Source organism: Mobula birostris, chromosome 15 (genome assembly GCF_030028105.1).
Source record: "Mobula birostris isolate sMobBir1 chromosome 15, sMobBir1.hap1, whole genome shotgun sequence".
Taxonomy (NCBI): domain Eukaryota; kingdom Metazoa; phylum Chordata; class Chondrichthyes; order Myliobatiformes; family Myliobatidae; genus Mobula; species Mobula birostris.
The window spans coordinates 71,258,950-71,523,982 of record NC_092384.1 but is presented as its reverse complement, the minus strand read 5'-3'; the positions used below and the strand labels follow the sequence as shown (position 1 = coordinate 71,523,982).

General features: G+C 43.5%; 1 protein-coding gene across 1 annotated transcript; it reads right to left on the bottom strand.

The window, feature by feature from the left end:
- Window positions 1-22,396: 22,396 nt before the first annotated feature.
- Window positions 22,397-207,832, bottom strand: adamts18 (ADAM metallopeptidase with thrombospondin type 1 motif, 18). Its single transcript, XM_072279204.1, has 20 exons — window positions 207,664-207,832; window positions 193,401-193,600; window positions 192,162-192,245; window positions 190,481-190,640; window positions 183,986-184,091; window positions 175,770-175,907; window positions 170,328-170,481; window positions 148,828-148,923; window positions 140,355-140,503; window positions 121,796-121,968; window positions 115,919-116,049; window positions 111,994-112,117; window positions 105,982-106,226; window positions 91,988-92,129; window positions 90,490-90,616; window positions 50,487-50,691; window positions 35,791-35,985; window positions 30,561-30,785; window positions 28,780-28,924; window positions 22,397-26,408 (listed from the first exon to the last, which is right to left on the bottom strand). The coding sequence occupies exons 1-20, from the start codon at window positions 207,830-207,832 to the stop codon at window positions 26,293-26,295; spliced, it is 3,084 nt and encodes a 1,027-aa protein (XP_072135305.1). The 3' UTR covers window positions 22,397-26,292.
- Window positions 207,833-265,033: the final 57,201 nt, after the last annotated feature.

Genomic DNA, 265,033 nt, shown 5'->3' with positions numbered 1-265,033 from the left:
TTCCTGGTTGCAGTGGATGGACCGTGATGTTTTCTGTGCCTTCTCATGCCTTCACTCTCCACGGAGCGCTGCAGTACTGCCTTTCCGGCTGTTGGGTCTCAATGTTGGTCTCACCCGCCCAGTCTCCCAGAGATGACTTCACATGCTGGGACAGGCATGTCCCTTACTCACTGGGTTATGAGGTCTACTGGCAGCCCTCAACAAGGTTAAGCTTGCCTGCCGACCTTTTAACCTACTCCAAGATCAATCTAAACCTTCCCTCCTGCAGAGCCCTCCATTTACTATCATGAATGTACCTCTCTAGGAGTTTCTTAACTGTCTCTAATGTATCTGCCTCTACCACCACCTCTGGCTTGAGTTCCACACACCCACTGTTCTCTGTGTAAAGAACTTAGCTCTGATATACCTCCCTAAGCTTTCTTCCAATCACCTTCAAATTTTGCCTCCTTGTATTCACCATAAGGGTAGGTGGTGAGGGTGGAAACCCACCCTAATGTCATTATATTATAGTTAATACAAGTGACTGTTGAAATTTGCTGTTGCAACCATTGGTGCTGTTACGGGCTGCATAAGTGTCTAAGGAAGTTGTAGTGTGATCACTCCAGTGAGTATCATGTTCTCCAAAATGATTATGTTTGTCTTCTAAGGGTCTTCTGGTGGCTGTAGAGAGTGATCGTGATCCACATATTCTGAGGGGCTTCCAGATCTCACAATCTTGCCTCTTCACCGCTGTTAATCACATAGGACTTACAGTACCTATAAGAAGTACTCACAGCACCCCCCCTCCTTTGAAAGTTTTTGTGTTTTACTGTTTTACAACATTGAATCACAGTGGATTTAATTTGAATTTTTTTGGCACTGATCAACTGAAAGAAACTCTTTCATGTCAAAGTGAAAACAGATCTGTACAAAGTGATCTAAAATAATTGCAAATATAAAACTCAAATAATTGATTCCATAAGTATTCACCCCCCCCCTTTAATATGACACACCAAGTTACCACTGATGTAGACAATTGGTTTAAGAAGTCATATAATTAGTCAAATGTAGATCTGGTTTTGGAGACCAGTGTGCAGACAAGTTGCTTCAATTGATTGGAGTAAAAGCACACCTGTATCTGGATGGTCCAACTGCTGAAGAATCAATATCCTGCCAAAAACTGCATCACGAACACAAAAAAGGTGGGAGATGGATAGAAGAAAATTTCCGAGTCACTGAATATCCCTTGGAGTACAGTTAAGTCAATCATCAAGAGATGGAAAGAATATGGTGCAGCTGTAAATTTGCCTAGAGCAGGCCATCCTCAAAATCTGAGTGATCGTGCAAGAAGGGGACCAGTGGGGGGGGGGGGGGGCACCAAAAGACCAATTACAATTCTGGAGGAGTTACAAGATGCAATGGCTGAGATGGGGGAGACTGCACATACAACAACAGTTACCCAGGTGCTTGACCAATCGCAGCTTTATGGGAGAGTGGGAAAGGAAAGCCTTGTAGAAAAAAAAACTTAAACAAAATCCTGACTAGAGTTTGCCAGAAGGCATGTGGGAGACTTTGAAATCAGCTGGAAGAAAGTTCTATGGTCTGATCACTCAAAAGTGAGCTTTTTGGCCATCAGACTAAACATTATGTTTGGCAAAAGCCAAACACCACACATTATCAAAAACCCACCATCCCTACCGCTGAAAGGAAGGGGTTGAATACTTTTTATAGGCACCATAATCTGGGATATTAGGGCGGATTCCCCTTAATGGAGAATGCCTATGCATGGCTTTATTCAACATGGGGAGGCTGACGCTGGACAGCCACCACATGGTTCTTGACAAATCGGGGTCAGGGCCCAGTGACATAGAACGCAAGGTGACTGGGGAACCTTCACAGCTGAAGCCTTCCTTTGCCTTCACTGCCATTGTGCAGTATCATCATCTTCTGCCTGCTCTACCGTTGAGACGCTGGATAGATTCCTCTTTGAGCGGAACCTCCTCCTTGGCCTTACACCATGGGTGACCCTACCAGGAGCTAATCACCAGATGGAGGTTATCACTCTCCGGATCTCAGCAACTCAGAAGCCTCTCCACCTTGACAAGATGATGGTCCTTGGGGAATTCTCTAAGGAAAGGAAATCTTCATTCAGCTGGTCCTACTGTAGAGGTGTCATATTCTTTTTTTTTTCCCCTCTCTACAAAAGAAAGCTCCTTGTGGTGAGATTTATTGAAGTCCCAGCCAATAAATTTCAAATGCCTCAACGGTTCCAATAGCTGTGATGCAGAAAGGAATGGAAGCTGTGAAGAGAGGATGCCTGCATTAGCTGTCTAATACACCTTTATACAGGTAGGGTTAGAGTTTTCCTCACCACCAATATCAGCCAACATAAACAAGGTGGTCGATCAATGCATCCATTGTGAGATCTCTCAAAACTTCCCCTCTGTGATCTTCCAAAGCCTCTGATTGAGTAGGTGTGAAGGGGCAAGACGGCCAACAGTAAAACAATGTCATTTTGTGCGCTCTATATGTGGGAAGAGGAGATCTCAAAACCATGTAATAATGGATCACCTGAAATGTCATAATATTTAAACAGGTTCTGAAACTATATCAAACTACTCGGGCTAACATTGGGGCAGCTGGGGGAGGATAGCTTTGGTGTTGAAAATGAAGTCCAAAATTAAAACATAATGTTCAAAGATGATCAAGAAAGTTCACATGCAAGAAAGTGCTTCGTTAACGGAGTTCAATTTCAAGTTCAAGTTTATTGGCATTCAACTATGCGCATGTATACCACCAAATAAAACAATGTTCCTCCAGACCAAGTTGCACAACAATCTTGCATACAACAGTACATATTACTCACACACAACACATGAAGTAATATTACCACAAATAAATTAACAATTAATATTTATTGTTTATTTCTTCTTCTTCTTCTTATACTTTTTCTCTATCACATTTGCATAGATTATTGTCATTTGCACATTAGTTGCTTGTCCATCCTATTGGGTGTGGTCTTTCATAGAAACATAGAAAATAGGTGCAGGAGTAGGCCATTCGGCCCTTTGAACCTGCACCGCCATTTAGTATGATCATGGCTGATCATCCAACTCAGAACCCTGTACCTGCCTTCTCTCCATACCCTCTGATACCTTCAGCCACAAGGGCCATATCTAACTCCCTCTTAAATATAGCCAATGAACTGGCCTCAACTGTTTCCTGTGGCAGAGAATTCCACAGATTCACCACTCTCTGTGTGAAGAATTTTTCCCTCATCTCGGTCCTAAAAGGCTTCCCCTTTATCCTCAAACTGTGACCCCTCGTTCTGGACTTCCCCAACATCGGGAACAATCTTCCTGCATCTAGCCTGTCCAATCCCTTTAGGATTTTATACGTTTCAATCAGATCCCCCCTCAATCTTCTAAATTCCAATGAGTATAAGCCTAGCCGATCCAGTCTTTCATCATATGAAAGTCCTGCCATCCCAGGAATCAATCTGGTGAACCTTCTTTGTACTCCCTCTATGGCAAGGATGTCTTTCCTCAGATTAGGGGACCAAAACTGCACACAATACTCCAGGTGTGGTCTCACCAAGGCCTTGTACAACTGCAGTAGTACCTCCCTGCTCCTGTACTCGAATCCTCTTGCTATAAATGCCAGCATACCATTCGCCTTTTTCACCGCCTGCTGTACCTGCATTTCATTGATTCTATTGTGCTTTTTCGATTTAGTGTTTGCCCTCAAGAAAATGAATTCCGGGTTATACATAGTGATAAATGTGTACTATGATAATAAGTTTACTTTGAACATGTATTATCCATCCATTATTTCCCTGGACTAAGTGACTTGTTGGGCCACTTTACAGGGATGTTAGGGGTTACTATGAGTCCTGAGATGCTTATAGACCAGACCAGATGAGATGGTAACTTTCAGTCATTGAAGGAAATTAGCTTTGTAATTTATTTTAAATGTCTAAAATAAATCCAGAACCGCACATTGACCCTCATCTCCCAGGACCTGGCCATTAACAGCAGATTAGGCTTTGGTTGCTTGGTTACGAAAGGCGTGGCTCTCTCTGATGAAGGTGATGGCCTTCCTCAAATCTGTGCCAGTCGTCCTCTTCTTGTACCTCTCCCGCTCCAGTGTGTCAGCAAGAGCCAGAAGCACCTTATCATGGCGCACCTATACCGTCCTTGGAGTTAGAGCTGTTTTACACCCAGACAGTATATGAGCTAATGTCTCTTTTGACCACAGAGCTTACAGTTTGGGTCCTCTCTCATCCCCCATGTGTACAGATGTCATGGCGAAGGAAGGGTGTCATACATGGATCACAAGAGGAAGGAAATACAGAAGGTATTAGTTTTTTTAAAAAATACTTTATTTTCAAAATTTTCAAAAAAAATGAAATCAACAAAGACATACCAGCTCAGACATATATAAAAAAGAAATAAGCAAAAAAAAGACATAACATTAGAGGGATGCCTATTATACAAAGTGCTTAAAAATACTAAACTTTAAATCTCAAATGAGGGCCGTGAGAAATCAGCTGGGAGGATATTGCTCATCTGCCCCCGGCCTCGTCCAGGTTGGCAAGAAATGGGTCCCAGACAGCCGAAAATTTTTAATTGAATTGGTCCTCAAGAACCTAAGTTTCTCCATCTGTATGACTGAGATCATATCAGCCATCCATCTCTGAAAGGAAGGGGGAGACGGTGAAGGTATTAGTTTCATTTGGTCATACTGTATGTATATCAAAACATAGTGAAACGCGTTATTTGCGTCAAATAAAATCAGCGAGGATTGTACTGCAGGATAGCCAACAAGTGTCGTCGCACTTTCCAGCCAACATAGCATGCCCACAATGCTTGGCAGACCACCACAGAACATATCGAAACATAACGTACCAGATGACCAAGCCCCGTTCCTTCCACCCATGCACCTACACAGTCTTCTAACCCCTTTGGCCTCCTGCCTCCAGTGACTCGTGGATTTGTAGCTTCTCATACAGCTTCTCAGCTGCTTTTAATGAAGAGTTCCCCAGCTGTATTACCTACAGGTAGCGTAGGATCAGCATGGTAACATAGTGGTTAGTACAATCCTTTTACAGCATCAGCAATCACTGACTGGGGTTCAATTCCCACCGCTGCCTGTTAGGAGTTTGTACATTCCCTCCGTGACCATACGAGGGTTTTCTCTGCGTGATCCGGTTTCCTTCCCCATTCCACAGATATATGGGTTAGGGTTAGTCAGTTGTGGGCATGCTGTACTGGCGCTGGAAGCATGGCTTCCTCAATTCTCAGTGACTTCATCTGACACAAACGACATATTTCACTGTATGTTTTGATGTACATGTGACAAATAAGGCTAATCTTCATCTAATCAATCAGCAAAGGCCTCTGTACAGCCCATTTCCATAAGCCTGTTTGCTCAAATTATGAGTAAAATAATAAGCCAAAGAACTCAAATTTTTTTTAAATAAAGATGTTTATTACTAACTCTTCAGGTTAGTTATAGATTTAGACTCTGCACCATCTGGTGGTTCAGATTTGAAACAGCAAAGATTTTCCCTCAGTTCACTTAAGGTTCAGTCCCGGAGGAAAGTGACATATGTGCTGTTAAATGTATGAGGTACAGTAAAGAAGTTGGTTTTCCATGCTATCAAAATAGATTATTTCATCATAACAGTGTGTGGAGGAAGTCCAAGTGAAAACAATAACAGGATGCACAATACACCCAATGACAACGTTATTAGGTACACAAGTACACCTGTTCATTAATGCAAATATCTAATCAGCCAATCATGTGGCAGCAACCCAATGCATAACAGCATGTAAACATGGGCAGGAGGTTCAGATATTGCTCACATCAAATATCAGGACAGGGATGAAATGTGATTGAAGTGATTTTGACCATATAATGATTTTTAGTGCCGGATTTGGTGGCTTGAGTATCTCCGGAACTGCTGATTTCCTGAGATTTCACGCACAACTTTCCTTATGACTGTGGCACAGCTCCAAAGCCATATTCAAGTTTGCTGATGTCATCACTGTCATTGGCTGAATCAAAGGTGGAGATGAATCAGCATTTAAGAGGGAGATTGAAAAGCTGGCTCTGAGTGTTGCCATAACAACAACCTCTCACCACGGAACTGATTATTGACGTCAAGCGGAGGAAACCAGCGGTCCATGCGCCAGTCCTCATTGTCGGATCAGAGGTGGGGAGGGTCAGCAACTTTAAATTCCTCGGTGTTATTTTTTCAGAGGATCTGCCCTGAGCCCAGCATGGAGGTGCAATTACGAAGATAGTCCCTCTACTTCCTTAAGAGTTTGCAAATTTTCTTTTTTGTAATTTTTTTTACTGAGTTTCATTATCAAACGTTTCCATAAGATGGATTTCAGATACTGTACATATATCATATCATATTTGTCACAAATCTCCACATAATATTTATCTCAGGTATACACCTATAGAAAGAAGAGGAAAGAAAGAACAATTGAAAGTGACACTTCACTCCCTGATGAGCTCAATGCCTTTAATGTTCACGTTGAAAGGGAGAATAAGACCACACCTATGAGGATGGCTGCAGCATCTGATGACCCTGTGATCTCTGTCTCAGAGGCTGATGTCAGGCTGTCTTTCAAGGTGAGCCCTCGCAAGGCGGCAGGGCCCATTGGAGTCCCTGGTAAAGCTCTGAAAACCTGTACCAACCAACTGGCAGGCGTATTCAAAGACATTTTGAATCTCTCACTGCTATAGTTGGAAGTTCCCACCTGCTTCAACAGGGCAACAATTATACCAGTGCCCAAGAAGAGCAGCGTGAGCTGCCTCTAAGACTATCGTCCAGCAGCATATTTACTGTAATGAAATGATTTGAGAGGTTGGTCACGACTAGAATCTATATCTCTTCTCATGAAGGATCTGGACCCACTGCAATTTGTCTATCGCCATAATAGGCCTACAGCAGATGCAATCTCAATGGCTCTCCACACAGCCCTGGATCACATGGACAATGTAGGTACCTATGTCAGGATGTTGTCTATTAACTATAGCTCAGCATTAACACCATCATTCCCACAACTGTGATTGAAAAGCTACAGAACCTAGGCTTCATACCTCCTTCTCCAACTAGATCCTCAACTTCCAAACCATAAGACCACAACCTGCAGATTAATCATAACATCTAAATCTCACTGACAATCAACACTGGTGCTCCACAAGGATGTGTGCTTCACCCACTGCTCTACGCTCTTTACACCCATAACTATGTGGCTTGGCATAGCTCAACTGCCATCTATAAATCTGCTGATGATACAGCCATTGTTGACACAATTTCAGATGGTGACGAAAGGGCGTACAGGAGCGAGATACACCAGTCAGGTGAGTGGTTTCACAGCAACAATCTTGCACTCAACATCAGCAAGAACAATGAGCTGATTGTAGGATTCTGGAAGGGTAAGACGAGGGAACACAAACCAGTCCTCATAGAGGGATCAGAAGTGGAGAAAGTGAGCAATTTCAAGTTCCTGGGAGTCAAGATCTCTGAGGATCTAACATGGACACAACATACTGATGCAGCTATGAAGAAAGCAGGACAGCGGCTATATTTGATAGTGGCTATATTTCATTAGGAGTTTGAAGAGATTTGGTTTGACAACTGAAATACTTAAAGACTTCTACAAATGTACCACGGAGAGTATTCTGACTGGCTGCGTCAATGTTTGGAATGGTGGGGGTGGAGGGGGGCTACAGCACAAGATTGAAATAAGTTGCAGAAACTTGTAAAACTTGTCAGCTCGATCGTGGGTACAGAACTCCATAGTGTGCAAAACATCTTCAAGGAGCAGTGCCTCAGGAAGGTGGCATCCATCATAAAGGACACCCGCCACCAAGGATGTGCCCTCTTCACACAGTTACTGTCGGGAAGGAGGTTCAGAAGCCTGACAGCACACACTCAGTGATTCTGGAACAGCTTCTTCCCCTTTACTGTCAAATTTCTAAATGGACATTGAATCTATGAACACTACCTCAATACTTTTTTATTTCTGTATTTTTGCACTACATATTTTAACTTAATTATTTAATAGACATATATATTTAACTCAGTTTTTCATATATTTATTTATCATGCATCTCACTGTACTGCTGCCATAAAGTTAACAAATTTCATGACATATGCCAGTGATATTAAATCTGATTCTGATTCTGAACTTCTTTCAGACAGCATCAGAACTGAACTCTGAACTTGTGTCCAGAGATGTAATAGCATTGCGCAAACCATTAACCATGGCACTATGTCTCTTTAGTATTTTAAAAAATCCAGTCTGCCTTGATAATTTGTACATCTTGTAAGATATACATCGCGCATATGAAAGGTTGAGAGGAAAGTGGGCCTAACACTAGCAAGTGGGACAATCATTATGGTCAGCTTGGCCTTGGGTTGAAGGGGCTTGTTTTGTCCTATGTGGTTCTATGACTCTACTTTTTTAACAAAGGAATCACGGCAAAAAATAGTCAATAAGAAAGAAATTGTATGTGGTCTCTCATAAGTTGTAGTTTAGGAAGCAATAGCTTTCTTGCTGCTGCCATCAGGAAGAAGGTATAAGAGCCTCAGGACTCACACCACCAGTTCAGGAACAATTACTGCCCCTCAACCATCAGGCTTCTGAACAAAAGGGGATAGTGTCACTCAACTTCACTTGTCCTATCAGTGAAATGTTCCCACAACCAATAAACTCACTTTCAAGGACTCTTCACCTCATGTTCTCGATATTTATTGCTTATTTATTTATATTATTTCTTCTTCTTTTTGCATTTGTGCAGTTTGTTGTCCTACACTCTGGTTGAATGCCCTAGTTGGGTGGTCTTTCATTGATTCTGTTATAGTTATTATTCCACAGATTTGTTGAGTAAGCCAGAAAGAAAATGAATCTCAGGGTTGTTTCTGGTGACATATATGGACTTTGATAATAAAATTTACTTTGAACTTAAAAGTCCAAAGTAAATTTATTATTAAAGTACTCACGTATATGACACCATATATAACCCTGAGATTCATTTTCTTGCAGGCACTTATAGTAGGACAAAGAAATACAACAGAATCAATGAAAAACTACACACAAACAAAAATTGTCCAGCAACCAACGTGCAAAAGACAACCTGTGCAAATACAAACACACAAATAATACTAATAAATAAATAAATAAACAAACAAACAGATAAATGGACAAATAAACAACCAATAGCTAAATAAATAGTTTAGGAGGGCCATTTTGTTGAAGTGGAAGGATACATCAGCTCCCACTTTGTCACAATGGTTCTCTCAAGTGATGCTATGTCTTAGTTTGGAGAAAATTAGAAGTCGAACCTTCGAACCTTTATTTGATTTTGAGAAAAGATGGGGCTCATTTGCTCGTTATTATCATTTGAGTTAATTGATATAATTTTTCCACGATCTAATTGTAAATCTTTTTAGTATATTTTCTTGCTGGCGGTTTGATGTTTATTTTTAGAAGCATTTTGTATGACGCATGGCTCCGGGGTTGTACACCTAATGGGTTCTCTTTTTTTTTCCTCACTTTTCTGCTCAGTAGGTTTTTTTTGTTATCACAAAATTTTGTTTTCAATCTTTAAGATGATGGTTGGTTTTTTTTGAGGCATTGTAAGTGTTGTTACTTCGATGTACTCATGTTGTTTTTCCTATATATACAATAAAAAGATTTGAAAAAAAAGAATAAATACTTTAGATAAATAGATAAAGACATAATACTGAGAACATGTGAGAACATCAATTGTAGCATCCTTGAAAGTAAGTCTATAGGTTGTGGAATCAGTTTAGTGTTGTGGTAAGTGAAGTTGTCCAAAACTGGTTCAGAAGCCTGATGGTGGAATGCAAAGCACTGACTCAAGGAAGTGTTGATCTGGCATTCGTCCAGTGAGTCCATTCACTTTAATTGGAAGGCACGGCTGCAGGGAGAATTATAAGTTAACTTACTTTTTTATTTTAATTTAATTGTGTTGAGCTCAATGTATGTAATTGTTTGTAATTATGTTCTTCAGCATTTCAATTAAAAATTGACTTTTTAAATTTTATTTCATTAGTATTCTTACTTTAAAACAGTACCTAAATGTATTGAATGCTTGTGAATGCCAAAGCTATTTGCGATTATTTAACATAGATGAAAATTTTGACAGCTGGGGAGGGGGGCAGAAGGCAGGGCTGGGGGTTGGCTGTCTAAACCATCGTGGGCAGAGGGAGTAGTGCCACTCATTGAGAGAACCCTCCTCTGTGCCTGGTCTCAACGGGGACTGGCCTGCCAGGACACTTGGCTCAGTTGGAAGTTCGAAATTCAAAGGGAATGAACCCTGTGATCGTACTGAGTGGTGGAGCATGTCTGAGGGACTTGTTGGTTTATTCCTCCTGTGTTGAAAGACGGGTGACTGAGGAGCTTAGTCCATGAACAACAGAAGACATAAAAACATATGAAATAGGAGCAGGAGTCAGCCATCTAGCCCGTCGATCCTTCTCCACCATTGAGTAAGGTCATGGTCGACCTGGTCGCGGACTCAGCTCCACTTACCTGCCTTTCCCCTATAACTTTTAATTCCCCTGGTATGCAAAATTCTGTCTAACTGTGTCTTCAAAATATTAATCAGGTAATGAATTGTTTAATAATAATTTAGGACTAGAATATAAAGACAAAACTGTAATGTTGAGGCTTCATAAAGCACTAATGAGGCCTCACTTGGAGTATTCTGTGCAGTTTTGGGCCAGAGGAGGTTCACAAGAGTGATTACGGGATTGAGAGGCTTGTCATGTGAGGAGTGTTTGATGGCTCTAGGCCAGTACTCACTGGAATTCAGAAAGTCATTGAATGTTGAAAGGCCTCGCTAGGATGGATGTGGAGAGGATGTTTCCTATGGTGGGACAGCCTGAGACCACAGGGCACAGCCTCAGAATAGAGGAATGTTCATTTAGAGTGTAGACGATATGGAATTTCTTTAGCCAGAGAGGGGTGAATGTGTGGAATTCGTTGCCACAGTTGGCTGTGGAAGCCAAGTTGTTGCATATATTTAAGGCCGACGTTGATAGATTTTTGATTAGTCAAGGCATGAAGGGTTACAGGTAGAAGGCAGAGAGGGCCAGGGATCAGCCATAATGAAATGGTAGAGTAGGCTTGATGGGACAAACGGCCCAATTCCGTTCCTATATCTTATGGTCTTATTGTAGCTTCCACTGCTTCCTTTAGGCAGAGTTCCACAACTATACAACCATAGGTAAAACAGTTTCTCAACTCTGTCTAAAATCTATTTCCCCAGAACCGTGGGGCTATGTTCTCTAGTTCTAGAAACATTCTATGTTCTAAGTTCATTGACTTGGAGCATTTTGCCATCCAATGTTTCTCAAGCCACAGGAAAAACACTGCTCCCTTCTCAGGAAGAACCAGAGATTGAGGAGACAGGGGAGAACCAGCTACGCTGGGTGGCTGTTGTTGGCTTCTTCTACAGCTTTGCTTTTAGGTATGGAACATAAAGATAGAGAACTAAAATCACTGTTAGAATGATTTGGCTGCTGGTCTTCCACATGATTTGGTGTTACAACAACTTCTTTTCACATTATATGCTATGATTTGGATGACAGAATTGACAGCTACATGGCCACGTTTGCAAATGATACAAATATAGGTGGAGGGGCAGGTAATGTTGCGGAAACAGGGAGTCTACAGAAGGACCTAGGTAGATTAGGAGAATGGACAAAGAAGTGGCAGATGGAATACCGTGAAGGGAAATGTACGGTTATACATTTTGGTGGAAGGAATAAAGTTCCAGACTATTTTCTAAACAGGGAGCAAATTCAAAAATCAGAGGGACCTGGGAGTTCTCATGCAAGATTCCCTAAAGGTTAACTTGCAGTATGAGACAATGAAGAGGAAGGCAACTGCAATGTAGGCACTCATTTCAAGAGGACCAGAATATAAGAGCAAGGATGTAATGCTGGGGCTTTATAAGGCATTGGTCAGAATGTCCTTGGAGTATTGTGAGCAGTTTTGAACCCTTTGTCTAAGAAAGCATGTGCAGGCATCAGAGGGGGTCCAGAAGAGAATGAAAGGATTAATGAGAATGATGCCTGGAATGAAACAGTTAACATGTGAAAAGCATTTAATGGCTCTGGGCCCGAACTCATTGGACCTTGGAAGAATGCATGGGGGAATTTCATTGAAACCTATTGAATGTTGAAAAGCCCAGATAGAGTGGATGTGGAGAGGATATTTCCCAACCAAAGAAGAGAATAAAAATATTCTAGTACATGCATAACTACATCCTTTCCAGATAACCTTTGAGAGAGGGAGAAAGAGAGTTCCTGTTTACAACAAGAGAGAGAATGGGGGAGTCTAGTATCAGAGGGCACAGCCTCAGAATACAAGGATGTCCCTTTAAAAAGAAAAGAAGAGGAATTCTTTTAGCCAAAGGCTGGAGAATCTGTGGAATTCAATGCTACAGAAAACTGTGTAGGCAAAGTCACTGGGTATATTGAAAGCAGAGATTGATAGCTCTTGATTAGTAAAGATGCTAAAGGATAGAGGGAGAGGGTAGAGGAATGGGGTTCAGGGGGAAAATAAATAAATTGTGATGGAGTGGCAGAGCAGTTGGGTCAAGAGGTTGAATGGCTACTTTTGCTCCTATGACTTAGTATTGTGGTCTCCTACAGGACAGAAGCAGAGTATTGAACAAAAGGGGCTCAATAACAAAACAATGGAGCAAACAAAGAACTGTATTAACCGGAAGAGACTTTGGAAGACTGAGAGGCAATTACAGTGGTACATGGTAACTTTGTTAATAACTTGAATGGAGTGATACTGGAAAAATGATTGTCCAGGTTCCAAAGCTCACAACTGAGAGCACCTTGAAGGAACATGTCTCCGAATGAGGACTGGGATGACAGCTAATTTGTCCACACGGCATGATGATTCTTTTGAATGCTCTCACCCTTACAGATATAGAACAGTACAGCACATAACCCTTCTCCATGATCAATTTCACCCTTCCCTCCTACCCCCTCCATTGTTCTTATATGCATGTGCCTATCTCTCTTACACATGGCTGAGTTAAGAAATTTTAATGCTACTGAGCTTTCATACCACCTTCCACGCTGCTACAAAATCAAAATGAACATAGAAACATGGCTGAAGTCATACTACTCACATCTGTTACATGCTCAAGAAGACCTGGGTTTTTTTGTGAGAATGATGTAATGGTCTTTTGGAGGTCACCTGATGTGATTTTCCCGCCGATGTGAGGTCACGTGATGACATGTGCACCATGGCTATATAAGGGTCAACCCAGATGACACAGTAGGTTTTTAGCTTGTAGATTCCCAGGTAGAACGTGCTGTGTCTCCGTTTCTGTTGCGTGTTTGTTTTTGTGACGCAGTTTCATTTTTAAAACGGAGTATTGCGTTCTATTGCAAAATACGATATTATTGGACTGGAAATTTTTGGCTAGATGTGTTGATTTATTCAATTCCAGCAGTAGAAGGGAGAGTGAAGAATTTATCAAAGTGCAGGATCGAGGGATCGAGAGGAGTCGGCATTGTTTGGCAATTTAACAAAGGATCGACCTTATTGAGTTTTCGTTGGCAGAGTTGCCAAAAAGAGCAAGGAGTTCATGCAACGGTTTGCTCTCTCTCTTTCTCTAAAAGAATTTAAGGTCAGTTGTTTTAAACTGTTTATTTACCTCCACGTGGATTCTGTTGACAGAACCAGCAGGAAAGTTGCGTCTGTGAAGAAATCCTTCTCCAGAGAAGTCTCTCCCAATCCTTCTCCAGAGAAGTCTCTCCCAATTGAACGTATAAATCTGTTGGACTTACGAATTTATTGCTTTAAGAACTATATCTGACTTTATCACTTTAAGAACTGTTTTCGCATTTAACGCTTTAAGAACCAGTGCCGAGTGTTGATTTGGTGAACGGCTGCATATCAGTTAACTTCCGGTTAAAGTTTTCATTTGTTTTTTTCCTTATCGTTTATCCATGTTTAATAAATGTTTAGTTGTTTTTATATAACCTGTCTCGATTGACATTCATTGTTGCCATTTACGTAACACATCAAACTCACATACCTTGGTATCCTTAATCCACAGGGTGCCACAGTAGTGTAGTAGTTGGCAAACGCTATTACACTTGGGGTGTTGGAGTTCAGAGTTCAATTCTGACATCTGTAAGGGGTTTTATGTCCCTCCCCCCATGAATGCTCTGGGTGTTCTGGTTTCCTTCAAGGACATACTGGTTAGTAGATTAATTGGTCATTGTAAAAAGTATCCCGTGATTAAACTCGGGTTACATGGAGGGATGCTGGGTGGTGTTGCACATTGGGCTGGAAGGATTTGTTGCACGCTGTATCTATAAATAAGATTAAAATAAATAAATAAATAAAATAAATCTATGTCTATCTTGAAAATAATTATGGTCTTATGAACTAGTCTTACTCCATCAAACATTGCAACTAATAGAACAGGGTCAGTCTATCCCAGTGGCAAAAATCTCTCATACTTGCAACCACTCTGGCCAATCTTTTCTGCATCCTCTCCAGGATCTTTATGTTCTTTCCAAAGTAGGTTGACAATAATTGGATGTATATCCAGTTATCACTGAAACATTCCATTATAAACTGTCCTAAATCTGATGGCAAGGAGTGGCTTCAGTTCATTGAAATCTCTGCAAGAAGATATTATGATAGGGTCAAACACACAGCAGCTTCTGAGGATGTTTGAAATTTAAAGTAATTATCTAGTGAAGAACCTGGGGAACTCCCAGGAGCGATGGATGCTCCTTCTTGCTGTTACATGTCTATTCAAAATCCTATCTGGCTGTACTGTCTTTGCAAAGGCTTCTAAACTGCCCTGTCAGAAACAGAGGGAGGCAGTGAATATGAATTGACATAATCTTCGAATGGAGTTGTTAAAGAGACCACCTGGCCCACGTGCTCTGTACTTCTCAAATTTAATTTTCTTTTATCTATAGTGCAGAGTAGGGCCTTCCACCCTGCCTCCCAGCAACCCCCAATTTAACCCTGACTTAATCAGGGAACAATTTACAATGACCAAATAACCTACCAATCGGTATGTCTTTGGGCTGTGGGAGGAAACCAGAGCACCAGGAGGGAACCCACGCAATCATGGGGAGAGTGTACAAACTCCTTACAGGCTGCGGTAGGAACTCTTTTCATGAGAAATCCAGCTTGTCCCGTTCTGGCTTTCCTCATAACACTTCATTATTTTCCCCAGGGGCATAATTCTATTCCCTTTTGAAGGCTACCATTGAATGGAGACCCCCCTCCCCACTCCATCAGGTGGTATCTTCATAATCCTAGCCTCTTGTATCCCAAAGTAGTCCTTTCGTACCTTCCGCTTTAACTGCTGCCTCTACTTATTGATTCTTAAGCCATGAAAAACAGTTTCTCTTTATTTTCTCCCCTTAAACCTCATGTTCATATTGATTTCACTTGCGTTAGTCCTCTGGATGTAGGTATAAATATCTACAACTCAACATGCTCCAGTGTTTATATTGCAGTTGGGAGACTAGGAAGCCCTAAGATGGTATCTTCATCAAATGTTTGCTGCTCTCCTTGAGCCTAATGGTAGGAGATTTCAGGATTTTGTATTCAACATTTCAAAGTTCAAAATAAATTTATTATCAAAGTACATATACAACCCTGAAATTTATCTTCTTGCGGGCATACTCAATAAATCCAATAATCATAACAGAATCAATGAAAGACTGCACCAACAGGCAGGCAACCAGTGCGTAAAATGCAATAAACTGTGCAAATACAAGAAGAAATAAAAAATATAATAATAAATAATAAGCAATAAATATCAGGAACATGAGATAAATAAGTCCCTGAAAGTGAGTCCATACATTGTGGGAACAGTTCAGTGACGGGGCAAGTGAAGTTGAATAACATTATCACCTCTGGTTCAAAAGGCTGATAGTTGAGGGATTACAACTGTTCCTGAACATGGCAGTGAGGGCCCTGAGGCTCCTGTACCACCTTTCTTCCTGGTGGCACTAGAGAGAAGTGAGCATGACCCTGGAGGTGGGGGGTCCCTGATGATGGATGCTGCTTTCCTGCAACAATGCTCTGTGTAGATGTGCTCAGTGGTGGGGAGGGCTTTACCTGTGATGGTCTGGGCCATACCCACTACATTTTGTAGAATTTTCTGTTCAAGAGACTTGGTGCTTCCATACCAGGCAGTGATGTGTCCAGTCAATATACTCACCACCACACATCTATAGAAGTTGGTCGAAGTTTTAGATGCCATGCCAAATCTTCACAAGCTTTTAGAAGAGACATTTTGTTCATAATGGCGCTTATGTACTGGGCCCAGGACAGATCCTCTGAAATGATAACACTGAGGAAGTTGATGGAAAAAGGGTGGGAAGGGTCTTTAACTGTGCTAGCTACTTTACTAAGGCAGTGAGAAGTACAGACAGAAAAAGATCATTGCACAGGGACTGGGGAAAGGGAAGCTAACATCCTTTCCTAAGCTAGTGGTTGAGTCCTCACCCAGTCACCTATTCAGTGCGGTGTCTAAGTAATACATCTCATAACACCTTGACCATTCACAGGAGCTTTGGAATCATAGAGACTCGTATAGAACCAGGTTCTATGGCCCACTATATCTATTCTGACCATCCTATACTAATCTACTTACCTTCTTGCACTTGGTCCATGGATTTCAGTACCTTGGCTTTTCAAGTGTTTGTCTGGTGCAAGGATTCCTAATTTTTTTATGCCATGGACCTATATCATTATATTGGTCCATGCATTATCCTGACAATAGCATTATCAGGGATGCATCTCACCCTAACCATGGACTTTTTACTCTCCTCCCATCCGGTAGGCGCTACAGGAGCCTCCGTTCCCGCACCAGCAGGCACAGGAAGAGCTTCTTCCCTGAGGTTGTGACACTGCTGAACCTCTCATCACAGCGCTAAGCAGTATTGCATCCATATTGTACTGTCTCAGTACTTTGATATTTGTGTGCTGTAGCACTTTTTTTATTCACAGTTATTTTGTAAATAACTCTATTCTTTGCATTACTGGTCAGATGCTAAATTCATTTCACTGGCTTTGTATCTGTACTCGGCACAATGACAATAAAGTTGAATCTAATCCAATCTAATCTGAATATCATTAAGCAAGGGGTCTGTGGACTCCAGGTTGTGAAACCCTAGTCAAGAGAGTTCTTAAATGTTAGGGTTTCTGCCTCCAGCACCCACTCTGACTGTGTTCCAGATTTTGTTATCAAAGTTTTTCCTCAGGAGTCCCCTCTAATTTTCTAATACCCTCAACTCTCTTGTGCTGGATGCCTCAATTCTCCAATAACTACTATGCAATAAGAGTTCAACCTGGAGAAGTGTTAAGAGATTCATTTTGGAAGGACAAATTTGAAGGCAGAATATAGATTTAATGGCAGGATTCTTAGAAGTGTGGAGGAACAGAGGGATCTTGGGCTACGCAGCCAATAATCTCTCAAAGTTGCCACGCAAATGATAGGATTGTTAAGGCGGTATATGGTGTGTTAGCCTACATTAGTGGGGGACTGAGTTCAAGAGCCTCGAGGTAATGTTGCAGCTCTATAAAACTCTGGTTGGACCACTCTATTGTGTTTGTTTCTGGTTGCTTCATTACAGGAAGGATGTAGAAGCTTTAGGGAAGGTGCAGAGGAGGTTTATCAGGATGCTGACTGGATTAGAGAGGAAAGGTTGAACGAACTAGGGCTTTACTCTTTGGAGTGAAGGAGAATGAGAGGTGACTTGATTGAGGTGTACAAAATGATAAGAGGCATAGATCAAGTGGACAACAGGATACTTTATCCTGGGGTGGAGATGGCTAAAACAAGGAGGCATAATTTTAAGGTGATTGGAGGAAAGCATAGGGGGAATGTCAGAGGTAATTTTTTTTTTAAAAGCAGAGTGGTGGGTGCATGGCATGCACTGCCAGATGTGGTGCAGGCAAATATATTAACAACTTTTAAGAAACTTAGATAGGCACATGGATGATTTTAAATAAATGAAGGGCTACATAGGAGGGAATGGTTGGATTGATCTTACGAGTCGGTTAAGAGGTCAGCACAACATTGTGGACCGAAGGGCCTGTACTGTGCTGCCCTGTACCAGATGCCTCCATTGTCCAATATTTATGCATTATCAATACCATTTTCGTTACTGCAGTTAGGACCTCTGAAAAAATCTATACATGAAGAAATGCTTTTACTATTTGTAGAAATTCTAAGTGGCAGTTGTGATATTCACAAATTCATTTTCCACGCACACTGTGAGTTAAATCTCATCCAATATCCCCAGAAGGAATTATTCTGCTCAGGCAAGTATTGTCTAATACCACAGACACTGGAATGCCTTTAATGTAGACATTCTTTGTTGAGAAGAAGCAAATGGCGTTTTATAAATGATGTTAGCTCACAGGGGGAGTAAGGCTGATACAAACTTAATCAAAGTTATTAAAAAGGTAAATCAAACACTTGCTGACAGTTAACATAGAAAGGGGAGGGGCTTACATTAACTGCTTAAGTGCCATTAAGTTTAAAATTTGCTTCTGATTCATGTGATTTGTCGGTTGCCATAATTCACTTCTGTAGCCTTGTATTCATGCAATCTCTGTAGGACTCTATTACTGAACATAATGTTGCATCAGCCTTGAACATTCAAGAGCCTAAATGTGTAAGGCATCTGCCAGACCTCTGGTAAGAGTTAGGTATGTTGACTGAAGGTTTACATATACAGTACATGAGGCAATTTCGGCCATTTGGTTCATACTAGCTCCGAACAAAGCAATTTTAATTTAATTAATTTACTTCGATGTACCGTGTGGAACAGGCCTTTCCAGCTCACAGATGCTCTGCCCAATGACCCACCTATTTAGCACTAACCTAATCACAGGACAATTTACAGTGACTGACTAACCTGCTAGCCAATAAGTCCTTGGATTGATCAGAGGAAACTGGAGCACCTGGAGGAAACCCACATGCTAACTGCTACATTTCCGTGGTGCTATAATTCTATAATGTGGGCAATTGCCTAGAATGTATTGTCTCTCATGCCCAACAATTTCCTTTTTAAAAAATTTGTTTATCAGTTACCTACACCAGCAGTGGATCAAGCTGGCATCGCATCTTTACGAGATGCCAGTTTACCTCAATCTACTCTTAATTCATCAACTTACTTTCCTCCTCCCTTGGAGTCCATTTTTATAAGAAGATTCTAGAATTTTTGACTGCTGTTCTGACCTATCAATCTTCAGATGTGGATTTTAAATAAAGCTAAAACACCAGACTAATTTATTAAAAAGTAGATTTCAATGGAACTGGGTATGGTGAAAAGCACTGGGTTGATGAATAAAAATCTTGTGAAGGCGCAATTTAGGCTTATCAATCTTCAGAAGTAGACTGAATAAAACATTAAAACACCAGAATCATTTAGGGTGCCACGGTATCATAACGGTTAGCGAGACGCTATTATAGTTTGGGGTGTTTCGGAGTTTGGAGTTCAGTTCTGGTGCTGTCTGTTGGGAGCTTGTACATTCTCCCCATGAACATCTGAGTTTCCTCAGGGTGCTCGTGTTTCCTCAACAGTCCAAAGACATACCAGTTAGAGGTTAATTGGTCATTGTAAGGCTAGTGGTAAATAAGCGGATTGCTGGGCGGTGAGCCTTGTTGGGCCAGAAGGGCCTTTTCTGTTCTGTATCTCGAAATAAAATTTAAATTTAATAAAAATAGATTTCAGTGGAAGGGGATAAGGTGAAAAGAGCTATCACTGAAGCTCGGTGAAGTCAGTCAGGATCGACCATGGATGTTACATCCTAGCTGACTAGATACGCAAGCTGGGGCAGCAAGATATGCAGAGCAAGCCGTTGCCCATGCAGCAAGCTCACCCTCTCCATGCATCTGATGAACCCAAAGGAATGGCAGAGACCAACACAGTTTGGCACTAGTGATGTTGCAGGAGTTACCAGTCAATGCTAAACTCAAAATAGAACTGTCTTAGGGATTCCAGTTCTGGATTTTTCCCTCAGGGTTTACTCCTGAAGTCTTCCCCCGAGTGGATATAGCTGCAAGGCCGTGGAGGTTTGAGCTCATGAGTTTTCCTTCTCCTAGGTGGGCTACCGACCATGGCTGACGAGCCCCATCTTCCCAAAACCATCATTATCCTGGTGATATATTGGGTACTTCTCCCAGCAGGACCTTCTAGAATCAGGGGTCATGGTCTCAGAACAAGAGGTTGGTCAATTAAGATGGAGGTGCTTCTTCTTTCAGTGGGTCTTTCAGTAAATCTTTGGCATTTTCTGTCTAATCAAGCTGTCCATAAGACATAGGGGCAGAATTAGGCCATTTAGCCCATCAAATGTGCTTCACCATTTCATCCTGATTGACTAACCCTCTCAACCCCATTCACCTGCCTTTTCTCTGTAACCTTGATGCACTGACTAATCAAGAACCTATCAATGTGGAATCACTGCATATTTAAATACTTGGAATAGACAGATTTTTGGATCCATGAGTTGACTGGAGAGGCAAGGAGGCTAAGATTTTATTGAATTTTGTAAAAGACTTAAAGTAGCCTGTTAGCCTTCCCCTGAGCCGTATAGTCTTAAGATGGGTAAAAGGATCAAATATAAAATTAAATTCTCAGCTGCCTCCTAAAACAAGACCCCTGTACCATTCAGCTGTTTCCGCACCTGCAAGATACTGTAATCCCTTTCAGATAAGAACAAGCTAATATGTGAATGAATTTTATTACAAAAAGATTTACAAAAATTAAATAATACAGTATTAATGCACATATAAAAAGCAAACTACAGCCTCTTTCAATAACACATTGCAACCATCACAATATTTTCGCGTTCCTGCTTGGCTGGTACATGGGGAGACCTACTACATGAATTTAATAATAAATTAAAAAATGTACAAGCAATAAAATATTTAGTTTAAAAAGGCCTCGAAAGCGAACCATCAGATACATAATATATGAATCAACTTCAGGAAATAAATGGCAAGAAGAGTTAAAGTACGTGTATTTTTCCCTCAATCTTGCTTTTTCAAAGAGGGCTTAAAATAGTTATCCTCCAGCCTCTCCAAAATTCTAATCAGTTTTCTAATAAATCAGGATTTTCACTCCCCTTAAGTTAGGTTTTGGGCAACAAAGGTGCATGACAGAATTCCAATCTCATAATTCACTCTGTTTTCCTAATAAAAAATACAGAATACAGGACCCCACTTACTCTTCCCTTCCCTTCAGTAAGACATACCACTCCAGGTTTTCTCAAAGCATAGGAGGCTGTTCAGCCTGTCGAGTTAGAGACCTCTTATTATTGCATTCCTCCACATATTCCTTGAAAACACTTGTCTCTCACATGCCCAGTAACTCCATATTGACTCTCTTTGCTCTCACCTACAGTTGCTGTTTGAGCTACGGACAGACATAAACTTCAAGTTCAGCGCATTTCACCAAAATCTCACCATCCATCCCATTCATTCCCCTAGCTAACCTTGTGCTTAATTCAACATCTTGTGTGGGCTGTACTGGTTGAATTGATGGTGATTCTACTCAGCATTTGGCAACTAAGCATTTAGTTTTTCTTAGTCCAGTCATAGAACAGTCACTGGGCTCCTAATTTGTCTTCAACAGCTTAATACTGGGATGCCATCTGACAACCAGCTTCATCTTGACTTGTGTGAAGAAAGGTCTGCCATTCTCCAAAAAAGACTGAAGTTAAAAGTTATGACTGGTGTGACCATGATAGGCCTAGAGATGTCTTTCCAAACATAAGAACCCAAGAAATAGGAGCAGGAATCGGCCATTTGGCCCATCGAGCCTGCTGTGCCATTCAGTAAGATCATGGCTGATTTGACCATGAACTCATGCCCGCCTACCTGCCTTTTCCCCATACTGTGCAAAAATCTATACAACCTTGTCTTAAATATATTTACTAAGGTAGCATCCACTGATTCATTGGGCAAAGAATTTCACATATTCACCACCCTCCGGGAAAAGCAGTTCTTCCTCATCGCCGTCCCAAACCTACTCCCCCCAAATCTTGAGTCTATGTCCTCTAGTTCTAGTCTCACCTACCAGTGGAAACAACTTTCCTGCCTCTACCTTATCTATCCCTCTCATAAACAAAGGAACGTAAACGAGCTTCTGGTGAGCAAAGAAAAAGCTTCAAACATCAAAACCAGCCTATAGAAATTCAACATTACATCTAAAAACTGGGAAGATATTGCACTCAATATAAACAGCTGGAAGAATTCTAAGCTGCATGGGAGTGACCTCCCCTGTGCTACAGAGACCAAGAGGCAGCTGTGAAAGGAGAGACTCAATAAGCAAAAGACCTAACCACAAACACCACTTACTCTTGCCACCACTGTACCAGAATATGTAGATCCAGTATCGGACTCTACATCCACCTGAAGACCCAGCAATAGATAATCTCTTAGGAAGACATCATAATCAACCAGTGACCATACCACTACTAGGGATGGCTCCATTTGCAGACAGCACCAGGGGGCACAACAATGTAAGAACAATTCAAGATTGAAATAGATTTTAGGGTTAAGGGGAATTGACAGGACATGGAGCAAAGCCAAGATCAGAACAGCAATATCTTTGTCAAATGGTAAGGTGTTAATCACTAATAAATCTAAAGGAGGAATCTAATTCAGGAGGAACAAGAGATTCTGCAGATGCTGGCAATCCAGAGCTACACACAGAAAAACCTGGAGGAACTCAGCAGGTCAGGAACATCGATGGAAAATAATGAACACTCGGCGATTCGGGCCGGGACCCTTCAGCAGCAACTAAAATTCAGGAGGTACTTCTATAATGAGGGTATAGAGAGAAAGTAAAGCTCAATATCTTCGTGAAAGTTTGAATCAAAAACATTTTTGGATTTAAAGCAAGCAAAACCTACGCAAGTATTGTGTACCATTCTGGGTACCCTATTACAGTATAGGGAAACACATGTTTAAGCAGAAACAGTGCAAGGAAGTCTTGTGAGAGCTTTGCCAGATCTCGAGTGCCTGTGTTATAGGGAGGGGTTGGGCAGGCTGCTTCTTTATCCCCTGGAGCGTAGGAGGCTAAGGGGTGATCTTACAAAAGTGTATAAAATCACGAAGGGCGCAGTAGAGTGAATGCACACAATCTTTTTTCCCAGGGAAAGGGAAACAAAAACTGCAGGGCATAAATTTAAGGTGAGAAGGAAAAGGTTTAAAAGAAACCCACAGCAAATTCTTCAGGCAGAGGGTAGTGCTTATATGTAATGCATTGCCAGAGGAAATAGTTGAAGCAGGAACATGCAAACCTTTAGAGGGAATATAGGCTAAATGCTGATAAATAGGATTAGCTTATCATCTTGATTGGAATAGTCACAGTGGGCCAAAAGCCCCGTTTCTGGGCTGCATTGCTCTTTGCTCTAGGTAAGAAAGGGAAAGAAAATGCTAAACATTTATATGAATGTATTTACATATCTCCTTCCACAATGGTCTAGGGTGCTCTGCAGTTGGCTATGTGCTGGATCGTACTATGTGAGCTGTATGTGACTGTATGCATTGTGTTTTGCATGTTGGCCCCAGAGGAATGATGTTCTGTTTAGCTGCATACATGTGTATGATTGAATGACAATAAACTTCAACTTGACAATCTGATGGTAAGTATCTGAGATGGTGCAGAATCTTCTTGAAAATTTATTGGAACACAAAGTGAAATTACTTCTGCAAGCACTGACTGATTTCACAAGAGAAAAACTATTCACTGGTACTTTGGTATGTTGTTCAATAAATTGCTATTCAAAATCCATCTAGGAGCCTCAGAATAAAGGGACGTTCTTTTAGAACGGTGATCAGGAGAAACTTCCTTAACCATTGTGTGGTGAATCTGTGGAATTTGTTGCCACAAGCCCAAGTCATTGGGTGTATTTAAGGCAAAGGTTGATAAGTCAGGGAATGAAAGGATATTGATAGAAAGCAGCAGATTTGGGTTGAGAGGGAAAATAGCTCATGATGAAATGGAGGAGCAGTGATGGGGTAAATAGCACAATTCTGCTCCTACATCTTATGGTCTAGGAGCTTTCAGATGCTTTATATTAATCACTAACCAATTTCTACAAGCAAATCGTGGAACGTGTTCAGCAAGAGTGTGCATTATTTTAACTTTTTCAACATTTTTGTTGGAACACAAAGGAGATGGGGTGAAGAGCATTTCAAAAACAATCTATTTCCTTTCCAGATTTGTTGAGTAAGGCAGCATGCCTTGATGGTGAACAGAGGAGGTTGGCAGCATAGATCCTGCAGGGGGTTGATGGCCTAGCTGTATCATGTGATGGAACCTCCAAAACAAAGTTTTCAGGCAGAGTTGACATTCCTATGGAGTACACTGTGTACAATGAGAGTGAGGCAGAATGAGAGCATAGGTTGGTATACTGATGGATACATTTGCCTATGTACATCTTGGTGAAAAATTGGTGTAGCCCAATAACACTGTCTCATGGCCAGGCTGGTGGAAATTTGCCCTCTGTGTTGTTGAATTCCAATGGAAGCAAATTAATGCACATGGATGACTACATTGTGCATTTTGCACTTACAGGAGTCTTTGGCAAGCATGACCCCAATTCTCCGACGCAATACATGGTGCAAGTAGGTTCTCTGGCTGTTGTCCTGGAGTACCCCCTTCTATAATCTAGGATGGACAAGAAAAAGAGCCCATAACATCTCCCTTGCACACCATTCACATGCATGTACCAGTACAGTTTACTTCCCTGTAAGGATTGTGGTGAGAGGAAGATTGGGCTTTCGGGAGTGATGCTGTGAAGACTTCATCGAATGAATTAAGAGTCTCGCACTGCCTAGCTTTTATCTACATCATGTAGAGGGTACAACAGCCAGGTCTGAGATAAGCTCTTGCAGAGATCCATCAGAGCCTTGACAGGTGAATGGTTTCCTTCCACACTGTGTGATTACCTACCTAATGACATTGTAGTTTCCAGTATCACTCACCAGTTGCCACAGGGGACAATCGTGGAATTAGTAAACACACAGGATAGTTTAAGTTCTTCTCCTAGAATCACTGGACCCCTCTGATAAACATTTCCTTTAAAATACATGCCTTTTTCTCAGCAACTTTATATCGAAACAGTACCGTGCAAAAGTTTTCGGCACTTATATATTACTAGAGTGCCTAAGACTTTTGCACAGTACTGTAGTAATTTTTATGTACTGCACCCTCGACATTCCCAACATTCCTTGTTCTCACCAGATTTACAAACTTGTTTTCCACTCCTCGTTGACGGTACTATAGACCATGTGCACGTAGACTGGATTAGTTTCAACTCAGATCAGGATCGTCATGGACTCTGTGAACACTCCGTGCTTTTCAGAACTTCTCTACATTGCTTTATGGAAGTATTAGGGAAGATTTTTCATTTTAAGGATATAATGATATTTCTCCCATGCAAACACATACATACTGAATATCCAACAGGCAATTTGGTGCATGAAGCTTAGATTGTTCCTACATTAAAATGAAGGCTGGTAGCTCAGCTTGGGACAGGCTGTTTGGCTGGAAATTAGCACCACATTCTTAATGTCGCGCTTGACATTCTTGTGAAGACAGTCATCCCCCATCCATCATTAAGTGCATTAACCTTGTTCTCTCACAAAGCAATCGCAGTCCACAGGCTCGTTTTATATAGAATATTCACACACACACACTCATGCACACACTCACTCACAAACTCACGCACACCCATATGAAAACAATCACACAAACCGTTAATATTTCTTACAAAAAATGCACATTTTGTGTATATATATATATATATACCTAGGTAATTGTCTGATTCTCCACACTGATGCATATTCTATTTATCCAGCTGGATAAAATACCATCAACAAGAGCTGGATTTGCTGGCAAATACTTTAAAGTTTCAAAGTCTATATAGCACCAACTGATCATCTCATCTTCGTTATTAGTCCTTCGAGTCCTGCTGGATGCCAATGGCCCATCAATCATTGGAAAGGGTGACATAACAGCCTACTGACCTTTGTCCAAATCAGTCCCTCAACCACCTCAATAAAGGACCACAGGGAGCGTTGATTTAGGCATCCACCCCTTTGTTGGACGAAGTCAATCCTTCTTGACCGCGGCCAATAAATAACCTTGTTGGGGAGAGCCGTGGGGAAAGGAGGGGGGGTGTTTAAGAGAGGAGGTTGAGGTGAGCACAGCGGCTATGACGCTGGTCGCTATCGATTGGTTTTGTTGCAGGACTTGCAGCACTGCTTGCCATAGAACTTGTGGCCACAGACGCCATGCTGTGGGACCAGGTGACACCAGCTAAAGTAGTCAACACAGCTGAGATCTGCCAAGGAAAAAGAAAATATCGGATGGTGAAAGATAAAACCACAAAATACAGTCAATCACTTAATACTCTCGATATTTCTCCTATCCACCTGCAAAAACTTTTAATCTCAAACACGTTGACCTGTTACCAGTCTTACCTGTTACCATACTTTGTGGCTATCTCAGGTTACTAAAACAGACATCTGTACTGGTAATCCAGAGATCCCACAAGTCTTTAGTTTCAAGAAGGAATACTCACTTCACAATTAACTTACACTTCAGTAACGAGACAGAATAACAGTTTGGCACAAACTAGATGGGCCACAGGGCCTGTTCCTGTGTCGTAGTTCTCTAAGACTCTACAACTTCCTTTGTATCCGTATCAGAACTGGCCACACCTGCCTGTTATTATGTTGTGTCAGCTCTTTTGCAAGTTTAGCTTTCTTGACCGAACCCACAGCCTTTGCATTCACGACACTGTGCACAGGAAAGGGTCAGCACAGTACTGTAGCAGTTAGTGTAAATCTATTGCAGTGCCAGCGACCAGGGTTCAATGACCATGTAGATTTTTTCTAGGTGCTCTGGTTTCCTCGTATGGGTTAGTAAGTTAATTAGTCACGTGGGTGTAATTGGGTGTCATGGGCTTATTGGGACGGAAGGGCCTGTTACTGGCTGTATCTCTAAATAAAAGTAAACCAAGAAATTTAATCTGATCTTCATTGGTCACTTGGTCTTGCCCTATCAGAGATATACTCTTGGCTCTACCCGTCTCCCTCGCACCTTGCCTTCTCTGCTACCTTACTCAATCTACAGACCTAGATCTGGGATTACTACAGATGGGTGAAAAGGTTGGCAAGAAGGGGTTGGGCTGAATGGCCCGTTTCAGTACATCTCCATTAATTCTACAGGGATTCCGAAGATTCACTACCTGCTGAGAGAAGAAACCTTGCATCTTAATCTCAATCTGTGACTCGTGGTCCTAGACTGCCAAACTCTTTAAACTCTCCATAGAACCATAGAACATTACAGCACAGAAACAGGCCCTTTGGCCTTTCTTGGCTGTGCCGAACCATTTTTCTGCCTAGTCCCACTGACCTGCACCTGGACCATATCCCTCCATGCACCTCTCATCCATGTACCTGTCCAAGTTTTTCTTAAATGTTAAAAGTGAGCCCACATTTACCACTTCATCTGGCAGCTCATTCCACACTCCCACCACTCTCTGTGAGAAGAAGCCCCCTCTAATGTTCCCTTTAAACTTTTCCCCCTTCACCCTTAACCCATTTCCTCTGGTTTTTTTCTCCCCGAGCCTCAGTGGAGAAAGCCTGCTTGCATTCACTCTATCTATAGCCATCATAATTTTATATACCTCTATCAAATCTCCCTTCATTCTTCTATGCTCCACGGAATGAAGTTCTAACCTATTCAACCTTTCTCTGTAACTCAGTTTCTCAAGTCCTGGCAACATCCTTGTAAACCTTCTCTGCACTCTTTCAACCTTATTAATATCCTTCCTGTAATTAGGTGACCAAAACTGTACACAATACTCCAAAATCGGCCTCTCCAATTCAATAAGCTCTCCTATTATTCTTCCAAACTCCAGGAAATACAGTCCCACTCTTTTCAGACTTGCCTCACTCAATGAAATTTATTTATTGAGATATAGCTTGGAACAGACCCATCCAGCCCTCCGAGCTGCACTGCCCAACAACCCCCCACTTTAATCCTAGCCTAACCATGCGACAGTTTACAATGAGCAATTAACCTACCAAATGGTACGTCTTTGGACTATGGGAGGAAACAGGAGCACCCAGGGAAACCCATGCGGTTACAGAGAGAACGTACAAGCTCCTTACAGGCAGCGGCAGGTATTGAACACGGATCACACTGGTACTGTAAAGCGTGCTGACCACTACACTACCATGCTGACCATCTATCATTGATAAGGAGTTCAAATTTACACAGTACACAATAGTCTAACAATCTGCAGGATAACATCCTTCCTTGGTGGTACGTTAGGGTTGCGGTTACTGTAATATTTTACAGTGCCAGTGATCCAGATTCAATTCCCACTGCTGTTGTCGTTCTCCCTGTGACCCCATGGGTTCCCTCCAGGTGGTTCGGTTTCCTGTGGGTTAGTGTTAATAAATTGTGAGCACGCTACATTGGCGTTGGAAGTGTGGCCACACTTACGGGCAGCCCCAGCACATACTGTACTCGGACTGCGCTTGTCGTTGATGCAAAATGACACATTTCACTGTATGTTTCGATATTTTGATGTACATGTGACAAATAAAGCTAATGTTTTCCTCCTGTGTTCAAAACACTGTAAGATGGCTCAGTGCTTCCGATAGAGTGTTAGGGCCTCTGCCGCCCAAGAGGAGATTTACCTTTCCTGGGTGATGGACAGAAGACTGTATTACAAGCTCTCGACATGGCTGGTTTCTGGTGGACAAGGCATCCCACCGAGGGCCTCCCCTGCCGCAGGCAATGCATGGTACGGATCTGGACTCCTCCCCCACACGTTACTGTACACTGCATGGAAGGAAAGAAATGCAGATTTGCCTTTAACTACTGTTAATGTACATCTGGCTGTTTGAAATGAGTACATTGCTGGAGGACAGTTACTGCTGTAGGTGTCTACAACAAAGTGACAATGACTAGACAGTCTGGTTTTGTTTGGAGTGTCAGGACTGATTATGAGACTGAAGGCCCATCAGATCTGTCAGCACAGACACTGGGGGTTAGCTCTTCCCTAGTCTCTTATATCCATCTGAAAATGCACATGGGAGCTTGGCACATAGCTCCAAGTGAAAGGAAACATCGCTCGGGTGTTAATTTTTCCTTGGCAAATGTTAAAAGACAGGTATCAGAGTATCCCGTTGGTGAGATATTGACCAACCAGTGTCATCACTTCACCTCCCACCAACCCACTTGCACAAACAGTGCTCAGACTCCAGGATAGGCCTTCAGTCTCCAGGACTCAGCCAGCAGCCTTTGACTTCATGGAATTCTGCTCGACCTTTGGGATTTGATCTTCGGTATTGACACCTGGACTAGCCAATCACAGGACCCCAAACTCCGGGCTGACCTGCCCTCATGTCCACTGCTCGCACAGACATCCCATCCTGTGACCCACCAGCCTGGGAATAACCCGCCATGCACGGACGTCCTTCATCATGCCTCCACGTTGCTGGCCTTCAAGAGTTAAGTGGAGGCCTAGACGGCAGATATCCTTCGTCACTCCTCCACACTGCTGATCTTCAAGCGCAGAACAGAACAGTGATGCCCACAGCATTGGCCTTTGAGCGTGGAGTGGAGCTTTGCCCTCTAACTCTTCCATGTCCTTGTCCCTAAATGCTAAAGTGAACCAGAACTTCCCTCTCTGTCCCCAAAGTCACCCTCATGAAAGTAAAAAGACAACTACGTCTGAGCCACAATCGCAATAGAGACCGCAGTGTGGCACCATCTTGACATTTCTGATTCTTTTTTTGTGCATTTTCAGGTCCTTTCCTATCTCAGCACCAGCCCCAACACAATATTTTGATTTTTGACCATCTTTGGTGGTAAACAGCAAGGGGGAGGCTCGTGTTATATTCAGGAGCAGTTCCCCTGAAGGATCTTCAACAGGAAGTCCACCAGTGTATGTTGAAGGAGGTTGGACCAGCTGTACATGGAGTGGAATGGAGGGAGTTGAGAATAACAATCAAGCTGAGAGGGGCCTTGGTTGTGGCACTGGGAGACAGGTTTGGGAACAGGGGGATAGGAGTGCTGCAGGAAGGGATGAGGTTGTTTCACTCTGGCACCCGGCCAAGGGTCCAGGTACATGCTTGGGTTGCTGGGATAAAGCCAAGAAATGCCAACCCCAGGGTAACGTTGCCAAGATTCCCCACAATGATCCAATAAACAGCACTGCCCAGCAAATGGCACCATTATGTATCCCAGATGTAGAAATTGGGTTGGGATCATAAGGATGACCGACAACAGGAATAATCAGACAAGTTTCTTGATTGGCACAATGTGACCTAGCAATGGTCACAAATAAAATTTACTTCAAGTGCAAACAATATTCAACTACATGACGCTGAGGAAAAGAAAGTGCCACAGGATCTAATTGCACGCATTACTGCAGTTTCTGGACCTGAATCATCATCAGGCCTTGGCCTCCTACCTGTTGCCATGGCGACGCGTACCATGCTGGTGCGGCATTATTAAGGATTTGGTTCATGGAGGGATTGGGGCAGACACCCAGGTTACACGCTCGTTCAAGATCGACTTTTGCCTTGGGCAGGTGCCGACATCTCCTCTGAGGGAAGGGGACATACTTTCCCGACAGACTTTTCTCGCTGCATTTCAGCTCCCGCTTTTGTACGCCAGGACCGCAGGACACCGAGCACTGTGCGAGGCAAAAAAAAAGGTGCTGCTTTACACATGAGAAGTAATTGATTAAAGATTAAAAATTTAGCTTCAGTTGTCACATTGAAATAGAGAAACACACAGTGAAATGCATCATTTGCTCCAAAGACCAATACTGTTCAAATACGTGCTGGGGGCAGCTTGCAAGTGGTGCATGCCCACAACTTAATGACCCTAGCCCATACTTTGGGATGTGAGAAGCTACCGGAGCACCAGGAAGTAACCCACACGATAATGGGGAGAATGTACAGACTCCTTATAGATGGTGGCAGGACTGAACCGCAATTAGTAATCATTGGTTCTGTAATAGGATTAAGCTGAAGTAGGTTAATTGGTCATATGGATGTAATTGGGTGGTGTCGGCCTGTTACTGTGCCGTATCTCCAAGTAAATAACTGCTAGGTACTGTGCTGCAAAGAGCATTCAAAGATGATCACAAATTCACAGCATATAAAATGGCAAAGAGATCCCTATTGCTGCTTATTTACCCTCCTCATCCCGTTGAGAAATAAGCAACTATGAAGAAAGTTGTCTACTCCATCAGTGCAAGTGGTTTAAATCAGCACTATCAGTGATACTGCCATATCATGCCAGCATGGAATAAATATTTACTTATTGAGATACAGTGCAGAACAGGCCCTTTGAGCCACACTGCCCAGCAATCCCCCTATTTAATTCTAGCCTAATCTCAGGACAAGTTACAAGGACCAATTAACCTACCAACCAGTATGTCTCTGGACTGTGGGAGGAAACTCACGTGGTCATGGGGAGAACATACAAACTCCTTACAGGCAGCAGTGGGAATTGAACCTGGGTTTCCTGTACTGTAAAGGGTTGTGCTAACCACTACATTACCAAGTCACCCTATAAATTACTTCCACTCTTTTGGCTCTTTCCAACTAATCTTTGCTAATTGAATTTGATTTTAGAGCAAACAGAAGATCTAATTTATTTTGAAAATCCACTATAAAGATAACCTTAAACAGTTAACTCCTCTTCTAAAGGGATTGGACAGGCTAGATGCAGGAAGATTGCTCCCGATGTTGGAGAAGTCCAGAACGAGGGGTCACAGTTTGAGGATAAAGGGGAAGCCTTTTAGGACCGAGATTAGGAAAAACTTCTTCACACAGGGAGTTGTGAATCTGTGGAATTCTCTGCCACAGGAAACAGTTGAGGCCAGTTCATTGGCTATATTTAAGAGGGAGTTAGATATGGCCCTTGTGGCTAAAGGGATCAGGGGGTATGGAGAGAAGGCAGGTACAGGGTTCTGAGTTGGATGATCAGCCATGATCATACTGAATGGCGGTGCAGGCTCAAAGGGCCGAATGGCCTACTCCTGCACCTATTTTCTATGTTTCTATGTTTTCCTCTCAATATTTGCAGCTAAGCTCTGCCAGCTCCATTATGGGCATCAGCCTCCTCATCATCAAGTTCATCTTCAAAAGGCAATGCCTCAATAAGATGGCATCCATCAATAAGGACCTTCACTATCCAGGATATGCCCTCTTCTCGTTGTTACCATCAGGGTGCAGGTACAGGAGACAAGAAATCAATAATTTAGGAACAGCATCTTCCTCTCCGCCATCAAATTTCTGAATAGACCATGAACCCATGAATGTGACCTCTGTTTTTACACATCTTATTATAACTTACTAGAATTTTTATGTACTGCACTGTACCACTGCCACAAAACAACACATTTCATGACTTATTTCAGTGATAATAAATCTGATTCTGAGTTATACAATTATGCCTCGCAAGCAGAAAGGTGAAGGTTTAGAATGTGTCTTTGATTCCTGTGGTAAATGCTCAGTAGAAAGGCGGTGGTGCATCTTGATAAAGGCTCTTTGACTTGAAGCTTGATTCTCATTCTACAGATGCTGCCTGACCTGCTGACAGTTTCCAGCATTTCTGTTCCTGTTGCAGATTTCAGCATTTTGATTTTCAATGATTCCTCTCAGCTTCTGAAATATATTCCCCTTGAAATTTGTAAAACTAAATGTCAGAGATGAAGTACTATGATTGTTGCAGGGAGTCAAGATGTCTTTTTTTATCTTGCACGTCTAATTATCCACTTTGTGTGGCTACTAGAACGTCTGCCTTAGCTTCAAGTTCAAGTTTAATTGTCATTCAACCATACATGAACACTTACAAATAGAGTCAAATGAAACAGCATTCCTCTGGGTCCAGGGTACAGAACACAGTACCCACGGCACACACAGCACAAGGCACATATGGGACATAAGACCATAAGACATAGGAGCAGAATTAGGCCATTCAGCCCATCAAGTCTATTCCACCATTCCATCATAGCTGATCCTGGATCTGTGGAATTTGTTGCCACGAGCAGCTGCGGAGGCCAAATCATTGGGTGTATTTAAGGCAGAGATAGATAGGTTGATTAACCAGGGCATCAAAGGGTATGGGGAGAATCAGGGGAGTGGGGATGACTGGAAGAGTTGGATCAGCCCATGATTGAATGGCACAGCAGACTTGGTGGGCCTAATGGCCTACTGCTGCTCCTATACCTTATGGTCTTACGGTCCACTCAACCCCCATACACCTGCCTTCTCATCTTATCCTTTGATGTCCTGACCGATCAGGAAACAATCGACTTCCGCCTTAAATATACGCACGGACTTGGCCTCCACCACAGTCTGTGGCACAGCATTCCACAGATTCACCATTCTCTGGCCGAAAAAAAATCCTCCTTACCTCCATTCTAAAAGATTGCCCCTCGGTTCTGAGGCTGTGCCCGCTAGTTCTGGATATCCTCACTACAGGAAGCATCCTCTCTACATCTACCATATCTAGTCCTTTCAACATTCGGTAGGTTTCAATGAGATCCCCAAGCATTCTTCTGAATTCCAGTGAGTACAGGCCCAAAGCTGCCAAATACTCCTCATATGTTAACCCCTATATTCCATATAAGATAGCAAGCACCTGTAAGATATTAGCAAAATACAGTCACACAAAAAATATATATAGTCCATGTCCCTGCTCCATGAATATTGCAGCAGTCTGCAGTCGAACACAATAGCAATTGTCTTCTGCCGGCCGAACACTGGAGGGCAGCACCGACTCTGATGCCTCCCTGTTGGACAGCTGCAAACAGGTGACAAGACAGGTTGTGGCCTAGTCCCTATTATGACCAAGGCCACACGGCTCCCCTGCCATCAGCACCTGCTGTTCGCCAATAAACTGATGAACCGGACTTCTAGTATTCCACATGACCAATGACCAATAAGAAAACACAAGAAAAACGACTAAGGTAATTACTTGCTGTCAGACTGCATACCATCTTTGCGCACTGACTCCCAATACCTCTCTAGAGCAGGCAGCAGCACGGTCCACACCAAGTCCAGTTTCTCTGCCAACGAGCAACTCACTGATGGGGTAAACTTGCAGTACTTAAGATCTTGCGATTGTGAAAAGAACATTTAAAAAAAACACCACCACCTTTGGTTGCCCCCGTAGAAGCCGCTGCATCTGAGCATGCCGCCATCTGACTGGAAGGAGCCTGTGTAGGCCTCCTATAATTTTACAAGCTCAATTATATCTCCCCTTTTGATTGATAGTAGACATCCCAGCCTGGACAGTCTTCCCTCCGAACTCCGTCAATATCCTTGATGGTTGACGCAAATGTGGTGGGCTCAAGTGTTGAAGAACATAGTACAGGTTCTTCCGTCCACAATGTTGAGCTGACTTCTTAACAATCGATATGACTTTCACTCCTGCATATTCCTCCATTTTTCTATCCTTCACGTGCCTTTCTTAAATCTCCCTAATGTATCCTGTCTCTACCACCATCCCTGGCAGAGTGTCCATGCAACAAACACCCTCAGTATAAAAAATTTAAAATAAGTCTAAGGGTTGACAGAAGTTTCTGTTGTATGACTCTATCCTTTCTGCCCTGTTTCACCACTATAGTGTGAAGCACAAAGGCAGCCATTCAACAGATGGGGGCAATTTGTGGCCTTGGGAGTGCAGCCAGCATAATCTAGCATCCCTCCAGCCCTGGCCATTTCGTCTTCTCCTCCTTCCATTATCGAATAGGTTATGTACAGAGTCAGAGTCACAGATTACTACAGTATGGAAATAGGCCTTTTGGCCCACCTAGTCCATGCTGACCTATTTTGTATATCCTACAAGATCTGCCCTCAATCTCCTGCGCTCCAGGGAATGAAATCCTAACCTTGTCTACCACTCCACATAACTCAAGTCTTCAAGCCCTGACAACATCCTTGTAAGTTTTCTTTCTTTCAATTTTATTAATATCTTTCCCGTTGGTGGGTGACTAGGACTGTACACGATACTCCAAATTCAGCCTCACCAACATCTTAGACAACTTCTGCAGAACATCCCAACTTCTGTCCTCATGCCCCAATTAGCTTTATTTGTCACATGTACATCAAAAAATACAGTGAAATGCTTCAATTGTATCAAATGAAATCAGCGCGGATTATACTGGGCAGCTCTTGTAAGAGGAGATTTACCAGGATGCTGCCTGGTTTAGAGAGTATGGATTATGATCAGAGATTAAGGGAGCTAGGGCTTTACTCTTTGGAGAGGAGGAGGATGAGAGGAGACATGATAGAGGTGTACAAAATAATAAGAGGAACAGATAGAGTGGATAGCCAGGGCCTCTTCCCTAGGGCACCACTGCTCAATACAAGAGGACATGGCTTTAAGGTAAGGGGTGGGAAGTTCAAGGGGGATATTAGAAGAAGGTTTTTCACTCAGAGAGTGGTTGGTGCGTGGAATGCACTGCCTGAGTCAGTGGTGGAGGCAGATACACTAGTGAAGTTTAAGGGACTACTAGACAGGTATATGGAGGAATTTAAGGTGGGGGGTTATATGGGAGGCAGGGTTTGAGGGTCGGCACAACATTGTGGGCTGAAGGGCCCGTAATGTCCTGTACTATTCTATGTTCTATATCACAAGGTTGCAAAGACATTCCCCTTTTAGGTAAGGCAGTGCCAGACCTCCGTCCAGGCTGATGTGATCCACCTCAGTCGGTCATTCTTCGGGCACCTCCGCAGCACGCACACCTCCTGATTCTTCGGCTTTGTTTCCTGACTACACAGGCTGTCCGGGACGGTGTGCGGTTTGGACGTTGGGTTTGTGCTTCTGCAGTAGACGTTGCGCTTTCTCAATCCCCGGCCACAGGTTTTGGAACACTGGAAAAAGAATGTGAGAAGTTGGAGAAGGTGCAGGTTGCAAGGACACAAAATATAGGAGCAGAATTAGGCCATTTGGTCCATCGAGTCTACTCCACCATTTGATCATGGTTGATTTATTATCCCTCTTAACCCAATTCTACTACCTTCCCCCCATAACCTCTGACACACTTACTAATTAACAACCTATCAACCTCCATTTCAAATATACCCAATGACTTCCTCAGCCAGGTTAGCACTTCAGCAAAAGGCCATGGAGATGCCACACTGTCAGAGGTGCTCTCAGGTATAATGTAAAAAAAAGCTAGACATCTTGTTTCCCCTCTTGGGTAATACAAATAGGTCTTGTGAAACTGCAAGGAATTCTCTTTGACATTCTGCCTGGTAGTTCCCTTCAAACATTATTGCTGAAACAGATTAAGTGTCTGTGGGACGTTGTGATTACAAAAGGACCTCAATGGCTGTAAAACTCTTTGGTATCCTGAGACGATAAGGGACTACAGAAATTTAACTTGTTTGTTTTTATGGCAAAAATATTGAGAAGGACCTTATGGAAATTCTTTTCCTTCTAGAAATCACAGTACAATGAATTAAAATCTACCCTTACCAATGGAAAAGCACTGGACATCCTAGGTAAATCATCATCATTATCATTATGTGCTGTGTCTAAGACAGGCAATCATGGCCTCTGACCATGATTGTTCTTGACAAATTTTTCTACAGAAGTGATTTGTCTTTGCCTTCTTCTCCGCAGTGTCTTTATAACAGAGGTGACCCCCTCCACTATCAATACTCTTCAACTCTTCAAAGCTTGTCTGCCTGGCGTCAGTGGTCACATATCCAGGACCTGTGATATGCACCAGCTGCCCATACGACCATCCACCACCCACCACCTACCACCTGCTCCCAGGGCTTCACGTGACCCTGTCCCGGGAAGGGGGGGGGGGTGCTAAGCAGGTGCTGCACCTTTCCCAAGGGAGACCTGCAGGCTAACAGAGAGAAGGAGCGCCTGACAGCTCCTTTGGCAGAGATGTGCCTCCACCTCGGCACCCACTTAGATAAGTACCTCGCTTTAAAGACTGCTTCTCTGACTATCCAATGTGAAGACTGTAATGTATGGATCTACTTCTTTCAGAGCAATGACACCCCCTCCACCCTTAGCATTACGTGTTGATCCGTTGTCTGCGCACGTGCATTGTTCTCTCGCTCTCTCTCTCTCTCGTTGTAATGTGAATACACCAGTTAAAGCCATCTCCAGCATATGTGCAAACACGAGGAATTCTGCAGATGCTGGAAATTCGAGCAACACACATCAAAGTTGCTGGTGAACGCAGCAGGCCAGGCAGCATCTCTAGGAAGAGGTATAGTCGACGTTTCAGGCCGAGACCCTTCGTTAGTCCTGACGAAGGGTCTCGGCCTGAAACGTCGACTGTATCTCTTCCTAGAGATGCTGCCTGGCCTGCTGCATTCACCAGCAACTTTGATGTGTGTTGCAAACACAGGCAAGCTGGGCCACCAGAAAGTCCCACTTGTGGCAGGTGGTGCAGAGGTGCTCGATGAAACAGTGCCCCAATTTATGATGACTTCACAAATAAATTCTATTTTAGTTCTGTATTCTGTTGTATTTCTTTATTTAACTCTAAATGCCTACAAGAAAATGAATCTCATGGTGACATATACTTTGATAATCAACTTGCTTTGTCTTCGAAATCTTGCTGCCGTTTAACACTATTTCTGGTTCCCCCTGCAGTGATACTTCCTGTACTGCTGAGTACATCTAGCATTTTCTGTCCTTTATCCAAGATTTCCAGCAAGGGCGCATTTTGAACTTCGCAAGAAGTATTCCACATTTACAGGTATATGGATTGCAAAAGCACACCTCCCCCAGATTAACGAATGATAAATTACTATGCCTAAAGGTATTCAAATCAAGACAAAGGTAATCTCTACAGCTTCAGTCTTCATTGTTAAATTCCAGGTGGCAGTCTGGACCACGAGATTGTATCAGGAGTCAGAACGTGCAACTTGTCCAAGCTAAAACAACTATTCACTGACACCACCATATAAATTACCATAAATACTTGTCAAACGTATAGATTTCTATCACCTCCTCGAAGGAGGAAGGTGCAGAGAAGGCTTAGACTTTCCAAAGTGGCTTTCAAAGTGGGTGCTTCATTCTGGGGCTGGTCACTGGACCTCGAAAAATAAGCTGTTATTTCACCTTCTTGAAATGAAAAAAACATGCAATACATAGAAACATTATTACTGAGTAAAACATACTTAGACCAAGGTGATATGAATAGACTTGGTTCCTGGGTTTGCCATGTTATAAGGTCATAGACTACAGATACAGATACAGGCCCTTCTGCCCATCCAGTCTATGCTGACCCAATCTTCTGCCTACTCTCATCCACATGCACCCGGACCATAGCCCTTCATAACCCTCTCCAAACTTAAATGTTGCTGGCAACTCGTTCCCCCATCAGGTTTCTCTTAAATATTTCACTTTTCACCCTAAACCTATAACCTCTAGTTCTAGTCTCACCCAACCGGAGGGGGAGAAAGCTTGCATGTACTCACCCTATCTATACCCCTTATAATTTTATATACCTCTATAAGATCTCCCTTCGTTCTCCTGCGCTGCAGGTAATAAGGTCCGAACCTACTGAACCTTTCTCTGTCATTCAGGTCCTCAGGTCCCAGCAGTATTCTTGCCAACTTTCTCTGCACCGTTGAGCATTGGAGAGGGTTCACAGGTGGTTCACGAAAATGATTCTGGGATTGAAAGGCTTATCATATGAGGTGGGATCTCACTGAAACCTATTAAATGTTGAAGGGCCTTGATAGAGTGGATGTGGAGAGGATGTTTCCTATAGTGGGAGAGTCTAAGACCAGAGGATGCAGCCTCTGAATCGAGGGACGTGCATTTAGAACGGAGATAAGGAGGAATTTCTTTAGCCAGGGAGTGGTAAATCTGTGAAATTTGTTGTCACTGGTGGCTGTGGAGGCCAGGTCATTAGACATATTTAAGGCAGATGTTGATAGGTCAGGGCATGAAAGGATATAGGGAGAAGGCAGAAGAATGGGGCTGAGAGAGAAATGAGAGAGTAATGTATCAGCCACGATGATATGTTGGAGCAGACTCAATGGGCCAAGTGGCCCAATTTTGCTCCTGTATCTTTTGCTCACATGGTCTTTCAAGTTTATTGGTATTTTTCCTGTAAGTAGGTGACCAGAACTGCACAAAATACTCCATATTCAGCCTCAGTAATGTCTTGTACCATTTCAAGATCATACCCCAACTCAATTAATGCCTGATTTATAAAAGGCAATGTGTTTTAAGTTCCTTTTACATTCCTTTCTACACTCTGGATAAAGATACTTCACCAGAATTCCACACCAAATTTATTATTGACTCTTACCTTTACAACCCTGTCTACAGACTCTCCCATGTAGATATTTGTTGTGTTCACCCTAAAGGGTAAAGAGCGTATCTGGTCACCATTAAGTTTGGTAGTCTATATAACAGACCATTGGCTTGCCAGTCTGCCCTTAAAATTAGATTTGTTCATTTCTGGTACCATTCCGATAGATCACTTTCTCTCTAATACATCTTTTCCAGTCCCTTTGCTAATTCCATTCCTAGTAACTCTGAGACCGGAAATGTTGTACAATGCACCAAGTGAATAAAAGAATTGCCAGTAGGATTGCTTTTGTGTGGAGTTTAGAGTATCCTTGTTCAGGCACGTGACTTCTTAGCAAATGAAGTTGATTCGGACCCACAGGTTGTATAATGACTGTGACTGAAACATGACCATCCCCAGACAGGAGCTCTAAATCACTGGCGGGTAGTAAATTGCAGATCACAATGTACTGGCATCTCACCAGATCTAAGCAGGTGTGGTTTAGTTTACTGCTGTCAGAAGACCTAAGTGAAATCCTTAGTACGACCTTCAGAGGGCAGCAACATTGTGTGAAAGAATAACTAAGTATTTTCAGAGAAGCCCCATTCCTTGCAGCTCTATTGAAATGTCAATAGGAAATGAAAAGCTGTTTATAAGTGTTGGAATGCATCCAAAAAGGCTTCTATTACGGGAGAATACGTCCGTACAAAGGGATTTCCAAATCCGATTTGAACTAAGTTTATTTTTGTACATCTGGGATATGTGGACGTCACCGGCATATGTGTACGTTTTCTCTATTCTGACTTGCCCTTGAATTGAATAACGTGTTAGGACATTTCAGAGCAGAGTTAAGGGTTTATTTTACATAGGGCCTGAACTTTTCTGTCCTTTTCTCATGGTTCCAGGGAAGATGTCTGTAAATTCCTGGCTTTCTGCAAAAATTCAAGGCAAATTTATTATCAAAGTACATATACGTCACTATATACAACCCTGATATTCATTTTCTTATGGGCATACTCAATAAATCCATAATAGATTAACAACCATAACAGAAACAATGAAAGACAACAGGGCGTTCATCCAGTGTGCAAAAGACACACACTGTGCAAGTACAAAAAGAAAGACAGAATAATAATAAATAAATAAACCATAAAAATCGAGAACATGAGATGAAGGGTCCTTGAAAGCGAGTCCATGGGTTGTGGGAACATCTCAATGGTGAAGTGAAGTTGAGTGAAGTCATTCCCTTTCATTCAAGAGCCTGATGGTTGAGGGGCAATAGCTATTCCTGAACCTAGTGGTGTGGGCCCTGAATTCCTGTACCTTCCTCCTGATGGCAGTAGCAAGAAGAGGGGGGTGGGGATTCCTGATGATGGATGCTGCTTTACTGTTACAATGTTTTGTGTAGATATGCTCCTTGGTAGAGAGGGCTTCACCCATGATGGACTGGGGCGTATCCATTACTTCTTGGACGATTTTCCCTACAAGGGCATTGGTGTTTCCATACCAGGCCATGATGCAGCCAGTCAATATACTCTGCACTACACATCTATAGAAGTGTGTCAAAGTTTTAGATGTCACGTTAAATCTTTGCAAACTCCTAAGGAAGTAGAGGCATTGGCAAATTCAATTGATACACAATAAAAATATGTGTATCTACTGAATTTTTGCAATTACAGACAATGTAAAAGAAGGTAGCATGGTGGCGCAGTGCAATACAGTGCCAGAAATGGGTGCAATTCCCACCGCTGTCTGTAAAAATTTATACGTTCCAATGACACATGGGTGAGTATTAGTAAGTTGTGGATATTCTATCTGGGCACCAGAAGCGCGCCAAGACTTGAGGGCTGTCCCCAGCACATACTTGGACTGTGTTTGTCGCAGATGCAAATGACACGTTTCACTGCATAATTTGTTGTTTCAAGGTACCTGCGACAAATAAGGCCTATCTTCCTCTTATTTAAACAAAAATAAGCTGCATGCAGCAGGACATGCATACAACTGTTGATCCGCGGACGCTTTTGAGGCAGTTGTAAAATATTATAAGCCCTTCATAAGGAAATGTGTCTCTCAAGAGATTACACAGCCAGAAGGAGGGCAATGTTGTTCCTTTAGCCAGCTAGATTCAGCATGTTACCAAATAATCTCTATAGATGCACCGCTGAAAGTGTTCTGACTGGTTACATCAGAGCCTGGTAAAGCAATTCCAGAGCATAGGCTGCAGAGATTAGTGGATACCATGAAATATATGAGCATAGTTAGGCTAATCAGCAACAGCACCTTTATTTCCTGCGGAGCATGAAGAAAGCTCACCTCTGTCCCCGGATACTGATGGACTTTTACCACTGTACCATTGAGAGCATACTCACCAACTGCATCTCAGTGTGGTATGGCAATTGTCCTGTATCGGACCACAAAGCACTCCAGCGTGTGGTGAAAACTGCCCAGCGGATTATCGGCACCCAATTGCCCACCATTGAGAACATCTACCATAAACACTGTCTGGGCAGGGTGAAGAGAATTATCAGGGATACATCTCACCATAACCATGGACTTTTTACTCTCCTCCCATCCGGTACGCGCTACAGGAGCCTCCGCTCCCGCACCAGCAGGCACAGGAAGAGCTTCTTCCCTGAGGCTGTGACACTGCTGAACCTCACATCACAGCGCTAAGCAGTATTGTACCAATATTGTACTGTCTCAGTACTTTTATATTTGTGTGCTGTAGCACTTTTTTTTATTCACAGTTATTTTGTAAATAACTCTATTCTTTGCATTTCTGGTCAGATGCTAAATGCATTTCACTGGCTTCGTATCTGTACTTGGTACAATGACAATAAAGTTGAATCTAATCTAATCGGCCTATTGAGTCTTCCTTGTCATTCCATCATGGCTTACTTATTATCCCCCTCGACCCCATTTTCCTGCCTTCTCCCCATAACCTTTGATGCCCTCAGTATTCAAGAACTTATCAACCTCCGCTCTAAATATAGTCAATAACTTGGCCTCCACAATCGCTTGTGGCAATGACTTCCATAGAATCACTACCCTTCAGCTAAAGAAATTCCTCCTCATCTCTGCTCTAAATGGATGTCCCTCTAGATTGAGGCTGTGCCCCCTGGTCCTTAATTCACCCACTATAGGAAATATCCTCCCTACATCCACCTTTCAATATTCAATAGGCTTCACTGAGATCTTTCTAAACTCCAGCGAGTACAGGTCCATAGTCATTAAATGCTTCTCATACTTTAACCCTTTCATTCCCAGAACTATTCTCAAAAACCTACTCTGGACCCCCTCCACCGTCAGTACATCTTCCCTTAGATAAGAGGCCCACAACTGCTCAAAATACTCCAAGTGAGGTCTGACCAGTGCCTTATAAAGCCTCAACATTACATCCGTGCTTTTATATTCTGGTCATCTTGAAACGAATGCCAACATTGCATTTGCCTTCCTCACCACTGACTCCACCTGCACACTAACCTTTAGGGAATTCCGCACAACAACTCCCAAGTTCCTTTGGAGTCAGTTATCAAGGATGTGATAACAGCACATTTGGAAAGCGGTGAAATGATCGGACAAAGTCAGCATGGATTTGTGAAAGGAAGATCATGTCTGACGAATCTCATAGAATTTTTTGAGGATGTAACTAGTAGAGTGGATAGGGGAGAACCAGTGGATGTGGTATATTTGGATTTTCAGAAGGCTTTTGACAAGGTCCCACACAGGAGATTAGTGTGCAAACTTAAAGCACACGGTATTGCGGGTAAGGTATTGGTGTGGGTGGAGAGTTGGTTAGCAGACAGGAAGCAAAGAGTGGGAATAAATGGGACCTTTTCAGAATGGCAGGCGGTGACTAGTGGGGTACTGCAAGGCTCAGTGCTGGGACCTCAGTTGTTTACAATATATATTAATGACTTGGATGAGGGAATTAAATGCAGCATCTCCAAGTTTGCGGATGACACGAAGCTGGGTGGCAGTGTTAGCTGTGAGGAGGATGCTAAGAGGATGCAGGGTGACTTGGATAGGTTGGGTGAGTGGGCAAATTCATGGCAGATGCAATTTAATGTGGATAAATGTGAAGTTATCCACTTTGGTGGCAAAAATAGGAAAACAGATTATTATCTGAATGGTGGCCGATTAGGAAAAGGGGAGGTGCAACGAGACCTGGGTGTCATTATACACCAGTCATTGAAAGTGAGCATGCAGGTACAGCAGGCGGTGAAGAAGGTGAATGGTATGCTGGCATTTATAGCGAGAGGATTCGAGTACAGGAGCAGGGAGGTACTACTGCAGTTGTACAAGGCCTTGGTGAGACCACACCTGAAGTATTGTGTGCAGTTTTGGTCCCCTAATCTGAGGAAAGACATCCTTGCCATAGAGGGAGTACAAAGAAGGTTCACCAGATTGATTCCTGGGATGGCAGGACTTTCATATGAAGAAAGACTGGATGAACTGGGCTTGTACTCGTTGGAATTTAGAAGATTGAGGGGGGATCTGATTGAAACATATAAGATCCTAAAGGGATTGGACAGGCTAGATGCAGGAAGATTGTTCCCGATGTTGGGGAAGTCCAGAACGAGGGGCCACAGTTTGAGGATAGAGGGGAAGCCTTTTAGGACCGAGATTAGGAAAAACTTCTTCACACAGAGAGTGGTGAATCTGTGGAATTCTCTGCCACAGGAAACAGTTGAGGCCAGTTCATTGGCTATATTTAAGAGGGAGTTAGATATGGCCCGTGTGGCTATGGGGGTCAGGGGGTATGGAGGGAAGGCTGGGGTGGTGTTCTGAGTTGGATGATCAGCCATGATCATAATAAATGGCGGTGCAGGCTCGAAGGGCCGAATGGCCTACTCCTGCACCTATTTTCTATGTATGTTTCTATGTATGTATCTCAAAATTTTTTTTTGATTTTTCTCCCCGTTTAGAGGGGTCCATAGCATTAAAAAAAAATTGGGAACACCTGGTCTATGTCTTTATTCCTTCTACCAAAATGCACGACCATACAGTTCCTGACACTATATTCCATCTGCCATTTCTTTGCCCATTTGCCCAAGTCCTTTTGCAGACTCCCTGCTTCCTCAATACAACCTGCCCCTCCAGCTACAGTGGCATGCAAAAGTTTGGGCACCCCTGGTCAAAGTTTCTGTTACTGTGAATTGCTAAGCAAGTAAAAGATGAACTGATTTCCAAAAGTCATAAAGTTAAAAATGACACATTTCTTCAATATCTTAAGCATGAAAATTTTTTCATTTCCATCTTTTACAGTTTCAAAATAACAACAAAGGAAAAGGGCCCGAAGCAAAAGTTTGGGCACCCTGTATGGTCAGTACTTAGTAACACCCCCTTTGGCAAGTATCACAGCTTGTAAGCGCTTTTTGTAGCCAGCTAAGAATCTTTCAATTCCTTTTTCGGGGATTTTTGCCCATTCTTCCTTGCAAAAGGCTTTTTGTTCTGTGAGATTCTTGGACCGTCTTGCACGCACTGCTCTTTTGAAGTCTATCCACAGATTCTCGATGATGTTTAGGTCAGGGGACTGTGAGGGCCATGGCAAAACCTTTAGCTTGTGCCTCTTGAGGTAGTCCATTGTGGATTTTGAGGTGTGTTTGGGTTCATTATCCTGTTGTAGAAGCCATCCTCTTTTCATCTTCGGCCTTTTTACAGATGGTGTGATGTTTGCTTCCAGAATTGGCCGGTATTTAATTGAATTCGTTCTTCCCTCTACCAGTAAATGTTCCCCATGCCACTGGCTGCAACACAAGCCCAAAGCATGATCGATCCACCCCTGTGCTTAACAGTTGGAGAGGGGTTCTTTTCATGAAATTCTGCACCCTTTTATCTCCAAACATACCTTTGCTCATTGCGGCCAAAAAATTCTATTCAAAAGTTCAAAGGAACATCTAAACAAGCCTAATGCATTTTGGAAACAAGTCCTGTGGACTGATGATGTTAAAATAGAACTTTTTGGCCGCATTAGGGAACATTTACTGGTAGAGGGAACAATAAATTCAATTAAATACCAGCAAATTCTGGAAGCAAACATCACACCGTCTGTAAAAAAGCCGAAGATGAAAAGAGGATGGCTTCTACAACAGGATAAAGAACCTAAACACACCTCAAAATCCACAATGGACTATCTCAAGAGGCGCAAGCTGAAGGTTTTGCCATGGCCCTCACAGTCCCCTGACCTAAACATCATCGAGAATCTGTGGATAGACCTCAAAGGAGCAGTGCATGCAAGACGGCCCAAGAATCTCACAGAACTAGAAGCCTTTTGCAAGGAAGAATGGGCGAAAATCCCCGAAACAAGAGCTGAAAGACTCTCAGCTGGCTACAAAAAGCGTTTACAAGCTGCAATACTTGCCAAAGGGGGTGTTGCTAAGTACTGCCGTGCAGGGTGCCCAAACTTTTGCTTTGGGCCCTTTTCCTTTTTTGTTATTTTGAAACCGTAAAAGATGGAAATAAAAAAATAATCCTGCTTAAAATATTAAAGAAATGTGTCATCTTTAAATTTATACCTTTTGGAAATCAGTTCATCTTTTACTCGCTTAGCTATTCACAGTAACAGAAATTTTGACTGGGGTGCCCAAACTTTTGCATGCCACTGCATCTTCATATTAATAGCCATAAGGCCATCAATTCCATCATGCAAATCATGTACATATAACTTGAAAAGAAGTGGTCCCAACATAGACCCCTGTGGAACACCACTTGTCACTGGAAGCCAATCAGGAAAGGCCTCATTTATGCCCACTCTTTGCCTCCTGACAGACAACTAATCTTTATCCATGCTATTATCTCGTTAAGTAGTTTCATGTGTAGCACCTTGTCAAAGGGCTTCTGAAAATCCAAATGAGCAACATCCACTGTCTCTCCTTTAGTCTATCTTGTTTGTATTTTTCCTCAAATAATTCCAACAGATTTGTCAGGCGAGATTTCCCCTTAAGGAAATCATGCTGACTTTGGCCTATTTTATCATGTGCCTCTAAGTACCCCAAAACCTCATCCTTAATAATGGACTCCAAGATCTTCCCAACCACAGAAGTCATGTTAAATGGCCTATAATTTCCTTCTTCTGCCTTCCCCCCCCCACCCCGCTTCTTAAAGAGTGGAGAGACATTTGCAATTTTCCAGTCCTGCAGAACCATTCCAGAATCTAGTGATTCTTGAAAGATGAACAACAGACACAAAACGCCAGTCCTGCCGAAGGGTTTCAGTCCGAAACAGCGACTGTATTTTTTTTTCCATAGATGTTGCCTGGCCTGCTGAGTTCCTCCAGCATTTTGTGTGTGTTTCTTGGATTTCTAGCATCTGCAGATTTTCTCTTGTTTGTGATTCTTGAAAGATCATTACTAATGCCTCCACAATCTCTTCAGCTACCTCTTTCAGAACCTTGGGATGTAGTCCATCAGATCCATGTGATTTATCTACTTTAAGACTTCTCCTTTCCTCAGCACCTTTTCGTTAGTAATAGTAACAACACTCAGGTCTGTCCCTTGACATTCTTGAATTTCCAGCATACTGCTAGTGGCTTCCACAGTGATGACTGACATAAAATAATTATTAAGTTCCTCCACCATTTCTTTATCCCCCGTTACTAAATCTGCAGCATAATGTTTCAGCGATCCAATAACCACTCTCACTTCGCTTTTACCCTTTATATAAGACAAACTTCTGACACCCTCTTTTATATTATTCGCTAGCTTCACTTCTTGTTTTGTCTTTTCTCTCCTTGGGTTTTTTTTGTTACTTTATGTTGGTTGTTAAAAATTTCCCAATCCTTTAACTTCCCACGATTTTTTTGCTATTTGATATGCCCTCTCGTTTGCTTATATGCTGTTTTGAGTTCCTTTGTCAGCTATGGTTGCCTCAATCTCCCTTTAGAATACTTCTTCATGTTTAGGATGTATCTATCCAGCATCTTCCAAATTAACCCCAGAATCTCCAGCCATTGTTCTTTTGCCATCATCCCTGCTAGTGTCCCCTTCCAATCATCTTTGGCCAGCTCCTCTTTCATGCCTCTGTAATTCTCTTCACTCCACTGAAATACTGATACATCTGACTTATATTTTCCCCTTTTCAAACTGCAGGGTGGGTTCTATATTATGATCACTGGTTTCCTTTACCTTAAACACCCTAATCAAACTTGGTTTATTACACAGTACCCAACTCCAAAATTTCCATTCCCCACCACAAGCTGCTCTAAAAAGCCAGCTTAGAGGCATTCTACAAATTCCCTCTTTTGGGATCCAGCATAAGCTTGATTTTGCCAATCTGCAAGACTAACCCCTATTGACATCAATGGATCTGGAGTTGAGAGGGTGAACAGCTTTAAGTTCCTCGGCATACACATCACCAAGGATCTCACGTGGTCTGTACATACCGGCTGTGTGGTGAAAAAAGCACAACAGCGCCTCTTTCACCTCAGACGGTTGAAGAAGTTTGGTATGGGCCCCCAAATCCTAAGAACTTTCTACAGGAGCACAACTGAGAGCATCCTGACTGGCTGCATCACCACCTGCTATGGGAGATGTACTTCTCTCAATCACAGGACTCTACAGAGAGTGGTATGTACAGCCCGGTGCATCTGTAGATGTGAATTTCTCACGATTCAGGACATTTACAAATACAGGTGTGTAAAAAGGGCCCAAAGGATCTTTGGGGACCTGAGTCACTCCAACCACAAACTGTTCCAGCTGCTACCATCTGGAAAATGGTACTGCAGCAGAAAAGCCAGGATCCAGAAGCTCCGGGACAGCTTCTTCCCGGAGCTGTCATCAGACAGATTAATTCAAGCTGATACAATTGTATTTCTATGTTATATTGATTGTCCTGTTGTACATACTGTTTATAACAAATTACTATAAATTGTATATTGCACATTTACATAATGTAAAGATTTTTACTCCTCATGTATATGAAGGATGTAAATAATAAAGTCAAGTCAATTCATTTCAATTCATTGAAACCCCATTGCTATCATAACTTTGCCCTTATTACATGCCTTTTCTATTTCCTGTTGGTTTATATCACACATTCTGACTACTATTTGGAGGCCTGTATATAACTCCCATCAAGGGCTTTTTAACCTTGCAGTTTCTTAACTCTATCCACAAGGGCTCTACATCTTTCGATCCTATGTCACATCTTTCTAAGGATTTGATAGGGAATGTCTATCTAGCCTGGTCTATCATGAGCATAGTCATCCCCACCCTTGTCAGCATCAAAAAGGCCGCATCTACCTTCAAGGATCCCCATCATCTGGGCCATGTCCTATTCTTGCTGCTACTATTAGGCAAGTGGTAACGAAGCCGGAAGCCCCACACCACTAGGTTCAGGAACAGCTATTTTCCTACAACCATCAGGCTCTCGAATCAACCTGCAAAACCCTGATCCATCCTCAGCAATGAAACACCTCAGACCACATCATGCGCTACCATGGACAATTTTTTTTCTGCTCTAATGTCAGGATCAGAATCAGGCTTTTCATCACTGACATACATCATGAAATTTGTTGTTTTTGTGACAGCAGTATAGTGCAAAACATAAATAATATCATAAGTTGCAAGAAAAAAAATAAAAAATGCAAAAAAAGGAATAGCAATGTAGTATTTATGGACTGTTCAGAAATCTGATAGCAGAGGGGAATAAGCTGTTCCTAAAAAGTTAAGTGTGTGTCTTTGGACAATTAGCACAACAGGCAAGGTGAGCTGGGCCCAAGGGCCTATTTCATGCTGTACAGCTCTATTACTCCATGGTGTGAAACCATATTTAGCCATTAGTGTTATCAGTATGAGAAGGCACTTTCTGTTTATGGATGTGTGCACATAGTCTCATCTATTTTAGATTTGCATATTCTTACTGCTTGCTTATTACGAAATGGAGGGAGACCATTTGGCCCACTGAGCCTATGCCAAATCCAAGCAGAGCCAACTCATTACCTTCATCCCCCTTGTCTGATATCCCTGCAGCCCTCAAATTATAATCCTATAACATTCCCTTTTGTGTCCGTTCTCCCGTCACCTTCCATTTTGTGTCCCTGTTCTGTCACCACCTTCCCTCATGTCCCTGGTCTCCCATCACCTTCCCTTGTGTCTGTTCTCCATCACCTTCCCTCATGTGTCCCTGTTCTCCCATCACCTTCCCTCATGTCTGTTCTCCCATCACCTTCCCTCGTGTCTGTTCTCCCATCACCTTCCCTCTTGTCCCTGTTCTCCCATCACCTTCCCTCTTGTGTCTGTTCTTTCCTTTTTTTCTCTTTTGTTACTAATCTACATTTTGGTACCAAAAGCCATATTCGATCAAACTATCAGTATTTCTTCAGAAAGTGGGAGGAAAGCTGAGGATCTGAAGGGAGGTTGGGGAAGAATATACTAACTCCACACAGGTAATGCCCAAGTTTAGAATCGTGCCTCGGCCCATGGAGTCATAAGGCAGCTTTCATCCATCTAAGATATTGGATGTGCAGACAATGTGCATATGTGGCATGATGAACGTGGCCCGAAAGAGCACTTCCCTCACAATATTTAAGGAGTATCTGAACAAGCTTGTTAACAAGCAGATTAGACTACTGGCTAACTGCAGGTGAATGAGGTATTTGATGGTTGACACAGTCACAAGGGGTCACAAAGCCTGAACCTACCCAACTGCACTGTGAGAGTACCATCAGCTCAAGGACTAAAGAGATCCAGAAAGCTAGCTCACTATTTAGCTTCTCAAGAACAATAATAGATAAAGATATTGGAGCAGAATTTGACCATTTTGCCCATTATGTCTGCTCTGGCATTCAATCATGGCTGATTTTTCCACCTTTCTCTTGTGTTCTCCCCAGAACCTTTAACCCCATACCCAATCAAGAACCTATCAATCTTTGCGTTAACGACACCTGGTGACTTGGTGGTAACGAGTTCCACACATTCGTCATCCGTTAGCAGGAGAATGGATAGGCAATACATGTTGGCCAAAGAATGAATAAAATACCATGTTTTGTGGGCCAGAATAGAATCCCACCTGCAGACATGCTGCAAAATCATTAGCATCCAGTCTCAATGAGTCGCTAAATGTCAAATATGGATAGGTGGGCACTACTTGGTTTACCTGGGTCCATGCTCCCGTGCTCCATTCAGGAGGGCAGTCATGGGCGTTGCAGGGCTGTACTCGAGGGGGTGTCACCATGGGGCACATGGAGTGAGGCACGGCCTGGTCATGTTGGAAGGCCACCTTGCGGAAGCATTGGATCTGGCGAGTCTGCTCCCCACCCCCGCAGGACCTGCTGCAATCGTCCCACTTGCCCGTAGACCAGCTGTGATGGGAACAGAAAAGGAACAAGACAAAATGCGTGAGCCGGTTGACGAAGATCAGAGAAATGTGACAAGACCCAACCCATCACCAACACGACGAGGAATGTGGACCAGATGTCTCCCCTCAGATGAGATCCATTTCTTCCTCTATCTTCTGTCAGATGTACATCTGTAATAGGATTAGTGACTTGGCTTAGGTGTAGCTGATAAACATAAAAACATACATATTTGTTCAGGCTTTTATTTGTTAAGTAATAGCCCTGCTGATTTTTATTTGAAATTCAGTTGGACCACAACAGGAGGGCAGCCATTTTGTTTTCATTGAGTTTTTCAGCCAGACTGAACGTCATAGGCACAGTCCTTTCATCTTTCTTTCGTTTGCTCCATCAAAATCATCATCTGTATCTGTTGTTTTAGTTCGTAAAGGAGAATGCTATCTGAGCAATATTTTGTGTTAATACTATGTAAAAGTTTACTCTTGATTATCAGCAGTGTTTAACCAGTATTGGTAATATAGAGAATTCTTAGCTGATATTCATCTTACATACTTTAAAACTTTGCTTACTCATGTTATGTATAAAATTTGGACATTTTACTGGTAAATCTAGCTTCATGTGAAAACGGATTATGTGCTTTACCGACATATATATTTCTCAGGTTTCTGGTTGGCTACAGGTATCGATTTTAACCAATGTTTCGATGACAAACTCTGCCATCTTCATCAGGGATGATGCCTGGGCATGTCTAGTCCAGTGGTATGTATTACCCACGGTGTCTGTCCCTCATGATTGGTTAGTCCTCAACCAATCAGGTTTCTGTTGTTCCACCTTGTTTACAATCGAATTCCAGTTCTTACTTAGAGCTTGTTAAAATTCTTTTTCTCTAGTTTTATTTCTATGTTTTCCTTCTCCAGGCAGTCTCAAAAGACATTGGCGCAGCACTGTAGTTCTGTGCCATTGCAGTCAAACCTATGGTCATTGCGAACACAATGTTCTGCTACTGCCGATTTCTCCGGGTACCCCAAATGGATACCCCTGCTATACTTCTTAAGGTGAATTTGCACCGTGCATCCTGTCGGGCCAATATACGCTGTTCCACATTCACAGGGAATTCTGTAACTGCCAGCTGTCCTGAATCCTAGGTCATCTTTTTCCCACATAACCTGGGATTTGAGCTTCCAAGTAGGTTTGACTATGGTATTAATCTGACATTTCTTCAGGATCCTGGTGATCCTTCCAGAAACCGTGGAAACATAGAGAAGACAGGTGAGAATGATGAGTTCCTCATCTTCCAGATATCTCTTCAGTGACAGAGATTGCCCTTACCTACCATCTCATGTGTCTCTGCATCCAACACGTCATTCTCTGTAACTTCCACCATTGTCCAAGGGATCTTACCACCAAACATATCCCCCACTCTCTCCACTTTCCACAGGGATCGCTCCCTCCATCATTCCCTTGTCCTTTGTCCTCCACGCACTTATTCCTGCAAGTGGCCAAAATGTTACACCTGCCCATACTCCTTCCTCACTTGCCTTCAGGGGTGCAAACAGTCCTTCCAGGTGAGGCAACACTTCACCTGTGATCTGCTGAAATCGTCTACTGTATCCGGTGCTACCAAAGCCTCTTCTACATTGGTAAGACCCGACGTAAACTGGGGGAACCACTGCATCAATCACCTCCTCTCCATCCGTCAAAAGCGGAACTTCCTGGTGGCTAAACACTTTAATTCCCATTCCCATTCCAACATAGCAGTCCATGTCCTCGTCCTGTGCCATGATGGGGTCACCCTCAGGGTGAAGGACCAACTTGTTATATTCCGCTAAGTTTGCCTCCAACTTCATGGCATGAATATTGACTTCTCCTTCTCGTAAAAAAAAGTTCCCTTCTCCCACCCCTCTTCTTCTATGCCTTTCTCTGGCCTCTTACCTCTTCTCACCTACCTATCATCTGTACCTGGGTCCCCACCTCCTTCCTTTTCTCCTATGGTCTACTCCTATCAAATTCCTTCCTCTCCAGCCCTTTCTCTTTCCTACCCACCTCGCTTCACCCATCACCTTCTAGCTATCCTCCTTCCCCTCCCGTCACCCTTCCATTCTGGTGCTCTCCCCTTTCCTTTTCAGTCCTGAGGAAGGGTCTCAGCCTGAAACGTCAACTGGTATTCATTTCCATGGATGCTGCCTGGCCTGCTGAGTTCCTCCAGCATTTTATTCTATATCTGTACTTCTAACTTTATTCTTATGTGATTTTTTTTATAAATGCTGAATGTTGTTTTATTGCAGGTCACACCAAAATGGCAGAACAAATTTCTCATATATGTAAATGTTATGCCAAGTAAAGTTGATATTTGATCCTTTATCTTTAACCTATAAAGATCGGCACCTTATACAAGGTACTTTCCATTCAGAGCGACGCAAATAATTTTATTTTATTTATTTATTTAGTAAATAGGCTCATCTGGCCTAATGAGACTGCACCCCCCAATTACACCCATGTGACCAATTATCCTACTAACCCGTACGGCTTTGGAATGTGAGGGGAAACTGAAGCACTAGGCACAAACCCACATGGTCACGGGGGGTGGGAATACACAAACTCCTTATAGGCACCTTGACTTTGACTTCACTGTCATTCAGCATTTTATTAGCTTCTCTGTAACGACATTAGTCCTGAGGTAGATCCAATCGAAGAACTTAATTGCAACAAGATGCTCCACAAGTACAAACACTATTAGATGTTAACAAAAGAAGCACTTTCCAGACAGTTGATTTAAGTGACTCCAATCTCTGCCGGTGTAAAATGTGTCTGGGAAGTCTCAGTCCTAAGTGGGCATCAGCTCACAGCATAAAAACTGATAACCACTATTTGGGGACTCCGTGAAAGGCAATTATTGTGTCTGACAGTCTGGGGAAAGTGAATTAAAATTGGTGCAGACTGACTGATAGGCACAGCAGTGCATCACTGCTCTTGTCACAACTATCAATTTTGTACATGCTGAATTCTGCAACAAAATAATCTCAAATGTTCTGAGGACACTTATACCTGCTACTTATAACAGGCAGCACTGTCAGAAGAAGGTCATGCTGGTTGTATTTTGGTGAATTTGTAAGTTTCTCAGGAATTTGTTCAAGTTGGAGATTTCAATCATGACCTAAGATTGTTTAATGTCATTTCCAGTACACAAGTGTAAAGGGGAACAAAATAATTATTACTCCAGCTCCGTTGCAGCACAAAAACACAATAAAGAACAGAATAAGAACAACACAATAATTATAAATACATAAAATACACAGATTGATTGTATGTCCATAAAGTGACACTCGGCATGAGTGTCTGTACTTAAGGTGACCGACATGAAATGTTACGTAGTGATGGTGGGGGATGTGCAGGGTTGCGTTAGTGGGTGGAGGAGTTGATCAGTCTTACTGCTTGGGGAGAGTAACTGATTTTGAGTCTCAAACAAGAGAAGATCTTGCAGACGCTGGAAATCAAAGGAATACACACGAAATGCTGGAGGAACTCAGCAGGCCAGACAGCATCGATGGAAAACAGTAAACAGGTGACATTTCAGGACGAAACCCTTCATCAGGACTGGAAAAAAGAGATGACAAGTCCATGGCCTCCTCAATTGTTATGATGAAGCCAGGTTGGAGGAACAATATCATATATTCCGTCTGGTTAGCCTCCAACCTGATGGCATGAACATCGAGTTTTTGAACTTCTAGTAATGCCTCTCACTTCTCTTACACCAGTCCCCATTCCCATTTCTCTTTCTCACATTATCTCCTTACTAACCCTTCCCTTTTTTCCATGGTCTTCTGTCCCCTCCTATCAGATTTCCTCTTCCATAAGTATAGTCATAGTCATACTTTATTGATCCCGGGGGAAATTGGTTTTCATTACAGTTGCACCATAAATAATTAAATAGTAATAAAACCATAAATAATTAAATAGTAACATGTAAATTATGCCAGGAAATAAGTCCAGGACCAGCCTATTGGCTCAGGGTGTCTGACCCTCCAAGGGAGGAGTTGTAAAGTTTGATGGCCACAGGCAGGAATAACTTCCTATGATGCTCAGTGTTGCATCTCGGTGGAATGAGTCTCTGGCTAAATGTACTCCTGTGCCCAACCAATCCATTATGTAGTGGATGGGAGACATTGTCCAAGATGGCATGCAACTTGGACAGCATCCTCTTTTCAGACACCACCTTCAGAGAGTCCAGTTCCATCCCCACAACATCACTGGCCTTACAAATGAGTTTGTTGATTCTGTTGGTGTCTGCTACCCTCAGCCTGCTGCCCCAGCACACAACAGCAAACATGATAGCACTGGCCACCACAGACTCGTAGAACATCCTCAGCATCGTCTGACAGATGTTAAAGGATCTCAGTCTCCTCAGGAAATAGAGACGGCTCTGACCCTTCTTGTAGACAGCCTCAGTGTTCTTTGACCAGTCCAGTTTATTGTCAATTCATATCCGCAGGTATTTGTAATCATCGACCACCATGTCCACACTGACCCCCTGGATGGAAACAGGGGTTACCAGTGCCTTAGCCCTCCTCAGGTCTACAACCAGCTCCTTAGTCCTCCAGCCTTTTATCTCTTTCATCAATCAACTTCCCAGCTCTTTACTTCATCGCATCCCCTCTCCTGTCACCTACTACCTCGTACTTCTTCCTCCCTTCCCTCTACCTTCGAACTCTGACTTTTTATCTTGACTGTTTACTGGGTCAACTGCTTACCCTTTTCCATAGATACTGCCTGGCTTGCTGAGTACCTCCAGCTTTTTGTGTCTATTACAATGGTTTTGATTCTGGTGGCCCTGGGGTGGATGCCACATGGCCTATTCCATAATGGAAGTGGGACAAACAGTCCATGGGCAGGGTGGGTGGGATCCTTCATGATGTTACTGGCCCTTTTCCAGCACCTTTCTATATATACAGTATGTCCTTGATGGTGGGTCGGCAGGTAGGTAGCTCACAGTCAAACTAAATCAGTTCAGTAACCAGCGAACATAACGCTATTTCTATCAAAAGATCAGCACCATAGATGATGCCAATATCTCACATCACTATTTTAATTAGTATCCAAAGATTTTTAATGAGGAGGATTTTTTGGTTTGGTTCATTATTGTCACATATAGCAAGACATAGTGAAAAACTTGACACAGATGAAATTATTACATAGTAGACTGAGCTAAAATAAGGAAAAACAATAACAATGTAGAATAAAGTATAAAAGCTACGAAGGAAGTGCAGTACAGGTACACGATAAAGTGCAAGACCCTTATGAGGTAGATTATGAGGCCAAGAATCTACCTTATCGTACAAGAGGTCTATTCGAGAGTCTGAGTGTAGTAAACATGACTAATCCATGCCAACGCTCACCTGACAAAGTATGACCGTTCTGACCATTGTTGGTAATATCACTTGTTCAGTATGTGCTATAATGTAGGTGATCATGGTCATTCCATGACTATGATTGTTCTTCGCTAAGAATCCTACAGGAGTAGTTCGCCATTGCCTTCTTTTGGGCAGTAAAAGTCGGGTGATCCCAGCCATTATCAATACTCTTCAGTGATCAATCTCTTCAGAGATTGTCTGCCTGGCATCAGTGGTCACATAACCAGGACTTGTGAAATGGATCAGTTGCTCATATTACCATCCACCTCCTGTTCGCATGACCTTAAATCGGGGCGGGGGGGGGGGGGAAGCAGGTGCTACACCTTGCCCAAGGGTGACTTGTAGGCTGGCAGAGGGAAGGAGTGCCATACACCTCTTTGGTAAGATATATCTCCACCCTACCACCACTTTTGATAACATAACAATCTCAAAAACGCTATTCAAATGTACCAAGATGCAGCAAATCATCTGAAATGGATAGGGTGCTGAGCCAACCTGACAAGGTTTAATCTGACTGTTTTATCAGATTATACACTCGCCACCCAGAGCTTGCGACCGATAGATGGGTCCTGTTGGGCTCAGGTTGAGATCAATTCACTGTAGAAAGCAGAGTGGGGTTGCATTTAGCTATTGAACAACCACCCCTCCAATTCCTAGAAATCCTGGGACACTGCGAAAGACTGACTAAACCAGAGAACAAACTGGAACTTTCTAACTTCTGTTATAGTGATCTGTCAGAAACATTCAAAAATCGACTTAACTTTTATGTGAATTTTACAATGTAGAATATTCCTCTGGGCTGAGATTTATAACTAAGCTCAGGAACACAGACTATATCACACTCAATTGCCGGCCATAATACAACTTGGCAGAGATTCAAAAGGTTGTACCTGATCCAATAAATATGTCATGGTCAGATGAATTTTTGCAAAGGTTTAGCAATGATGTTCTGGATTACTGTCAAGGTTTTATGTGGGGCTAAAAGACTTTGATGAAATTCCAGCCAGCCACAATTCTCATAACACAAACCCACAAGACTTCAGTTCCTCAGCCTTCAAGGAAGCATTTAATTTTCAACAGGTTGAATAAAGGGAAAGTGACTGCAGCTGATATAACTGAACAAGCTAATCCGGCAGCTCTTCCGACACAGAGCAACCATGACTTTTATCAAAATACTAGAGGTGCTGGAAAACTGAACCAAAAAAAATAAACAGAAAACACTGGAAAGACTCAACAGGTCAGACGCCACGGTAGCATATCGTTTGGCATGATGCTATTACATCTCGGGTCATCTGAGTTTGGAGTTCATTTCCAACGACAACTGTACGGAGTCTGTACATTCCCCTGTGGAATGTGTGGGTCTCCTCCCACAGTTCACGCACAAACCGGCTGGTGGGTTAATTGGTCATTGTAAATTGTCCCATGAGTAGGTTACGGTTAAATTGGGAGTTGCTCAGTGGAGCAGCTCAAAGAGCCAGAAGGACCTATTCTGTGCAGTATCTCTAAATGAATAAATAGATAGATAGATAAATAATCAATCAATCTGTGGAAAGACAAATAGTTCATGATTTAACCCAAATACTCCTTCATCAAAACTTCTTTCGAAAAACAGTCCGTGACATGGAATGTTAACTCTTCCACAGAATTCCAATGTTAACCTTGATGCTTCCCTGCTCTCCCTTCTTTCCACAGATGCTGTCTTACTTAGTGACTGTTTTCTATATTTTGAATCTTAATTTTAGGAACACCTGTTGAACATGTCTAACGCATGGGGTAAGATTTAGAAGTTTCTTCTATACTATTTGGAAAAAGGATATTGCAAAGCCCACATTAAAGGTGACGGTGAACCACCTTCTTGAACCTCAGCAGACTTTTTGGCAAAGGTGTTCACACAATGCTTTTAGAATATTGGACATCAAACAGCACAGCACAGTGCAGGCTCTTTGGCCCATGATGAGGTGCTAACATTTTAACCTACGCTAAGATTAACCTTCCCTCCTACATAGCCCTCCAATTTTCTTTAACCCATGTGCCTATCAAAAAGACTCTTAAATGTTCCTAATGCATCAGCTTCAACCACCACCTCTGGCAGTGTGTTCTACATATTTACCACTCTCTGCATAAAGAACTACTTCTAACATCCCTCCTTATACTTTCCTCCAATCACCTTAAGATTACACCCTTGCGTATTAGCCAATTCTGCCCTGGGAATAAAGATGCTGGCTGACCATTATATCTATGCCTCTTATTGTCTTATATACCTCTGTCAAGTTGTATCTCATCCTTTTCCATTCCAAAGCGAAAAGCTCCAGCTTTTACTTAGACATTCCTCATGAGTCATGTACTTTAATCCAAGCAGCATCTGGTAAATCTCCTCTGCAACCTCTCTAAAGCTTCAACATCCTTCCTATAATGAGGCAACCAGACTGAATCCACGAGCCTGGAGGCTGAAAACGGCCTATGCTGGGATTATAGGACTGTACATGCGTGAAGCTGGGTGGGTGGGAGGGAGGAATGGGGCTTGCTTTGCTGTTTTTGCTTGGTATGTTCTGTTTTGTTGCATTCTGTATTGTTCTGCCAAGCATTGTGGCATTGTGCTATGCTGGCATTGATATCTGTGGTGACACTTATGGAGTTATAGAGCATTACAGTACAGAAAAAGGTCATTCGCCCTATCCAGTGCATGCTGAACTATTAACCCACAGAGTCCCATTGACCTGCACCCAGACCATAGTCTCCATATCTCTCCTATCATGTACCTATCCAAATCTCTCTCAAATGTAGAAATCATGCCCGCGTCCACCACTTCGGCTGGCAGCTTATTCCACACTCTCACCACCTTCTGAGTGAAGAAGTTCCCCCTCATGTTCCCCTTAAATATTTCACCTTTCACCCTTAACCCATGACTTCCAGTTCTAGTCTGACACAAGCTCAGTGGAAAAAGCCTATTTACAATTACACTGTCTGTACCCCTCATAAATTTGTATACTTCTGTTAAACCTCTCTTCATTCTCCTATGCGCTAGAGAATAAAGTCCAAACCTATTCAACCATTCCCTATAACTCAGCTTCTCAATCCCTGGCAAGATCCTTGTAAATTTTCATTCCACTCTTTCAATCTTACTGACATCTTTCCTGTAGGTAGGTGACCAAAACTGCACACAGTACTCCAAATTAGGCCTCACCAAGATTCCAACTCTTGTATTTAATACTTCGATCTATGCAAGCCAACATGTCAAATGCTTGCTTTATGACCCTATCTATCTGTGACACCACTTTCACTAGGGAATTATGGATGTGTATTCCCAGATTCTACTCCACTCCTCAGTGCTCACCGTGTAAGACCTACCCTAGTTTGTCCTCGCAAGCTAAAACATCTCACACTTGTCTGTATTAAATTTCATCTGCAATTTTTTAGCCCATTTTTCCAGCTAGTCCAGATCCCGTTGCAGGCTTTAACAGCCTTTCTCGCTGACCACTACACCCCCAAACTTGGTGTCATCCAGAAATTTGCTGATCCAATTTACAATGTTATCATCCAGATCATTGACAAAGGTGAGGAGTAACAACAGACTCATCACCAACCCCTGCGACACCCCACCGGTCACAGTCAGAGAGGCAACCACTTACTACCACTCTCCAGATTCTCCCACACAGCTAATGTCTAATCCAATTTACTATTTCATCCTGAATGCCAGCAACTGATTCTTCTTAACCAGCCTCCCACTGCCAAAGGTCTTGCTAAAGTCCACATAGTTGTCCCAGCATATCCTTGAGTGTGTTGGTTGTTAACGCAAACTGCATATTGTACGTTTCGATGTACATCTGATAAATAAATGTTAATCTGAATACAATACTCCAAGTGTTGTCAAACCAAAGCTGGGGTAGGAATTTCAATACTTAATCCATTAATGAGCAGGGCAAGAAATACATTTCTAATAAATTTACAATGATCAAATAAATTTTTGCAAAGTTACAGTGAAATTCTTGAATATTAATGTTATATAAGGCTAAAATGCTTTCAAATTCCACCCAGTTCACAATATATGCTGGAGATGGAGGGAGGGGGACACCGGTACTCAGTGCATTGGGTGGGTTACCATTCAAATGGCCACTTTTTCCCAGACGACGTCAAGTTTTGATTGTTGAAGCTGCACACATCCAGGTAAGAAATGTGAATCTGTATACAACACACCTGATGTCTCTTATAAACGTGGCAGGGATTTGGGTGTCAGGAAGTGAATCACTTGCTACAGGATATCTGAACTCTCTTGTAGCCATAGCATTTATGTGGCTGGTCCATTGTGAACCTGCCATGTTAGAAAGAAACCATCCACCCTCCCCAAAAAAAACCCCCGACTGAATCACAATTAGGACTACACATCACGCGTCATACAAAAAGCTTCTAAAAATAAACATCAAACCGCCAGCAAGAAAAGAAAATATACTAAAAAAATTTACTATTAGATCGTGGAAAAATTATATCAATTAACTCAAATGACAATAACGAGCAAATGAACCCCATCTTTTCTCAAAATCAAATAAAGGTTCAAAGGTTCAACTTCTAATTTTCTCCAAACTAAGACATAGCATCACTTGAGAGAACCATTGTGACAAAGTGGGAGCTGATGTATCCTTCCACTTCAACAAAATGGCCCTCCTAGCTGTCAATGTAACAAATGCAATAACATGTTGGTCAGACACAGAAATACCAGGGGTTGTACATCTAATGGGTTCTTTTTTTTTCTCACTTTTCTGCTTAGTAGGTTTTTCTTGTTATCACAAAATTTTTTTTCAATCTTTAAGATAATGATTTTTTTGAGGCATTGTAAGTGTTGTTACTTCGATGTACTCATGTTATTTTTCCTGTATATAACAATAAAAAGATTTGAAAAGAAAGAAAGGACTACACATCACCTCTGAGGCATCTTTCCTATAGTTATCCAGCTTCTCAACAAAACTCACTCCGATGCAATACCCTAACTATCCCTGCATAACATCCGTAAAATGTCTTTCCTGCTCTCCTTGTTCTATTGATAATTGCTAAGTCTATTCATATGTTCACATTTATTTTAGTTTGATTTTTGACATTTGCACATGTAACCATTCTGCTAATTGCTGATTGCTCATGGCTGTTTGCGTTGTTGTTCTATAAATTGTTGGTTGCTATTGTGTGGTTTGTTATTGTATTACCCTGTGTATTGTATTTGGCACAGAAGCACAATCCATTCTGTTGCGTTTCACATACTGGAAGTAAAGAGTTATTTATTTATTGATTGAGACACGGAGCGCAATAGGCCTTTCCGGTCTTTCGAGCTACACTGCCCAGTGTCACCAATTTATCCCTAGCCTGATCTCATGACAATTTACAATAACCAACTAACTACCAACTGATAAATCTTTGCCTGTGGGAGGAAACGGGGGCAGCCAGAAGAAACCCGAGGAGAAACCCAGGGTCATGGAGAGAATGTACCAACTCCTTACAGTCAGCAGTGGGAAATGAACCTGGGTCGCTGGTACAGTAAATCATTGTGCCACCCGTGCATTCTGATACTGATTCTGAAAATCTCCCTGGAAGGGTATTTCTCCCATGATATCCAGAATGAAGATGTTCACTCATTAGTACCCCATCGGCTCCATGCATCACAGCATGATAAAGCAACTGTTCTGCCCCAATTCTGCAAGAAATGCAGAGAATTGTAAACACACCCCAGTCCATCATGAAATCAAACCTCCCTCCCTACAATCCATCTGTACTTTGCACTGCCTTGGGGAAACAGCTAACGTAATCAAAGCCCCTCCCAACCCAATTGATCTTTCCTCTATGTGCCATCAAGCAGAAGGTACAAATGATTGAGTGCACGCACCTTCAGCTACAAGGACGGTTTCCATCCTGCTGCTACAGTTGTACCACGGAAAGCATTCTGACAGGCTGGTATGGAGGGGCTACTGCACAGGACCGAAAGAAGCTGCAGAAGGTTGTAAATCTAGTCAGCTCCATCTTGGGCACTAGCCTACAAAGTACCCAGGACATATTTAGGGAGTGGTGTCTCAGAAAGGCAGCATCCATCATTAAGGACCTCCAGCACCCAGGGCATGCCCTTTTCTCACTGTTACCATCAGGTAGGAGGTACAGAAGCCTGAAGGCACACACTCAGCGATTCAGGAACAGCTTCTTCCCCTCTGCCATCCGATTCCTGAATGGACATTGAAGCTTTGGACACTATCTCACCTTTTTTAATATACAGTGTTTCTGTTTTTGCACATTTTCAAAAATCTATTTGATATATGTAATTGATTTACTTGTTCATTTATTATTATGTTTTATTTTATTTATTATATTTTTCTCTCTCTCTCTCTCACTCTGCTAGGTTATGTATTGCATTGAACTACTGCTGCTAAGTTAACAAATTTCACGTCACATGCTGGTGATAATAAACCTGATTCTGATTCTGATAAGACTCTTGAAAGGGCCTCTTAAAAGATCATAAGATTTGGAGCAGAATTAGGCTATTTGGCCCATCAAATTTGCTCTGACATTTCATCATGGCCAATCCATTTCCCTCTTAGCCCCAATCTCCTACCTTCTCCCTATAACCCTTCATGCCCTGACTAATTAAGAATCGATCAACCTCTGCCTTAAATATACCCAATGACTTGGCCTCCACAGCAGCCTGTGGCAATAAATTCCACAGATTCACCACTCTCTGGCTTCTCATTGTATCTCAGTAGGCATGAAACTAACAAAGTAATTACCAATTACTGTATGACTCTCAAACTTTGACACACTTCAATCAATATAATGGTGGACAGTATATTGACTCTCTGACGGTGGTGTCTGAAAAGAGGATGCTGTCTAAGTTGCATGCCATCTTGGTCAATGTTTCCCATCCACTACATAATGTACTGGTTGGGCACAGGAGTGAATTCAGCCAGAGACGCATTCCACCGAGATGCAGCACAGAACTTCATAGGAAGTCATTCCTGCCTGTGGCCATCAAATTTTACAACTCCTCCCTTGGAGGGTCAGACACCCTGAGCCAATAGGCTGGTCCTGGACTTATTTCATAATTTACTGGCATAATTTACATATTACTATTTAACTATTTATGGTTCTATAACTATTTATTATTTATGGTGCAACTGTAACGAAAACCAATTTCCCCTGGGATCAATAAAGTATGACTATGACTCTGACTGGCTGGATCACAGTCTGGTATGCAATCATCATTGCTCTTGATAATCCTACAAAAAGCAGTAGATGCGCCCCTTGAGTACATCAACATGAAATGCTGTTGCAGGAAAGCAGCGTCTATCACCAGGGATCCCTACAACACAGGAAATGCTCCCTTCTCGCTGCTGCCATCAGGAAGGAGGTACAGGAGCCTCAGAACTGACACCGCCAGGTTCAGGAACAGTTACTACCCCTCAACCAGCAGGCTTTTATACCAAAGAGGATAACTTCACTTGCCCATCATTGGTGCCAATCAATGGACTCATTTCAAAGACTTCATCTCATGCTCTCGATATTTATTGTTTATTTATTTATTATTATTATTTCTTCTTGTTGTATTTGCACAGTTTGTTGCTTTCTGCATTCTGGTTGAACACCCAAGTTGTGTGGTCTTTCTTTGACTCTGTTAAGGTTATTACTCTATAGATTTACTGTGCATGCCTACAAGAAAATGAATCTCAGGGTTATATTATGGTGACAAATATGTACTTTGATAATAAAAGTTACTTTGAGCTTTGTTCACTCCCTCTTTCATGGATGCTTTGTGACCTCATAGGGTACACCCATCTACAAAATCCATTGCAGGAACTCACCGAGATTTCTTCAAGGAATCTTTCAAACTGCTGATTTCACTTGCTAGCACTAACAGTCCACCTACTTCCACAGGAGAATAAAAAAATTTGGCATGTCCGCTTTGACCCTCACCAATTTTTGTAGCTGCTCGACAGAGAGCATCCAATCCAGACGGATCACGGCTTGGTACAGCAACTGCTCTGCCCGTGAACACAAGCAACCACAGACAGTTGCGAACACAGCATCATGCATCATGGAAGCCAGCCTCCCCTCCATGGACTCTATCTACAATTCTCTCTGCCTCAGTAAAACTGACAGTATAATTAAAGACCCACCAAATATTCTCTCTTCTCTCCCCTCCCATCAAACCGAAGATTCAAAAGCTGGAAGCCATTTTCCCTAAGTTTAAGGAGAGCTTCAATCCCACTGTTATAAGTCTATTGAATAGTGCCCTAGTACAGTAAGATGGGCTGTTGACCTCATTATGGCTTTGTATCTTCTTGGTATTGGTATTGTCACATGTACTGAGATACAGTGAAATACTTGCATACTGTTTCTACAGATCAGATCATTACAGAGTAAATTGAGCTAGAACAAGGTAAAGTAATAACGATGCAGAATAACGTGTAATAGATATCAAAAAAGCGCAGCACAGGTAAACGATAAATTGCAGGTAATCATAATGAGGTAGATTATGAGGCCAAGAGTCCAACTTATCGTATAAGCGACTGATCACTGTGGGATAGAACAAAAACACGAGGAATTCTGCAGATGCTGGAAATTCATGCAACACACATCAAAGTTGCTGGTGAACGCAGCAGACCAGGCAGCACCTCTAGGAAGAGGTACAGTCGACGTTTTGGGCTGAGACCCTTCATCAGGACTAACTGAAAGAAGCAAATCTCTTACTAACTCTTCCTTCAGTTAGTCCTGGCGAAGGGTCTTGGCCCGAAACGTCGACTGTACCTCTTCCTAGAGGTGCTGCCTGGCCTGCTGCGTTCACCAGCAATGTTGATGTGTGTGACTGTGGGATAGAAGCTGTTCTTGTGCCTGGTGGCACATGGTTTCAGGCTTCTGTATCTTCTGCCCAGTGGGAGAAAGAAGAGAAAATATCCGGGGTAGGTGAGGCTGTTGATTATATTGGTGCTTTACTGAGGCATAAACAGAGCCCATAGATGGGAGGCTGGTTCTGAAGCAGTGCCGCGGCCCGAAATGTTGACTATTTATTCCTTTCCATGGATGCTGCCTGACTTACTGAGTTCCCCAGCATTTTGTGTGTGAGGCTGCTTACTGTGATGTGCTGAGCTGCATCCACAACCCTCTGCAGTTTCTTGCAGTCATGGGCAGAACAGTTACCACACTAAGCCTGTCTGCCTAATTGTAACACTTTATTCTGCATTCTGTCATTGTTTTTCTTTTTACTGCCTCAATGTACGGAAATGATGAAATGAACTGTATGGATGGCAACGTTTTCACCAACTTAACACGCCCGCACAAGTTCTCTTTCAGTTACACACATCACAACAAGTCAGAGTTACGTTCTCATTTTGACATTACTGCCAGCAATAAACTCTCCATCTCCTTTGTAACTGTACTGTTTGGGCTACGTGCACCGCACCAGAAAGCTCGCAGAAGTTCACTGCAACCTTCTCAGGGGCAAATGAGAATGGTCAATAAATGATGGAATTGCAAGCAATGGCCACATTCAGAGAATGGATATTGTTTTGCAAAGTGGTTTTCAGTTAGGCACCAAGGATCTACTTTCCCTTTTGGTAGTTTCCATTATACAACCAATCATGGAGGGAGAACCTCTTATACAACAGATAATTACACTCTCACTCACACAATACACAGAGTTATCAGACTCTTGAATGATAATACGGTCTCTTGACCTCAGTCCACCTCATTATGATTTGCACTTTATCATTTACCTGCACGGCACTTTTTTGGTAGCTTTTGCACTTTTTCCTGCAATGCAATTGTTTTATGGGTGGTGTAAGGCTCTCCAAACGAGGTGTGAAGCTCTCCTTCCCTCTGTTAGGCTGCAGATCACCCTTGGGCAAGATGTAGCACCTGCTTAGACCCCCTGATCAGGGTCACCTGAAACCACGGGAGCGGGTGGTGGATGGTCGTATGAGCTGCTGGTGCACATCACATGACCTAGTGATTGATAATGGCTGGGGTCACCTGTCTTGTAAAGCCACTGTCCAAAAGGCAGCAATGGCAAGCCACTTCAATAAAAAAAATTTGCCAAGAACAATTATGGTCATGGAAAGACCATGATCGCCTACGTCGTACGACACAGCACATAACAAACAGACTATTGCTTTACTTTATTCTAAGCTTGTGTTTCCCCCAGACATTGGAGCTACAACACTCCGGCCAGACATGGTCCTGTGGTCCACAACAGCCGAGCTGGCATATGTTGTGGAATTGACAGTACCATGGGAAGATGGTGTCGAAGAAGCTTATGAGAGGAAAAAGACCAAGTACTCTGAACTGGCAACTGAAGCTGCCCAGAATGGCTGGAAGACCAAGATTTTCCCTGTAGAAGTGGGATGTAGGGGATTCGTTGCTACATCTACGACCAGTCTATTGAAGAAGATGGGGGTGAGGGGTCACTCCCTCCAACAAGCAATCAAGTCCTTGTCAAACGCAGCAGAAGAAAGCAACAATTGCATTTGGATTAAAAGGAAAGACAACAACTGAGCTGCAAGATGAAGACAGGAGGGTATGGAACTGAGGGAGGTGTATCTGGGACGCCAGGTAGCACCGTTGAGCCCTCTGGAGACGTCGTGGGCTTATCAACGAAACGTCAAAGAAGGAGGGTGCCCACCTGATGACCCCGATGACGTACCTACCCTCCCTCCTTGTCACCACTGCAAACCCACTGCCAACATCGAGAGTGCCAACTTACCATAGGGATTGAAACATCAAGTCCTAGTAGCTCTACTAACTCAGTGCACTGTGTAATGATTTGAACTGATCAAACAGCAAGCAAGAGGAAGTACTCCAAAAACAAATCACCTTCAAGGGGAAAATATGGTCGAGGCAGCATCCTTCAGAAAGCCAGCCTCATTAAAACCTGAATATTACAAATAGCCTGTCATCTATGAGTAAACAATCCATTGAACATTACCCCAAACAGAATGAATAATGATTAATAATAAAGTATAGGCTCAGAACTGGGGAGGGCGAGGAATGTCAACTACGGACCAACAAACTTTTACAGATCTGCTGTTGAAAGTATCGTTACTGGTTGCATCATAGTTTGTTAACAGTGTCAGAATGAACAAGGTGCAGAGAGTCATTGATGCTGCCAAATACATCACGAGCACATCCCTCCCTACCATTGGTAGTATCTACAGGAGGCACTGCTGTACGAAGGCAATACCTGTCATCAAAGATCCCCACCATCCGGGCCATGCCACCGGTTCAAAGCTACCATAAGGCCGGAGGTACAGAAGAAGCCTGAATTCCCACACCAGCCAGTTCAAGAACAGCTACTTCCATCAGAATTACTTGCAAAACAATATTCATGTCAGTTTAGCAATGTCACTTTGACCACCTTGTAGTAAAATAGACTTTTTGTTGTTCTAATTATGTTTTCTTGTAAATGTTGTGTATCTTTCATGATTAATTAATATTTTTTCTTCTGTATATTTTTTCTTTTGTTCTCTACTGATGCTGCCTGACCAACTGAGCTCCTCCAGCACATTTTTTGCCCTTATTTAATGTTAAGAAAGTGCAAATTTGACTGAAATCTTCACAAATCAGAAGCTAAATAAACTTCTACAAACAGGTTATCTTGGTAATTCACTGAACCTCCGTCCCAAAGCCTTGCTGGCAGAGGACAGAGAAAAATACAGGCGTACAGAACAGAAACAGGCCCTGAGCCTTACCAAATCTGTACAGATCATTAACCAGCCATTTACACTAATCCTCCATTAACCTATTGTTTTTAATCACCCTATTCTCGTCAATTCCACTAACACTCACTTACACACCAAAAGGAATTTACAGTGGTCAATTATTCAAACGGTCCTCACGTCTTTGTGATGTGTAAGGGGACCAGAGCACCCATTAAGGGAAACCCATGCAGACAGAAATAACATGCAAACTCCACACAGACAGCACCCAAGATCAGGATCAAACCTGGGTCTCTGGCACTGTGAGGCAGCTGGGTCTGAAGGTTGATTTATACTTCTGCGTGAAATGGACGCCGTAACCTGCGCGAGAGGCCTACGCACGTTGTGAGCATTTATATTTGTGTGTTGGTGTGTCTGCATCGCTCTGCAATTCGGGCACGTCGTGCATGCGCACACACCTGCCCGTGCAAGGCTTCGTGGTCACTGTCGTCTTTCTCAGGGTAAACAAGTTTAAAGCGAGCGTCTTTTTTCGTGAAAGCGAAAAGTGTCCTCCATAATTTTGGAGGTCTGTAAAGCTTTATGGAAAGCATTGCAGCCAGAGTTCCTTCCTTGCCCTTCAATCGCCCAATGGGAAGATATTGCAGTGTAGGAGGAAATGCGATGCTACCAAGCGGACCAATCATAGTTGTTGCAGTCTGCGTTGCCGCGACGTGTAGTTACGTTTTGGGAGAGGTGTGCATCAGGCTACGGCGTAGGGATCCGCGTAGGGTCTGCGGCTACGCCATACATACGGCATCGATTTGACGAAAAGTATAAATCAGCCTTTAGTGCTCCACTGTGTATCTTCTGTTTCGTCCCACCCACTTTTCCAGCTGGAATTTACAACCTAATTATTTTCCCTCCAGACGTGTTTTATAACACTAATTAACAAGCTCTCATCCATGCAGCTTCACCGCAGTTAGTAACAGTTTAATTTGACGAGATTAATGGCCATAATAAATTAAGGGAGACAAGCATGTAAAGTAAAAACTATTAACTGTCAAGAACAGTATCCAGAGATGTCTTCCCAACACACAAAAATTCACCAGCACGGAGAGTGTGATAACTCTCGTGAAAATGAGGGTGGAGGAATGCATTGTGCAGGGCTACTGCAGTCAGTTACAAGATTAAAGGACAACCATTTAAAATTGTGATATTTAGGAGCTTCCTGTAGATTGTAAATCTCTGAAATGCTCGACCCAGGAAGGTGGAGCTGGATTGCTAGCTGTATTTAAAGAGACAGATATCCTCTCAGTGGCCACATTATAGGTACACCAAAATACCTGAACGTTAATGTAAAATTCTTATCAGCCAATGATGTGGTAGCAACCTGATGCATAAAGGCATGCAGTCATGGTCAAGTTCAGTTCTTGACTATGTTTCTCTCTTCCCTCCTCACACCTTTTAAATCTACTCCTCAGCATTTTTTCTCCAATCCTGCCCAAGGGTCTCAGCCCGAAACGTCAACTGTACTCTTTTCCATAGACGCTGCCTGATCTGCTGAGTTCCTCCAGCATTTTGCGTGTGTTGCAAGAAGTTCAGTTGTAGTTCAGACCAAACATCAGAATGGGGGAGAAAAGTGATCTATGTGACTTTGACCGTGGAATGATTGTTGGTGCCAGATGGGGTGGTTTGAGTATCTCCGAAACTGCTGATCTCCTGGGACTTTTATGCACAACAGTCACAGGAGTTTACAGGGAACGGTGCAAAAACAAATGACGTCCAGTGAGCAGCTGTTCTATGGATGAAAGCACCTTGATAACGAGGTCAGTGGAGAATGGCCAGACTGGTTCAAGCTGCCAGGAAGCCTACAGCAATTCAAATACACAGTGGTGTACAGAAGAGCATCGTTAAACCAAAGCACGTTGAACCTTGAAGTGGATGGACTACAGCAACAGGAGACTGTGGACATATATTCAGTGGCCATTTTAATAGGTACAGAAACTACCTAATAAATTAGCCACTAAGTGTATTTTTAAATGGTCAAGGAATTGAGGGCTATGGGAAGCTGGCCAGGGAGAGGTGTTGAGGGTATATACTGGGTGGTGAGGCAGGCTGGAGGAGCTGAATAGCTCACTCCTACTTCAATTATCTTGAGTTCCTACAAGATCCCAGTTCAGAACAGAGCAGCAAGGAATCTGCTGGAAGATACACAACACCTGGGGAGGAGAGGGACTGTCAATGTTTCAGGTGAGAGTGGAAAGGGAAGAAGGTCAGTGTACAGAGGGGAAGAGGAGGAGTGAGATGACAGACTGAAGTGGTGGTGAGATGGTAGGCTGAAGTGATGGTGATTGAGGAGGGGTTATGAGGTGGCAGAAAGGTCATGTTAAGTAAGGGAGGGGAGAGGGGTGGGTTCAGGACACACTGGCAGGTGGATGATAGATGAATGCAGTCAAAGAGAAGGAAAAGGAACCAAGAGGGAGCTGGGGTGAGATGGGGGTGTGAAGATGAAACAGGTCTTGTCAAAATGGGCATGAGTGGAACTTATGCCCAATTCTTGAGTAGATCAGTGTACAGACTGAGGAAGAGAGAAAATGCTTGATGTACAAGGATATACATTATATTGAAAGAATAGACAGGAAGGCAGAGGAGATGCATTGGAAAAACTGAAATCAAATCATTACAAAGCTGTGATGTAGGGTCAGAAGGTGTTGAATCATTGTCAATAGAGCTAAGGACGTGCAAGGATAAAAAGACCCTGATGGGAGTTGTATAGAAACCCCAAAGAGTAGCAAGGATATGGCCTACAAATTACAATGGGAGATAGAAAATGTATCCCAAAAGGGCAATGTTACAATAGTCATGGGGGACTTCAATATGCAGCTAGATTGGGAAAATTAGGTTAATGCTGGATTACAGGAGGGAGGAATTTCCAAACTGCCTACAAGATGGCTTTATAGAGCAGCTTGTGGTTAAGCCCGCAAGAGGATCAGCTATTCTGGGTGTTATGCAATGAACCAGAATTGATTGGAGAGCTTAAGGTAAAAATACCCTTAGGGGTAAGTGATCATAATATGATTGAATTCTCTCTGAAATTTAAGAGGGAGAAACTAAAGTCAGATGTATCAGTATTACAGTCCATTAAAGGGAATTACAGAGGCAAGAGAGAGGAGCTGACCAGAATTGTTTGGAAAAGAACACTGGCAGGGATGATGGCAGAGCAGCAATGGCTGGAGTTTGGAAGCAATTTGGTACAGGATAAATACATCCCAAAAATAAATCAGTATTCTGAAGGAAAAATGACACAACTGTGGCTAACAAGAGAATTCAAAGCCAACACAAAAGCCAAAGAGAGGGCATATAATAGAGCAAAGATTAGTGGAAAGTTAGAGGATTGGGCAGCTTTAAAAACCCAACAGGAGGCAACTACATAAGTAGGTAAAGATGGAATACAAAAGTAAGCTTGCCAATAATATTAAAGAGGATACCAAAAATGTCTTCAGGTACATGAAGTGTAAAAGAGAGGTGAGAGTTGACATTGGACCACTGGAAAATGGTGCTGGACAGCTAGTAATGGGAACAACAAAATAGTGGACAAACTGAATAAGTATAGTGCATCAGTCTTCACTGTGGAAGACAATAGCAGTATGGTGGAAGTTCCAGGTGTCAGAGGGTATGAAGTGTGCGAAGTTGCCATTACTAGAGAGAAGGTTCTTGGCAACCTGAAAGGTCTGAAGGTAGATAAGTCACCTGGATCAGATGGTGTACACCGAGTTCTGAAAGAGGTGGCTGAAGAGATCGTGGAGGCATTAGTAATGATATATCAAAAATCACTAGATTCTGGAATGGTTCCAGAAGAATGGAAAATTTCAAATGTCACTCGACTCTTCAAGAAGGAAGAGAAGCAGAAGAAAATAAATTATAGGCTGGTTAGTCTGACCTCAGCAGCTGGGAAGATGTTAGAGTTAATAGTTAAGAATGTGGTTTCCGAGTACTTGGAGGCATATGATAAAATAGGCCATGGTCAACATGGTTTCGTCAAGGGAAAATCTGGCCTCTCAAATCTGTTGGAATTCTTTGAAGAAGTAACAAGCAGGGTAGACAAAGGAGAATTAGTTGATGTTGTGTACTTGGATTTTCAGAAGGCCTTTGACAAAGGTGCCACACATGAGGCTGCTTCACAAGTTATGAGCTCATGGTATTACAGGAAATATTCTAGCATGGATAAAGCTGTGGTTGATTGGCAGGAAGCAATGAGTGGGAATAAAGGAAACCTTTTCTGACTGGCTGCCGATGACGTGTGGTATTCCACAGGGGTCAGTGTTGCAACCGATTCTTTTTACATTATATGTCAATGATTTGGATGATCGGTTTGATGGCTTTGTTGCAAAGTCTGCAGCAAATGATATGAAGATAGGTGGAGGGGCAGGTAGTTTTGAGGAAGTACAGAGGCTACAGAATGACCTAGACAGATTAGGAAAATGGGCAAAGAAATAGCAAATGGAATACAGTATAGGGAAGTATATGGTCATGCACTTTTGGTAGAAGAAATGAAAGGATTGACTATTTTCTACTTAGAGAGGAAATACAAAAAAAACTGAGATGCAAAGGGACTTAGGAATCCTTGTGCAGGATTCTCTAAAGGTTAGTTTGCAGGTTGAGTTTGTGGCGAGGAAGGCAAGTGCAATGTTAGCATTCATTTCAAGAGGACTACAATATAAAAGCCAGGATATAATGTTAAAACTTTATAAAGCATTGGTGAGGCCTTACTAGGTGTATTGTGAGCTGGTTTGGGCCTCTTATCTTAGGAAGGACGTGTTGAAACTGGAGAGAGTTCACAGGAGGCTCACGGAAATTGTTCCAAGATTGAATGGCTTGTCATATGAAGAGCGTCTAATGGCTCTGAGCCTGAATTCACTAGAATTCAGAAGAATCAGGGATGACCTCATTGAAACCTATCGAATGGTGAAAGGCCTCAATAGAGTGGATGTGAAGAGATGTTTCCTATGGTGGGAGTGTGGACACAGCCTCAAAATAGAGGGGTGTCCTTTTAGAACGGAGATGAGAAGGAATTTCTTTAGCCAGAGGTTGGTGAATCTGTGGAAATCTTTGCTACAGGCAGTTGTAGAGGCCATGTCTTTATGTATACTTAAGGCAGAGGTTGATAGATTCTTGATTGGTCAGGGCATGATGGGATATGGGGAAAAGGCAGGAGGTTGGGGCTGAGAGGAAAATTGGATCAGCTGTGATGAAATGGTGGAGCAGACTCGATAGGCCAAATGGACTAATTCAGCTCCCTTATCATATGGTCTTATGCACTTGGGAGGGAGAAAGCAGAAAAACAAACCTTCTTTAAATTTGATGCCTTATGGGATATTCCATAAGACATAGGAGCAGAATTTGGCCATTTGACTCATTGAGTCTTCTCCACCATAACATCATGGCTGACTTAGTATACTTCTTAACACCATTCTGCTGCCATCTCCCTGTAAGCTTTTGAGGTGTACAGATTAGTTTCAATTGGCAATAAGCTTCTCGAGTCAACACCTTAAGCACAAGAGATTCTTTGGCAGAGTTTAGTACCCACAGGCACAGAGGGTGACATACACAAAGGCCTTGATGAGACTTTGACAGAAAGCAATGAATTTAGACTTATCCTTCACTTCAAACTACAAAGTGCCGATCTCCTGACTCCAAGCCAGCAACTTCCTCCGTTATGGGGGTGAGGGGGCGTGGAAGTGAACGAGAGGATTAGGGTTTAGTCACAGCTCATGGGCTTGTCCAGGCCCGACAACAATCCAAGCCGAGAAGTTCCTGAAATCCCCGAGGAGTTCTACAGGATTAGTCTGGTTCACTTTTCTGTGAAATCGTAACCAGTCACGGCGTTGGCAAACAGGGAGACAGGGAAGTCCACCCACAGCAGGTAGAAGGTAATTGCAGTTCCCTGTCAGAGGCATCCGAGTAATGAGGTCAGACTTCAGTTGCTTGCTGCTGTTATTGGTTCAATACAGTGGGGCAATTAAAGGAGCGGTTTAATACAGAGAATAGAGAGATAGGAGGCTATGCAGACATTTGAGTCTGTACTACAAATCAGTTAGATCATGGTGAATCAGCATCCTATCTCCTTGTTTCTATCTCTTATCTCCTATTTATCTCTCCATGCCAGAAATGTTTACACAGAAATCTGCCGATCACCAAGCTTATATAAAAAAAAGTCAGTCCAGTTTCTACCACTTTTTGAAAGAGATCTCCACATCTTCATCTGAACAAAAACACAATAAGAGGCATAGAGAGAGTGGTCAGCCAGCACCATTTCCCAAGGTGCTAATGGCTGATATCAGGGAATATCCATTTGTGGTGAGTGACGAAAAGTTTAGGGGAGATGTCAGAGGTAGATTTTTTACAGAGAGTGGTAGGGACCTTAAACACACTGCCAGGGATGGCGCTTAAGGCTGATACATTAGGGATGTTTGAGAGACTCCTGGATAGGCACAGGGATGAAAAGAAAATGGAGGGCTATGGGGTGTGCAGGAGGGAAAGGTTAGATTGATTGTGGATTAGGTTAAAAAGTTGGTACAACATCGTGGGTCAAAAGTTCTCTGCTATAGTGTTCTAGGTTATTTGATATTAATCAAATTGAAGGATATGGGGTTTATTGAGCCACATAGAGCATTTGGTCCATCACATGCATACTGACCAATAGGTACCAATCTGTATTAATCCCATCTGCGAGCACTTGGTCCATAGCCCTCTGTGCCTAAGTGTTTCAGGTGAATTGATTTAAATTTATTTCTTACGTCCTTCACATACATGAGGAGTAAAAATCTTTATGTTACGTCTCCATCTAAATGTGCAAAGTCCAATCATAGTAATTTATAATAATTTATAATAAATAGAACAGTCAATGTAATATAGAGTGCACTCAAATTAGTGAGTTCATCAGTCTGATGGCCTGGTGGAAGAAGCTGTCCCGGAGCCTGTTGGTCCTGGATTTATGCTGCGGTACTGTTTCCCGGATGGTAGCAGCTGGAGTAGATTGTGGTTGGGATGGCTTGGGTCCTACAGGCCCTTTTGACACACCTGTCCTTGTAAATGTCCTGAATCATGGGAAGTTCACATCCACAGATGTGCTGAGTTGTCCGTACCACTCTGTGCAAGAGTTCTGCAATTGAGGAAAGTACGGTTCCACACTGCTCTCTCGGTGAAGCAGGTTGTTCTCTGATCTCCATTAATTCTCATAGAGATGCAAGATTGTCTCTTATCGTTCTTCAGTACACAAGTGTAAAAGAGAGTGAAATGACTGTTACTCTGGATCCGATGCAGCATTAAAGAAAATACAATAAGCATAAAAAACACAATAAATCTAAATACACAAGATCAGCTTGTACAATTAAGTCTCCTAGTTTTATCCACCTTTGATGAGAAGTTTCCTGCAGTTCTTTCAAGCTATACACTTCTTAACTTTATATACATACCTCTGGACAAAATTTAATATCTGTATCCCTACATTTCAGACATGATCCTCCTTAACCTCCCCTGCTCCACTGAAGCATCTCCAGTCTCTCCTCACAACTGAGGCCTGAGGCCATCCATTGGTCAGAATCTACCATGGATGTTTCGTCCCAGCTGTTACGCGATACACAAGCCGAGGTAGTATGATATGGAGAACAAGCCATTGCCGTGTAGCAGGCTCACCCTCTCCACGTAGCTGATGAGCCCAGAGGAACAGCAGATACAGTTTGCCATCAGCGGTGTCGCAGGAGTTGCCAGTCAACGTTGAACTTAATGTAGGACTGCCTTAGGGGCTCCAACTCTATATCTTTCCCTGGATTAAGTAAGTAGCGGGAGCTTATCCCACTACCCCCCCCCCCCCGGGCTATAACAACCTTAGGAACCTCTAATAACTGAATCACTGCGAAAACAGCACAGAGCTACAAGATCAGCCTTGATCTTATTGAATACTTGTCCAGATATGAGGAGCCAAATAGCTGACAGCAGCTTCTATTTCTTAATGGTCGACGGCACATGACATTCATGAGTTATATCAAGAGAAAAGCTTTGAAGAGCTTATTAGAACTTCTCAGATTAAAGACAGATGGAACACCATGATCGCCCAAGTCATACGATATGGCACATAATGATCATCATCATTACATTTAGCTTTGGTTCCAATCACTTAGAACCTTACACGTGTAATATGACAGGACTCCAGCCGAAGTGTCCCGGTCCGAAACGTCGACTGTACTTTTGTCCGTAGATGCTGCCTCGCCTGCTGAGCCCCTCCAGCATTTTGTGTGTGTTGCTTGGATTTCCTGCATCTGCAGATTTTCTCTTGTTTGAGGGTAGCTGATAGTCAGCACAGGGCCAGTTTCTATGCTGTGTGGCTCAATCAGAACATATCCTCAGTCTCCAGGCTTTGGTGTCATGAGGCTGGCATCTCTGATGATGCCAGTTGTCATCAACCTCATGGTTCTTTCACGTTATTTATTGATTGATTGATTGATTGATTGATAGATTGATACAATGTGGAATAAGCCCTCTGAGCCATGCCGCCCCAGCAACCATGCAGCTCCGAATAACCCTAACCTAATCGCCATAACAACCAATTAACCTATCCAGTACATCTTTGGACTGTGGGAGGAAACTGAAGCACCCAAAGAAAACCCACGCATTCCACGGGGAGGATGTACTGAGACTCCTTACAGAACGGTGCCACAGTTACACTCAGATGTCTGGAATGCCCCAAGCTATAAGAGCAGTGTGCTAACAGCTATGTTACGTGGCGTGTTGGTAGTCTCAGACTCCGCATAATGCTACCCCACATAACACTGATTTGTTATAACGCAATTATTCAATTCTTTACTGAAATTTTTAAAAATGACTGAAATTCATTCTAAACAACACTTAAAACTTCTCAAGAGTGGCCAACATTACAGTAAACTTTCAATCAGCCAATGAGAGCACCTTACACTCACAGCCAATCACATATTAGTTCACGCTCTGCCTCCCCCATGCGTGTAAACACTCTTGCTCCCTCACCAACTTTTTCCATTTCATTCACTGATAATGTCTGGAAAGCTCCAGACAGAGTTGTGCATCTAAACGGTCTAGGAAAAGCATTAGCATGGATGTGAAACTGCAAGTGATACGGCGTGAGGTTGTTCATGATGGCGATATTGAAGAGTTACTGCATACTCATCGTGAGAGCCTTAATAACGAAAAGCTTTGAGAATTGGCAGAGCAGTGCATGCTGGGTGAATCTGAGGACATGGATGGAGAAGAGGAAACACCAGCAAGGAACCTCGCCACAAAATTCCTCACACCAGCATCGCCACAATCACGCAAATTACGGACCAGTGATGTGTTGCTGATCCATTGATGTACAGGCTAGGACTATTTATTACTCCACAAATTACTGTGTATACATAAAATAGTATACTATATCTCGGGTTTGATTTGTTTATCAGGCACACATGGCCATTTACGTAATTTACACAACCCCGCATAGCGCTGATTTACATAGCACTCCACCTCTGAGGAACACATCTTCAGCTTTAGCAGGATCTGAGTGTACAAAAAATGGGCACACAACTGGGTAATCAGTTGCCACATGCAAAATATGGAGCTTCATCTCAGCAGGATGGTTAAAAAGGGAAGAAGAAGAAATAACGGGAGAGACATACGATGGAAGCAGGAGACAGGATTTTACACACACTCTTAGTTTATACAATCCTCTACTTTGGAAACAAATGTTTGCTGAAAAAAAGCTTCCTGTCTCCTAAGGCTGCTCTTTAACAAGAGCCAGTGCAATGTGCAACAGCTGACTCTGAAATACAGTGCTCCTCAGGCACGTAGAGTCAAGAGTGATAAGAGAGTTTATGACAACAACCATTCATCAGCGGAGCAGACTGCACTAATGATGTCTGAACGATGGCCAGATTCTCATTCAGAGAGAAAAGGGGAAAATTGTCAGTTGGCAGCTCTCCTGATAACTATTGTTGGGTGGAACACTGAACATGCAGCCCAACAGCTTCACCAAGTTTAACGTAGTAAAGAGTCCCAATTGTGATCAATAATACTTTGACTCTCAGAAGGAGACCTGTTCATCACCAGAGCAAAGAGCTCAAAAAGTTACTGCTGACTCCATCCACCATAGCAGTCAGCTATTCACCAAATTGCCGTCAGGAAAACATTACAAGTCCATTACCACCAGGACCTACACCAGAAGATCATAAGATATAGGAGCAGAATTAGGCCATTTGGCCCATCGAGTCTGCTCCACCATTCCATCATGGCTGATCCTGGATCCACTCAACCCCATATACCCGCCTTCTCACCGTATCCTTTGACGCCCTGACCAATCAGGAAATGATCAACTTCTGTCGTAAATACACCCACGGACTTGGTCTCCAGCGCAGTCTGTGGCAGAATATTCCACAGATTCACTACTCTCTGGCTAAAGAAATTCCTCTGTCTAAAATGTCACCTCTCAATTTTGAGGCTGTATCCTCTTGTTCTGGATAACTTTCACTATAGGAAGCATCATCTCCACATCCACCCTCTCTAGTCCTTCTAACATTCTGTAGGTTTCAAAGAGATCCACCTACCCCCAACCGTCAACTCTGAGGCTTCCTTCCTGCAGTTATTCAGTTTCTCAACAAAACTCACTCAGATGTAAGACCCTGATGCTCAGATATGGCCTAGGATATGCTGGGACACAGCATCAGTAATATAACCTGGGGTCATCACATGTTTACGGTCATTCAACATCGGACACCTTTGCCCTGGCAACACAATCAGGGATGATCAGGCCCAGGCTGTGTCCCAGCAGCATTGGTCCGGGGGTGGGGTGGGGGGGTGCTCACACCTCTTGATCCATAGCCATCTGGAGGCTTGCTCAGCAGCCTCTGACAGTCCTGACAGCTAACTGTCCCTGCACAACATCTGCTAAATGGTATTTCCTGCTCTCCTTGTCCTACTGATAATTATTAAGACTGTTCATACGCTCAGATTTATTTGTTTAATTTCTGACATTTGCACATGTGACTGTTCTGCTAATTGGTGATTGCTCATGGCTATTTGCACTATTGCCTTGTAAATTGTTGCTTGCTATTATGTTGTCTGTTATGGTATTGTCCTGTGTTTTATACTTGGGAGCAAACCGCTATCAATTCTGGTATGTTTCACATACTGGTAAAAAAAGTGATTCTGATTCTGATAACAAGACAGATATTTGATAATTTGGCCTATTTTCAAGCTGTACATCTCAGTGGCAATGAACTCCACCAGTGTCTCTGGAACCAGGCTTATCAGAGGAATGCCAGACAGGGTGAAAAAAAAAGAAACTTGTTTATTTTTAACTTTTCACCACATGAGCGCAGCACTGTAGTGTAGTGTTAGTGCATCACATTACAGTGCCAGCAATTGCTGATCAGGGTTCAATTCCCACTGCTGCCTGTAAGGATGTATGTTCTCCCCATGACTACATGTGGTTCCTCCGGGTGCTCTGGTTTCCACCCACAATCCAAAGACATACGGGTTAGTTTTAGTAAATTGTGAGCATGATTATGTTGGCACTGGAGGCTTGGCGATGCTTGTCGGCTGAATGGATTTCATGCAAATATTGCATTCACTGTATATTGTGATGTACAGTACATCGACAAATAGAGCTAATCTTTAGCTTTATCAGCACATTGAGTACTATTTAAAAGTTGTAATACAGAGCTGATGATTTAAGTGTGATAATGCACAGTTAACTATCTTTTAGTCAATCGGATAGAAGGACAAATATGTGTTCAGTGGTGCATTGGGATCTTTTAAGTCCATCCAAGGGAAGCATGGGCTTTGCTACAATGTATCATTGGAAATGTGGTGACTCAAACAATGTAGCACTCCTTGACCTCAGAAGCAAATGACTGTAGATGCAGAAATCCGCAAGATAAGCTAGGATGTTGGAGACACCTAGTAAGCCATCAGCAATGCAGTACGAGGGTTGATCAGTAAAAGCAGCTTGCACTCAAACCAGCTACTCAAGAATTTTTACAGCACTGCACTCAAAGCACCTACCCAGGAATTACAGGATTGTGTTCAGACAGCTACCCAATAGCCTCAGTAAAGAACAGGCTGTCTGTCTTGTGCAATGGGCAGGGATGTTCACCAAGCTGAATTTGGATCAAGTGTTGACTGTGCACGTTTGTATGTGTTTGTGTGCCAATGGAACAGAGACACTGTTGACCACACCTCCAGAACATGGCAAAACATCAAATATGTTTTGCATGATATTACCTACGCAACGAGGAGGGATTACGATCTCAGTAGAGAAAGTTAAAAAAGTCATAGGTACTGTGCAAAAGTCTAAGGCACATACATATAGCTAGGGTGTCTCAGACTTGTAGTAATTTTATGTATTGCACTGAACTGCTGCTGCAAAAAAAAAATGATTTCATGACATCTGTGGGTGATGATAAACATTCTGATATGGGTCTCTATTGTGGACTGAGAGTGGGAAGGGGGTAGGGAAAGGGGAAATCATGGCTGGGAAAAGGAGAAGGGAGAGGGGAGGGAGCAGGAAGCACCAGAGAGGAATTCTGTAATGACCAATAAACCAATTGTTTAGCATCAAATAACCTTGCCTGGTGTCTCAGGGCTGGGTGTTTCTGCACCCGTGCAATCCCCTGCCCTGGTACCCATACTCTGCCACCCGTCCCACACCCCTCCCATGGCGCTCCACTCTCACCAATCCCAACATCCTTTGCTCCCACGAGATTTACAAACTTGCTCTCCACTCCATGTTGACAAATACAGTACTGTGCAAAAGTCTTAGGCACCTAGCTATATATATGTGCCTAAGACTTTTGCACAGTTCTGAAAATGCTGAAAATCAGAAGTGAAAAACAGAAAACTCAATAAATACTCAACATGTCAAGCAACATCTGTGGAAAGAGAAGCAGATTACTGTTTAGGTTGAGGGTCTTCTCCTGTCTCTCCTCTCATGGATATTACATGACCTGTTGAATGTTTCCAGTTTTATCTGTTTCATTAATAGAAGCCATTTCCAGACATCTCAGCAATATTCCCAACAGATTATTTGGTTACTTCTTCTCAAACTAATTCCAGGTGCTTAGCTCTGTAACTCTAGCTGTGGTCTACCTATGATGCATAAAATTGTGATCTTCCAAAATTCAGTTCTCTGTGTCCCTTTCATCCATGACTCCATCGCTGACCTATATTTGGTTAAGCATAATTTTAAAAATTCTCACTCGCTTTCAAATTCTTCCTGGATCGAGTTCCCCTCTATCATTGCAACCTCCTTCAACCCCACCACTCTCCAAGATCTCCACATTCTAGTTCCAGCCCCTTGATTATTCAATCACTCCATGCCACTGGATGAAACATTTGCATGTAGATACACCCTTTCCACCACAGCTCAATTTGGCTAGTATAGATTGTTGTTCCATTCAGTTTGGAATCTTTGAAATTCAATATATATCGTGTCAGAGTATTAAGAATGGAGTGGGAACTGTGGTCCCCATCATTTTTCATCATTTAGACAAAGTACTTGCATCACTGGGTGGGGGGTTGGGGGGGGCTGGAGATACAGCTCCACCAAAGGAGGTGAAAGGTGCACCTTCTGTCCGCTAGCCTGCAGGTCACCCTTGGGTGAGGTGTAGCACCTGCTTAGTCCACCAATCAGGGTCAGGTGAAGCTATGGGAGTTGTGGTGGATGGTTGTATGAGCAGCTGGTGCATATCACAATTTCTGGTTAAGCAATAATTGATGCCAGGCAGACAATCTCTGAAGAGTATTGATAATGGCTGGGGCCACCCGTCTTGTAAAGACACTGCCCAGAAGGCGGCATTGGCAATCTACATCTATAGAATAATTTGCCAAAAACAATCATAGTCACAGAAAGATCATGATTGCCCACGTCATACCACACGTCAAATAACGATGATGATGATGACTTGCACCACCCACCTAGTCAAAGATGAAGCAATGAAACAAGTCCATTGGCCCACTTAGTTTGTACCAACCATTTACTGTTTGATTCTGAGGTCATTGGCAAAAAGAACATACAGTACAACAGCACAGAACAAGAACAGGTTCTTCAGCCCACCGTGACGTTCCAAAGTGATCAACCTAGAGTCTAATTACACCATCCTTTCTACCTGCTCCTGGTCCGTATTCCTCCTTATTCTGCATACACAGGTGTCTATCTAATTGTCTCTTTAATATCTCTGTTATATCTGTCTCAGGCAAGACAACAACCACTCTTTTGCCCTGCAGATCTCCTTTGAAATTTACCCTTTTCCCTCTAGTATTAGATATTTCAACCCTAGGGGAGAAAGTTGTCAGCTGTCCACTGCACCTATGCCTTTCAGAAGTTTGTATATTTCTATCAGGGCATCTTCACCATTGAGGATATCTTCTAAAGCAGCGGTCCCCAACCACCGGGCCGCGGACCGGTACCAGGCCGCAGAGCATTTGCTACCGGGCCGCGAGGAAACGATATGATTTGGCGATATGAGTCAGCCTCACCTTTCCTCATTCCCTGTCACGCCCACTGTTGAGCTTGAACACACGCGAGGTCATTATCAGCGCGTCATCGTCAGCGCGGGAAGAAGATCAACTCCTCAAGCTTACAAATGACGGCGGGCTGAAAAGTATGTTTGACGTAACATCTCTGCTGGCATTCTGGATCAAAGTCAAGGCTAAATATCCTGAGATAGCCATGAAAGCACTGAAAACGTTGCTTCCATTTCCAACATATCTCTGCAATGAATGCGACGAAAACTAAATAAACTAGACATAAGGAACCTCCTTCGAGTATCGCTGTCTCCCATCACCCCTCGATAGGACTGTCTTGTTGCAGGGAAACAAGCCCAGGGCTCCCACTGATTCAGCGATACTGGTGTGTTACAATGATTTTATATGTTCATACGGGGAAAATATGTGCTGTGTGTTTAATATGCAAACGTTACTTAAAATGTTATGATGCTATTGACTGATAAGTGACTTATATAACCATATAACAATTACGGCACGGAAATAGGCGAAATCGGCCCTTCTAGTCCATTCCGAAAGCTACTCTCACCTAGTCCCACCGACCTGCACTCAGCCCATAACCATCCGTTCCTTTCCTGTCCATATACCTATCCAATTTTTCTTTAAATAATATCGAACCTGCCTCTACCACTTCTACTGGAAGTTCGTTCAACACTTCAAGCTCCCTGTCCTCCCCTGATGATTGACTTATCACTATATTCATGCGAGGAAAATATGCGGTGTGTTTAATATTAAATTCATTAGATAAACCCTTTTAGAAACGAAATTGAGTGTATTAGCTCCTTATTACCTATATTCCGGTCGTGATGAACACCCCCCCCCCCCCGAACAGAATCGCCAAAAACGCTTTGCAGAGAATAACATCGGCAGGTACACGCATGCGCACTGGTGCCCGCGTAAGGCTTCATGGTCATTGTAGTCTTTCGTTGACTGCTACTCTTGTCCGTTGGCAACCCTACCCCCCCCCCCCCCCCGGGTTGGCTGGTCCGCGAGAATATTGTCAATATTAAACCGGTCCGCAGCGCAAAAAAGGTTGGGGACCCCTGTTCTAAAGGCTGCACTTCAAGAAGGTGGCATCCATCATTAAAAACCTTCACCATTCAAAGCCACTGAACTATACAGCACAGATAAAGGCTCTTCCGCCCAACGATTCCATGTCAACCACACTGTGTATCCAGCAAGTCCCAATTTCCTGTGTTTGTCCCATATCCCACCTACTAAATTACTTCTTAAATGATACGACAGTACGTGCCTCCACCACTTCCTCTGGTAGCTCCTTCCACCTGCCACTACCAGTAGCCTAGTGGCTGGTGTGACACTAGTACAGCGTGGGGCATTCTGGAGTTCAGAGTTCAATTCCAGCACCCTCCTGTAAGGAGTCTCTGTGCTTCCTCCCCATGGAATATGTATGTTTTCCCCAGGTGCTCCGCTTTGCTTCCACAGTTCAAAGACGCATGGGGTAAGTTAATTGGTCATTGTAAGTTGTCCTGGTGATTGAATTAGTGTTAATCATGGTTGTGGGGTTACTCGGGTGGCAAGGGTTGAAGGGTCTGAAGGGCCTACTCCACACAGTACCACAAGATAAATAAAATAAAAAAAATATGTCTCTCAGGTCCCTTTTTAAACCTTTCCCCACTCACCCTAAATCTATGCCCCTTAGTTTTGGACACTTTTACCCTGGGGAAAAGACTGTTACCTTCCACCTTATCAAGCCACATTGCTACTTCCAGCTTCTGTAGTTCTAAAATGTTTATTCTTGGTTTGAATTTAATTGATATCCTATTCTCAACTCCCAGTCTTTGTTTGGTTCTTCACTGGGTCAGTTAAACTTGGTCAAGTGCAAACAGTTCTCTCCTGATCGTAGATTTCTGTGGCACACCATCACTGACGAATTCAGAGATTGGGGCCTGGAGTTCAGGGTCTGCTCATCGCCGGGTCCTGGGATCAATTGGAAGCCTGGAAGTCAAGGCCCGACGGCTGGAGCCCTGGTTCTGCAAGTTTGTGAGATCACTGGAGAAGCCTGAGGCCCGACGTCTGCAAGTCCAGAGGTCTGCTGGAGACCCAGAGGTCGCCTGTCCGCAGTTCTGGGGTCAGAGGTGTATGTGTTGTCGCATTGTTTTGTGGTTATTATCCTATTGGTGCTTGTGTTGTTCTGCTGAACATTGTGAGTGTGCTGTATTGGGCACTGGAGTTTGTGGCGACACGAGCAGGCTGCTCCAAGCTTATCCCAAGGTTGCCTTGATTGTTAACACGTGACGCATTTCATTGTATGTTTTGATGTCCGTGATAAATAAGTAAATTTGAATCTAAGTATGGTCATTGTTTTCTCCCACTGAGAAAGTTAGAACATTGGCAAATCCTGCTATAACTCTTCAGCCCTCATGGGATCCGTCCACCTCGCCTTCACAGGTGTCCCTGACAACTCATGCATTTCCTGCTTCTGCCCCGAACATTCAAACCCACTGTAGGCTGGATCTAGTACTAATCCCTGGGGTCACCAACACTCCTGATGGTGTTGCTTGCCTAAATTTCTCCACTCCTGTGCCAGCATGCTGCTCCTAATGTTTCAGGCTTGTATTTCTCACTGTGGGATCACCCACACAGCATATAATATACATAGCACATCAATAATGAGGAGCCAGATTTAATTAATTAAATGTTTTGAATAACCTATTGAAAATACCCAAATGCTTTATCTTAAACATCACAACCGGAACAAATAGCTGCACCTTTAATGTCACTTTCACCGATACCTACTTTAATCCACCGTGACGCGGAGATGTAACAAAAGCTGAGCTATTTTAACTGATCCTGCATTGTACAGCTACCACTAGCGAAGCATTTGTGGATGATTGCTTAAAAGTCATGAACTATGGGGTTGAGATTGGGTAACAGAGTCTCCTTCAGTGTGGCTGTGATTTTTAGCTCGTCATTATGACGGAGGTGGTGGGGTGGAGAAATGGCTCTACCAAAGGAGGTGGAAGGCACTCCTCCCCTCCGCTAGCCTGCAGGTCACCCTTGGGCAGGGTGTAGCACCTGCTCAGCCCCTCCCAATCACGGGTTGCCTGAAGCCATGGGAGCAGGTGGTGGATGCTCGTGTCAGCGGCTGGTGCAGATGACACATCCTGGTTATGTGACCGCTGACGCCAGGCAGCCAAACTCTGAAGAGTATTAGAGTATATAGAGGGAAAAGGGGATGGGAAATGGTGCAGAGGAGGTGGGGTGTACAGGAAGTTTGAGAAATCATTGTATGCCCTCGGTTCGATTCTAATCTCTGGTGCTGCCTGTGTGGAGTTCGCATGCTCTACCTGTGACCTCATGGGTTTCCTCCCACATTTCAAAGAGATTCAGGTTGGTTGCTTAGGTGGCCTTGTGTGTAGATGAGTTGGGGGGGGGGTGCAGGAACTAGGTTATGGGACTGTAGGGTATAATAAAAATGAGTTCAGCGTGAGCTTTGTATAAATGTGTTCTTGATGGCTAGAACAGGCTGAGTGGGCTGAAAGGCCTGTTATTTTACTGAATGATTTTGACTCCATGACTGGTTTCAGCATTGCTTGCTGGGGAAACCCCAGTGAAATCAAGAGGCTACAGAGGCTGGAGAACTCATCACCAATACAGCTCTCCCCACCATCTACTGATGTTCTGATGAAGCATCTCGGCCCAAAACGTCAACTGTTCACTCTCTTCCATAGATGCAGCTTGGTCTGCTGAGATCCTCCAGCATTTTGTGTGTCTTACTTAGACTTCCAGCATCTGCAGATTTACTCTTGTTTGTGCTTCTACTAATATCATTGTTTATATTGGTTTACTACCTAAATGTTAGAGAAATTATGTGTAATATGTGACTGTCAGGTTTAGCCATTATATTGATTATCTCCTATCTTTCAGACCAGAATGAAGGATTTTGATTTGAAACATTGACTGTCCATCGCAGATGCTGTCAGATCTGCTGAGCAACTCCGGTGCCTTGTTTGTTAATTGTTATTTCTAGATTATCCTGCATGTGGAAGCATCCCTTCCACATCACCATGTCAAAACCCCTCAGTTCCTTCAATATTACAATTACGCCCCTCTCACACTTCTAAATTCCAATGGACACAAGTCTGGACTGTCCAATCTTTCCCGTAAGACAACCCTCTTGATCCAAATATCAGTCTGGTAATCCCTCTCCAAACTGCTTTCAAGACATCTACACCCTTTCAGCACAGGTTTGATCTCAACGACATCTGCTATGACTAAAGTATAACCTTCTTACCTTGGTATGGGTGTTGGGGTGGAGGTGGGTTTCTATCAAAGGAGGTTTACGATGCTCCTTCCCTTTGCTAGCCTGCAGGTCACCCTCGGGCAAGGGGTAGCACCCGCTTATACCCTGATCAGGATCTCGTGAAGCAATGGGAGTAGCTGGTGCACATCACAAATCCTGGTAATGCGACCACTCACAGCAGCAGACAATCTAAAGAGTTTTGATAATGCTGGGGTAACCCATCTTGTAAAGACATTGCCCAGAAAAAGGCAATGGTAAAACACTTCTGTAGAAAAATTTGCCAAGAACAATCAAAGTCATGAGACTATCATTGCCCATATCATATGACATGACACATAATGATGATGATGGCGGCCTTGGTAGACCATTCCTCTCATATAGACCTCCTGTGAATTAAGCACCAGGACATGCAGATGCATCTCTGAGCTCTGTAATCCCTCACCATTTAAATGATATAATTCCTGTTTCATTTTTCTTTCAGAGATGTAGAAGACCTTCCATCAGATTTTGTCCATAAGTTGAAAAATTTACAAAAATCACTTGACCTTCACAATGACATCAAAAACATAAGCTTACTAAAAATGGGAGAGACAGAGAGAAAAGTAGTTCAGCCATTTGTAGGAATGAAAGTGTGGCATTTATCAAACTTCTATATTTGATAACACAGTCAGCCCTCCTTATCTGCAAGTTCCGCATGCGCGAGTTCAACCAGCCGCAAATCCAGAAAACCCAGCAGTGCTCTTCCAGCACTTGCTGTTTGAGCATGTACAGACTTTTATCTTGTCGTTATTCCCTAAACAATGCAGTATAACAACTGTTTACATAGCATTTACATTGTATTAGGTATAACAAGTAATCTAGAGATGATTTAAAGTATACGGGAGGATGTGCGTAGGTTATTGTGGATCGGGATCGAAAAAAAAACGGAACAGGTACATCTGGTATTATTTAGTGTCAGTTAGTCAAACGTTTGTCCTAGTATATAGTATATATTTTACCTTTCTATGCATATAAAACACTTAAGAAACATATGTTTCAGCGCCAGGCTCAGGAATGGAAATTCCCGAGTTCGATCCAGTGACCAACTGCTCCCGAACGCACTCTCCATCCCCGCCGGGTTGATGTGAGGATTAAAAACCCAAAATCCCAAAACCCAATAATTAAACCACTGCGTTGCTTAGTAACAATTGTAGCTTTCATTGGGGCAGGGCCTTTCTCACTTTATCCTTTAAAATTGTTCCGATTGTTGACTGACTGTAGCCTAATGCTTTTCCAATGACCGATGGCGTTTCACCTCTTTCCGATCGCTTTATTATTTCCACTTTATTTTCAATCGTGATTGTGATTATTTTCATGAACAGAAACACCGTGGATTCAGAGCTCCGCTGCCGGGTCCTAATGTCCACCACACTATGACTGGTTAAATAAGGTCTGGGGTTCTGCTGGGTCCTAAGGTCCACGGAATTGAGCCAGGTTGAAAAAGGGACTCAAGCATCCACATTTTTTGGCATCCGTGAGGGGTCCCGGAACCAATCCCTCGTGGATAAGGAGGGCCAACTGTACTATGCTGAAGTTTTGAATTAAATAATATTATGGGAGCCCATTCATATCTATTGGTGTCCTTAAGATATAGGAGCTGAATTAGGCCATTCGACCCAATGAGTCTGCTCTACCAGTCCATCATGACTGATTAATTTCCCCTCTCAACTCCATTCTCCTGCCTTCTCCCCATAATCTTTGGCGCTCTTACTAATTAAGACCATTAAGACATAGGAACAGAATTAGACCATTTGGCCCATCGAGTCTGATCATGGCTGATCCTTTTTTTCTATCTCCTCCTCAACCCCGGTTCCCGGCCTTCTCCCCGTAACCTTTGATGCCATGTCCAATCAAGAACCTATCAATCTCTGCCTTAAATACTCCAAATGTCCTGGCCTCCACAGCTGCATGCGGCAACAAATTCCACAAATTCACCACCCTTTGGCTAATCAAATTTCTCCACATTTCTGTTTTGAAAGGGCGCCCCTCTATCCTGAGGCTGTGCTCTCTTGTCCTAGACTCTCCCACCATGGGAAACATCCTTTCCACATCTACTCTGTCTAGGCCTTACAACATTCGAAAAGTTTCAATGAGACCCGCCCCCCCCCCCCCCAATCTTTCTGAATTCCAGCAAGCACAGACCCAGATCCATCAAACATTCATCATAAGATAACTCTTTCATTCCTGGAATCATCCATGTGAACCTCCTCTGGACTCTCTCCAATGCCAGCACTTTTTTTCTAAGATGAGGAGCCCAAAGTTGTTCACAATACTCAAGGTGAGGCCTCACCAGTGCCTTATAAAACCTCAACATCACATCCTTGCTCTTGTATGCTAGACCTCTTGAAATGAATGCTTCCTCACCACCGACTCAACCTGCAAGTTAACCTTCAAGGTGTTCTGCACAAGGACTCCCAAGTCCGTCTGCATCTCAAATTCCTGGATTTTCTCCCCGTTTAGAAAATAGTCCGCACATTTATTTCTACTACCGAAGTACATTACCATGCATTTTCCAACATTGCATTTCATTTGCCACTTTCTTGCCCATTCTCCTAATCTGCCTAAATCCTTCTACATCCTACCTGTTTCCTCAACACTACCTGCTCTTCCACCAATCTCCGTATCTTCTGCAAACTTGGCAACAAAGCCACCTATTCCATCATCTAAATCATTAATATATAGCATAAAAAGAAGTGGTCCCAACACCAACCCCTGCAGAACACCACTAGTCACTGGCAGTCAACCAGAAAAGGATCCTTTTATTCCCACTCACTGCTTCCTACCAACCAGGCAATGCTCTAACCGTATTAGTAACTTGCTTTGTAATACCGTGGGTCTTAACTTGGTAAGCAGCCTCATGTGAGGCACCTTGTCAAAGGCCTTCTGAAAATCCAAATATACAACATCCACTACATCCCCTTTATCTATCCTACTTGTAATCTCCTCAAAGCATTCCAACAGGCTCGTCAGGCAGGATTTTCCCTGAAGGAAACCATGCTGACTTGGTACTATCTTGTCCGTGTCACCAAGTACCCCCTCATCACCTCATCCTTAACAATTGACTCCAACATCTTCCCAACCACTGCAGTCAGGCTAACTGGTCTATAATTTCATCTCTGCTGCCTTCCTCCTTTCTTAAAGAGTGGAGTAACATTTGCAATTTTCCAGTCCTCTGGCACCATGCCAGAGTCCAATGACTTTTGAAAGATCTTTTCTAATGCCACCACAATCTCTAATGCCACCTCTTTCAGAAACCTAGGATGCAGTTCCTCTGATCCAGGTGACTTATATACCTTTAGGTCTGTCAGCTTTTTGAGCACCTTCTCTCTTGTAACAGTAACTGCATCCACTTCTCTTCCTTCACACACTACAACATCAGGCATACTGCTAGTGTCCTTCACAGTGAAAACTTAAGAAGCTCTGCTTTAAACATATCCAACAACGTGGCCTCCACAGCCACCTTGTCAATGAATTCTACAGATTGACCATCCTCTGTCTAAGCAAATGTCTTCTCATCTAAAGGGGAATCCTTCTATGCTGTGGCTGTGCCTCTGCTCCTAGACTCTCCTATTGTTGGAAACGTCCTCTCCACATCCACTCAATCTAGACCTTTTAGTATTTGCCAGATATCAATGAGATCCCCTTGTTCTTCTAAACTCCAGTGAGTACAGACCCAGGGCCATCAAATACTCTTCAAATGCTAACCCTTTCATTCCTGTGAACATTCTCATAAACTCTCCCACTGTTGGATACCTCCTCTCCACATCCACTCTATCTAGACCTTTCAAGTCATGTGTTCATAACCCACGTGTTCATAAGCCTGTAACAGTAAAGGAGCTCCCCATGTGTATGTGGATCACTTGTCAGCACTTACCTTGCAGGACATGGCTGAGTGTTACAGCTAACTGTTCCTGTCACAGGTCTTGTGTGTGCTGTACAGAAGCTGGTGTTGACCTGAATGAGGTGGTCCTGCAGACAATAGGCCATGGTCACCATTTTTCCTGCGAAGAAATTAAGAGGGTGTTAATGTTTGAATTAATCCAGCTGAAGATTCACAGAGAGTTTGTAGGTTGATAACCAAAGCTGGTGATAAGCCATTCCACTGGAAAGGCTAAGCTTCTTACGCTAACCTGCCATGAATTAAAATGTGCATGGAGAAATGTGAGTTATAAGACCATAAGTCATAGGAGCAGAATTTGGCCATTCAGACCATTAAGTCTTCTCCACTATTCGATCCTAGGGTTGAGAGGGAAAATCTCTCTTTTTGTCTCATTGCCTAGACAGAGTCCTTACTCTCCAGAAGATCTTACAGCATTGAAAAGGACCAGTTATTCTGCTCTACCTGTGCAAATTCTTTGAAAAAAAAGACAACCCATTCGCCCATTTTCCTTGCCTGTCTATGGAGGGGAAGAACAGTCAATGTTTTGGGCTGATGCCCTTCATCAAGACTGAAAAGGAAGGGGGCAGAAGTTGCAATAAGAAGGTGAAAGGGAGAGGCAGGTGATGCTAAGTGAGGGGAAAAGTGGGTGGGTGGGGAATGGAGTATGAACGAAGAAGCTGTGAAGTGATAAGTGAAAAAGGTAAATGGTTGAAGAAGAGGGAATATGATGGGAGAGGAGAGTGGGCCATGGGAGAAAGGGAAGGAGGTGGAGCACCGGGGGATGCGATGGGCAGGAGAGGAGAGGAGAAGCAGTAAGGGGGGAGTCAGAATGGGGAATGGAAAATGAGAGAAGGGGCAAAGGGACCTACTCTCTAGTCTTCAACATTTCTTTCTTTTTATTTATTTACAGAAACAGCACAGTAACAGACTATTCAGTCCTTGCTGTCCAATTACACCCAAGCGACCAATTTACCGACCAACCCGTACGTCTTTGGGATACAGGAGGCAACCGGAATACCTGGAGGAAAGCCACCCAGTCACGGTGAAAACGAAGAAGCTCCTCGGACAGCGGCGGGAATTGAACCTGGGTCACTGGTGCTGCAATAGCATGCTACGCTACCATGCCTCCCCAACACAAGAGATTCAGCAGATGCTGGAAATCTTGAGCAACACACAGAGAAAATGCTGGGGAAGAGCACAGTGGACCATGAGAAAAGGGAAGGAGGAGGGGCACCAAAGATATGGCTTCTCATGTCAACCTACTAAGCCACTGCATTGAGCTAGGCCTGCGGTAGTGGACCTCGGAGAACAGAGCACCAAAGGAAACTCCTAACCAGCCTGATATTGCTCTGTAGACCATGGGCTACAAAGCAGACAAAGCCATACACTGTGCCTCCACCAGAAAATGTTAACTTTTCTCTCTCTCTTTCTCTCTCTGGGGAGAGCTTAAGAAAAGAGCTTTTTTCTTTAGATGAATGGGAGAGGTACTCACCTCCAGCACACGATGCAGAGCAACTTGATCTCACGACCACCCAGGTGTAGTTGTGCCTCAGCACAGTAGCCTTGCTTTCATTAGCAGATTTGGGTAAAGTGTACTCCCACGCAATACCTGGATTCTTGCCTTGTAACAGGATCTGTTGGCGGAGAAGGGGTGGTAGGGGCAAAGATTGCAAAAGAGGGGGAGGGAATGGGGTGGGGGGGGTTTTAAAGAGATGATGAACAGGATTAGTGTAAATTAATGCTCTCCACCACTAACCCTAACCTGCATGTCTTTGGAATGTGGGAGGAAACCGAAGAAAAAAGCAAGCAGTCGTGGCAAGAATGTATAGTGCCTATAGGCAGCGGTAGGAATTGAACCAAGATCAAAGATCGCTGGTGCTGTAAAGCGATGCATTAAACACTATGCTACCATACTGCCTATTTGGTCAATTGAACTCTAAGCCACAACAACAAGCCTCAGCCCAAAACGTCAACTACTTATTCCTCTCCATAGATGTCGCCCGACCTGCTGAGTTCCTCCAGCATTTTGTGTGTGTTGCTCTGGATTTCCAGCATCCGCAGAATCTCTTGTTTTTAAGACAGTGCATTTACCAGAATGCTCAGATAAGCTCAGAAATTGTAAGGCTGAGATTGATGGGCAACACAATCACTCTTCTCCTTGACCTTTCCTCCCGGCTCCAGAGAGTCCGGTTATCTCTCTGTTTAAATCCTCCTCTGCCTGCGTCCCCTGAAAGAATTCACAGACCGAGATGGTTTTCTCAGGCGCTACTCTGCAGCCTCGCTAAACTCCAACATGCTGAGTCCTCCAAATGGTTATCAGCTCTTCCCAAAAATTTATGATTGGCATTAAAAAAAGCTTGTATCAGCATGTCCTTGTCCCTGATACACGTCTCTCACATCTGCCTTTACATGCCTCTGAATGACACTCACCACAAAATGGCACCCTCTTGACCACAGGATTTCAGTGCAGTAAATTTTACAGCTTTCTAAATCCCGATAAATATGGGTTTTGGTATCGGAATGAGGCACTGTGCTAGCTCTCCCCTCTTGGGTCTGCATTCCTGTTTTTGTTGAGTTTAGCTTCAGGCATAGTGGAAGCCAGAGGAGACAACAAGAATCGTTGGTAGTAAATAATTTGTTGTTCGTTATCAATTATCCCCTCAGGCAGGGGCATTACGTCCATTGCCAGCTGTGCTGCGGATCCTTTTGGCACTCACCCAGTGGTATAGCTGCTGCTTGCGGTCACTATGACGACTGACGGCACCGGTCTAGTCAAAAGGCACCAGAGTGCATAGTGACTCCTGTGGGCTGCCCCCCCCCCCCAGCACATCCTTAGGATGTGCGGGTTATTAGCACACGTGACCCATTTCACTATATGTTTTGATTGCCGGCAGGTGGTAAGAGAGGGCTCCCTCACCCTCAACACTGGTGCCCCTCAGGGCTGTGTACTAAGCCCCCTCTTTTACTCTCTGTATACCCCACTGTGTTGCCACCCACAGCTCCAACCTGCTAATTAGATTTGCTGACGACATTACATTGATTGGCCTAATCTCAAACAGTAGCGAGGCAGCCCACAGAGAAGAAGTCATCACCTTGACACAGTGGTGTCAAGAAAACAACCTCTCCCTCAAAGTCGCAAAAACAAAGGAGCTGGTTGTGGATTACAGGAGGAATGGAGGCGGGCTAACCCCTATTGACATCAACGGATCTGTGGTTGAGAGCGTGAAGAGTTTTAAATTCCTCAGCATACACATCACCAAGGATCTCACGTGGTCTGTACACACCAGCTGTGTGGTGAAAAAAGCACAACAGTGCCTCTTTCACCTCAGTCGGTTGAATTAGTTTGGCATGGGCCCCCAAATCCTAAGGACTTTCTGCAGGGGCACAATTGAGAGCATCCTGACTGGCCGCATCACTGCCTGGTATGGGAACTGTACTTCCCTCAATCGCAGGACTCTGCAGAGAGTGGTGCGGACAGCCCAGCACATCTGTAGATGTGAACTTCCCACTGTTCAGGACATTTACAGACAGGTGTGTAAAAAGGGCCTGAAGGATCATTGGGGACCCAAATCACTCCAACCACAAACTGTTCCAGCTGCTACCATCCCGGAAGTAGTACCACAGCATAAAAGCCAGGACCTACAGGCTCCGGGACAGCTTCTTCCGCCAGTCCATCAGACTGATTAATTCACGCTGATGCAATTGTATTTTGATGCAATATGGACTGTCCTGTTGTACATAATATTGATTACAAATTACTATAAATTGCACATTGCACAGTTAGACAGAGATTTTTACTCCTCATATGTGAAGCATATAAGTATTAAAGTGAATTCAATTCAATATACATGTGATAAATGCATAAGCATGTATAAATTGATCTGAATTTCTATTTTTTAATCCTAAACGTATTAAGGTACCTTGAAAGGACCCTAATATTTATCGATGAAAAGGACCCTGAAGCACATTCACTGTTTCAAAAGGGAATAGGCGCCACAGAAGTCTAGCGGTTAGAGTGACACTCGGGCTTTACGGGGTTCGGAGTTCAATTCTGATGCCATCTTTAAGGAATTTGTATGTTCTCCTCACGACCACGGGTGCTCCAGTTTCCTCCCACAATCTAAAGATCATGTCCCATGATTAGGCTGGTTTTAAACAGGTGGATTGCTTGGCGGAGTGGCTCCTTAAGCCAAAGGAGCCTGTTCCACACTGTATCTCTGAATATATAAATGAATTGATAGATATAAAAAAATAAATTAAATACAGTGGATTCCAGTAAATTGGGCCATCGGTTAATCTGGACAGCTGCTTGTTTGGGACAACGCTTAAAAACAAAACCATATCCGCAACATAGCCCGGATTCCCTTCATTTATTTGGGACACTACGCCACTTAATTGGGGCAGGAGACTGTTGCCGAACGTTTTCTAACTGAAGTCAATCATCTGCATTTTTATGGCCGTTAGACACAACGCCGGGCTTTGAGCAAACAGTTTTTAAAGAGCATCAGTTGCGTGTGCTTGCGTTCAAAAAGCAGTGATTTTTGTCACAGGCACTTGTCGAGAAATAACAGTAAGAAAATGTTTTGCCCACTGTGGTTTCAAGCACACAGGCTGGAAAATGCCAGCAACGGCCAGAGTGAAAAGTTAAATGATTTCACTTCTTCAACGAGTTAGGAACTACAAGAAATTCGAAGATATCGACGATCATCATGAATGTTACAATGAAAATGAAGATTTGGAGGATGCAATCTTGAACAGCAATGTATGATGGCAGTCCAGTATCTGCACCAGGTACCTGCGCTGATTTTATTCATTTCCAGTCGAAAGAACACAATGGATGAATTCCTCCATCGATAAGTATTAGAAATTAATACACAGCTTTATAGTACACCAGTGGTATTGGTCGTGTTCTCATCTGTTTAGTATTTTATTTAAAAGCATAGTTTGGTATTCAGTTAAACGGTAATTTGTCTTTTTTAACTATCTTCATGAAACCTTAGCTCATTGGGGCAGCTGCTTAATTGGGCCAAAATGTACCGATCCTGATTTGCCCCAATTAACTGGAATCCTCTGCATTTGAAGATGAAGTAGTTGTAGGTGCTACAGGAACGTGCAGTGTGGTGAAATGCATTAGGAAGGCATCTGCCAATATTTGAGTAGAGTGAGTTCCTCCAGTGCTCAGTCACTCTGGGTATCTCCTTCTTATCTTTTCATTCATCTGTGCCAATACATAAAAATGTTTAAGCAGATGAGCTGTGAAGCATCTGGCATCATAGTTACATCATCATTATGTGCCACGTTGTATGACGTGGGTGGTCATGGTTTTCCATCTGTCTTTAATCTGATCAATTCATGATTCCTTCATGCTATTGTTCTTCTTTTCTCTTTCCATGACCATGATTGTCTTGGCATTTTTTTCTACACAAGTGGTTTGCCATTGCCTTCTTCTGGGCAGTGTCTTTACAAGACAGGTGACCTCAGCCATTATCAATACTTTTCAGAGATTGCCTGGTGTCAGTGGTCGCATAACCAGGACTTGTGATATGCACCAGTTGCTCATACGACTGTCCACCACCTGCTCCCACAGCTTCACATGACTGTGATCAGGGGGCTGAGCAGGTGCTACACCTTGCCCAAGGGTGACCTGCAGGCTAGTGGGGGGGGAAGGAGTGCCTTACACCTCCTTTGATAGAGACATATCTCCACTCCGCCACCCACAAAATTCAACACGAATTATCATGTGTGTGCCTTCAGGCTCCTCTACCTCCCTTCTGATGTTAGCGACGAGAAGAGGGCTTGTCCTGGGTGATGTGGATCCTTGACGATAGATGCTGCCTTTTTGGGTCATCGATCCTTGGAGACGTCCTGGATGCTAGTGCCCGTGAGGGAGCTGACTGAGTTCACAACTCAGTAAGGTGAACCAGTAAAGTGAGTTGTATTAATCATGAGAGTACTGGCTGTCATTAAAACACACCTGGTGTAGTCATGTCTTCAGGCAGAGTACATTTAAGTAAAAGAGTCAATAAAATGATCTCCAGGTTTTTTCTTGTACAGGTCAATATGCATTTATCTCTTTACAAGAGAGGGCAACTGTTCTGATTAAATCACATCTCAAAGCATCAATGACACACGTCAAGGAGAAATAAAGGATTTGCTTGGGAACGAACGACTGATTACTTGAGAATTTTAAGCCGACAATTCCCATTGGAATATGGATCACTTCCACTTTCATCTATTTTCCTGCATCCTGTAACATCACAGTGCAAAGCTTCAGTGGGTAGTGTTACAGACTATGATAGGAATGCCCTCTTCATCCGCTCACACACTAACATTATCAACTGATGTCCCACAATTATAGCCAAGAGAAAACATTATAATCGTCACAGCTCTCTTGGTGAAGTGGGGGTTGGGGGTGGAATTCACACAGAAATCTTAAATCCAAATGAGTCCAAGGTGGGAGTGAGAACCCTCAGCTGAATGAATAAGCCTTCTAAAAGAGCACTAAGGCACTGGGAGAGTTCAAAGCTCAGTGGTTTCTATTCCTCTTTAACTTTGAGGTCAAGTGTTCTCGCCAGGTATTTTTATTCGCCGCACTGGAGACTCTAACTTACTAGGGCCGCTTCAGAGATTCTCTGTCTAGCAATAACTCTTGACCACTTGAGATGGGCGCGCAGGATATACACGTGAGGGTGACACGTTTGGATACTGCCTGACAAATGACTTCAGACACGGGGCCGTACTTGAGAGGCGGGGCTCTTGATTGCAGCATTATTACCTGGACACTTGTACAAACATTAGCCTTCTCCACAAGGCCCTCTAACTAAGCAATAGCTACTGATTGAGGTCACAATGCCATCAACGCCTCAATGTGCCCCCAGGATTAGTTTCTGGTTCTGCTGGCTCCCGCATATTTTAAAGATTATTACACTTTTTTCACAGAAAGTAGCCACCTTAACTGAACTCCTATTATACACAATACAGAGTCCAAGGTAGCAAGATTGCCAAAAAAAACATATACAGTACTGCGCAAAAGTATTAGACATACACGCGCGCGCACACACACACACACACACACACACACACACACACACATATATAGCTCCTAAGACTTTTTGCACAGTAATATATATTGTCTTTCCAGTTATCAAATAACACTTAACACGACTGAGCTAATACAAAGCTAAGTACTCTTATTTCTGCTTCCAAACCAACTTCCTATTTTAAACAATATGCAGGACTGTGCAAATGTCTGAGGCATCCTAGCTATATATACATGCCTAAGACGTTTGCACAGTGCTGTAGCGGGTTCCCACCAGACTCACGTTGGGATGTCGCACCTGGATGTCTACTGTCCCAATAACTTTGACTTGCTTCACATTTGAGCCTTGCAATGTGTCCACACATAAAAATAGGGAGACACGGTAACGTAGCAGTTTGCGTAAAGCCGTTAATTCGCCAGACACCTGGGTTCAGTTCCGCCGCTGCCGGTAAAGAGTTTGAAGGTTCTCCTGCGACAGTGCGGGATTGCTCTGGCTTCATTCCAAAGGGTTAATGGGTTAATTGGTCACATGGGTGTAACTGGGTTTGTTGGATAGGATAGGCTGGCTGCCACGATATATGTCTGGAAAACTTAAAACAGTATAGCAAAGCAACAAGCCCTTCAGCCCCCGATGTCTGCGCTGACCATGATGCCAATTTAAACTAATTCCATCTGCCAGCATGTGGTCTATCTCCCTCCATTTCCTGCCTCTTTATGTCCCTGTCTAAAGGTCTCACAAATGCTGCCCTCGCGTCTGCTTCCACCAGTGTGTTCCATGCACCTATCACTTTGCATTTAAAATAAAGACTCATAAATTCCCTTCAAACTTCCCTCCTCTCATGTTAAACCTTTGTCCTCTAGTATTTGACATCTAAGAAAGATGCTACCCTGTCCAAGACTCTCATGATTTTACTCCATATTTCTCTTAGATTTCTCTTCAGCAGGTACTCCAGAGAAAACCCAAGTTTGTTCAACTTCTCTTTATAACTCCCACTAACTTATCCTTGCAACATCCTGGAGAACCACTTCTGAAAGGGAGAGGGAGAGGCCTATTGAAACTTGCCACCTTCGATCAATTGTTCATTCATTATATGGTGTGTTGTATGCCGTAGGCGAGCGATCGTGGTCTTTCCATGACCATGATTGTTCCTGGTAAATTTTTCCTCAGTGGTTTGCCATTGCCTTTTACTGGGCAGCGTGTTTACAAGGCAGGTGAGCCCAGCCAATATCAACACTTTTCAGAGATGGTCTGTCAGGTGCCAGTGGTCAAATAACCAGAACTTGTGATACGCACCAGATGCTCTCATGGCTTCACGTGACCCTGATCAGGGGGCTAAACAGGGGATACACCCTGCCCGAGAGTGACCTGCACACTGGCGGAGGGAAGGAGCGCCTAACACCACCCCACCAACTTTAATCATGTGGGAAAATCATGAAGTCTAGTGGTATCCATGGAAACACAAGGCCCTTCAAGACAAGTGGAATCCATTGGAAATGTACAGCATGTGAGGGCTGGTTGGTATCATATGGCACTTTGGGGCAACCATTCCTACCTGCACCTCTGCTTCCTGTCACCGTCAAACATAGACATCCTCTATTACTGAACCTCCCCGACCCCACACCCACCACCTTTGCCAGTGATGTTGATCACAGGCGGAAGCCATTTTCTCTGGAGCACCAGAAGGTATACATATCTACTAGAAGTATATAAATTTATGAGAGGGATGGATACAGTAGATAAGAGTTTCTCTTCCAGGATGGAAATGTCAAATACTAGAGGACATAGGTTTAATGTGAGATGGGGAAAGTTTACAGGAAACTTTTGAGGAGTTTTTTTACATAGTGAGGTAGGTGACTGGAACACACTTGCAGTGGAGGTGGTGGCAGCAGATACAAGAGCAACCTTCAAGAGGCATTTAGAGAGGGGCATGAAGAGGAAGGAAATGGAGGAAGATAGACCAAGTGCTGGCAGTTGGATTGAGTTTAAAATGGCATCATGGTCAGCACCTACCTCGTGGGCTGAAGGGCCCTTTTCTGTGCTGTACTGTTCTGCGTTAGTGAAGGCAGAGAGCAGGCTCAAATGTGAAGTGAGTCATGGCTGTTAGGGCAGTGGAACTCATCCAGAATGAAAAATGGAATATCCATTTAGGATGGAGATGAGGAGGTACTATTTTAGCCAGAGTGGTGAATTTGTGGAATTTGTTTCCACAGGCAGAGCGAAGGCGATTCAAGTTTAGTCAGGGCATGAAGGGATGGAGGGAGGGGGGTACAGGGGAAGGCGGGAGATTGGGGCTGAGAGGAAAAATGGATCAGCCATGATGAAATGGAGGAGTAGTCGATGTGTCAAATGGCCTAGTTCTGCTCCTACATCTTTTGGTTTTGTTGTCTTATTTGCACATCAGCTACATGGGTCATCTTGACGTTCTCATTGTCATCTAAAGATTGAACCTTACACTCAGCATTCAATAGCCACTTTCTCAGAAAAAAAGATTGCAATAATCCTTGTCTAATGTGGGGGCTCTCTGAACCTCTACTCCCCTAATCGTCAGTTCAGAGCCTCACCAACAAGGCTCCCTCCAACTCTCTGAACGTCAGGTTTAAACACTTGGGCCGAGTCTCACTCAATGTGTCATAAGCACAGCACGGCGGCACAGCTCATAGAACTGCTGCATTGCGACGGCAGTTTTGATTGAGGTTTCTTTTGCAGGATGTTGAAGCATCTGTGGTGGCACAATGCTAAAGCGGGTAGACTGCTGCCTCGCAGTGCCAGGCACTGGCTCGTTCTGATCTCGGCTGCTGTCTGCCTGGAGTTACTGTGACCTTGTGAAGTTCTTCTGGGTCCCTCCATCCCACATTCCCCACTCCCCCACCCCAGTTCCTCCCACATTCCCAAAGAGTATGGGACACATGTTTTCTGATGATTATAAACACAAGAGATTCTGCAGATGCTGAAATCCTGAGCAACAAAGACAAAATGCTGGAAGAGCTCAGAAAGTTACGCAGCATCTATGGAGTTTCGGGCCGAGACTGGAAAGGAAGCCAGAACAAGGTGTTATTCTCCGCCACTTGATTTCCTCCAGCACCGTGTGAGCATGTGCATCTCTACTGAGTGTCCTCGTCTACTCCCTTGTTATTAAATGATGGCGGGTCCCTGTCCAAGAGTTTAGTCTTGGCACAGTCAATGGCAACTGCCATTACAAACCCCCCTGGCTCCAGTTTCACGATCCTTAAAGAACAACATCTTTGGCATCTCCGCAAGGGCTGAACACATGTTTGCTGCAAGCATGTATTCTGTGGTGGAGAAGTTACTATTGCCCTGGGACCTCAACAGATCCTCATTTTACTTATACTTGGAGAAACAGAGTGCAACAGGCCCTTCCGGCCGAACGAGCTGTACTGCCCAGCAACCCATCTGTTTAACACTAGCCTAAGTACAGGACCTACTAACTGGTATGTCTGTCGACTGGGGGAGGTAATCGGAGCACCCAGAAGAAACCCACGGAAGAATGTACAAACTCCTTACAGATGCCACCAGAATTGAGCGCTGAACTCCAACGCCGCCAGCTGTCATCGCGTTGTGCTAACCACTAGGCTACTGTGTCGCCCCGTGAGGCTTATTGGGTGGTAGGGGGAGAGTTTATGGAGAACGTTTACACGGAGAGCACAGTGAGATTAATGGGACACAGTTTCACTTCCTTGACAAATCTACTCTTATCCCTCACCGCTGGAATCAAATATCACTCCAGCCCTTTGCCACTGAAACAAGTTCCTCTCTGCCATTCCACTTACATGAACCGCCATCCTTGAATTACTCACCAATAATGAGAATTGACATTTGCTTCTGACACCGAACTGATATTTATAGCTTTATGCCTTCCTCCCAGTGTAACTCTACTCTGGGAACAGTCAGCACCTATGGACTCTCTTGCAAGCACTCTTCTTCTCGTGTTCTTAACATTTATTGCTTATTTATTTATTTTTTAACTTTGGCATTTGCACAGTTTGCTGTCTTTTGCACACTGGCTGTTTGTCCATCCTGTTGGGTGTGGTTATTCATTGATTCTATTGCTTCTTGGATTTACTGTGTACGCCCACAAGAAAATAAATTTCAGGATCGTATATGGTGATATACAGTACTGTGCAAAAATCTTAGGCACATATATATAACTAGGTTGCTGAAGAGTTTTGCACAGTGCTGTAACTTCAATTTGCTGCTTGCAGTTTACAATTTACATTGAGAACTGACAACTGTTTTTAGTTTGAACTACGATCTGCTATTTTCACATAACTGCAGAATACTCTCTAACAGCAAGCACAAAGGTATCGAGCTCATCAGGGAGCAAACAGCATTGTTACTTACAGTGCTGTGCAAAAGCCTAAGGCACCCTAGCTAAGTATATTTATGCCTAAGACTTTTGCACAGTACATTATATATACTTTGAACTTTGAAACTCTAACATTGATACAGGGCACCCACAAGAACAGACCACATATTTGATGCAACAGACTAAAACTCTCCGTCTTCCAGCTGCTCCACCCAACACAACCAAGAAACTGCCTCCCTTTCTTTAGTCCTGTCTGTTAGATTGTAGTTGGACAGGGCCCAAACTCCATACAGAGTTGCCAGTGGAACTTGATCACTGCTGCTGCACTATTAGTCCCATCAGGGCGAAAGACTGTTGATGTTTCTGTCTGTTTCATCATCTCCCTGAAGGGAGGACCAGGACTGAGGGGCAAGGTGCTGTCCAGTTGCACCACACCCTGATTAATATTACTTCTCTCCTCTTTGGCCTGAACCCCACCCAGCACACATAAGATCCATTTCTTCAAAAATCGTGGGTTTTTCCCCTTAACTCCACAAGCCTAACAAGATTTCTCCTGGATTCTTGTTCATCCCTGATTTCAGTCACCAACTATGCACATAACTGTCAAGAATCTAATGTCTGGAACTCCTGCTCTGAATCACTTTTCTATCTCTAATGTGTGTGTTTTTTTCTACAGCAAAACCACAAAACCATAAGTAGAACAGGCCATTCGACCCAAGAGTCTGCTCTGCCATTTCATCATGGCTGATTTATTATCCCTCTCAACCCCATTCTCCTGCCTTCTCCCTGTAACCATTGACACCCTTACTTATCAGGAACCTATCAAGAAATACTTAAGAGGGACCTGAGTAAGATGGCGACGTGCTCAATCGCAGTGGCTTCTATGCGGCCAACTGAAGGTGTTATTGTCTTCTTTAAACGTATTTTTTACGATCACAAGACCCCGCAGGACATTAAGAACTTAACGCACCGCAGGTTTACCCCATGCTCTTTGGTGGAGAAACTGAAGGAGCTGAACCTTGTGCGGCTTGTGCTGCTCCCTCGTCTGAGATGCGTCAGAGGCGTCGGTGCACGAAGGCGATATGCAGTCAAACAGCGATTGATCGTCTCAGTCACTTTTCTTGTGAGCGCAAGACCCTGCTGGAGATTGCTCATGTGGATTGCGGCCAGTCCAGTTTATTGATTTATTGGCAGGCGGCAGAGGTGAGGCAGATAGCGGGGAAGCTGTGCGAGGACAAGACCTCAAGCCGCGGTGTCGCCTGCTACAGTTGTCCAGGAGAGAGGCGTCGGAGCTGGTGTGCTCCATCGGAGTGCCGAAGGCAGTCTGGCGCGGCCTCTGAGCTGCTGTTGGTGCACCCCCTTCACTTGACAGAAGACAAGCCTATTGTGTTAGACTGCTGCAACGTTCATGGACTCAGGGTCTTAGACTATGTATTTTTTTGTGTGACTGTATTTTACTGCTATCTTACATGTGCTATTTGTGCCTCTTGATGTGTATGACTGTTGGTACTATCTTTTGCACCTTGTCGCCAGAGTAGAACTGTTTTGTTTGACTGTATCCATGGGTATTTATGTGTGGTTAAATTATAATTAAACTTCAACTTCAACTTAATTAACCTCTGCTTTCAAAATACACAAATAACTTGGCCTCCACAATCATCAGTGACAAAGAATTCCACAGATTCACCACTGTCAAGTTAAAGAAATTCCTCCTCAGCTCCATTCAAAAAGGACATCCTTGTATTCTGAGGCTATGTCCTCTGGTCCTAGATTCCCCAACTATGGAAATCTCAATGTCCACAAAATCTTTGATCACCGGCTTCAGATATGACTTGGCATTGAATTTTGTCCTATCATATACCCTGACAGACCTCTTATAAATTAAAAGATGAACTCTCGATCTCTCAGTCGACCTTGTAGCTTATTTTTTGACCTGCACCAAATTTGCTCTGTAACTACAACACTATATTCTAAATTTGTTTTTCTTCCTTTTTATTATCCCAAAGTACTTATATATTTGGATGGAATACAAATAAAGCTTTTCACAATATTTCTGTACAGGTGGAGATCGTGCATGATTGTATGTGTGTGGTGTGTTTAATGTGTGTGTGTTCATGTGTTTCTGCATGCAGACATATAGGTGTTAATGTATACACAAAGTCTGTACATGTCTGCATGTGTAAGGATGTGGCACGTTTCTGTAGTATCTAGTGCAATCGCTTTATATCAGCACCGATCATTGGGGGAATACTATCAAGCTGGAGGTACAGGAACACACATCAAAGTTGCTGGTGAATGCAGCGGGCCAGGCAGCATCTCTAGGAAGAGGTACAGTCAACATTTCGGGCCGAGACCCTTCGTCAGGGCTGGAGGTACAGAAGCTTGAAGACCGACATCTCAATGTTCAGCAGCAGCTTCTTCCCCACTGTTATCAGCTTCTTGAATCAACCTAAAAAATAAACCCTAATTCTACCTCAGACTATATTTCCTGAAACCTGCACTCAGATTTACTTTTGTTTATTTCGCTGTGTAAGTTACCTGTAAGTATAATTTAGGTTTAAGTAATTTATGCATGTTGTATTAGTGGGGGAGCCATACTAAGATGAGGAATAACTATCATTCCGTGCTGAGACCACTATATTAGGGCCCGAAGGTGGCGACACTGCAGGCAGCCCTCAGCACAGTCCTTGCTGACTTGATTTGAACCAAATAATGCATTTCACTGTCTGTTTCAAGGCACGAGTGACAATAAAGCTGTTCATATCTTAGAAGCATAAAAGTGCAATTTATGTGGATGTACGTCGTGTAGGAGAGTATGTGAGTGTTCATGCATACATAGATGATTGTGTATATGTGCCTATGCACATCTGTGTGTTTATATGTGCATCTATGTTCGTGCGCATGTGTGTCTTGGTACAAGTAGATTTGACTGCAGCCACGTTTATCAATCAAGTTTAGCAAAACTTATGAAAAGAGGCAGATATTGCAAATACTAGTTTAGGAAAAATATAATGTATCAGAATAAGCAAAGCTGCTATCCAAAATACATGTCCATAAGATACGGGAGTAGAAAGAGGCCATTTGGCCCATCGAGTCTGCTCCACCATTTCATCATAGCTGATCCATTTGCCTTTTCAGCTCCAATCTGCTGCCTTCTCCCGGTTTCTATTTATGCCCTGACTGATCAAGAATCTATCAACCTTAAATATACCCAAGGACTTGACCTGCTCAGCGACTTGTGACAATGAATTCCACAGTTTCTCCACACTCTGGCTAAAGAAATTCCTCCTCATCTCCATTCTAAATGGGTGCCCTTCTACTCTGAGGCTGTGTCCTCTGTTCTTAGACTCCCCCACCATAGGAAACATCCTCTCCGCATCCACTCTACTGAGGCCTTTCAACATTCGATAGGTTTCAGTGGGGTCACCCCTTATTCTTCTGAATTCCAGTGAGTACAGGCCCACAGCCTCCAAACACTTCTCATACGATAAGCCTTTCAGTACTGGAATCATTTTTGTGAACATCTGCTGAACCCTCTCCAATGGCAGAACATCGTTTCTTAGATAAAGGGCCCAAAACTGCTCATGTGTAACCAACAAAAATCCCACAAACCATTCATTGCTACCCCTTGACTGATGTGTTTCCCTCGTCTGGCCCCCAATTAAAAATTCTTCAAAGCACTAACGTCAATATTTTGTAACCTGTTGCATCCAATTAGACTCTTCTTTCATCTGCCACAATAAGATGAGGACCCAGCCATTACATCACACTGTCTGGGATTTTAATTCTCATTCTGAATGAGAAATAAAAGAAACCACAAACAGTTCCTTTTCAAAGCTGAGGATCTAATGATGAAAATACTGCGCGCGGGACACACATCACCCTTTCATTCCAGCATCTCTGCAGTGATTAAGTGCCGGCCATTTAGAAAACTTCCTCGCAGGGGAAATCGTTCTCAGAAAACTGTGATGGGCTGTAATTAAATTAAAAGCTGGGAGGAGAGCTCCCCAGTGGCACCAGTCCCACTGAAACCCCCAGCCAGCTGCCAAGCTGTCACGGGTAATTTTGTGGCACACACAAGTGATGGAAGCGAACAAGAAGAGGGCATAAAAAAGGACTCACTTCAAAGACGAGCGACTCATTAGTCGGACCGGCTGAATACAGGCTCTCGGGTTTGTCAAAAGAACGCTGGTAGCTGAACTGGGCTCCCGCGAAGACGAACTTCCCTGGCCAGTCGACGGTCCAATCTCCGGTCAGGTGGTACTTGCCCGTCAGGTTGCGCACGGCCAGGTAACTAGTGGAGATCTCCAGCTCGCGCACGTGGATGTTGCGAGCCCCGGCGGGAACAGTAACAACAGCGTAGTACTCTTCAAGGCAAAGGGAGAGGGGTGACTTGGGGTGGAAAGCAAGATCATTCAAACATCCAGAAAGGCATGTGAGTTAGTAGGTTAATCGGTCACATCGGTGTAATGGACGGCACAGACCCATTGGGTCAGAAGGGCCTGTCACTGTGCTATACCTCGAAATAAAATAAAAACATTTATCAAAGTCTTCTAAATGTGTTCTCTGTATTGTGATTCAGAAGCATGGGATCTAATCAGATCTCTCCCCTCCATCTTCTTTCCTTTTCCGTTCCCCACTCTGGCTCCCCTTTTGCTCATTCTCTCCCCACCTGCCTATCACCCCTCCCCCCTCCTCCTTCCACCTTCCCTTTCTCTCATAGCCCTCTCTCCCCTCCTATCAGGTTCCTTCTTCTTCAGCCCTTTACCCTTTCCACCTATCACCTCCCAGCTCCTCAATCCATACCCTCTCCCCACCCCCCACCCACCTACCATCACACTCACCTGGCTTCACCTCTCACCTGCTGGCTTGTACTCCTTCCCTTCGCCCCACCTTCTTATTCTGGCTTCTACCTCCTTCCTTTCCAGTCCTGATAAAGGGTCTTGGCCCGAAGCATCGACTGTTTAGGCCTCTCCATAGAGGCTGTGTGACCTGCTGTGTTCCTCCAGCACATTGTATGTGTTAACTATAACTAGACTTTCTCTAAATATTAACATTATATTGCCCTGCATCCAAGACCCAAGCTAGACAATAATTGTTTGATTGAAGACTGAATGGTTGACAACACTGGGATTTGAAAATAATCCCAGAGGCCATCATCCTTGGCATTTTGGCCACTTTTTGATTGACAGTGTAGCTTACAGTTAAATAAAGATAACGCTGAGATTCTGAAGAAAATATTATGACAAATTGCACAAGCTTGATGCACATTTCCATTCCAATGAGAAAATTTGGGCAATATTTTTAAATTTTATTTATTTATTTTATTGAGATACAGTGCGGAGAAGGCTTTCCAACCCTTTGAGTCACACTGCCCAGCAACCCATGATTTAACCCTAACCTAGTAACGAGACAATTTATAATGACCAATTAACCTACCAAATGTTACATCTTTGGACTGTGGGAGGAAACCGGAGGAAATCCATTCAGTCACGGGGAGAACGTACAAGCTCCTTACAGGCAGCAGTGGAAACCAAGATGATGAAAGGATTCTAAAGGTTAGATATTTCCTCTAGTATGGAGATCAAAATCAAAGGGCACAATCATAGAATTAAATCATTTAGGAGGAACATCGGGAAGGACCTTCTTAAGATTATCCATCTCTGGGAACAACTGAAGCTTTCAAGACTTTATTCCTAGGGTGTAGCTTGACAGACAAGGACAACAATTATTATCCATCCGTAATAACCCCATAAACCATGACTAATTTCAAGCACTTAGATGAACCTAACCCAGTCCAGATAAGGATGGTAGATTTCTTTCCATGAAGAATGTTAGATCAGTTTTCATAACAGTTCCATTGTTTCCTGGTCATTGTTACCAGTCCATTATTCCAAATTCATTTTGAATACTGGCTCACCAGAACTCCTTAGATGACACATTCAAACCCACGACCTCTATCAGCTAGAAGAACAAGGGCAGCAAGAGCACTGGAAGACCCTCAAGCTGGAAGTTGTCCTCCAAGCCACACACCATCTGACTTCGAAATATATCACCTTTCCTTTATAGTTATTGGGTCAAAATTTTTAACTCCTTCACTCTTCGGAGACTGTAGTGGTTCAAGAAGGCAGCTCACCACCACCTTTTGAGGAGGAACAAGTAATGGACAATTAAATCCTGTGAAAACCACATCCCTGGAATGGTCATACAGTAGCTGTAGAAAAGTGCAGCACAGAAATAGGTCCTTCGGTCCATCCAGAACGTGCCGAATAATTTAATCTGCCTACTCCCATCAACCTGCACTGGGACCACAGCCCTCCATACCTCTACCATCCATGTACCTATCCAAACTTCACATTGAAGCCAAGCTTGCATGCATCACTTGCACTGGCAGCAAACACACTCACAACCCTCTGAGTGAAGCCATTTCCCCTCATGTTCCTCGTAAACTTTTCACCTTTCACTATCAACCCATGACCTCTGGTTGGAGTCCCACACAACCTCAATGGAAAAAGCCTACTTGCATTTATCCCATCTATACCCCTCACTATTTTGTATGCCTGCATCAAATCTCCTCTCAATCTTCAATGTTCCAAGGAATAAAGTCCTAACCTATTCAGTCTTTCCTTATAACTCAGGTCCTTCAGTCCTAGCAACATCCTTGTAAATTTTCTCTATACACTTTCAATCTTATTTACATCTTTTGTTTAGTTAGGGGATCAAACCTGCACACAATACTCCAAATTAGGCCTCCCCATCACCTTACACAGTTTCAACATAACAACCCATCTCTTGTAATCAATATATTGATTGATGAAAACCAATCAATATATATTGATAAAGTATATTTGGGTGTACACTTCCCATTTTCATAAATCTGCTGATCAGAACTTCAGGCCTCTGCCTAATTCACCTGTACCTTAACCATTTTGCTTTCTCATCACATGTTGGGGATATCCAGGGATAAGAGGTCAAGGCAGATCATTTAGGCTGAGGTCACGATTTGATAAAATGGAGGAGCAGACTCTGGGGACTGAATGAGCCACACCAGACCCACTCAAACAGAGGAACAGAGTATAAGACTCTATTAGATCCTGTAAATATTTTTTCTATATTTTCAGATGATGTATGCAGACATCTTGCGGCAAGATAGTAGACCCGAATCTCACTCCAAACTGCATTTCTTGTTCCAGATTTACGAGGGGTGATTGATAAGTTCGTGGCCTAAGGTAGAAGGAGATGAGTTATAACTTCAAACTTTCTGCGTAATCACTCAAAGCGTTGAACTGCATGTGCATGTAACGAGAGCTGTATAACTCATCTCCTTCTACCTTAGGCCAGAAGCTTATCAATCATCCCTGCTGCGGACACTTCCTGGAGGTCCAAGATCCGTATGCTCCACAACTGCTGGACTAAGTTTGTAAATGTAGGAGGGGACTATGTTGAAAAATAAATGTGTTAAGTTTACTAAAACTGACTCCTTCTACCTTAGGCCACAAACTTATCAATCACCCCTCATATACCTCAGAGCAATCAGATTCATTAGATCACACAGAGAGATATATTTAATACTAACCTAGTGGAGCTGAAAAAGCGTCTTTGAAACCGTTAGGAATCGTGAGCATTGTGTGATCGTATTAAGCTAAAATTATTCCCAGTGACTTGCATCTTTTGAGATTTGTGTTCAATAAAACAGTGGTGCAGAAATTCACCCCAGCTCAGTTGTGTAGTTGTGATTGTTCTATTCTATTCTTCCCGTGCCTGGTTCCTTAAAGTTGATATTGATGGGGGTGGTAATGGGGACCAGCTCCCACTAACTATTAAATGCTCCCAATGGGATGTGCCTCTAATATCCTCTGGCAACCAAGTTCAGCTCCTGGCCTTCACATGTGGTTTAGCTACTAAGCCCAGTGGAACAATTGTACAGACAGGAGAAGGGGCCAAAATGGGTTACTGGAGCCTTAAAACAAGTTGCTTCCAGAAGATGGGGCTCATCAGCCATGGTTGACAGCTCATCTAGGAGAAGGAAAACTAATCTCAAACCACTGTTGCCTTGCAGCTATACTCACCCACTGGGAAGGCTTTGGGAGTAAACCCCTCGGGAAAATAGAGAGTTGGAGCCCCTAAGGTTTAACACTGACTGGCAATTCCTGCGAAGCTGCTGGTGCCAAACAGTACTCGTCTTTGCCATTCCTTTGGGTTCATCAGATGGAGAGGGGGAGTTTGCTACATGGGCAACAGCTTGCTTTCCATATTTTACTTCCCAGGCTTGCATATCTAGACAACTAGGATGTAACATCCATGGTCGACCCTGATCGATGGAGGCCTCTGTCAGTGCTTGGTTCTATTACGGTCAGTGCGATCATGTATTGGAGTAAGAGTAAAATACGCAGCCACTGTACATAGAACAGCACGACAACATAGTGGCTAGCACAGTGTTTTACAGCACCAGCAACTGGGGTCCAATTCCCACCACTGTCTGTAAAGAGTTAGTGAGTTCTCCGCATGGCTGCCTACAATTCCTCCAGATGATCTGGTTTCCTCCGACATTCCAAATACGTACAGGTTAGGGAGAGTAAGTTGCAGGATTGTTGTGTTGGTGCTGGAAGCGGGGCAATACTTGCGAACAGCCCCCAGCACAATCCTCTGAATGTGTTGGTCGTTGGCGCAAAACAACGTATTTTACTGTGTTTCGATGTACGTGTGATCAGTCAAGCTAAACATATCTTATAGTCATAGAGGTCATCAGTCCACCAACTCTACGCTAATCAACAGGGACTAATCCTATTTTATCCTCCTCACATCCCTGCCAGTCCAGATGAAGGTTCTCAGCTCAAAAAGCGAGTTTCTCCATCACAGATTCTGATTGACCTGCCGAGTTCCTCCATCACAGACTGACTGACCTGCCGAGTTCCTCCATCACAGACTCTGACTGACCTGCCGAGTTCCTCCATCACAGATTCTGACTGACCTGCCGAGTTCCTCCATCACAGACTCTGATTGACCTGCCGAGTTCCTCCATCACAGACTGACTGACCTGCCGAGTTCCTCCATCACAGACTGACTGACCTGCCGAGTTCCTCCATCACAGACTCTGACTGACTTGCTGAGCTCCTCCATCACAGATCCTGCCTGACCTGACGAGTTCTTTCAGCAGATTCTGCCTGTCTTGCCAAGTTCCTCTAGCACAGATTCTAACCAGTCCATCTTTTGACTGCAGGGGGAAACCAGAGCATCTGGAGAAAACCCACACATTTGACAGAGAGGACGTACAGACTCCTTACAGAGGATGGAGGGATTAAACTTCAAACTCTGATGCCCCTATCTGTAACAGCACTGTGCTAACCGTTATGCTACTGTGACACCCCATGGTAAGCCGTAAGGGTTAAGGGTTAACACAGAGTTACCTGCACAAAATGCTGAAGGAACTCAGCAGGTCAGGCAGCATACCACTTCCTTGCCTGGCTTCACCTATCACCTTCCAGCTTGTACTCCTTCCCCTCATCCACACCACCTCCTAATTCTGGCTTCTCTCTACTTCCATTCATCGTGAAGGATCCCAGCCCAAAATGTTGACCACTTATTCCACTGCATAGATGCTGCCTGATTTGCTGAGCTCCTCCAGCACTTTGTGAATGTTGCTCTGGATTTCCAGCATCACAGAATCTCTTGTGTTACATGTACAGACCAATAATATTTTTTCAGTACTAAAACCCTCTTTCTTTGAACCTATGAGACTCTGTTGGACACAGGATGGTTTTCTAAATTCGAACAGATCTGCCAGAAGTATTTAAGTAATGCTTTCCAAGAGACATTACTAGATGAATGTGTTACACACTCCTCCACAGACGTCTATTTGAGATATACGGGGGCGTTTTAAGGATAAGGTTTTTTTTAGACAGAGTGGTGGGTGCCTGGAATGCACTGCCTGGGGTGGCGGTAGAGGCTGATACATTAATAGACATTGAGATAGGCACATGAATGTGAGAAAAATGGAAAGGGATGCATATTGTGTAGGCAGAAGACATTAGTTTAGCGGGCCATTTGCTTATTAATTTAATTGGATCGGCACAACACTGTGGGCTGAAGGGTGAGTTCCTGTGCTGTAATGTTCTATGTTCCAGGTACACTTACCGTTCGCCCGGTGCTGCTGAAGATATTGCCCTTGAAAGAATTTACAAGTTGAATTATCTCCGTTGCACACTCCGCACGCATCCATGGTGGCCTTTGACCCCAGAACTCGGTCACACCCCACTGCCTGAAGAAACATTTCGCCAATTAAGGATTAAGGTTAGAATAACTACTTTAACACAGATTGAGAACTGCCCTTGCCTTGGGCTTTTCCGTTCTGTTTGGCCCCAGCTAATCAACGACTTAACCAGTTTTACCACTCCCTTCCCCCCACCCCTGACCATTTACAACATCAAAGCTCTACGTCATGTCAACAGTTGATGGGGAGTGCAGGCAATCAAAATGATTCTGGGCTGCATGCAATGTTCCTCAGACAGAGAGAGGTATGAAGCAGTCCTTGCTTGACTGTTCTTTTGTGCAGAAAGAATTTATATTTATCGCCCTCACACCCAGATCCTGAAGCTAGCTCACCAATTCCTCTGCTTCCTCAGGAGGCTAAAGAAATTTGACATGTCCCTGTCGACCCTTACCGATTTTTATCAATGTACCAGAAAAAGCATCCTACCTTGATGTATAGTACTGTGCAAAAGTCTTAGGCACCCTAGATTTTTTTATATGGCTTCAGATGGTATGGCCTCCACAGATCCCTGAGCTCAACATCATCGAGGCTGTCTGGAGTTACCTGGAGAGACAGCTGGAAGCAAGAAGCCAAAGTCTGCAGAAGAACTGTGGCAAGTTCTCCAAGTTGCTTGGAACAACCTACCAGGTTATTTTATGTAAAACTGCACGACAGTGTACCTAAGAGAATTGATGCAGATTTCAGGGGAAAGGCTGGTCACACCAAGTATTGATTTGATTTAGTTTATTACTGTTTACTGCTCTTTATAGTAAATGCATTGATATTTAGAAGCTTTTCATGTCATTATATTTGAAAGCATCTTCACTTTAGATTATCTTCTTCACGTGTGCCTTAGACTTTTGTACAGTGCCACATAAAGAGCTTGGTATGGCAACTGTTCTGCACACAATGACAGGAAGCTGCAGAGAGGTGTGAACATAGCTCAGCACGTCAAGAAAACCAGCCTCCCCACCATAAACTCTGTCTATACTTCTCACTGCCTCAGGAAAGCAGTCAGTATAGTCAAAGACCCCCTCACCCCAGGATATTCTCCTATCTCTCCTCTCCCTTCGGGTAAAAGCCTGAAACCACATACTACCATGTTCAAGGACAACATTCATCCATCTTGTACGATAAGATGGACTTCTAACCTCATAATCGACCCCATTATGGTCTTGCACTTTATTGTTTATCTGCACTGCACTTCCGCTGTAGCTTTTACTTTATTCTGCATTATTATTCTATTATTCCAGCTCAGTGCAATGTGTAATGATCTGATCTGTATAAACTATGCAAGACAAGCACTTCAATGCATCTCGGTCATGTGACAATAATAAACCAATTCCAGAACTAAAATCTTATTGAGGGTCAGCTACCTATCATTTTCAGTGAGAGATTATTGAGGCATCTGTCTCATAGTGATAAAAGACAGAATATTCCCCAGGCTGCTCCACGAGGCGAGGGAACAGATTGCTGAGCCTCTGGCTAGGATCTTTATGTCCTTGTTGTCCACGGGAATGGTACTGGAGGACTGGAGGGAGGCGAATGTTGTCCCCTTGTTCAAAAAAGGTAGTAGGGATAGTCCGGGTAATTATAGACCAGTGAGCCTTACGCCTATGGTGGGAAAGCTGTTGGAAGAGATTCTTAGAGATAGGATCTCTGGGCATTTAGAGAATCGTGGTCTGATCAGGGACAGTCAGCATGGCTTTGTGAAGGGCAGATCGTGTCTAACAAGCCTGATAGAGTTCTTTGAGGAGGTGACCAGGCATATAGATGAGGGTAGTGCAGTGGTTGTGATCTATATGGATTTTAGTAAGGCATTTGACAAGGTTCCACACGATAGGCTTATTCAGAAAGTCAGAAGGCATGGGATCCAGGGAAGTTTGGCCAGGTGGATTCAGAATTGGCTTGCCTGCAGAAGGCAGAGGGTGGTGGTGGAGGGAGTACATTCAGATTGGAGGATTGTGACTAGTGGTGTCCCACAAGGATCGGTTCTGGGACCTCTACTTTTCATGATTTTTATTAACGATCTGGATGTGGGTGTAGAAGGGTGGGTTGGCAAGTTTGCAGAGGACATAATGGTTGGTGGTGTTGTAGATAGTGTAGAGGATTGTCAAAGATTGCAGAGGGACATTGATAGGATGCAGAAGTGGGCTGAGAAGTGGCAGATGGAGTTCAACCCAAAGAAGAGTGAGGTGGTACACTTTGGAAGGACAAACTCCAAGGCAGAGTACAAAGTAAATGGCAGGATACTTGGTAGTGTGGAGGAGCAGAGGGATCTGGGGGTACATGTCCACAGATCCTTGAAAGTTGCCTCACAGGTGGATAGGGTAGTTAAGAAATCTTATGGGGTGATAGCTTTCATAAGTCAAGGGATAGAGTTTAAGAGTCGCAATGTAATGATGCAGCTCTATAAAACTCTGGTGAGGCCACACTTGGAGTACTGTGTCCAGTTCTGGTCACCTCACTATAGGAAGGATGTGGAAGCATTGGAAAGGGTACAGAGGAGATTTACCAGGATGCTGCCTGGTTTAGAGGGTATGGATTATGATCAGAGATTAAGGGAGCTAGGGCTTTATTCTTTGGAGAGAAGGAGGATGACAGAAGACACGATAGAGGTGTACAAGATAATAAGAGGAATAGATAGAGTGGATAGCCAGCATCTCTTCCCCAGGGCACCACTGCTCAATACAAGAGGACATGGCTTTAAGGTAAGGGGTGGGAAGTTCAAGGGGGATATTAGAGGAAGGTTTTTTACTCAGAGAGTGGTTGGTGCGTGGAATGCACTGCCTGAGTCAGTGGTGGAGGCAGATACACTAGTGAAGTTTAAGAGACTACTGGACAGGTATGTGGAGGAATTTAAGGTGGGGGGGGCAGTTATATGAGACGGAAGGTTTGAGGGTCGGCACAACATTGTGGGCCAAAGGGCCTGTAATGTGCTGTACTATTCTATGTTCTAAGACTATAGCACAAATTCAGAACCTTTGGCCTACATAGTCCATGCTGAACTATTCATCTGCCTAGTCTATTCGATCTGCACCTAGACCATTGCCCTCCATGTCCCATGTACCTATCCAAATTTCTCTTAAATGTTGACATCAAACCCGCATCCACTGCTTCCGCTGGCCACTCGTTCCACACTGTCATCATCTCTGAGTAAGAAGTTGCCCCCTTATGTTCCCTTTTAACATTTCACATTTCACCCTTAACCCATGGTTTCTAGTTCTAGCCTCACCTAACCTCAGTAGAAAAAGCCTGCTTGCATTCACTCTATCTATACCCCTCATTTTGTATACCTCTATCAAATCTCCCATCATTCTCCTATGCTCTGCAGAATAAAGTCCTAACCATTTCAACCGTTCCTTCTAACTCAAGTCCTCAAATCCTGGAAAGATCTTTTTACATTTTCTCTGCACTCTTTCAATCTTATTTTCAGCTTTTCTGTACGTAGGTGACCAAAATTGCATACAATGCTCCAAATTAGGCCTCACCAACGTCTTCCACAACTTCATCATAACATCCCAACTCACGTACTCAGTACTTTGATTTATGAAGGGTCATGTGCCAATAGCTTTCTCTACTTCCCTGTCTACCTGTGATGCCACCTTCAAAGAATTGTGGATCCATATTTCCAGTCCCTCTGTTCTACAGCAGTCCTCATATATTCCTTTATTCAAAATATATTCCCTGTGTGATTTTTAATAGTAGGAACCCTGCAGATCTCTGGAGTATAAAAGAAGGGAAGTCTTGTTATGATGGGCTCCCATGTTGCTGTAGCCTATCCACAACAGGAAGTACTCAGCACCTCACCTCACACATGCCGTCAATGCAGACATCAAATCTGTTCTCAACACAACGGGTTCCGTCCTTCACTTTGTTGGACATGGCGAAGAAAAAATCAAAATCCTCAGCAATGCAGTACAGCTTGCAAACATCTTCATCTGCAAGTACAAAATCACAGAATCACATTACTTAAAACCACACCACAGGGCAGAAGCCAGAATCGTATAGCCATTCACTTGTACCGGTCTTTATGAGCTGCAGATTATATCAGATGGTGACAGGAAGAGACAGAAGGCAGACACATCAGTCTCTGGACTCATGTCAGTTTGATCCACAGGCTAATCCCCGGGGCAGTTCTGATAAGATGTGTTTAGACAGCAATAAACTATGGCTAAATCGCATCAGTGATGGTACTCCAGCAATGGAAACCCAGGAACCAGGAATGACTGAGAACAGATACTTGACAAGTGATAGAACCAATTCCTGAAAGTAGCACAGTATCACATCAACAGGCCAAATGGCTAGTGCTCCTACACCACAAATCCCTCCTCAAACTCTTCTTCATTCAACCACATCTACAACTTGTTGATTGCTTATCTTCACCTCAGCTTCTCCTCAAGGTAGTGAGTTCCTCATTTCTCCCCTCTATCTGGGTAAAGATTTCATTCCCCTGAATCCTATGCTTTTCTCATTAATAACCAACTGATTATTTTACAATTACTCTGCCTGGTTTTATAGGATTAAAACTTGCAGGAATCCATTTTGCTTAGCTGTTTTCGAATATCTTCTTAGAAATAGAAGTGAAGCCACTCCTAGTTGAATTGCCCGCAGACTCACATTGGCACAGGGTAGAAACAAAGCTGGAGATAGATACAGTGCTCAGAAAACCATCCATTCTTTGCTGGGTAATGGTTTTCTGAACACTGTATTAGAGTTGCTTGGAGTATTCTTTTGTCTTCATGGTGTAGTTTTTGCCAACGTACTGACTCATCAGCAAATGGACCTTCTAGATATAGGTGTAGTATTAATGTCATCAATTGAAACACCTTGATTGCACACAGGTCTCCAAAAACAGATTTCCATTTATCTAATTATGTGACTTCTAAAACCAATTGCTTGCACCAGTGATAATTTGGTGTGTCATATTAAAGGGGGTGAATACTTAAGCAATCCATTATTTTGTTTTATATATTTGTAATTAATTTACATCACTTTGAAGAGCTCTGTTTTCACTTTGACACAAAAGAGACTTTTTCTGTTGATGAGTGTCAAAAGAGGATCTGCTATGATTCAATGTTGTAAAACAATAAAACATGAAAACTTCCAAGGGGGGTGAATACTTTTTATAGGCACTCTAATTACAATTCTGAGCTCTATGTGTGAAACCAGTCAGCCAGTTTGTACACAGCAAGTCCCCATTTATAGCAGTGGTCTGACAACCAGAAAATGATGGCATATGAAGGTGTAAACCTTGGCTAGCACACTGTAGAAGGATTTAATTTGAAACCATTCTAAATAATCTGTGACGTCCTATCAAGAATTCGGAATATTAAACTGAATGAACAAGGGATGTAATGCTGGGCTTTATAAGGTATTGGTTAGACCACACCTGGAATATTGTGAGCAGTTTTAGGCCTCTTATCTAAGAAAAAGCGTGCTGGCATCAGAGAGGGTCCAGGGGAGGGCAACAAGAATGATCCTGGGAATGAAAAGGTTAATGTATGAGGAATGTTTGATGGCTCAGGGATTGTATTCAATGAAGATTAGAAAAATAGGAGCATCCTTCATTAAAACCTATTGAATATTGATAGGCCCAGATAGCGTGGACGTGGAGAGGATGTTTCCTATAGTGGGGAAGTCCAGGACCAGAGGACACAGCCTCGGAATACAAGGACATCCCTTTCGAACAGAGGTAAAGCAGAAATTCTTCAGCCAGATGGTGGTGAATCTGTGGAATTCATTGTCACAGGTGGCTGTGGAGGCAAAGTCATTGGGTATATTTAGAGCAAAGGTTGATAGGTTCTTGATTAGTAAGGCATCAAAGGTTATGGGGAAAAGGCAGGACAATGGGGTTGAGAGGGATAATAAATCAGCCACGATGACTGAATGGCCTAATTCTGCTCCTATGTCTTATGGGGAAATAAATTGTATGCAGGGCTATGTGGCTCACCACATTGAGCAGGGATTTTCAATGGGATGGAGGCAAAGGAGATTTTAGTAGTTGTGGAGTGTCCGAGTTCAGAGGCCAACCTGGATAAACTGAACAAATGTCTTTGTACTGTGTGAGTGGTATACACAGGGTCAACCATCACCATCATCTGTCCCAGAGTCTTCCCCAACACGGACGAGACATCCCCACCTGGAAGGACAATAACAGCGGTCCAGCTTGCAATGCTCACCGGCAACTGTGTGGGGATGAGGTGGCTGCGTATCACAGTGGGGAGAAACACAGTGGAGCAGGAGGCGTGGCTGGCCGACGCCCGGGAGTCCTGCATTGTTGGCCTAGACCAACTGTCCCGACTGGGGGCCCGTGTCGACGTGCCGGGGGCAACACTGTACCTCGGCACTGAAGCCATGGCTATCTGGCAAGGCAGCTCCAGGAAGCAGACCAGGCAGGCGCAGAACAACCACCACTGGTCTCACAGTGGCCCACCACAGTGCCGCACTGGGATGGCAGGACGTTCATATGATGAAAGACTGGATCGACTAGGCTTATACTCGCTGAATTTAGAAGATTGAGGGGGGATCTTATTGAAACATATAAAATTCTAAAGGGATTGGACAGGCTAGATGCAGGAAGATTGTTCCCGATGTTGGAGAAGTCCAGAACGAGGGGGTCACAGTTTGAGGATAAAGGGGAAGCCTTTTAGGACCGAGATGAGGAAAAACTTCTTCACACAGAGAGTGGTGAATCTGTGGAATTCTCTGCCACAGGAAACAGTTGAGGCCAGTTCATTGGCTATATTTAAGAGGGGGTTAGATATGGCCCTTGTGACTAAAGGGATCAGGGAGAATGGAGAGAAGGCAGGTACAGGGTTGTGAGTCGGATGATCAGCCATGATCGTACTGAATGGCGGCACAGGCTCGAAGGGCCGAATGGCCTACTCCTGCACCTATTTTCTATGTTTCTATGTAGCACACCCCACAGCGCCCCAGCACAACACAGCAGAACCAGGGCAAGCAGTGGTGGCAGCCAATGGCGAGGTTGACCTCCCCACCATTGACCAGCAGGTGAGCAAACCCATGCTGGCTCAGGTGAGGGGATGGATGAGTGTGGGACAGAGGCCGGAGTGGGCAGAGGTCTCAGCCCTGGATCCAGAAACCAAAGCCCTATACTCTCAGTGGTGCGCACTGTTGATGTGCTATTGGCCGCTATTCCAGCGGTAGCCATTTTCTGACGACAGCAGACATCTCCTGCAGCTGGTGGTTCCCTGGGGGCTTGGCGCCACGGTGCTGCGGTTGGTGTACAGGCTGGTGGGGGGCAGCGATCCCAGGGTCACAAAGACATTGGGCAAGCTGCGCAGACGCTTCAACTGGCCTGGGTGGTGCACGGGCTGGCGGGGGCCGGCCATTTCGGAGTTGCAAAGACATTGAGCGGGCTCCATGAGTGCTTCTCCTGGCATGGGTACAGGCAGGATGTGGAGCTGTTCGTGCGCTGCAGCGACACTCCCACGTCTCAGAAGGGGCAGGGCCAACGGTCTAGGGTGCCAACGCTGCAGTACATGGTGGGGGCCCCAATGAGTCTACTGCCCCTCCCAGAAGAAGGAACTATCCCCCAAGCTGGGAATCTGTTGGAAGGAGCTGGGAGAGATGCTTAACCGCATTTCCTATGTTTTACATTGGGTGCGGTTGCCTGAACGGTGGAAGGCAGCTCTGCTGCACCAGGACCAGCTGACACTGTATTGGCCCTCGGCCACCACCGACCCAGCGAGGCTGAAGGATGGAAGTGACACTCTGAGTGCCCTGCCTCTTGCCTCACCAGATAGTGCCTCCTTTGGGGGTGGGGGTTGCTACAGACACCCTTCAGCAACCCAGCAGCTCTGGGGCTGTTGGGGACAGCTGAACCGTCAGGTGGGGGGAGTGTAACGCTCTGGAGTTGGAGGGAGGGGGCTTGGTCAACAGCCTGCCCAGAATTCCTAGTGGCCATCGCAATTTATTGCTCTTGTTTAAAATGCTTTCATGGGATTACGGTGGGATGTGCAAGTTCATATATTGCTACATTTTAGCTTGGGTCATACATTTATTTACATGTGTGTTTGTGGGTCACCCTAACTGTAACCAGTGTGTGATCATCACCTCCCACATCAGTATATGATTGAGTGCAATCTCTAACCCGGGTCATAGCACCTGGTCTGTTTTTGTGCTTGTCACAATAAAGACGTAAGTTGAGATAAATGAGCTTTTCTCGTCTGTCATCGTGGACAAAATGCTCGCCACAATATGCTGGTGATATTGAACCCGATTTAGATTCTGTTTCTACTGCTCTGTGTACCATGCAGATTGCTAAGTTAATTCTTCCCTGTAATTTGTTCCTGGTGTGTAGGTACGATCTTGGGAAAATTGATTAGAATATGTGGAAGATTTAAAAGCTGGGAACAGCTTCTTTCCAACTGTGATAAGACTGCTGAACAGATCCGGACCCGGATCTGGGCCATACTCTCCAAATATCCGGACCTGCATCTCGGTTTTTTTTGCACTAACTTACTTTCCATTTTTCCATCTATGATTTATAATTTAAATTTTTAAGACCATAAGACAAAGGAACAGAAGTAGGCCATTCGGCCCATTGAGTCTGCTTCGCCATTTTATCATGAGCTGATCCATTTTATCCTATTTAGTCCCACTGCCCCGCCTTCTCACCATAACCTTTGATGCCCTGGCTACTCAGATACCTATCAATCTCTGCCTTAAATACACCCAATGATTTGGCCTCCACTGCTGCCCGTGGCAACAAATTCCATAGATTCACCACCCTTTGACTAAAAAAATTTCTTCGCATTTCTGTTCTGAAAGGGCGCCCTTCAATCCTGAAGTCATGCCCTCTCGTACTAGACTCCCCCATCATGGGAAACAACTTTGCCACATCCACTCTGTCCATGCCTTTTAACATTTGAAATGTTTCTATGAGGTCTCCCCTCATTCTTCTAAACTCTAAGGAATACAGTCCAAGAGCGGACAAACGTTCCTCATATGTTAATGCTCTCATTCCCGGAATTATTCTAGTGAATCTTCTCTGTACCCTCTCCAACGTCAGCACATCCTTTCTTAAATAAGGAGACCAAAACTGCCCACAGTACTTCAAGTGAGGTCTCACCAGCGCCTTACAGAGCCTCAACATCACATCCCTGCTCCTATACTCTATTCCTCTAGAAATGAATGCCAACTTTGCATTCGCCTTCTTCACTACTGACTCAAATACTGACTTAATAGTTACTATCGATTTGTGATCCAGGGAGCGGGAAGCGCAGAATCAAATATCGCTGTGATGATTGTACATTCTAGTATCAATTGTTTGGCGACGATAAAGTATAAAGTATACTGTAGGATTAGTGTTAATGGGCAACTAATGGTAGGCCCAGGTCTGATGGGCCGGCTTCCATGCAGTATCTCTTTATAACTCGATAGTAAGAATGTGGAGTTTGCTGTCAGGACAGGCAGCTGAGGGTTTTTTAACGTGGATCTCAGTATCAGGAAGGAGGAAGGAATGGAATTTGTGATGCTCGGGGTGAGACAGGCTGAATGAAAGCGGAGTCCTGTCCTGTCCAGCACAGATACCAAATACGTGCCAGGCGCAGTGGAATTCCAGCCACTGGCCCAAGGTTTGGACGGGGGAGCACTTGAGACTCAAACACACCATCCTCCTTCTTAATGAAGCCCCATTAAAATGCAGCATTGAATAGTTACCATCGACCTTTGTGTAGGGCTTCCACTTGTAATACCACCCCCTGAAGGGCTTGCTGTTGTACTCGGCGCACTGCTGAGATCGAAAATCAACGTTGTTGCCTTGGCAGGCCTGGATGTTGCACATCTGATAGGTCCGGGTGGATCCCAGGCAGAACTTGCCACCGTACTGAGGCCTAAGGAGTGGAAAGAAGACACACTGAGTGTACGGACCAAGAAATTAAACACCTACTACACAAGCATTCACTGTTCTCTGTCAACTCTCAGCCCCGCCATGTTCTTTGTCCATCCATCTTTCTGGTTGCCTCATGAGATTCACTTGAGCTGCTGACATGTACACTATCCACATTAATTGATCTTCAGTCACATTTAGGATTAAGATTAGTTTTATTTGTCACAAGACCATCAAGACATACAGCAAAATGCGTTGTTTGTGTCAAAACCAGCACAGTCCAGGAATGTGCCGAGGGCAGCCTCCAAGTATTGCCACGCTTCAGGCACCAACATAGCATGCCACAATTTACTAACCCCCTCTTTGGATTGTGAGCGAAAACCAGAGCACCGAGAGAGAAACCATTCACTGTATGTTTCAATATTTCAATATACCTGTGACAAATAAAGCTAATCTTTTACCTTTAATGTTCTCCTGATAACCATGAGGGTTTCCCCATAGGTGCTCCATTTCGTTCCTGCATCCTGAAGAGATAGGAGTTTAAATTGGAGCAACACTGGCTCGTTAGGCCAGAAAGGCCTATTACCGTAAGGCACAGGAGAAGAATTAGGCCACTCGGCTCACTGAATCAGTCCGTCATGGCTGATTTATTACCCTTCTCAAACCTAGTCTCTTGCCTTATCCAGTGACCTTTGACATCCTTACTAATCAAGAACCTATCAACCTCCACTTTAAATATACCCAATGGCTTGGCCACCACAGGCTTCTGTGGCAACGAATTCCACAGATTTACCACAGTCCGCCTAAAGAAATTCATCCTTGTCTCTGTTCTAAAGGGATGTTCTTCTGTTCTGAGGCTGTGCCCTGTTGTACCACTAAATAAATAAATACAGATAAATGGCCACAGAAGATTGCTCTTTATGTGTGGATGAATGGTGGATTCTGGAGGGAATCGATGGAATATGTTTTTGATAAGGTCGTGTAATTGGGTGCTTATTGACTCCATGGGTCTGTTTCGGTGCTCGATACGGCAAACTTCTCTTTGAAGTGAAGTGTTAAGTGCTACCATTACATAGTGAAATTACTTGCATTATGTCAGGAATTCCCAACCTTCTGGTGCTATGGACCCTTACCATTATCCGAGGGGTTCGTGGGCCCTAGATTGGGAACCTCTGCTCTACGTCAACTGAATGAAGTAGAGGTGAGAGACTGCAGACTGGTTGTGTAATTCCAAACAGAAAACCCCTCATTCACTCAAAAGGTTTAAAGATTAGCTTTGCTTGCCACATGCACATCGAAGCATGGAGTGAGATGCACCATTTATGTCAACAATCAACATAGTCCGAGGTTGTGACTGTGGGCAGCCCACAAGCATTGCCACACTTCCAGTGCCAACAGCTGTGGGCAGCCCACAAGGATTGCCACACTTCCAGTGCCAACATAGTACTAACCCCAACCAATACACCTTCGGAATACTGGAGGAAACTGGAGCATCTGGAGGAAATCCACATGGTCATGGGGAGAACATAAGAATTCCTTACGGACAGAATCGGAATTAGGTTTAATATCATTGGCATGTGCCAAGAAATGTGTTGCTTTACAGGCGCAGTATATAAAAATATAAATTGTAATATATATATATATGAAAAGTGTGCGCATAAATATATATATAATTAAATAAGTAATGCAAAAAAAAGAAAAAAATGTGAGGTAGTGAACATGGGTTCATTGCCCATTCATAAATCTGATAGCAGAGAGGGTGGCTATGGATGCCGCTCATGAAGAATACTGAAAAATATCAGGCAGAGATAAAATATTTCCCTCCGTGACACTCAAATAAATATGATAGTGTCAAATATTGTTGTCAATTTGTTTTAGAAACCTCTTGAATTTTCTTCTTTACAAAGAACTATTTCCAAAATATATGGCTTGCTAAAGCTTCTCTCACACAGCGGCCACACACCCCGGGGGCAGATCTTAAATCACTCCCCAAGGTTGACTGAACAGATTTTATTATTAGCAGGTTGGATGTCTTCCAGCTGCAGGAACACATCTGTGCAGGAAGCCAAAGATTCCCAACTGCGCCCAAACACAGAGGCTAATCTGCAATGAAACTCAGGAGCGCGATTAAATATACTGGCTTGCTGCTCGATAAATCCATAGATATTGTCAGACACCTATTTTCTTGTGGAAAAATCATCACTTCCTAATAAATACCTATTAGCTACAGAGAGAAAACATGTCACTTGTGAAGTGGCTTCAGCGCAAATCTCTGAAGAGTCATACACTGCTGGCTGTTTTCCAATTCTACCTATCTTTAGGAGGTTGCTTTGCACAGGCTGCTGGAAGTGAAGTAATTTACTGAGGGGGTATCTGCTACAAAACTTAAACAAAGAAGGACCGGCAGAAAGTAACATACATAAAATGTCGGAGGAACTCCGCTGGTCAGGCAGCATCTATAAAGATGAATAAACTGTCGAAGTTTCGTACCGGGACTCTTCATCAGGACTGAGGAGGAAGGGGGAAAATGCCAGAATGAAAAGATGGGGAAAGGGGCAGGAGGCAAGCTGGAAGGTGATAGGTGAAGCCAGATGGGTGGGAAAGATCAAGGGCTGGAGGAGAAGGAATCTGATAGCAGATGAGAGTGGACCATAGGAGAAAGGGAAGGAGCTGGGGACCCAGGTGAAGTGAGAGGCACTTCTTCGGCTAACTCAGGAAGCGAGAAGAGGTAAAAGGTCAGAGCAGGGAATAGAAGAAGGAGGGATACTATTTTACCAAAAGGAGAAATTGATATTCATGCTATCAGGTTAGATGGAATGGAAGGTGTTGCTCCTCCACCCTGAGGGTGACCTCATCTTGGCACAAGAAGAGGCACAGACCGACAAAGTTGATGCTTGTTCCAAGCTCTGAGTTAGCCAAGGGAACAAGCTGGGTTCTGCTTATTTATTTAATTTAGAGATACTTTCTGGCCGGACAAGCCACACTGCCCAGCAACCCACCTATTTAATCCTAGCCTAATCACAGGAGCATTTACAATAACAATTAACCTATTAACCGATAGGTCTTTGGACTGTGGGAGGAAACCAGAGCACCCAGAAGAAACCTATGTGCTCTCGAGGACAAACAAACTCCTCACAGGTGGCTTCGGAATTGAATTCTGACGCCCCAAGCTGTAACAGCGCCACGCTAACCACTGCGCTACAATGGCGCCCCTGTGTTATTGGGCACCGCTGTTAAAAACTAAAGCAATGAGTGGGGAATGGTGAGCTAGGGAGAAAATTAGAATTTTTTAGGGATCTGGATCACTGATAAAAAACAAACTTGCATTCATACAGTAGCTATTATACCCGCAGGTTGTTCTATGGTGCTCTGCAGACCATGACAATGCTTTTTTTAAGTGTAATCACTGATAGAATGTAATACACGTCTGGCTATTTATGCATGGAATGTCCTCACAAACAGCAGGGCAAAAATAACCAGAAAGTAAAATGGAAAATGCTGTGCTGAGAGAGTTAATGTTTCAGGTTCCAGATCAGATAATGGGTTGCGGCATCAAAAAACAGAGAGTAAGGTTTAAGGTGAGAGGAGGAAGATTTAACAGAAACCTGAGAGCTAAGTTTTTTTTACACCAAGGGTGGTACATATGTGGTACGAGCAATCAAAGGCAGTTGTTTAGGCAGGTACAGTAGCAAAGTTGAAAATACATTTAGAGAGGTACACAGATTAGAAAGGCTTAGATGGTTATGAGCCAAATGCTGGCAAATGAGTCCAGTTTGGATGGGCATTTTGGTTGGCACGGATGTACCTGTTAAACTGAATCACCTGTTTCTGTGCTGACTGACTCTTGTAGCAGGCAGCTGTCAATCCTAAGGGATCATGGGTTTGTGCCTCTGGTGGACTGTGTCCTCTCCAGGGTGCAAGCCTGGGCGGGAAGATTTGAAGAACCCGCTGTTGACCATGCAGTGGGTTCCCCCTCTCCACGTCACTGATGTAGTCCAAGGGAAGGGCAAGCGACGATACAGCTGGGCACCAGTGTCATCACAGAGGCTGCCAGAGTGAAGGTGTAAACAACATCAAACTGCCTTAGGAACCCCCGCTCCGGATTTCTTCCTCAGGTCTTATTCCCAAAGTCTCTTCCATGGCTGTGTATGGCCGCAAGGCAGCGGAGGTATAAAATCAGAGCTTTTCTTCTCCTGGGCAGGTTGCCACCCAAAGCTGACTAGCCCCACCTGCCTGAAGCACCTGGTTTTGAGGCTCCAGTGGTCCACCTTTGTCCCTTCTCTTGTCAGTAGAAACTGTTCCACCGAGCCTAGTAGCTAAGCCACACATGAAGGCCAAGAGTTGGACATGGTTGTCAGAGGCTGTTAGAGACACATGCCATTTGGAGCACTTTATAGGTACTGGGAGATTATCCCCACTACCATCCCCACTACCATCCCCAGCTATGACAACCTTAGGAACCAATGCCTCTATGACTAGGACAAGATCTGTGTCTTAAATAACAACTTCATCATTGCTGTAGAAGGTTAAGAAAGTCATCTCTATGCCCTGTATGCCAACCATTGATGGTGTTAATCATTACATTAACTGGTTATCCTTCCATACAATTTACACGGGTACAATTATGTGTGTGTATGTGAGGCAGACAGAGTGAGAAGAGTGAGGAAGAGAGAGAGAGTGAGTGAGAGAGATTGGGTGAGAGAGTGAGTGAGAGAGAGAGAGAGAGAGAGAGAGAGAAAGAGAGGGGTTATATGAGTGTGTGTGCGTGAGAGAGAGAGTAAGGGGAAAGTTTGGTAAATTGCAGGGGGAGCGTGTGTTTTGTGTGACTAGGAGAATGTGCGTAAGAGTCTATGCCTGAGGAATTTTTGTGTGACTGAGGCAATGTGTGAGAGGGAACAGATCATGAGAAAGTGAGAAGAAGTATGAGAAAATGCAGCAAACTGCGTGTGTGTGAAAAATAGGGTGTGAGATTGAAAATAAGAAAGATTAGAGCCTGAAACGTTGACTGCACCTCTTCCTACAGATGCTGCTTGGCCTGCTGCGTTCACCAGCAACTTTGATGTGTGTTGCAAGATTAGATTTAAGATTAGTTTATCTGTCATATGTACATCGAAACACCAAAACACACGGTGAAATACACTGTTTGTGCCAATGACCAACACAGTCCAAGGATGGGCTGGGGGCAGCCTGCAAGTGTCACCATGCGGCGCCAACATAGCTTGCGCACAACTTATTAACCCGTTCGTCTTTGGAATGCGGGAAGAAATCACCGAGCACCCAGAGAAAACATGCGTGATCATAGGAAAATATAGAAACTATTTGCAGACAGTGGCAGAATTGCGCCTGGGATGCTAGCTCAGTAACAGCATTACACTAACTGTTATGCTACTGTGCCACTGAAAGGAGAAAGAACAGACTAATGGCAGTAGGAAAATCTATTTGAGTCACTTCTAGTTCCTGAGGAGACTGAGGTCCTTTGGAGTATGTAGGCCTCTCCTTCACATGTTCTACCAGTCCGTTGTTGCCATTACAGTGGTGTGTTGGGGCATGGGTGACGCCACAGGCTCAATAAACCAATTGGAAAGGCTGGCGCTGTTATCGGAGTCAAACTGGACACACTGGAGACTATGGTAGAACAAAGGACCCTACAGAAAATCCTGGCAATTCTGGACAATGTTTCTCACCCTCTGCATGCCACCTTGGCTGAACAGAGGAGCACTATTTAGTAACAGACTAAGAAAACTGCACTTCTCCAAAGAGCGCTATATGAGGTCATTCTTACCTTCGGCCATTAGACTCTATTACGAGTCAACCTAGAGCCAGAGAAGTGATGACCCCCTCCTGTTAGACTGCTTGTGATAACTTATTTTTTATTCTTTCTTCTTTTCTAGTATTTATATCCATGCACTTTTAATGCTACTGTGATACTGTAATTTCCTTTGGGATCAATAAAGTATCTATTTCCTTTGATGTAATTCTTGCCTGCAATCATGTTAATTAACAATGGAATATTCATCCATTAAATATACTATACAGGAAACATCTTGGGAACCTGTTGGCTCCGGTGTGTTCACTGTGACTGACTACTCTCCACATCCACAGTATAACTGAATGCTAACTTTGAGACATAGCAGGCAGTATAGCAGCACTGAGAAAATGTCAAATAGATTGAATCTGCCTCTCTGACTGGTCAGTTATGGATCAATGGTTGGACTCTGGAGTTGGTCATGAAGTCAAGGGTTCAAGTCCCACTTTCAGATACCTGTGACCATGACCCAGACAAATAATTCAAAAATATACCTTATTGTAGGTGATGGTGTGGAAATACGCCTCTACCAAAGGAGGTGTAAAACTCTCTTTTCTTCCACTAGTCTGCAGGTTACCCTTGGGCAAAATGTAGCACCTGCTCAGCCCCCGATCAGTTACATCAAGCCATGGGAGCAGGTGGTGGATGGTTGTATGAGCAACTGGTGCATATCACGAGCCCCAGTTCTGCAACCCCTGATGCCAGGCAGACAGTCTCTGCAAAGTATTGATAATGGCTGGGGTCACCTGTCTTGTAAAGACACAGCCCAGAAGAATGGCAAACCACTTTTGTCCAAAAATTTGCCAAGACCAATCATGGTCGTTGACCGTGATTGCCTACGTCATAATGACATGGTACATAATGATGATGATGATACTTCATTCATAATAAAAACTATTTACAAGAATAAACCATGTTACACCTCTTCATTCCTACACTTGCAGATGATATGTTTCTGGTGGTAAATTACATTTTAAAAGCAGCACCATTGTCACTCATGTAGCCTATAACGGTACACTACTACAATACTAGAAGAGCTTTCTCACCCAACTTGGCCTCTTCCTGCCCAACAGCAGAAGAACTCCACACTGTGGTCCTTCCTTACCGTGCTTTTGTGATGGCTACACAGAGCTTCAGTGCGTCCTTTAGAATGTATTCCAGCAGCCTGGAATGTGCCAGTCAGCGGCAATCCCTTATGCATATCTAGATGTGTCTATGGACATCTCGCTGAACTGAGGAAATGATACTGTTTCAGAGTAGCATCTCTCTAGAAGAATTCCAGGTTCACATTTCTTTCTGAATTGGACATGAACGATCCCAGGGAATTATTCAAGATGCCCTGGCCAATATTCGTCCTGGAGTCACGTTCACCAGAACAGATTGCCTGGCCGTTATTACACCACTGCTTCCGAGGTCTTGCTGTGCACTAATTGGGCACCACGCTACCTACGTTGCAATGACAATTCTTTTGATGTGGTTTGATTGACTGTAAAGTGCTTTGGAGTGCCCCGAAGTTGTGAAAGTCACCACAGAATACTGGAGGAACTCAGCAGGTCAGGCAGCAACTTTGGAAATGAAGAGTCTCAACACGAAGCAGCGACAGTTCATTCATTTCAAATTTCAAGGTAAATTTTTTGTCAAAGTATTCATGCAGTATACAACTCTGAGGTCCCTCTTCCCAGGATTGCATACTGCATACCTAAATTGACAATAAATTCATTTCCATAGATGCTGCCCGACCTGCTGAGTTCCTCCAGCATTTTGTGTGTGTTGCTCTGGATTTCCAGCATCTGCAGAACTTAAGAAGGGCTTCAGCCCCAACCTTCAGCTGTTTGTTCACTTCCATAGATGCTGCCCAACCTGCTGAGTCCTTCAGCATCTCGTGTGTGTTGATCTGCAGAATCTCTTGTGTTTAAAGCCATGATAGGCCAGGTTCTTCGATCTACATAAAATGCAAAGTATTTTGAAAGGTCTGGTGGACAATTACTCAATGAGCAAAGGCAGCAAATCTCTGTGAGCAGAGGTTGTTTTCTTTGACTTGGCGTCAGATCAATTTGCGCATTACTTTGCTCTGCAGAAAGCCTGCTGTGTGTAGATCATTCGGGAACCGTTTAATCTTTCACCATACTTTTGTGCCAAGTATTCCAGGGCATCTGATCTTGTTAGTTTGACCATAAGACATGGAGTACTGTGCAAAAGTCTTAGGCACCCAAGACTTTTCATATCATTTCAGATGGTAGGCCTCCACAGAACCCTGATCTCAACATCATCGATGCTGTCTCGGGTTATCTGGAGAGAAAGAAGCAAGCAAGACAGCCAAAGTCTGCAGAAGAACTCCCCAAGATGCTTGGAACAACCTACCAGCTGATTTTCTTAGAAAACTGCAAAACAGTTTACCTCAGAGAATTGATGCAGTTTTAAAGGCAACGGTTGGCCATACCAAATATTGATTTGACTTAGCTTTTTTCTGTTTACTGATCTGCCATTCTACCCATGGCTGATGAATTATCCTTCTCATCCTCATTCCCCTGCCTTCTCCCCGTAACCTTTGATGCCCTCACTAATCACAAACCTACCAATGACGGCTTTAAACATACACAATGGCTTGGCCTCCACAGCCGCCCTTGGCAATGAATTTCACAGATTCACCACCCTTTGGCTAAGTCCCAGACTCCCAGACTATGGGAAGTATCCTCTCCACATCTACTCTATCTATGCCTTTTAATATTCAATAGGTTTCAATGAGATCTCCCCTCATTCTTTCAAATTCCATCAAGTACAGGCTCAGAGCTATCAAACTCTCCTCATAACAGTTTTGCTCTTGGGATGAAGGTGGCAGGATACAAGCTTTCTTTAGGTAGAGCACAGAATACAAGAGCAATAAGGTCAAATTATAACTATATAAATCATTGAGCCATGGCTGGACTGATTGCCACACTATTAAGAAGGACATGATTGTACTGGATTGGGTGCAGAGTGACTCAATGGGTCGTTGTGCAGCATAGGATGTTTGAGTTATACAGTAAGACTGGATCGGTTGGGCTTGTTTGCAGACTGTTATAGACACTGGATCATTCCCGGACACACTATGTCTCATACTTCTTCATAGAAGGTCATCATAGAAATGGTGTGGGGTGAGTTGGGGGGGGGGGGTAAAAGGGAGGCACAGAAAGACAAAGTGAGAAATAGACAAGGGGGGGTGGAGAGCTGTAGAAAGGACAGAAGGGTCGAAACTACTAGTGACTAAAGATAGAGTGGAGACAGAGGAAGAGAGTGAGAGAAAGGGAAAAAAAACAGCACGTTGACTGGCAATGCCCACCTCTGGCACACTCTAACTTCAAGTGCATGCCCTCTCTAGATGCTATCTAACAACTCACCAAGTCTCTAACATCTATGACCAGGAACAGGTTTGAGGTGAGAAGGCAAAGATTTAAAGGGGACTGAGAAGCAAGTTTTTCACTCAGAGGGTGGTGTGTACATGGAAAAAGCTTCAGAGGAAGCAGCAGAGGCAGTCATAGTTACAATGTTTAGAAGACATTTGAAGAGGTGCATGGACATGGACTGGGAAGGTTTAGAGCATGGATTCCCAACCTGAGGTCCACAGACCCCTCAGTTAATGGCAGGGGTCCATGGCATAAAAAATGGTTGGGAACCTCTGGATTAGAGGGATAGGGATCGAAGGTAATAGTACAGAATGTAGGAGCCTCACCCCAGGTTCAGGACAGTTATTATTACCCTCAACCCTCATGCTCTTGAGCCAGTGTGGAGGACTTCACTCAACTTCAATTCCCCCACCACAGAACAGTTCAAACAATCTATGGACTCAACTTCAAGGACTCTTCATCTCATGTTCTCCATATTTATTTCTTTTATTATTATTATTATTATTATTATTGTTGTTTTTACTATTTCTCTTTGTATTTGCACAGTTCGTTGTCTTTTGCACATTGGATGTTTGTCTGCCCTGTTGCGTGTGGTCTATCATTGATTCTATTCTGAGATTTACTGAGTATGCCCACAAAATCAAATTTCAGGTCATACGTGGTGACATATACGTACTCTGATAATAAATTTACTTTGAAGTTTGAAAAGGGGGCATATGGCAGCTACTCAGGGTCATACCTCGGTAAGCGTGGAGAAGTTGGGCCGAAGGAGAACAATGGCAACAGCTGATGGGGAGTACTGCCATCCACAGGTTTCCTTCACCTCTTGCATCTTCCGAATTTGAAAATATCCTGAAGATGCTTCATTTTCTCTGTCTAAATCCTGGAGCTTCATGCTCACTGGCACTGCAGGAATTTATCCAAATCACTGCAGTGGATTACATTGATTTCTCGAGGAGATACAGGGATAGGTAATAAACCAAGCACATAAGAACTTAAGAATAGAAGAAACTGGAGCAAGAGTAGGCCATTTGGAATATCAAGTCTATTCCCCATTGAACAAGATCATGGCTAATCTTCCACCTCAACATTTCCCTCCCTCCAATCTCTTCATTCCTCCAGTATCCCACTCAGCAATTAATAACTGAATATCCATGATATTCTGAGGTAGAGAATTCAAAAGATTCACCACTCTCTAAGTGTAGATATTTCTTCTCATTTCCTCCTCCTGAATGTGCAATTACATTCTGTGTTTCCTCACTTGCAAACCCAAGTCAGTTCAGAATGGCAAAAACATGTCCTCCACAAGGCTGTGTGCGCCTACCACCACATCAGCCTCCGCACAAAATTCTCCGGAACTTCCGCCATCTCCAATGAGATCCCCCCCACCAAGCACATCTTTCCCTCCACCCCCCCCCGACACTTGCCGCTTTCCGCAGGGATCACTCCCTATATGACTCCCTTGTCCATTCATCCCTCCCCACAGATCTACCTCCTGGCACTTACCCTTGGAAGCAGAACGAGAGCTACACCTGCCCCTACACCTCCTATCATTCAGAGCCTCAAACTGTCCTTCTAGGTGAGGCGACACTTCACTTGTGAGTCTGTTGGGGCCATATACTGTGTCCAGTGCTCCCAGTGTGGCCTCCTGTATATTGGTGAGATCTGATGTAGATTGGGAGACCGTTTTGCCAAGCACTTATGCTCCATCAGCTAGGGGAAGCGAGATCTCCCAGTGGCCACCCACTTTAATTCCACTTCCCATTCCCATTCCAATACGTCAATCCATGGCCCCCTCTACTGTCACAATGAGGCAACACTCAGGTTGGAGGAACACCACCTTATATTCTGTCTGGGTAGCCTCCGACCTAATGGCATGAACATTGATTTCTTGAACAACCGGTAATAGCCCCCACCCCCCCTTCAGCATTGCCCATCCCCCTTTCCCTCTCTTGTCTTATATCCTTGCCTGCCCATCACCTCCTCTGGTGCTCCTCCCCACTTTTATTTCTTTGCTGGCCTTCTGTTCTCTCCTATCTGACTTCTCCTTCTCCAGCCCTGTATCTCTTTCATCAATCAACTTCCCAGCTCTTTACTTCATCCTTCCCCCTCCTGGTTTCACCTATCACCTGGTGTTTCTCTCTCCCATCCTCCATCTTCTAAATCTACTCCTCACCTTTGTTTCTCCAGTCCTGCTCAAGGGTTTCGGCCTGAAAAGTTGACTGCATTTTTTTCCATAGATGCTGCCTGGCCTGCTGAGTTCCTCCAGCATTGTGTGTGAGTTGCTTGGATTTCCAGCATCTGCAGATTTTCTCTCGTTTGTGTGCCTAGCCTCCTGCTCTACTCACTTTGTACTTATGACTCTCTCGCAAAGCAGAGCTCAAATGCCATATTCAAGTTTGCTGCTGTCATAGGCCAAATCAAAGGAGATGATGAATAAACATACAGGAGGAAAACTGAAAATCTGGCTGAGTGGTACCATAACAACAACCTCTCACTCAATGTCAGCAAGACCAACGAGCTGATTATAGACTTCAGAAAAAGAAAACTTCAGGCAATGAGTCAGCCCTCATCAGAGAATCAGAGATGGACAGTGTTAGCATCTTTAAATTCCTGGATGTTATTATTTTGGAGTCCTGGGCTCAGCACTTAAGTGCAATTATGAAGAAAGCCCGGCAGTATCTCTACTTCCTTAGGAGTCTGTGAGATTGAGTATGACATCTAAAACATTGAGATCTTCTATAGATGTGTATGGGAAGTATATTGACTGACTGGTATGGGAACACCAATGCCCTTGAACAGAAATTTCTACCGGAAGTAATGAATATGGCCCAGTCCATTACAGGTAAATCCCTCCCAACTGTTGAGCATGTCCAGATAAAATGCTGTCACAGGAAAGCAGCATCCATCATCAGGGACCTCCACCACCCAGGATGTACTCTCTTCTCACTGCTACCATCAAGAAGGTACAGGAGCCTTAGGATTCGCTCTACCAGGTTAAGAAACAGTTACTACCCCTCAACCATCAGGCTCTTGAACAAAGGGGATAACTTCACTTGTTCCATCATTAAAATGTTTCCACAACCAATGGACTCACTTTCAAGGACTCTCTGCTTCATGTTCTCCATATTTATTTATACTGTTGTTCCTTCTTTTTGCATTTGCACAGTTTGTTGTCTTCTACACTCTGCTTGAAAGCCCTAGTTTGGCAGTTGTTCTTTGATTCCATTATAGTTTCTATTCTGTATATTTGTTTAGTATGCACACAAGAATGCTCAAGGTTGTATATGGTGACATACATATACTTTGATAATAAATTTCACTTAAAACTTTGAATGACCTCCTCCATATTCTGAGATGGTATCCTACCTGTATACTCCTCGGTCATGGCAAACATCTCCCCCACCACCCAGGCAAAACTTGAAACAAAATTAGAAAATCCTGGTATAACTCAGCATCTGTGGAAAAAGAAACTGTGGACATTTCAGGTACGGGATCTTCCATCAGCATTAGGAAGGAGAGAAACAAGTTTCTTTAGTTGACATGGAAGGTAGTGGGAGAGCTCTGGGTAGAACACAGGGAGTACCTCAGACTGGGTGAAATTGTGTGGCAGACATGAAACTGCAGATGCTGGACTCTGGAGCAAATATCAAAATACCGGAGGGGCTCAGAGGGTCAGGCAGCTTTGTGGAGGGAGACAGAGAGTTGAGGCTTTGGCTCGGCACCTTTCACCTGAGATTACGTAGCAGTTAACTATCAGATAAACTCCGGTTGTCTGCGCGCTGTGTTGCCAAAGTCCATGCAATGTTGTGTTGTCTGGCCTGCAGGGACTTGTAGAGTGCTCAGAGTGTAACACCCATTAGATCGGTCACCTGACCAGTGTTGAGCTGCAGGATTGAGGAGTGCTGTTCCTCTCAGACAGAGGCTGGTTGGAGCTGGAATGCTCACTGGATGCAAGGTCAAACAGAGAGAAAAAAATACTCACCGTCTTCCAGCCAAGACACTCCTTTTCCATGAATAATCTGCTAAGTGACCCTGGTGTGAACTTAATTCTGGCGAAAATCTGATTCTTTATTAATCCACGCCATTTGTTAACTGTTTTATCAAGAAGTCAGAAGGAAAGGAGCAGGAGGGAGCCTGTTGTGATTGCTCCACATTCAATGACATCATGTGTATTATCTCAGTCCACTCCACTGACATGCTTTAATTCTACACAATTCCTCACACTGCTCAAAAAACTATCACTCCCATCTTGAAGGCATCAATTATACCAGCACACATAGTCATAGAGCACCACAGCATAGAAACAAGCCCTTCTGTCCATCTAGTCCAGAGGTTTCCAAACTTTAATATGCCATGGACCAATACCATTAAGCAATGGGTCCATGGAGCGCAGGTTGGGAACCCCTGATCAAGCCCAAGCCAAACTCTTATTCTGCCTCATCCTATTGGCCTGCACTCAGACCATAGACATCCATACCCCTACCATCCAGGTACCTATCCAAAATTCTCTTAAATGCTGAAATCAAATCCACCACTTCCGCTGGCAGCTCGGTCCACATTCTCACCACCCTCTGAGTGAAGAAATTTCCTCTCATATTCCCCTTAAACATTTCACCTTTCACCCTTACCCAATGACCTCTAACTTTCATCTCACTCAAACACAGTGGAAGAAACCTGTTTGCACTTACCCCTCATAATTTTATATGCCTCCATCAAATCTCTCATCATTCTTCTACACTCTCTAGCTTTCTGTGGGCAGGAAGATTGAAATTGAAAGATCGGCGCCACAGTAGCGTAGCGGTTAGTGAGATGCTCTTAGATCTCAGGGTGTTCTGTAGTTTGGAGTTTACTTCCAGTGTAAGGACTCTTTGTACATCCTATCCATGGATTGTGTGGGTTTCCTCCAGGTCATCTGGTTTCCTCCCAAAATCCAAAGACATATTAGAACATAGAACATAGCACATTACAAGCCTTTCGGCCCACAATGTTGTGCTGACGGTGTAACCTACCCTAGAAACTGCCTAGAATTTCCCTACTGCATAGCCCTTTATTTTTCTAAGCTCTATGTACCTATCTAAGAGTCTCTTAAAAGACCCTATTGTATTGGGTAAGTATTGGTCATTGTACATTGTCCCATGATTAGGTTAGAGTTAATCATGTTTGTCGGGGCTTGCTGCTGTGACAGCATGGTTTGAAGAGCTGGAAAAGCCTACTCTGCACTTATTTCTAAATAAAAATAAAATTTCTACGCCTTTTCCCTATAAATTCTCCTGAACAGTCCTACTGTAATTATTCAGCTTATTGTCCACTCAAAAGATAGTTTAGCTTAATCTGTCACGTCTACAACACACAGAAGCATCAATCTACCTGTGCGCGTCATTTGCGCCAACAACCAACACAGTCCGAGGATGGCGGGGGGCAGTCTGTAGGTGCTGCCATGCTCTAGTACCAACATATTATGCCCACAGCTTATGAATCCTAACCTGAACATCTCCGGAATGTAGAAGGAAACCGGAGCAGGCAGAGAAAACCCATGTGGTCACGAGGAGAATGCAGAAGCTTCTTGCAGGCAGTGGCAGGAATTAAACCCCAATCTGTGAAGCATTATGCCAGCCGCCATGCGCCTGAACACCCAGCAGTAACGAGGCAAGGACAGCAGATGCTGGAATCTAGAGCGACAAGCAAACTGCAGGAAGCGCTCAGCGAGTCGAGCAGCGTCTGTAGGGGGAAAAGGAATAGCTGACGTTTTGGGCAAAAACCATGCATTAGAACCGGTGCAGGGTTTCAGCCCAAGATATTAGACAATTCCCATTGAGCACATCTACGTAAAACACGTTGCAGGAAAGCAGCATCCATCATCAGGGACCCCCACCGCCCAGGACCTGCTCTTTTCTCGCTGCTGCCATCAGGAAGAAGGTACAGGAGTCCCAGGACTCACACAAACAGGTTCAGTAACAGTCATTATCATTCTGCCATCAGGCACTTGAACCAGAGAAGATAACTTCACTCAAGTTCACTTGCTCCATTATTCAAGTGTTCCCACAACCAACGGACTCATTTTCAACCACTCTCCATCTCATGTTCTCCATATTTATTGCTTATTTATTTATTACTACTATTTCTATTAGTATTATATTATTACTATTAATATTATCTTTTTGTATTTGCATATTTTGTTGTCTTTTCCACACTAGCTGAACATCCAAGTTGGTCCGGTGTTTTATTGATTCTGTTACGGTTATGGATTATGGATTTATTGAGTATGCCCATAAGAAAATGAATCTCAGGGTTGTATATGGTGACATATATGTACTTTGATAATAAATTTACTTTGAATGTTGAGTTCCTCCAGTAGATTGTTTGTAACACCCACCAGTATATCCCTGCTACAGCCTTCCCCTCGATTTGCCACCACTGCTGATTCCAATCTGTCACAGTGTGTAGGATGCTACGAGTGCTACTTCAGTGTTAATCCTGCAGCTTTCTCCAAGTTGGGTACAGGGTAGGACATGCTTCGATTTATTCCAGACAAAGCAGTTATTAAGGTGCTGTCAACTGCCTGTCAGGTGTGGTTGTGTCTTGCTAAGCTAACAGAGCCACTACACATGCAAATGACATTCAAATAACTTCAGGTTTGAACAACCATCCTTTAGTTTTGGTAACAGTAGCTTAGTAACCAGCAGTGGAAATGCATCTGTGTGACTTCCCCTTGTCTTCTGTTTTAAAAATTGGCTCCCAAACCAATGATGTTCACTAACACACAAAATGCTGGAGAAATTCAACAGGTCAGGCAAGGAAATGAACAGTCAATGTTTCAGGCCAAGACCCTCCATCATGACTCTTCATCAGCTCTCGGTCCGAAACGTCGACTAGTCATTTCCCTTCATAGAAGCAGCCTGGCTTGCTGAGTTCTTCTAGCATTTTGTGTCTGTTGCTTAAGATTTCAGCATCTGCAGAATCTTTTGAGTCTCCAATGAGAGAGAGAGGATTTTGAAAGATTCGCTTCACTTGTCATAAGTACATCAAAGCATACAGTGAAATGTGTCGTGTGTGTCCAATCAAATCAGCAATGACAGTGCTAGGGCAGCCTACAAAATGATCAAGATACATTTATTATCAAAGTATGTGTGCAGTATACAACCCTGAGATTCGTTGTCTCCAACCAGCCATGAAACAAAGAAAACCATGGAAGTCATTCAAAAAAAAACATCAAACCCCAGCCCCCCATGCAGAAAAAAACATATCACACAAATGGCAACAAGGAAGGACGGCTGAAAACACAGAATATAAAGAAACAAAAATTGATGCCACGCTGCGGCACCAACATCGTATGCCCACAACTCACTGACCCCAACTCATACATCACTGGACTGTGGGAGGAAACCCATGTGGTCACGGGGAGAACGTACAAACTCCTTACAGATGGTGGCGGTGCTCGAACCCTGTTCTTACAGCCAGTGTGCTGTAAAGCACTGCTCACTGCTATGCTACCATGCCACTCATTCCAAGATTCCAAACCAGAGATACGATAGTGACCAGATGTTCTGTTTTCAGTGTTGATATAGCAAAGACATAAATGCTACCCCTGGTCTTCTTCAGTAAATACCGTCACCTTAGGTTCGGAGGCAGATGAGACCGGAGGGTTTAAGCTTTAAGGGGGGTATTGATAAGCTGAGACTGTCTTTCCTGGAGCACAGAGGGCTGAGGCGTGACCTGAGAGAGGTTTATAAAATCATGAGGGTTTGCACAGGGTAAGGGGAGTCCAAAACTAGAGGGGATAGGTATAAAGAGAGGCCGGGGAAGCAAGTTTTGCCAAACATACGGTGGTGAGTATATGGAATTGAACCGCATCAGATCGATTGCGAGAATATGGCAAGTGCCCGTGTGACCGACAGATCGCACGGTTTAGGACCGGACCTCCGACATGCAGAAGGCACTGTCTTTTTGGTGCTGGCTTTGAACACGCATGATTTTTGTCTCGGTGGGCTCGGTTCATTGCTCCTGCACTTAAAGTTGCCCAGCACGCACGTTACTAACACGACTCAGTAAAAAGGTTGAATCGTATCACTCCGTTGTCAGTCTTGCTCTGCGCACATGTAACAGAGATGAGCTGTCAAAAGAAAATGGTAGAAGCAGGTGCAATTACTATATTCAAAATGCATTTGGATAGTTACATGGATGGGGAAGATTTAGAGCAGGGGTTCCCAACCTTCTCTATGCCATGGGCCAATGCCATTAAGCAAGGGGTCCGTGGACCCCACAGGTTGGGAACCCCAGGTTGAGAAGGATATGTGTCAAATGCAGACAACTGAGATTACCACAAGTAGTCAACCTGGTCGGAGAGGGTGAGTTGGTCCGAAGGGCCTGTTTCCATGCTGTTTAACTCTGAGACTCTATAAGAGAGTCCTGAGGAGACTGAGGTCCTTTAACATCTGCCGGACGATGCTGAGGATGTTCTACAAGTCTGTGGTGGCCAGTGCGATCTTGTTTGCTGTTGTGTGCTGGGGCAGCAGGCTGAGGGTAGCAGACACCAACAGAATCAACAAACTCATTCGTAAGGCCAGTGAAGTTGTGGGGATGGAACTGGACTCTCTCACGGTGGTGTCTGAAAAGAGGATGCTGTCCAAGTTGCATGCCATCTTGGACAATGTCTCCCATCCACTACATAATGTACTGGGTGGGCACAGGAGTACATTCAGCCAGAGACTCATTCCACCAAGATGCAACACGGAGCGTCATAGGAAGTCATTCCTGCCTGTGGCCATCAAACTTTACAACTCCTCCCTTGGAGGGTCAGACACCCTGAGCCAATAGGCTGGTCCTGGACTTATTTCATAATTTACCAGCATAATTTACCTATTACTATTTAACTATTTATGGTTTTACTACTATTTAATTATTTATGGTGCAACTGTAACGAAAACCAATTTCCCCCCGGGATCAATAAAGTATGACTATGACCATGACTATGACTATGAGAGGTGCAATGGTGATTTACGACCAATAGGGTTGGCTCTTGGGGTCCATAGAGGGTTAAGCTGAATGGCTGCCATGCTAAGTGAGGGAACCAAGGTGAGGGCTTTGGGAATGCCACAAAATCAGCAGCTGTCATTGACATCCCTCTCTTGACAAGCCCACAGGAGCTTTCCCCGGTAAAAGGCTGGGCGATCTAGCCACAACCCATGCAACTGCCCTTACTTTGGATTGTTGCAGTGTCTCTCCTGGTAGGACACTCCACCGCCGCAGGTCCGGGAGCACTCCGACCACTCTGACCAGCCGGACCACTGACCGTTGATGGGCTTGGGCCCGTTGTCACCCAGTTTCAGGCACTGACCTCGCCGGCACCACTGATGAAGCAAAGGAACCAGGGGTTAGACCAGTGAACATTACAGCACCAGACAGGCCCTTCGGCCCGTGATGTTATGCTGACCTTTTGACCTGCTCCAAGCTCACTCAAACCCTTCCCTCCGACATCGCCCTCCAGTTTTCTTTCATCCATGTGCCTAATCTAAGAGTCTCTTAAATGTCCCTAATGTATCCGCCTCTACCTATAGACTCACTTTCAAGGACCCTACAACTCATGTTCTCAATATTTATTACTTTTATTTTGTTTTTTTCATTGTTGTGTTTGCACAATTTGTTGTCTTCTGCATATTGGTTGCTGTTATGCTGTGTAACTCCAAAACATTAAAACTAATTAAAAGAACAACACAGAGCCGGGATAACTTATGTGCATGAGCTTTGTTTTTACTTTTAGAGAGACGTGCATGTCTGACATGGTATAACGTGTAAAGCATTATTTAAACAAAGAATTCTTAATCAAACAATATACTTACAATACTAGTCAAATATTACTGGAATATTTAAACTGTCATTCATTCTTTGGGGCACTCTGTTTTTATGGATGTTTGCAAAGAAAAAAGAATTCGGGTGTTCTGCACAAGGACTCCCAGGTCTCTTTGCATCTCAGATTTTTGGATTTTCTCCCCATTTAGAAAATAGTCTGCACATTTATTTCTTCTACCAAAGTGCATGACCGTGCATTTTCCAATATTGTATTTCACTTACCACTTCCTTGCCCATTCTCCTAATCTGTCTAAGTCCTTCTGCATCCTACCTGTTTCATCAACACTCTGGCCCCTCCACCAATCTTCATATCATCTGCAAACTTGGCAAGAAAGCCATCCATTCCATCATCTAAATCATTTATATATAGTAGAAAAAGAAGTGGTCCCAACACCGACCCTTGTGGAACACCACTAGTCACTGGCAGCCAACCAGAAAAGGATCCTTTTATTCCCACTCACTGCCTCCTACCAATCAGCCAATGCTTTAACCACGCCAGTAACTTTCCTGAGGGGGAAAGCCTGCATGCATTTGCACTATCTACACTTTTCATAATTCTGTATCCTCAATAAGATCTCTCCTCATTCTCCTGCACTCCAGGGAATAAGTCCCAACCCATTGGGGTTTACGTTGCGGCCAATGACCTTGGTTCAATAAGGGATTCGTACGTACCGCGCATGGGTTTCTTCCGACATTCCAAACACATGCGGGTTAGTGGTTTAATTGGTCACATGGGGGCAACTATGTGGTATGAGTTCATTGGGCTGGAAGAGCCTGTAATTGTGCTGTAACTTCAAATAAAAGATAAAGTATTCAACCTTATCCTAACTCATGTTGCGATGCATCCGTGGGAGGAAAGGAATTTCCAATGTCTTGAGTCAAAACCCTGTATCAGGACTGAGAGTGGATTGGGTCAGTGTAAAGGGGTGAATGGCATTGTGAGCCCAAATACGAGCTCAGCAGACCAAACCCAGGAGTCGTGCAAAAAGACACAGTGGCTTACAAAAATGCCTCTGAAGTGACAAATCTCTCAAAATAAAATGTCTACAAGAAAGTTCACATCAAAGTTCAAGGTACTTATACATCACCATATACTACCCTGAGATTCATTTTCTTACAGGCATTCACAGTAGAGCAAAGAAACATATCAGAATCAATGAAAAGCTGTACACAAAGACTGACAAAAAAAATCATTGTGTAAAAGATGACCAACAGTGCAAATACAAAAAAAAACAATAATAAAGAAATAAGTAAATAACATTGAGAACATGAGTTGCAGAGTCCTTGAAAATGAGTCAATAGGTTGTGGAATCAGTTCAGTGTTGTTGTGAGTGTGGTTGTCCACGCTGGTTCAGGAGTCTGATGGTTGAAGGGTAATAACTGTCCCTGACCCTCCTTTATCTCCTTCCCAATGGCAGCAGAGAGAAGAGAGCATGGCCCGGATGGTGGGAGTCCTTGTTGATGGATGCTGCTTTCTTGTGGCATGGGCCCTTGCAGACACGCTGAGTGGTGGGGAGAGTTTTTCCTCTGACGGACTGGGTCGCATCCACCACTTACTGTCAGCTTTCTCATTCTCTGTGGCTGAGTATCCTTAATTCTTGGCTTATAGAGACTGGCACTTTGCTTCCTAAGCTAGACTGTCCAGCTGAGCTGAAAGCGGCCAGTAAACAGCAGTTTCATTTGTAGTTCCATTTCACCCCACCATTTCTAGTCTTCACTAAGAGGATTAACACTTGACATAAAAGGCGACATTAACTGATTGATTCCAGCTGAGGTAATCGCTTTAGCCCTAACCATGTTTAGTCCTTTCTGCAGGGAACCCCTATAGCAAGCAAATTGCAATCATGTGATAACTTCTGTGGTCTAATTGTTGGGGAAGAAAGAGATACAGTATAATTAACGTTAGCAACCCAGCCTTGGCGGTGTGCCAACATTCATCTCATGCCATCAGCTGAGGGCAGCTTTCCACTTCCACTCTGTGATTCATCATTCCACGTTTCCTCTCAGCACACACTTTCAAGCTTCACGCTCAGTATCAAGTACTGGGCCGTAACCTCATCGAGATGTCGGTGTGCGCGCGGTCATCTCAACACCCCAGCAGACCTTATTTAAAGCAGACATTGAAACAGGGTTCAATTTTCTATCCTGAAGACACAGACTCAGAATGCAAAGAGGCAGGCATGGTTGATAAAGATGCTCAGGATGTGCACTGCCTGGCTCTGTTGAAGACAATCACCAACTATCACAGGCTACCTCCAACCTTCAAGATTAAGCCCTGGGGCCCCTGAAGCCAGTTGGAGGTCAGTCAACTCAATAGCATGAGGTAGCGTAGCGGCTACCGTAACGCTTTACCGTGCCAGCAACCTGGGTTCAATTCTGCCACTGCCTGCAAGGAGCTTGCAAGTTCTCTCCCTGACCATGTAGATTTTCTCTGGGTGCTCTGGTATCCTTCCTTATTTCAAAAAAAGCTTACGGGTTTGAGTTAGTCATTGTGAACATGCTACGTTGCCGTAGGAGGTATGGCAACACGAACATCCTTGGACTGTGTTGGTCATTAATGCAAATGACACATTTCATTATGCGTTTCACTACAAAGAAGGTTCACCAGATTGATTCCTGGGATGGCAGGACTTTCATATGATGAAATACTGGATCGACTAGGCTTATACTCGTTGGAATTTAGAAGACTGAGGGGGGATCTGATTGAAACGTATAAAATCCTAAAGGGATTGGACAGGCTAGATGCAGGAAGATTGTTCCCGATGTTGGGCAAGTCCAGAACGAGGGGTCACAGTTTGAGGATAAAGGGGAAGCCTTTTACGACCGAGATGAGAAAAACCTTCTTCACACAGAGAGTGGTGAATCTGTGGAATTCTCTGCCACAGGAAACAGTTGAGGCCAGTTCATTGGCTATATTTAAGAGGGAGTTAGATATGGCACTTGTGGCTAAAGGATCAGGGGGTATGAAGAGAAGGCAGATACAGGGTTCTGAGTTGGATGATCAGCCATGATCATACTGAATAGCAGTGCAGGCTCAAAGGGCCGAATGGCCTACTCCTGCACCTATTTTCTATGTTTCTATGTTTTGATGTACACAGAACAGTATAGCACAGGAACACATCCTTTGGCCCACAATGTTGTGCTCAACTAAAAGCAAACCAAAAACACCCAAACACTAATCCTGCTTACCTACATCATGTCCACATCCCTCCATCTTCCTTACATCCATGTGTCCATCCAAACATAGAAAACATAGAAAATAGGTGCAGGAGTAGGCCATTCGGCCCTTTGAGCCTGCACCGCCATTCAGTATGATCATGGCTGATCATCCAGCTCAGAACCCTGTACCAGCCTTCCCTCCATACCCCCTGATCCCTTTAGCCACAAGGGCCATATCTAACTCCCTCTTAAATATAGCCAATGAACTGCCCTCAACTGTTTCCTGTGGCAGAGAATTCCACAGATTCACCACTCTCTGTGTGAAAAGGTTTTTCCTAATCTCAGTCCTAAAAGGCTTTCCGTTTATCCTCAAACTGTGACCCCTCATTCTGGACTTCTCCAACATCCGGAACAATCTTCCTACATCTAGCCTGTCCAATCCCTTTAGGATTTGATATGTTTCAATAAGATCCCCCCTCAGTCTTCTAAATTCCAACGAGTATAAGCCTAGTCGATCCAATCTTTCATCATATGAAAGTCCTGCCATCCCAGGAATCATCTGGTGAACCTTCTTTGTACTCCCTCTATGGCAAGGATGTCTTTCCTCAGATTAGGGGACCAAAACTGCACACAATACTCCAGGTGTGGTCTCACCAAGGCCTTGTACAACTGCAGTAGTATCTCCCTGCTCCTGTATTCGAATCCTCTTGCTATGAATGCCAGCATACCATTCGCCTTTTTCACCGCCTGCTGTACCTGCATGCCCACTTTCAATGGCTGGTGTATAATGACACCTAGGTCTCGTTGCACCTCCCCTTTTCCTATTCGGCCACCATTCAGATAATAATCTGTTTTCCTGTTTTTGCCACCAAAGTGGATAACCTCACATTTATCCATATTAAATTGCATCTGCCACGAATTTGCCCACTCACTTAACCTATGCAAGTCACCCTGCATCCTCTTAGCATCCTCCTCACAGCAAACACTGCCACCCAGCTTCGTGTCATCCGCAAACTTGGAGATGCTGCATTTAATTCCCTCATCCAAGTCATTAATATATATTGTAAACAACTGGGGTCCCAGCACTGAGCCTTGCGGTACCCCACTAGTCACCGCCTGCCATTCTGAAAAGGTCCCGTTTATTCCCACTCTTTGCTTCCTGTCTACTAACCAATTCTCCATCCACATCAATACCTTACCCCCAATACCGTGTGCTTTAAAGTTTGCACACTAATCTCCTGTGTGGGACCTTGTCAAAAGCCTTTTGAAAATCCAAATATACCACATCCACTGGTTCTCCCCTATCCACTCTACTAGTTACATCCTCATAAAATTCTATGAGATTCGTCAGACATGATTTTCCTTTCACAAATCCATGCTGACTTTGTCCGATGATTTCACTGCTTTCCAAATGTGCTGTTATCACATCTTTGATAACTGACTTTAGCATTTTCCCCACCACCGATGTCAGGCTAACCGGTCTATAATTCCCCAGTTACTCTCTCCCTCCTTTTTTAAAAAGTGGGGTTACATTAGCCACCCTCCAATCCTCAGGAACTAGTCCAGAATCTAAAGAGTTTTGAAAAATTATCACTAATGCATCCACCATTACTTGGGCTACTTCCTTAAGCACTCTGGGATGCAGACCATCTGGCCCTGGGGATTTATCTGACGTCTTTTATTTAACGTCTCTTTAAAGCCTCAAATGTATTTTCCTCTACCACCATATTAGACAGCGCATTCTAGGCATCCACCATTTTCTGAGTAAAAAACTTACCCCTCAATTCCCTACCCCATCCCACCTTCAATCCATGCCCTTTGGTATTAGACATTTCCATCCTGGGAAATGGATACTCTCTGCCCACTCTTTCAATGCCACTCAAAATCTTATAAGCCTCTTTCAGCTCTCTCTCAGCCTCCGGCACTCCAGAGAAAACAACCTAAGTTTATCCAGCCTCTCATGATAGCACATGCCCTCTAAACCAGGCAGCATCCTGGTAAACCTCTCCTGCACCCTTTCCAAAGCCTCAACATCCTTCCTATAGTGGAGCAACCAGAACTGTGTGCAATACTACAAATGTGGCCTAACCAGGGTTTTATAGAGTTGCAACATAACCTCTTAACTTTTGAACTCAGTGCCTCGACTAATAAAAGCAAGAATTCCATAAGTCTTCTTAACCACCCAATTTAGATGTCTAGCCACTTTCAAAGAGCTATGAACTTAGACCCCAAGATCCCTCTGCTCAGCAACAATGTCAAGGATTTTGCCCTTAACATAGTACTGTTTCCCTGCATTTGCTCTACCAAGGTGCAACACTTCACATTTGGTTAAACTCCATCTGGGATTTCTCTGCCCATATCTGTAACTGATCTATATTGTGATGTATTCTTTGCCAGTCTACTACATTATGTAAAACTCCACCAATCTTGGTATCATCTGCAAACTTACTAACTTACCCATCTACATTTTCATCCAGGTCACTTATACACAACACAAAACAGCAGAAGTCCCAGCACAGATCCCTGTGGAACACCATTAATTCTCCTGTCTCCTGAGGAGACTGAGGTCCTTTAACACCTGCCGGACGATACTGAGGATGTTCTACGAGTCTGTGGTGGCCAGTGCTATCATGTTTGCTGTTGTGTGCCGGGGCAGCAGGCTGAGGGTGGCAGACACCAACCGAATCAACAAACTCATTCGTAAGGCCAGTGATGTTGTGGGGATGGAACTGGACTCTCTCACGGTGGTGTCTGAAAAGAGGATGCTGTCTAATTTGCATGCCATCTTGGTCAATGTCTCCCATCCACTACATAATGTACTGGGTGGGCACAGGAGTACATTCAGCCAGAGACTCATTCCACCAAGATGCAGCACAGAGCGTCATAGGAAGTCATTCCTGCCTGTGGCCATCAAACTTTACAACTCCTCCCTTGGAGGGTCAGACACCCTGAGCCAATAGGCTGGTCCTGGACTTATTTCCTGGCATAATTTACAGATTACTATTTAATTATTTATGGTTTTATCACTATTTAATTATTTAAGGTGCAACTGTAACGAAAACCAATTTCCCTCGGGATCAATAAAGTATGACTATGACTAATTACAGTCCTCCAGCTTGAGTAAGTCCCTTCAACCACTATTCTCTGTCTTTTATGCGGAAAGCAGCTCTGAATCTAAACAACTAATTTGCCACAGATCCCATGCATCTTAATCTTCTGGATTAGCTTCCCATGAGGACTTTGTCAAACACATTACTAAAATCTGTGAGGACAACATCCACTGCCCTACCCTAATTGATCTCTCTCATCATTTTCTCAAGAAACTCAATCAAGTAGGCAAGTCATGACCTACTACACACAAAGTCATGCTGGCTCTCCCTCATTAGGCCATGGGTTTCCAAATGCTCATATATCCGATCCCTCAGAATTTACTCCAGCAATTTCCCTACAACTGACGTGAAGCTAACTGGTCTATAGTTCCCAGGATTCTCTCTTTTTCCCTTTGCAATAGAGGCACAACATTAGTCATTCACCAGTCCTCCAGGACTTCGCCTGTGACTAGAGAAGACACGAAGATACTGGTCAACGGCCCAGCAATCTCATCTCTTGCCTCCTTCAATAACCAGGGGTAAATCCTATCAGGCTCTGCGGACCTCTCCTCGTTAATACTCAATAGGAGGCCCAACAAATCCTCCTCCTTGACCTCTAAACGTCCTAATGTATTTATACATACAGTACTGATCTCCTGGTCCTCCATATCATTTTCCTTGATAAATACTGAAGCAAAGTACTCGTTAAGTACCTCACTCATATTCTCCACATCCAAACAAATGTTTCCCCCTTTACCCTTGAGTGGTCCCACCCTCTCTCTAGTTATCCTTTTGCTCATGATGTATATAAAGAATGCCTTGGGATTCACCTTAATCCTACTTGCCAAGGACTTTTCATGGCCCCTACATGTGAGAAATAAATCTAACCTTCAAATGCACATAGATTGCTCCAGGGGTAAATGTCCTTGCCATTAACACAGTGGTGGACAGGTATTAATAAGTGAGCCTTAGGAAACTTGAGCGGAATCGCCAAAGGTTTCGATTGGATCAGCTTTGTTCTTCTTCGACTGCCTGAAGCATTGTAAAAGATAGTGAAGTCCAGAAATGCTCAGGACATGCTCTCTTCTCCCTGCTGCCATCAGGAAGGAGTTAGAGGAGCCTCGGAACTTGCACCACCAGTGTTCAGGAAACGTTATTACCCCTCAACCATCAGGCTCTTGAACCAAAGGGGACTACTTCACTTGCCTCACCACTGAAATGTTCCCACAACCAATGGGCTCACTTTCAGGTACTCTTCATCTTATGTTCTTGATATTTATTGCTTATTTATTATTACTCCTTCTTTGTTTGTGTTCGGACAGTTTGTTGTCGCCTGCGCTCTGGTGAACACCCTAGTTGGACGGTCTTTCATTAATTCTGTTACAGTTATTATTCTATAGATTTGTTGATAATGCTCACAAGAAAATAAATCTCAGGATTGTATATGGTGATATATATGTATTTTGATAATAAATTTACTTTGTAATTTGAAATCACGTCATCTAGATTGAATTTTGTCATGAACTAACCATCAGCGAGCAATCAGTGGTAGTGTCTGATGCTCAGAAGACACTTACCTTATTAGGTCCACACACTGTTCCCTCTGCAGCTGGCATAAACTTAGTTTCACATCTGTGGCCACTCCTGTGACACCAAAGAGCTTTGCAAATATCCTAGAGTGATTAGAAAAGGAAGAGTGTGAGCAAAACTACATGCAATGCAGCACCACGAAACAATGACAACCTTGCAGTAAGACCAAGGAAGTGATTATGGACTTCAGGAAGCTATACTTCATTCGGAGTACGTCACCAAAGGCTCCAGTAAATTTCTACGCAGGTGCCATGGAGAGCATTCTGACTGGAGGCTTCAATGCACAGGATCCAAAAAAACGCTGCAGAGGGTTATAGACTCAGTGAGCTTCATCATGTCCCCACCATCGAGTCCATCCTCAAAAGGCGATGTCTCAAGAAGGCAGCACTCATCATTAAGGACTCTCATCATTCAAGATATGCCCTCTTTTCATCATGACCATCAGGGAGGAGGTGCAGAAGCCTGAAGATGCACATGTAATGTTTTAGGAACAGCTTCTATCTCTCCACCATTAGATTTCAGAATGGTTCATGAAAACCATCCCACTATCTTGCTCCCATCATGCACTCGAAAAGGACAATCTAATCCTCTTTCGGAGGCATTGATTGATTTCATCTCCATCATTACACTGAATGAGCTCCTGATCAGAATCAGTCTGCACAGATAAAAAAGATTCAGCTTACAACCCCTCCACTGCCCGCAGGTTTTGACCAAAAGCTTTAATCTGTATCCCCCTGGTCCTTTGCCACAGGGCACAGTCCCAGAGAAGAAAAAAATCCCTATACAACAGAGATGAGGAGGAAATTTTTTAACCATAGGGTGATGAATCAATGGTATTCATTGTCACAGTCTGTGTGAAGACCAAGTCACTGGGTATATTTAAGGCAGAGGTTGATAGGCTCTTGATTAGAAATGGTGTCAACGGCTGACAGGGATAATAAATCAACCATGATAGAATGGCAGAGCTGACTCGATGGGCCAAATGGCCTAATTCTGCTCCTATGTCTTATGGTCTTATGGGCCTGTCTGCTCATAGGAATAGCTCCTGATAATTTTACTGGATGTAATCCAACTACTACTTCCCACAATAGGCACAAGGAGAAGCCAATGACTTCTCACTGTTATGCCTACGGAACAACAGTCACCTTTACATTGTAGGAGAGATATGGTCGATATAATCAGAAATATCAGCAACCCACCGTGATAATATTATTAAATATTAAGCTTTTGGACATATTTGTTCCAAATTTCACTTTAAACTAGACTGAAACTGATTATAAATGAGATAAGCAAGAGCTGGTCTCTTGGGCTGAGGTCACTATTGAATAATTTTAGCGGAAGATTAAAAGAACTGACAGAAAGATATTAAGTTTCACTTCGGCTTTCACTAATCTTCAGTGAGAAGTTATTTCTGGGAAGACAGATGGCCTCGTGCAGATAGATGGGATTAGTTTAAGGTGGCATCATTATTAGATGGAAATAGACCCCTTTGGACTACTGTGTCCATGCCAGCCATAATGCATCCAATTACAGCACTCCTGCCCTGAACCACTTTTGTTCCCCCCATATTTTCAACTGTTCCCCCACCAATTCAACCACTCACTGAAAACATTCGAGGCAATGTGCTCCCCCTCTGTGAATCTCTCAACTCGCACATTGTCGGGATGCGTGTGGAAACTGGGCCACCAGAGGAACCTCACGAGGTCACAGAGACAATGAGCAAATTCCACATGATGCAGTCTGGCATGAACTTAAGTCTCTGGCGCCATGAGCTCGTGGCCTTACCAACTGCGTCATTTTTTTATGTATATAAGCACTCGAGCAATGAAAGGCTGGGGTGCTGTGCAAAAGTCTTAGGCATCCTAACTATGTATACATGCTGAAGACTTTTGCTAAGTACTGTATTTGGTCAATAAAACCAGTGTCCTCTACATTCCATGAGCAGTGTTGCTCAAGATTTCTAGAATGTTCTTACCTCAAATCTAGTGGTATGTATTTTCAAGCTCTTTTTAATCCTCTGCCTGGTGGAAGTGGAAGAAAGTAATTGAGGTGGGAGGAGTCTTTGCTTATGTTTGCTGCTTTCCCGAGGCACTGCAGAATTTAGTCAGAGTCCATAAGGGGGAGGCTGGCATTCTTGGCAGATTAAGTTGTGCCCACAACTCTCAGTAATTTTTTGCGGTCATGGCAGTTGACACGCAAAGCAGTGATACAGCTGGATTGATCCCCTGACTGGCAGTTGTTCAACAACAGGCAAGTCCATGTGGAACTTGCGATTTGCTCAAAATTTCCTGAATTTTCAGCATTTTGAGTCCAGCGTCTGCAGAATCTGTGTTTATCCTCTCCATTCCATTAACAGTTTGCTCTCTTCCTCACAATTCCTACAAGCTAATTTCCTGCAAGAGCTTCAGATCCTGATCTGACATCTAAAAATGATGGTTCCAGCTGCTTTGCCATCGGGAGATGAGGCCAATATTCCACTGAGTTCCACGTGGACTTGCCTGTTGTTGAACAACTGCCAACCGGAGGAACAGTCCGGATGAATCACAGGTTGGTATGCCAACTCTTCTATCCGTTACCACAAGAAATTACAGAGAGTTGTGGGCACAGCTCAGTCCACCATGAATATCAGCCTTCCCTCTATGGACTGTGTCTATCCTTTGCTCTGGAAAGCAGCCATCATGATAATAAACACACGAAATTCTGCAGATGCTGGAAATTCAAAACAATGTACACAAAATACTGGAGGAATTCAGCAGGTCAGGAAGCATCTATGGAAATGAATAAAGAGTCGACGTTTCAGGCCGAGACCCTTCTTCAAGACTGAAATGGAAGGAGGAAGACGCCAGAATAAAAAGTTTGCGTGAGGAGAAGGGTGTTTTTGTAGAGTAATGTGTTTCTCAACATGGAGTGGACAGCGAGTTTGCAAATCTGGTGGGAGCAAAGGATGTTGGGAATGGCGAGGGTGGAGTGCCGCAGAATGGGTGAGGTACAGGTGATAAGAGAAGAAGTGCCAAGGGCGGGGGTGGCCCAGGTGCTGACACTAGGCAAAGTCATTAGATTCCAAACAATTGGTTTAATAATCATCACAGAATGCCACTCTGGTGCTTCCAGCTCACTCCTCTCTCCCTTTCCCTTTTCCAACCATGATTCCCCACTCTCTGTCCCCATCCCACTCTCAGTCCACGATAGAGAAACATATCACTGTGACTAGTAGTGTACAGCAGGGATCAATTCTGGCTTGCCATCTACTTTATCTCGGGTTTTCACTGTCCTCTGTATTTTGCTCTGATACCCTAATTCTGACCCAGGTTAGCCAGTGGATGAGGAGGAGGGGGTTGGGTCCACTGCAGTTCCTATTGCCAGAATTTTGTAGAGATTGTCAGATCAAGCTGTGGTCAAGTGACCTCTTTCCACTGAGATACAATTAAGATTAGCTTGAATTGTCACATGGATATCGAAACATACAATAAAATGCGTCACTTGCGTTAACGACCAACACAGTCTGAGGAGGTGCTGGGAGTAGCCCACAACATTGGAATATGGGAGGAAACTACAGGAGATAGAGGAATGGTCACGGGGAGAATGTACCAACTCCTTATGGACAATGGCGGGAATTGAACCTCGATCTCTGACACTGTCATTGTACTATACTAACCCTATGCTACCATGTCGCCCTACACTCTACGTGGTATCCACAAAGGTACAGACTGACAGCAGTGGGAATTGAACCCGGATCGCTGGCGCTATAAAGCGTTACGCTATCTGCTACACTACCACCCTGCTCTCCAGTTCATTTCCCAGTGGGAGTCTGTGGAATACCAAATAGCCATCCTGCCTAGAGCTTGTCCCATTTTCACCAGACTGGTTTGGTTAAAACTGAGTGGAATGAATACCCATTCTGGTCGGTCTGGTTGAATGGAGATGCCATCAGACTGGGTCTTTGAAAAGGTCCTTTCCCCCCTGTTTGAGTTCAGTTAACAGTGAGTGTGAAACACCTGAACCTTGTGCTGCTCTTCATAGACAGGTTCAGTTAGAAGCAAATGGCGAACTGCTGAAGGTTCTCTGTGGGTTAGGCGGCATCTATGGAGACAGAGGGATGCTGGATGTCTCTAGGCCTGTTTTTGCACCGTATTGCTCTTTGACCCTATAACCTGAGGTAGCTTACTGACTTACTGCTGGTTACACTGTTGCCGTTTGGGGTAGCAATGAAGGTCTTCCATCTCTGTCTGTCCATACCATCACACACAGATGATGAAGAATTCTTCTCCATTGCTGTTTCTATAACAATTTTGTTTTACCAGAAGGGGTTGTTAGCTCGGGAAGGCTGGTGGACCACTCGTAGTCTGGACTCTACCCTTTGACCTGTTTGGTATGGATAATCCTACCCAAGAGGCAAAGCACAAGCAGTGACCCTAGCCAACATAGCCCTCCGGGTCATTGAGGCACGCAAGCCTCCTAATCCTATGACAAGTCTGCGATCCTCTTGAAGGATAGCTTGAGGTAGATTATAGTTATATTAGATTGGACACATTAGGAACACAGTTAAACTTTTAAGTCAGAGCTCGAACTGAAAGTTTATCTGCCCGAATCATTAACTGTGCTCTTGATACCCAGGTGCCACATGAAATGAGGAGCACAGGAGATTGTGCAGATGCTGGAAATTCAAAGCAACATGTACAAAATGTTGGAGGAACTCAGCATGTCAAGCGCCATTAAAGAGGAGAGTAAATAGACAGTGTTTCAGACCAAGACCCTACATCAGGCATTTATCCAGCATTTTGTGTGTGGTGCATGAACTTATATGCCTTTCCAGGGTCTTCTGCTTTACTTTTGATTTTAAGCAGCTGACATACCTTGGACAGAAATAAAGTTCTGTGATTAGCTTAAAAAAATCACCAAAGGAACACAAAAGGGAAATGTGGGAATGTTGAACATGAATAAAAGGATTTTTTTTTAATTTAAAGTACTTACTTACAACAGCAGTTTAATACTTTGGCAACAAACTGACTTGTGGTATTATGAGCCCATTTGTAATAATAGCATATGTTCCAGGGAAATTGAATTCTCCCACATCTGCCAGATGTATAAAGGTCAAAGAATTAAGGGGGATGGCATTTCTCTGCAATTCTTTTCAGATTAAATTCTGTAAATTTGCAGTGAATATTTTAGTCACAGAAGTCACAGAGAAGTACAGCACAGAAACTAGCCCTTTGGCCCATCTAGTCTTTGCCAACACCATTTGAACTTCCTACTCCCATCGACCAGCATTGGGACCACAGCCCTCCATATCCCTACCATCCATGTACCTATCCAAACTTCGCTTAAAAGTTGATATTGAGCTCACATGCACCATTTGTGCTAGCAGCTCATTCCACACGTACAACCCTCTGAGTGAAGAAGTTTCCCCTAATGTTCCATGTAAACTTTTCACCTTTCACCCTTAACTCATGACTTCTGGTTGTAGTCCCACCAAACCTCAGTGGAAAAAGCCTGCTTGCATTTACCCTGTCTATACCCCTCATAATTTTGTATACCTTTGTCAAATCTCCTCTCAATCCTCTATGTTCTGAGGAATACAGTCTTAACCTTTTCAATCTTTCCATATAACTCAGGTCCTCCAGACCTGGCAACATCCTTGTAAATTTTCTCTGTACTCTTTCAATCCTATTTACATCCTTCCTGCATGTAGGTGAACAAAATGGCACACAACACTCCAAATTAGCCCTCACCAACATTTTATACAACTTCAACATAACATCTGATTTCATGCATCGCATTAGCATGTAAAATGATTGGCTAATGTACATGTACAAAAGAATATGTGAATGAGAGATTGAGTGAAAATAACCTCAAATAAGGCATGAAAGCATCACAATTCTGTACTTGTGTGTTATTCCAAAGCATGTTTCCAATCAATGTTCTTGCATAGGTATGCTTTTCAAATCACAAGGTGAAAAGGGCTCCATCTTGACTCTCATCTGAACTGTAAAGTAGAAGTCCCAGTGGAGTTAGTAATTGTAAACGCATTACACAGTTACATTAGACACATCAATACAGGAGGATGAAGAAATGTTGCATGTCCACTTTGAATCTCATCAAATTTTATCGACGTACCATACAAAGCATCCGATTCCGGTACATCAAGGCTTGGTAGGGTAACCTTTCTGCCTGGGACTGCAAGGAACTGCAGAGGGTTGTTGATATGGCTCAGCTCATTGTGGAAACAAACCTCCCGTCAATGCACTTTGTTTAAACTTGGGTAAAGTGGCCAGTATTCTCTTCTCTCCCACCTCCCATTGGGCAGAAGATACAAAAGTCTGAGACCGTGCACCTCCAAACCGAAGGACACTTCTACCCTGCTGTTTTTTAAGACTAGTAATGGTCCACTAGTACCATAAGATGGACTGTCGAGCTTACAATCACATCATTCAGAAAGGGTAAGATGAAGGAACACACACCAGTCCTTACCGAGGGTTTAGAATTGGAAAGAGTGAGCAATTTCAAGTTCCTGGGTGTCAATATCTCTGAGGAACTATCCTAGGCCCAACATATCGATGCAGTTATAAAGAAGGCACAACAGCAGCTATATTTTATCAGGAGTTCGAGGTGTTTTGGTTTGTCAGCCAAAACACTCACAAATTTCTATTGATGTACCCTGAAGAGCATTCTAATTGGCTGCACCACCTTCCGCTATGGGGGGAGGGGGAATTTGCACAGTTTCAAAATAAACTGCAGAAATTTGCCTACTTAATCAGCTCCATCATGGGCAATAGCCTCCCCAGTATCCAGGACTTCTTCAAGAGGGCAGCATCCATCATTAAGGACCCCATCACCCAGGTTGTGCCTCCTTCTCATTGCCACCATCAGGAAGAGGCACAGGGGCCTGAAGGCTCACACACAATGATTGAGGAACAACCTCGTGGCCTCTGCCATCAGATTTCTGAATGGAAATTCAACCCATGAACATGATCTCACAATTGTTTTTATTCTCTTTTTTCACTACTTACATAACTTTTTATATAAAAAGGAATTTACAGAATTATTATTGTGTACTGCTGTCATCTAACAACAGATTTTATAATGTATGCCAATGATATTAAATTGTATTCTGATTATGACTTTGAACCTTATTTTCTACCTGCATCGCTCATTTTCTATAAAAATAACACTTTTTCTGCTTTAATGGTATTGTTTCTCCTTGTACTATCTCAATCAGAATCAGGTTTATTATCACTGGCATTTGTCATGAAATTTGTTAACTTAGCAGCAGCAGTTTAATGCAATACATAATATAGAACAAAAATAAATAAATACATAAATAAATAAATACAGTATACATATAATGAATAGATTAATAACCGTGCAAAAACAGAAATAATATACATTAAAAAGTGAGGTAGTGTTCATGGGATCAATACACTGATGTGATGAAATGATCTGGATGGATGGCATGCAAAACAAATTTTTTCTCTGTTTCTCAATATGTGACAATAATAAAACAATTTACCTGTTTTTTCGAAGTAGCAATCTACCTTAATTGAAGATCTCTCGATGTCCTAGCCAATATTAATCTTTCAAAAAATGCTGCAAGTTATAACACCGAATGTAGGCCATTCAGCCCATTATGTCCATGTTGGGAAAAGATTTACAGTTAATCCCACTTCCCTGATCTTGGTTGTTACAGTATGTGTAGGTTATGGCTCTTCAATATGATGACTTCTTAAACACGGTGCGTGAACTGTCTCCAATGCCCTTTCAAGCCCGAGCCCCAAGTCTCATTGAGTAAAGTATGCTTTCTTCAATCCATAGTCCAATGCACTTGAACTGACATCACCTTTGGTTACTGACCCCTTTGCTGAGGGAAAGAGAACCTTCACATTCCAGAGACATACCGGTCAGTCAGTGAGTTGTGGTCATGCTACCAGGCAGAATCAGGTTTCATATCATTAACATAAGCCATGAAGTTTGTTGTTTTTGCAGCAGCAGTACAATGCATCACATAATAAAACTGAATTACAGTAAATATATATATAGTTAAATTAAATAAGTAATGCAAAGAGGTAGTGAGGTAATGTTCATGGGTTCAATGCCCATTCAGAAATCAATGGCAGAGGAGAAGAAGCTGTTCTTGAATCACTGAGTGATTAAATCGTCCTAGGTTGGTGATGGAAGTGTGGCAATATTTGCGGGCTGTCCAACACGATCCTCACTGATTTGATTTGATGCAAGTAGCTCGTTTCACTGTATGTTTTAATGGACACGTGACAAAAATTGTTCACCCTGTATAGGCCCCTCATAATTATCCTCATCACCCCTGAAGAAAATAACCCCAGTCGAAACCGTCTCTCCTTATAACTAATTGCCCATCCCTGGCAAAGTCCGTGTAAATCTCCCCTCCTCTTGCTCTGTCACATCCTTCTTATCATACAGTGAACTGAACTGCATGATACACAATACACTAACTGTGGACTAATGTTTTATCCAGTTCAATCCAATCCAGATAAAGTGATTAACTTTGTTTCTCACAGGTACATTGAAGTGTGTCAGTTGTGTTAATGACCAGCACAGTCCAAGTATGTGCTGGGGACATCCCGCAAGTGTCTCCATGCAAAAGGCACCAGTACAACATGCCCTCTGATTTCTAACCTTTATAGGCAACCATCAGTCTAGTGAGACCTTGGATTTGCGCCTTGGAAGGTTTTCAGGGTGCAGGCCTGGGCAAGGTTGTATGGAGGACCAGCCGTTGCCCATGCTGCAAGTCTCCCTCTCCACACCACCAATGTTGTCCAAGGGAAGGGCATTAGGACCTGTACAGCTTGGCACCGGTGTTGTCACAGAGCAATGTGTGGTTAAGTGCCTTACTCAAAGACACAACACACTGCCTCAGCTAAGGCTTGAACTAGCGACCTTCAGATCACTAGACGAACTCCTTAACCACTTGGCCACGTGCCAACACTTTCTAAACAGTTATGATGGCACCAGTGGTTAATGATTCCTCAGGCAACATCTTCCAGATAGCCAACCTTTTCGAAGTTTCAGGCCAAGACCTTTCATCAGGACAGGACAGGAAGGAGGCCAAAGCCAGAATAAGAAGGTGGTGGGGGGTGGGGGAGGGGGGAGGGTGCGGGAGAATGGAAAGAGCAGAAGCTAGATCACCAGCTGTTCGCTTTCGCATTCTGTGCTTCAGCCAATAAAGGCAGTCTGTGGGATCTCACTGAGAACACATTAGCTGCCTTTTCCCCCCCTTCTAAAGGCACCGTCAATGCACTTCACAAACATTTCATTGACTGTGAAGTGTTTCAGTATGTCCTAAGGACATTTAAAGTGCTGTACAAATATAAGCCCTTTCTTTGTTCTCTTCCCTCCAGTCAAGAATGGGCTGGTAATATCTTAGCTTCATATTTACAAAACTAACTCACTTCTTAATTTTTTTAAATTTAGAGTTACAGTGTGGTTAGGCCCTTCCAGCCCAGTGAGTCGCACAGCCCAGTAACCCACCTATCTAGCCTAATCACAGGACAATTTACAACAGCAAATTAACCTACTAACATGAACTTCTTTGAACTGTGGGAGGAAACCAGAGCACCCAAAGGAAACCCACACTGTCACTGGGAGAATTACAGGTGGCACAGGAATTTAACTCAGAACTTTGACATCCCAAGTTGTATGGCCCATGCTGGTAAGATAGTGGCACACTTCATCACAGCAGCCTCTCTGGTCCCAACCAATGGTGCAATTACCCTTTACGCCTTTCTTATGATCTCAAGACACTGCTGGATATTGAGTCCTACACAGCTAAGCTAGTTGCTGAATAGTGGTGGAGCTGCACAGCATGGGCTTGTTGAGTACCGTGTCGTCAAAGGCTACAGCCACCCAGGGTAAAAGGTGTTGGAGACCATGTGTGGTCTAAGAAGCGGCGCAAATGATTGTCCGATATTTTTTTCTTGTGATCGCAAGACCCTATTGCACATCGGTAATGTAGAATACTGCAAGTCCTCTTCATTGATCCATTGGTGAAACAGACAGCAAGGGAGAAGTTGTTGCACAGACCAGGCCCTCGTGCTGTGGCTTCACCTGTTGCAGTCGTCCAGGGGATGAGCTGCCAGTGTGGGAGAATGCAGAGGAGCAGCTAACGCACTGGAGTCCAGATTGAGTTGGAGTTTGGCCCCTCTCATCGTTTGCTCGGTGGAAGACAAGCTGGACTGTGTTCATGTGTGACTGCGCTAGCACATGATGAGAAACTGCTGCATGCTTGTTCCTGCAGAAACATGGCTCCAGGACAACATCCCATGCCCATCAATCTACCCGCCATGCCTACGGAATATTTAATATTTCAGTAATATTTGGGTAATATTGTCAAGATACTGCTTGATTAAGCATTCTTTGTGGTATATATAATGCATTGCTGGTTATACGTAAGAGTATGTAAATGGCATCTGTCATCACGCTACCATGTAATAAATGTGTGCCTCACTTAAAAATAAAGATGAAGTTAGACTCGAATTCTCGGCTCTCTTGTGCTCCTTTCAATTCACTTTTATGTTTTTAAGTTACAAAACACAACAATGCCACTCAGGGAATTATGCTAATATTGTCTTTTTTACCGTATGTGTTATTGTAGTTGTATGTGCTGTGTGCTGAGTCTGAATGTATGTACTGTGTTTTGCATGTTGACCTCAGAGGAACATTTTCATTTGTTTGTGTACATGCGTGTAGCTGAACGACAATTCAACTTCAATTTGAACTTCAACTTGAACAGCGGTCGTGCTGCTCTTAAAGGAATGGAAATCAATCTGTTCACAGACTTTGGATAGAGTAGCTTTTGAACTGAATCCCGTGGTCTGGCACCAAACCAGCTGCTGGCATTGAGCCAATGCTGGCAACGTTCCTCATTAAAGAGGGTAACAATGGCACAGTTGGAAAAGTCATTCTGTCAAATCCTATCTCACTGACCGATCAGTGTTAAAACAAAATCCATTCGTTTCGCGCTGTGAATCTTGGATGTTTGACTGCTCATTAACTTAGTGTAATCATTTGACATTGCTGGGGCTTACTCAGCTGTGCATTGCTAAAGTTGTTTTAAAACAAAGGGGAAAAAAGTTGTCTTTGATAATCAGTCAGATTCCCATGGAGCACAAGGTGGCTGCAAAGATTTCTTGAGGTACACTTCATAGGCTGACACTCGATAGACTGGTAGCAACACATGTTCCACTGAATCTGGCTCGGTGGCATTGTTCCTGTTGCTGTGTTAAGTAAATTACAGGTTCAAATCCTCATCCAGGACTTGGACTATGTCCTGGGCCCGGCACAGGGATGCAATCATAACCACAAGAGATTCTGCAGATGCTGGAAATCCAAAGGAACACATACAAAATGCTGGAGGAACTCAGCAGGTCTGGCAACATCTCTGAACAAGAATAATCTCCTGTGGTCCACTGTCCTCTCCAACTAGGTTCTGTCTTCTACAGCCCTTTATCTTTGACACCTATACCTTTCCAGCTTATATTCCTTCTCCCCTCCTCCCCACCTTCTTATTCTGGCTTCTTCTTCTTTACTTTCCAATCTTGATAAAAGGTCCTGGCCCGAAACGTCAACCATTTATTCCCCTCTATGTATGCTGCCTGACCTGCTGAGTTCCTCCAGCATTTTGTGTGTGTTACATAGATGAAGTCAATAGGAAGGCACGACAGTCTCTCAACTTTCTCAGATGCACTGTTGAAAGTATGCTGACTAGTTGCATCATCGTCTGGTAAATCATTTCCAATGTGCAGGAATGTAACCAACTACAGAGGGTAGTGGGCTCAGACCAGTACTTCACCAGCACATCCCTCCCCATCACTGGTAGCACTTACATGAGGTACCTCCTCAAGAAGGTAATATCTATCATCAAAGACCACCTCCATCAGCTCATAGCTACCAGCAGGCAGGAGGTAACTGAAGCTCCACAACACCAGGTTCAAGAACTGCTAAGTCCCTTCAACCGTTTGGTTATTCAACCAACCAGCACAGACTCTAATCACCACATCAATATAGCAACACTGTGACCACTTTGCAATACAATGGGTTTCTTTTGGTTCTAATTGTGTCCTTTCTTGTAAAAATTGTGCATGATTTATATTTAAATGTAATATTACAAGATAATTGCTCATTGCACCAGAACATACGTGCAGTTGTGTGTATGATGATAATCTTCACTTTGACTTTTATGTCCCACAGGCTGACCCTCCAATGCTCATGAACACCATCAGGCAGAGGTACAGGAGCCTGAAGACCCACACCTCAAGGATGGCTTCTTCCCTATTTTCATCAGCTTCTTGAACCAAACTGAAACTGTAAAACCTTAATTCTACCTCAGACTATATTTCCCTCAACCTGCACTGCACTAAGGTGCAGTAACTGTGTTTATTTTGTCAGGCAAGTTGTGTACAATTTATGTCAATTTAAGTTTATGTAATTTATGCTTGTCCTATTGGTGGGTGGAGTGGTAGTATACACAAAATAATCTGCAGATGCTGGGATCAAAGCAACAAAGTAGTATAGCGGATAGTGTAATGCTTTGCATATATTGGTGGTGGCATGACAGTGTAGCAGTTACCACAATGATTTACAGTACCAGCAACCCAGGTTCAGTTCCACCGCTGTATGTAAGGAGCTTGTATGTTCTACCTGTGACCAAGTGGGTTTCCTACCTCATTCCAAAGACGTACCAGCTATTACATAGAAAATTTCAGCACGGTACAAGGCCTTCAGCTCACAATGCTGTGCTAATATTTTAACCTACTCTAAGATCAATGTATCCTTCCCTCCTACATAGACTTCCATTTTTCTATCAGCCATGTGTCGAGTTTTTGACATGTTCCCCATATATCTGCCTCTGCCACAACCCCACGCACTCACCACTCTTTGTAAAATTCTACCTGTGACATCACGCCCCCTCCAAACATTCCCAGCTCTGGGAAAAAAAATCTCTGACTAACAGGCTTATAGGAGTTATAATCAGTTAATTAGTCAGATGGATGTAGTATGGGGGAGCAGTCTTGTTGGGATCATAAGGATCTGTTACCGTGCTGCATCTCTAAATAAATAATGTACATAATATAAATAACATAATGTACTGTGCTGCAGCTGCAAAAAGCTCATTTTCATGGCATTTATACTCCACGTATACAAACAATGCTGCATTGTTTGATCCACAAAGAAGTAACTCCTCCCAATGTCAGGCCCAAAGTCAGGCCGAGCCAAAAGATCCTAAAGCAATAAAGCAAATTTTACAATACTTCAAAAACTCCCAAGACAAACATTTTGTGTGTGTTCCTCAAGATTTCCAACATCTGCAGAATCTCCTGTGTTTCTAAAACACTATTTGTTTCTTTCAAAAACTCTTTTATGCACCATCCTATGCTTTAAAGATTTGCAGTATTTGTTACACGTACATCGAAGCATCAAGTCATAGAGAGGAATGTCTGTCTCAATGACCAACACGGTCTTTGGATATGCCAGGGGGCAGCCCGTGACTGTTGTCATGCTTCCAATGCCAACATAGCATACCATACCCACAATTTACCAAACCTAACCCATACGTCTTTGGAACGCAGGAGGTAACTGGAACACTGAAGAAACCTAGGGAGTAGGTACAAGCTTCTTACAGAAAGCGTGGGAATTGAACCCGGGTCACTGGCGTTGTATACTAATTGCTATGCTGACGTACATTACTTGTTGATAGGGTTACTTATACCTAAAGTAAAACTAACCAGAGGAAATATTATTTTAGGGTATCCTGATGAAGTGCAAAATAATACAAATGTTTCAATCGCTTCTGTGATTTTATGGCTGAGGGATCCTCACTGCCCAGAGAAAAGGTACAGATTCAGTGCCAGGTGCACACAGCCTATAGGCTGCGTGAGATTAACAGGATAAATGAGTTTTTCTGGTTATGTGGTTCATTGCCTTTCAAATTATACTCCCATCAAGTCAGGCATATTTAATGAGAAATAAATCAGGCCCTCTCTGCAAGCTGCTTACAACTCAAACTGTGTCAACACGTGAATGGGCAATCAAATACCAGTCGAGGCGAGTCGATCAATAATTCACTGCTGTTCAGCTTGTTATTGTAAAACCATAAGACATAAGAACAGAATCAAGCCACTTGGCCCATCGAGTCAACTCCATTCAATCATGGCTAATTTATTATCCTTCTCAACCCCATTCACCTGTTTTCTCCCCAGAACCTTTGATGCCCTACTAATCAAGAACCTATCAACCTCCACTTTAAATATACCCAGTGGCTTGGCCTCCAAAGGTACTTTTGGCAATCAATTCCACAAATTGACCACACTCTAGCTAAAGAAATTCATCCACATTTCTTTTACAAAGAGACATCCGTGTATTCTGAGGCTGTGCCCTCTGGTTCTAGTTTCTCTCCCACTATAAGAAACATCCTCTTCACGTTCACTCCATCTATGTCAGGGTTAGGCAACCTACAGCCCGTGGGCCAGATCTTGCCCGCAAAGATACTTTGACCGGCCCACGAGCACATATTGGGATACTATGCTTATCCGGCCCGTGGGCTATTTTTCCTTATTCTGAGTGTTTCACGCGACCACGCTGATGGACATGCATGGCGCCTCGGTACACTGGCCCAAGGTTCCGTTTTGTTCCAAACCAAACACTGGTACATGCGAATGACGGGAAGGCAGACTACCTTATTAATATGTATTAGATACTCTCCGTGCACGTGCAGGTTTTCAGATGGGATCGTTCAAATTTGTAAACAGAAACAGCGTCACTGTATTTTAACAAGAAATCCACGCTAAATATCCAGATATTAACATGTGTTACGATACTTGTTGAATATCTCCTGTTTCGAAATAAAATCGAAGAAAAAAATTCCAATGGCAATGAATGCAAAACGCAGGAAGGTAGACACTGAGTGCCAAAATTTCCAAGACACTTGGACACTAAATTAGCTCTTCATCGAGCAAGCTGGGAAACCAGTTTGTCTCATTTGACTAGAAAATGTTGCTGTGAAGAATGTGGTAAATATCAGGTGACATTACGAGACCCGCCATAGTGGAAATTTTAACAAGTTTACTGGGCAAGCAAGGAAAGATGAAGTTGAGCAAATGAAGGCTAGTTTCGGAAAACAAGCATCATCTTTTTGCCAAGAAAAGCAGTGAAAATGAAGGAAATACCCGCGCCAGCTATGAAGTCTCAAAAAAGTAAAGCACAGATCCAGGCATTTTTGTGAATATGGTCCAAGAATTGAGAAAAGAGTTTTCATCTCGTTTTGCTGATTTTCGCTTGCATGCAAATAAGTTCAAGCTGTTTGCTGCTCCATTTGACGTGGAAGTGGACACTGCATCAGAAATTTTTCAAATGGAATTGATTGAGATGCAGCGTGACAATATATTGAGATTGAAATTTCATTCTGAAGATGTGTCAGTGCTTGACTTCTATAGAAAATATATTCACCCAAGTGAGAAGTAGCCTAACTTAGTGGACCATGCAAAAAAGATGGCATCATTGTTTGGCAGCACTTATCTGTGTGAGCAATTATTTTCAAAAATGAAGCACACCAAGAACCATTTGAGAACAAGACTGACTGAAGCCCATCTGGATAATGTCTTGCTCTTGGCATCAACAAGTCTGACACCCAATATTGAGAAGCTTTCAAGCAACAAACAGAATCAAGTTTCGCATTGATTTATCGACTGTTTGTATTAAAACAAACAGTCAATTTACCACCATTCAATGCATCATGTTCATAGGTTTTATGTTTAAAGATTCTTTGTGTCCTTTTAATAGATTCAAAAGGTGCCTTGATTGAAATAAATTCCATCTAAACTGAGTTCTTTGATTACTAATAGGCATCCGTGGTTAAGCACAAATAATTTTCTAGCATGCGTTATTCATTAATTTGAGGCAAAACGTAACTAGATGTATTTAAATAGATAATTGCCATATTTCAAGTTTTTTTATGGCATTTATCTGGCCCACCGTCCACTCATTAATACGCGATCTGGCCCACAGAGGCAAAAAGGTTGCTGACCCCTGATCTATGTTGGACAGGTTTCAATGAGATCACCCGTCATTCTTCTAAACTCCACCAAGTACAGGCCCACAGCCATCAAATGCTCCTCGTATGTTAACCTTTTCATTCCCAGGATAATTCTAGTGAACCTCCTCTGGACAACTTCCAATGCTAGCAGATCCTTTCTTTGGTAAAGGACCCAAAACTGCTCACAATGTTCCTAGTGTAGTGTAGCCTAGTGTAGATGATCCTAGTGTAGTGTAGCCTTATAAAGCCTCAGTATTACATATTTGTTTTTATATTCTAGTCTTCTCAAAATGAATGTCAATATTGCCTTTATCTTTATTACCACCAACTCAACCTGCAAGTTAATCTTATCCTACACAAAGTCTCCCAAGTCGCTTTGCACCTCTGATTTCTGAATTTGCTCCCCGCTTAGAAAATAGTCTATGCCTTTATTCCTTCTACTAAGTGCATGACCATACATTTCCAATATATTCCATCTGCCACTTCTTTGCCCATTCTTCTAATCTAAGACGTTCTGCAGACACCCTGCTTCCTTAACACTATCTGCCCTTCTACCTGTCATTGAATCTTCCACAAACTTGGCCAAAAAAACCATCAATTCTCTTATCCATCATACTATCCCTACACTGACTCCTGCTGAACACCATCTCTCACCAGCAGCCAACCAGAAAAGGACCCCTTTATTTCCACTCTTTGCCTCCTGCCAGTCAGCCAATCTTCTACTCATGCTAGCATCCACATTATGGAGACCACATTGAGAATATCGAATGCAGTACGCTATACTGGAGGAGATTTTTTCCAGGCCTGATGAAGCGTCTTAGCCCCAAAATATCAACTGTTTACTCTTTTCCACAGATGCTGTCTGGTGTGCTGAGTTCCTCCAGCAATTTTTGTGGGTTGCCAGTACATTGTTGCTTCACCCAGTAGAGGCACTTGGGTCCCTGGTTGGTTAGAAAGGGAAGAAAAAAAAAGAGGCAGATGTTCCATACCCTACAGTGGCTGTAAGAAGGACAAGGGTTGCTGCGGATGATAAATTTGTGAATGGAATTTAAGTTTCCAGAGCCATGAATGTTTGAGCTTCCTCAGGGTTTTCAGGTTTGATCCCAGGGTATAAAGACGTCTGATTAGTATGTTAATCGATCATTGTAAACTGTCTTGTGGTTATCCTAAGGTTAAACAGGTGGGATGCTGGGTGCAGGTTCAGTTGGTCAGAGGGCCTGTTCTGCACTGTACCTCTAAGTAAAATAAAGTCAAAATTCAGGATTATTTATTGTCATTTTTCAGTACACAAGAGTAAAGGAGAACAAAATTATTGTTAATCCAGATCTGATACAGTATAAAAAGCACACAATAAACTTAAAGACCACAATTTTAAAAAAAATACAAAAAAATAATAAATACAAATATAAAAGAAATCCCATAAAACATCACTCGGGAATGGTGAATTATGAAGTAATTGGAATTAGTCTGTTATTGTCATATGTACTGAGATAGAGTGAAAATCTTTTCTTGCATACTGTTCGTACAGATCAAATCATTGCACAGTGCTTTGCGAGAGAACAAGGTAAAACAATAACAGAATGCAGAATAAAGTGTAACAGCTACAGAGAAGGTGCAGTGCAATAAAGTGCAAAATCATAACGAGGTAGAGTGTGAGGTCAGGAGTCCATCTTCCCACAACAGGGAGCCATCTAACGTCCTTGAGCCTGCTGGTGATGGGGAAGGGGAAGGTGCATCTGGTGATCGACTCATATTGAAGGTGCCAGAGACTATGGAGGAGAATCAGTTGAAAACTGAGACTGAAGTGAAGAAAAAGAGTCTATTCTTGACTTCCAGTAAGATGACAATGCTCTCAGAGACAGTGGTCACTACGGGGCCAACGAAAGGTGCTATTGTCTTTTTCACAATGGCCAGTCACTGCTGGACATTAAGAACTTCAAGAACTGTAGGTCTGATCCATTGGCAAGTTGCTTGTCGGTGGAGAAGCTGGACTTGGTGCGGGCCATGTTGTTTGTTGCCTGCTACAGAGACGCGTCGGAGTCGGAGCACGGTGGCAGTGTGCAGCTTAACAGCGAATGATCGCCTCGCAGCGTAATCACAAGATCCTGTTGGACATTGGTAACGTGGAGTGCTGCAAGTCCAGTTTACGGGTTTAGTGGCAGGACCAACTGCAGGGGAGCGATGCGGCCTCCATTATAGTGCGGCCGAGGCCTCACGCCCTGTTACACCTCAGTACAGATGACACCGGAGGTGGTGTGGAATGGCATCAGTGTTGCCCTCCAGTGTCCACTTGGTGGAAGACAAGTTGGATCGCATTCGTCTGCAGACTGTTGTGGAGTTGTTCTTGCGACGACATCAACAGACGTAGGGACTTGGGCTATATTATAGTTTTTGTGTGGCTGTTATGTTTACTGTTATATTATACAGTATGCGCTATACGTGCCTTGTGCTGTGTTTGACTATAGGTATTGTGCTTTGCACCTTGGCCCCAGAGGAACACTGTTTTGTTTGCCTGTGTTCATGTTTAGTTGAATGATATCTAAACTTTAACTTTAGGAGGAAGAGAAGGAGTTAGGACAGAGATGACACAGAGCGACTGAGAGCTTTGTCAACAGTCCAGGCACAAATGTAAAACACTAACTCTTACCCTCTCCCCTCAGACGCTGAGAGACCTGCTGAGTGTTCTAGCATCTTCACCAGATTTTACAAAAACAAGTGGCACTCAGCCGGTTCAGTAGCCTATGTGGGAGGAAAGGAACTGTCAATATTTCAGGCTGAAACCCTGCATCAAGACACTGAGAATTCCTTTCTCCCCACAGATGCTGCTTGACCTGCTGAGTTCCTCCAGCAGATTGTTTGGTGCTCCAAATTAATTACAATCTTTGCCTTTATGCATGCACTGACAATACTGGCATTTTTTATTCATCCATAAATGCCCATGAACTAAGGAGATGATTAATTCTGTTCACAATCTCAGGAGCTCATGCAGGGCAGCTGAGTGAAGTTGGAAGAAAACTGGACTAGAAGTCTGCTGTATTATTTCAAAGGAAAAGCTAGGCTCTTTTAATGCTGCTATACGCTCTGCAAGGAGAGTCTATTTTTCCAAAGTTATTACAGAAAATAGCAGTGATTCAAGAATATTGTTCTCAACCATAAACTGACTATTGAATCCTGTCCTCAGCCAAGCATTTGCCACAAAGTGTGAGGAATTCACAATACTTTGTAAAAAAAAAAAAACAAATTTGCATCCATAAGGGAGATTATAGGGTACAAATACTGGTAACTTCTACAGCCAACCTCTTATAAAGACGGCAACCATGCGAAAATTTACAAGTATTTCTGATTCAGAACTCCGTAAGATTCTAACAAAAGAGTAGGTCATCTACTTACTGTCCTGACCCTGTCCCTACCACACTTTTAAAGGGCTCATTTAATGGTGTTTTAAATTCTATTAGGAACATTATTAACACTTCCCTTAAAACTAGAGTTTTTCCAGTCATCTTCAAAACTGCGGCTGTCAAATCCTTACTTAAAAGGCCAAACCTTGATAGTCAGGTACCAGCTAATTACAGACCGACTGTCTATCAAATCTGCCCTTCCAGGGAAAGACTCTTGAGAAAGTCATTTTCAACAACTCTACAACTTTTTTTTAATGAGAATATTCTAGAAAAGTCTCAGTCAGATTTTTAGGAGCAAACCACAGCACGGAGACAGACCTTACCAAAATTGTTAGCAACCTTAGGCTCAGCACTGATCCCAACACAGTCTCAGTTCTAATTCTTTAAGATTAGGGACTTCCTTCAACACAACTGACCACCACATTCACCTAGAGTGCCTTGAGTACTGGATTGACCTCTCTGATAGTTTCCTTAATTGGTCTTGTTCATAAACCTTAGAGAATTGTTTTTTTTTCTGTCTTAGAGACCACTTTTCTAAGAGATAAAATATAACTTTTTCTGTTGCTCAGGGAAGCTGCCGTAGTCCCCTACTCTTCTGCTTATACATGCTCCCCTTAGCAGACATCATTAGAGAGCATCAACTTGATTTTCACAGTTACGCGGATGACACACGACTGTATATCTCGGTTGAGCCTGACGATGATAACACCCTATCTTCTCTGACTTCTGGTATGGCTGCAATAAACAAATAGATGAGCAAATATTTCCCAAAATGAAATAAAGATAAAACTGAAATACTTTTGCTTGGTCCAGAAGCCAAAAGAGATAAACTTCCTGATAAACTTGAGAACTCAACTCCCCTTGTAAAATCAGAAGCAGCTAGCCTGGGTATGATCCTTGATTCAGATTTGAATTTTAAATCCCACATAAAGAAATTGACCGGAGCTGCATTTCTACACTTAAAGAAATATTGCAAAGGTACATTTACTTTTGCCATGTAATGACACGGAAAAACTAATTCACGCCTTTGTATCGAATGGACCAGATTACTGCAATGCACTTTTACTGGCCTTCCAAAGCAATCTATTGACAAACTTCAATTGATTCAGAATGCTGCTGTTAGACTTTTAACCAAAACCAGGATGAAGGAACATGTCACTCCTGTACTAGCTACTCTGCATCGGCTTCCTGTATCTTTTATAATTGATTTTAAAGTTCTCTTTCTTGTTTTTACATGTCAATAATCTTGGATCAGAGTATATCACAGAATTGTTTTCACATTATAATCCTGCTGGAGTTCTCAGGTCTTCTTCCACCAGTCTCTTAAATTTAAGCAATGTTCCTCAAAAAATAATTGGCAGGTCAGCTATTTTGAACTGCACTCTGAAACTCTGGAATTCAATACTTAAAACTGTGAGGGATGAAGATTCAGTTGATACTTTTAAACACCAGTTCAAAAGCTATTTATTTAACCTTGTTTTTAACTAACATCTTTTTGGCTTTTATTTTCATGTTTGTACTTTTATCCCAATGTAAAACACTTTGAAGCATGTTATCTGCATGAAAAGTGCAGATATTATTATTATTATTGAACCACACCTAGGCAAGGTGGGTGGGACAACAGATTTTCACATCCTACCCTAAACCTATGCCTTCTAGTTTTAGTTCTCCTTTTTTGGGAAAAAAACTGTCTGCATTCACCCTATCCGTACCCTAACGAGTTCGTACACTTCTGTAAACAGAACATACTATAGAACATTACAGCACAGTACAGGCCCTTCACCCTATGCCATTGTGTTGACCTTTTAAGCTACGTTAAGACCAATCTCAGCCTTCCCTCCCGCACAGCTCTCCATTTTTCTATCATGCACGTGCCTATCTCAGAGGTTCTTAACTGCTTTCTTAGGGTCCCTCGTCAGTCTCCTGCATGCCAAGGTTCCAACAATAGAAATGTCAAAGAGTTTCTTTTATTGACTTTTAAAGATAAGATTAAAATCAGAAAGTAGTTGAGCAAAGGAGGACAAAAATGTACCTTCACAAAGTCGAGGGAACACAGCTTAGCCTTTGATCCAAACTGCCATTTGCACTGTGTGTCTGCATCGTACAGCTGGCCAGGCAGCAGGCTTGGGTACTGGTACTCGTAGAGCTGCTTCGGTTCATCGACCAGGCAAGAAGCCTGAGCTGTACTGTGAACAAAACATAGTTCAAACTTGTGAGAAAAGCCCAGCGTGACTGACGAGCAAACAAAGCAGATGGCACGGTAGCGTAGTGGTGAGCACAACGCCTTACTGTACAGGCAACCCAGGTTCAATTCCTGACACTGCCTGCAAGGAATTTGTACGGTCGCCCCCTGTGACCATGTGGGTTTCATCCGGGCACACTGGTTTCCTCCCACAGTCCAATGATGTACCAGCTGGTAGGTTAATTGGTCATTGTAAATTGTCCCATAATTAGGCTAGGATTAAATCAGAAGATTGCTGTGCAGCACAGCTCGAAGGGCTATTAGGGTCTATACCACACTGTATCTCAATAAAATTGCCATAGCTAATCCATTGACAGCATCTATTGTACTGGGACCTAGGTTATAGAGAAAGGTGGAATAGGTTAGGACTTCATTTAGGAGTGTGGGAAAATGAGAGGAGATTTAACAGAGGGGTATAGATAAGGCAAATGCAAGCAGGCTTTTTTCCAGTGAGGTTGGGTGATATTGGAATTAGAGATCAAAGGCTTAGAGTGAAAGATGAAACATTAAAAGGGAACCTAGAGGGGAACAACTTTACTCGGGGATGTGGGGGTGGAAATGTGGAACAAGCTGCCAGCGGAAGTGGTGAATGCGGGCTTGATTTCAGCCTTTAAGAGAAATTTGGATAAGTACATGGATGAGAGGGGTATGGAGGGCTATGTAACATTTGCACGTAGATGGGACACAGCAAAATAAAGGTCTGGCATGGACCAGATGGACAGAATGGCTACCTTCTGTGCTGTAGTTCTCTGTGACTCCACAGGAGGCGCTGCCTCAAGAAGGCAGCATCCATCTTCAAGATCCCACTGGGTCAACGCTACTGCTGTCATTCAGAAGCCGGAAGTCCCACAGCGGCAGGTTGAGCAACAGCTACGTTCCTACAACCATCAGGTTGTTGGAACTATCCTGCACAACCCTAACCCTAGCTCAGCAGAGGAATACCACGGACCACTTGCACGGCCATGAACTTATCTCTGATTGTTTCTTTCTTTTTTTGCATTAAGATCTTGTTTCCGCATTTTTTAAACTCTCTTCACTGACTTGTACACATTTTTCATTCTTTATATGCTGTGTGCTGTCTGCGCCTGCGATGCTGCTGGCAAGTTATCCTCACCGTTCTTGTGCATATCTGCAAGAAACTTGACCTAACTTGACTAATCAGCGACAGCCCTGTACTAATAACCCCATTTACCAAGTTGAACCTGTCCAGGACACACACAGTGATTGCCAGGGTCCTGGGAAGTGTCACTGAACTGAGGACTTGATGTGCGGGTATAGTAGATTCCAGTTAATTGAGACACATTGGGACCAGTACATACATTTTGGCCCAATTAAGTGGCTGTCCCAATTAGCCAAAGTTTCACGGAAATAGTTAAAGAGAAACTATTGCTAAACGGAGTAACAAATTACGTATTTAATGAAATACAGAATAAATTAGAACCTTATCAAAATTACTACAGTACTATAAAACCGTGTATTAATTCCCAATAGTTATCGACGGAGGAATTCATCTAATGTAATGTATGCTTCCACATTCTTTTAATTGACTCTAAGTGAACAAAATCAGTGCAGACACCCAGTGCAGATAGTGCTTTTGATGACCACATCCCCCAAATCATCATTTTAGTTTTAACATTCAAGATAGTAGCCGATACATTCAAATTCTTCATCGTTCCTATCTTGTTGAAAGTAGTGAAATCGTTTCATTTTCTGACATCTTCAAGCCCGAATGCTTGAAACCGCAGTGAGCGAAGCAGTTCTGAATTGTCTTATTATTTGTTATTCACCAACTATCAGTAACAAAAATCACCTCCTTTTGAACACAAACATGCAAATGATGCTTTTTAAAAACTATTTACTCTTAGTACGATGTAGTGTTGAATGGCCACATGACGTGTGTGTGACTGGCACTAGTTAGAAAATATTCAACAACAGTCTTCTGCCCCAGTTAAGAGGTGTAGTGTCCCAAATAAACAAAGGGAATCCTGGCTATTTTCTCAATTGCTTTTGTTCTTTAAGAGTTATCCCAAATAAGAGGCTGCTCCAATTAACCGATGGCTCGATTAATCGAAATCCGCTGTGTATAGTTCCATGAAAATGACATCACAGGTAGACATGGTGGTGAAGTAGGTTTGTATTATGTGATTATTTTCATCAGTATAAGCACAGAGTGGGATATTTTGCTTAAGTTTTACAAATCGTTAAGTTACCCCTCACCTGCAGAACCATGCACAGTAGTGGCTCTCACACTGTAAGAAGTATGTGATTAAGCTGGAGAGTGCACAACAGATTCACAGGAATTTTGCCTGAACTGAACAGCTCAATATACTAGGAGAGGCTGGACAGGCTAGAATGGTTTTCCTTGGACTGAAGGAAGTTTGGGGGGGGTGGGGGTGGTTAGAAGTCACTGACAGGGGTTCACTTGTCCTGATGAAGGGGCTTGGCCCAAAAAGTTGACTGTTTATTCCCTTCCATAGATGCTGACTGACCTGCTTAGTTCCTCCAGCATTTTATGTGTGTTATCCATATCTGACTTCTACATTTACACATGAATCCCATCAAATGAATCATCTGGCTGAGATGCACACTTGAGATTTCATCTGACCAACTTTGAACTCATCAGCTAAAATATCACATTTGTTTTGAGGTAATAATTTGTTAAACATAGACGAGGGAACACATGGACTATTGCCAAATGGATCTTTAGGAACTATAGAAATGTGAACTGCAATCTGCTGATAACTTGTCTCCTGCTTCCCTAAAACCTTTACACCAGCTATGAGGGACATCAGTAACGTGATGGAATGTTTTCCACTTATCTGAATGAGTATATTCTCAGATAGAGTCTTGGCCTGAAAAGTCAGCAGTTTATTCTTCTCCATAGATTCAGCCTGACCAGCTGAGTTCCTCCAGCACTTTGTGCGTGTTGCTCTGGATTTCCAGTATCTGCAAAATCTCATTTTCAATTTCCGTCGCTATCGGTAAGGAATTTGTATCATCTCCCCATTACTGCGTAGGTCTCCTCCCACATTCCAAAAGCATACAGGCTAGAGTTAGTGAGTTGTGGGCATACTATGGTGGAAGCATGGTGACACTTGCTGGCTACCCAGCACAATTCTTGCTGATTTGATTTGCTGCAAACAATGCCTGTCACTGTATGTTTTGACGTATATATGGCAAATAAAGCTAAACTTTCAATCTTTAATCTTGTAGAGGGTTATAAGTTTATAAAGGGCATGGTTAGCTGGATAGTCACTGCTTTATTGCCCGAGAAGGGGAGTCTGAAACTAGAGGACATCAATTTAAAGAGAGGGGAGAAAGATTTAAAGATTTAAAGTAGATCTGAGGGGCACATTCTTCACAAAGAGAATGGCGGGTATAGGAATGAGCTGCCGGGATAAGAGGTTGAAGCAGGTACAGTTACCATGGTTAAAGGCATTTGTACGTGGATAGGAAAAGTAACACCTACCTAACCTTCCTCCAATCCTGATCTGCCACGGATCGGAATGACTTCAGCTGTTGAGACCCTCGATGCTCGAACTCTGCCTCCAAACATTTAGTGCCTCTCATCTTCCTGCATCATACACCTCCGTTCCAATCACTGGGACCAAAGTGTCTCAGAATTGAGTAGCAGGGAAACAGGCCATTCTGGTCACAGGAACAGTGCAGACCATCAACCACCCAACTACACTAATCCTACACCGAGTTATTTATTCCTCCCCCCATTTCCACCAACTCTCTCCAGAGTCTTAAAGATTAGCTTCATGTTTCACATGTACATCAAAACACAGTGAAATACATCATTTGCATCACTGATATACACCACGGGTTCCCAATCTTTTTTTATGCCATGGGCCAAAACAATTAAGCAAGGGCTCCATGGACACCAGGTGGGGAACCCCAGTACAACACACTTCGAGGTTATACTGGGGGCAGCCTGCAAATGTTTCCATGCTCCTGGTGCTAACATAGCATGCCCACAACTTACTAACCCACACTGTTATGTCTTTGGACTGTGGGAGGGAACTGAAATATCCGGAGGAAACCCATGCAGTCATTGGGAAAATGTACAAACTCCTGACAGACAGGGGTAGGAAATTGAACCCCGATTGCTAGCGCTGTAAAGGGTTACGCTTGCCACCGCACTACCGCGCTGCCCCTCTGATTCTACCGCCCGCCTACCCAAGTCACAGCAGCCAATTAAACCTGTCACATCTTCGGGATGCGGGAGGAGAATGAGGGTCCCAGAGAAAATCCATGGGGAGAAGGTGCAGCTTTTCTTTAACAGATGGGCACCTGAGGTCGGGGTTGAACTGGAGTTGTGGAGCAGCAGCTCTTTCAGCTGTGGTACAGGGCTGGAGTTGGCTACTCTCCCTAGTCCCTTTCTCCACAGTCTGACATCAAGTCACGGTCACTTTACTACATCACACCGGCTACTGAGAAGCCAATTGTTTAGCTGTGCAGAACACAAAACGATGAGCAGTGCAGCACAGTACACGCCCTTCACCTCATTATGTTGTGCTGACCTCTTAACCTACTCCAAGATCAATCTCACCCTTCCCTCCCACATAGCTCTCCAGTTTTCTTTCATCCATTTGCCTACCTAAGGGACTTTTAAATGTCTCTAATGTATACTTATCCACCACCGCCACCCCTGGCAGTGTGTTCCGTGCACCCACCACTCTGTGTAAAAAAACTTATCTCTGACATCCCCCCGCTTACCTGTAGAAATTTGTCGCAGACTTTGATGAGATGCCAAACCTCTCTAAAATTCTAAAAAGGAAGAGGTGCTGCCACATCTTCTCCAGCTTCTTCCACACACCTCTGAGCCTACCTCTGACACCACCCTTACACTGTCCAATCATCTGAAAAGTATGTACTCTTGTATTAGCCCTGGGGGAAAAAAGCACTGGCTGGCCACTCTTCTTACGCCTCTTATAATGTTCTGCCTTTCTAACAAGCTATCTCTCATCTTCCTCTGCTTGCTCAACCTTTCCTCATAAGACATGCTTTCTGATACAGACAGCACCCTGGTAAATCTCCTCCGCGTGCTCTGTAAAGCTTCCACATCCTCCCTATAATGAGCCCAGTAGAGCTGAACATAACGCTCCAAATGGTGTCAGGTTCTTGCTGCAGTTTATCTACTGTTCCAGATGATTTATGCTCAGAGATCAAATCGGAAGGTGGTTAATTACAAAAGGAAGGCCCAGCCACCCGTGTTGTGGCACCTACCTGAGGAATCTGCTGAGGTATTGCCTGCTACACACAGACCATGAGAAGATCCCATTGTTCCCAGCCAGGGTGGGAGACATGATATTCCCCTCGGTTTTCCGACATGGATTCCCTTCTCCGTCGTGAATCATGCCAAAGCTTTTTGTTGGAAAGTAAAGGGTGACAGATGTTAAAAGAACTTATCAATGCACTGCAGAATTTCGACATGGGAATAACGTACATGAAAATAAAACCATTGATATGAATACAAATTTTTATTTACTGTTAACTTCAGGTAAAGCCATAATACCCAAGTCCTAAATCTTTTCTGTGTTCTTTCCAGTGAAAATTGTCTTCTCTGCAATTTGAGTTGTGCCTTGCCTCTCCATGGCCTCCTCTACTGCCATGATGATGCCAAACTCAGGGTGCAGGAGCAACACCTCATTCTGTGTCTAGGTAGCCTCCAACCTGATGGCATGAACATCAATTTCTTTAACTTCCAGTATATTCTCTTTCCTCTCTTCACACTTTCTTATTCTGGCTTCTGTCCCCTTCCTTTACAGGCTTGATGAAGGGTCTCGGCCCAAAATGTCAGCTGTTTATTCCCTCCATGTATGCTGCCTGACTTGCCAAGTTCCTTTCCAGGATTTTGGATGTGTTACAGTACTGCAAGTACAACTTTGCCAACATCCTGTACAACTGCAACACTCACTTCCAGGACTTTATAACTCAAGTTCTCAGTATTATTTTTATTTTCATAGTTTCTCTTCTTTTGCACGTTAGATGTTTGTCAGCCTTCATCCTATTACGTAAACATTTTCATAAAATTCTATTGTATTTATTGTTTCTGTAAACGCCTGCAAGAAAATGAATCGTAAGGAAGTAAATGGTAGCACATATAATGATAATGATAAAATTCCTAAGGATATATTTTCATCAATTAAAGTAGGATTCAGCACTCCACACAAGCCTATGCAGTTCTGATAAGAAGTACACACCAATAAACTTAAATGAAAGCACAACCCACAAAAATGAAGAAATTATCACTATTGAAGAAAAAGTTAACCAATGGAAGAGCATGACCCTCCATGGAAGACATCCCCACAATCCCAGCAGACTAGTGTCTATGCCTAGCTCAGAGTTGGGGACATCTCCCCAGAAACAGGAAGATTCCTTGTGGCAATATAAGACTAGGTGGTTAACACAAAAAAAGTTACCAAAAATACATAATAGGAGACCAACAAATTCAGGATGGTAAATACAGAAAATGCCAAGAGAAACCAGAAACAATCCAATACATTACAGGATCCTGCAGCAGTTTAACTCAATCTGATTACTTACACAGGCACAAACAAGTGGCAAACATCAGTCACCAATAACTGGCTTTAAAATACAAACTCATAAAAGACACCATACCTTAATATAAATACAGGCATGATCCAGTTTTAAAGTCAGAGTCTACAAATTATATAATGACCGATCCATTATTACAGATAGGACAATCCATAATAACCATCTGGATATAATAATACAGGATAAACAAGCAAAAACAACTTACTTAATCGGTATAGGCATTCCAAAATCATGCAAAATACAGAAATCAATAAGTGAAAAACCCCCAGAAATATGCTGAATTGAAAGAGGAAATTGAAAGACTTTGGAACATGAACAGGGTATGGCATTACACAATAGCATTAAAAATTAGCCCTACACAACAATATTTATGTAAAGCTCCAGAAAGCCACAATACTAAACACCACTAGAATAGTCTGAAAGTGCCTAGCAATTGAGAGATGAGTGTGCTCAGCGATACCTGTACCTCAGATTTTACCAGGTTGAGTTGAAAAAAAAACGCATTTATAAAGCATGTTCTTTATAATAAGTTTACTTTGAACTTTGAACATGACATTTCAATTCTTACAGATAATGCCCGATGAATGAAGGCCATTATACAAAGCATCATCCTCACCTCGCCTGTTTACCTCTGACGCCAATTTGCAGGGAACTATGAACTTGTACTCCTAAGAACCTCTGATCTTCAATGTTCCTCAAGTCCCTCCCCTGGACTGACATGAGGACACAGATACAAGATAGGAGGGGTACTGAGAGGTAGCTTCTATATAAGGAGGGTAGTGAGTACCTGGTACGCGCTGCCAGGTGCGGACGGTTCGGTAATTTAGTGGTTAGCATAATGAGATTACAGCGCCAGCAACACGGGTTCATTTCCTCTGCAGTCTAGGGCGTTTGCACATTCTCCCGGTCATCGCGTGATTTTCCCCCGGATGCTCTATTTTCCTCCCACATTCCAAAGACATATGGGTTAGCAGACTAGTTGCTATTGTGGATTTAACTGGGCGGGTTCCTTGGACCATAAAAGCCTGTTACCGTGCTGTTATCTCTAAATAAGTAAATAAAATCAGAATATTTAAGAGCCACTGGATAAGTGTAAGGAGAGGAGGGGCTTTTGGGGGCTTATGGGTTAAATACAGAGAACTGGGAGGATACTGAGGTCAGAATGGGCCAATTAGGTCACGGGGCCTGTTTCTGTGCTGAGTTACTCTAATAACTAGAATTCATGTAGGAATATGCTTGATTGTTGACATGGACTTTGGTGGGACGAAGGACCTGTCTCAATGTGAATCACCGCAGCTCTCCGGCAGGGGTTCCCAACCCTTTTTTATGCCAGGAACCAATACCATTGAGCAAGGAGGTCCGTGGACCCCAGTTTGGAAACACCTGCTCTGTAAGGGAGAACTTTGTCACTTAGAGGGTGGATCTCCCAGCCTATAGGTGGTGGAATGAGGAGCAGAGCCTTCATGCAGGAACTGAATCAGCACTGGCGATTAAATGATCTGTGAGCCTGTGGAGAAAGACTGGAGACATTGGACAGGTGGGGTTGTTCAACAGCGGGCCAGTTCCGACTGAATGGGCCAAATGGCAACCCCCCCAACCCCCGTGCCGTAACACCTCTTGTCATTCTGTGATGCATGGCAGCTGTGCAAAGTGTTAATTGTAGCATAACCAGGGGCTCGAACACCGCACATCTGGTCCGTGCATCTCACTTCCAATTCCACAGCCAGTCTGGGCTTCATGGTTCAGTGGGTAGCCAGAAGAGAGCCTGCAGCCCTAACTCCCACGGCTACACTACAAAACAGTAGCTACAACATTAATGAGTTGTTTTTTCCCTTCAAATGGGAAGTTCTAAGTTAGGGCCAAGGCGACGGCCAACAAAGCAACTTTACTTGTGGAGAAGGGAGAGCTTTACTCTTCAGTAAAGTGTTTGGCTCTGACTGAAACAGAAGTTGCTTCCAACAGTGAAACACCATAATTAAAAGTCTGCAGGAAACCAGTTTCAGCTTGCGTAAGAGGATCCTCCATCTGTTCGATCTACAGCCTGTAATAAATACACAGTGTAGTACATTCTAACCCCCTACCCCGCACCCATCCTCTTCTCTCCAGCTGCTGACCTGTCACATTGATGTCTTCTTAGCAGAAGCCTGAACAGGCTTGTTTAAAATCTTTCTCATTTCTTTTTAATATAGAAACCTGCTTTGAAAAGATGAATTGAGAGATAGACAGTGGAATTAAGATTTTCCTGAGGTTGGGGGTTGTAGATTTGTGTTTGCTGAGAGTCCCTCACCTCTGCCATTTTCTACCCGCTCCTTACTGTGTGGATAACTGCGACTATGAGTTACAGGGAAAGGCTGGATAGGTTAGGACTCAATTACATAGAATGCAGGGGAATGAGGAGAGATTTGATGGAGGCATACGAAATTATGAGGCGTATATACACAGTAAATGCAGGTAGGCTTTTTTCTACTGAGGTTAGGTGAGACTGAACTGGAGGTCATAGGTTAAGGGTGCAAGGTGAAATATTTAAGGGGAATCTGAGGCGGAACCTCTTCACTCAGGGGGTGGTGAGAGTGTGGAACGAGTGCAGAAGTGGCCAATGCAGGTATGAATGCAACATTTAGGAGAAGTTTGAATAATTACATGGATGGAGGATATATTGAGGGCTATGATCCAGGTGTAGATTGATGGGACTAGGGAAGAGTAACAGTTTGGCATGAACAAGATGGACCGAAGGGCCTGTTTCTGTGCTGTATTGCCCCATGACTCTATGAATAACTCAGTATCAAACACCGCATGGTGACAGGATACTCAGGGAATCCCGATCTCATCTTCCTGTTGGTTATCCATGGACAGCGGGCAAACTGATTTATAATGAACTTAGTGGCTACTTGAAGAGGTTATAAGGTCTTTCCACAATTGCTTTCCAAGTTCTGCTCAAACAAATATCAAATGTCCTTTGGAAGCTCCTATTGGATCTGCCTCAGGCAACACATTCCAGAACAAAACGTTTCACTGCTTAAAAGCAATTTCTCCTTCCCTCGCCTCTAGCTATTTTAAGAATAACCTTAAATCACCAGTTATTGACTGGAAATGCTTTGCATTTATTTAATCCATCAAAAGCATTCAGATTTTAAAATAGCAAAGGGAGTGAAATCATTCACAAATGCTTAAAATTCACCTTTGGTGGAAGTGGGGGTGGGATAGAGGATAGAGGCAGTGCAAAGAGATTCCAAGTTAAGGAGCACGAATCTAGGGAGCTGAGGGCATTGATTGTGAAAATATAAACAGAAGACACTGGAAATACTCAAACAAGACAAAGTCTGCAGATGCTGGAAATCCGAGCATCACACACAAAATGCTGGAGGAACTCAGCAGGCCAGGCAGCATCTATGGAGAAAAGTTTTGGGCTGAAACCCTTCAGCAGGACTGGAGAAAAAAAGCTGAGGAGTAGATTTGAAAGGTGGGGGGAGGGGAGAGAGAAAGACCAGGCGATAGGTGAATCTTGGAGCAGGAGGAATGAAACAAAGAGCTGGGAAGTTGATTGGTGAAAGAGACAGAAGGCCATGGAAGAAAGAAAAATGGGGGAGGAGCACCGGTGGGAGGTGATGGGCGGGCAAGGAGATAGCATAAGAGAGGGACAAGAGGATGGGAAATGGTGGGGGTGTGGTGGTGGAGGCATTAATGGAAGTTTGAAAAATCGATATTCATGCCATCAGGTTGGAGGCTACCCGAACAGAATATAAAGTGTTGTTCCTCCAACCTAAGTGTGGCCTTATCCTGACAGTGGAAGAGGCCATGGATGGACATATTGGAATGGGAATGGGAAGTGGAATTAAAATGGGTAGCCATTGGGAGATCCCATTTGTTCTGGTGGATGGAGCGTAGGTGCTCGGTAAAGCAGTCTCCCAATCTACGTTCGGTCTCACTGGTATACAAGAGGCTCCACTGGGAGCACCGATCACAGTATATGACCCCAACAGACTCACAGGCCAAATGTCGGCTCACCTGGAAGGACTGTTTGGGGCCCTGAATGGTAGTGAGGGTGGAGGTTTAAGGGTAGGTGAAACATTTGAAATACTCAGCAGGTCAGGCCAAATTAGATGCTGCTCGAATTGCCGAGAATTGTACCACTTACTGTTTTTTTTTTTCGGGATTCCCAATTACTTGTAGTTTGATTTTTGATCACATATTGGTGGTGAGCAAGGCTTGTGGAGCGGCAGAATAATGGCTCGCTCAAAATGTTGCCACAGAGGATCGATGAACTGGGGAAGTGCCCAAAGAAATGGTGCTGAACATTACATACAGCAGTACAGCACTGGATGTACCATTTGGGCTACAACAGTAAGCCAATCTTGATGCCAATTTATACTAAACGTCCTCCTTTTGGGTATCATCCAGATTCCTCCATTCCCAAAATAGTCACGTGTCTAACTAAAAGCCTTTTCAACGCCACCAAACTGCCCACTTACAATACTACCTCTACTAACCCATTCCAGTCGACCACCTTCCTTCCACTTTAAATCAGCCGCTTTGCCCAAACTTTTGCGCATCTGCCCTAAGACCTCCTTACTCTTTAATCCAACACCAAGTTATCTACCACTTCTATGTGATGATTAGACTAGATTTAGATTATGAGGACACGCGGTCCTCTTTTATTGTCATTTAGTAATGCATGCATTAAGAAATGATACAATATTCCTCCGGTGTGATTTGGTACATATCAGACGTATATATAAATTTCCCTCTGCCTTTGTTCTCACAGTGGGTGTCATTAGACAGCGAGAATTTCTTGCATCATTTGAAGGACCGATTTATGAAGGTCAAGGCTGAGAAAATGCAGTCTGCATGAAAGAGAGGCACAACACCTTAGTCCAGAGAGGTGCAATGCATTCAACTTTAGTGCTCTTACATGAGGGGCATAGATGCGGTGAATGCACACTGCAATCAAAAACTACAGTGTATAGGTTTAAGGTGAGAACGGAAAGACTTAAAAGGGATCTGGGAGGGAATTCTCGATGCAGACAGTGGCGTGCAATTGGAATGAGCTGCCAAAAGAAGTGCTCGAGGCAGGTGCAATAACATTTAAAAGATAATTGGACAAGTAGATGGACAGGAAAGGTGTAGAACAAGGGTTCCCAACATGGGGTCCACAGACCCCTTGCTTAATGGTATTGGTCCACGCATAAAGAAGGTTGGGAACCCCGAGTGTAGAGGAATATGGGCCAAGCGTGGGTAAATGGGACTCGCTTAGAAGGACATTTTGGTAAGCAGTGAGCCAAAGGGCCTGTTTCCGTGCGAAGTGACTTACTGACAGGCGCAAAATCTCTGTACAGAGTACTGCATTGCATGCAACTTTAGTATTCTTCCATGAGGGGCATAAAAACGGTGAATGCACACAGTCTTTTTGGCAATCTGCATCTTCTCCCTGTGACCATATGGGTTTCCCACAGGTGCATCATTTTCCTCCCATAGCAAGTTGGATGGTATCTGGTCACTGACAACCGCTTCCAGTGTGGAGGTTAGTGATACCATTTGAGGAGAGTTGAGAGTGATGGAGGGAGCACAGAATGGGCTTGTGTGGACATATGCTTGAAGGTTGGCGTGGGCTGATGCAGGATTTTGACCCAAATCCTCACTGGTGTCTTTGAGCTAATGAAGCAAACAGGTCATTACTGTAGAGGGGATCTCACTGAGTTCAAATTGGGTGCCTGCTTCTGATGCAGCTGAATTCAAACGGGGTGTTTTAATGGCTGTAAGGCACCAGCAGTGGAGGTAACACATGCTATAAGATTAAAGGCTAACTTTATACGTCACATGTACATTGAAATATACAGTGAAATCTGTCGTTTGCATCAAATCTAATCAGAGAGGATTGCGTTGGGCAGCCCACAAGTGTCGCCACATTTCTGACGCCAACATAAGGTGCCCACAACACACTAACCCTAACTATATATCTTTGGAATGTGGGAGGAAACTGTTGCACCTGGAGGAACCCTATGTGATCATGGGGAAAACGTGCAAGCTCCTTAAAGACAGTGGTGGGAATCGAACCCCGATCTCACAGTGTTGAGCGAACTGCTACACTACCTGTAGGTATGTTTATTTATCTTTCTTTAAAGGATTATGACTCTTTGGATATAATTCTGGGTTAAAGTCAGGGTTTGTGCAACTAATGTGCTCTCTACCCAACAGACAAACTATATTCTTCTTTACACATCACTAACACAAGGCCCGACAGAGCATGCAAGTTCACTGAAAAAAAAGTCCACAAAATAAATTCATGTGGGGTGAATTCTAATAACTGGAACAAAGGAAACAGCAGTTTCCTCAGATTATTTCCAGGACCTGATTGTAATTTCTGGAGCTCCAACCCCTTCTTCCTTTTTATAAGCGACTGCTGATGAGATTGGCTTTCTGTTTGCAAAATGTTCCATTATCAAATCTGATCTTTTTGTTCCAACACCACTCCTAGATAATGCTGCCATCTTCCATCACCTAACGCACCCCCCTCCCAAACACCCAGTCAAAAAGCAAAAATGCAGAACCTTAAACTACCACACTACAGGACCATAAGGTATAGAAACAGACCTAAGCCATTCAGCCCATCTTCTCTGTCATCTTGGTTGTTTTTCTTTTCTCAGCCCCATTCTCTTGCCCTCTTGGCTCAACCACAATCTTACTGAGTGGAGTACCAAACTTGAGAGTCACACGGCCTATTACTGCTCCTAACTCTTATGTTTCAACTCACTTCTGACAAAATTTGGCATGGAGTAGATGGGCCTCTGGGCCTGTTCCTGTTCCTTTTCTTTTATTCTATAAGGCAATCCAAAAGTGGACGGCATCTCTGTGAGAATGGGAACGATATATAGATCAGTATCACTTACTTATGTCCGGATTCATGAGCGATGGTAAAAGCTAGGCCTAATCCTGTGTCCTCGTTGATGGTGCAGCTTCGATACTTGCTGCACATCCCACTGATCGGAGCAAAGCCTGCAAAACAGATCAAAGTTCCATTAACGCCCCCCCCTTCCACAAAAGACTGCACACCTCCAGAATGAGCTGACTAATCGAGTCCGAGTCCCATCAGGGCGCGGTGGAGCTTTATCCAGAGGATGGGAGCTGTCCTTTAAAATTTCCTTTTTCCATGCACACTCTTCCCAATGGACAAGCTTGCTTCACCTAGCAACCCGAATGATGTCAAAGGCTCCACAAGCCCGGAGCTGAACACTCTGCTAAGAGCACCTAGGGAACTTTCAATCATGCCGAAGTAAGAAAAACTGACTCTTTGCATCACATGAGAGACAGCCTGCGGCCAAGTGAAATTGACACACACTTTCTCATTCCTATGCACAATCCCATTTTGTTTAGGCCTCAAGACACAGGAGCAGGAATTTGACCCATTGAGTCCCTTCCAGCAATCCATCATGGCTGATTTATTGTCCCTCTCAACCCCATTCTCCTACCTTCTCAATTTTTCTCTTTCTGAAATTTAAGTGGCAATGGACCCCACATGCTAGTGCATGCAAACTCCCCATGAAATCTTTACACCAAAAATACTTTACAAGTATTTGCTATGAATACAATGCTGCTGGAGGGCTTTATTGTCAAAATGTGAAATCTAGATCATACAATATTACAGCACAGTATATGCTCTTCGGCTCACAATGTTGTGCCAACCTTTTAACCTACTCCAAGATCAATCTAACCCTTCTCTCCCACATAGCCCTCCATTTTACTTTCATCCATGTGTCCATCCCATGGTAGAATTCAAGAGGGATGCATCTGCCCCAATAATTGTCCCTCCATTGATGTCACCAAAAGGACGTTATCAAGCTCCCTTTTTTGAACAGAAGCAAAGAGTTGCCTGGCCTGTACCTGTGCTGCGCTGTTCCAAGTTCTAAACCAATGGGATAGAAGCTGTCCTAAAGCTTGGTGGTTCCTGCTGAGATTCTCCAGAATTTTGTTTGTGTTTCTCTGGAATTCCAGCATCTACAGAATCTCTTGTGTTTATGATTTGCTGCTCCACTGCGAAGTCCCTTCAAAGGATGCCTAACCTGAAGAAGTTTAAATCTTCTCTTCAACGGGAATTTAATGAAACCCCCTTTCACTGCTCCCCTTCTGTGATCTCTGCTGTTCTCCAATGCTTCCAACAATATACTCACCCAGACTCTTTACCACAGCTACGGATTCTTCCTGTGAACCTGTTTACCTTCTCCCCCTGGTGCCTCTCCTTTATCCCCTTTCTCCTATGGTCCACTCTCCTCTCCTATCAGATTCCTTCTTCTGCAGTCTTCCACCTTTCTCACCCACCTGGCTTCACCTATCATCCTTCTAGCCAGTCCTACTTCCCCTCCCCCATCTTTTTACTCTGGAACCTTTCCCCTTTCTTTCCAGTCCTGATGAGAGGTCGCAGCAGGAAGCGTTGACTGTTTATTCATTTCCATAGACGCTGCCTAATCTGCTGAGGTTCTCCAGCATTTTGTGTGCGTTGTCTTGTATCATCAGCCTGTTCAAAGACTATAACAAGCTCAACGAGTAGAACACCTCCTCACTTGGATCCACCTACCAATTTGTGGCACTTACCTCACCCCCTCCCGTCACCTCCCTGTCTTTATTTATTTAGAGATACAGCAGAGTAACAGGCCCTTCTGCCCAACAAGCCCCTGCTGTCCAATCACACCCATGTGACCAATTAACCTGCGAGCCCCTGCATCTTTCGACTGCGGGAGGAAACCAGAGCACCCGGAGTAAACGCACATGTTGACAGGGAGAGTGTACAACCTCCTTCGGGAAAGTGGCAGGAATTGAACCTGGGCACTGATGCTGCAACAAGACCATAGACCATAGGAGATTGGAGCAAAATTAGGCCATTCAGTCCACTGTGCCCACTCTGCCATTCCCATCATGGCTGATTTACTAACCCCCTCAAACCCATTCTCCTGCCTTCTCCCCATAACCTTTGACACCCTTACTATTCAAGAACCTATCAACCTCTGCTTTAAGTATATCCAATGACTTGGCCTCCACAGCTGTCTGTGGCAACCAGTTCCATAGATTAACCTCTCTCTGGCAAAATAAATTCCTCATCATCTCTGTTCCTAAGGGACATCCCTCTATTCTGAGGTTGTGCCCTCTGGTCCTAGACTCCCCCACTATATGAAACATCTCCACCACATCCAGTCTACCTAGGCCTTTCAATATTTAATAGGCTTCAATAAGATCTGCCCTCATTCTTCTAAACTGCAGCGAGTTCAGGCCCAGAACCATCAAACTCTCCTTGTATTTTAACAGTACATTCCCTGAATCATTCTAGTCAATCTCCTCTAGACTCTCCCCAATGCCAACACATCCTTTCTTACATAAGGAGCCCAAATTTACTCATAATACTTCAAGTAATAGTGTTATGCTAACCACTACTAAACATAATGACTCTCCTCTCCACTCTCAGTCTTTCTTTCTTTTTCAATCTTTTTATTAATTTCGAAATATAGAAATAAAACATAGCAATAATACAAATAGTAGGAGATATATTGTTACACTTAGGAAAAGTAATTGTAAAATCAAATAGTGTAAGTTAACAAAGCTCCCAATCATGTAGAACTGACAACGGATAATACAAATCAAAAAAAAACTGAAAAAAAAATCATGAAAAAGAAAAAAAAACAAAACCAAAAAAAAAATACAAACCCCATCCCCAAAGAAAAACAAAACTAATCAACTAAACTAAAAGACTTGGGCAAAACTAACAACTTAAAAATGGAAAAGAAGAAAACCTTAGTATCGACGACTCCATTCCCCTCCAACAACAGTACAGAGAGATAAAGTAAGTTTGGAAATGATCAAATTACATCAAATGAAAATGCTGAATGAATGGCCTCCAAGTTTTTTCAAACTTAATGGAAGGGTCATAAACTGCACTTCTAATTTTCTCCAAATTCAAACACACCATAGTTTGTGAAAACCAATGAAATACCTTAGGAGAGTTAATCTCTTTCCAATTCAACAAAATGGACCTTCTAGCCATTAAGTAAGAAATGCAATCATCCTTCGTGATGAAGAGGTTAAATTATTTAAGTCTATCATTGGTAGTCCAAAGATAGCAGTAATTGGATGAGGTTGTAAGTCGATATTTAGGACCGTTGAAATAATATCAAAAATATCTTTCCAATATTTCTCCAACAAGGGACATGACCAAAACATGTGAGTTAAAGAAGCTATCTCGAAATGACATCTGTCACATATTGGATTAATATAAGAGTAATAACGAGATAGTTTATCTTTGGACATATGAGCCCTGTGCACTACTTTAAACTGTATCAACCTATGCTTAGCACATATAGAGGATGAATTCACCAACTGAAGAGTTTTTTCCCGTTTTTCAGTCGGTATATTAATCTCAAGTTCTCTTTCCCAGTCAGCTTTAATTTTATTAGAAGCATCAGGACATAAATTCATAATTATATTATATATAATTGCTACTACACTTTTCTGAGAGATATTTAAATCTAAGATTTTTTCCAAAATGTCCATTGGATATGGGTGTGGAAAATTAGGGGAAACAGTAATTAAAAAGTTTCTAATCTGTAAATATCTAAAAAAGTGAGATCTGGGTAAGTTATATTTATTAGAGAGTTGATCAAAAGACATAAAACAATTATCCAAAAATAAATCGCGAAAAGATATTATACCTTTGGTTTTCCAATCAAAGTAAGCTTGATCCATTGTGGAAGGTTGAAAAAGAAAATTTGATATAATGGGACTTGCTAGAATAATTGATTAAACCCAAAAAATCTTCGGAATTGAAACCATATACGTTAACTATTGGGTTATTCATTTGTTTATATAATTTAAAAGAAGTAAAAGGAAGTGAAGTTCCTAAAACCGAACCCAAGGAAAACCCTTGTAATGAATTAGATTCAAGATTTACCCAATGAGGGTTTAAAGATACGTCCAAATCTCGTAACCAAAATTTTAAATATCGAATATTAATTGCCCAGTAATAAAATCTAAATCTTGACACAAGATTTTGACCGGGAATAGCAACAATTCCTTTCCCTCCGCAGATTCTGCTCAAGCTGAGTTCCCTCCAGCACGTTTTCCTTTCGCCCTGGGTTCCAGCGTCAGCCATCTCTTGTATCTCAATGATCTGGTCCTCTTTCCATTCAGTTGCAAGGGGACTGGAGGTTTGGATGAAACCTGCGCTTTCTGAGGGATAGGCTTGAGAGGCTGATTGGCATCATTGTCTGCCTGCTTTAAAACAGTGGGAGAACATGCAAGGTTCCACATAATGAAGACCTCACACCTTCTTGCAGCATGTCAGATCTGTCAGTGAAGATATACAGAAAGTCTAGTTTCTTTGCAATCAGGTTTCTGAACAGACCATGACCATGAATACTATTTCACTTTTTGCACTGCTTATTTATTTTTTTAATATCTCATATTGTATCTTACGGTAATCCTTTTATGACTTCCTCTGTACTGCTGCTACAAAACAACAAATTTCATGACATACATCAGTGATAGTTAGCCTGATTCTGACTCTGATCCCGATCCTACCCTCCATCCCAAACATACTCTGATGAAGTGTTTCTTTTTTAACTAACCAGTCCTTCTGACTGAGCTTGCCATTAATTTGTCTGCTTTTGGCACCCCGAGGAGCTGGTCGGGTGAGGTCAATCACTTTGACAGGGGACTGGTGTCAGTTCAACATTGTAGCATAGCGGTTCATGCTGTAGCTTTACAGTGGAAGTGATCGCTAACCAGTGTTCGATTTCTGCCGCTGTCTTTAAAGAGAGTGTACGTTCTCCCCATGCCTGTGTTGGTTCCCTCTGGGCACTCCAGTTTCCTCACCATTCTAAAGACATACGGGTTGGGGTTAGGAAGCTGTGGGCATACCACGTTGGCGCTGGAAGAATGGCGACACCTGAGTACTGCCCCCAGCACATCGCAAAAACAACAACACAACACACATTTCACCATATGTTTTGATGTCCATGCAATAACTAATGCCAATCTACAACTCTTTTCTTAGTGTAATCCTGGATTTATCTTTTCCCAATATTCAGGAAGAGCCATGGTAGGATTTGTACTTGCAATGGCCACCACACCGCCGGTAACCAGCCACCAGACCCATCCTCAAGCCTCAACTGTCCACCGGACATGCAGCCAGACACAGTGGCCTGAGCTCAGCAGACTTGATACAGTTCAATAATCTGGACAGAATGGTTAAAACCACATAGCACCAGGCTCAAAGACACCTTCTTTCCCACTGTCCCCTGAACAGTCCCCTAGTACGATAAGATGGATCCTTGACAGCAGGGTTTAACTCCTTCTGACCTTGCACCTTAACGTCAGCCTGCACTGCACTTTCTCTGTAACTGTTACACTTTATTCTGCACTCTGCTATTGTTTTCCCTTGTACCACTTCAAGCATTGTTGTAGTGCAATGATCTCTCTGGATGGCAATCAAAGCAACACTTTTCACTGTACCTCTGCACATGTGACAATAGTAAACCAAGTTACATCTGAGGACAATCTCAGTAGAGGTTTTCACTTCTGTAGATGCAAAGCAGAGGGTATTCCATCTGGTTTAATCATCGTCTGGTATGGAAACACCAATGTCCAGGAATAGAAAAGGCTACAGAGAGTGGTACCATCATAATTGAAGTGGTGGGTGCCATGAAATACACTGCCAGAGAAGGTGGTAGAGGCGGATACAATCGGGTCTTTTAATAGGTACATTCAGCTTAGAAAAACAGAGGATTATGCGGTAGGGAAATTCTAGGTAGTTTCTGGAGTAGGTTACATGGTCAGCACAACATTGCGGGCCAAAAGGCCTGTAATATGCTGTAGATTTCTAGGTTTCCTCCCCTCCACTGAGTACTTTTACATGGAATGTTGCCACAAGAAAGCAGCAACCAACATCAAAAAGCCCCAGCATCCAGCTCATGCCCCCTCTCATTACTACCATCAGGAGCCGTTAAGAACAGATGAACAGTTCCACAAAACCAGGTTCAGGAACAGCTACTACCCTTCAACCATCAGGTTCCTGAACTAGTGTGGATAATTTCAACCACCACTACTCTTTACTGATTCTACAATCTACAGATTCACTTTCAAGGACACTTTCAATTCATGCTGCAATAATATTTTAATTTGCAGTTTGTCTCCTTTTGTAGTTTGGCTGTTTGTCAGTCTTTGTTCAGGAAAGAGTTTTTTTTAAATACTATCATACTTCCTTTGTTTCTCCCCCTCTATAAATGCCCACAAGGAAATGAATCTCAAGGTACTATCTGGTAACATATACGTATTTCGATAATAAACTTACTTTGAACATTCCACCCCCACCACCAGAGTTGACGATCATGGCACTTGCTTACCCAAGGTGTCACAAGGCTCATTCTTCCAGGAGCAGATGTCCAACCCGGTGAGCAGCACGGCATGATCATGCCGCTTGCCGTCCTTGCCCATCAACCTCGACTGCCACTGGCAGAAGCTGTTCAGCGACTGGTCTGCATGATGGCTGATCACCAACCCGGGCTGAAAGAAGAAACCAACACCGCCCAAATTTTTTTTTTTCACAATTAGTTCCACAACTGCGACGTGCTGAGACTCCACCCAACTTAAGAAGCACGAGCGGGCCATGTGACCCTTCTTAGCTGCATCATCATCCAATAACTTCATGGCCCCTACAAAACAATAACTTCAGTAATATTCAGTGTGCTTCTGATTCTGGTTGTTGCTGATTGTCCACTTCCCTGTCCAAACCCTATCTCTACCAAACCCTCAATGTCCTCAGATGTTAATTTAATCTATGTTCAGTAACTGAAAAGAGAATTGCAAAGGTTTACAATCATTCGCATGAAGATCTACTCCCTACACACATGACTATGTAGCCAGGTAGAGCTCAAACACCATTAGTAAGTTTGCCAAAGACACAACTGTCGTTGACATAATTTCAGATGGTGATGAGGAAGCACACAGGATTGAGATAGATCAGCTAGTTGAGTGGAGTTGCCGCAAGAAGCCTGCACTCAACATCAGTAAGAGCAACAAACTGATTGTGGCCTTCAGAAAGGGGAATTCAGGAGAACACACACCAGTCCTCAGCAGTGAAAACAGTCAACAGGTTCAAGTTCCGAGGCATCAACATCTCAGAAGTCCTAAACTGGACCGAAACTATTGATGCAATCACCAGGAAGGCGTGCCAAAGCCTATACTTCATTAGGAGTTTGAGCAGATTTTGTACGTCAGCAAAGAGCAAATTTCTACAGATATAGCGTGGAGAGCTTTCTGACTGGCTGCATCACAGCCTGGTATGGAGGCTCCAATGTACAAGATCCAACAAAAAAAAAAGCTGCAGAAGCCAGCTCCACCATGGGCAGTAGTCACCCCTGGCACCAAGGACTTCTGATAAAGGCAATGCCTCAGGAAAGTGGCATCCATCATTAAGTACCCTCACCATCCAGACATGCCCTCTTCTCATTACTATGATCAGGAAGGAGATACAGGGGCCTGAAGGCACACACTCTACGTTTTAGGAACTGCTTCTTCCCTGTCCCCATTTGATTTCTGAACTGTCCATGACCACTACCTCACTATTTTGCAGTCTTTTCACATTCGTTCATTCACCCATTTATTTATTATTGTAACTTATGGCAATTCTTTGCATACCACATTATACTGCTGCCACAAAAGAACAAATTTCACAACATATGTCAATGACAACAAACCTGAGTCTGACCATTCTCCTCATCTCACTTTGAAAGGGCCGCCCCATCGTCCTGAGACCACACTGACTGAAGTGCAGATGTCTGCATTCTTAACCCTGACACTCTTGCACCCAGTCTCTCAATGGTTGATCAAGACAGTCGGCGATTACCTCAGTTATCAGCTACTTTAGCTCAGGGCTTCCCGACCTGGGATTTGCAGACCCTTGCCGAACGGCATTGGTCCACTGCATTAAAAAAAAGGTTGGGAGCCCCCTGCTAGCTGTTCGTGCTCAGTTTAGGAATGTTTCTCATGTACAAGACAGTTATTAGGAGCATGAGAATAACTTACTGGATCCTTTTCTAAGAGCAACAGGCTCACAACCATAATCCTTATGTCACTTCCGATCGTCCCATCTTTGAAAAGACTGGACACCTGTTAGAAAAATAACATTTCAGAATGAAAAAGGAGTAGTAACAAAGAGAACGACGTTCAGCCCAACAGATTTTTGTCAAAGACGCCCATCTCTCGATGACTTTTCATTTAATTTTCTCTCACGAGCTTTTACCACTCTACCTCAGATAAAATCCATACTGTATGTCCCAACCACTACCTGTGGAAACGTGTTCCACGTTCCCACCGTTTTTTGAATAAAGAAGTTTCTTTATTCAGAAACGGCACAGTAGCATAGCAGTTAGCACAACACTTTACAGCGCCAGTGACTGGGTTTTAATTCCCGTCATTGTCTGTAAGGAGTTTTCACATTCTCCCCGTGACCGTGTGGGTTTCCACTGGGTGCTCCTGCTTCCTCCCACATTCTAGGGTTAGTAAATTATGAGCGTGCTGTGTTGGTGCCGCAAGCAACGCATTCTCGGACTGTGTTGGTTGCTGACACAAATGACGCGTTTCACTGTATGTTTCAATGTTAGTTAGTTAAAGTCTGTCCCGAGCCTTATAGGCTCATCAGGCCGGTGCTTATGCCGGTTTCCGTGGCGTGAAGCGACTGAGTATGTGACTCCCTACCACTCCCCCCGCCCCACCCCGGATAGGACGCCAGTCTATCGCGAGGTTAACCCCTACATTTTCCCGGTACCCATTTTCAGCTGGGTGGACTACAGCATTGTGTGGTTAAGTGCCTTGTTCAAGGACACAACACGCGACCTTGGCTGGGGCTCGAACTCACGACCTTCAGATCGCTAGTCCAATGCCCTAACCACTTGGCCACGCGCCACGTTTCAATGTACACGTGACAAATCAAGCTAATCTTTAAGACCTTTGAACTTCTTCGTTCTGAATTCCTTACAGGACTTACTAATGACTGTGCTGTTATATGGAACTGCTGGATAACAAAATAAACCTACGTGGGAAAATGCAGCAGTCAGACGTACAAGACCACAAGCTAGCCCTGCAGTTCTACTGGATCGTGGTCACAATAGCATGACCAAGACCAGGGACTAATGATCCACAGATATGAGCAAGATTTTGGCCCAACTACAAGTTAATCAGCAACATTTGCACACCAAAGGTGGCTGTAGCTGAACTCAGACATTGGACACGACAACAATGGCTGCCATTCACACAAAGGCCTACCATGTTCATGACAGTCAGGATGTAGGTGGTGATGTTCTCCTGGCCATGCTTCTCCAGCATTTTTTTGTCCGCAACCACCAGAGTCTCAACGGTCAGCCCCTGGTTCTTCCGTGAATTAAGGGCAGTGCGCTTTAACCTGCCCCTGGGGCTGTATTCATCGGGCAGGATGTGGATACCCTCTGCTGGAGGTCGAGGCATGTCTATAGAATGGGTGTAGGGAAGGAGAGAGCAGAGAAACTTCAGTTTCAGAGGGAAAATCAAAGGCCACCTATTGCAGCCACCACATATCAGGGATACAGAGCACAGCTGTTCACAACCAACAATACACTTGTGAAGGCTTCAATGTGAAGTCAAATAGATTCAAGATTCACGGTTATTTATTGTCATTTGTCAGTACACAAATGTAAAGGAGAATGAAATGACTGTTAATCTGTATCTGATGCAGCATAAACAACACACAATAAGCATAAAGAACACAATAAAAAGCACAAGCATAAAAACCGTGGAGTCTGGTTAACTGGCCATCAGTTAATTGGGAAAGCCACTTACTTGGGCCAACTCTTAAAGAACAAAAACTAATCAAGAAAGTAGCTGGGATCCCCTTTGTTTATTTGGGACACTGTGCTGCTTAATTGGTACAGGGGGCTGTTGCTGAACAGTTTCTAACTAGTGTCAGTCACGTGCACTAGTGTGGCCGATATATGCTGCACTGTACTTAGAACAAAGAGCTTTCTGTGATCTCCCTTTCATTGCCGATTGGTGGATTGGGAGTTTGGGGTTTTGGAGTTTTGGGGTTTTGGGGTTTAATGCCCTTGTGGGCGATATGTTAAGTTTTTGTGCGAGGCAGGGGTTGGGGATTTGGGGTCTGATGTTCTTGTTGTTTTTCTGTCTGGGGAATCTGTTAGCTTTTTGCAAGGAAGAGGGTTTGGAGTTTAGGGTTTGATGTTTTCGCTGCTACTTTCCAGGTGGGCAATGTGTTGGATTTGTGTGATGGAGGGGATGGAGGGTTTGGTGGGTTTGGGATTTGTGAGTTTTTGTTTCTGTTTATTTTTCATGTGGGGAGCTTTGCTGTCTTTCAATGACTTCCATGCTTTCTCTGTATTTTATGGCTATCAGGAGAAGACAAATCTCAGAGTTGTATTCCGTACCCATACTTTGATAATAAAATGAACCTTTGGACATTGCAATATATAATAATAAAATCAGTACATTACTGTAAGAAAAATAAATATATTTTTAAAAGTTAGATTAGTTGTGCAAAAAGAGAAAAAAAAAAGTAATGAAGTAGTATTCATGGGTTGAATGTCCATTCAGAAATCTGATGACAGAGGGGAAGAAGCTGTCCCTGAGTCATTGAGTGTGTGCCTTCAGGCTCCTCTACCTCCGCCCTAATGTTAGCAGTGAGAAGAGGGCATGTCCTGGGTGATGGGGGTCCTTAATGATAGATGCCACATTTTTGAGGCATCACTCCTTGAAGACATCCTGGATGCTAGTGCCCTTGATGGATACGACTGAGTATACAACTTTCTGCAGCTTATTTCAATCCCGTGGAGCACACCCCACCCCCATTCCAGACAGTAATGTAGCCAGTTAGAATACCCTCCACTGTACATCTGTAGAAATTTGCGAGTGTCTTTGGTGACATACCAAGTCTCTTCAAACTCATAATGAAATATAGCTACTGTAGGTATCTTCTTTGTACTGCACCAATATGCTGGGCCCAGGGTAGATCCTCAGAGGTGTTGACAACCAGGAACTTGAAATTGCCCACCCTTTCCACTTCAGATCCATAGATGAGGACCGGTGACTGGTATCCCGTCATCTTGCCCTTTCTTAAGTCCACAATCAATTCTTTGGTCTTACTGACGTTGAGTACGAAGCTGTTGCTGCACTACTCAACCAGCTGATCTAGCTCGCTTCTCTACGTCTTCTCATCACCATCTGAAATTCTACCAACAATCGTTGCATCGTCAACAAATTTATTGATGGCAGTTGGGCTGTGCCTAGCCACACAGTCATGGGTGTAGAGAGAGTAGAGCAGAGGGCTAAACACACATCCCTGAGGTATGGCAGTGGGGAGGAGACATAATCTCCGCTACATACAGACTCTCGTCTGCTAGTGAATAAGTCAAGGATCCAATTGCATAGAGAGGTACAGACTCCCAGGTTTTGGAGCTTTTTGATCAGAACTGTAGGAATGATTGTGTTAAACGCAGAGCTGTAGTCAATAAGTAGCAGCCTAACTTAAGTGCTAGTATTGTCCAGGTGATCCAAGGCCACATTGAGGAGCCAATGAGATCACATCCGCAGTGGATGTATTGTGGCGATTGGCAAATTGCAGTGGGTCTAGGTCCTTGTTTAGTCAGGAGTTGATCCTAGCTACAATCAATCTCTCAAAGCACTTCATCACCATAGATGTGAGGCCTACTGAATGTTGGTTGTTAAGTCAGCTCACCCTGCTCTTCTTGTGCACTGGTATGATTGCTGCCCTTTTGAAGCAGGTGGGAACTTCCAACTGTAGCGTGAGAGATTGCAGATGTCTTAGATCACACAGACCCGTTGGTTGGCAGAGCTTTTCATAGCCCTACCAGGTACACCATCGGAGCCCGTTGCCTTGCAAGTGATCACCTTCTTGAAAGACATTCTGATGCCAGCCTCTGGGACAGAGTTCACAGGGTCACTGGGTGCTGCAGGGATCTTTATCGCTATAGTTTTATTCTCCCTTTCAAAGCTTAAATGGCATTGAGCTCCTCTGAGAATGAAGTATCGCTGCCATTCATAATGTTAGGTTTTGCTTTGCAGGAAGTAATGGCCTGTAAACCCTGCGAGAGTTGACATGCACCCAATGTTTCTTCCAAATTAACTGGTTCATAGAACATAGAAATCTGTAGCACATTACAGGACCTTCGACCCACAATTTTGTGCCAACCATGTAACCTACTTTAGAAACAGCCTAGAACTACCCTACCTCATAGTCCACTATTTTTCTAAGCTCCATGTACTCTTAAAAGACCCTATTCTATCCGCTTCCATCACTGCCACCAGCAGCTCATTCCACACACCCACCACTTTCTGTGTGAAAAACTAACCCCTGACATCCCCTCTGTACCTACATCCAAGCACCTTAAAGTTATGCTCCCTAATGTTAGCCATTTCAGCCCTGGGGAAAAGCCTCTGGCTATCCACACAATCAATACCTCTTATCATCTTATACCCCTCTATCAGGTCACCTCTCATCCTCTGTCACTCCAAGGAGAAAAGACCAAGTTCACTCAACCTATTCTCATAAGGCGTGCTCTCCAATCTAGGCAGCATCCTTGTAAATCTCCTCTGCACTCTTTCTATAGTATCCACATCCTTCCTGTAGTGAGGTGACCAGAACTGATCACAGTACTCCAAGTGGGGTCTAAGTCTTTTATAGCTGTAACATTACCTCACTGCTCTTGAACTCAATCCCATGGTTGGTGAATGCCAAAACACCATACACCTTCTTAACACTGTGCAGCAGTTTTGAGTATCCTGTGGACATGGACCCCAAGATCTCTCTGACACTCCACATGGCCAAGAGTCTTACCATTAATATTATAATCTGTCTTCAAATTTGACCTACCAAAATGAATCCACTTCACCCTTACCTGGGTTGAACTCCATCTGCCACTTCTCAGCCTAGTTCTGCATCCTATCGATGTTCCGCTGTAACCTACGACAACCCTCCAGACTATCCACAACACCCCCAACCTTTGCGTCATCAGCAAGCTTACTAATCCACCCACCTCCCACATCCCAGGTTGTCAGGGTCAGAGTAACCCACCAATACTCTGGCCTGTAGGCGAGTGGAAGCATTAGGGAACGCAGGGAGAATAGAAATAATGGGATTAATGCGGACGGTCTGTAAATGGGTGATCGATGGTCAGAATAGACCTGGTGAGCTGAATGGCCTGTTTCTGTGTGGTACTCCTCTATAACTCCAAGACTCTGTGACTCCATCACTAAATGAGAGCTACAGGCTGGTGAAAGGCAGCTGCCTATCATAAGTGAGAATACATTTGGTTAAGGCCCATGGATTCTGGCACCCGTAGAAATATCCTTCACCAAGTATTAAATGCTCAGGAGAAAGAAACCTCCTAAACTTTTTATTTTAAAAAAAGTGATTATCATTTCTGCTGACCGAGCTAAATTCCGGCACTGTTTAGACAGCACTAAATATTATTTCTCTGAGTGACAGGTTTCTCTGCATTATCTCCATGCGGCTGCAAGAGAGACAAAAGCCTGAGGAAATACTTATGGAACAAGGCTTCTTGGCAAGGGAAGGGCATCATAAATCCCCAGGTGCATCAATAGAACAAGGTGTGAATTTGCCAGCAAGATAAATGGCTTTTGTAGAGTGCTAGGGCACGGGAGGAAGGTAGTCTGCGCGAATCAACCTGTTCCACTATCTCCACCACCCACACCTACCTGCCAATCCACGCCCTGCAGTGGGGACTAACATCACAAAAAGTGTTTTTCCAGGGTAGATGAGTCTAAAACTAGAGGGCAAATCTTTAAAAAACAGAGGGGGGAAATTTGAAGGGGATATGAGCAACGTTCTCCCCAAGGTGCACACGTACACATCTTTTGCTACTAGCACACAAAGGAATTTAAACTGTGCACAAAAGGTCATCACCATCTACCTTGTTGGCATGTTAATTATATTTCACGATCGTACACAATCACATTTCCTTTTCCAGTTTCTGAAGTTAACGACGTTGACAACGTGGAGTTTGCGATGATTTGTCCGCAGATTTTAGAAGTGGCTTACTTATACTGTTTTTGTTGAAGAAATTATTCAGTGCACACATATTAACACTGAGCAAAAAATTGCACAGCACTAGATTTTTGCGTGCACTAGCCATTACGAATTAGAGGGAAGATTGGCCATGAGAGGCAACTATTTCAGAAGGCAGGAGAATGGGGTAAAATGGGATGCAAGATCAGCCATTGTTGGAATGGCAGAGGAAACTTGATGGACCAAGTAGCCTAATTCTGTTACTATGTCCTGTGGATAAATGCTGGTCAGAACACTGCAGTGGATTCAAATGGCAGATCAAAAACTCTGGACAGGCCTGGTGTTTCCCCACCCTCCCCCCACCTTCTTTATAGGGCCTTTACTCCTTCCCTCTCCGGTCCTGACGAAGGGTTCTGGCCCGAAACGTTGACTGATCGTTTCCACAAATGCTGCCCGACCTGCTGAGTGCCGCCAGCGTGTTGTGAGTGTTGCTTTGACCCCAGCATCTGCAGAGAATTTTGTGTTGTGGACAGGCCTGGTATTGCTGAGAATTTCCAGCACGTTCTGTTTTTATTTATTTATTTATGTATTTAGCAGTACAGTGTGGAGTAGAGCCTTCTGGCCACTCGAGCCACACCACCCAGTAACCCCCGGTAAACCCTAACATAATCATTGGACAATTTACAATGACCAGTTAACCTACCCAGTATATCTTTGGACTATGGGAGGGATCCCACGCATTCCACGGGAAGGAGGTACCCCTTACAGATCGGCGCTTGAATTGAACTCCAAGCTCCGGGACACCCACTCATAGCTGTAATAGTGTCATCCTAACTGCTACACTATCGTGGTACAGCAATATTTAGGTCGTATGCCATTCTAGTGTCTTCCCACTTCCATTTCAGTCCTGAAGTAGGGTCTCAGCTGTTTATTCATTTCCATAGATGATGTCTGACCTGCTGAGCTCCTCAAGCATTTTGTGCTTATATATTTAGGTACAGGGCTTGCTATCTTCTCTGTATCATTCTGCGTGTTTGTATTGTGATCCTAATGGACAACAGAATTGTGTGGTGTGGCTGCCTCTCAATGTTCAGTCAGTCGTAGTTCTATGCAAGTGGCATGGTAAGGTAGACAGAATGGAGAACAAGGCATCTGGCACTCATTCAGGGTGTTCAGTACAAGTGGAGAGATATTATGTTGTGAGATATTATGTAGAAGATGCTGGTGAGACCATATTTAGAGCATTGTGGAGAGTTTTGACAACCCTTTAATACAAAAGTTCTGGGTTCTGGGTAGAGATACTTCTCTATCAAAGCAGGTGTAATGCGCTCCTTCCCTCTGCTAACCTGCAGGTTACCCATGGGCAAGGTGAAGCTCCTGGTTTGCCCCCCCCCGATCAGGGCCATGTGATGCCATGGGAGCTGGTGCTAGATGGTCGTATGAGCAGCTGGTGCCTATCACAAGCCCTGGTTCTGCAACCACTGACGTCAGGCAGACAATCTCTGAAGAGTGGTACATAATGATAATGACATTATAGGAAAGGCCTAAGTAAACAGGAAAGAATGTGGGGAAAGTCTATGAGAATGCAGCCAGGATCCAAGCCAGTGAGTTATAGGGAGAGGTTGGCAGACCTGGACTTCACTGGGACAGCACAGTAGTGTAGTGGTTAGCGTAACGCTACTACAGTGCCAGCAACTCGGGTTCAATTTCTGTCACTGGGTGTAAGGAGTTGGTCCGTGACCATATGGGTTTCCTCTGGGTGCTCTGGTTTTCTCCCACATTGCAAAGACTTGTGGGTTAGTCCATTAATTAGTCACATGGGTGTAATTAGCTGGCATGGGTTCACTGGACCAAAAGGGCCTGTACTGTGCCGTACCTAAAAATAAATAAATAGCATTTTTATTCCCTGCAGTTTAGGAGACTAAGAGATTGCCTTATAGTGCAGTATAAAATCTTCATAGGCCTAGATAGAGTGAGTGCAGACAGTCTTTCCACAGCAAAATGGAACAAATAACGAGAGAACGTCGGTTTAAGGTGAGAGGGGAAATATTTGAAAAGCACTTCTTCAAGAAGAGGGTGGTGTGTATACAGAACAAGCTGCCAGAGGAAGTAGTTGAAGCAGGTACAAAACAACATTTAAAAGACAAGCAGCACACACAGAATGTTGCAGGAACTCAGCAGGCCAGGCAGCAGATCTGTCGACCATTCAGGCTGAGACTGTTCGGCAGGACCGCTCTTTTCCATACTGAGCAAACATTGACTGTACTTTTTTCCAGAGATGCTGCCTGGCCTGCTGAGCCCCTCCAGCATTTTGAGTGTGTTGCTTGGATTTCCAGCATCTGCAGATTTTCTCGTATTTGTGAACATTTAAAAGACAAGTACATGGATTGGAAAGGTTTAGAGGGATATGGGTAAAATGTAGGCAAAAAGTACTAGCTTAAGGGATCAATTACCTTGGTTAGCATGGACAGGTGGGCTGAAGAACCGGTGTCATACTGTATCATGAAGCTGCATTGGTTGTTAACTCGAATGACTCTGTATGTTTCACTGGAATGTCCTGATGAACATGTGGTAAACAAATTAATCTGAATCATATGTAATTTGTCAGTATGCTGTCCTGCAAACCCTTGTCTCTTTATGAACACAAGAGATTCTGCAGAATCTGGAAATCCAGGGTAACACATCAAAATGTCAGAGGATCTCAGCAAATGAAGTATCATCTATGGTAAGATATAAACAGTCAATATTTCGGGCTGAGACTGTTTTTTTGTCAAGATTGAAAAGAAAGGGAGAAGAAGCCAGAATAAGAAGCTGGAGAGAGGGGTAGGACTACAAACTGGCAGATGATAGATGGAATACATAAAGAGCTGAAGAAAATTTAAAATGCTTATTGTCAATCTTCAGTACACAAGGGCGAAGGAGAATGAAATGATGGTTACTCCGGATCTGATGTAGCATTAAAAAAAGCACGATAAGCATAAAGAACACAATACATATAAATATAAAAATAATTCTTTAAAATACAGTGTACAAGTAACTGCCATATACAGTACATAGTGACTGCATGTACACTAATGACACTAAGTGATGTATATGGTGAGGGGTGATGGAGTGGCAGAAGTGATGATCAGCCTGAACTGGAGAATGGACCATGGAAGAAAGGGGAGGAGGGACACCAGATGGAGGTGATGGCAGGTGAGGAGGACAGAAGGAGGTGTACTGGCCACATTCCATCACAATTATGAAGACTTGCAAGTCCCACTGGAGGTTTACAGCGGAGACAACAGGTAGGAGCTTCAACTCACCAGTATCCCTAACCGCAAGAGTGCCAAATTGGGTTTTCTGTGCAGGAGGGAGACTTGGGCATGGTACCCTTTCACTTAGGCAATGCCAACTGAACCAAATGCAGCAGCATACAACTCAAGTACTATTTTAAATGGCAAAGGCACTCTGAGTCTGAGGAAAAGGCATGGCATTACTGAAAAACATGTGGCAAGCAGAACACAAGTTAGCTTTTGAAAGGTAGGTGAACAATTATAATATAAATCCACAGGCCACTTTGTTAGGCACACATGTACACCTGCTCATTAATGCAAATATCTAATCAACCAATCATGTGGCAGCAACTCAATGTATAAAAGCATGCAGAAACAGTCAAGAGATTCAGTTCCCGGTCAGACCAAACATCAGAATGGGGGAAGAAATGCGGTCTCAGTGGCTTTGGCCATGGAATGATTGTTGGTGCCAGACGGGGTGGTTTGAGTATCTCAGAAACTGATGACCTCCTGGGATTTTTATGCACAACAATCTCTATAATTTACAGAGAATGGTGCATTTTTAACACACAATGAGCAGCAGTTCTGTGGGTGAAAACACCTTGTTAATGAGAGAGATCGGAGGACAGTGACAAGACTGGTTCAAAGTTCAAAGCAAATTTATTATCAAAGTGCATATATGTCACCATACATAACCCTGAGATTAATTTTCTTGCGAGCATACTTGATAAATCAAACAGGAAGGCTACAGTAACTCAGCATTACAACAGTGGTGTGCGGAAGAGTATCTCTGAACGCACAACACGCTGAAAGTTGAAGTGCTTCAGCAGCAGAGGAGTACACTGGGTGGGGCAACTCCTCTCCCCAATAAAGCGGCCACTGAGTGCCAGCCAGTGATAATAAACTGATTCTGTATTTTAACTTTGCTTTCGGGAAAAGAGGTAATATTGGAATAGGTACAATAGCTTGTCTGCGAGCTGGCAGAGTCGTTCCTGCTGCAAGATTTAATGGCGATGGTAAAGACCACAGGGTATGACAAAACAAAGCATTCAGTTTAAAATCCTATGGCATTACAGCAGTAACAGTCCGTCAACTCTTTTCCAGTATGAAAACTGGACATGATCTGCCAATAATATTGAAATAGAATGGAGTGCTGACCCAGATTTTGGTGCTAAAGCATTATTGATTTATTTTATTTAGCAATATGGCGCCAATTACGTTCCTTAAGGCGGTTACAGCCGGGGATGGCAATGGGGATAAGCTCCCACTAACTATTAGACGCTCCCAATGGCGTGTGTCTCAAGCAGCCTCTGACAACCAAGCCCAGCTCCTGGCCTTCACAAGTGACTTCACTACTCAGCCCAGCAGATCCGTTTCTACTCACAGGAGAAGGGGCAAAGGCGTGTTAATGGTGCCTTAAAACCAGTTGCTCCGAGCAAATGGAGCTCATCAGCCGTGCTTATGGCAGCTCAACTAAGAGAAGGAAAACTCTGATCTCAAACCTCCGTAGCCTTGTGGCTATACCCACTCGTGGGGAAGGCTTCAGGAGTAAACCATGAGGGAAGAGTCCAGAGCTGGAGTCCCAAAGGCAATCCTACGTTGAGTCCAATGCTGACCGGCAACCCCTGCGACACTTTTGGTGCCAAATTGTATCGATCTCTGCCACTCCTTTGGGTTCAACAGTTGGGCGGAGAGGAGGAGCCTGTTACCTGAGCAACAGCTTGCACTCCATATTGAACTGTCCTGTCCTGCGTATCTAGACACCCATGGTCGGCCCTGACCAACAGAGGACTTCATGCAGTCCAAGGAAGGCTCTTCGAGCCACACTGCCCAGCAACCCTCCAACAACCCCAATTAATCCTAAACCTAATCACGGGACAATTTACAATGACCAATTAACCCAGCCGGTACATGTTTGGAACAAATTGGACCACTCAGGGAAAACCCACGCATTCAATGGGGATGACGTACAGAGACTCCTAACAGGCAGTGCCGGAATTGAACCCCGACACCCCGAGCTGCAATAGTGTTGTGCTAGCCACACACTACCACGACACCCAAAACAAATTCGTCACAGATACACAATGCTTATGCTCCTGGTCCTGTTTTTGGGTCTGAGGTCTGAGCAAGAGTTGAAACTCGACTAGATGAACTCGGGATTTTAACTTCAAGTGAGTAACTAACTTGGAATTAAAATACTAGGTAGCTACCAATTACTGTAGTTCCAAATTGTAAGGACACAAAAGCATAAAACATAGGAGCAGAATTAGGCCATTCAGCCCATCGAGTCAGTACCACTATTCCATCACGACTGATTTATTATCCCCCTCAACCCAATTCTCCTGCCTTCTTCCTATAACCCAAAGGGTCCAAGGGTCCTTGACCTATCATTACTATAGTAACTATATGTGCCATATGTGCAGTATGCTGTGTTTGACTGCTGGCTTTGTGTTTTGCACCTTGGCCCCTAAGGAACACATTTCCACTTGTTGAATGACAATTAAACTTGAACTTGTACTTGGAACTTGAACTGAAATTTTAACTCAGTTGCACTTCCATTAGATGCTGCCTGACCAGCTGCGTATTTCTAACATTTTTCTGTATTTATTTCAGATTTACAGCATCTGTAGTTTTATTTTGCTTTTCATTAGTGATAAATCACATACAAGACCATAAGCCCATAAGATATAGCAGCAGAATTAGGCCATTTGGCCATCGAGTCTGCTCTGCCATTTCATCATGGCTGATCTATTTTCCCTCTCAGCCCCAATTTCCTGCCTTCTCCCCATAACCCTTCATACTCTGACCAATCAAGCTTCTGCTTTCAATATACCCAATCACTTAGCCTCCACAACTGCCTGTACCAACAAAATCCACAGATTCGCCAACCACTGGCTGAAGAAATTCCTCATCTCCATTCTAAGAGGACGCCCTCTATTCTGAGGCTGTGTCCTCTGGTCTTAGACTCTCCCTCCCACCATAGGAAACATCCTCTCCACATCCACACTATCAAGTCCATTCACCACTTGATAGGTTTCAGTGATCCCTCATTCTTCTGAATTCTAGTGAATACAGGCCCAAAGCCATCAAACACTTTTCACATGAAAGTCATTTAATCATGGAATAATTTTTGTGAACCTCCTTTGAATGCTCTCCTGTGTCAGCATATCCTTTGTAAGATAAGGGGCCCAAACCTGCTCACAATACTCAAGGTGCGGCCTCACCAGTGCTTTATAAAGTCTCAATATTACATCCTTGCGTTTATATTCTAGTCCTCTTGAAATGAATGCTAACATCACATTTGCCTCCCTCACCACAGAATCAACCTGCAAATTAACCTTGAGAGAATCCTGCACATGGACTCCCATGTCCCTCTGCAACTCAGATTTTTGAACTTTCACCCCATTTAGTAAATAGTCTACCCCTTTTATGACCATACACTTCCTGACTCTGTATTTCATCTGCTACTTCTTTGCCCATTCTCCTAATCTGTCAATGTCCTTCTGTAGCCTTTCTGCTTCCTCAACACTACCTTCCCCATGGTCTATCTTCGTATCATCTGCAAACTTTGCAACAAAGCCATCAATTCAATCATCCAAATCACTGACATATATCATAAGAAGAAGCAGTCCCAACACAGACCCCTGAGGAACACCAGTTGTCACCAGCAGCCAACCAGAAAAGACTTCCTTTGTTCCCACTCTTTGCCTCCTGCCTACCAGCCACTGCTTTATCCATGCTAGAATCTTCCCTGTAATACCATGGGCTCATAGCTTGTGAAGCAGCCTCATGTGTGGCACCATGTCAAAGCTCTTCTGAAAATCCAAGTACACAATATCAACCGAATCTCCTTTGTCGATCCTCCTTGTTAATTCTTCAAAGAGTTCCAAACAGATTGGTCAGGCAAGATTTTCCCTTGAGGAAATCATGTTGACTGTGGCCTATTTTATCATGTGCCTCTAAGTACCCTGAGACCTCATCCTTAAAACTCAACTCCAACATATACCCAACCACTGAGGTCAGAGTAACTGGCACATAATTTCCTGTCTTCTGCCTCTCTTCCTTCTTGAAAAGTGGAGTAATATTTGCCATTTCCCAGTCTTCGGAAACCATTCCAGATTCTAGTGATTCTTGAAAGATCATTACTAATGCCTCCACAATATTTTCTGCCACCTCTTTCAGAACCTTGGGGTATACATCATCTTGGTCCAAGTGATTTATCTACCTTCAGACCTTTCAGTTTTCCAAGAACCTCCTTTCTAGTTATTGTAACTTCACACACTTCATGACTCCTGATACTTGGAACTTCCACCATACCGCTAGTGTCTTCCACAATGAAGACTGATGAAAATACTTATTCAGTTTGTCCACCATTTCCTTGCTCCCAATTACTACCTCTCTAGCAGCATTTTCCGGCTGTCCTATATCCATTCTTGCCGCTCTTTTACACTTCATGTATCTGCAGAAACTTTTAGTACCTTTTTTAATATTATTACCTAGATTACTTCTGTATTCCATCTTTTCCTTCCTAATAACTTTTTTAGTTGCCTTATGTTGGCTTTTAAAAGCATTTTTTTCTGCATAACAAGAGAAGAAAAATGTAGGTTCCTTTCCTAATCTGGGGAAAATTTCAATCCAGATTTACATGTAATTCTGATTATTTTTTAAGCAGATTCTGGAAAGCTGCAATCAAAACACAAAATATTGGAAATGATAAAAACACTCAGCAGGTCAGGCAGCATCTGTGGGAACAGAAACACAGTGAACGTTTCTGGTCGAAAATCCTTTATAAGAACCCTCCTTCCTAATTCTGCTAATAAATCTTACTGGTACAACATCAGCTCTAATACTCCACCTACAGAGGCAGCCTGAACTGCTGAGTGCTTTGAGTATTTCCTGCTTTTATCTACCGAAGGGACATGAGAAATGGCTAATAACTGCCGGCAAAGCCCGCAGCCCCAAATTCCATGTTGCACCAGAATTGAAATGTTATAAATCAACAATTGGTCTTTCAAGCAAAAGGAACATCTTGTTATTTAGCAAATCTTCCAAGACTATTTCAGGAACTCTGCAACTCAGGTTCTTATTATTATATGTTTATTTGTTTATTTAAATATTTTGTACTTGCACAGTTCATCGTCTTTTGCACATTGCTTGTTTGTCAGTCTTTATTTTTGTGTATTTTTCATTGATTCTATTATATTTCTTTGTTCTACTGTGAATGCCTGCAAGAAAATGTATCTCAGGTTCGTATATAGTGTCATATGCACACAAGAGATTCTGCAGATACTGAAAATCCAGAGTAACACACAAAATGCTGGAGGTACCCATCAGGTCATGCAGCAACCACGGAAATGAATAAACAATTGATATTTCAGGCGAGATGATGGTCTTGGCTCTAAACATTTGACTGGCTGCATCAGAGTGGAAACACTAATGCCTTTGTCTGGAAAATCCAACAAAAGGCCAAAATAGATTTGGCTCAGTAGATCACGGGTAAAGCCTTACCAACCATTCAGCACATCTACATGAAACACTGTCATAGGAAAGCAGCATCCATTATCAGAGATCCTCACCGTCCAGGCCATGCTCTTTTCTTGCTGTTGCCTTCAGGGTAGAAGGTACAAGTGGCTCAGGACTCACACCACCGGTTTCAAGAACAGTTAGTACCCCTCAACAATCAGGGTCTTAAACGGTGGATAATTACACATCTATTGAGATGTTCCCACAACCAGTGATCTCACTTTAAGGACTCTTTATCTCATTATCTCATGTTCTTGTTATTTATTGCTATTTATTCATATTTGTATTTGCATAGTTTGTTGTCTTCTTGCACTCCAGTTGATCTTTCATTGATCCTGTTTTGGTTACTATTGTGTAGATTTGCTAAGTGTGCCTGCAGAAAATGAATCTCAGGGTTGTACATCGTGACGAATATATACTCTGATAATAAAATGCACTTTGAATTTTAAATTTTGATATTAAACCTGATTCTCAACGACCTTTTCTGATTCTGAGATGACTGACTAACAGGAGACTTTGGGAGCCCATCTATTCCAGAACAATCTGAGCTACTTTATGAGAGGGCTAAATGATTGCATGCAAACAGTTCATGAGTTCAATATCCACAAGTGCACAAGAGGTATTTTCAAACCAATTAGGCAGTATATAAACATGTACTTAAATTAAATTAAATTAAGAAAGTAATTAAAAAGTTCCTTACATACATTTCTTTCGCCGCCCACAGTAGTGCTGCTTTTGGTCTCTCTCTCGCTGGTGGTACTTGTGCTGTTGGTGACGGGAAGAATGGAGATAGTGATGCTGGTGATCTGGTTCTCTACCCACCAGGTGCTGCTGTAGCTTCTGCTCCACTGATCGCTTGTAGAGGGCATGAGGTCGCTGCCCGGCAGCTGAGGTGTAGTTGTGTCTCGGTGCCAGGTGATGAGGCAATGGAATTATAAGGTATTCATTTTCTTGGCTCCGTATTAAACCTGACTGGAAGACAAATGGGATTTTTTTCCCCCTTACTATTTGTTGAAACACACAGGAGGTTGCCAGGTGACGCCTTAAATCTCAAACATGTTGAGGGCTGTGTGTTAGCAGATCGGGGCTGCTGATTGACTTCAAGGGAGCCCTTGTTCTAGCAGGCTAACAGTGCCAACATGAGCTCAAGAGATTCTGCAGATGCTGGAAATCCAGAGTAACACACACAAAATGCTGGAGGAACTCAGCAGGTCAGGCAGCATCTACGGAAGAAATGTATTCGTGTTTTGGGCCAAGAGTCTCAGCCTGAAATGCCAACTCTATTCCCTTCCATAGATACTGCCTGACCTGAGTTCTCCCAGCATTTTGTGTGTCGACAAAAAGCCAAATAGTAGTCTGTGAACCAGTGACATACAAGGCAGTTAAATCAAGATAACTGTACATTATCTTTATAGTGTCCAATGAGTTATGGCCAAATGAGGATGAACGGGACAAGTTCGGATGGAGGACCCGTTCCTGCGCCATATGATAGTCGTGTCGAGGAAGCACAGAGGAGAATTTAGGAAGGGGGAGGCATAATGGACAAGAAACCTCCCTGCACTTCTGGAACAGCATAATGCTACTTTGTAAACTGACACACTCTGCTAGGAGCGGTCCCAAGCCCAGCTGCAAAAAGAGGAGGGCTGGGCATGGCGCTAGCAACCCCATCCCATAAAAACCCCGAGCTACAGGAATGCCTACAGAAGCTCCGAAGACCTCATCCTTGTGAGAGGAAGGATACACTGAGGGACAACCTGAAAGACCAGGACAGAGGACACTGTCGAGCTGCTGTTTGTGCCCTATGTCCCAGTACTGGTGATGGGCTTAAGTAAGTACAAAACTCTGGAGAAGCGCAAGAGGAACTCCACAGGTCAGGAGGCATCTGTGAGGGCAGAGGGAGGGGTGATGCTTCAAGTCGACATGTGCATTACATCACATCACATGGAGGTATAAGCGCAACCAGCAGTTACTGACTATCACTCAATCATCCTTGAGATGGCCCAAACGCAAACAAGTATCTTTTAAATGTTGTTATTGCACCTGCCTTAATCACTTCCTTTGGCAGCTCGTTCCAAATACACATTACTGTCTGCATCAAAAATTGCTTCCCAGGTCCCTTTTAAATCTTTCCCCTCTCACCTTAAGCCAAAGCCCTCTAGTTTTTGATTGCTGTGTACATTCACCGTGTCTATACCCCTCATGTACGAACACTAAGGGGGAACGTCGACTCAGACCATGAGAGGCCTGTGTCGGGCATTTTCATGCCTTACAAGGCGCAGATTGGAAGTCTGTGTGGGGCGCCACTCCTCGCACAGACTAGAGCAATGTGTGATTAAGTGCCTTGCTCAAGGGCACAAATACGCTGCCACAGCTGAGGCTCGAACTAGCGACCTTGAGGTAACTAGACGAACGCCTTAACCACTTGGCCACGTGCCCAACACTAAGAACACTAAAGCTGAATGCAATGCACCTCTCTGCACTGAGATGTTGTGCCTCTCTTTGATGTAGAGTGCAGTTCCTCAGTTTTGACTTTCTCAAATCAGCCTCTCAAATGCTGCAGGAAATTCTCAATTCCTGATTGCACCCAGCTTGAAAACAAAGGCCTAGAGAGGACACCCTTTCCCTCTAAACCAGAAGTTCCCAACCTACAATCCATGGACCTCTGGCTTAATGGCATCGGTCCATGGCATAAAACAGCTTGGGAACCCCTAATCTAAACCTTTTTTACCTCCGTACATGTCCAAAAGGCTTTCAAATTATTTATTTGGCCAGGCAGCATCTATGGAAAAGAGTATACTCAACGTTTCGGGCCAAGACCCTTTATCAGGACACAGTCATGAATGGGCACTCATGCAACATTTTAAAGGGTGTCTAGCTCACCAAAGATTCTAGCAAATTTCTACAGGTGTACTGTTGTGAGCTTTCTGGTTTGGAAACACCCATGCACAGAGGGTTGTTAACTCAGCCAGCTTCATCATGTGATGAGCGTCCTGACTGCAAGGATATTTTCAAAGAGCGATGCCTCAAGTAGGCAGCATCCATCACTGGGAAAGCTCACCACCCAGTACATGCCCTCTGCTCATTGCTATCATCAGGGAGGAGGTACAGGAGCCTGAAGGCACACACTCAACATTTCAGGAAAAGCTTCTTCTCCTCCACCATCAGAATTCTGAACAGTCCATCAACCCATGAACACTACCTCAGTATTTTGTTCTCTTTATTGCACAACTTATTTTTTATGAATGTTTTTATTGTAACTTATAATATTTTTATGTATTGCACTGTACTGTTGCTACAAAATAACAAATTTCATGACATAAACACGAGAAGGGCTGAAGATGCTGGAAATCCAAAGCAACATACACAAAATGCTGGAGGTACTCAGAAGGTCAGGCAGCATCTATGTAAATGAATAAACAGTCGACGTTTCGGGCCAAGACCCCTCTTCAGAAATGAGAAGAAAAGGGGGAGATGCCAGAATAAAAAGGTGGGGGAGAAATGGAGGATGATAGCCAGGTGATAGGTGAAGCCAGTTGGGTGGGAAAGGCAAAGGGCTGGAGAAGAAGGAATCAGATAGCGAAGGAGAGTGGACCAATGTCATGGCATATATCAGTGATAATAATCCTGATTCTGTTTAGCTCTTTGGCCTAAACTGTTAATTATTTATTCCCCTCCAAAGATGCTGCCTGATCTGCTGAGTTCCTCTAAATTTCCTGTCTGTAGCCCTTGTCAGTGCCTGCAGAAAAAGACAGTAGGGACATCAGACTGGGAAGATAACAGGATGTGCTTGTGACTTTGGTAGATTTTGCACCTCCAGAGTGGTGATGTCCCCAGAGAGAAACAAGGACACACAAGGTCAGCTAAAATGGAGGAAGAGGAAGTGGTTTCACCAAACTTTAGAGGAGATATGAGTCAGAGGTGGAGATGGTGTGGGGAGGGGGAGGGGACTGTTCAGAAAAGAATTCCGGAGGTTGGGCTCCATGTAGCTGAGCAAGCAAGTAGGAAATGATCCAAAGGTTGCTAGTGGGTGATTAGGTGGGAGAGGATGTGTGGGATTATAGAATTGGAAATGGGTGTGGAAGAATTTAAATATAATATTTCAATTTCTATTTATGCTTTTTCTTGCTCATGTCGGAATGCTTCTATCATGTCTGTTGTAAATACCACTTAATGTTGAAGGACCTTTCCTGAGTAGCTGTTTATCATATAAACAAACTCAGTAAGCCTCAGTGCACATTTGAACGATCAGCACATTACAGTTCAAACTACTTGTTGCATTATCCAATTCCCGTAGTCCTAGAAAGTCATCAGAGCCTAAAGAGAAATATGAACTCCATTCAAATCTCTCTGTCCAAAAGTGTCATGGTAATCAGAGGGATGACAGATGATCAGTCATAGAGTTACACAGCATGGAAACAGGTCCTTCAGGCCAACTTGTCCAAACAAGATGTCTATCCAACTTAGTCCCATTTGCCCAGAGCCCTCTAAACGCTTCCTATCCGTGTACCTGTCCAAAAGCCTTTTAAACATTATCTTTGTATGTGTCTCTACTACTTCCTCCAGCAGCTCATTCCATATAGCCAACAGCTTCCGAGTGATAACATTTCCCCTCAGGTCCCTTTTAAATCTTTCCCCTCTCACATTAGATCTATGACTACACTCAGCTGTCCTCGTCAGCCAGGGGAAATAGGGGACTGCTTCATCAAACACCTCCACGCCATCTGCCACAAGTGGGACTTTCCAGTGGCCAATCATTTTAGTTTCCATTCCCATTCCAACATGTTGCTCTATGGCTTCCTCTTGTGCAAAGAGGAGGCCACCCTCAGAGTGGAGGAGAAACACCTTATGTTCTGAATACCCTCCAACCTGATGGCATGAATATCGATTTCTCCTTCCAATAAACAAATCCTTCCCCCCTCCAAGCCCCACCATTCCCCACTCTGACCTTTTACTTCTTTTCACCTGCCAATCACTTCCCCCAGGGTCCCTCCACCTTTCCTTTCTCCTTTCTCCTATGGTCCACTCTCCTCTCCTATCAGATTCTTTCTTCTCCAGCCCTTGCCTTTCCCACCCACCTGGCGTCACCTACCAATTTCCAGCTGGCCTCCTTCCACTCTCCCTACCTTTTTATTCTGGCGTCTTCCCCCTTCCTTCTCGGTCCTGGAGAAGGGTCTCGGCCCGAAACATCGACTGCTTATTCATTTCCATAGATGCTGCCTGAGCTGCTGAGTTCCTCCGGCGTTTTGTGTGTGTTAACATGAATGTTCTTCCCATTCTTAATATACATTTGTATTTTAAATGATACCATCTTTGTGCTCCTTTATGCCTTTACTTCAGAATACAAATCTAATCTATCTACAGGTACATATTTTTCACAGCTGCCCTACATATTTATAGTTACTGTGTTTTTTTAAAATTATTATTGTGTTCTTTATCTTATTGTGGGTTTTTTTTTGTGTTGCATTGTATTCAGAGTAACAATTATTTGTTCCAATTTAGACATGTGTACTGGCAATGACATTAAACAATTTTTAATCTTATGTTAAGCACTGTTCTAAGAAAAAATAATCTGCTCTTTACTGGTCTGCACGCATTTCCCTCTTCCTAATCTTTGATTGAATATAACAGAGGAATGCAGAACAGGGTGGGCTTTTCAGCCCACAATGTTGAGCCAACCTATAAGCTACTCTATGATCAATCTAATCTCTCCGCTCTACATAGCCTATTATCATCCATCTTCCTATCAAAGAGTCTCTTAAATGTCCCTAATCTATCACTGTCTACCACAAATCCCAGCAAAGCATTCCAGGCCCTTATCACTCTGTGGAAAAACCTACCTCTGACAACCCTTCAAAACGTTCCTCCACTCACCTTGAAAGGAGGCCCTGTGGTATGAGCTAATGCAATGATTCAGAACTGAACACCAAGTGTGGTCCAACAAGAGTTTTACGGAGCTGCAACATTACAGCCGAAAGAGATTAAGGGTGAAACAAGAGCTGGCAGGTGATGGGTGGATCCAGGCGAGGAGGAGTGATGGGCAGATGGAGGAGGGTGGAGTGGAAATAGTGGCAGAGGCTGGGAGGTGACAGATGGAGGCAAGAAAGCCCTGTGGATGCTGGAATCTGATCAAAAAGGAAGACAGAGCATGAAAGCAAATAAAGGTGGTGGAATGGGCAGATGTGAAAAGTACTGAGGAACAGCTGCTTGGTCAGATGGTGGTGAATCTGGTGAATTCATTGCCACTGGGCAAGTCATTGGTTATACTTCAAGCAGAGGTTGATACGTTCTTCGTTAGTAAAGGCGTAAAAGGTCGCAGGAAAAAGACGGGAGAATGCGACTAAGAGGGATAATAAATCAGCTGTGATTGAATAGGTGGAGCAGACTCAATGGGCCGAATAGCCTAATTTTGCAACTTTGTCTTATGGTCTGATGGTGGTTCCTTGTTTAGAACTGAGCATAGAACATCAAAGTTCAACATAAATTTATTAGCAAAGTACATGTATTTTCTTGTAGCCCATCGAATTTGCTCCAACATTCAATCATGGCTGACTTATTATCCCTCTGAACCTAATTCTCCTGCCATCTCCTTGTAACCTTTGACACGCTGACTAATCAAGAACCTATCAACCTCTGCATATTTAAAACAATCTGTGGCAAGGAATACCACAGATTCACTACCTTTGGCCTCAGCTCTGCTCTAAATGGACATCCCTCTATTGTGAGGCTGTGCCTCCTGCTCCTAGACTCGCCCACTGTAAGAAACATCCTCTGCTCATCTACTCTATCTGGGCCTTTCAATAGGTTTCAGTGGGATCCTCCCTCATGCTTCTAAACTCCAGAGAGTACAGGCCTACAGCCATCAAATGTTCCTTAAACGTTAACCATTTCATTCCTGGAATCATTCTCATAAACCTCCTCTGGACCCTCTCCAATGTCAACACAGCTTTTCTGAAATAAGGGGCCCAAAACTGCTCACAGTACTTCCAAGTGCAAACAGGGCACTCTGCAAATGAGAAGAACGTTGAAACTGCTGCTTGCTTGGGAGCCATTCTATACTAGATACACATCTTCTGAACTACTATCACTGCAATCCACAACCTGTAATCTCCCTATATAAGAAAGCTGTATTATTTCTTTGTTATTTATCATTATTTTGTATTTACACAGTTTGATTTCTTTCGTACATTGGTTGTTTGTCAATCGTTGTTTGTGTGTAGTTTTTCAATGATACTACTGTGAATGCCTGCAAGAAACTGGATCTCAAGGAAGTATGCATGCTTGGTAATCAGACATCCCACCCTGCAAAAACTCATTTCAGGGAGGTAGCACCATCAATTTGCGGGAGACTTCCGGTGAGACGTGGGATGTCTGCAATAGAGTAGCTCCTTAGCAGCTGGCCAGCTAGTTTAAATAACGTTAGCTATGCTAATGAACGAATGACACCTGTTAACCTCACCTCAACATGTCTTTTACATTTTAACCCACCATGGGCAATAGAAAAGTCACTGTTGCAAACAGTGCAGCAAGCAACACTGTCATTATTTTGACCCCTATTAGGCAGGGGTACACTTTAGTGTAGTCTGGGGTGACGTACGTTTTATATTTTCTTTTTTTTGGAACACTCTGCCACTCTGACTTTTTTAGCAACTCTCTCGCTCTTGTCTTGCTCTCGTGCTCTCTCGCTCGTGGTCGTTCTCACTTGCCCTCGCTTTCTCGCTCTCTCTCGCGCTTGCTTTCTCGCTCTCACTCACTCTCTCTTTCTCTCTCGCGCTTGCTTTCTCGCTCTCACTCTCTTTCTCACTCTCGCGCTCTCTCTCTCGTGGTCGCTCGCTCTCAAAAAAAAAGTCAATTTCCGGGACATTGTATATAATTTGCGGGCATCAGGGAGCCAAATTAATTTGCGGAAGACTCCCCGACCTTCCGGGAGAGGTGGGATGTCTGGATAATAAACATTCTTTGAACTTTGAACTATGAGAGGACATGGAGATATTAGTGAAGGGAACTTGCTGTGATTCTGTATTTCAGAGGTGGGAGGGGAGCCTGGAATGTACTGAAACAGTTAAACCTTGAAGTACAAAATGCAAGGATGAGAATTCCAGCAAAAGGGAAAAAGGACATATTATAGATGTGAAATTAGGCGGCTATGGTGTTGCTTCTGTGATTGTTCCACTCCCTTCCATTGCTCTCCTGTGCTGAGGCTTGGCTTTGATGCATAGCCAATGATGTAAGCCCAGTGTTCTGGTGGCTCCCAGGAAAGAAGGGAAAATTATCCTGGACTTGGAAGTATCCTGACTGGTTACATCAATTCAAACTGTAGGAACGTAAGAAGCTGCAGAGAGAGTTGCAGACTTAGCCCAGTATAACACAAGCACATCCCTCCCCACATCTATCATCAAATTTGGAAAAGGCAAGGTAGCATAATGCTTTTACAGAACAAGCAACCCGGGTTCAATTCCTCCTCTGTCTATAGGGAGAGTATATGTTCCCTCTATGACCACCTCGTGGGTTTCCTCCAAGTGCTCCAGTTTCCTCCCTCATTCCAAGGACGTATGGGTTACTCAGTAAATTGGTCACGTGGGTACAACTGGACGGTGTGAGCCCATTGGGCCAACAGCCTGTTACTGTGCAGTATCGCTAAAATAAATTAAATAAATAAATATCCCCTTCTCACGGCTACCATCAGGCAGGAGGCACAGAAGCCCCAAATCCCACAGCATCAGGCTCAAGAACAGCGACTTCCCCTCAACCACTCAATTCCTGACCCAACCAGCAAAACCCTTATCACTACCTCACTCTGGCAACACCACAACCACTTTAATCATGTTACCCTACAATGGATATTTTGTTCTTACTTCTTACTGTAACTTACAGTTTTTATGTATTGCAATGTACTGCTGCCACATAACAACAAATTTCACAAAATATGCCAGTGATATTAAACCTGATTCTGCTATTTCAGTATAACTTACAATTTTTTCTCGTGAATGTTGTGTGTTTGATACTATGTGCCTGTGATGCTGCTGCAATTAAGTTTTTCATTGCACTCCTACTTGTGCACATGACAATAAACTTGACTTTGACCAGTTTTTATGTATTTTTTAATTAAGTACGTAGATTGGTAGATTGAGAGATTGGGAGATAAATTGATTTTTTTTTTGAGATTGGGAGATAAATTGATTCTTTTTTTTTTGAATGTGCAGCCTCGGACCTTCAACATCAGTAGGAATAAGTCCAGGCAGGACTTCCATTTAAAAACCAGATGATTAGAGTAGCTTAATTTGTCACATGTACATCAAAACATTGAAACACACAGTGAGATGCATCGTTTGCATCAATGACCAATGCAGTCCGAATATTGTGCTGGGGGCAGCCACCAGTGTCGCCTTGCTACTGGCACCAACATCACAAAATAAACATAAGTGATGCCTCCTGTAACATAGAACTGTCCAGTAATGCAGACAAGAAATATGTGCTCTTCTCTGAAGTAGACCTTCTTATTTAGAGGTAAGAGTGTGGCACTGGGGCATTCCGGCAGCTTAAAGCAATGAGGTGTTTTCAATGTGGTCTTAAGTGTCCAGGTTGACTTTCAGTTGTTTGTTCAAAGTTCAAAGTAAATTTATTATCAAAGTACATACTGTATATGTCACCATATAAAACCCTGAGATTTGTTTTCTTGTGAGCATACACAGTAAATCCAAAAAAATGCTATAGAACCAATGCAGGACAAACAACCCATGTGCAAACGACAGCAAACTGTGAAAATACAAAAAAAATAAACAATTGAGTTGAAGAGCCATGAGGTAATGTTACAGTTATATAAAGCTTTGGTTAGACCCCACTTGTGTTCAGTTCTGGTCACCTCACTACAGGAAGCACGTGGATACTGTAGAAAGACTGCAGAGGAGATTTACAAGATGTTGCCTAGATTGGAGAGTGTATGAGAATAGGTTGAGTGAACTTGGCTTTTCTCCTTGGAGTGACGGAGGATAAGAGGTGTCCTGATAGACGTGTATAAGATGATGAGAGTCATTGATCGTGTGTCTAGCCAGAGGCTTTTTCCCAGAGCTGAAATGGTTAACATGAGGAGACATAGTTTTAAAGTGCTTGGAAGTAGTTACAAGGGGTTTGTCAAGAGGTAAGTTTTTCACACAGAGAGTGGTGGGTGTCAGCGACAGTGGTAGAGGCAGATACAACAGGGTCCTTTTAAGAGACTCTTATCTAGGTACATGGAGCTCAGAATGCTCCAGGGAATTTCTAGGCAGTTTCCAGAGTTGGTTACATGGTTGGCACAACATTGTGGGCCGAAGGGCCTGTAATGTGCTGTAGATTTCTACATTCTACTTACGTTCAATAAATAGAGAACATGAGATAAAGAATCCTTGAAGGTGAGTCCATAGGTTGTGGTTAGCCCCAGGAGCAGCAGCAGAGAAGGGAACTCCAAACTCATTTGGAGTGTCACTTGTGGAAAACACCACAGGGTATCAATAACCCACTGAAAACTTGCGTATTATCAACATCATCAAACGGACTCACTTAATTACCTGATTAGTACTTAATTAAACCAGATTCAGGTGACTCTGTCAGTCAGAGACCTGTGTAAATAGGCTTAGCCCTAAATTACTCCCAACACAGTTTAGGAAAATAACAGCAGACTAATTGTCAAAATATGCCCTCCCTCGTCAGTGACAAAGAGCTTAGGAAAAAAGGTGCAAGTAATCCACTTTTAGTGGTCTAGTGCACATACTAAAGCTTGCCTTCATCTCTTCCAATATGAATGCTATCACACTAAGCCCTGAATAAACCTGAACATGCAATAATCCCTGTGAAAACATGGCACAGTCAATACAAAAGCTTTTCTTGTCTTTCGGTTGGCTGAGTTGTGACTTGTGTTACCATGCTGGCTTCACTCGTGGCCGTGCAACCCCTGCTGGCCTCGTTTCTCTTCAGTTCATATGCCTCAAACTTCACTTCTATCAGGCTGGCACTGAGACAGCAGCACTTCACACTGAAGGAAACCCCAAATTTCAGAATCAGAATCGGGTTTAATACAACTGGTGAACGTCATGAAATTTGCTAGCTTTGCAGCAGCAGTACAATGCAATACACGATAAAAATATTTTACTAAACTGAATTACGGTTAGTATATATAGATGTATATTAAACAGTGTGGGCACGTGGCCAAGTGGTTAAGGCATTTGACTAGCGACCTGAAGGTCGTGAGTTCGAGCCCCAGCTGAGGCAGCGTGTTGTGTCCTTGAGCAAGGCACTTAACCACACAGTGCCAAGCTGTATCGGCCCTTGCCCTTCCCTTGGACAACATCGGTGTCGTGGAGAGGGGAGACGTGCAGCATGGGCAACTGCCGGTCTTCCATACAACCTTACCCAGGCCTGCGCCCTGGAGAGTGAAGACTTTCCAGGCGCAGATCCATGGTCTCGCAAGACTAACAGATGCCTTTATTATTAAACAGTTAAATTAAAATAAGTAATGCAAAAGAAATAACAAGAAGTAGCGAGGTACTGTTCACGGGTTCAACGTCCCATTGACATTGGATGGCAGAGGGGAAGGAGCTGTTCCTGAATTTTTGAAATGTGTGCTTTCAAGCTTCTGTACCTCCTTCCTGATGGTAACAATGAGAAGAGGGCACGTCCCGGGTGGTGAGTCCTTAATGATGGGCTGCGCCTTTCTGAGGCACAGGTCCTTGAAGGTATCTTGGATTCTACAGAGGATTGTACCTGTGATGGAGCTGATTAATTTTACAGCTTTCTGCAGCTTACTTCGATCCTGTGTAGTGGCCTCATCCCCATACTAGACAATGATGCAGCCAGTCAGAATGCCCTCCACGGTACATCTGTAGAAGTTTTTGAGTGCTTTAGGTGGCAAACCAAGTCTCTTGAAGCTCCTAATGAAATATAGCTGCTGTCTAGTCTTCCTTACAAGTCTACAAATTCTACTATCTATGGTTGTGGGTCACATCTCAAATAACGATGCGTCGGGGGCAGAGAGGAGATAGAGAGCTTAGTGACACACAGCCATCACCAGAACCTTTCCCTTTCACGATATGGTGTGGCATAATAGCTTAGCTGGTTACACAGCCAGCAATCACCGATCAGGGCTCAAATCCCGCTGCTGTCCTTAAGGAGTTTGTATGTTCTCCAGATGAATGCATGGGTTTCCTCTGGGTGCTCCAGTTTCCTCCCGCGTAGCAAAAAAATTTAGGGTTAGTAAATTGTGGGCATGCTATTTTGGCGCCGGAAGCATGGTGATGATTCAGGGCTGCCCCCAAGGCATCCTCAAGCTGTGATGACTGTTGACATAAAACGATGCATTTCACTGTATGTTTTGATGTACGTGACAAATAAAGCTCATCCTAATCTTTAGTCAATAAAAGGGCTGGCCATTGACTTCAAGAAAAGGGGTGCAGTGAGCATATTGTTGTCTACATAAACGGTGCTAGGGTTGAGAGCTTCAGCTTCCTAGGTGTGAACATCACCAACAGCCTGCCGTGATCCATCTATGTTGATGTCCGGGCCAAGAATGCTCACAACTATCTCTACTTCCTCAGGAGGCTGAAGAAATTTGGCATGTCCCCAACAACTCTTACCAATTTTTATTGATGCACCACAGAAAGCATTCTGTCTGGATGTATCACAGCGAGTTATGGTAACTGCTCTACACATGACTGCAGGAAACTGCAGAGAGTTGTGGACACAGCTCAGTACATCAAAGTTCAAGAGTTCAAAGTTCAAAGTATATTTATTATCAAAGTACGTATATGTCACCATATACTATCCTGAGATTCATTTTCTTGCAGGAATTCACAAAAGAACAAAGAAATAAAATAGAATCAACATGGGAAAAAACTAGACACGAAGAAAGACTGATTAAAAAGTCAATCTGTGCAAATACAAACACGGTTAATAAATGAGAACCTGAGATGTAGAGTCCCTGAAAGTGACTCCATCACAGAAACCTACCTCCCCTCTGTGAACACTGTCTTCACTTCTCACTGCCTCGATAAAGCAGCCGGCATAATCAAAGACCCCACGAACCCAGGACGTTCTCCCATCTACCCTCTCCTATCAAGCATAAGATGCAAAAGCCTGAAAGCACATTCCACCAGGCTCAAGGATAGCTTCTATCCTGTTGCTTTAATACTATTAAATGCTTTTCTAGTACAATAAGTTGGACCCTTGGCCTCACAATCTACCTTGTTATGATCAAGCGCCTCATTATCTACCTGCATTGCGCGTTCTCTGCAGCTGATTTTTCCTCTGTTCCCAACAATGACAAGATCATTCTCTTGGGACAGTTCAATGCCAGAGTCGGGAAAGAACATAGGCTCTGGACTGGAGTAATAAGCAAGGAAGGAGTTGGCAAGGCCAACGCCAGTGGAACACTCCTCCTCACCAAATGTGCTGAACACAACCTGGTGATTACAAACACCCTATTTCACCAGAAAAACAGGCACAAAGTCTCCTGGCAGCATCCACGCTCCAAACACTGGCAACTCATTGTACGATCTCGGGACCAGCAAGATGTACTGATAACAAGAGCTGTTACTGGTGCTGACGAGTGCTGGACAGACCATCGACTCATCTCGTCCACCATGAGAATGAAGATTCGGCCCAAAAGGAAACACCAAAATCAGAACACTATTAAGAAATTCAATGTTGACATCCTTCAAGACATCAACCAAGTACAGAAGTTCCAACAAAATCTTCAAGAGCAACTGCCTCAATAAATCCCACCATCTGTAGAAGAACACTGGAATCAATTGAAGAACACTATCATCACTTCCAACAAAGTACCCAGGACATCTTCAAGGAGTGGTGTCTTAGTAAGGCAGTGTCCATTATTAAGGACCTCTAGCACCCAGGGCATGCCCTTTTCTCACTATTACCCATCAGGTAGGAGGTACAGAAGCATGAAGGCACACACTCAACGATTCAGGAACAGCTTCTTCCCCTCTGCCACCCGATTCCTAAATGACATTGAACCCTTGGACAGTACTTCACTTTTTTTTAATATGTAGTATTTCTGTTTTCTGCACGATTTTTAATCTATTCAATATATGTATACTGTATGCATACATCTATTGATGCTTCTGGACACATCTTCAGTGATGTTCCTGGAATCATCGGGTGTTTCGGGTCTTTCAACATCATACAACCTCCTCCAAGTGACCCAGCCGGGGCTGATCAGACCCCAGCTTGTGTCCAGATGGCTAGCTACTTATGACTCCATGGCTCCCCTCTTTTGAGCCACAGCCATCTTGAGGCCCTCTCTGCCGCATCGGTGGTACTGCGGATGGCTCTCCTCTTCCTCTCTCCCTCGATGCCCAAAATGCTGAAGGCCCTAACTAAAGAATGGACTACGAATCCCCTGCAAACAACCTCCACTGGGAGACACCTCGCTCTCCATCCAGCCTGCTGACAGTTGCTGACCAGTCCTGCGTACTTGGAGAGCTTCCTTTCAAAGGCCTCTTCCAAGCGATCTTCCCATGGGACTGTCAGCTCCAGCAGCACCACTTGCTTAGTCGACTCAGACACTAGGACAATGTCTGGTCACAGGGTGGTGTCTGCGATATGGTTGGGGAACTTCAGCTGCCCTTCGAGGTCCACCAACAGCTGCCAGTCCCTTGTAGAGGTCAGAATGCCTGCAGATGTTCTTTTGGCAGGTATTGGCTGCTCCCAGTATAAAGTATACTGAATATTTACTTATTTATTTATCATTATTATAATTTATTCTATATTATGTATCGCATTGAACTGCTGCTGCTAAGTTAACAAATTTCACGTCACATGCCGGTGATAATAAACCTGATTCTGATTCTGTCAGAAATCCATGGAGACAAAAAAGACTGCAAACATTGGAATCTGGTAGGACTCAGCAGGTCAGGCAGCGTCTGCGGAGGGAAATCCAAGTCCGCTGGAGGCAGAAGGAGGTAAGCTGTGATAGGGTTTAGAATACTTTATTTATTTATTGAGATACAGAGTGGAGCAACAGCTTCCGTTCCTTCGAGCCACACTGCCTAGCAACCCACCAAATTAACCCTAGCCTAATCACAGGACAACTTACAATGACCAATTAACCTACCAACTGGAGCACCCGGTGGAAACTCATGCAGTCACAGGGAGTCTGTGCAAAGTCCTTATAGGCAGGTGTGGGAATTCAGCCTAGATTGCTTGGAATGTAAAGTGTTGCGCTAACCACTTCGCTACCATGCCGCCCCATGGGACTTAAGATATGCACAGGTGGTAGGGAGGAATGCAACTTTTTCTGCTCTTGTAGCTTTCTTGGTTGTTCAGTTCTGTTTTGCTATGTTTTGTGTTGGTGCTGGAATGCTTGGCGCCATTTGCTAGCTGCCCCCAGCACACCCTCAGGTGTCTTGTTTGTTAATGCAAACGTGTTGGCACGTGGCCAAGTGGTTAAGGCATTGGTCTAGTGATCTGAAGGTCGCTAGGCAGTGTGTTGTGTCCTTGAGCAAGGCACTTAACCACACATTGCTCTGCGATGACACCGGTGCCAAGCTATATGGGTCCTAATGCCCTTCCCTTGGACAAGATCGGTGCATGGAGAGCGGAGACTTGCAGCATGGGCAACTGCCGGTCTTCCATACTACCTTGTCCAGGCCTCAGTCAATATCAAAACCGACGGACAGCTGAAGAAGAGAATGCAAACAACTCATCTCACTGTATACAACAGGAATTCTGCAGATGCTGGAAATTCAAGCAACACACATAAAAGTTGCTGGTGAATGCAGCAGGCCAGGCAGCATCTGTAGGAAGAGGTGCAGTCGACGTTTCAGGCCGAGACCCTTCGTCAGGACTAACTGAAGGAAGAGTGAGTAAGGGATTTGAAAGTTGGAGGGGGAGGGGGAGATCCAAAATGATAGGAGAAGACAGGAGGGGGAGGGATGGAGCCAAGAGCTGGACAGGTGATAGGCAAAAGGGGTAACGAGAGGATCATGGGACAGGAGGTCCAGGAAGAAAGACAAGGTGGGGGGGACCCAGAGGATGGGCAAGAGGTATATTCAGAGGGACAGAGGGAGAAAAAGGAGAGTCAGAGAAAGAATGTGTGTATAAAAATAAGTAGATGGGGTACGAGGGGGAGGTGGGGCATTAGCAGAAGTTAGAGAAGTCGATGTTCATGCCATCAGGTTGGAGGCTACCCAGACGGAATATAAGGTGTTGTTCCTCCAACCTGAGTGTGGCTTCATCTTTACAGTAGAGGAGGCTGTGGATAGACATGTCAGAATGGGAATGGGATGTGGAATTAAAATGTGTGGTCACTGGGAGATCCTGCTTTCTCTGATGGACAGAGCGTAGGTGTTCAGCAAAGCGGTCTCCCAGTCTGCATCGGGTCTCGCCAATATATAAAAGGCCACATCGGGAGCACCGGACGCAGTATATCACCCCAGTCGACTCACAGGTGAAGTGTTGCCTCACCTGGAAGGACTGTTTGGGGCCCTGAATGGTGGTAAGGGAGGAAGTGTAAGGGCATGTGTAGCACTTGTTCTGCTTACACGGATAAGTGCCAGGAGGGAGATCAGTGGGGAGGGATGGGGGGTACGAATGGACAAGGGAGTTGCGTAGGGAGCTATCCCTGCAGAATGCGGGGGGGGGGGGGGGGAGGGAAAGATGTGCTTAGTGGTGAGATCCCGTTGGAGGTGGCGAAAGTTACGGAGAATAATATGTTGGACCCGGAGGCTGGTGGGTGGTAGGTGAGGACAAGGGGAACCCTATTCCTAGTGGGGTGGCGGGAGGATGGAGTGAGAGCAGATGTACGTGAAATGGGGGAGATGTGTTTAAGAGCAGAGTTGATAGTGGAGGAAGGGAAGCCCCTTTCTTTAAAAAAGGAAGACATCTCCCTCGTCCTAGAATGAAAAGCCTCATCCTGAGAGCAGATGCGGCGGAGACGGAGGAATTGCGAGAAGGGGATGGCGTTTTTGCAAGAGACAGGGTGAGAAGAGGAATAGTCCAGATAGCTGTGAGAGTCAGTAGGCTTATAGTAGACATTAGTGGATAAGCTGTCTCCAGAGACAGAGACAGAAAGATCTAGAAAGGGGAGGGAGGTTTCTGAAATGGACCAGGTAAACTTGAGGGCAGGGTGAAAGTTGGAGGCAAAGTTAATAAAGTCAACGAGTTCTGCATGCGTGCAGGAAGCAGCGCCAATGCAGTCGTCGATGTAGCAAAGGAAAAGTGGGGGACAGATACCAGAATAGGCACGGAACATAGATTGTTCCACAAAGCCAACAAAAAGGCAGGCATAGCTAGGACCCATACGGGTGCCCATAGCTACACCTTTAGTTTGGAGGAAGTGGGAGGAGCCAAAGGGGAAATTATTAAGAGTAAGGACTAATTCCACTAGACGGAGCAGAGTGGTGGTAGAGGGGAACTGATTGGATTCATCTCACTGTATGTTTTAATGTATATTGAGATAAATAAACTCGAAAATGAAATGGTTTCTGCCCAAAACGTCGACTGTTTATTCATTTCCATAGATGCTGCCCACACTGCTGGGTTCCTCCAGCATTTTGTGTGAGTTAATGTTGACAGTTGTCAATGACAGTCAATCGTCAATGGACATTCGAGAGAAGGGTCCTGGGCATTAAATGTCAACTATTCAATTCCCTCCGTAAATGTTGATCTACCTGTTGAATTCTTCCAGCTGAATAGATAACTGCACTTGATCTTTATGGTTGTCACATCAAATTTATTGCTTTCTCAAACCCTGGGTGGCCAGCTATAATTTGCAAAGTTTTCTATTTAAATAGTTGGCCAAACAAAACAGTACAGAGAAAGATTTATCAAGGGCCAAATGTTTTTTTTTAAATGCATGTCTTGTCAAAAAGCTAAAACAGAGCATTTTATTGTTTAATTGAACAGAATGCCTCAGGGAATTTCTGATATCAACATTCTAAAATAAAAAGTTAACCAGGAAACACCACAACCATTAGCATGAATATTTGAGAAGTGGAAGTGGTATCAGGCTGGACACCTCGGCAGTGCGGTGGTTAGCACTACGCTCTTATAGAAACAGCATTCACTGATCACAGTTCAATTCCTGCCATTAGAGTCTGGAGTTTGCACATTCTACCTATGTCTGCATGGGTTTCCTCTGAGCACTCCAGATTCCAAAAGACATACACTCAGGATTACGCTTAGTGAGAAGTGGCCATGCGACTCACGATATTGGCACTGGAAAAATAGCAACACTTGCGGCCACTGTTTCCTCTAGGCTGTGAGGCCACAGAGTGACTGAAATGCTCCCGTCCACATAGCCTTTGCTGCCATGCAGCCGTGTTTTCTTTTATACTGTAAAATGTTTTATGAGTTTTCAGGCCACGTGAGGATTGAGTTTAACAGCCAAGAGGTAATGTTACAGCTATATAGGACCCTGGTCAGACCCCACTTGGAGTACTATGCTCAGTTCTGGTCACCCCACTACAGGAAGGATGTGGGAACTACAGAAAGGGTGCAGAGGAGATTTACAAGGATGTTTGCTGGATTGGGGAGCATGCCTTATGAGAACAGGTTGAGTGAACTTGGCTTTTTCTCCTTGGAGAGACGGAGGATGAGAGGTGACCTGACAGAGGTGTATAAGATGATGAGAAGCATTGATCATGTGGATAATCAGAGGCTTTTTCTTAGGGCTGAAATGGCTAACACGAGAGGGTACAGTTTTAAGGTACTTGGAAGTAGGTACAGAGGAGATGTCGGGGTAAGAATCTTACGCAGCGAGTGGTGAGCGCATGGAATGGGCTGCCGGCGACAGTGGTGGAGGCGGGTACGATAGGGTTTATAAAGATCTATGAGTAACCATAGGTAATTTCTAAAGTAAGTACATGTTCAGCACAGCATTGTGGGCCAAAGGGCCTGTATTGTACAGTAGGTTTTCTATGTTTCTGTTTCTAGATAAGGATGAATTTCTTTAACATGTGGACAAGTGAGAGGTTTTGCACTTCAATAGCACTATGCAGAGTAGATCTTACACAATAATCAGTAGGGCACTGAGGAGTGTGTTACAAGGTAGGGATCTGAGAACACAGGACCAGAACTCATTGAAAGTGGCATCACAGGTAGATAGGGACATAAAGAAAGCTTTAAGCACATTGGTCTTCATAAATCAATGTACTGAATGCATCAGATGGGATGTTCTGTTGAAGTTGTATAAGACGTTGCTGATACCTAATTTGGAGTATTGTGTGCAGTTTTGGTCACCTGCCGACACGAAAGATGTAAGTAAGGTTGAAAGGATACAGAGAAAATTTACAAGGATGTTGCTGGATCTGGAGGACCCAAGTTAAAAGGAATGATTGCATAGGTTAGGACTATATTCGTTAGAATGTAGAAGATGGAGAGGACATTTGATAGAGTTATACAAAATTATGAGGGGTATAGACAGGGTAAATGCAAGCAGGCTTTTGCCACTGAGGTTGGGTGTGACCACAACCAGAAGTCATGGGTTAAGGGTGTAAACCGAGAAGTTTATGGGGAACATTGGGGGGAAATGTCTTTAGTCAGAGAGCCGTGGGAGCATGGAATGAGCTACCAGCACAAGTGGAGCATGCAAGCTCGATTTCAATGTTTAAGAGAAGTTTGGATGGGTACCTGAATAATCGGGATATATAGGGCTATGGTCCCAGTGCAGGTTGATGGAGTAGGCAGCTTAAATGGCTTCGGCATGGACTAGATGGGCTAAAGTGCCTGTTTCTGTGCTGTAGCTCTCTATGACTCTAGCAGTTGTTTGCCTTTGCCCTCTTCTGGGCCGTGTCCTAACAAGACGAGTGACCCCCAGCTATCACAAATACTCTTCAGAGGATGCCTGCCTGGTGTCAGTGGTCGCAGAACCAGGACAATGCTCCCATGACTTCATGTGACCCTGATCGGGGTCTAAGCAGGTGCTACACCTTGCCCAACCATGGGTTACCCGTAGGCTAGCAGAGGGCAGTTGTGCCTTATGTTTCAATGTTCATGTGATAATTGGATCTGAATCTGACAAGCTTTTCACTGTTCCTCAGTGCAAGTTAAAATAATAAAGCAACCCCAACAGGCTGAGTGACCCTGACGACAGGATGAGGGTGGGACGGGAACCTGGAAGGTGGTGCATGGCATGAGATGAAAGTGACTCCATCCGTGCCCAGTGCCATAAATCACAGCAGCTGGCTCAGATGCCACTTTGGCATGGGCTTGGGCGGAGGTTAACTGGCTCCCTGGATCATTTCCTCTTTCCTTCACAACCCCGTCCAAACACTCTGCATGCTATTAAATAGTCACTGTGGTCAGGAGCCTCGAAGGACAAAATCAAAAGTGAGCTGCCCATTAGGAGAGCCAGAAACTGAACATTTGACCAAGGATTAACAACTGTGTAAAACGAAAATAGACAGGAGTTCACGTGAACATATGTGGCACAAATCATTTGACTGAAATTTTATATTTCAGATGGAAGGCATAACTACACTAAACCTGCATAAGCTCGTTGCTTAGGAAAGGTTTTGCATTTTATTTTATTTTTTATTTTGAGATGCTGCACAGGAATAGGCCCTACGTGATCCAACCAGCCTGTGCCACCCTATTGCACCCATGTGACCAATTAACCTACTAACCCATACATCTTTGGAATGTGGGAGGAAACCAGAGCACCAGGAGGAAACCCACGCAGTCACAGGAAGAATGTACAAACTTCTTACAGACAGTGGAAGAATTGTACCCGTGTCACTAGCACTGTTATAGTGTTATGCTAATCCCTACGTGGCCATGCCACCCCAAACCATGTGTTTTCAAATCACCCTCCCCGTTCATTCTCTATTCTCACTGTTGCCATCAGGTAGAAGGTACAGGTGCCTCCGGACTTTTACCACCAGGTTCAAGAACAGTTACTACCCCTCAACCATCAGGCTCTTGAACAAAAGGGGATTACTACACTCACTTAAGGACCCTTGTGTCTTGTGACTTCATGCTCATTATTTATTGCTTTTTATTTAGTATCTGCATTTGCACAGTCTTTTTACAGTTTACTGATCCTGATGTTTACAGTTTACAGATCCTGTTTGCAGTTACTATTCTATAGATTTGCTAAGCATGCCTGCAGAAGAAGAATCTCAGGGTTGTATTTAGTGATATGTATGTACTCTGATAATAAATTTTACTTTGAACTTTAACATGTTTCCAGTACTGTGCAAAAGTCATAGGCACATATATATAGCTAGCGTGTCTGATTCTTTTGCATAGTACTGCAATTTGTCAATGTGAGCGGCGAGCAAGTTTGTAAATCTGGCCGTTGCAAGGAAGATGGGAATGGCCAGAGGGAAGCGCCATGGGAGGGGAGTGGGGCAGGTGGCAGAGGAGTGCCAGGGTGGGGAGGGTAGCACGGGTACAGACATACCCAGCACTCAGACACCAGGCAAGGTCATTTGATTCCAAAAAATCGTTTATTGGATCATTACAGAATGGCTCTCTGATGCTTCCCACTCCCTCCCCTCTCTCTTCCCCTTTCCCCAACCATGATTCCCTTCTCCTGTTCCCGTCCCACTCTCAGTCAACGATAGATACCCATATCTGAATCAGGTTTATCATCACTCAGATATGTCATGAAATTTCCTTTTTTTTGCAGTAGCAATAGAGTGCAATACATAAAATTACTACAGTACTGTTCAAAGGTCTATATATATATGTGTGTGCCCCAGACTTTTGCACAGCACTGTACATATAAAATGATCTGTCTAGATGGCCTGAAGGCAAAACGTTTTCCTTCTTGGTAATATGTGACAATAATGAACCAATTACCAATCTCAGTGCTACCTCAAAGCCAACAGAGTGCTTCTGAGAAATTGCAGTGGGCAAAACTCCTGAAAGAGCAATGTGATTTCTGATCGTGAGTTGTGGCTTTTGGAGGTCGATTATTAAGTACCACACTGCTGAGAACTCCTTTCATGGTGCATTGAAGTGCCTGCCTAGATTATGTATGAACTAGGGTTCGTGGTCATTGCCTTGTTGTAAAGTGCTTCTACAAGGATCTTGGATTACTAGAAAAATAAATGTTGCTTTATGGTCTGACCTAGAAATGGTTTTAAAGTAAAACATATGTAATCACAGTCCAGTGTTCCAGGTTTCCTCCTCAATGTTCCAGGGCAGGCCACATCTGTTTGCAAGCAAACAGAGAGCTGCTACATTGCAAGGTTATCATTGTACTGAGACAGACTCCAACTCCACGAAATGTAATCCTTACTTGAAAATGCAGGCACATGAAATACACTCAGTGGCCACTTTATTGGGTACAGCTGTTTGTTAATGCAAATATCTAATCAGCCAATCATGTGGCAGGAACTCAATGCATAAAAGCATGCAGACATGGTCAAGAGGTTCAGTTGTTGCTCAGGCCAAACATAAGAATGGGGAAGAAATGTGATCTAAGTGACTTTGCCTATGGATGATCTTGCTGGTGCCAAATGGGGTGGTTTGATTATCTCAAAAACTGAACTCCTGGGATTCTCACGCACAGCAGTCTCTAGAATTTACAGAGAATGGTGCAAGAAACAAAAACCATCCAGTGAGCGGCAGTCCTGCGGGCAAGAAGGCCTTGTTAATGAGAGAGGTCGGAGGAGAATGAATAGCCAGACTGGTTCAAGCTGACTGGAAGGTGATTGTAACTCATATACCCATGTGTTACAACAGTGATGTGCGGAAGGGCATCTCTAAATGCACAACACATCGAGCCTTGAAGTGGATGGGCTACAGCAGCAGAAAATCACACTGGGTTACACTCCTTTACCTAATAAAGTGGCCACTGACTGGATGCTCTCAGTACCAGCAGCAAGTACTCCAAACAAGGAACAAGTACAGAGGTCTGCAGCTCTGCTCACTCAGGCTACGTCCACACTACGCCGGATAATTTTGAAAACGCCGGTTTTGAGTAAAAACGACAGGCGTCCACACTAGGCGTTTTTCAAAATATCTCCGTCCACATTAGGCAGATATTTGGGCGAATCTCCTCCTACTGGGCATGCGCAGGACACACAGAAAACAAGCGAAGAGGAAACGATATACAGTGCGCGTTTGTCCAGTTACAGAGTAGAAAAACTTTAAAGGAATTGTTCTTGGCTGTCGCGCAGGAAGACTTAAAACTTAAAAAAAAATCAAATACTGGAGTGTATGGAGGCAACCGACAGGGAGTTCACGAACAGTATAACCCAGCTGACGACGAACATTGAAAAACTGACTAACTCTGTTGCATTAATAAAACACCTTGTTAAATGTATAAAACGTCTGCGTCAGCGTTATCTTGTATTTCATACAATGTTACATTAGGCTGTTACACATCTATTGTCAGAGAAGTACTTGCATAAATAGGTAAACCACCTTCATACAAGCAAGGACAGAAAACAGGGCGAAGTGAGTATACTTATTCACTTCTTCACTTCGTTGTTAAAACAAAGAACATCTGTTCCAGCACGTCATGACAGCGTTTTTAAATCGTCAAAAAAGCTCACTTTACAATTTAACTCTCACGCCGTTCACACTGACTGCGCGTTATAACAGCCGTACGCAGTGCTTGTGCAGTACCAAGCAGAAGCAGAAAAAAGCATTGTTGTTGTGTTGTCATGACAACATTTTTAAATCTCTCCGGTTATCCCGTACACACTACGCCGGATATTAAGCGTTTTCAGATTTATTCACTCTGGAGAGTGCTTTCGAAAATCTCCATTTTCGGGGGCTGAGAACGCCTGCTCAGTGTGGACGGGAGGGCAAAACGAAGAGAAAAGGCTTCGTTTTCAAAATCACCCGGCGTAGTGTGGACGTACCCTCAGTGTTTATCAGACCCCACCCCTCCCGGATATTCTCTCTCCTCCCCCCCCCCCAATCAGGTGGAAGACGCAAAAGTCTGAAAGAACACACCACCAGGCTAAAGGACAGGTTTTATCCTGCAGTTATCAGACTCTTGTTCAATAAGATGGACTCTTGACCTCAAAACCTGCCTTAAATGTTACAGTGTCATAGCACACTACAGCACAGAAACAGGCCCTACATGGACTAATTTTCTACCTCGTCCCATTGGCCCACACCTGGACCATAGCCCACCCATCCATGTACTTATCCAAGTTTCTCTATATGTTATATTCATAGAGTCTAACACATTATGATCTTGCACTTATATTGCCTACAAGCACTGCACTTTCTCTGTAGCCGTTACAGAGAAGGTGCATTGTTATTGCTTTGCCTTCTTCTACCTCAATGCACTGGGTAATGATTTGATCTACACGAACAAAATAAAAGGCAAACTTCACGGTATCTTGCTACGTGTGACATTAATATAAACCAATACCAACAATACATGGATTCCTGCTATTACTTTGTGTGTTGCCTCCTCGAGTGGCAGTTATATTATGGTCTCTCCAAATAACATTAATGTGCCCTGCTGTTCTTCTTGTTAAATATCTATCACTGTGCCTGCCAAAATCATTTTTGTGGCTCATTTTCCTTTGGTTTCCTTTCATTCTCTCCTCCAACAAGTGTCAAGCTGCAGGTCCAGGGTAGGTTGTGCCAAATCTCGGTGTGTGGCTCGTCTGCTGGGAGTGAGAGGAGTCGAGGAGCTTGGCCATGGCAGACAACCTCGACGGAGAACTTACAGTCGGTGGCACTCCCACGCTGCCAGTTAATGCCCATTCCTGCGTGTATCATTGACAAGGATGTCTGTCTGTTTTAAGGAAACAGCTGCATCAAAACAATGCACTCAGGAATGAGACGCATCATCATGGGGGATGGGGAAAGGCAAAATGAATAGGAGACACAATAATGCAACAAGTTTTAATTGCTGTTTGGTTAAGGTATCCAATTAACCACACTCCTTTGTTCTCATCAAACCGTCCTATAATTACATTTATTTTGATATAATATCTTTGTGTAATAATTATAGATGTTATATAGTAAGTAACAGGTGATCTAAGATCCTGGGTGGTAGGGTGGAGAACAAGGAAAATTAGAAAAAGGAAGGTCTAAGACCAACATGGTTTGAGGAGGCTTCAGAAACTTCGGAGGTTCCGAGCAGGACTAGACCATGAGTGAATGTGTTAAATCCAACAATCAAGATTCAGAATTTTTTAATGTCATTTCCAGTGTAAAGGAGAACTAAATTATTTTTCTCTGAATCCAATGCAGCACACAAAAAAACACAGTAAGATAAAGAACTGGGTAGCAGAGTGCAGATACGTCTCTACCAAAGGAGGTGTAAAGGCACTCCTTTCCTCTACTAGTCCGCAGGTCAGCCCTGGGCAAGGTATAGCACCTGCTTAGCCTCCCGATCAGGGTCACGTGAAGCCATTGAACAGGTAATAGAGGGTTGTATGAGCAGCTGGGGCATATCACAAGTCCTGATTATGCGACTAGGCAATCTCTGTAGAGAACTGATAATGGCCAGTGCCATCCATCTTTAAAGATGCTGCCCAGAAGAAGGCTATGGTAAACCACTTCTGAAGAAAATTTTGCTAAGAACAATCATAGTCATGGAAAAAGCATGATTGCCCACATCATACGAGATGGCACATAATGAACAAACGATCTCAGATCTAAACCACTTCTATGGCTGACACTGAAACTGAATAGCACACACAAAATACTGGAGGTACCCAGTATCTATGGGATGTAACAGAGTAAGTGTCAAACTGAGATCCTTTATCAGGACTGGAAACGATGGAAGCAGAAGCCAGAATAAGAAGCTGGGAGGAGAGGGAAGGAATACAAGCTGGTAGGTGATCGGTGAGACAAGGTAGATGATGGGTGAGACCAGGTAAGTGATGGGTGAGACCAGGTAGGTGATGGGTGAGACCTGGTAGGTGATGAATGAGACCAGGTAAGTGATGGGTGAGACCTGGTAGGTGATGGGTGAGACCTGGTAAGTGATGGGTGAGACCAGGTAAGTGATGGGTGAGACCTGGTAGGTGATGGGTGAGACCAGTAAGTGATGGGTGAGACCTGGTAGGTGATGGGTGAGACCTGGTAGGTGATGGGTGAGACCAGGTAGGTGATGGGTGAGACCTGGTAGGTGATGGGTGAGACCAGGTAGGTGATGGGTGAGACCAGTTAAGTGGGAGAAGATGGGTGACTGGGAAAGGAGATATGAAGTAAGAAGCCGGGAGGTGACAGGTGGTAGATGTAAAGAGCTGAAGAAGAAGGAATCTGCTTGGAGATGATAGTGAACCATGGGAAAAAGGGAAGGAAGAGGGCACCTGAGGGAGGTGATAGGGGCAGGTGAGGTGAAGGGAAGAGGTAAGAGGGACACCAGAATGGACAGACGAAGAGAAGGGGTGAGAGGGGAACTGCACAGCTGTACTTGCAGAGCAATTTAAAGACTACAGCTCATGATCATCTCCTTCCATGAGAATATATCACTGAGCAGTGGGCTTAATGCAAATAAACTTTCACCTCATAGAAACATAGAAACATTGAAAACCTACAGCACAATACAGGCCCTTCGGCCCACAAAGTTGTGCCGAATATGTCCTACCTTAAAAGTTATTAGGCTTACCCATAGCCTCTGACTATCCACACAATCAATGCCTCTCATTACCTTGTACACCTCTATCAGGTCACCTCTCACCCTCCGTCGCTCCAAGGAGAAAAGGCTGAGTTCACTCAACCTGTTCTCATAAGACATGCTCCCCAATCCAGGCAACATCCTTGTATCCAATAACCTCTGCACGTTGGGCGTTTGATGGTCTTTTGTTTTAATAGGATCTATTGTGTTTCTTTGTTTTGTAGCTGCCTGTAAAAAGACGAATCTCAAGGTTGTGTAAGGTATGCATACTTTGATAATAAAATACTTTGAACTTTGGACAACCATGGAAGCTGAGAGCCATTGGCACAAATCTGCTCCACAACAACCATGCCCAACCAACCACTGGTTGGAGAACCGACCATCTGAGATCCTGTCAGCTGGGGTTCAAAGTTCAATGTATATTATCAAAGTATGTATATACAAACCCCATTTCCAGAAAAGTTGGGATAATTTCCAAAATGCAATAAAAACAAAAATCTTTGATATGTTAATTCACATGAGCCTTTATTTAACTGACAAAAATACAAGGAAAAGATTTTCAATAGTTTTACTGACCAACTTAATTTTATTTTGTAAACATACACAAATTTAGAATTTGATGGCTGCAACACACTCAACAAAAGTTGGGACAGAGGCATATTTACCATTGTGTTACATCACCTTTCCTTTTAATAACACTTTTTAATCGTTTTGGAACTGAGGATACTAATTGTAGATTTGCAATTGGAAATTTTGTCCATTCTTGCTTGATATAAGACTTCAGCTGTTCAACAGTCCGTGGTCTCCGTTGTCTGATTCTCCTCTTCATGATGTGCCATACATTTTCAATAGGAGATAGATCTGAACTGGCAGCAGACCAGTCAAGCACACGCACTCTGTGTCTACAAAGCCACGCTGTTGTAGCCCGTGCAGAATGTAGTCTGGCATTGTCCTGCTGAAATAAGCATGGACGTCCCGGGAAGAAACGTTGCCTTGATGGCAACATATGTCTCTCTAAAATCCTAATATATGCCTCAGAGTCAAAGGTACCTTCACATACATGTAACTCACCCATGCCGTGGGCACTGATGCACCCCCATACCATAACAGGTGCTGGCTTTTGCACCTTTCGCTGATAACAATCTGGATGGTCATTTTCATCTTTGGCACGGAGAACTCGACGCCCATTTTTTCCGAAAACTAGCTGAAATGTGGACTCATCTGACCACAGCACACGGTTCCAGTCTTTCGGTCCATCTGAGATGAGCTCGGGCCCACAGAACTCGCCGGCGTTTCCGCATAGAGTTGATGTATGGCTTCCTCCTTGCGTAACACAGTTTCAAGTTGCATTTCTGGATGCAGCAACGGACTGTGTTGAGTGACAATGGTTTTCCGAAGTACTCCCGAGCCCAGGTGGCTATAATTGTCACAGTAGCATGACGGTATCTCATGCCGCCCGAGGGCTTGAAGATCACGCGCATTCAACAGTGGTTTCTGATCTTGCCCTTTATGCACTGAGATGTCTCTGAATTCTCTGAATCTTTTCACAATATTATGTACTGTAGATCTTGAAAGACCTAAATTCTCTGCAATCTTGCATTGAGAAATGTTCCTTTGAACTGACTAACAATTCTCTCATGAATTTTGTCACAAAGGGGTGAGCCACGACCCATCCTTGCTTGCAAAGACTGAGCCTTTGATGGACGCTACTTTTATACCCAGTCATGATACCTCACCTGCTACCAATTAGCCTGCTTAATGTGGACTCTTCCAAACCGGTGTTACTTGAATATTCTGTGCACTTTTCAATCTTATTTTAACTCTGTCCCAACTTTTGTTGAGTGTGTTGCAGCCATCAAATTCTAAATTTGTGTATATTTACAAAATACAATTAAGTTGGTCAGTAAGACTATGGAAAATCTTTTCTTTGTACTTTTGTCAGTTAAATAAAGGTTCACGTTAATTAACAGATCACAGATTTTTGTTTTTATTGCATTTTGGAAAATATCCCAACTTTTCTGGAAAGAGGGTTTGTAGTATACAACCTTGAGATTCGTCTTCTTGCAGGCATCCACAAAACAAAGAAACACCATAGACAACAAGAGAAAATCTGTAGATGCTGGAAATCCAAGCAACACACACAAAATGCTGGAGGAACTCAGCAGACCAGGCAGCATCTATGGAAAAGAGTACAGTCAATGTTTCAGGCTGAGACCCTTTGGCAGGACCATAGAACTCAGTTAAAGAAAAAAAACCCACACAACAACATCAACAAACGTGTGAAAAAATGAATAAATCACATAAACAACGAAAAGCAAACAAATACCACACAGAACATTAAATATCAAGCCATTGAATCCCCAAAACTGAGTCCACAGCCACAGGCCAGTGAAGTGAGTGAAGCTGGTCTAGGAGCCGATGGGCATCCACAGCCATTGAGCCAGTCAGTTCAGTGCTGAGTCAAAGGCTGTAGGCCACAACCACAGATCCAGCTGCACGCCAAAGCACCTTCATCAAATTGTGCAAATAGTAAAGCACGTTCAGCACTGAGGACATTAAACATCAAACCACAGCTGAAAGTAAGTTCACATCCATGCGCCGGAAGTCCAACACTGAAGCACATCGATATGAGATCAAAGAGTCACAGGGCCTATAAATAGGCCTTTCAGCCCAGAGGTATCAAGAGAATGCAAATGCTGGAATCTGAATTCTGGGTAAATGAAAAAGGATGTAAACTAACAGGTTTATGTCAGGTTTGAAGGCCAGATAGTGATAACATGGGTTGGTTGTTTCAGGCCTTCCTTAACATGAAGGCTTTGGGCTAGAATCCATAGCATAACTCATGACAGCATACGCGGTGCCCCTTTTTATCATTAATAGGCATATTACCTCACTATTCCTCTTTGGCTCCATCAATCTAGCAGTTTAGTAGTAGGGCAATCATTCGAGTCGAGTATGATGTTCTCCTAAGGGTTTGGCTGTTGGTCAGTCCTCAGGTGGCGTAGCAGCATCCACATATTGTGGTGCAGTGTGGGCAAGAGTAAGTGCTGGCTGTGGTTAGTGGTTGGGTCTTTTGGTTGGCCAGTCCTTCCTTGCACAGATGCTGTTTGCTCTCTGTGGCACAGCAGTGGTCACTCTCTTGGAGCATAGCTCCCTCTTGAACAGATTTCCTCCAGGTGTATCTATTGAGTTGAATGCCTTCCCAGTTTTTTGATGTAATGATGAGTTTCTTCAACATTCAACACTTTGAACTTTGAGATGTAATGTTGAATTTATTCAGGCTATTTGTTTGGGGAGACATGAGTTAGGCATCCGAATAACATGGCCTATCCATCGGAGTTGGTGTTTCCTTATCCTGCTGGAGATGCTGTTCATTTTGGCCCCATCCGGAACAATGGTTTTAGTATTTCTGTCCTTCCAGATGATCCTCAAAGTCTTTTGTAAGGATCTTTAGTGGTATTATTGCAGTTGGCACATTCAGATGCTTGCTGTAGGTGGTCCATGATTCAGATACATACAATAATGTAGGAAGGACAACAGCTCTATAGACCAAAAGTTTTGTTTGGACCTGCAGGTAACATGAAAAAAAGACCTGGTGCTTTCCCAGCGTATATGACATATAAACTCTTCTTGGTCTTCCAGCCAGTACAGGTATTCATTATAACCGATGTTTCAATGACGAACTCTGTCATCTTCATCAAGGATGTTCCCTGGGCATGTCTGGTCCGGTGGTATTTATACCTCCATAGTCCATCCCTCTGTAGGTCACATCTTCAAAGACTCTTTTCCTTAATATTGCATATGCTCCAGTAGCACCACTCAGGCAGTGGTTAACCAGTGAGTCAGTATCTACTTTTGAGGAGAGAATGCTGCCAAGATAAGGAAAGTGGTCTACACTTTCTAAGGTGATATCTATCAATCACCCTTGAAATCTAGCTATCTATATCCTCTGACCCTCAACACAGGATTGTGTCCTAAGCCCCCTCCTTTTCTCTCTGTATACCCCTGACTAAGTTGCCACCCACAGCTCCAATCTGCTAATTAAATTTGCTGATGATACTACCCTGATTGGCCTAATCTTAAATAATAATGAGGCAGCCTACAGAGAAAAAGTCATCACCCTGATACAGTGGTGTCAAGAAAACAACCTCTCCTTCAATGTCACAAAAACAAAGGAGCTGGTTGTGGACTACAGGAGGAATGGTGACACGCTAACCCCTATTGACATCAACGGATCTGGGATTGAGAAGGTGAACAGCTTTAAGTTCCACGGTATACACATCATTGAGGATCTCACGTGGTCTATACATATCAGTTGTGTGGTGAGAAAAGCACAACTGCGCCTATTTCACCTCAGACGTTTGAAGAAGTTTGGTCTGAGTCCCCAAATACTAAGAACTTTCTACAGGGGCACAATTGAGAACATCCTGAATAGCTGCATCATTGCCTGGTATGGGAACTGTACTTCCCTCAATCGAAGGACTCTGCAGAGAGTGGTGCGGACAGCCCAGCGCATCTGTAGATGTGAACTTCCCACTGTTCAGGACACTTACAGAGACAGGTGCATAAAAAAGGCCCGAAGGATCACTGGGGACCAAAGTCACCCTACCCACAAACAGTTCCGGCTGCTACCATCTGGGAAACGTTACTGCAGCATAAAAGCCAGGACCAACAGGCTCTGGGACAGCTTCTTCCACCAGGCCATCAGACTGATTCATTCACGCCGATACAATTATATTTCTATGTTATATTGACTGTCCTGGTGTACATACTATTTATTACAAATTTGTATAAATTGCACATTGCACATTTAGATGGAGACGAAATGTAAAAATTTTGACTCCTCATGTATGTGAAGGATGTAAGAAATAAAGTCAATTCAATTTAATTCATAGTTTTTTATATATCTTGTATAGTACTGCTGCCACAAAACAACAAATTTCACGACATGATGAAATGAGGCCTCTGTTGGTCAGGGTTGACCATGTATGTTGTGTCCAGCTGTCTAGATATGCAAGCCTGGGCAGTACAACATGGAGAGCAAGCTGTTGACCATGTAGTAAACTCCCCCTCTCCTCACATCTGATGAACCCAAAGGAACAGCAGAAACTGACACAGTTTGGTACCAGCACCACTGCAGGAGTTGCCAGTCAGCGTTGAACTCAATGAGGGACTACCTTAGGGACACTAGCTCCAGAATTTTCCCTCGGGGTTTACTCCTGAAGCCCCTTCCCAAATGTGGGTCTAGCCACAAAGCAGCAGAGGTTTGAGATCAGAGTTTTCCTTCTCCTACCACAACTGCCAACCACAACTGATGAGCCCCATCTGCCTGAAGTGACTGGTAACTTTTTTTTTAACTTCATTTTCTTTCCTGTATATGCCTATAAGAAAATGAAGATGCCAGTAACCTGCCTTTGCCCCTTCTCTCATCAGTAGAAATAGTTCCGCTGGACTCAATAGCTAAGCCACACATGAAGGTCAAGAGCTGGACTTGGTTGTCAGAGGCTACTTAAGATGCACACCATTGGGAGTATTCAATAGGTAGTTGGAGCTGGTCCCCGTTACCACATCCGGCCACAGTAAACCCGATTTTGATTCTACTTCGCCTGTGACATACATTCTGTAATTGAGCAACAAGAGAATCAGGAGCCTTTATCCACTTCCCCATGTTCTTTCCTTCATTTAGTTCCTGGAAGCAACAGTGCTGTATTGCTCTAAGGCACCAACCCCAAGGACTTTGCAATCTAACGACACTGTTCTCTTTGACAGAAAAACAACACACATGAAATTAAATAAGCCTTAAGTACATTGGAGAAAACTTCATTAAATTGATTGTTCTACAGCCATTGCATGAAATTATAAGGAACACCAACGATGCAAAGAAGGCTACAGAAAGTGGCGGATCCAGCCCAGCCCATCACAGGCATGGCCATTCCCAATGTTATCTATACTCCTATAGAGCGATGCCCCAAGAAAGCAGCGTCCATCATCAAAGAGCACCACCATCGAAGCTATGTTATCTTCACACTATTACCATTGGGCAGCAGGTACAAAAGACTTACTACCCTACAAGCATCAGGCACCTGAACAAGCAGGGAAAACTTCAATCACTACTACTATGAACTGCTTCTACTACCTATAGACTCACTTTCAAGGACTCTTTACATCTCATGTTCTCAGAGATATTAGTTAGTCTTCTTTTCACATTGGTGTTTGTCAGTCATTGTCTACATTGGTGTGGTCTTTCATTGATTGTATTTTGGTTATTATTCTACCATGGATTTACTGAGTATGCCTGCAAAAATGAAGCTCAGGTTTGTATATGGTGACATATATGTACTTTGATAATAAATTTCCTTTGAACTTCGAACTTTAGTTTTTCATAAAGTTATATGATACTTCATTTTCTTTCCTGTATTTGCCTATAAGAAAATGAACCTCAGATAATATACGGTAACATATCTGTACTTCAATAATAAATTTACTTTGAACTTGTACTTTGAAAAAGACTACATTTGTGCACAACACACACAAAATGCTGAACTCAGCACACCAGGCAAAGAGTACAGTTGACGTTTAGGGCTGAGACCCTCACCAGTCCTGCTCTTTCCCAGAGGTGCTGCCTGGCCTGCTGAGCTCCTCCAGCAGTTTGAGTGTGTCGCTTGGATTTCCAGCACCTGCAGGTTTTCTCTTGTTTGACATTCGTACACAAATGGATTGAGTTTAGACAGTCACAGATGAGTTGGGCTGAAGGGCCTGTTTCTTCGATGTATTGCTATGTGACTCTACATCAATTCCTATTATGTAGAGCACTGTGAGATTAACCCCCTTACTTTCCAATTGCTCAATGTACAACTGCAAACTCGTGAACCTTTTCTCTTCAAACTCTTAACCAAAAGGGGTTTAATCTGGCATGTTTTTAATGCGTGATTTTGAGGAAATCAGAAGCCCTTCTCATTCTCTCACTCGATATAGTACTCAAACGGATTGATTCTTCAGAACAACTTCCAGTTATAGAATAGAAAACATTATAACACATTCCAGGCCCTTCAGCACTTGATACTGCGCCAACTCTAGGATCAGTCTCACACAAGGGTTCCCAACCATTTTTATGCCATGAATCAATACCATGAAGCAAGGATTCTCTGGACCCCAGGTTGGGAACCCCTGGTCTAACGGCTTTTAGGCAGTAAGACACGCCAAGCACAGGAGCCCCTTTACACAAACCAGTGATGTGCAGCCTGGTGACTTAAACCTTGACGGCTGTGGGAAGCTTTCGGAAGTGAACCAGGAAGAACTGAACAGAGAGAGGGAACTCCACAGCTTCCAACAGCTGAAGACGATCAAAAGGATAAAGTCATTTCCAAGTTGCCTTCTTACAGAGCTCCGTGGCATTTAACTACAAATTTCTTGCCTTCATTTTTCAATACCAAACAAATTTGCTCCCCATAACTGCTGATGCAGCATTAACTCTTAAAAATAAAATCCTTTCTGCTCAGTTATGTACATTGGGTTTACACCAGCCTTCATCACTAAAGAGGAGCAAGATCTTTTTTTCTGGAGACTTGATGAATCTCCTGATCCCAGTGTAATCCTGATCTAAGCATAAAATTTCTTGGCAAGCTGTTTCAGCTCTTTTTTAAATTCAGCTTTCAACCGTACTTATAATAAGGCAATACAAAAGGAACTTTGTGTTCTCAGCATCTGTTTCAAACCAGTAATCATTGCTCAAAGCTGGACTCAATAGAGCTGAATCAGCCCTACACAAGGGTTCCAACTGGTACTGGGGAAGAGAGTTACTGGGAACAAATTAGTTTGAAAAGCACAGCCCTGACACTAAGATATAAATAATGAGCGATGTCAGATTGGATTCATTAAAAAGATGGCACAATTGGATTGGGCAATTTCCAAACTGTGCTCAGATGTATTAATGTGCACAGATTCAGGATACCATTGTAAGCATGGTTTATATTACATTAATTCACATCAGCACTGATTTAAACCCAAGGGACTGAAGACTAATGACTTTAGCCAGGACACAGTCCCTTGCGACCACATTCAGACCCACTTTGACTCTTTGGTCCCTCCATAAATTTGCAAAGTTTGAATGTCAGCTTGGTTAACATAGAACAGGAACTGGGCCTTCCACTCATGATGTCCACGGCGAACATGATGCTGAATTAAACTAATTCTCGCCTGCTGAACAACTTACACTTCCCCAGATTCCCTACACATCCATGTGTCTCTCTAAAAGCCTCCTAATCACTACTATCAGAGCTGCTTCCATCACTAGTTCCGGCACTGATTCCAGCCAGCACTCTGTGCAAAGAACTTGCCTTGCACACCTCCTCTTGCTCTGTTGTAGAGAAAGGACAGCCTTGAGACTGAATTGTGCTGTGCTGTTTTTTTTTAAGCATTATGCATGCAAGATTCATTTTTACTCAGAGTAAGTTATCACTGTTGGCTGGAGTCAGGGCATTCTGCTTTGGCTGCTGGTAGGGTCGCCCACACCAAACAGGTCAAAGGGTAGAGGACAGACTAAGAGTAGTCCACCGGTCCTCCAGGTTCTGAGGTTCAGCTCAGGGCTAACAACCCTGACTGGTAAACCAAAACTTTTACAGAAAAGGCAATGAAGAATCCTTCTACATCTGAGTGCGATAGTATTCCTGGGTCTCCACCTGGGACTTGCATGACTGACAGAAGTGACAACTGAGGGGAAGCTACGGACATGATGAAGGAAGCCCTGAACACTGTCAGAGATAGAGGACCTTCATTGCTGTCGTAAATGCCAGTGGCATAACAGGTAGTAAGTAGGTTATCATTAGGTTGTGTTGAATGTTAACACAAACTACGCATTTCCATTAGACCATAAGACATAAGGGCGGAATAGGCTATTTGGCTCATCGAATCTGCTCTGCCACTCCATCATGGCTGATTTATTATCTCTCTCAACCCATTTCCTGCCTTCTCCCCATAACCTTTGATGCCCCGACTAATCAAGAACCTATCAACCTCTACTTTAAGTGTACCCACTGACTTGATCTCCACAGCCATCTGTCTGTGGCAATGAATTCCACAGATTCACCAATCTATGGTTAAAGAAATTCCTGCGTATCTCTGTTCTAAATGGATGCCCCTCTATTCTGAAGCTGTACCCTCTGGTCCCAGACCCTCCGACTATAGGAAAAATGCCACTGTATGTTTTGATGTACATGTAATAAGTAAATGAATCTAAATAGAGTGGGTTTACTTAGATTTCTGGCTAAAATCATTGCAATCACAAAACTGGACAAAGTATTTGTTGGTTGGTGCAACTGTAATGAAACCCAATTTCCCTCGGGATCAATAAAGTATGACTATGACTATGACTATATTTCTGCACCTGATCCAGGCCAGTGGACCTGACATTTGCCCAGCTTCAGGCACCAATCTTATGGTGTCAGTGTTCCCACTACACCCACTTCTCCACTTCCCTGACATAAATTGAAGCTGAAAGCTCAACAGTAGTACCGCTGTGGAATAGTCCCATTCAGACTAGGTCACGCTAGCCTGTTAATTCTCTCATTGTTGAAAGGGACATTCCAATGACATCATGAGACCTGACTAAGCAGCTATACAACTCACTGGTTTGCTGTATCTGCTTTGATCAACAGGGAGTACTTCTCCAGCCTTCAGTTGTTGAGATAGTCACTCTAAAGGTGCACTGACACCACATTCTACTGGCAAATGGCACAATGGTGTGGCAGAGTGACACACACCCCAGTGAAAGACATACACAACACACACACACACACACACACACACACAGGGTTTTTCCCTCAGGTTGAACGAAACTGGAACTAGAGGTCATAAGCAGACGTCCCACCCTGCAAAAACTCATTTCAGGGAGGTAGCACCATCAATTTGCGGGAGACTTCCGGGAGAGGTGGGATGTCTGCAATAGAGTAGCTCCTTAGCAGCTAGCCAGCTAGTTTAAATAACGTTAGCTATACTAATGAACGAATGACACCTGTTAAACTCACCTCAACATGTCTTTTACAGTCTTAACCCACCATGGGCAATAGAAAAGTCACTGTTGCAAACAGTGCAGCGAGCAACACTGTCATTATTTTTGACCCCTGTTAGGCAGGGGTACACTTTAGTGTAGTCTGGGGTGACATACGTTTTATACTTTTTTTGGAACACTCTGCAATGGCGTGCGCAAGTGCACTCTCTCTCTCTCTCTCTCTCGTGGTCGCTCGCGCGCTCTCAAGCGCTCTCGTTTGCCCTCTCGCTCGCGCGCTCTCTCTCTCATGGTCACTCTTGTGCGCTCTCTCTTGCTTTCTCTCGCTCGCTCTCAAAAAAATTGATTTCCGTGATAATGTATATAATTTGCGGGCATCAGGGAGCCACTATTAATATGCGGGAGACTCCCGGAACTTCCAGGAGAGGTGGGATGTCTGCATAAGTTAATGACGAAAGATAAAATATTTAGGGAGAATCTGAGGAGGGAGTCACTTCACTGCAATCCACCGTCAGATTTCTGAATGGTTCACAAAGCCATAAATACTACCTCACTATTTTAATCTTGCTTTGCACCACTTATTAAAATACTTTTTGTTGTAACTTATAGCATTTTTTATGTACTGCACTGTAATGCTGCCACAAAACAACAACTTTGAAGGCGTATGTCGAGGGGCACTTGTTAAGGAAGCAGAGACAGGAAAAGACAATGAACAATTTCAATCGGAACCAGTGAGTTGGCAAGCAATTAATGGGGTGGTCAAGGCTTCCGTTATAACCTCAGTCACCAACTCTGATGACGACTGCAGGCTTAACCATTTTAGTTTTTTTTTCTTGTCGATTTAAATGTTGATTGACTAAGAATCATCAGTTCGTGGAATGATACAGGTCAGAATCAGAATCAGGTTTATTGTCACCGGCATATGACGTGAACTCTGTTGACTTAGCAGCAGCAGTTCAATGCAATACATAATTTAGCAGAGAGAGAGAAAAAAAATAATAAATAAAATAAAACATAATAATAAATAAACAAGTAAATCAATTACAGGTAGATGAATGGGAAAGGTTTAGTGGGATATGAGTCAAACACAGTGAAAAGGAATGGTCTTAAACAGACATTTGAGTCAGCAGGGACAAGATGGGCCAAAAGTGCCGGCTACTGTGCTAAATGGCTTTGTGAGTCTATAATACTGACCCGATTCCACAACCTACAGACCCACTTTCAAGGACTCTGAAACTCATGTTCTCAGTATTACTTGTTTATTTTTTAAATTAGCACCATTTGTCTTCTTTTGTACATTGGTTGTTTGCCAGTCTTTGTTTATGGGTAATTTTTCATAAATTCTATTGTATTTCTTTATTTTCTTGTAAATGCCTGCAAGGAAATGAATTTCAAGGGAGAATATGGTAACATGCATACTTTGGTAATAATTTTACTTTGATGTTAACACACCAGAAGGCAGCATTTAGCCTTTTGTGCCTGTACTTGTGGTGATCATTATCTAAATTTCAGAATTTCAGATTCAACAGCAAGTGGTTTAATTATTCTTCCAAAACTGACTAGTGACCCATAAACAAAGCCGAACATGTTTAGACTGAAGGCATCTGATCTAGCATTAACCTCAAGGATAAACAGTCATCTAAGTCCATCAGACCCAACCGCAACTTTTGCTGCTAATGTATTTGTGTTGGCATCAAAATAACCCAGTGGTTTAATGCAAAATTCCTTGGCAATCCCAATGAATTTTGTAGAGCGGGAGCCCTGTCATTCCTGACCCTCCGCAACATCCCTGCATCATCTAAGTCTCCATATGGAACCAGTAGCAGAACGAAAGCTTTAACAATGGACAAACCAGAGTCAGTCTGTTTGAACCTGCATTGTGACAAGGGCATACCAGTTGCTAAACTTCAATAGCAATCAGGCTATATTTCATCTGTTTGAAGTATCTTGGCCCAAAATATCGACTGTTTATTCCTCTCCATAGATGCTTGCCTGACCTGCTGAGCTCATCCAGCATTTTGTGCACGTTACTTTGGATTGCTAACATCTGCAGAATCTCCTGTGTTTATGCGTCATTAGGAGTGAGGAGATTCTGTATGTCACTGAAGACTCCAGCAAGTTTCGCGGAGAGCATTCTGTCAGGTTACATCACCGCCTGATGTGGAAGTGCCAACACACAGGAGCGGTAAAAGCTGCAAAGGGTTGTAAACTCAGGCAGCTCCATCACAGTGGAGAACTAAACACACCCCTCCCACCAACAAGGACATCTTCAAAAGTCGATGCCTCTAAAGGCGGTGTCTATCATTAAAGGATCCCCACCACCCAGGACATGCTGTCTTCTCATCAGGGAAGAGGTACGGGGTCCTGAATCAAATCAAACAAATCAAATTTAAGTTTAATTATCATTCAACCATACATAAATACAACTGAATGAAACAGCATTCCTCTGGGACCAAGATGTAAAACATACACAGTACATTCAAAATAGCATGCACACATACAGTCACACACAAAAAAAATGAACATATATTAAAAAAAGACAGACACTCAGCATTTTAGGAACAGCTTCTTCCTCTCTGCCAGCAGATTTATGAATGGACAATAAACCAACCTATGAATGCTACCTCAGTATCTTGCTGTCTTTTTGCACGACTTATTATTTATATTTTATACATTTCTTATTGTAACATGCATTACTTTTATTACGCATTGCACTGCTCTGCTGGCACTAAACAACAAATATCACAACATATGTTACTGTGAATAAACCTGATTCCAGTTCTGAAGAGCTGACTATGGAATGGCCATACGGAAGATGATTGTGTAATTGGAGCAACAGTGCAAGGCAGACAACTTCGCTGAGAAAATCAGAACCTTTCCACTTCCGATACACATGCCCACGTCCATCAATGCCATCCTTTTGTACACAATAAACAATGCATACAGAAAGTGTCAGATACAGTCTGTTGTTTACACCAGCAAAGTCAGATTCTTCTCTCAGTATCCTGGATATGGTGCCTCTCTAAATAATGCCAATTAAAGCCAGGTTACCAGATGAAATACTTAAAGAGAACCTGAAGGCAAATTTATTTTATTTTTATTGAAACACAGCACGGAATAGCCCTTCTGGCCCTTCGAGCTGCAATGCCCGGATTTAATCCTAGCCTAATCATGGGAAAATTTACACTGAACAATTTACCTACCAACCGGTACATCTTTGCTCTGTGGGAGGAAACTGGAGCACCCAGAGGAAACACACGGGGTCACAGGAAGAACGTACGCACTCCCTACCGGCAGCAGAGGGAACTGAACCCAGATCGCTGGGACTGTGAAGCATTGTGCTAACCACTACGCTACCGTGCTGCGCCAAGGGTGTCTGTCACACCGCACTCTGAGTGAACTTCTTCACCAGACAGTGCGAGAGTGGAATGAGCTGCCAGAGGTAATGGTGGATGCAGGTTCAATCATAACATTGTGGAGATTGGATAGGTATATGAATGAAGAGCTATGGTCCAGCTGCACGATTTGAGACTAGATGGATCAAACAAACTAGATGCGCCATAGTGCTTGTTTCTGCGTGCTCTATGACCTTAATATTTTTTAATTCTCTATTTATTTATTTATTTGTTTGCTTGTTTGTTTATTTATTTATTTGGGGGTGCAGGACATAGCAGGCCCTTCTGGGCCTTCAAGTCACACCACCCCAGCAACCCCATAACCCACCCAATCTGCATTTGTCCCTCTCGCTCAATGCTGCCAGAGGATTGTGCCGGAGTCTTCTCTGTAGTTCATGCTATGATGAGTTTCTGCTTTCTGGTTACTCCTTTTCAATTGCTATTTTGTGCAATGTTGATCAGGGCAGACTGGTTCCGCAGCCTGCAGTCAACAAATGATACAATGTTAAGTTGAACTGAACTGATCTAAACTGAACCTTCCTAGACTGTTTCTTTTTTTTTGTAATTTATTTTTTATTGAAGTTCATCATCAAACAAAACTTTCCATAAGATGTATTTCAGATACTGTACATATGTATCATATAGTCAGATTTGTCGCAAATCTCCACATAATATTTATCTGAGGTATACACTTATAGAAAGGAGGAGATGTAAGGCCAGTGATGTTGTGGGGATGGAACTGGACTCTCTGATGGTGGTGTCTGAAAAGAGGATGCTGTCCAAGTTGCATGCCATCTTGGACAATGTCTCCCATACACTACATAATGGTCTGACTGGGCACAGGAGTACATTCAGCCAGAGACTCATTCCACCGAGATGCAACACAGAGCGTCATAGCAAGTCATTCCTGTCTGTGGCCATCAAACTTTACAACTCCTCCCTTGGAGAGTCAGACACCCTGAGCCAATAGGCACGTCCTGGACTTATTTCCTGGCATAATTTACATATTATTATTTATTTTTTTATGGTTTTATATTGCTATATTTATACTCTATTCTTGGTTGGTGCAACTGTAACGAAACCCAATTTCCCTCAGGATCAATAAAGTATGACTATGACTATGAGTATGTTTTATATTCTGTGTTTCTCACTTGCTTCTTTTTCCATTTGGACGATTTGTTCTTTTTTTGTTTGTTGGATGTTTCAATGTTTAAATGAATTTCATGGTATTTCTTTGTTTTGTGGCTGTCAGCAGGAAGACGAAACTCAAGGTTATATACTGCATACAACAGGAATTCTGCAGCTGCTGGAAATTCAAGCAATACACATCAAAGTTGCTGGTGAACGCAGCAGGCCAGGCAGCATCTGTAGGAAGGGGTGCAGTCGACGTTTCAGGCCGAGACCCTTCGTCAGGACTAACTGAAGGAAGAGTGAGTAAGGGATTTGAAAGTTGGAGGGGGAGGAGGAGATCCAAAATGATAGGAGAAGACAGGAGGGGGAGGGATGGAGCCAAGAGCTGGACAGGTGATAGGCAAAAGGGGATACGAGAGGATCATGGGACAGGAGGTCCGGGAAGAAAGACAAGGGGGGGGGACCCAGAGGATGGGCAAGAGGTATATTCAGAGGGACAGAGGGAGAAAAAGGAGAGTGAGAGAAAGAATGTGTGCATAAAAATAAGTAACAGATGGGGTACGAGGGGGAGGTGGGGCCTAGCGGAAGTTAGAACGAGGACGAGGACGATGTCTTCATTTTTTAAAGAAAGGGACTTCCCTTCCTCCACTATCAATTCTGCTCTTAAACACATCTCCCCCATTTCACGTACATCTGCTCTCACTCCATCCTCCCACCACCCCACTAGGAATAGGGTTCCCCTGGTCCTCACCTACCACCCCACCAGCCTCCGGGTCCAACATATTATTCTCCGTAACTTCCGCCACCTCCAACGGGATCCCACCACTAAGCACATCTTTCCCTCCCCCCCCACCCCCGCATTCCGCAGGGATTGCTCCCTACACAACTCCCTTGTCCATTCGTACCCCCCATCCCTCCCCACTGATCTCCCTCCTGGCACTTATCCGTGTAAGCGGAACAAGTGCTACACATGCCCTTACACTTCCTCCCTTACCACCATTCAGGGCCCCAAACAGTCCTTCCAGGTGAGACAACACTTCACCTGTGAGTCGACTGGGGTGATATACTGCATCCGGTGCTCCCGATGTGGCCTTTTATATATTGGCGAGACCCGACGCAGACTGGGAGACCGCTTTGCTGAACATCTACGCTCTGTCCGCCAGAGAAAGCAGGATCTCCCAGTGGCCACACATTTTAATTCCACATCCCATTCCCATTCTGACATGTCTATCCACGGCCTCCTCTACTGTAAAGATGAAGCCACACTCAGGTTGGAGGAACAACACCTTATATTCCGTCTGGGTAGCCTCCAACCTGATGGCATGAACATCGACTTCTCTAACTTCCGCTAGGCCCCACCTCCCCCTCATACCCCATCTGTTACTTATTTTTATGCACACATTCTTTCTCTCACTCTCCTTTTTCTCCCTCTGTCCCTCTGAATATACCTCTTGCTCAACCTCTGGGTCCCTCCCCCCTTGTCTTTCTTCCCGGACCTCCTGTCCCATGATCCTCTCGTATCCCCTTTTGCCAATCACCTGTCCAGCTCTTGGCTCCATCCCTCCCCCTCCTGTCTTCTCCTATCATTTTGGATCTCCCCCTCCCCCTCCAACTTTCAAATCCCTTACTCACTCTTCCTTCAGTTAGTCCTGACGAAGGGTCTCAGCCTGAAACGTCAACTGCACCTCTTCCTACAGATGCTGCCTGGCCTGCTGCATTCACCAGCAACATTGATGTGTGTTGTTATATACTGCATACGTACTTTGATAATAAATGAACTTTGAACTTTAGTCACGGGACAATTTACAACGACCAATTAACCTACCCAATACATCTTTGGATTGTGGGCGGAAACCAGATCATTCAGGGAAATCCCATGCATTTTATGGAGAGGACATACAGAGGTTCCTGACTGAACAGCATCAGAATTGAACTCCAAACTCTGAAACACCCCAAGATAAATAGTGCTATGCTAACCATAATGCTATCATGGCATCCTACGTAACAAAATAACGTTTACCAGTTCTACTGCTGTGACTTTGACCTGAAATTATAACGTTGTTTCCCTTTTTACAGATGTTGCTTCATTTGCTGGGTCTTTCCTGCACTTTCCTGAATTAATTTCAGATTTTTGGCATCTGCAGTATTTTTGATTCCGGTTATTTGATTATCTCAATTGCTTAGTTTAATTCTTAGGCTGCATGGAGTGGTCCAGGGAGGGATAACACTTCTGGTGTAGGAGCTTGTTGTGTCCATTCCGGGGCAGTTCACTCTCCTTTGATCCCCACCGGACACTCAGCTCTCACCCGTGGCTCCAAGTAGCTGTCCCTATGCAACAGCGACCACACCCCGGTACACTGCTTCAATGAGCAGGCTAAACCAGGTGAGGTTAGCTGGCAGCCTCACACCCCAGTGAGGTAGAGATACACCTGTCCCAGCATGCACAGCCAGCTCCAGCAGACTGAGCGGGTGACATCTGCAGTGAGAACTAGCAGCCAGGATGGCAGCACTGCAAAGCTCTGTGGAGAGCGAAGGGCGCGACAACGTGCAGAAGTCAAGGTCATCCACCCCAACCAAGGAAGACCCCAGTTTGTCACACATGTTCGTACCACTGAATCTGGAATTCCAAGGTTGAAAGAGTGGAACCACCCCAGTGTAATGGCTTTTCCACTTTAAAACAGCCTTTGCACAGGTTTCCTGTCATCGTCAGAAATGATGGACAACCACCACTACCACCCGCTTAACGCTGCTTCCACAATCTTCCTAAGTGTATTACACTTGCTCACTATCTAACCTGGTGAATGAACTCACATTTACATGGCACATTCTAAGCTGTTTCAAAGACAAAGTCACTAGGCAATATAGGAAACACAGTAGACAATTTGCACTCAGGAAAATCTCACAAATGCCAGAGATGAGGTCAACACTGGCCAGGATCATGGATACCTTGCGCATTATTTATCAGCGAAGAAGCATTCACATCCATCCAAAAAAAAAGTAGGAAAGTTCTTAATTTATTATTATATCTGAGTGATGGCACGTCTACTATACAGCAGACCAGTGTAAGTTTAGATGCCAGTTCTCAGGCCTCTGGAGTAGAACTTAAATCGCCAACCTTCACTATGTGAAGGATTGCGATTGACTATAGAGAAACCACCTCTATCATATTTCTGTTTAGATGGCAGATTCAATAGGCTTTGATACGGGTAACAAGACCATAAGACCATAAGACATAGATGCAGAATTAGGCCATTTGGTCCATCAAGTATGCTCTGCCATTCAATCATGACTGATCCTTTTATCCGCTCCTCCGTCCCATTCACCAGCCTTCTCCCCCCAAACTTTGATGCCATGAATCCACTCCAATCCATTTCTCCCCATGTAAGAGGGAAATATTGATATCTACTCTCCTGTTATTATTAAATTACATACAAGTCACCATATACCACCTTGAGAATCATTTTCCTGCAGGCATTTACAGGAAATTAAAGAAATACTTAGAATATATGAAAGGCAATACCAAAATACAACTAACAAATCAATGTGCAGAAGAAGACAAATTGTGCAAAAAATAAACTAGTAAAAACCATTACGAACTTGAGTCCTAGAAAGTAAGTGTGTGGAATCAGCTCAGAGTTGAGGTGAGTGTCGTTATCCACACTGGTTCAGGAGCCTGATGGTTGGAGGGTTCCTGAACCTGATGGTGTGGGACCTACGGCACAAAGTTCAAAGTAAATTTTATTATCAGGGTACCATATATGTCACCATATATACTTCCTGTATCTCCCGCCGGAAGGTAATAGCAAGAAGAGAACATGCCCTGGATGGAGTTACCTGAACAACACACAGCAGGAGCCTTTCTAAATGGTGAAAAGTGGGAATCAGAGAGGGTGATTGGAAACCTGAACGGGGATCATTACATGTCACACACAAGTACAGAGAGGCCAGTGGAATGTTGTTCTTCATCAGAATCACTGAAAAATATTGTGAAATTTGTTGTATTGCAACAGCATTCTACAGAACAGGAAAAGAAAGGAATATAAATTTCACTAAGATAAAAATAATGTAAAATTCTGATAACCTGGGACTTTATTGGTGCCAGACTTTACAGATTACAGGACGTTACGCCTATTTATAACTAAATACAACTTTGCTTATTTATTGGAAGATTCCTTTTACTTCAGCTCTTTACAGCACTATGCAAAAGTCTTAGGCATATATACTGTACATACAGTAGCTAGGGTGCATATACTTTTGCACAGTACTTTATTTATTAATGAGGAACAGAGAGAGAGTTCGTGAATCTGGCAGGAGCAAAGGATGCTGGGAATGGTTTATTGATATTACAGAATGTCTCTCTGGTGCTTCTGGTGTGTGTGTTGCTCCTTTATTTCACTTATTTTTTAAACAACTTACATAAATGGTACATTAATGTAGTTTCCAGCAAACCCAGTGAGCAGGGACTACACAAGCATTGAGGAACTCAGCAGGTCAGGCAGCATCTATGGAAAAAACTGAACAGTCTATGTTTTGGGCCGAGATCCTTCATCAGGACCGGAAAGGAAGGGGGAAGGAGTCAGAATAAGAAGGTGGGGGAAGGGGAGGAAGAAGTACAAAGTGGGAGGTGGTAGGTGAGACCAGGAGATGTGAAGTAAAGAGCTGGGAAGTGATTGGTGGAAGAGCTAATGGGCTTGAGAAGGGGGAATCTGATAGGACAGAAGACCATGGAAGAAAGGGAAGGAGAGGAGTACCAGAGGGAGGGGATGGGCAGGTAAGAAGAGAAGGTGTGAGAGGGTATCAAGAATGGGGAATGGCGAAGGTGAGAGGGCAAGTACCAGAAGTTCAAGGAATGGATGTTCACGCCATCAGATTAGAGACTACCCAGACGGAATATAAGGTGTTGCTCCTCCAAACTGAGTGTGGACTCTCCTGCCAGTGGAGGAGGCAATGGACTGACATGTCAGAATGGGAATGGGAATAGAATTGAAATGGGTGGCCACCGGGAAATCCCGCTTTTTGTGGCAGACAGAGGTGCTCGATGAAGTGGTCTCCCAATCTATGTCAGGTATTTTGGGAGACTACTTCATCGAACATCTTCGCTTCTCAATCATCGATTTCTCGAACTTGGTAATTGCCCCCCCACCCCCTTTCACCATTCCTCATTCACGATCTCCTCCAGCATTTTGTGTGTTGCTTTGGACTTCCAGCATCTGCAGATTTTCTTGTGATTGAGGAAGGGTTCTTGACCCCAGGGATTCTGGACTGTAATCCTGGCTCCAGCTCCATTCCCAACACCTACTCCAGAATTTGGTTCTGCACCGTGAATCTGTGGAATTAGAAGGGTCTCGGCCCGAAACGTTAACTGTTTATTCTGCTTCATGGATGCTGCCTGACCAGCTGAGTTCATCCAGCAGTTTGTGTGTGTTGTTGTGGAATTCTCTGCCCACGGAAGCAGTACAGGCTACCTCATTAAATATATCTAAAATAGAGTTAGAAAGATTTTTGCAAAACGGGAGAGTTAAACATTATGGAGAAAAGGCAGGAAGGCGGAGCTGAATCCACAGCCAGATTAAAATTAAAATTAAACGGTGAACATTTATCACACAGTAATTTATTTATTGAAATACAGCACGCAGTAGGCACTTCTAGCCCCTTGAGCCACACAGCCCAGCAATCCTCCAATTTAATCCTCGCCTAATCATCGGACAATTTACAATAACCAATTCACCTACCAACCGGTACGTCTTTGGACATGGGAGGAAACCAGAGCACCCAGAGGAAACACATGTGGTCATGGGGTGAAAGTACAATCATTTTGTAATGGGTGCATATGGTGCCAATGTCCCAGTCAGAAGAGTCGAGATGACTAGGCAACTTGGCTATCTATCAACCTTGGTGACTACGTCGCTGTGAGTGGCTGAGATTGATTTTGTGTTCACTATTTGTTTTCTACAACTTATTGTACTTTCCTGGGGAAAGTTCCCTACTTTCGCAGGAAGAAGATGCTGAAGTTTACTTCCTCTACTTTTTTAAAAGAGACTGTTTAATGAGTCAACTGAGTTTGTTCACTATACTAAAAAGAAAGTTTGCTGTGAATCACACGCCCTGCACCAACTCCAGTTAGAACAGGAACAGGCCCTTCGGCTCATTACATCTGTGCCAACCATGTTGCCGCATTAAACTAATCCCTTCAGTCTGCACCTGATCCACATCCCTCTATACTGGGCATATTCACATGCCTTTCTACAAGTCTCATGAATGTCTTATCATATCCGCCTGCAGCACCATCCCTGGCAACCCACTCCAACTAAGCCTTTTATGAATGTTGTATTGGTCTACAGTTCATTGATCAATGCAATATTGAAAGTACGCATAATATTGTCTGATACTCAGTTACATCTGAAAAAGTTTATAAAATTATGAGCTACATAGATAAAGAGCTAGTATCTTTTTCCCAGGATCAAAATGTCTCATACTGGAAGACAAAAAGACTAAATGCCATAGAAGCAGAATTAGGCCATATAACCTTTGATGCCCTTACTAATTAAGTGCCAAACAACTTCTGCTTTAAACTTATCCACTGACTTGGCACACTCGGCCATCTGTGGCAACAAAGTCCACAGGTTCACCACCCTTTAGCTAAAGAAATTCCTCCTATCTGTTCTAAATGGACGCCTCTCTATTCCTAGGCTGGGCGCTCTGGTCCTGGAATCTCCCACAAATGTAAACATCCTCTTTACGAACACTCTGTCTCAGTCTTTTAATATTCGTTTGGTTTCAATGAGATCCCTTCATTTTTCAAAACTCCAAATATAGGCCCAGAACCATCAAACATACTTCAAATATTATCCCTTTCGTTCCGAGGAATATTGTCGTAGACCTCCTCTACAGATTCTCCAATATCAGCATATCCTTCATTGTTATGGAGCTCAAACCTGCTCATAACACTCCAAATGTGGCCTAACCAATGCCTTAAAAAAAGCCTCAGCATCACACCTTTGCTTTTATTTCTAGATCTCTTCAGATGAATGCTAACCCTACATTTTCGTTCATCACTATCGACTTAAACTGCGTGATAATCTTCAGGGGATCCTGCACGAGGACTCCAGAGTCCCTTTGCATCTTCTGAATTCAGTTCTCCGCTTAGAAAATAATCTATGCCTTTATTCCTCCTATCAAAGTGTATGACCGAACACTTCCCAACACTATATTCTATCTGTCACTTCTTTGCTCATTCTATCCAAGTCTTTCTCCAGACACCCTGCTTCCTCAACACTACTCGTTTCTCCACCTGGTTTTGGATCATCTACAGACTTAGCCATAAAGCCATCAATTCCATCATCCAGATCATTAATATACAATGTGAAAATTAGTGATCCCAATACCAGCCCCCAGGAAACACCACTAGTCACCGGCAGTCCCCTATATTACCACCTTTTGTCTTCTGCCAGTCAGCCAATTCTGTACAAGATACACACATCAAAGTTGCTGGTGAATACAGCAGGCCAGGCAGCATCTTTAGGAAGAGGTACAGTCGACTTTTCGGGCTGAGACCCTTCGTCAGGACTAACTGAAAGAAGAGATAGTAAGAGATTTGAAAGTGGGAGGGGGAGGGGGAGATCTGAAATGATAGGAGAAGACAGGAGGGGGAGGGATGGAGCCAAGAGCTGGAAAGTTGATTGGCAAAAGGGATATGAGAGGATCATGGGATGGGAGGCCTAGTGTGAAAGAAAAGGGAGAGGGGAAGCCCAGAGGATGGGCAAGGAGTATAGTGAGAAGGATAGAGGGCGAAAAAGAGAGAGAAAAAGAATATATGTATATATATGTATATAATAAATAAATAAATAAATAAATAAATAACGGATGGGGTACGAGGGGGAGGTAGGGCGTTAACAGTAGTTAGAGAAGTCAATGTTCACGCCATCAGGTTGGAGGCTACCCAGATGGAATATAAGGCGTTGTTCCTCCAGCCTGAGTGTGGCTTCATCTTGACAGTAGAGGAGGCTGTGGATAGACATATCAGAATGGGAATGGGATGTGGAATTAAAATGTGTGGCCACTGTGAGATCCTGCTTTCTCTGGCAGACAGAGCATAGATGTTCAACGAATACAAGCTAGTAACTTTCCTGTAATTGCAGAGGCTCTTACCAATTAAGATGAATTTAAGAATATTTATCATACATTTAAGGTGAGAGAGGGAAAGTTCAAAGAAGATATGTAAGCAGATTTTGTACACAGAGTGGTGGCCGCCTGGAGTGCACTATTGGGGTTTAGTAGAGATAGACATGAGAGGAGTGTGTGGGAGGAGAATATACGGAGAATGGGTGAATAAAGACCACGTTCTGTCAGAAGGGATTAATTTATTTAGGCATCATTTGCTTAATTAGTTTAGCACAACACTGTGCGCTGAAGGGCCTGTTCCCGTACTGTACTGTTTTACGTTCCACGTTCTAGCTGCAACTGCCTGTTACCACCAATAGGTGGAGCATCATGGGCTGCAGAACCCCATGCCATCAGGAAGATAACTTGCATTTGTGAAGCATCTTCCTGACCGTGGTGTTTCACGGTGCTTCGCAGGCAATGAAACACACTTAGGGTGCAAACACCTTTATACAGTAAGGCAGTTATTTTGCACACAGTAGTGGGAGAACAGGTGGCAGGAGTACGTGTTAATAGATAAGTGCGAGAGTGTAGGTTGTAAAGAAATAAATGGGAATTGAGACTGCGAGCTGGCAAAGACTAGATGGGTCTTGTGCACATCCTGTCCATCAAATTCTTCTGCTGACTTCCATTAGGTATTCCTCCACACAAGAATGTGGTTCCAACCATAATCCTCCATCTTTAATGGTGTCGTGGGGTTTAGAATTGGAATTACTTTGTTATTGCCGGTAAGATGGTGGCGTGTAGACACACAGAGGCCTCTCAGGGGCCAACAAAAGGTACTTTTTTTCCTTTTTTAAATGTGTTTTTATACCTAGCAATACTATACTTGACACCAATTACTATGTGTACAAGCAGGTCCACTGTATCAGTGAGCTGCTCATCGTTCAACTGGCCTTCTCTGGTCAGCGGTTCAGAGAAGGTGAATCAGCCCGTTGGACCAAGAGAGTCAAGTCTGGCTGTTAGGCTGGTGATGTTGAGACAGGCCGTCAGGCCTGGGGACTTGAGTCAGGCTGTCGGGCCAAGGGATTCACCAGATTGGATTCGGAAGAGCTGACCTGGGTGCAGACCATGCTGCTGCGTGCTAGTCCGAGGCACCAGAGTTGGTACCTTAGAGATGGCATGAAGGCGGAGTACAGTGAAACTGAAACTAACCATCTTGGATGTTTCTTCTGCAATTTCAAGACCCTGTTGGACATTGATTGTCGTAGGCCTGCTTCCCTCATTTGGTGGAGAGACAGCAGTGTTGCCTTGCTTGTAGCTATGATAGGGCCTCAATCCTCGGGCTTGCATTGTAGCGTGGCGTCCGGGCTCCGTTGGGGGGTAGCCTCTCCTGTCAGTGCTGCCTTCCAGTGTTAGATCGATGGAATTACAGGCTGGACTTCCGGGAACCATCAATTTGTGGGGCTTGTCACTCAGGGTCTTGGACTAAAGATAGGTTTTCTTACGTGACAATGTTCTTTTTTTTTATCCTTTCTCATTATTTTGAATGCGCCTGTATATTCTTGCGCCTTGGCCCCAAATGAACACTGTCTCATTCATCTGTATCCATGTATGGTTTGAAGGACAGTTAAACTTGATTTGATTTGATATTGTCACATGTTCTGAAATACAATGAAAAGCTTCTCTTGTGCGATGTTCATTCAGATAAAATCATTACTCACTGCACTGAGCTAGAACAAGGTAAAACAATAACAATGCAGAATAAAGTGGAACACCTATAAAAGTATGGAGAAGGTGGAGAGCAGGTAAACATTGATGAGCTAGATTGTAAGGTCAAGAGTCCAACTTATCATACTAAAGATCTACTTAGTAATCTTATGGCAGCAAGGCAGAAGAGATCCTTGAGCCTGCTGTACATGCTTTACATCTTTGGCCCAGTGGGAGATGGGAGATGAAAGAATATCCAGGGTGGATGGAGACTTTGATTATGCTGGTTCCTTTACTGAGACATCCTCAGGATGGACCTTATGTTCTGTCTGGATAGTCTCCAGTCTGATGGTATGAATATTAATTTCTCCTTCCGGTAAAAAAAATTCTCTCCCCTCCCACCTTCTATTCCCCACCCTGGTCTCATACCTCTTCTCACCTGGCTATCATCTCACCCTGGTGCTCCTCCACCTTCCCTTTCTCCAATGGTCCATTCTCCTCTTCAATCAGATTCCTTCTTCTCCAGCCCTTTACCTTTCCCATCCACTTGGTTTCACCGATCAGATTCTAGCTGTCCTCCTTCCCCGCCCCCTAATTTTTTACTCTGGCGTCTTCACCCTTCGTTTCCGGTGCCGATGAAGGGTCTTGGCCTGAAACGTCGACTTTTGTCCGTTTCCATGGATACCGCCGACCTGATGAGTTCCGCCAGCATTTTGTGTGTGTTATTGAGGAGTCCAGAGAGGAGAGGCTGGTTACTGTGAGGCGCTGAGCTGTGCCCACAACTCTCTGCAGTCACGTGCAGAGCGGGTGCCACGCCAAGCCATGATGCACCCAGACAGGATGTCTTGAAGCTGCATCAACAACAACTGGTAAGATTCAATGAGAATTTTTCTTCTTTACCAAGTCATCAGACGTGTCTTCCGATCTGACAAGGAATTGTTAGCTACAGGACATACAGACAGGGTACCAGACTAAAACATCCCCTCCCCACAGAACATGGTTCTCCCAGTAGATCACCTTGATGTGCTGAATCCCTGGAGGTCCAACACAGTTCTGGTTGCCGAATTATAGTAAGTGTTCAGAGCAGTTAGAGAGAGTGAAGAGATTTATAGTCATGATACCTTATACTTGCCAGCCTTGGTATGAAAACATTGTCCCTCAGGGCCTTTTAATTCTTTGTCCTCTCACTTTAAAACTACTCCCTCTAGATCTTTGTTCACCTTTTCTCTGGAAAGATGTCTGTGCACATTCATTTCATCTATGTAAATACGAGGAATTCTGCAGATGCTGGAAATTCAAGCAACACACATCAAAGTTGCTGGTGAACGCAGCAGGCCAGGAAGCATCTCTAGGAAGAGGTACAGTCTCCTAGAGATGCTGCCTGGCCTGCTGCGTTCACCAGCAACTTTGATGTGTGTTGCACCTTATCTGTGCCTGCCTTTCTTTCTTTATTTACTTATTTACTTACTTATTTATTTACTTACAGCGCCCAACAGGCCCTTCTGGCCCTTTGAGCCACACCGGCCAGAAATCACCTAATTTAATGCTAGCCTAATCACAGGACAATTTACAATGACCATTAAACCCACCGTCGTTGGACTGTGGGAGGAAACTAGAGCATCCAGGTAAACCCATGTGGTCATGGGGAGAACGGACAATTTCCTTAGGGTCGGCAGCAGGAATTGAACCCAGGTCGCCTGTACTCTAAAGTGTTGTGCTAACCACTACTCTGTCATGCTGCCCTTCTGTAGAGACAGTTCAGAGTGACCAGTTAACATAGCAACCAATACATGCTTTAGATGCAGCAGGAAACTGCAGCATGCAGGGGAAGCTCACATCGTCACAGGGAGAGCGAGCAAATTCCACACAGATAGCACTGAAGCTCAGAATCAAACTCCTAAGACCAAGAATTAGGCCATTCATCCCATCAAGTCTACTCCACCACTCCATCATGGCTAACTCATAATTCCTCTGAACCCCATTCTCCTGCTTTCTCCCCTTAACCTTTGACACCCTCACTAATCAAGAAACTCTGCTTTAAATATAGCCATTTTATTGGCCTCCAAAGCAGTCAATTCCACAGGTTCACCATCCTCTGGCTAAACAAATTCCTCCTCATCACTGCAGGGATGCCCTTCTATTCTGAAGCTGTGTCTTTTGGTCCTAGATCCTCCATCGTAGGGAATATTCTCTCCACATCCACTCTATGTAAGCCTATCAATATAAGCTCACTGGAGAGATGAGGTACTGCATGCAGATCCACTATAATATAGAGAATGGTTCAAAGTTCAAAGTAACTTTATTGTTGAAGTACATACATGTCGCTATAAACAACCCTGAGATTCACTTTCTCTTGTAGGAAGAAACAGTATCCGTAAAAGTCAACAATAGGGAATCCAGGTGAAACATCTTCACTGAAAAACTGGCGAGAATTTGGAACTGGGGTGCATTTAAAGGGAGGGTTACAGAGACATCTGATGAGGAAGAGGACAGACACTCACTCTGACAGACTAGATTACAACAGCATTGTCAGGAGTGAGGGACTGAGTTAGAAGGAGAGATTGGACATGCTAAGAGTTTTCCTTTGGAGCACAGAAAATAGGGGAGGGGGTGAACTTATAGAGATGTATAAAATCATGAAGTGGACAGATTGGGTGAAGGTACTCATCTTTCTTCCCAGGACTGAGGAATCAAGAATTGGCAGGCATAAGTTTAAGGTGAGAGGGAAAAGATTTAATAGGATCTTAAGGGGCAACATTTTCACACAGAGACTATTTGGAACAAGTTGTCAGAGGAAATGATTGAGACAAATACATTAGCAACATTTAAAAGCCACTTGGACAGATACATGGATAAGAAAAGTTTAGAAGTATATGGGCCAAGTGCGAGCAGATGAGACCGTCTTGGATGGACACCTTGGTGACATGAACTAGATGGACCAAATAGCCTGTTTCCCTGCTGTATGACTCTATAACTCCACTCAGAAGAGGAGAGAGACTAAATGAGGCACAATGTGGGACCATCCAAACAGCGTGGACTGGATGAGGCCAATGGCCTATCTCTGTATCATCAGGGGTAGCACGGTAGCTTAGCAGCTAACATAACACTTTACACTACCAGTGACTGGGGTTTAATTCCTGCCACTATTTGTGTTTGTGCATCCTCCTGGTGACCTCATGGGCTTCCTCTGTCTCCTCTAGTTTCCTCCCACATTCCGAACAGGCATACGGGTTAGAGTTAGTAAGTTTTGGGAATGCTATGTTGGGGTTGAAAGCATGGTATCACTTGCGGGCTGACCCTAGCACATCTCCAGACTGTGTTAAGTCACTGACGCAAAAGGACACATTTCACGGTATGCTTCAATGTACGTGACAAGTAAAGCTAATCTTTAAATAAATATATAGCCACCTCAAGCATCACTACTAAGTTACAAAAGTAATTGACTTTGTCCTGACTTAAATGAATTGAACCAAAGTTAATAATGATGAATAATTTATCAGCGTGATTCCAGATACATAAGTTTCTCACAGGGCTTAATCTCACCTTCAGTTTAAAACTTCTATGATTGAATGCTGCTGTTAAATTGGGGTTGAAGCAATTTTTTTTTGACTGAACTAGACCTGTTCTTCATAATGTGTGAGCTAAAATATTTTCAAATGGATTTCTATGTCTAAAGTACCATTTGTGGTCTCAGGATTCTCTCATGCTTTACAATCCCTTGAGGTCACAGTAAGAAAGTTGTGCACAACTCTTCTCAGTCAATCTCAGCAAACCAAAGAGCAGATTATTGACCACAGGAGGAAGAATCTGGAGGTCCATGAGCAAGTCCTCATCAGGGAACTGAGATAGAGAGGGTCAGTAGTTTTAAGTTCCTTCGCATTAACCTATCAGAGGATCTAACATCAGCTGAACTTTGCACATCCCCATCCTCATGTCAGTCTACAGATGTGCAGCAGACAGCATCGTGACAAGCTACATCACGGCTTGGTACAGAGACTGCACTGCAGCACACAGGAAGGCTCCACAACAAGTGGACAAAACTGTCCAACTCATCACCGCACTAGCCTACCTGCTATCAAGGACGTACAGGTATACAGAAAGGTGCTGAAAAAGGGTCAGTAACATAGTGAATTTTCCAACCCACTCTGCTCTGGACCGTTTTTCCCATTAGGAAGGAGGCTGCACAGCATCCATTCCATGATCACCAGATTCAGAAACAGTTACTTTCTCCAACAAGTAAGGTTGATCAACACCTCCACCCACTAACCACACTACTTTGCATCATTTCCCATCAGTCACCCTATGTACAGCTTACCATCACTTTACAGACATACCATCAGTCTTTCTTATAAGCTATCATATGTAGTTACATTTATTGTCTTTTATTATTATCGAGTTCCTTATCTTTTGTGTTTTTTGTGTCCTGCATCGGATTCAGAGTAACAATTATTTCATTCTCCTTCACACTTGAGTACAGCAATTGACATTAAACAATCTTGAAGAAGGGTCTTGGCCCGAAATGTCGACTGTTTACTTTTTTCCACAGATGTTGCCTGACCTGCTGAGTTCCTCCAGCATTCTGAGTGTGTTCCTCTGCAAACAATCTTGAACCTTTTCTGGTACTGGCATGTAAGTGTGGTCACAAATAAGGCACGGCAGCGCCTCCATTTTCTTAGAAGCTTGCATAGATTTAACAATATCACTATTATTTAACACAATTATCCTCTCAAATCTAATCAATAAGCTCCAAGATCTAGGCCTTGATACGTCCTTCTGAAATTGGATTCTCCATTTCCTCACTTGCAGACCCCAGTCAGATTGGCAATAACAACTCCTCCACAATCACATCAGCACAGCTGCACCAGAATGCTGTGTGCTTAGCCCCCTGCTCTACTCACTTTATGCTTCTGATTCTGTACAGCTCTATCACTATATTTTTAAGTTTTCTGATGACACCACTGCTGTTGGCCAAATCAAATGTAGCGATGAATCAGCATATAGGTGGGAGTTTGAAGATCTGGTTGAGTGGTACCACAGAACAATCTCTCAGCTCAACAACAGCAAAATCAAAAGAGCTAATTACTGACGATAGAAAGAAGAGACCAGAGGTTCCATGAACAAGTGCTTAATAAGGGAACAGAGATAAAGAGTGTCGGTAGTTTTAAATTCCTTGGCATTAACATATCAGAGGCTCTGTCCTCCTGGGACCAGTGCATTAGCACTGTCACAGTGCCTCTACTTTCTTAGAAGTTTGCATAGATTTGGCAGGTCAGTAAAAGTTTTGATAAACTTCCATATATGCACAGTGCAGAGGATCCTAACTGGTTATATCACAGCCTGGAATGGAAACACTAATGCCCAAGAATGGAAAAGTCTATAGAAATTCGTGGACACGGTCCCATCTGCAACAGGGACAGTCCTGTCCATCACTGAATACAAAGGCAAGGAGAACTGCCACAGGCAGGCGTCATCCACCATTCTGGCTGCACCCCCTTCTCACTACTACCATCAGGTGGGGCATACTTAGGCCTTAGGTCTCATGCCACCGTGTTTAGCCATAGTTATTACCCAACAACCATCAGGCTCCCGAATCAGCATGGGTAATTTAATTCACCAGTACTCTGAACAGACCCTACCATCTAGGACATTCTTACAACTCGTCGCCTCAGTATTAATTTTATTTGCACACTTGGTCTTTTTGCACATTGGTGCTTGTCAGTCTTTGCTCATGTATAGTTTTTTGTAAAAAATCTGGTGCATTCCTTTTTTCACTCAAATGCCTGCAAGAAAATTAGGCTTAAGGTAGAATGTGGTGACATATACATACTTCCGTAAAATGTATTTGAACTTCTCCAACAGAGTGAGTAAAAGACCAGATCGGTGGATTTATTCCATGGGTTAAGGGATAGTTATTGATTCAGGTTAATAGTATCTCTACACTTCTGGAAAACCTCCAAGAAAACCACAATGTTGTAGCAGGGTTTGGGGGCTTGCATGTCTCAATGACCCAGAGAGCTATATTGGCTGGTGTCAGGGCTTTATGCGTTGGCTCTTGGTAGGGTCACCCATGCTAAACAGGTCAAAGGGTAGATGCCAGATTAAGAGGTGATCCACTAGTCCTCCAGATTCAGGGGTTCACCCCAGGGCTAACAATTCTAACTGGTCAAACAAAACTTACAGAAACAGCAAGGAAGAATCCTTCTACATCTGATTGCAACGGTATCTCTGAGTCACCTCCAGGACATGCACAACTGACAGTAGTGAAAACTAAGAGGAAGCTCCTGGTGTGATGAAAGAAGCCCTGAACACTGCCAGAGACAGAAGACCTTCATTGCTGCCCTAAATGCCAGAGGCTTAACAGGCAGTAGAGAGATCTCTAGGAAAATGTATAAGTGGATCTTCCACATCTGAGAGAACAGCTTAATTGCTTTTGGGAAAGACAGCTCCTCTGACTGTGCAGAATTTCCTTCATCACTGCTGTAAGACACAGAACATAGAACACTGTATAGCATGGTACAGGCCCTTCAGCTCAAGATGTCTCTGGAATGCAGTAGGAAACCCACACGGTCATGGAAAGAATGTGGAAAGAAGATCGCCAACGTACAAGTAATTGCACTTTGATGTAGGGGGTCCAGGCTGGAATGTTGCTTGGGAGTGATTCCATTCCTGCTTTGAACAAAGCATTAGGGTCTATCACCTGTGTACTTTCTGAAGAAAATGAGCTTCATATCTTGTAACTTCTCATCCAGGGCTTTAAGACTACTTTGGGTTCTGTCTTCTCCTCTGAACTTATGTTCTCGGCCAGAAGGGAACACAGTTCCATGTCTGAAAGACTCTAAGGCTAATGTTTGAAATTAAACAGACTTAGAAACTACGGCCTGTGTGACTGCTGCAGACAATACTAAGATATGGCTGTAAGGAGGATTAGGGGAACACTGTAGCACAATCGAGGCATGACCCGAGGTATGGATGATTTAAGCACCAGGCCAGATTGTAAAGGTCAGGGTATTAGGGCTGGAGGTGAGGAATAGACTAGTTCAGCTCAGTGCTCCACGAGCGTTACATGTCTCGGTGCTGAACTGAGACTGTAGTCTGCATCTAACGGGATATTGGATCCAATGCAGTGATGACTGGCTTTGCAGCTCTGGATGCGCTTTCATGAACTTCAATTATTTGCCTGCTTTTGCTGATTGCACGA

Coding starts and splice junctions, on each gene's coding strand:
- adamts18 (XM_072279204.1), bottom strand. CDS start 207,832: ATGCCCTCTACAAGCGATCAGTGGAGCAGAAGCTACAGCAGCACCTGG. Junction 148,924..170,327: donor GTTCCCTCGACTTTGTGAAG/GTACATTTTTGT, acceptor TAATCACTCTAG/GATATTTGCAAAGCTCTTTG. Junction 28,925..30,560: donor ACGCGTCGCCATGGCAACAG/GTAGGAGGCCAA, acceptor CCTTCCATGCAG/TGTACAGTAACGTGTGGGGG.